Source organism: Centroberyx affinis, unplaced genomic scaffold, assembly GCF_046629955.1.
Source record: "Centroberyx affinis isolate AG114_WGS23_722 - 3 ecotype Tasmania unplaced genomic scaffold, CSIRO-AGI_Caff_v1 ptg002475l_1, whole genome shotgun sequence".
In the NCBI taxonomy this organism is placed as follows: Eukaryota; Metazoa; Chordata; class Actinopteri; order Beryciformes; family Berycidae; genus Centroberyx; species Centroberyx affinis.
In genome coordinates this window covers 33,399-277,500 of record NW_027280707.1, presented here as the reverse complement: position 1 = coordinate 277,500, position 244,102 = coordinate 33,399, and the positions used below count along the sequence as shown (strand labels likewise).

Below are 244,102 nucleotides of genomic sequence, written 5' to 3'. Positions count from 1 at the left end.
GTCTTCTGAGGACTGCCTGTCTCGTCTCTGATAGTCACTTGGAGAGTGATAAAAAGTCAAGGGATGATCAGCACCGTGAAGTGGAGGAGAAGCACAGGAGAGATTGTTTTGCTCGCTGACAGGATGGATCTCAGAAGTGAGAGAAACAACACCAACTGGGCACTGTTTTTCATTTTTTGGATGAACAGTTCTCCATTTGTGGGCACGGTGCAGAATGGCAAGTTGTAGATATATTTTCTTTTGTGTGTGTGTGTGTGTGTGTGTGTGTGTGTGAGTGTGAGAGAGAGAGAGAGAGAGAGAGAGAGAGAGAGAGAGAGAGAGCGAGAGACAGACAGACAGACAGACTGTATTTCCCATGTTGAATAGAAACATCAGTTACATCTGATTATTATTGTGTTGTACTATGTAGAGTCATACTGCCCTCTGTCTGTAAAATTCCAAAATAGTTTTTTTTATTCTTCCCTAAAAAATGGAAGCAAAACTGAACCAGAGAAAATTCACTAACCAATGGTACATTTTCAGTTTGCTTCCATTTTTTAGTTGTATGGATTAAAGCAGATGGATATATATATATATATATATATATATATACAGTGGGGGAAATAAGTATTTGGCAGCTTAAAAATTTGCAAGTTCACCCATTTAAAAAAATGAGAGAGGTTTGTAATTTTCATCATAGGTACACATCAAGTGTGAGAGACAGAATGTGAAAAAAAATACCAGGAAATCACATTGTATGATTTTTAAACAATTTATTTGTGAAAATGGGGGGGAAAGAAGTATTTGGCAGCCAGCAAAAGTTAATTTTAATACTTTGTAATGTAGCCTTTGCTTGCAATGACAGAGGTCAAACGGTTCCTGTAGCTCTTGACGAGGTCTACACACAGTTTAGTTGGTATTTTGGCCCACTCCTCTACACAGATCTTCTCTAGAGCTCTAATGTTTGAGGCCTGTCGCTTGGCAACACAGAGTTTCAACTCTCTCCATAGGTTTTCTATTGGGTTGAGGATTTCACCTGATGACGACGTAGTGTGTTAGTTATTGTCCTCTTTGTGACGGTGGTCCCAGCTGTCTTCAAATCATTTACCAGTTCCTGCCGTGTAGTTCTGGGCTGATTACTCACTGTTCTCAGGATCATTTGAACCCCACGAGGTGAGATATTGGATGGAGCTCCACTCCGAGGGAGATTTTCAGTGATGTTATACCTCTTCCATTTTCGAATAATGCATCCAACTGTTGATCTTTTTTCACAAAGTTGTTTACTAATGTCAGTTTGACTCATCCCAGCTTTGTGAAGTTGTACAATTTTGTCCCTGGTGTCTTTGGGAAGCTCTCTGGTCTTGGTCATGGTGAAGACTGGAGCCTGGCTGTTTAAAGGTGTGTCAGGTGTCTCTTATGCCTCTAATCAGTTCAGACAGGTGCCATTCATACTGTTAACGAGCAGAGGCCAGAATAACTTCTTAAAGAGCAAGTGACTGGTCTGTGAAGGACAAAAGAGTTGTTTGTTTTCTAGCTGCCAAATACTTCTTTCCCCCCCATTTTCACAAATAAATTGTTTAAAAATCATACAATGTGATTTCCTGGTATTTTTTTTCACATTCTGTCTCTCACACTTGATGTGTACCTATGATGAAAATTACAAACCTCTCTCATTTTTTTAAATGGGTGAACTTGCAAATTTTTAAGCTGCCAAATACTTATTTCCCCCACTGTATATATATATATATATATATATATATACACACATATATACACATATATACATATATATGTATATGTATATGTATATATATATATATATATATACACACATATATATAAGACAAGTTCTATGTAAAGGATGACTCTCTCAATCTACAGTATCAGTAAATACAAAAACAAAGGACTTTTTGTAACATGAAACAAAAAGCATTTACCTATTTCAGGACACAGTCATTTAAAGATACAATCAGATTTTTTTTAACATCAAAATTGTGGCTACACTAACATGTTCTTGAAGAGACTGACTGACAAGATGGAAAATAAGCTTTTTGTAACTTTCAGGACTCATAACAGAGAAACCATGTCTGTTTTACTCCAGTGCATGCAAAACATTACACATGTTAACAATGTTACACATGTAAACAAAAAAAAAAGTCTTAAATCCAATAAATCACAATGTTAAAAAGCCAATGGTGGCAAAAGTGTTTCAACAATGGGTTTCCTACTGGAGCTTCAGGAGACATTTGGCTCACAAGAATATCCCTGATACACAACTTAACAGTAGCATCACATGTTTCAAGGTAATTAGGGCAATGGTGCTTGGTGGTGTAACTGTACACCAGTTCAAAGGTCATAATTTAGAAAGTGACACCTGGACGCCTGGTGTCTCACACTTCAATGTCATGCAACACTGCTAACCAAGAAACTGGACTTTCGACAAGAGGAATCATTCAACACACAGTCAGGATTTGGGAGTAACAGATTACACAAAACGAGACTACAATGATCTGGTAACACAAAAAGGCATCTGCAACTGATTATCTTACCAAAAAAGACACAGTAATGAGATTAAACACACTATATGGATTTTGAGGAAATAAGTGATTTAGCATTTGTGGGATTACTCAGATACATATTTGAAGAAGTGAAAATGAAGAACATATTTGAAGAAGTGAAGAAATTAAATAAACAGTAACTGTAGACACCAACATATTTTTTTACACAACATTAAATAATGGCTAATGGTTACTGTAGGTGATGATAACACCGCCTGGCATATCAGTCAAGAGATGGAAAAATGAATGTTTGTCGTTGTTTGTCGTAGGCGTACTAGCAGGCTGAGTTGGCCAACTAACTGCAACCATTGCTAACCTGTTTGCTATCTGAACCAGTTTCAAAGTTGCCTTGCTGGCTAATGTGGCTCAAAGCCGAAACTAATCTACTTTTGCAAGTTAGCAAAAGAGATCGAGAAATATCATCTTTTTGCATCTTATGCCACGTTCAGCCTATCTCACTGATACTCTCGACTCTGATTGTTGAGGAAAGACGACATGAGTTCTACACAACAGGCTAGCTATCGTTAGCTGCTCGTAGAGCATGCAATTGCTTTGTGCTCCAGCTTGAGTAACAAAAGCTAACGTTAGCATCTATCCAATTGTACCCTTGACTGTTAGACTGTCCAAGAGTTTCCAAATCGTAACGTTAGACGTGTAGCATAACCTTAAATGCCAAAACGAGTGCCCTTGTCGGTTTCATTTGAGGTTTATCTGATTATTAGGTTGTCTAAACACAGCTCATTTTTGTTACCCCACCACTACCAGAGCTTTGAGGACCAACATTAGCTCCTGTTTCTTACTTGATGATATTTATGTCCAAGGAACACATTGTTGTCTGAATCAAAAATTGCTCTACTGAATCATTTCAAATGAATTGTACTACTAATCTAACCATTTTGATAACTTTTCATAAGTTACACTGTTGCCTTTCCTGTTATACATATTTCCTGTGGAATAATCTGCTCTCACTGGATCTCCACCTGTCTGACTAAAAGCCAAGCTGGAAGAGGCTAATGTAGATGAGGGAGAGAGAGGGAGTAGAATCCCACAAATCAGCAAAAAAAAAACATGGTGTCTGTCCAGCACCATCTGATGACAGTACAGAGTGAGACACCTCCAAGAGCACTGATGCAGAATGCGTGATTAATTCATTGTTTTATTGTTGGATCAAAATAGGCCACAGCTACCTCTGCCTCTTACAAGCCACAGCACATAATTGGCTCACAATAGCATTGATGTCACGTAACCAGTTAGCACAACTAAAAGCAATTGTAGTTGAATAACATATAGAGCATTTATACAGTCCATGTGCTACAAGTAAATGCGGTGCCTAATCAACTTATAGTGCAAGTGTTGTGTATTCTCATTATATAAATTGAAAATTGCAATGGCTTCTTGTGGTCCACTTGCAATAACCACATTGTACTACAAAAACTAGCCAATGTGGAAGGCAATTGGTAAACTTTGAATGTGAATATAAGGGGCAAGTACAATATTATTAAGCGAGTACGATAGTTACTTTAAATACCTGTGGCAAAATGGACTATTCCTGGTGGCTAAGCAAATTAAGGTGCATACCATGTACATGAGTCTTCGTGCGTCAGCCTACATTCTGCCGAACAACCTCAGTTGCTTGTCATTCCCTCTCTTTTTATGTTTGATGTCTTACAATCACAAACTATTCTAACATGTTACATTCCCTCTCTTTTTATGTTTGATGATGTCTTACAATCACAAACTATTCTAACATGTTACAGTCTCATTAACTGTTCAGACCTACTATGCACAATCAGTTATTAAAATACTATTATAACGAAGATTGACCCACGCAACTACTCAAGCACACGTTATCAACCATCCACATTTTTTATCAAGCTTATTTGCAGTAATCATTTCAATGGCATGACATTAGATGAGAATATCAAGCACTAAGCTAGTTTTCACTTGTTCTCGCCAATCTTTCCCATCACTTATTTGTAAATTACAATAAAGATATGTAGAACCACATATCTTTGGCCCTTTTTGTTGTTTGGTGGTGTATTGTTCTTATTCCTATTGATAACTGGCCAAACATAGACAATGTGACATCATATTGATATTTCCAGCACAGCTACAATGGAGATTGATAGCAGAAAAAACTTCAGCTATCTAGAACATCAACGGTCAATGTCAGGTTTACCTCAGAATCAAAGAGCAAGAGGTTTTTGTAGACTCACCATTTTGCACCTAAATTCAACAATCATACACAGAAGTCTATTGTAGAAGAGGAAAATCCCAAACTAAATTGCAATAAGCCATTTAAGTGCATATTCTAAGGATTTTTGAGGCAAAGTAACTAGAGAGAATAAATTTAGTTTAATCAGGTGTTCAGTTCACTTTGAAGGTAACTTCCCCAACTCTGCATTTAATATAGACCTATAGCAATGCTTGATTACAAAACACTCAGTTAACCCAACAATAAGGGATTAGTCTTAGTGCCACTTGATGACATCAAAAATCTGAAATCTTGGTTAAAGCTGTTCATGTTAGTGTCCCAAGGCAGAAAATTGATTTTTCCCAAGGCAGAAAATTGGATTTTTAACCAGTAAATTTCGCTGACTGTTGTTCCTATTAAAATGGAGAACTATTTCACAAAGCAGGATTAGAAAGTTAGTCAGGCAACTGTGAAAAAAAGACTGTGCTATTTCCTGGTGATACTGATTTGGATCTGTAACACAAAACCTGAATATTAGGTTTAGGAATATGATTAATGCATGTTGATGGGAGCCATCAACATGCATGGCTGCCAATAATAAACATAATTGCAGAAGATGTTTCGTAACACTCTAACCCTTTTAAAGTTATCTGGCTAACTTGCTAACCCTGCTTTGTAAAATACCCTGGGGAGAAGAACAGTTTTTTTTTTTTTATGGTTTAGAAAGAAAAAAAAAACCTTTGTGTGTCATGGCTCGTATGGGCCAGCAGAGGGTGCTCATAGTCTGGGAAAGAGCTGTCCTGGTTTACCATTTACAGGAATAGGGCTGCGTTTGTTTTCACAGAATTTTCTGGCTGCTATGCTCATAGAAACCCAGTGAGTTGGGACCAGGGAGCCCAACGTATAATTAAAAAGAGATGCACATAGATGTGTAGCACCCACTGGCTCTTGGACCTAATGCATAGCAGCTAGAATGAGACCCCTAGGGGCTCTCCCAAATTTAACCCCTGCTAGTACAGTATGTCCGCCACTTTGTTGCCTACGTAACACCCAACCGATGCAATGACGCCTGCATCAGTGTATGTGTGCGTGTGTGTGTGTGTGTGTGTGTGTGTGTGTGTGTAAGAGGGAGAGAGAGTGAGAGAGAGAGAGAGAGAGAGAGAGAGAGAGAGAGAGAGAGAGAGAGAGAGAGAGAGAGAGAGAGAGAGAGAGAGAGAGAGAGAGAGAGAGAGAGAGACGTTGCCCTGGGGTAACCAGTGGAAATCCATTCGGTCGTGGTCTGTTTGGATGCCATGGTTAGTTGGACGAAAATAAAAGCACCACAGCGGATATTCAAGTTAATTAATCTTTGTGTTTTCCCCTGCACTAGAGCAGGCTGATGTCTGGTGATGACTGGTGGAGCCACTGCTGCTGCTGCTGGCGAGGATTTGCATGAGCTTGAGCACAAACGAGTGGCAGTCCGCTCCAGTCCAGTGGCACTCCAGGCGCCACAGTTTTGAGCCTTCCCAAGCCATTATTTTATTTACTAAATGCCCATATCCCTCCGCAGGGTCAGAGAGTATTTTGAAGAAATTGCCAAAGGGGTTGTATATTATTTCTGTCGTTATTTTTCTCCGACGTTATTAAACATTTGTGCCACATTCGAATCATCTACAGCTCGATGAGCCATACCAATTCCCAGAGATTTGTGTGCGGCACTTTTGGTAGGGGAGGTGGGTCTATGTTTTTTGAGGAGCCTAGAGGGTTGTGCGTCGGTGCCACTTAACATTAGATATGGCCACCGTTATAGAGTACACCGAAGCGTTATCTTCAACTTAATTTTTTAATATTTCACAGCCGTTTCGTCGCTCGGCCATTGTGCGCGGACGGAACGTTATTTTTGGCATGCTCCTGTATGTTTTTACAAGTCTTGGGTGGCGATTGTTGCTGCGTGGCAGGCTGGCTGCGAGAGTCTCGTAACTGGCCGCTTGGTCCCGCAGCTTGTCGCAGCTGAAGAAAATAGAACCAGTTGGCAACCGAGCGATCGAGACCTAACGTTTGCTTGAGCATCTCTACTTTTGCTGAAGATAAAATATTACATTACATTTTAAGAGAGTGTTGAGTTTGCATCCGCTTGGATTTGGCATTCAAACAATTGGCTACCCGTTAATGGTAAATTTGTTGACCGCAGACTTGGGTGGCTAACGCCAACTAGCTAGATAACCTGAACTGGTTGAAACTAACATTCGTGCGACGACAGCTGTCATTGGAGAAAGGAAAGTGATCCATCAAATGCGTGTCCCAATGAAGCTGTTTTCTGCTGGATTTACATCATCTGTCTTTCCATCAAATGGGCGAAGTTAGGAATAACCTTACAACATTGGATTACTATGTTATGCGTTATGCATTTTTGAGAACTGCGGTGTTCCTTCATTGGAGAGAGGCTAGCTAGCTCAATTAGCTTGCTAGCTAGCTAAGTGATAAAAGTGCGACGTTTCACCCCCCAGTATTTTGGACATGAAGAGAATAATTCGCTATTCATAGGGTTGGAAGGTAAGATATATTGGGAAGTTAACAGAATTTTATTGTAAGCTAGATTTGTTTGCTTTGCAGCTTTTTAGTGAAGCTGAGCCAACATTATCCAGCTCTAGTCTAATGTTGGGGTTTTGTCGCCGCCTTGGTTTTCAGGACTCCGACTATTCAACGGAACGGAACATTCAATAGAATGGTTCATGGGCACAATATAATCAGCATTATGTGGGTGTTTGGACACTACTTATGATACTATATCCAGTTTAATGTCACAATTAAACCACAATCGTGGAACCAAAAAGCAGAAATCGAAACTGGCCTTAATGAGGAACGTATTATTTTTTACTTTGTGTGTAACGTTATATTTCCACAGAACAGTTCCGTTTCAGTAAATAGGCTGAGCCTTCCTGTGTGTTTGGCCCAAATGATTTTCATTGCCTTGTACCCAGTTGTGAGTTGGCTAACAGATAGCGCAGTTTCCATTGACATTAGTCAATGAGTTTGCCATTATGATTAGGTTATTCTGTTTAACGTTAGCCGCCTGGCATATCAGTCAAGAGATGGAAAAATGAATGTTTGTCGTTGTTTGTCGTAGGCGTACTAGCAGGCTGAGTTGGCCAACTAACTGCAACCATTGCTAACCTGTTTGCTATCTGAACCAGTTTCAAAGTTGCCTTGCTGGCTAATGTGGCTCAAAGCCGAAACTAATCTACTTTTGCAAGTTAGCAAAAGAGATCGAGAAATATCATCTTTTTGCATCTTATGCCACGTTCAGCCTATCTCACTGATACTCTCGACTCTGATTGTTGAGGAAAGACGACATGAGTTCTACACAACAGGCTAGCTATCGTTAGCTGCTCGTAGAGCATGCAATTGCTTTGTGCTCCAGCTTGAGTAACAAAAGCTAACGTTAGCATCTATCCAATTGTACCCTTGACTGTTAGACTGTCCAAGAGTTTCCAAATCGTAACGTTAGACGTGTAGCATAACCTTAAATGCCAAAACGAGTGCCCTTGTCGGTTTCATTTGAGGTTTATCTGATTATTAGGTTGTCTAAACACAGCTCATTTTTGTTACCCCACCACTACCAGAGCTTTGAGGACCAACATTAGCTCCTGTTTCTTACTTGATGATATTTATGTCCAAGGAACACATTGTTGTCTGAATCAAAAATTGCTCTACTGAATCATTTCAAATGAATTGTACTACTAATCTAACCATTTTGATAACTTTTCATAAGTTACACTGTTGCCTTTCCTGTTATACATATTTCCTGTGGAATAATCTGCTCTCACTGGATCTCCACCTGTCTGACTAAAAGCCAAGCTGGAAGAGGCTAATGTAGATGAGGGAGAGAGAGGGAGTAGAATCCCACAAATCAGCAAAAAAAAAACATGGTGTCTGTCCAGCACCATCTGATGACAGTACAGAGTGAGACACCTCCAAGAGCACTGATGCAGAATGCGTGATTAATTCATTGTTTTATTGTTGGATCAAAATAGGCCACAGCTACCTCTGCCTCTTACAAGCCACAGCACATAATTGGCTCACAATAGCATTGATGTCACGTAACCAGTTAGCACAACTAAAAGCAATTGTAGTTGAATAACATATAGAGCATTTATACAGTCCATGTGCTACAAGTAAATGCGGTGCCTAATCAACTTATAGTGCAAGTGTTGTGTATTCTCATTATATAAATTGAAAATTGCAATGGCTTCTTGTGGTCCACTTGCAATAACCACATTGTACTACAAAAACTAGCCAATGTGGAAGGCAATTGGTAAACTTTGAATGTGAATATAAGGGGCAAGTACAATATTATTAAGCGAGTACGATAGTTACTTTAAATACCTGTGGCAAAATGGACTATTCCTGGTGGCTAAGCAAATTAAGGTGCATACCATGTACATGAGTCTTCGTGCGTCAGCCTACATTCTGCCGAACAACCTCAGTTGCTTGTCATTCCCTCTCTTTTTATGTTTGATGTCTTACAATCACAAACTATTCTAACATGTTACATTCCCTCTCTTTTTATGTTTGATGATGTCTTACAATCACAAACTATTCTAACATGTTACAGTCTCATTAACTGTTCAGACCTACTATGCACAATCAGTTATTAAAATACTATTATAACGAAGATTGACCCACGCAACTACTCAAGCACACGTTATCAACCATCCACATTTTTTATCAAGCTTATTTGCAGTAATCATTTCAATGGCATGACATTAGATGAGAATATCAAGCACTAAGCTAGTTTTCACTTGTTCTCGCCAATCTTTCCCATCACTTATTTGTAAATTACAATAAAGATATGTAGAACCACATATCTTTGGCCCTTTTTGTTGTTTGGTGGTGTATTGTTCTTATTCCTATTGATAACTGGCCAAACATAGACAATGTGACATCATATTGATATTTCCAGCACAGCTACAATGGAGATTGATAGCAGAAAAAACTTCAGCTATCTAGAACATCAACGGTCAATGTCAGGTTTACCTCAGAATCAAAGAGCAAGAGGTTTTTGTAGACTCACCATTTTGCACCTAAATTCAACAATCATACACAGAAGTCTATTGTAGAAGAGGAAGAGATACCAATGTATATGTTGCGTTTTGAGTAAGTGTTTTGACTCTTTTCTCAACCCTAAAAACATGTTTTCTTGGTCTTACTATCGCTATTGCTCTTTCCACCTGTACGTAAAACCCATATCTGGATGTAACAAGTTCACGCATGTTCTCTGGGGTTTCTCCAAAGGCATTTTGGGAAATGTAGGAAATCACTAACTGAAATTGACGAGGCAGGCTGAGGGAAAGTGGGTACACCAAAAAAAAGTAAATTACAACACTTAATCACAAAATGTTTCCTGGAATGCATTGAACATCGCAAATTGATGATATATAACCATGTAAGAGTATCAGAGGGTGGAATTTTCCTTGTAAACACCTTTTGTTGCAATAGCTTTTGATATTGATTTGGGAGCACCCAATGAACATGAACATCAGGAAAAACTATGAGCAGGGTGCAGATTTGTGAACAGTTCAGTCTCATTCAGATAGACCTCATTACAAACAATAAGCCATTGAATAAGCTGTGTTCCTGAAATGTAATAGCATGCATGGATGTGTTATGGGAAAACCTGACAACTCATTTCATGTAAAAACTGAAATTTGTATCACAAGTCTGTCAGAATGCTTAAAAAATAAATGGGCATCAGGATGGCCTGGTGTCTGTGAGCCAAGGTGCACAGTCACGCCATGTTCTGGCGACGTGGGCTTGAATTTGGCTCATGGGATATATCATCCCCTCCCTCCCATCTTGCCTGTGAAAGCCTATTAATAATCTAAAATTAGATGAGGTGAAAATGAGCACCTCTATGGAAAAGAATCAGATTTTCCCCTATAGTTTCCTAAATGTTGACTCAATTAGACACAATTAGACACATTTTTCAGAGGCTAGGTTACCTGCCATTTAACACCTCATGATTGTCTGTACCTTCCTCTCTCCACTTGTTCAGAATGTCATCAGAGGATAAGACTGTGGAACCCTCTGAACAGGGACCCTCGCCGCCCTCCAGCAGCGTAGGGGCCACGTCCACAGGAAGCCCAGCCCACGCAGACAAGCGCCCCCGTGGCAGGCCGCGCAAGGATGCTGCTACCATCCCACCCCAGGCGCCACCCTCATCCACATCCAAGACCAGGAAGAAGTACGTTTAATCATTCATGCTATATGGCCTAAATAATCATGGTGTCAGTTTGACATGCGATCATGCTTTAGTTTTAAGACAGAGGAAAATTCATTCCTTCATTCTCATACTAAAAAATGATGGAGCAATTCACTCATATCTTGAATACCTAGGCTTATTTCGGTTAGATATAACCTGGTGGTGCTACTAAAGAAAGTCGGGATTAAACCAAGTTTGTTATGAAGACTAATTTTACAATGATTGCTGGTGCCAGTTCCATTGTACTTCCTTCCCTTAATTAGCCTAGGGTCTACATTTGATGTAAGAATAGCCAGCAAGATGGAAAAATGCAGCTGACCAGTGGAGATGGCACATTCATGTAGGGGGTCCTTTGAATGATCCCCTGGGAAAGAGATTTGTTTTTAAAAATCTGCATGTATTTTTAAGGGCCTATATCATAGGAATTGAAAATTTCCTGTATTTATGAACATATGCTTAAATACTGTATGTGTAATGAAGACATTGTTAAAATTTACATTTTGTTTGAGCAGTGAAATTTAAATTTTGTTGCAGGGAAAGCTAGTCCAGGTAACCTTGATAAGAAGTCCCTTTCATACGGGGTTTTGTAATAGTCATACTCAACAGCAGCATGAATTCAGGTAAAGCCAGCACAAAATATTTCAATCTCTTTCTGTACAAAGTGCCTGGCTTCTTTGTGACTTCCATAGCAACACATAATGCAGCTTAGAGCTGCTGTGTAATATAATGCCCGCAAGGTTCTTAACTCTCTCCTTAGTCTGTCCTCTCAATCAATCTTAATACCCTGCTCCCAATGGATCATTTAATCTGCAAGCATCCAGGCAATGTGTTAATGCCACGGCCTTTGGATGACCTGGGACAGTCTTGGATTACTTCATGTTGATGTACTGGTGAAGAAGAATCAGCAATACATTTACCAGAAATATACCCTTCTGTGTTATCTGTGCTGTAATCGGTTAATGGCCAGTGTTGTCATGGTCAGAATCAGAAACAGTTGCTTGTATTACAAATCAGTTTGTGATACCAAATGTTGGCTGTAGCAAAAGATTGATAATTTTTTTTTATCACATTTACTGTTATTAAGAGAATCTTCAGTTTTTATTTACTTAAACTGGAGTTGTTGTATTATTATGTTGTTGTTTTTTTACATTGCTAGGGCATTTAAAAATTCACAGGATCTGATGTAATTATCTTGTGCTATTTGGGTGAGCACCCATGTGGAAACCTAGCTTGGTGTTAAGAGGAAAGAGAGGTTGGGTGAGCGAGGGTATGTCATTGGAGTTATCAAGTTGGCACCTCCCTTGACAGAGGTTTCATTGAATTAAGGCCAGGGCGCCTCCAGAAGGCCCAGCAGTAAGTTCTCGTGTCCCAGAACCACCCCCCCTCCACCCAACTCTCACTCTACCTGTTTCTACACTTATCTTACAGCTAGTTCACAACATTACGCCCATTAGTTTCTGGTCTCTACTCCACTGACGCTTTCTGGCTTGAAACGACCCGCTCAGCAGTTCAGAAACCGAGTTGTATAGGCTCATAAATGTTTGGCATCCTCAATCCCTTACCCATTATTGTGCAACAAGTTCACCAAGCTCTGAATCAATCTAGGATCCCAAATTAATCCTGTGTTTAGATTGACTGCATTTCTCTTCTAATGGATATCAACAGTGATAGTGTAAATGATAAAATTGCCGTTTTTAGATGTTAAAAAGCCTATTTGTTTGTGACAAAGGCGGACATATCTGCAATTGCTCGTTCTTGTAGACCTGGTTATTGGAATTTACTAGATTTGCCCACGCTCCATCTGCTATCCAGTCCATTCCCAAACGGCATAATCCTTGACAGGTTTTCCAGTCTGCTCCCTCAGAGCTGGGACTACTTACCACAGCATTATTTTCACCTTTTCTGTTTTTTTCTCTCTCTCCCTGTGGTGGGACTGTGGGGGGGGGGGATAAGTTGTGCAGGGTATGAGGGTTGGATGTTAGTCTTGAGTGTTTGTCAGTGAAATAAATGGCTGTCTCAACGCTGAAATTCGATACCTTTCGGTGTAGTTATATATAATTACAGTACATGTTCTGCGTAGCAACCTATGTAAATAAGTCACCAACAGCTACTTTGTGTGTGCACATAGGATTGTGCTAGTAGATGAAAATGTCACACACGGCTGATTTCTGCATTTGTGTTTGCCTCAGAGAACTAAGAACCAGTTGAATGACATTGGCTATAGAGCGAAAAAAGTTATGCATTGAGCCTGTAAAGTGAAGACTAGTGAGGCAGCTGGTGTGGTCATCTGCAGGGGTCTTACGGCATTTTCTAGTATCAGGTCATCCCTGATACTAGAAAATGTCCTTTCTTTCTCTCAGACAGCTGGAGAGGTCTGAGGATGAACATTTTTTTTTAATTCAGATGTCTGTCTGCACTCCCCTTTGTTAACACAGCTTATTACAATGGTGGGAGGAGGGTTTGCCCATTTTCTAAGTACAAGCTAGAGCCTCTTGGCTATACAGTCCATCCCTTTTACTAAGATGAAATGGTTTATTATTCTGCTATCATTGTAAACATTTTTAGTTAGCTCCTGGAGTTTAGATATTTGTAGTTTTAGCATGCCACTGATTACCTCCTTATGCCCAATGCCGATGAAGGGAACAACTAACTCAAACATCCTCTTGTCCAGCTGCAGACTGACAGGGTCCTTCCTGATCATTTCAGTCATGTTTGATGTTAAGGATTGGAATCTGTACAAGCTCCTTGTCTGAAATGATCAGCAGCACATTGAACAAAGACCTTCAATAGTCAATGAGAGTTTTTTATTAGAAGATTTAGGCCTACGTTCAGTAAATTGATGAATTGGGATAATACCAAATTTGCAAGCTACCGTGGCATTAAAACTTTATTATACTGTAACTGTATATTGAATAGTGGCCCTCTGATTCTTTGGTTTGTCAGTATAGGTGCTGAGCATAAGCAAGTTGTTACTGTTGGTCTAACTGATCCTAGATTTCCTAGGTTTTAATTCTGTGCTCTCACATTCTATCACCAATTATTGTGAAAGAAGTATTTTGCCTGGTGATAACAGAATTGTATAATTTCAGGCTGTCGTAGATCCCAATGTGTCCGTGTGATCCAATGACAGTGAGATGCCCTATGTTTGCCTCAGCGGTTACTTTGCACACCATTACAACTGCATAAAAAATGTGCGAAATGACCTTTGTTGTTGCAGTCTGTTGAGACTCCAAAAGTCTGGTGGTTTGTTTCCAGCTGAACGTATTCACGTTTGATTCAAGCCTGCAGTTAATTGTCTCTGTAACGGAGGTTTACTAGTGCAGAGGTCTTCACTTTTTTGTCATTCTTAGGTTTTTAGGCTTGTTCCTTATCTTGACATGGAAGTCATTTGGAGGGAGGGGTTGATTTGGCATCCAGCCGATTGTGATTTTTCTCTCCAGTGGCACCGAAAATTACCCCCACCCCCACTCCCCATCTCCTCCCCCACTTCCCACCCCCTGCATCCTCCCGAGTACCCCTGAGACATGCTGCTCTCATTTGGGCTGTGTTTGCTCTCCCCACTTAGCATGCTCACAATGGATGTTGCTGTTTAATTTGTATCCATGACAATTATCCCCTCCACATGGCACTCCCAGGATTGGGTTAACAGAGCTCCCATTGGAGGAAGCTGACACTGACAGATCTTTCCATACATGAAGGAGGGGTGCGTGCTTGTGTGTATGCATGTGTAGGAGTTGGCACACTGCCGTATGGTTGCGTACATAGATGTGCTCGTTTGATCTGCTGACAGAGCAGATTCAGTAAGATATGCAAAGGGTTACACTGCCTTGGTAATGGCTAGAAGTTTTTTCTTTTTTGCTTTGGTGCCAGCTAGGGATGCCATCTTCAAAGAGATGGGGAGAGGGGGAGGTGAAGAAAAGGCCAAGATGGCGTGTAAGATGGCACTACAGGGAGAAAATGTTGAGGTAGAGCAGAGGTGAGGTGGTTTTGGATAGCTCAACAGGAGGGTCATTGCTTAGTCTTACTGAAGCTCAGAACAATTAGGAGTAGATGAGGCAAGAGCCCCTTGTTGACGGTCAAAATGCTCCAGTTGGTTGTGATGATTTTTACCCCTAGACTCTTTGTATTAAATAAAGGGACACTTGGGGTGTGTTTTAATAATGATGATCAACTGTTTAGTTAGGCAAAAGAAACATTCAAAACAAACAACAGACTCCCTTTCCTGTACATAACGGTAGGGTAGGTGGGATATAAGGCAGAGTAATCAATGCTAATTTGTAGTTGTAGTTAGTAGTTGTATAAGTTGATAGTGGATACTAGGGATGGAACGGTACATGTAGGGCTGCAACTAATGATTATTTTCGTTGTCGATTAATCTGACAATTATTTTCTTGATTAATCGATTAGTTGTTTGGTCAATAAAATGTCAGAAAATGGTGAAAAATGTTGATCAGTGTTTCCCAAAGCCCAAGATGACATCCTCAAATGTCTTGTTTTGTCCACAACCCAAAGATATTCAGTTTACTGTCATAGAGGAGTAAAGAAACCAGAACATATTCACATTTAAGAAGCTGGAATCAGAGAATTTTGACTTATTTTTCTGAAAAAATTACTCAAACCGATTAATCGATTATCAAAATTGTTGGCGATTAATTTAATAGTTGACAACTAATCGATTCATCAATTAATCGTTGCAGCTCTAGGTATATGTCCAAAAAAATAAAATATCCCAGTCGGCCCAGTCAGAATAATGAATCAATAATATTTACTCTGCAAGCTGTATGCTACATAGCCATCATAAATTGATAGGTTGCAGCCAGCTTGGTGGTAGCTAAACTAACAACCAATGCTAGCCCTCTTTGCAAGAATTCAAGAAATTGCAAGAATAGTGGTGTAAAGAGGAAGTAGGCGCCTCTGGTACATTACTGTCTGCATGAAGTCCTTGTATTATCCTCCTCTGGTGGTTGCATTCAAAACTCGGGAGAGAAAAACCTTGATGACCAGGGAATATTATATTATATTGTTTTTCTATGGAGATAGTCTTACCTTATTGACTGTAATTCATTGTGAGCTGCTACAGACAAAATTAAGTTTTCATTATGTTGTAAGGCAATAAGCTAGTTGGGGTTACAACCCAAGTTAGCGATTTTTAAAATGATGGTTAAGGTCATACAGTTAATTTTTCTGGAGGAATTATTTTGTATTTGTCAATGGGGAAAATGAAAAGGGATTTTTTTTTCCAGGAATGAACACAACCAGGTGCTCATTTTCCCCTACTGTTCTGAAAACATACCGAACTGTGATCTCAGTACTAATGTAGGCTACATATCCAACTTTATGAATTATTCCGCTAGAGAAGACAAAACAAGGCTTTTGTTAGAGGCTCAAAGTGCTTTTTCTAAGCACAACTTTGCTGCAGTAGCCTTGCTGCCAACAGGTGGCTATTGGCTGCATATGGTAAGAAGAGGTTATAGCCTAGCTGTAGGTAGGCTGACGTGTCCAAATGTGTTGAGAAATTTGTCTAAAAGTATGGTTGAACCTTGCTAATCCTATTCCCTTGAGAACAAAGGTTGTTTTTAATATAGTAGAACCTTATTTGTCCCACACTTGGATTTCCTTTAAATGTATGTATTTATCAACTATATAATGTATGTATAAATATCAAAGTAGAAATCTACAGATTAATTAGTGAATTCTATTGATTAAATTAGTTGATGTGCATAGCTGTGGGAACTTACTTATTGTTACATTAATAATTTTCTAACGTGGTCAAAAGGTTGGGTGACTGGAAAGTAAGGAAATGCTGGGCTAAAACGTATTCATAGTTTGACACATGCGTGTACACAATAGAAGCTCATTTGCAGTTGCAATGCTTTACATTAGATATACCAGGAAATTTCATGGAAAGGAAATTTCAACAATTGCGTGAAATGTTTTGAATCTTGGTTGTATTGTGCATTCTCTGCGTCATTTTAACTGATGGGTTTGGGCCAAAGCTTCATCGAATAAGGCCCTTTTTATTGGGATGTCATGTAGATCACAGATCATAATTAATGATCTGTGATGTGACCGTAAGGTTATGTCAGTTCAAGATTCCAGATGTGACTCATTCATATTCATGATTAGATGTTTGTTTGTGGTGTTTAAATTACCAAGTTGTTCTCGCTTAATAAGCTAGACCTGTATTCTGGTTTGAAATTCGGCTAGCGCATGTTCAGCGCTTGCACCTCAATTAGGTTGTAATGAGTCGTCATCCCACTGGGGACTGTAAATGATGAGGCATTGGTTTCCATGTTGTACTGAAGATAAACATGCATCTCAATTTTGATATACGGTAAATTTTGATCTGAGACATCCCAACAAAGGCATACAGTAGATTGGTTATAGCCACGTAGTTGTAGATATGGTTACTTGAGTGCCACAATGCCCAGGCTTTGTCTCTGTATTTAAATTCTCAGTCTTCATATCTGACTTATCAAAGCAGATAGATTCGTCTGGCTCCATCCCTGGACTCCAACACAAGCCCACCGCTACTGCCACGGCTGTATTGTACACCCCCCCACTACCAGCCCTTCCACCCTGCCGCCCTTCCGCCTTGCCCAGCGGCCTGAGTGCCTCCATTAAAATCAGTGACAGCTGTGACTATATTTAACTAATTCATGACCCCCACCCCCCTCTTGAGGCAAAGCCAGGCACTTTGTTTTTTTGTCTAGTTCTCTTTCACTGTCTCTCCTTTATTTGTTTCTGTCACTTCCTCCCCCTAGGGGTCGCACCAGAGGGAGGGTTGTTGTGGATGAGGAGGACAGCATGGATGGGAGCGAGATAACAGAGTCCATAGGCCCTCAGGACACAGGTGAGTCTGCGATTCCCTTTTTGATCCATTATGTACCTGGTGGTGCTGTTGAGGGAGTGATATAAAACTTGAACTTGCACATCCAGGCAGCCTCATGCAGAGAGTGCTTCAGAGGATATTTCAGTAGAGGTAGAGGAGACTCCCCTCTCCTGGAGAGGGATGGATGAGAGCTTTTTCTTGGCACCCCATGCTTCTACTTCAGGGCTATAATTGAAAGGGTTTAGCTTGAGCTGTGAAGCTGCAGTGGGGTGTATATTTTTTTTTCTCCCTTCTCGCTGCTTCCATCTCTCCTCTTCTCCTGCGCCGAGATTGGCATTGAGGTGCAGTGGGAAAGAGCCCAAGGCTAATGCCCTCTAAAAGCTTTTTAAAATCCCATCAGTCTCTCCAGACCCATTTATGTGCTTTTTTATGTGTGTACATCACGTCACGTGACACGCCTCCCATTCCCATAGATCTCAGTGCTGTCCTGTTGCTGTGGTGGGGATATTGGGGAATGGTATTCTGCCAAGTTTACCTTGTAGCAACACTGGGCAATTTTTAGGCATGTAAAAAAAATCTAACAATAGATATTTGTTGTTTCTATTTCCAAAGAACAGGTCACACAGTCGGCTTTTTCTTTCAGTCTACTCCCTTGTCCACCAAAGCCCCAATGGTTCCAGCTCTCTCTGTCTCCAGGCTTTTGGCAAAATGGAATTCTCAAACATTCTATACAGTCTTGCTCCTAAAGTGCTGTGTGTGCAGCTGAGGTCGAGCACAGTGGATCTGTGCTTTAGAAAGGTCAACACACGGGTTTCAACATGCCCTGTGCTAATCTTGTGTTTAACCCTTGTGCCCTGACAATTGTCTGCCTTGACATGACTGACTTTTTTCATGCACACCACTATAAAAACTTCTTTAATATATTTGAGAACATCAAAGGTGATTTGCAGTTTCCCACATCTCACTGATATGTCTACACTGTAAATAGTTGTGCACATATGTATTTGGTTTGAGAATTAATAGGAGGTAATGAGCTTGGATTTGTCCTTGTGTAATTCCATTGGATGACACTGAATCATTGCGGTATTAGCCTAATTACAGCTCAATGAAATGTTAATAAAAATTTGCATGGCCCAAAGTCTCAGTGAGGAGTACTGTTGGGAGTTGTTTTATACAATATGCTTAGCATAGTGAATTGAGCTTTTTTTAGTAATTCAAATCAAAAAGCTTTCATGGAAATGACAAAATGGAATTCCATTGTATTTCAGGTATAATGCCCCATTTATATTATACCCCCTTCTTTAGAAGTTATTTTGGTCTGTGATGGCTTCTATGTGATGTGAGATGTTATGTTTTTTTTCCCCTGCCTCCATTGTTATTACTGTTGTGTACGAGGGCCTCTGTGTTCCCTGTGGGTTTACTATAATCAGTGCTTGAGCATATGGTCCCCATATTTTACCATCTATCTCGCTAACAAAGGCTGTGTTTTTGACCTGAAGCAAACTGCCTGGAACACAATCAACCTGCCCTATGACAGCTTGTATCTGTCAGAAGCTTCATGCTGCTTTTCCCATCGCAACTGACGCTGAGTTGAAGAGCTCCTAAGGGCGTATAGGCTGTTGTTCAAAGGGCTACGATGCTCACAAATGCACTGGTGGGATTTTATGCTTAGTCATTTCTTACTAACTGATGAACTGATACATTTATTTTTTGTTACCAGCAGAAACGCAAACCCAGCCGGTGGAGACCGTGGAAGTGGTGACCACTGAGGGGCCAGAGGAGGACAAGCCTTCTTCCCCTCTGGCCCAGAGCCCTCCACCCGAGGAATCAGCAGGACCATCTGTCCCAGCGAGTAGAGAAGTCAAAAGCAGGTTAGAGATGCTCTGAACTTCTCCTGAACCAGAGCTGTTGGAGAAATGAAGATCCTTATGTTGTAGAAACTGTTTGTGTACATGTACATGCGTTGGTATGTATTTGTGCATCTTTAAGAGACTGTCTGTCGTGCCTTGTGCAAATGCATGGTGCAGCCTGTTTGTGTCAACAAAATGGAGCTATCAGCTGGTAGCGGCAGCACTCCCTTCCCAGGTGCCACTCTGTTAAAGGTTGTAATCAATCTTCCGGCCTGACTGTGCTATCGATGGTGGTGATGGAGGGCAGGCCAGCAGCATCTCCAGGGATCTTATTAACAGGGCCATCTCCTCCCTTAGAAACCTGATAAATATTTACTGCCTGCTTTATTTCTCTCAACTTTCCAGCTTCTCGGCTTCTCTCTCTCTCTCATTCACTGGCCTGCTCCACAGCAAGCCCTATTGGGTTGGTTGGAATGGGTGCAAATTGATTGACGTATGTGCTGAGGCCGCTACCTTGTTTACTGTTATGGATTCCACAAGTGATTGTTGCACAACAGCGCAAACAGTTTTGTGTGCCTGCCTCACAAATGCAGGCATTATGTATATATGTATGGCTGCGCAGACAATCCCGATGCAATGAGGAGGCGGCCTTAATTCACGGTGACATGCGTGGCACTGTAACAAGTCACAGTAGGTATGTATAATTAAACACCCCCCTCTCTCTTTGTTTCAGTGAGCGTCTCTGTGCCTTCTGTTACTGCGGTGGCCGTAGCCTGCTGGGTCAGGGGGATCTGCAAGTGTTCAGCACCACGCCTGAGCTTGACACACTCCATAGCCAGAAGGGCAGAGGAGGTTCGATGAGCGACAGCAATGACGGTGACAAAACCACTCAGCCAAATGCGGCCGGAGAGACCACCTCAGGACAGAGGGGCAAGATGAAGTAAGTGGGCCTGGCTGACATCGCTGTCACAAAGGGTTTGGTCGTCAGTGTTGGTCAGGACAGTGAAATCATCTGTGATGGGCCCCTGTAGTCGGTTAATGAGCTGCATGAAATCAAACTCATTGGCTTGCTTTGATGTCACTACCCTCTGTTGGCCTGTTTCCCTGTACAGGCTGGATACTGGTTGGGGAAATAACCAATGTGATGCTGAAATCTATATGACACAGGAAGTATTACCCTGGTCTAAGTTGGAAACTCCCAAAAGCTAAATTTATAACCCTTTTAGAAACTTACGTACGATGAATTAATGCCCCACACACTCCCATGCACCTGCGCGTTCACACACCTGCATTTTCACTACTCACAAGCTAAATGGCTTCCCTCAGTTGGCAGGTTGCGGTTGTGTTCTACGCTTGAAGGCTAAATTATCACTTTGCCTTAGCAGCATTTATGTCTGTGTTGGTCCCCAGGCCCAGGGATGCCACATTGGGCAGAGGGTACACGTGAGCCTCTCCTGTGTGTGTGTGTGTGTGCGTAGGTGTTCATGTGTGCACATGTTTGTGCGTGTGTGCGTGCACACTGTGCCAACAAAGGACCCTCCCTGGACTCCTTTGGACAGCTGCCTAATTTGTTTCGGTTCTTTGGAACCAATAGAGCGTCTCTCTGGGGTCCCAGTGACGTAATGTGCAGTGAGAGCAGTACAGGTCTGGCAGCATGCCAAGCCAACCAATCGTTGTTGTGTTGGAGCTGTGTGATTGGTCATTGGGACCAGCCCTCGTTTGTGCCACACAGAGACAGAGGAAGGACCACAGGGTGTAGGGGGGGAAGGAGTGGAAGAGATTATATTGATTTGTGAGAGAAGCAGAGACGATGGACGAAGGAGAAAAAAATGGAAATGTAAGGTGGGAGAAGATGATTACATAATATTGCTAGTGAAACCTAGGCTCTAAACGGTAACCATGTCAAGGCTGTATGTCATGAGTGTGCCATCATGCTCCCAGAAACCAGTTTCTTGGTTTTGGCCGTTGGTTTGTTTACTGGAACTGGGGTCCTTTTTAAATGCTAATTCTCCCTCTCCACATTTTCCGCATGCTCTGCAGCTCAGTAGTTCAAGCCAGGGACTCAGAGAAACACTTCCTTTTCAGCAGATTTTATGAGACAGAACAGCCAGCCTCTTGTGCACATGCCAAATAAGATGGCCCTCTTCCTCCTCCTCCTCCTCCTCTCCCTCCTCCCCCGCAGCTTTTTCTTTGCTCTCTAACATTTTTCCCCCTGCTCATTCCTTCTGTCTTCATCTCTCTGCCTTTGTAAAAATTGCACACCGTCCTCTACCTTAACGTCTCTACTCTTGATTCACTCCCAATTTGCTCCAGACTTTCTTCCCATCTCATGTTTTCTAACTCTTCCTTGATATATCTTTTAGTCCTCCTCTTTTTTTTCAAACCTACGTTAACCTCTTGCTTTCTCTCCATTCCTCTTCCTTTGTTCAAGTAGGTCTGAGAGCCACGGGGAAGAACCAGACCCAGCCAGTCGATTTTGGGATGAGCTTTCTCATGTCGGCCTCCCTCAAGATCTTGACGTCCAGTCTCTCTTTGAGTCAGGTAAGAGCAGTGGATATTCAAACCTTTTTCCCCCTTTTTACTAAGCATGGACCTTGTCACAGAGAGTTCAGATTTAGCAGTGAATGCACCATCTGTAAATGCAGCATATGCTGATGCATGTATCTAATACATAATGCAGAATCTGCTTTTGATATTTAATTCCTTCGCTATCATAACCTATTTTTGTCTTGAAATTACAGGGCAATGCTGGGCGCATCAGAGTTGTGTCTTGTGGTCCGAGGGTGTTTGCAGGGGCGAGGGACAATCTCTGCTTAATGTGGACAGAGCCATTGACTCAGGGAGCACAAAGGTGAGTCAGGGGAGGACATCCATGGACTAATAGGTGTTAACACTGTCTTAATGTGTTGGGGCAGCAGGGAGGGTCTGCTTCAGTGAGGCACAGCAAAGCTGATGGATCAGGCTGGCTGGTAAAGGTCGGCCTGGCAGCGTGGATCTCTCAGCTGTGAAATGGAAAAGGTCACGCCACTCAACAGGGCTGAGCTCTCATGGCAGCTTAGCTCCTAGCGTTAGCAGTGGCACAGCTCACAGCTCCCTGATTGCGTTTGCACCCCCCCTGGTCCAGTAAACCATCAGCAAGTCTTCCACTTAATCTCCAGAGTGGCTATTAGCTTGCGCTTGTAGAACTGAGAGAGAAAGTGCCTGAACGAGGTGCTAGGAGGAGTGTTATCGTCAGGGGGCTAAAACATGTCGTAATAAAGGGAGCTGAATTTAAACAGGGGTTTTGATCCTGCACTGAGAACTAAGATGAATCTTCTCCAAAGCGACATTAAAGGATACAGGCAATCACTGACTTTGCATAAGCAGCATTTGCTATGGTCATGTTTTAGAGTTTGTCCTTGCTTTGGCTTTTGAACTAAAGTTATTCATTTTAGCTGTGGACAAAGACTCAATAGAAGCCATATTTCATTTTTAATCTCTCCCTCTCTTTCTGTAGGACTGTGCATACTGTAAGCGCCTTGGAGCATCCATTAAGTGCTGTGCTGAAGGATGTGCTCAACTCTACCATTACCCTTGTGCGGGGGCAGCTGGGACTTTTCAGGAGATCAGGAGTCTCTCCCTCCTTTGTCCAGAACACGTTGAATCGGCCATCCACAGATGTAAGTCTAATTGGATACAATTCATTATATTTGAAGGCTACAGTAAAAAAAATGATGATAACTTCAGCGGAAAGCAAAAAATCTGAGTTAATGTCATTGTATTGGCTAAACTGTCTCATTGAAGTCTGTCTCTTTAATTTTCCTTTCCATAGTTGTAGATGATGTGAACTGTGCGCTGTGCGATAGCCCAGGGGACCTGCTGGACCAGCTCTTCTGCACCAGTTGTGGTCAGCACTACCATGGGATGTGCCTGGATATGGCTGTGACCCCTCTAAGGAGGGCAGGTTGGCAGTGCCCTGAGTGCAAAATCTGCCAGACGTGCAAGTGAGTCACCTTGCCGCCCACCTACGCAAGCTACCCCCATACTGAAAGTTTTTGTCCTTTCTTACCTTTTCTTTCACTTTTCTTCTTGCTAATTTTCTCCATGGCTACCAGGCATGGTGCAGACTTGCTGGTTTGTTTACCCCTGTGGTTTGTGAGGAGCTAACTGGATGTTGTACCCTGAAGCTCGGTCTTCTAACCCCTGACCTTATTTAAGCAGCACATGGGTACTGTTAGCAACCTGGCCTATCTTTGCCTGAAAGCACACATTAGCCGTGTTGAAACTACAAGGCCAAATAGGACGAGCAAAGCCTTACTCATTGTTCACATTGCACATTTTCCCTAGAATAACATCTGTATTTTTTAATTGCATCTTGTTACCAAAAGTGAACATTATCCACTGAGCTTTTCATTTCATATTTACTTTGAAAACCCAATAACATACCATTACAGCAATATAACGCAATGCAACTAAGTTAGACCAACAGCACCACTAACTGCTAACAGCTATTGTTTTGTTGATCTCAACAAGGAGCAGACTCAAGTATGCACTACTGTGCCTCTGAAAATATCTGGATTAGTAACAGCTAATAGCTGCAATGATTTTACAGTTTTCATACATTTTCAAACATAGGTGTGTAAAAATACACGTTTGAAACAATAAATGGCACAGTTCATGATATATTATCACAATATATGTTCTATAATTGTGTGTCAGTAGGTGTCAGTCTGACTATTTCCCAAAACTGTTACTGTAGCAGTCACCTTTGGGTTTACGTGGACCTTGGCCCTGCCCAGAGAACCTGAGCAACCCCACAGTGCTATGAAGGCACAACAACTAAGTGACAAGTGTGAGGCTAACCAGGCAATGTGTTGTAGGTGATCAGAAGAACTATAAAATCAATTCTATACTTGACTGATAGCTAAAGAAGGGAGGATGGTATATGCCCATGTGGGATCATCCATCATAAGGAGTGGGATCTTATGTGGGATCTAAATCATTAAAAGACAAAATGGACGTGGAAGAAGCCAGACTAATTAGAAGTTAACTTGTTGCTGGAAATGCATATATGGGTCAAAAATGATCCCTAGATTTTCAGAGGAGGGCTTGATAGTGGATGTACTGGACCAATACTCTACCGATTCTTGGTTGTGGTCTGGGCCAGTGACAATAATTTCTTTTTTATTAGAGTTAATTTGGAGGAAATTTTTGTGACATTAGGCACAAATGGCTTGCTGAGATCATTTGGCGTCAGTTGACAGATAAAGCTGTGCATCATCTGCATAGCAACAGTTAAAAAAACTTGTTGCAAAAAGCTTGCACAATGAAAATAGAATAGCTTAGAATGATCAAATGTCTGGAATTGAGTCACTTAAAATAATTCAACAGCATATTTGGTATACAGTTTAGCACAGATTAGTCAGTCAGGTCAAATCATTAATAAATGGTGACAGTGAGACTGAGGTGGCCCTGTGTGTTTAAGTGTGCTGAGCATTGCACAGACACTGTCAGGGTTAGTGTTTCAGAGCTACTTGTAATAAAAATAAATGCGGCCATGGTATTATAAATTGTTTTGGATTAAAGTGTCCCAGAAGTGGCTATTTCCTATCACTCACGTGGGTATTTCTTAGTCATGATAATCTCAAAAAGAGTCAATCACACACAAACAACTAGATTAAAAATAAAAGATAAAGGAGAAAATTTGCCTTAACAGCTATAACTGATAATTAACTTGAAGACCCTTGTCTACCAACTAATATTAACCTGATTTTCAGTCTTGCCTGGATGAACAAATGTCTCTTATAAATTATGACCATCGTAATCATAGTTGCACCTGAGCAGCTGTTTCTATTATTTAGTGCCCAGTCTTATATTGTACGTTAATGCACAATGCTTGTGATGCTATGACGCCCTGTTAATGCACAGCAGGCCAGCCAGGGATTGGATCCAATAGGCAGAACATTAGTTATGTCCTCATTTTGTAGTGTGGGCATTTTGGAGATAATACAGATTACACAGTAGTATTTAAATTATAGGGCTGGGTCAAAAAAACCAACAACACATTCTCCAATGCATCCCGATTTTATTTTGTCATATTCAGAATCAGTTTTTCAAATCCTTGCATCAATACTTTTATTGCTGTATAATAATTTTATCAATAAAACAAAAGCACATTCAATTAATTTTTTTGCTTTGATCTTCGATTCCAGTCCTTTGGTGGCACTATATCTAAGCTTTGATTAGTACTGTAGCTGTGCAGAAGATGCCTGGGTGCATTTCAGATTTCATAACAAAATGGAGAGAATTGAACTTGATTAAAGCCACATTGTCAGATTTTGAAGTACTCCCGTGACGCCACAAACTTGCGCGCTCACCTGACCAGACGCTACTCAGATGTTGCTGAATATGTGAAGCAGTCACAACTGGATAAGGCACCTGTAAGCTGCCATCTACTTCAGTCCATGCACAGAAAATGTAGCGACTTGGTGGCAATGTTTATCTTACTACATGCCCTCATGCAGTAAGAGAAGTATGATATCAAAATCCTTGACTCTTCCATGCACTCATGTCTTCTCTCTCTATGTGCAGAAACCCAGGAGAGGACACTAAGATGTTGGTGTGTGACATGTGTGACAAAGGCTACCACACCTTCTGCCTACAACCTGCCATGGAATCTATTCCCACCAACGGATGGAGATGTAAGGTAGGAAAGGCGTCACATGCTGCTGGTTGGCTCATACAATGCAAGATCAAATCAAGTGTTTACTCGGAGGTCAGAACATAAATTTGGGGCATTCTGGCTGGTTTGCAAACATATATAATATAATATTGGGTTGCGACTTCATGGTTGAGGTACCAGCCTATTGTATGTATTACCCATGTTATATTTTGTCACCAGCCTTAAGTATGGTTTGAAAAGAAAACGTAAAAAGATTCTGGCTGAGTTTTTCCTACTTGTACTGCTAAATTTTCCCATAGACTCTATTGTCTTTCTTTCTTTTTGCACAACAGATTCTTCAGCGTTTGTCAAGACATTCATCTTAGCTGTAGCACAGAGCAAAATGTCTACCACCCATGAGAATATGACCTTTTTTGGTGGTTTGCGTCTGCGCTTCCTGTGGTTAAGAAATGACTCACACTGGCTGATCTGTCATAGGCTGCAGTTCAACCTCGGTGCTATAAGATAAGACTGTGTCCCCCGAGTTTGTGCGCGGGTATGTGTGTGCTCGTATGTTAATCACATGCGTCGCTCCACTGCTGCCCCGCCCCTCTTCCCCCAGCTGCGCAAGTGGTATGCTTGTCACCCAGGCGGCTGGTTAACCCAACACCCAATCAGCTGCAGCGGTCAGAGGAGACCGCAGCAGCAGAGGCACCAGGTGGTGGAAGGTCTTAACACATAGCTTCTCTATCTGACTCAGCACAGCAGGAACGCAGCCTACACACGTCCCTGGTGCTCGCTTTCGATTCACCCCCCCAGCCCCTGTCCCCACTCGCACGGCGGTTTTGTTGCAGCCATCTTGATGACTTGGAAATGAATGAAAAATGAGTCATTGCTCCAGTTTCAGTGCTCTATCATGTGCCCCTAGCCAGCTGGATTGTCGGATCCTCTTTCTTGCAGACATTTCAGTGTTTGTTTACAATGTCTGTGGGTGGAGTCAGAGGGACTGCACTTCATCAGCACAGTATTTTTAAGAGATTGTAGCCTTAGCGAAGGGAAAGTGTACATGGTGTTTGACACTGATATCCTCTACCACACATGAGCATCAGGAAATGGCAGTGTGTGCTTGAGGAAAACCAGCCAAGCTAACGTGAGGTGACTGGCTAGCTATTCTGCTAATCTTTTACGTCACTATATTGCTGTGAGAAAGGCAGTGTTGGGTATAATTTTCAGGAACAAAATTTAGGACCATGACCTGTGGAAAATAATTGAAATTGTCCATCACTACACTGAATCTCAAGTCATCGATCCTCATATGTGTTCCTTTTACAGTTTTCTAGGCAGCATAAATTTATTTTCATCACACTCCAAAAACGGTCGCACTGGAACCCTGATGTGTTTTTTATTACTTTCTGTGTTGTTGAGCTGCTCTGTCTCTTTGTCTCGTCGGCTAACTGCTAGGCAGCTATGTAGCAGTGGTTTATTTATTTATGGCTGTACTGCTAAATCTGTATAGCAGAATCACTGTATCCATACTGCATTGGTGGTGAAATACTGTGTGGATCTCAGTCACTTTGAATTTCATGGCACTAACAAGGCCTCCCTTCCTCCGCAGAACTGCAGAGTATGCCTCCAGTGTGGAACGCGAACCGGTGGGCAGTGGCACCACACCAGCCTGCTGTGTGAGAACTGTGTCCAAAATCAGGACCCTACTCTGTGCTGTCCTCTGTGTGCCTGCATCCTGGACCCTGAGCACCACAAAGACTTGCTCTCCTGCCACAGCTGCAAGAGGTAATGAACATCTGTTTATCAGGGTGGCAAGAATCAGCACGTGGATTTATTTATTTAGTTATGTATTTATTTATTGCTTTCTTTTATGTGGAACCCTAGCAACTAACCACTGTTATTACAAGCCTACCTAAAAAGGCAACTCCCCATTTTTTTCCTTTGGGGGAAGTCTCGTTTTTCCTTGCCACTGTATTGAATTCCTGTGGCAAATTGATGTTCTCTGTTAACACTGGGGAAACACTAGGGAAACCATTGTAATAAATAAGTCACATTTTGGGATTGCATTAAAATCCCTTGAATCCTTTTTTGCCTCCTTTCAGATGGCTACACCTGGAGTGCGAGCGTCAGAACTCAGGCCAAGCAGACATCCACCCCAGGGAGGACTATGTTTGTTCCAACTGCAGGTCTCCTGCTGCAGAGCAGGCCTTGCAGGCAGAGGATATGGACACCGGCCCAGACCTCAGCCCGCAGCCAGCCTCAATGCACACGGACTCTGAGACTGGCCTACAGCTGGCTCAAAAGCACACGGACCTAGAACCTGGCACTCAGCTGCCTCCTGAAATGCACAATGACCCCGAACCGGAATTACTCGCTGTTCCATTGCACTCAGATCCAGAGCCTGTCCAGGCCGCCGTCCAGGAGGAGAGACTGGCCACGTCAGCCCAGAAGCCTGGTGAGTCTTTGTTCCAAGAGGGTTAGATTGTACACAGGAAGATAACTGCTAGCTGTGATAGCTGTTTTTTTTTTCCTGAAGTCTTTATTTCCCTGCATGCCCAAGTGTCCTGTTGAGTATTGACAAGTGGATTCGTTGGAACATGAGCAATTTGTTTTTCAACTGGCTTATTACCTCTAATTATTACAACATCATAGACAAGTCAAGGGGCGTCACCTTTTTCCATCATCCAAAATCACACACACACCAGGCCTTGTGATTGACATTGGAAGAGAAACTCTGTAGCTGAGGATTCTCTCTCTGTCACTCATACCTGCATCTGCATGGCTGCTGCACAACCTGAGGTTGAGCAGTAGTGACAGCGGTGATGAAGTTTTGAAAGTCCCTGTTGTGGCAGATGAAGGGATTGGGGAGAGGGTTGTTTGGACTAAGACCAGAGAGAAGCGCTCTCTCTCATTCTTTGGTAGGACTTTGAGGTCTCACCAATAAGCAGATGGTGTCCTACTAGCAGCAGATTAAAGCAATTCCATTGTCTTTGTAATTCTGTGCTTTGAAAATTAAAAGCACTTTGTTTCTCCCTCCTGTCTCCTGGGGAGATAGTGTTTGCTGCCAGTCTGTGTGAAGAGGATCGATCCTCTGTTTAACCTGAGAGAACATCTTTTAGATTTTTCTGTAGAGCATACCAAAGTTAAACTATACAGCGCAGCTCTGGGCTATTTGGGAGCAGCACGATCCCCCCTAGTGTACCCCATCCTTCACAATACCTATTTGTTGTTTCACATTGGTGACAAAGCTTCCTTGCCTCATTGCCATGCATGCTTTGTCAACAGTGTGAATTACATGACCCTGCTCTCGGCTTGTATGAAGCTCAGGCCTGCATCTCCACTCTGCTCTATGGAAGTCTGCCAGCAGTGGAGCGCAGGATCAGGGAAACGAACGGTGGGCTCGGGACGCTGAGGCTAGCTACCCTGCCCACTCTCTGTCTAGACAGCAGACTCCACAGGCAGGAGAGAATGGATTGGAGTAGCATGATGGTGATGATAACAGATCCCCTGTCTGTGACCTGCCTCGGAGCTACGCTGGCTCATTCATCACTGCTCACAGCAGCTTGCTTGCGCACACATGCTCACATTTGCTCTCACTTTGCTAGCTTAGGTGTGAGGCCTATAATGATAAGTGGATGTGTTGGGACTCATTTTTGTTTTTTAGGTAGTGTTTTGTTTTTTCTGTGGTCATGAGCTGCTCTATCATGGATTTGCCCAACCTCCTCCGCTGTGGTTGTAAAGAACTGTTGAGTTTTGGTCTACCACCCGTGATCTGTGTGTTGATTTAAGGGGGGCTTTAAGAGGTTTATGTCAAGCACCTCAGAATACAATTGGGCTGAGCTTACCCATATTGCCAATACATGAATCATGATGCTCTCTGCCCCACTTAAGTATTGATTGGGATTTTGAGTTGAAGCTTCTTGAATCAGACAGACAGGTGCTATTTTTCGCTGTGTGTTTGGTATTCCTGTCCAAACTAAGAAGAGGGAATTCATATTCATTATGTGCTGACATTTATTTAGATATTAGTCCATATTTTTCTGCTACCTTTCTCATCATGGATATAATATTTTGGCTTGGCTATGTGAGATCATGACACTGCTACCGACCGCCTGCTCGTGTAATGTAATTATAGTCATTAACCAGAGCTGTTGTCACCTGCCAGGATCCTCCTCCGGTCAGGGTTTAACAGCAGGCTTATCATGACTCAACTGACAGACGCTGTTAGCTCCATTCTGGGAGCGCAAATTGGACCTGACATTAGGCCTTAGCTGCATTAATCAAAGCCCTGTGTTTATCTTTACCATCACTGTATTCACTGTGGAATATATAGGAAGTAGGATGTTGATGTGAATGAGAATGTGTGTTCAGCTTGGTCAATAGTTGAAGGCTGGAGATGGTTTGAGACCCATCTCCTAATTGACTTTCTGGCATCAGCACCGGATGTGCACCTGCAAGCTGCACAGTCATGAGCCCAGAGCTCACAGACCCTGGGATGTTGGTTGTCATGGTTACTCCCTTCCCTGGCAGAGATGCTTAGCAGGTGCATGTGTGTGTCAGGACCAGGGTGACATGGGAACTTGTGGATTGAAATGGTGGGTGCCTCGTTAAGACTAGGCTATCTGTACTGTCAGAGGCTGTCTGGCAGAATATTGGCTCGATGTGAGGATGCCTGATAGCCAGGAATGACTAGTGCTATTCATACCAGACCAGTTAAATGCATGGATGGCTTTGATACAGCACCAAATGGAGAGAGAAGGTAGAAAAAATGGTAGTAGATTAACACCAAAATGTAGCCTATGATTATAGGCTTGGCTCATCTACTTGTTATACATTGTGACTTCTTTCGTTGCTCAAATGCCGCCCGTTTCCAGGAACAGCTCTCAATCATTTGGTTTTCTTGGCTTATGTAACAACTCATCAAACTGGAACAGTAAAATTAATGTTACACCTAAATCTATTGAATAACTGCTGAGCAGGTTTTTCAACCTATGCTAATATTGAACCATATAACCTCCTTTTCCACTGTTGGGTTTAAGAAATGGTTGGAACTTAAGAGTTTATATGATAAATTAATGAGTTCATAATAGATTATTGACTATTTGCACCATTTGGCTAGAAAAATCCCATCAGTGGTTTTATAAAAGTGAAAAGGCAATCACAAATTTGCCAAATCATGACATAACCATGTTTCTTTTGCCATTAGATTTGAGCTATCTGGTGGTTTGGAATTAGCCTAATGCAAGCAGAAAAGTCCCTTTTCTCTCAGCCAGTTTGACTGCAGGGCATCCAGGCCTAAATAGGCCTAATTTCCCCACAGTCTTCTTCCTTTATTACCTTACCACATTCTCTCATAGTGTTCACAGTTTCCCCAGACTTACAGTCTCTTTATATTAATGTACAAATATCTATATGTATATAGATGATCAAGTGTTTCTTTTTTTCCCCCCAGAAGTCTCAGTGGGAGCTGACATTGTCGAGAGGCAGGTTATTGAACCGTCTGTCAACAAAAACCTGACAGAATTCAAACCAGGTTTGTCCTCAGTTTATTAATTCAGTGCTTGATCAACATTGTGCTACCTCCTTTTGATTTGCATGAGCATAGCTGTTAGCAGAGCATGTAATGCTGCTCTTCCATGTCCAGTGATAAGGTTTTGCTATAGAACGCTTAGGGCATTTTCACACCTATAGTTTGTTTGCTCTGGTCCGAATCAGTTGATGAGTTTGTAAAGTAGGAGTGTTTTCCCCCTTGGATTTTTCTCCGTGTGAAAAGAAACCGAACCAAGGGAACCAAAATGCATCACTACAAACCACCAGAGAATGTTCCGCTTATTGGTCAGATGTGTCTGGGGCGGGAGCAAGAAAGTAAATACAGGAAGAAGGTCCTGTGTTCTGGACTAGTGCACATTGCTATGCAACATGGAGCAACGGCAGAGTTGGCATTTGCTCATAACTGTTGTAATTATCTGGGCAATATACCAGGCAAAACTGTACCAGCAGAATGCCGAATGCACTTCGAGGAAACGTCTTGAAAATGCTATACTGGCTATACCTGGCTATATCTGCTATACCTGGCTACAGGAGCCGTTTAGCTCAAACTTGCGGAGTAAATTGAGTACACCTGGTAGTTGGGTCGGATCGAGGTCGGATCACGTTGCCACCACAAACGAACCGCTCCAGAGTTCGTTTGGGACCGGACCTAGACCACCTCCTCTAAAGGGTCTCGGTGCAGTTGTTTTGGTCCGCATGCGAGTGCGATTACTGTGTTCACACCTGCCCAAACGAATCGCACCAAGGGGGAAAACGAACCAGAGTCCGATTTAACCGGACTAAAAGCGCAGGTGTGAAAACGCCCTTAGTGTCTTCACATTGTTTGAAAGTAGCGCATTGCTTTCAGTCATTATTACACAAGTTTGTTTGTTTGTTGTGTCATTGTGCTATTGTGGTTATTGTCATTTCCGTTTCCACTAAATTTTAAATTAAAGAAAATATATATATTACGCAAGCCCACTGACATGGAGTTTCCATACCGATATCATGTGAATTTTCACTATGTGATACTGGTAATGGACCAGGTGCATAAAAGAGGTCTGCTGTTCCCAGTTTGTTATACTACCACTACACAGTTAGCAGTGGTAGTATATCAGCAGTGGGCTAAGTAGCTGGCTGGGGAGTTTGCTATGTATATTACTAGTGTCAAAAGATGCTGAGGGGAAGAGCTAATGTGAAACCAGCTTTGAGATTCTTGACACCGACTAATCGCATCAGAACTAGATATTCATTTTGCCTAGCTCGCTATATAGCTTGTCATGTAATTCTTTGTGACACAGGTCTGGAGGACTGATGTCAAATCAGATGGTAGAGATCAAAATGCACATCTGTTTTATAAAGGACTACAGTTACCTAGGAACATATACATTTTTCTTTTTTAAAGCTGTTTACTGGTGCATATGATTAGAACTAGCAGCAATCAATCCTGAGGTAATGCCATTCAGAATATGCAGATCAAAGACACGATATCCATCTTCATCTTCATACAGAACTTGTTCTTTCACCCATTTCTGAACTCCTTGTCAATATCAGAGGCTACATCAATCTCCAGCATCCCACTTACTCAATAAGCTGATGATACAACGTTTTCATTCAAGTTAACTTAAGTTTCACGCAAAGAAGTGCAAACTTGGTCCTTTTTTAAACTCGCTCAAGGTCCTTTGTTCCCTCTGAACTTTCCATGAGCAGTGGATGTTATTGCTAGTTCTGTTTTGATTATAGGCAAAGCTACTGAGTTGCAAGTACTCTTTTATGTTTCATGCAGTATTTACAAGATCCATTTACATGTTAAAAAAGTTCCCCATTGGTATCATATTGTAGCGGTGCCCACCACTAGCTATTATCATCTGTTCATGATCATGAAGTAAAGAGATCCATATGTGTTATGATACACCTGTCTGTTTCCTCTTACAGAAATAAAACCAGCAGCGAGGACCCCTGTAACCCAGCTTACATCTACAGAGAGTCCTGCGTCTCCAGGGTTTACCAGCCAGGAGTCTGAGTCTTTCCCATCCCAAGTTTCTATGGAGGCACAACAGGCACAGGATACTACATTACCCACCAAGCCAGCAAAGGCAGAGGCCTGCTCTGAGAAGGGCATGGTCAAACCCAGCACAAAGGATTTTAAGGCCATCATCTCACCCACCAAAGAACCAAGTACTGCATCGAAAGCTGTCAAGGACGAACCAATGGAAGTCTCACCATCCCAGCCTTCGGGTAGGGATGAAGTTGGGGCTGTTACCCTGGAAACTGCTCCGAAAGAACTTAGCAAGGAGTGGAAGGAGGGGAATATTCACAGGCACCCGACAGAGGCTGTTGAGTCTTCAGCATCTGGCACATTGGAGGAGATGGACACTACCCCAGAGAGCAAGCCTAATCTCTCATTCCTCTGTCCATCCTCAGAAGAGAAGCCTCACAAGGCGTCCCTAGACAGACTGGCTGAGATAGTTGTCTCTCCTTCCCACTCCTCCCCTCTGGCACGAGGGACGTCTCCCAGAGAAGCTCCCCAGACCCACACCCTGCCTCCCCTGGGCGACCACAACAGCGTGGTGCCCACCACCACCCTTATACCACTCACCCCTAAGATCGGCATGGGAAAGCCAGCTATCTCCAAGAGGAAGTTCTCCCCTGGGAGGCCACGAGTGAAGCAGGTAGGGATCTGGGCATCACGTCACTGAAGACCGCTGATAGTTTTCAGGACAATATGGCTGGTTCTGCCTTATTCACTGTCTCAGTCTAAGTGATAAATCCCTGGAGTGCAGGCTAATATTTGGTGATCATATGTATTGTACTCTTATGTGAAATATGGATTAATGTCCTGTGGGCCCTGCTCATGGAAGGTGGATTAGGTTGTCTGGTGCTATTTGGTTGTTTGAAGCAGCTTGCAGGGTTTAGGATATGCTTCTTCCCTAATTCAGTCATGTTGTAGCTTGCAGTAGACTATACAAATATAGTGGGAAGACAGCATGGCGATTGAAGCTCACTCTCCCACTCCCCTCCCCCTCTGCACACGTTTGAGTTCCACATGACTAGTTAGTCGCAGTGTTCATGTAGAGCTCAGTCGAAGTATGAATTATTACCCCATAGGAATTGCATTTCTTTGGCGTAAATACCTTTTACAAAGAGTCCTCACCATACCCCATCTCAGTGGCATTCCCCATATCATCAATCACTCTGTTCATTTCACGTCCACATTGCAAACATACGATACCTTCTAGTCATGTAGAGGATGAACTTTCACTATACATAAATAACAGTGGCCATTATCAAGTCCTAGTTATCTCCATATTACTCCATGAACTGTAGTGGGTCACTTTGACCTCAAGGAAAAAAGGAAAGAACAAAAAAACCTTTTAATCTCCTCATTCCAGTGTCCCAGTCTCCTTAAAACACTCTTCATGAATTATAATAGAGACTATCATAGACACTGTATGTAGGCTATCTCAGACAAATAAGAAAGGGAATTGAATCACACCCATGGCTATAATATATTATGAATGATGCTGGTGAGGGTAGACTAATTTAGTTTGCAAAATGTTTTTTTTCTTCCCCAGATATATCCTATTGCTTAAATAAACATTACAAGGCTCAAACTAATTTGTTAGACTAGGCCTGGGGAAATGTATTCCAGAAATTTGAATGTGGCTCCCTTTTAGTCCAGCGCGCTTTTGTCTGATACAGTCATGTGCTGCCGTGCTGACGCAATTCCCCTTGTTTTGTCAACATGCCAGACAGACACACAGTTGCCATGGCGAGCGGTTGCAGGGCCTCTTTCCTGCTGCATGGTGCTGTGATGCCCTGGCAAATGCTGCTGTGTGAAGTGCAACTAACACAATTCTGCTCTCTATTCTTGCCTGTGCAAATAATCTGTAGTTATGAACATGCCTCTTCAACTCATATGCATGGAAAAGCCTAAGGATTGGCTTTAACATAATAAGAAACCTATCTTCATATTTTACTATATGAGAATTATACTCTCTCTCAGCTCCCCTTAGACGGCTGTGTTTTGAATCATTCGCAAATGGCTACATTAGAAACTCACTGCATCTCTCTAACATCTGTCTTTATATGTTTTGTTCCTTCGCTGGCTTTGTTTTTAAGTTGCTGCATTTTGTCGCCCTTCCTCCCTCCCTCTCTCTCACTCTCTCACTCGCCCCTCCTTACCTTAGGGTGCATGGAGCCCCCATAGCAGTGTGAGCTCCCCCTTGTCCTGGTCGCCAGACCAGCCAGAGGGGTGGGACGTCCCAAAGACCAGGCAGTCCTCTGGCAGCCCCGGCTGGAGCATCAGAGTGGTAAATACCGTGGCTCACCAGAGACGCCAGGGCAGCAGCTGCCCTCTGTCAGCCCTCTGTTTACTCTAGGCCTAGTGACGCGCACTGCCAGAGTGTTCCTGAATGTCACTGTGATATATAGTAGCCTACACTAACAATTACTACCACCTTACTACCAAAAGGGGAGATTCAGAGACCCATGGATAAACAGTAGTGACTTCACAGTAGGGGAACGATAAGGATGGCTAAATAGACAACGAATTTTGCTGACTTTGCTGTTGAATTATGAGAAAAAGGGTATGGTGTAATAATGCATCCCACAGAGTATACAAATAATTGGCTAATCATTAACACTAATGAATGAATGTGTCCTGTGTCTGTGTGCTCATTTGCAGCCAGGCGCTGTTGTGCCTTGTCCTCCGTCTTATTTAACTAAGTGTTTATCGGCTTGACTCGTGGTTTTTCTTTGTTTTTTGTTTTTTGTTTTTTGTTTGTCCTGAGTGGGTGGAGGGTTGGGATTTTGAGGGTAAAATACAGGCACTTAGTGAAATGTCTGTGGCAATCTGTTGCCATGGTGACATTTTCGTCACACTTGGCATAGCTGGGTGAGGGTTAATTGGTGCACTGTGGCAGGGGTCCAGCCCAGGTTAACCAGCATCATACTGTATGTCAATCAGGAGGAACACAGGATGGGAGGGGGGCAGGATTTTGGACTAGGGCCAAATGTGGGGTAAATGGGAAGGGATTTTGGGGCAGGTGCTTGGGGGGGGGGGGGGTTCTTGGAAGTGTAGACTTCAGTTAGACAGTCACGATTAGGCAGAGGCCTCTCACGGGAAATGTGCCGACTGCAAAGTGGAACTCAAATCGCAAGAACAACAGCTGAGAGGCCTTTTATCAGCAGAGAACCCTGTCACTTGCTTAATGTCAGAAGGACTGACTGACAGAATCGGTAGGGTACCTCTAAAATTACAGTCATTACCAAGATCTATCAAAATGTAAAGAAAGGGATGATGGGATCATTTTTGTTTTCTCCCTGTTGAGCATCTGCATACTCTTCAGATAACAGGGATTAGTTTAGCATGAAGTAAGAAATATTTTAAGCCCCTCTTGGAGTTGACCGTTTTCAGTTAGTTTGCTTTTGCCATAGCTGAAATGTTTGCCATAGCAATGGCAACATTTCAATGTTTTTTTGTTTTGTTTTGTTTTTTTGAAACACTTGAATGTGTTAAGTTAATCACTTACTTATCATGCAGGCTTTGCTTGCAGCGGCAGCTCACTTCCATACAAACACCGCCACAGGGAAGTGACATTACCTTTCTAGAACTAGATGAGCAGTTGTACAGCCTTATCTCACTCATGAGGAGATACCAGCCTAAAAGATCCACAGTGGGCATGTTGAAAGGTCCCCCATGGCAAACTTTTAAATGAAGCTGACTTCATCTGTCTGTTTAGCAAGCACCGACTTGAATGACTCAGCGTGTGCAAGTGCGTATTTGGGAGAGAGGGAGAGAATTGCAAAGAAAGGAGCTTATGTCTGGCCGTTTGCCTATTTAAGATGGGGATAGCATTTGTTGTCCGTGTGTGTGTGTGTCCCTACAATGTGTCCGTGGGTGCCGCTGAGGTGTGTGGGTCTGTAATCTTTTTTTTCTTTGTTGTGTCTTGCCTCGCCTCCACAGGGTCGAGGCTCAGGCTTCCCAGGCCGGAGGAGGCCCCGAGGTGCTGGGCTGTCAGGTAGAGGGGGGCGCGGCAGGGCCAGGGGCAAGAATGGAGCTAGTCCCAGCATCAACCCTGGGGTATGTGTCACTAACTAGATGACATCTTCACACATCTTCACCAAATACCATACTTACTGATATGCAAAGCAGTGTTTGTTTTTCCCTCCAGCTAAAGTCTTGGACGAATGTGTTGTAAGCAGTAATTATCTTAATGCTAGATTAAGCTGTTTGCTGGTTTTGTTGTATGATGCGCATTCCTGAGGGCTAGTTCCTAGATATTTCCTAAGGGTGACTCAGCAGTTATGAATGACAAATAGTGATAACTAATGATAGCTAATCCACTATAGTATGTGTAACATGCTAAAAGTCTTATCACTACAGGGTGGTTGTTTATAGTGAAAGACCCAAGGAGGTGTATTAAGTACAGTATTGTTTTGGAGGACAGATGTTTCTGTATATGGCATCACGTAACACTGTTTGTATTTTTCTTGTATTTTTTCCTAATATGTAGCTCACCACCATCGAAACACCATACCCAGTCAAGGAGGAGGAGGAGAATGCCATGCATAACACAGTGGTCATATTCTCCAGCAATGACAGTTTCACATTGAAACAGGTATGTGTTGTTTGTTTGTTTGTTTGTTTGTTTGATTGGTTGATTGTGTGTTTGTTTATTTTTTACAATATTTTCAGTATACAATATTTCTGTGGCATTTATTTCTAAACTTTCATACAGTAGGCTACTCTTCATTTAGATGCTGAAATTAAATCTCAGCTGAAAGACCAATCCCATTGGACATTATAGATTCCAATGGAAATAGTGCCAACTGCCAGCAGGAAACACAGTTCATTTTAGACAGGATCATATTGAAATTTTAAAATATCTGTTCTTACTTTCTGCCTGTTCGTCAACTGAATACATTTTTTTCTATGAACAATAAATGGTCAAATTGAAAGCTGTTGACAGCCTTTGTCAAACATTAATCAAGATTTTAGGGACAGTAATAACCTAGAGGTTAGCAGTACAGGTTTGAGATTGGAAGGTTACTGGATTGAATCCCGGACTGGCTGGGAATATCTGGGTATGGAAAATGAGTGAAAAATGTTCTCTGCTTTCTTAAACAATACATATGACGTGCTGCTGAGCAAGGCACCTAACCCTCAGTTGCTCCAGTGGAGCTGATCAGTGTCCAACAGTAGAAGACTGTTTGTGCTGGGCAGCTCTCAGTTGTGAGTGTGAAGCAGGGTGTTGCTGAAAAAGAGCTCATTCAACCATCCTAGGTAAATAAAGGTAAAAAAAAAAGAAGGCCAATCCTTGTTTGTATGGGTCCAGTATTGCTTTTACTTTGGGTTTCAAGATACTTATATGTACATCTGTATTTGAGTATAGAGGAGAAATGCACTAGTCTGTCTTATTTAGGCAGCAGGTTTGGGCTCAGGAAAGGATTTTGTTCCTTTCAGAGCTTCACATAGCAGGCAACCACATAGATAAATGATTGCTATTTACAGCGCCAATGACATTGAAGTAATATGCTGAACCTATGTGATTGGCTGCTGACAAGCAATGTTGGCCAAAAGTTCAGCAGTGGTCAACTTTTCCTTCCTGGCAAACTGGAACTGACATCAGCCAACTTGTTTTTTGGTTTCTCGACACAGAAAATCAATGGTCTTTCAGAATAAGTTGAACTAGGAAAATAAGAATAGTAGCAATAGGATTCCGTGGGCTTGGTGTTCCAGCTCCGGCTTTAGAATTTCAGAGCGTCTCAGGTGAACTGCCTCAATGAGATGGGGTATCTCATGATGTCCTACTTCCTTTCAGGACATGTGTGTGGTGTGTGGGAGTTTTGGTCTGGGTGCAGAGGGCCGTCTTCTGGCCTGTGCTCAGTGTGGCCAATGCTACCATCCCTTCTGTGTTGGCATAAAGGTAAGCTCATTCTTACGTTTCTTGCGTCTTGTGTTAACAGTACTAAATTACTCTTGTATGCTCACAATATTGGGGCACACAGACACTAGCTACATATAAACTTCTTGTTATTTTCCCCAGATCACCAAGGTGGTGCTGAGTAAAGGCTGGCGCTGTCTGGAGTGTACAGTGTGCGAGGCCTGTGGCCAGGCCACAGACCCTGGGCGCTTGCTGCTGTGTGACGACTGTGACATCAGCTATCACACCTACTGCCTGGACCCTCCACTGCAGAATGTACCCAAGGACAGCTGGAAGTGCAAATGGTGAGTAACTGCCTCTTATTGATTCTGACTTGAGTTCTTCTGTGCAAAACGTAAACTCACTCCTTGCAATCTCACTCTTTGTTGCTAACAGCCAATCATTCAAATGGGGCCAGCTGTCCTAACTGAGCTGTCCTATTGTCAAATTCAGAATTCTTGTGTTTATTTCACTCCAAGCACCTAATCATTACAAGTCATGTAACATTGTAACTGCTTTTTGTTGGGTATTTTTTAATGCATAATCAACAAGTTCAAGGCATTTTTAACACGTTACAAGTCTGCCAATTCAATAAGCATCGCACTAGGTGAATGCTTCTCCACCCACCTTGGTTTGAAAATCACTGCAGTAGTAGTAGGAGTAAATTGAACTTAACATACCTATAAAAATTACAGATGAACAGAAAGTAATTAATTTCTTATTTGCAATATAAGGGAACATGTTGACAACATTATGAGTAGGCTGGGTGTTGGCAACACAGTGAGTCTGTGTTACCCTCTAAAGTAACGAGGGAAGTGTGACCTCTGTCCTCTGTGCCTCCTGCAGGTGTGTGTCCTGTACCCAGTGTGGTGCCACCTCCCCTGGCCTGAGGTGTGAGTGGCAGAATAATTACACCCAGTGTGCCCCCTGTGCCAGTATGGCAACATGCCCCATCTGCCTGCTGGACTACAGTGAAGGCGCCATCATTGTGCAGTGCCGCCAATGCGACAGGTGTGCACTGTTTCTAATGAGACAAACATTTCTGCATATTCACAAAACCTGTCAGCCCAGGAGGACCAGTCTCTATTACTGTTTTTTTTACATAATTGTCTATTATCTAAATGTTCTTCTTTATCCACAGATGGCTTCATGCTTCCTGTCAGGGTCTCCATTCAGAGGAGGATGTAGAGAAAGCTGCAGACAGCAGCTTTGACTGCACAATGTGCCGAGCTTTCAAGACCACTAAGGGTGGGGAGCGAGCGTTGATTCCTCTATATCTGCTTTTTACGCAGTGGTTTTTTTTGTGTGCTGTGGAGTGAATAGACTTACTATGATATTTGTCCCTCCTGTTTTCTCCCTTCTGTGTTATTTAATGCCTGTTTTGTATCCTGTGCTGCTGCAGTGGCAGCCAAGGCCAGAGACTCCATTGAGCCTGCAGTTATGACGCAGATTGTTACAAAGGCTAAAGAAATGGGTAAGTCCACAATTTCAAGCCTGATAAGTAACCACAGATAGAGAAGATGTTTTTTTACATTAGGTGGTGATTAGTTCTTAGCTCATACATACTTCTGGCATTTTTGATAACCCATTACCAGTGCAGTTCATTTAGCTTGGTCTAGCCCTTACCATTTTTTTTATGTTTTTGGTTCTCAGACCTGGCAAGGACCTACACCCAGGACGGTGTGTGCCTGACAGAGTCAGGCCTGTGCCAGCTCCAGAGCCTGTCTGCTACTGCGTCACGGCGCAGGAAGCCCAAGCCCAAGCTGAAGCTGAAGATCATCAACCAGAACAGTGTGGCAGTGCTCCAGGCCCCGGTGGACCCCCTCTCAGAGCACTCTCGCGATGAAGACATGGAGGAAAACAGAGGTGCCTGCCTTCACACAGGCTTCTTAGAAACCACTTTAGGGCTCCTGCTTTCATCTCACACTGGTTAATATAGGCCTTCAGTGTAATGGTTGCTTAATGGGGGTTGGGGGGAAGTAAGGGGAGCATTGATATTGATGTCCCCCCCCCCCACCCCCCTCTCATTTTAAGCCAAGAGCACAGCTTGGTCAGCTTTTTGAAGAGCAACATCATTAGAAGGCTCTACTGGACACTCTTGTTTTGAACTCTTGGTTGAGGTTTTTATATTGATCTCTTAAGTCTTAAGTTAAGTCTTAAGTTATTAGTTCCTCCCAATCCAAAACTGTTTCGCTGAGTGGGAGAAGAGGAGAAATGAGGTAACTGGTATTTCAAAAATGAAATGAAGTAAATCTACAAAAAAAATGGGAAAGTCACACTGGAAATGAAGGTCCTTAATAATGGAACTCATGAACTTAATTTCAATCAGGCTAATGTCCTGCCGCTGAGTGGAGTTGAGATGGAATTGACCCTGGCGCTGTGTGGAGGGAGGGGGGCCGGGGCAGGGTGTTCTGTGCCGCAGGGCTGTCACTCATCATCAATGCTCTCTCCCTCTTGCAGAGGCGGAGCTCCTGGATTGTGAGGGGAAGTCTGACTCGAGCCTGGAGCGAGAGCCAGCAGAAGACGACTCTAAGGGGGCCGACGGCAGCAAGAAGAGGAAGAGGAAGCCGTACCGGCCGGGTAGGGCACCTGATTGAAGGAGACAGCTCCTCTGAAGCGTAAAATGGTGCAGTACGTGCCCGGCGCTGTAGCTGCAGCCAAGCACAGCCATCTCAGGGCCGCTGATGTACAGAGGGCTCTATCTAGTGTTTCCAAAGGGTGTTTTCTAAAAGATGCCTCCATGCTGAAAGGAATACTCCATTAATGCAACCATAAACTCATTACCCTGTCTCTCTTAAATCATATCACCACCGAAACGGTAATCAAAATAGTGTTGTTTAAAAGGTGTAGCCACAGTAGTCAGAATATTCAACCAAAAAAAAAAAGGTTTGAATTGAACCTTGAATACATTGATTGGTTGATAATTAAATAAATAACCTCTCCCTCCCAGGCATTGGAGGGTTCATGGTGCGCCAGAGGAGCCGTCCAGGACAAGGCCCAGGCAAGGCCAAACGATCCCTCTGCAGGAAGGATTCCTCCGGCTCAGTGTCAGAGAATCCCATTGGAAAAGAGGAAGGTCTGTACACACATCTACATTATAATAGCTTATATTTTCCTCTAATTTTCATGCTTTTCTTCTGTAATGTTTCCCAGAAAGTATCTTTTTTACTATTAAGCTGTTGGCTTAGGTTTTCATGTCAAATCACAGATAGCTTGAAGACACCGCACAACTAGAGGAGATGAATCTGATGTTATTTTCGAACCCTACAGCAGGATGGACGGAGGCACTGCCTGATACCCCTGTGGATGAGACACCCCCTGGACCAGAGGTCCCAGAAAAAATAAAGAAACGCTACCGGAAGAAGAAAACCAAATTAGAGGAGGCCTTTCCTACCTACCTGCAGGTGAGTCACCTTTAATACTATAACACCTGGTACCCCAAACCTCTAGTTTTTAACATGTCCAGTGAAATAATAAATGAAAAAAGAGAGAGGGGTACAGTATGACATTGTATATGAATGGCTTCATTTCAAAACTCTATATGCATTTTCTAAGGTGAAAAAAAAACCGTAATGTTGAAAAATGTAACTGACTTAAGCAGCAATACCGTCTCTATTTTGTATGCTAAGATCTAAAGATAAATAGTAACTTGAATAATAATCAATAGTGAATTCTCTTTTGTGTCAGCAATCATTTTGCCATTTTGGAATGAAACATAAGGTGATGGTGAGCAAGATTGAAATTATTGCATTAGTCAAAACAACTTCTTTTAGTTCTCTGCACACATGTCATCAGTAGTTAATTGGACAAGTCATTAGCCTAATTGTCTATTTTTGTTTTATTGTAAATGTGAGCCTCCCATTCCTATGCACTGATTGTCTGGTCATGTCATGCCATATCTTCATAAAAAGCGCTTTACCCTACCCATGGGAAGGTTGAGAATGCAGAGTACATTGCCTGGAAACCACTTACAGATAGACCTTCGGTGCATGGAGCCCCTTCTGTGAGCTGTTTTAAAAGAGGAATAGCCTTAAGGAACTCTCCGTAGAGGATACTCTGCTCTGATCATCCTCTCCAAATGGCTCCTGTCTGGGTTGTGAATTGACGTACGAAAGCTTAACTGGAGATGACTTCAAGGCTCCTATTCTCCAGCCTGTATCTCAGTGTCACCTTGTGTTGGCCAAAACATAGATATGTGATGTGCATTAAGCCACAGGCAGCTGTCAGTACTGCTCTTTATCCCACCACAGTAGGTGGAAGAGGGAGATGTTCAGTCGAACCTAACGGGTCCAACACAGAGAAGCACATTTGATTAATTATTGAAACAGCAATGCGTTGGGCTTTTAATGTCTTGGCGCAGCGGGGAGCTGCATTCACGTGTCTGGGTTGAGGATGGTAGATGACTTGTGGGTACATGTGGTTGGGGAGGGGGGAGGGTGCGGACACAAGTGTGGACAGCGGCAGCACCACTGTTAGTCTCAATGCTTCTCCCTGTCACTTCGGTCAATTCTCATGGGCCCTTGCTGTGCGTCTGAACAATTCTTATACCTGACAGGGTGGTGTGCTTCCCAAGAAAAGTCTCCTAGGGGTGATGTTGGGAAAGATGGGTTGACAGGTCCTGAAGAACGGTGTCAATACAGAGAAGTGACCTATGTTGTGCGTTGTCATGTTCAGGAGGCATTCTTTGGGAAGGACTTACTGGACAAAAGCAAGCAGAGCAGGCAGCAGGGGGTGGAATCAGGCTTACTGGAGGAGGGGCAAGGCCAGGCGGAGAGGAAGCACCCCACCACCAGCTTCCTGGACCCGTCGTCAGACCCTCTGCTCAGCGCATCAGCCTCTTCCCTCCCGACCAGACCAGCAGGCGCACGTACGTACACACACATCACTGCATTACTGGGGTAAAATGGACATACCACCAAGTCAGACACGGTCTTATTTATTTTTTTAATGTATGTGGAGTGTTTCTTGAGTGGTACTTAACAGTGATTGACAGGACAGAAATTTCTTAAGTACAGATCTCTGATTCTACTCCAAGCAGAATGCTTGACTTTGGCAGATACAAAAGGGAAATTAAAACTTAACCAAACATTTTCTGATTACTTAAAGGATAAGGCTGGTGTTTTTTAATGCATTGCTTACCCTCAACAAATCCTATGAAAATAACAAAATCAACAATGCGTTTGCTCTACTTCCGTTAGTTTCTGACTTCCCACGTACCGTTTTTAGCCGTCAACCCGGAAGTCATTGGCTCCAATTGTAAGCTAAAAACCTTGAAATACAGCTCACAAAGACATAGTTTCAATTTTAAAAATCGCTAACTGTTACCACGAAAAGTCAGACTGTTGTAGTTATTACCAAATCAAATTCAAATGGGAACAAATTCTTCATTACGCCGGGGACTATTTTTGGTACTATGGAACTACTTTCCTGAGATCGCAAAGTGTTTACAGCCGGCTTATTAAGTTGTTTGAGGAAAAAGTCGGCTGGCCCGGTGCATCACGATGATGAAATATGCTGCCCAGAGCAACGGCATGGCTCTTTGACGTGTTTTTAATCGTTTTTTTTAATACAATGGAGTTCTATGGCCGCTGGGACATGGCGTCATTGGGCACCGGCTACATGGACGAGACTTGTTGGCAAAACAAAATCATTGCTGATTTTTTTTTATTTTCATAGGATTTGTTGACAGTAAGCAATGCAACCTTATCCTTTAAGGCAGCAATTTCAGGTCAGACCATTAGAAACGCTTGATTTTACACATCAGAAAGCGCTGCCTTTTGAATGATGCAGAGACAGCAAATGAAACCTCAGCATAATGATATTTTAACATGGAACCTGTGACCTAAACAAATGTGACCTATAGACAGTAATGTAATTTTCAACCAAATAAAGTCCTATTCGAACTGCATTCGTTTTACTGGAGGAGGTCCTGTGATTGTAATTATTGCCAACGGCATCTATATAAAAATAATAAAAAAATTACCAACCTACTATGTCTGTAATTTTTATAAGTCGGGGAAAGTAAATTTGGAGCATTTTGCATACTATTTTTCAGGGTCACCTGATAATAGCAATCCAATTGGAATTGGCATCTCCATAATGTAATATTGTGTGATATTTTTGGACACTGGCATATTGTCATAATTAGGGTTGGGCGATGTCTACCAAATTGGCATATGACGATGTCCACAGTGAAACATCGCGATGGACGATGACATCGTTGTAGGGGGGGGGTTATAGATGAACAAGAAAAGATCTTCCATATGTCCGTAATGAAACGGATATATACTTTCCTTTATACTTTTTGCATGTATGTAGCCTATGTTGGATATTAATTACTATTTCCTCCCTATAGCCTATGCTTAAGCAACCTCATTAAGCAGATCATCCGATTATAAAAAAATATTTTAAATACTAGTGTTGTAACTGCATAACTGCAGCACTTCGCTTCATGTTTGGTAGGCGTAGTAGTCCAACTCCTACCTTTTTGAAATTTCGGTTCCTAGGAGAGAACGGGAGAGTAGTCCGTTGTGTCTGTCCGTCTCTGTTCATTTCAATTCATTTTCAATGAGAGCTGTCCGTTGTCCGGGCAACGCCGGGCAGCACAACCCAGTTGAACTTTTCCTTGACGGATTCATCACCGCAAATCAGAGGCATTTTTAAAAAAATAGTGTTTACGTTCCAAAACAACCCAACGGTAGAGATCTATCCGTTAGTATTTCTGTCCGTTTTTTGACGGATCAGTGTGGCCGGAGTTCGCTCTGTAGGTAAGTTTGAATCCTCAGTTTTGAGATACAAATAAAGACTCACCCCCTGATTTACTAAGGCAGGCGCAAACCAGGTAAATTTAAAAATAAATTTTATGTCTGGCCTGAATTAAAACATGCTTTCACTGGGCGGCAAATAGTGTGATTAAATAAGCTGTTTTTCCTTTAGTAAATCAGGTGCAAGGAGCTATTATAATAATTAGAATAAGCCCATCCTTCATTTTTGCGCTTTCTGTCTGGGGGCTTTAAATCACGATGTTGCGATGTAGAGGGCTCAGTGGTCGATGACTGTCGTCCATCCCTAGTCATAATACATGTAGACTACTAGCACAAACAGACTGATGGAGTCTGTAACGCAGGAGATTTTTTACCTCTGTGCGAATGTATGAGTTACTAACACCACATTGAGTGCGTTTACATACACACCGATACCCTGATTACTGGGAGTAATCAGCTTAAGCCAATATTTCAGTTACAACATTTATATGGTTCAAAGTAACACGATTTCTCTAATAACCTGGTTTAAATGGATTCATTTAAAAATTGTTCATTGCTTGTCACTGCACTACGGAAGCTGAGAGTGGCCAAGGTTGCTCATATATTTTTTTTAATCCTGTTATCTCCAGAACACAACTTATCTTGAGATATCATACTTTATGTGATTACAATTTAATTATGTCAAGGTTTACTGCATATCACTGACAAACTCTTTATACAGAGACAAAGAAGCACCTCACACCTCTACTGGATGAACCACGGCCCAAAGGCATCATGGGTACTGGCTGGCGCGTGTGTGTTTCAAAGCACTTAACAGAGATCCCTTTATCGTATTCAAATGGTCCTGTGGAATTACACACCTAGATATTACAGAACCTCCGCTAATAGAACTATTCCAGTTTGAATAGTGCTTAAGTTAAGCTAAAAAACAACATTAAAAAAATAAGATATTTGTAATTCCCTAAGCTGTATGGAATATGGATGTCATATGAAAGTTGCATATGTGTATAATTACTCCTGATTGAAGATTTATGGTCTTTCCACCAAGGGCAGTCTCCTCTTTACATTGCTCAAGACCAAGTCCTACATACACATGCGGACATTTGTGTGGCGACCAAAGGAGTGGCACCAAATCCTAGCCTCATGTCCATTTACCATCACCATCTATTATGATTTGTGACGATTTCATTTTCTTTTTTTTTCCCATCTACAGAGACCTCTGAGGAACCATTAGTTGATCTATCTGATGTTCTGAACACTGATGCAGACATCTTGGGAATGCTCGGGAAGCCAAGCAGTGACTCTGGTGCGTCATATATCTCACAGGCAGTCACAGCGGCAAGAATTTATAGTCTCGACACCTTTAGCTCTGCGTTTTTAAAATCTTTTTTCCCGGGTTGGGAATTTCCTCAGACAGCACATTTCTTTTACTTTCACCACATTGGTAATTTGTTAATGTCACATTCTTTCCACAATGATTTTTTTTTTTTTGGTTCATCTTTGGTGTTTTCTTTATTTTATTTTATTTATTTGTTTTTGCATTGTCTGAAGCGTGTTGTGCTTGTTCTGTCTTCACTATTTTTTCACTCATTTTTATCTGGTTTTGGGTTCTTGTAGGTCTTGATTTTTGCCCCTTCCAGGTTGACAGCTCACCTCCTCCTTTTGGTAAGGGTGCCATGGCCTACTAATCCCTTGCTTTAGTGCATTCTTCCTCTCTTATGGTGTGTGTGCAGTTGAGTGTGCATGTATATGAGCTGCTTCCTACTAATCTTTGCACACATTCACCTTCCTAAACCATTTCAGATTGTTTTTAACAGTCATTTAAAACTGCGTAGTTCTTACCTAACCCACTGCACAGTATGTACTCAAATGGGTATAGTGTGTCAATCTTTTCTTGTTGGGGTTTTCTTGGTGACATTTTCAAATAGACTTTGGGCACATATTCAGAGCTAACCAACCAGATACGTCTTCAAGATGCCACAGAAAAAGACTGGCAAGGACATTCTCCTATTCAAACTCCAAAGAAATTAGCAATTTATTAATTTATTTTAGACGCAAGCAATTTAGAGAACCGGAGGCCTTGGTGAATGGCCTTCCAGTTTCTGATACGGTGAAGGTCTTTCGTTTCTCAGCCCGGTAGTTGGATGAAGAAAAGCTCTGCAATTCTACTGAGCTCTGTAATACATGTCCTTCGTTCTTTGTAACTACTACTTTGTTCAACTTAAATGTACTTTGGGCTGATGTGTTTTTGTCCTAATACAGGTCTTGCCAACTCACGGTTGCAGCCATCCTCATGTTGGTAGAGAAGTGTTTTGTTTAAGCATGGAAGTAATGGAAAGCAGATTAGAGTGGGAAGAGAATTGTTTCGGATGATAGCCATCTTGTTGCATTTTCCTAAGCTTGCTTCATTTCTCATCATCTTCATTTAATCTGCTGGCAGTGCAGTTACCCAGGTTATTCAAATGGGTTTTGTTTCTTATTAGCTGAATAAATTATTCTAAAAGGTGCTGAAGGTTGCACATTTTAGTCTTCCTTATAAGGAGAGTAATGGATGTTTAGTAAGGAAGACCAATTTAATTGAGGGGTCAGAACAATATTTTCCTGTACAAACATGCAAGTGTTTATGTATCTTTGCTGAGAATCGGTATGGCCTGTCTGCCTCTTCATTGTTCCCAAAGCACTTGTATTACACAACACAGGAACCCCAAAGGAGCTGTGATTTTAGACTGTGCTGTTATGATTGCATTCCACAGGCTGTTTAGACAATAAACATGTTCTCACTTTAAGTCTATTTTTATGCTCATATTCTTGGTTCAGTATTTTGTTGATGTTGCCTTACGTGTTCGTGTGTGTGTGTGTGTGTGTGTATGTGTGTTGTGATTTGTTTTTGTACGTCTGTGTGTGTTTCTACAGCTGGTCTGGACATCGGGCCCCTGACAGACAGCTCCCCAGTGGTACCTCAGTCCCAGTCTGGCCGGCGGACACCTCGTGCCCTCCCAGAGGAACCTCTGGACGGCATCCTCAGCCCGGAGCTTGACAAGATGGTCACTGATGGTCAGTGTGAAAGACCAGACATGCAGATCTACCTTGAAGCCCCTTTCATTTTTTATTTAACACTTGTCCTCTGGCAACTGAATACAAGTTGGATAATGATCTGTTCTCTCCCACTCTTCCCTTGTTTCAGAATCAATTCTTAGCAAACTCTACAAAATTCCAGGTTTGTAATTTAATCCTTTCTCTCAAAATTGTGAGCTTTGATCCAGTGTATTTCTATGTGTACTCTCACTACAACATTGTTACAGCATTTGGGCCATGGTTCAATATTATTTCACTAAAGAATGTTTGGCAATTCAGTGAGATAAATTATTAGGCTATATGATCTACATTTAACGACAGTAAAAAGTTCAAGTTCCTTAAGCAGTAAAATGTCAAAATTATACATACAATTAAAAAGCCATTAATCAATTGCCATATGAAATTCCAGACCATTCATACTTTAAAGAACTCTTTAATGAATTGTGCTCATTCACTAATAGACTTGAAATGCTATTTATACAAAAATCAATAGTTGGCATCAGCATGTCAATAGCCTACAGGGGGAATGAATTCTGATTATTCACTGTGTTAATTTTTCCCACCTTCTGCCCTATCATAAAAGGTATTATCCCACATGTTACTGACTAGTGTCACACTGTCTTACAGAGCTGGAGGGTAAGGATGTAGAGGATCTCTTCACAGCAGTCCTCAGCCCCAGCACCAGCCAACCACCACCACAGGTGCCTCACCCCCAGGGCCCAGGGCCCCTCCCTGCCACACCAGGCACCAGTATGCCTCACCCCAACGCAGGTACATCATCAATCAGTATGTCACTGTCACGTATAGCATTTGATTCTAATGTTTTTGATGATCCAAGCACCACATTCAGCCCTAAAATCTTGTTTTATGCCCTGTAGGGAATCCCATGTTTCCAAGGATGCCGATGATGAATGGCATGATGGGACCAAACCAACGCTTCCCTACAAATCCAGGAGCAGGGCCCTGCATCCCAGAAAATTTCTCCCCCCTCCACCGTATGCCTTTCACTGACAATCCAAGGTAATGTACTGCTACCTTCTTGTAAGATATGAAATATGTTACGTTTTCATTGTTTCTCAACACAGTGACATGGTCGTCGTGATTTCAGCGTAACTAAAGAATTGCTTTTCTATGTTGCTGCAGGGATAGGAAGTTCAATCAGATCCCTAGAGAGGCGGTAGGCCCATGGCCCTCTCCTGCCCATGGCCCGGGCCCTACCCCTCCTGGATCTCTGCCTGAGGGGGAGACTGAAGCCATGTCCAACGCTCAAAGGAGTACACTCAAATGGGAGAAGGAGGAGACTCTTGGAGAGCTAGCCACTGTAGCGCCCGTCCTCTACACTAATGTCAACTTCCCCAACCTCAAAGAAGAATTCCCAGGTTAGTTTATGTGTCTAAAACTAGAGTACACAAAAAATGTATATATATATGTGTATGTATATATAAATATATACATATATACATATATATACACACAGTACTGTACAAAAGTCTTAGGCACCCTACACGTTGTATATAACATTTGTCTTAGATGTTTATTTGTTTTCTGCATTATTGTGTCAGCAGACTGCTCTTTATAGTTAATGTTGATATTTAGAAACATTTCATTTCATTATTTTTGAAAGCATCTTTGCCTTATGGATGTTTTTTTTTTTACATGTGCCTAAGACTTTTGCACAGTACTGTGTGTGTGTGTGTGTATATATATACTGTATATATATATATATATATATATATAATTTTATTTATTTTATTTTATTTTTTTATTCTACGTGTTTTTTCCTTTACCCAGATCTGATTTGTTTTTTTCATTCATTGTTTTGCCACTGGTTTTTGTGTGTGCCTATTTGTTTTGTTTTGCTGTTATTTTGTTCGTGCTTTGTAATTCTTGGCTTTTGTCAGATTATTATTTTGAGCATACCCTCTGCACTGCTTCTGTACAGCACAGTATAAATACATATTTTTGAATGTCCTTCAAGAAGACTGTTGGCATGACAACTCCCCTTATTCTTTCAACAGACTGGTCTACAAGAGTCAAGCAAATTGCAAAACTATGGAGGAAAGCTAGTTCACAAGACAGGGCCCCATATGTGGTAAGATCACTAATATTTCTGAATTTGCCATCATTTCTCCAACTATCTCAAAGCCTGAAACACTTTGAAACATGGCAGACATCAAACTGTGACTATTATTCGCACTGACGTTGTATTAGTATGCAGAAGGCAGACTCCTGTATCGCATCTGGCCCCCTGCCTCTTGCCAATGCAATTTGAAATCCGGCCATTCACAGATGAACTAATTAACAGAGGAAGCACTGCTCAGTGTTAGAACTCACTATGGTCTCTGTAATTAAGTTCACAAGAAGTAATTTTATCTGGCAGAGGCCAGTTTTAAAGACCTGGTCTTGATTAAAACTAGTCAAATTCACCCTACATTAGTAGTTCCTACGGTTACTTTGGCACTGGTTACAGGTATTTGTTTGCCTTCTCTTGTGTTTATGAGGTGTGTATGTGTGATATGTTTTTGTCTTTGTGTGCGTTTGTGATCGATTCGATCTTCAGCAAAAGGCAAGGGATAACCGAGCTGCCCTGCGCATCAACAAAGTCCAGATGTCCAACGAGACAGTCAAGAGGCACCAACCACAGCAGCAGCCCCCTGAGGTGTTTGATCCCAACATACCACTAGACACAGAACTGCTCTTTAAAGACCCTTTGAAACCCAAAGAGTCAGAGCATGAACAAGAATGGAAGTTTAGACAGGTAAGAGTGTATATACTGAAGTCAGGGAATGCAGCGGCAGGTCCACTTATGTTAAGACAACTGAGAGGTGGTTTAGAAAGGCTCCCTAAACAACTGCGCTATCCTCCACATAGAGTCTGTCCGGTTCATCTGATTGTGATATAAGACTGACAATATTTGATTTGTCTCCTTTGAAGTCTAATCTCTCTTTTCATCTGCTCCTACAACAGCAAATGAGGCAGAAAAGCAAACAGCAAGCCAAGATTGAAGCCACTCAGAAACTGGAGCAAGTTAAGAATGAGCAACTCCAGCAGCAGCAACAGCAGCAGCAGACTAACAGCCAGTCTGAGGGAGACGGCAACAACAGTGGAAACCAGAGCCCTGCCTCCCAGCCCAGCAATGGCAGCATGTCCCCAATGCAGCAGCTCAACCCTAAAGAGGGCTTTGCCAGGCCACAGCTGCCAGGGACACCCACCTCGGGGCCACCTGAGGATGTGTTCCTGCGACCCCCTCCTCCCCCTCCATCAGGCCCTTCTTCCCAGCCTCAGTCCCCTCAGGTCTTTTCACCTGGCTCTTCTGGTTCCAGACCTTCTTCTCCATGGGACCCATATGCCAAGATGGTGGGGACCCCAAGACCACCGACTCTAGGACCAAATGCATGTCGCAGAATGTCTATGGAGTCTGGTAAATCCCCCACCTCCTTGATGGAGCAGCAGGACCGAGGGAGGCCCTCTCCTGCTCATGAGTCTTTTGGCTCTCCTACATCCATGAGCAATGACCCTTATGCCAAGCCTCCTGACACCCCAAGGCCAGCTGGGGAAATGGACCCTTTCCTGAAGCCCATGGGTCCCCCCAGGACCAGCCAGGCTGCCCAAGGGAGGCCCCCAATGGGTTCTCCAGGCAGAGACCCATATTCAAGACCTATGATCAGAAATGAGGCCTATCAGCGCATGGCCCAGAACAGGATGATCCTGTCTGACCCTTACTCACGACCTTTACTAGCTCCCATCCCTGGAAGTAATGAGTCTGGTTCAGTCTCTCTGTTCAAAACGCCTATGCCCCCTCCCCAGGCTCAGGACCCATTCAACCGACCAGGGCCACATCCTAATGACAGGTTCTCCCAGAATGACCCCTATGCTCAGCCCCCCCACACTCCAAGACCCTCTGGGAATGACAACTTCACTAGTCCTCCTAGAATGAGCCAGCATCACCCTCAGGTCCACTCGTTTGCTCAGCCAGGACCAATGGCACAAATGTCCAGAAATCCTTATGCTCATGCACCCTCCACTCCAAGGCCTGACCACTTTACGTATGACCCCTTTGCCCAACCCTCTGGTCCCACCAAGCCAGCCACTGACCCTTATGCTCAGTCCCCAGGCACTCCTCGACCCATCAATGAACCCACCGCCCAACCTCGCCCATTCTTCGAGCCCTATGCTCGACCTCCTGGCACCCCACGCCCACATGACAACTACGGCCAGCCATCAAACACCCCTAGCCCATCCTCAGACCCTTACGCCCAGGCTCCTGCTACTCCTCGCCCCAGTGGGATGAACCAGTTCGTTCACCAGTCGCACCCTGCACAGAGGATGTCCCCTTCCCACTCAGTGGATCCCTATGCCCAGCCGCCTAATACTCCACGGCCCTCTATGGCAGAGAGGTTTTCCAAGTCACCAGGTAGCCAGAGGGTACCTATGGATCCATACGCTAATGCCCCTGGGACACCGAGGCCAGTGAGTGGTGATATGTTTTCTCAGCCAGGAGCCAGACCAATGCTTAATGACCCCTACGCCCAGCCTCCAGGGACCCCACGGCCTGGTCCTGATGTGCTCAGCAGACAGGTGCCAAGGCCAGGACCAATGGGGAACCAGGACCCCTTCTCCCCACCTCAAGGCAGGCTGCAGGAACCCTTCCCTCATCCGGGCTCACAAACACCAAAACACCCGAGTATGCCCGACGATGGATTCACTCAGTCACCCTCCAGAAGACCCAATCAGACGCCTATCCATGACCCTTTTGAGCAGGCCCCCATAACCCCTCGTCCACAGCCAACAGAGAAAATAGAAATGAAGGATCAGTCAAGCATGGGTAACGGTGGAACTGCCCCCCAAGACCCTGGCCAACTGTCTAACAACCCACAGATGCCTGGTGCTTCCTCTGAGGCTCAGAGTGTTCCTCTCGCTGACAGCGAGGAAAGACTCAGACAGGTACATGTACATTGATGTTTCTGTTCTATTCTAGATCTCACTTAAACATCGCCATTGAGTCTAATTTTTGCTCTTGTCACAACATTTATTGTCATTTCTTACCATCTGGTATTCATTCCTAATATTCATTTGTATCACATCATCAGTAATTTAATAGATTCGAGGCCTGGCAAAGAAAATTGTTTTTCTATCTTAAATCTGTTTGGTGAAGCTCTATCAAAATGGGGACCACAATTAAGAACAATTAGGCTTACCCCATCCTCGCTAATCATCTAGTGTATGCATATTTATGACTGAAAGATGCAAAATCTGTGAAATACATTTTGTGTGTAATGAAATATGTACTCGAAAAATTTTAAAGGTCTTCTACTGTGGTCCCAGCCTAAGGTGATCCTGAGCCATAATAGGAGGTGCAAGAATTTTCACTTAAAATATCAAAAGAAAAACTTCACAGTGTTAAATTTACATAAGGTTTGAAACATTAGTAGAAAATCACCCATTGAATGTGCAGTAGTGCATTTTATTTCACTTGGCACTTTAAAATAAAATTGAGCACTAGGGATGCACAATTAAAAAGACAAATCTTGATCGATTTGCACTCAAGTTAATGATCAAGTATCAATGTTTGTTAGGCCCAAATATGTTACAACCCCCTACTGAAGGCAGAACAAAATAAGAGGCAGAACAAAATAAGATATTATTATAATATAATATTATTATGTTATGTTAAGAGTTATAGCTCGTAAAATCCTGCTGCATTCTCAACTTGCATTCTCATATTTCCATATTAGTCCGACTGAAAAAACGTTTCCAAACTCCAAAGGAAATTAAAAAGGCCTATTGTTGAACAAATCGGCTGGGGTTAACTGTTTTAGGCCTGTAGCCTAAACATTTTATTTATAAAGATCAGCATGTCCAAACGCTCCAGAGTAACGCACCACATACGCACCTGTTCACCGTCAGCCCAGTGGCAGAGAAGACACACTCTGACGGGTCAGAGGTCCCAGGATGCAGAGGCTCCGCTGTCGTCAGCCTCGGGAATCCTACTAGGTTGCCTTTCCACCAGTCCAGCGTAGCCCTCCACTTGGGTTTCATGGTCATTTGCGCGGTTGGACCAGCTGCAACAAGATTAATTGATGTGATACAAAACAAACAATAAATCTATCATCGAGAGCACAAATGTGACAGAGATGGGTCCATGCAGGGTCTTACATCGTTTGGTCCAGACTTTACAAACTTTTTTCCAAGTTCGGATCATTTTGACAGGTGTAAACAGGCCATGTGAACTGTATGTATATATGTGTATATATATATATATATATATATATATATATATATATATATATATATTGGGCTGTATTGGTTTGAAACAAACCAAACTAATACAATGTAACAATCTAGCAAACTCCTTAAAGACTTTAAAAGGACTATTATAATGTGAAAAAGCCCATAAAGCATCTCAAAATTGGGTCACTTGAAAGTGAAAGTTGTCCAAAATAAGGTACAGCTGTGGAATAAATACTAGTACCCCCTCCAATGGTCCATGAGTGGCTTATGAGTTGTTGTTTTATTTATATATATATATTTTTTTTACTACCAGTACAACACTATAGGTGAGACAAGGAGAGAGAAAGTGTTGTTTTGCAGAATTAGGAGTATGCACTGGCAAACAATGAAGGAGAGGAACCTTTGACTTGTCTTGTGGAGACTTAGTGGGCCAAAGTGAATTGACAACTAGAATCAGTTTGTGGTCCAGCTGAAAATATATGGCAGGCCATATGTGGCCCGTGGGCCTTGTGTTTAAAAAGTATGACTTAAATATTGATGGCTTGTTGTGTTTTGTAGCGGCAACGAATCAGAGAACTAATCCTCAAGCAGCAGCAACAGAGAAGTGCCATTCGACAGGAGAGGGGTCCCCAGGAGCCTGCTGGAAACATGACCCCAGGAACTCCACGACCCTGGCCCCAGGAGGGCCCTGGGCAGCAGGGCGAAATGTTCAGTAGGCCTCCTCCACCCTATCCTGGACAAGGACCCATGAGAGGCCCTATGAGGTTCCCTGGACCTTTCCCAGGGGATCAGCGTGGCCCTTTCCCTAACGAGGGGCAGATCCCTAGGGGTCAACATCCTGGAGATCATAATCTGAGACATCAGGGACCAAGGTATGTGTTGTCTTTATTATTGTGCTTTTCATTAGAACTTAGAACTATATAAGCTACCATTTTCAATATTAGGAAATTGATAAAAAAAAAAAAACATGCCGCTGTACTAAGAATATCCTTCATATCTGTTCATACGTATGCTCTTATCCAATTTCAGGTTTGCATTTCCGCCTGGTGGTCCGGGACCTCATGGAGGCCAAGAGTTCTTTCCCCGAGGTCCTCACCCAATGCAGGATGTCCCCCCTCAAATGAGACGGTCTGTATCTGCAGACATGGCAAAGTCTATGGGTAGCAACCCTATGGGGCTACCCCAGCACTTCCCTCCACGTGGCATGCCAGTGCAGCAGCACAACATAATGGGCCAGCCTTTCATTGAGCTGCGACACAGAGCAGCGGAGAACAGGCTCCGTTTGCCATTTCCCCCTGGTGCCATGCAAGGGAACAACATAGACCCCAACATGCAGGTTCAGAGGCCTCCAAGCTTTCTGGGAGCACCTGAGTTCAGGTTCCCTTCCAACCAGGGGCCCAGGATGGTGGACCCCATGGGCAACCAGACTGGCCAAGTCCAGCTATCTGCCAGCATGGACAATCTGAATCAGCAAACCCAGATGCCAGGGAACAACATGCCTAGACAATCTCCTTTGATGAGATCCATGAGCCAACCTGCTTCAAATGAGACCCAGAACATGGCAGCATCAATGATGCTGGCTGCGCCATCTGCTGGGCAGACTGAGACAGTCTCAGTGACCAGCAATGAAGCCGTGGAGGAGAAATTGGATGCAGAGGAGTCAGCTGTCAAAGATCTTGAAGATGTGGAGGTGAAAGACTTGGTGGATGCTGATTTGGAGAACCTGAATTTGGATCCAGAAGATGGCAAAGACCTAGACCTAGAGACAAATGACCTACACCTTGATGACTTCCTGAGATCTGGGAAATTTGACATCATTGCTTATACAGATCCTGACCTAGATGACATCAAGAAAGATATGTTCAATGAGGAATTGGACCTCAATGACCCTATGGATGATAATACTGACACCACAGACATCCAGAGGGTTCTGTCTGAGAAAAGAAATTCAAACGCTGGTGTAACTGAAGCCTCATCCAGTTCAACATCTGTACTGGCAAAGTCAGAGGCCTCAGGTAAGCAGTCTTCTGCTGAAGTCAAACAGGAAGGCACTGGGAGTCAGGGCTCTGCTTCTTTGGCACCTGGGCAGGAGATCAAAACAGAGGTCAAAGACTGTCAGAAGCCTGCTGAGGTGATAGACCAGCAAGCCAATGGAAACACCATAACCCCAAACCAGCAGGGTGTGCTCTCTGACTCCACCCCGGTCCTCTCTAGTTTACTCATTAAGCAGCAGCCTGAGGAGCAGCCATTAAACCCAATGGTTGAATCTGTCAATCAAGGCAGCAACCTCATGCCCCAGCCAAACCAAGTCACTGACACTCAGCATACCTCCGGACTTACAATGAGTCAAACAATACCCGACGCCACCGCCACAGGAGAAGCTTCCATGTCTGGTTTTGGGGCAGATCACCAGGTGGGGCTGACTCCTGGAGTAGACCAGAGCAGTCTGACCCAGGCCCAGCAGGCCATGCTGAACCAGGCAATGGGTCAGCAGGGCCAGCAGCACCGTCCTCTGCTGCTGGAGGAACAGCCACTCCTCCTGCAGGACCTCCTGGACCAGGAGAGGCAGGAGCAGCAGCAGCAGAGGCAGATGCAGGCCATGATACGACAGCGTTCCAGTGACTCCTTCTTCCCCAACATTGGTAAATAATTTAGGCTGTAGTTTGATGCCAGTTCAGAAGATTCATGTGATTATTTCAGAGAGGCTATAATAGGGTTATCTCAAACTTTCTTTTACAAAGAGATTATTTCTGACAGTACAATATTTGTCATTTGCAGATTTTGATGCCATCACTGATCCTATTATGAAGGCAAAGATGGTTGCCCTGAAAGGCATCAACAAAGTCATGGTTCAGAACAACATGGGAATGACTCCGATGGTCATGAACAGGTAAAAGGCCCACTTTGTCCCCCTCCTACCCCCAAAATACTCAAATACAGGTTTTCAGCTTAATTGAATAATTGTAAAACTACACAAAATGTTTTGTCTTAAAATTGGCCATGTTTATTTATTGGTATTTAAAATGTAATACTGATGTTATCAGTCACAAGCAGTACTTGTGGAGCTGTTTTGATGGGTTTGGGTTTGAAAGCAAAATGAATGTCAATTTCATAACCCAACCACTTGGCAGTTGTTTTATTAAACAGTAGGAGGAGCACTGTAATAAATAGATGTTGCATGGCATTGCTCTGTCACAGATTTCCTCCTGGTCCTGTTCCACCTTGTCCTGAAAGCACACCACTTCCTCCACAAGTTGTTGGACAGGTAATTGAACCATTAATCTGCCTAGATGTTTTTTGAAAATTCATTAATGTGTAAATTGCAAGGAAAATGTAAATATCTAACAATGACCTGTTTGTCAACTTTAAAATCAGGACGGCAAATTGACACAAGTAGCAAGGCCTAATCCTCCAAACTTTGGACCAGGTTTTGTCAGTAAGTTCTCAATTTATATGCATCTTCAACTTTTTAGCTTGAAGGTCTGTCAGGCCTGGGAATGTTAAGATGTTTGTTTTTTATGCTGTCAAGATTGATAACAAAGGAGCCTTTTTCTCCTTTTCAGACAACGCTAAGAGGGCTCAGTATGAGGAGTGGCTCCAGGAGACACAGCAACTACTTCAGATGCAGCAGAAGTTTCTGGAAGAGAAGATTGGAGCTCATAGGAAGTCTAAGAAAGCCCTGTCTGCCAAGCAGAGAACGGCTAAGAAGGCAGGGAGAGAGTTCCCTGAGGAGGACGCTGAGCAGCTCAAACATGTCACAGAGCAGCAGGGTGTAGTGCAGAAACAACTGGAGCAGGTAAATGCTCAGCCTGTCAAACTCCACCACAGATTTCTAAACCTGCCCTGCTCTGAACCATGGCCGCCCTAAGCTATTTCCTCTTCATTTGTCCTCTGAGCAAAGTTTCAACAGGACTGATTTTTCAAACTTCGGCTTTGAACTTTTAGTTAATACTTGAAAGAGAAATCATTCACTTCTTCCCTCTGATAAATGTGTTTTCATAACTTTGTCTTGTGAATTTGACAAAACAATTTGAAAATAAAGACAGTATGTCATATCCTTGTCAGTTTCTGCAACTAATGGAATCTCAATTACATTGTTTGTGTTTATGCCTCATGTCCTGTTTCAGATCCGAAAGCAGCAGAAGGAACATGCCGAACTGATAGAGGAGTATAGAGTGAAACAGCAACAAAACATGCCACCTATAATGCCAGGAATGCCACCAATGCCAGGTCCTGCTGGCATGGTACCCAGTGGACCACCAGTTGTCCAGCCTCCTATGAACCCCATGATGCAGATGCAGCTTCATCCAGGCCAGCCAAATGCACCTCCACGCATGCCCAACGCACCTCCTGGCTGGCATTCCGGTGCTCCCATGCCCATGGGTGGACCTGGCATGCCACCTATCATGCCCCCCCAGGTGCCTATGGGAAATCCAGGCCAGCCTCATCAGATGCCAATGGGTAACCTACCTCAGCACCCGCAGATGCCTGTGGAGCCCCAACCACCGCTGGCTCCACCGGGCGGGGTAAAGCCTGTGCAGAAGTTTGATGACAACAACCCATTCAGTGAGGGCTTCCAGGAGCGAGAGAGGAGGGAGAGGCTGAGGGAACAGCAGGAGAGGCAGCGGGTGCAGCTCATGCAGGAGGTGGAGCGACAGAGAGCCCTGAAACAACGTATGGAGATGGAGCAGCAAGGCATGATGGGGCCAGATGGGAACATGGCACCGCTTGCTCAGATGCCTTTTTTCAACGCCGAGCTGCCACAGGACTTCATGCAGCCTCAGAGGCCTCCACCACAACAACAGCAACAACTTGGACCAATGTTCCCCCAGCAGCAGGGCATGCAGCCTGGTATGGGCTCTCCGCCTGGGGTGTTCATGCAAGGTGACAGGAGGGCCATGATGGGCAATGGGATGATGCCCCAGGACATGGGGCCTGGTTTGGGGCCTGATAATCTTGCCCTACAAGCTGCTGGCTTTCCCCAAGGTCAGCCCAGACCCCGTCGGTTCAGTGGACCAGGAATGATGCCTCAGATGCCAGGTGAAGGTCCACCATTTGGTGCTGACTCGGCTACACCTCTTCCCTCCAACTTCCCAGGCTCAGGCCAATCTCTAATCCAACTCTACTCCAACATCATCCCAGATGAGAAAGGGAAAAAGAAGAGGAACCGCAAGAAGAAGAAAGATGACGACGCAGATTCAGTCAAGACGCCTTCAACTCCACACTCTGACCTCACAGCTCCTCTCACACCCTGTGTCTCAGACACCTCCTCCACTCCAACCAGGAACACACATCTCTTCGGAGACCAGGATCTGTCCAGGTCCCCCTTGCTGGGGTCTTCTACCCCTAGTCACTCTGAGCTGGAGAGGCAGCTGTCTGGAGGGCTAGCTGGACAACCCAGTCTCCCCTCAGACGCAGCAAGGGCCCAGGCTCAGGAGCAAGACAGGATCCTCAACAACATTAAGCTGGAGCAGACTGATGCCAGTGAGTGTCATGGGCCAAGGGAAGGGCCCATCGGCTCAGAAATGGGCTCTGTGAAGGAAGAGGGTAGTAAAGGGGGCATGTCCCCCTTTCCTGCAGGGCAGAGTCCGTCCAACAAGGGCGAGGCTGGCAATGAACTACTGAAACACCTCCTGAAGAACAAGAGTACGCCTCCACCAGGTCTGCCCCACCAGAGATCAGAGGAGAGCCTGCGCTCAGAGGAGGAGGAGCACACAGACTGCAAAGCCCTGCTCAGGCAAAGCTCCATGGACAGCAATGGGGTGAGTTTGTTGTTTGATGAATCACATGGCTATAGAGCACTGTGGGGGTGATCGACGTAGTGAGTCATAGATGCGCTAAGTGATTCAGATGGGAGGCGCGTCACAGAGTTAAATTGGTATGAGTCATAGCTGTCAGTTTTTGAATGAGTCACTGTTATGTCTTCGAAAATGCTTGTTTTCTCCTGAAAATGAAGCCATAATACTGCTCAAATTTGAGGTTTATTTTTTGAGATTACATTGTTTTACTTTTTATACAATAGCATCTTTCTCTCATCTCCAGGCATATTCAGATGGCATCCCTGACTTCCCTGGACCTCTGCTCCCTGAACAGGAGAAGAAAAAAGGGAGGAACAAGAGGGCTCCTAAAGGTGGGGAGAAACCTGCCTCTCGCTACAAGAAGAGGAAGAAGGAAGGGGACGAGAAGCAGCTGCTGCACTCTGGCCCTGACACTGTAATGACCCAAATTAAACAGGTAAAACATGGATCCTAGCACATTATCACCTGGTCTTCATAAAATAGGAAGAAGCTGCACCACTGAATTTCTTTGGAAACAACAGAAGAGGCTAATGAAATGCTTTAGATAGGAAAATGTAGCTTGAAATCAGAATGCTTTATTCAGAGTTTTACAGTACTAATTACAGCCAAAATAGAAAAGTGTTTCCACTGAGTGCACAGGCACCATTTCATGTATCATAAGCATATTACTGTAATTATGTACTTGCTGGATGACAGTTATACACCCAGGCATTAGTAGCTGTTATTATTCAGGAGAATGGAAGGGGAATTATGATTATGTTGTAACCCCCTCTGTGCTGCTTATTGATTTAAACTTTATGGAGCTGCCTCACTTCCTAGAGATGTACTGCAATATAATCCACATCACATTATACAAAAAATGCTTAATTCAAATACTGTAGTTTACTTGGTTCTCACAAGAATAGCATGGATATATCTAAATTACTGTTATAGATAATTGCTGAATTTTTTTTCTGAAAAAAATATGTTAAAGTTAATTTTTAACGAGTCCTGAAATGAGATTTACTTATGTGAGTCCAGTGATCTGAGATAGTCCAGTCAACATTTCTGAACCAAAGCTAGAAAAAACAAAGAACCAGTACATGTGGATTCATCAAGAGACATTTTCTGGAGCTGCTTCATTGACTAAAGCTTTTCAGATGGGATTGGTTTTCAGGACAATGTGCGTAAAGTAATAGTTAACAGAGGACATTTTAATGTTAATGGACAATTCGCAGAAGATTGCTGGTCTCCAAACTAACAGCCTATCTGATTTATACGTTGTCATCACACCAAAAATGTACCATGTGTCATACGTAACTTCCGCAATTGACATTGACGTGCTCATCTGTAGCGATACAGCATGGCTGCAAGAGCGAAGAAAAGTGAGGGTGTTGTCACTGCAGTCTGCGTAATGATGATGTATCAAATGTGGGTGGCGCCAAACGTTGACTCGGCAAGAGGCAAATGGTCAATTAATCAAGAACCTTCCCCTTGAGGGTACATCCAAATATTGTAATGGGTATAGGGTATTGTAGAGTAGAATAACTATTATCCCCAAAGGGGAATTTGTCTTCCAGTCAGTAGCCACAGGGTGAAAAACAGCACATACTTAAGTGCCATTATTTAAAGACTGATAATGTATTTTTACAGCAAAAGAGGAAATTTGAAGAAATTGACATAGTGAGAATCATGTATAGAAAACATATGCATAGTAATGTATGATTCCTCAGAACATAAGATATAACACCAGAGAAGAACCTTGTACTATACTATTCTAGTTTTACTTGAGCTTGTTTTTACTGGGTATTTTACAGGAGGTAAAAGGGCTGAGATTTTTTACTGCCGTGGGCGCACGCAGTCTGTAAAAATTACTGACATGGCAGATTCGGACAGGACTAAAATTAGACATGCTCCAGTAATGATAACATTACCCTACCTCCCCTTGTAAAACTAATCCCATCTGAGTGGAGCTTTAGACATTGACTTTTTGAACTGATAAATGTTTTGTTTGATCTTGTAAATCAAATTGAGTGTCACTGTAATTACTATACAGTTATTAAGAAAGAACATATGAGTAATCCCTCAAGTATGTTTTTTTTTTTAAGGTATTGTGAAATTTCCATCCACAGATTTAATGATGATTAACTTGCCAGGCAGTTTGTGCTGGAGCATTCATTACACTTGAGGGTACTCTTTCTTGTCATTCTAGCCTCATCCCTTCCTCTCGTTCTGTCTTTCTCTCCTGCCACAGCAGCTCTCCTTGTTGCCCCTGATGGAGCCACTGATTGGAGTCAACTTTGCCCATTTTGCTCCCTACGGCAGCGGCCAGATCAATGGGGAGAACCTCCTGTCTGGGACCTTCGGCAGCGCCTCGCTGGATGGAGTCTCTGACTATTATTCCCAACTGGCCTACAAGGTGAGGCCTGCTTACCTTGCTAAGTTACTGGCTCTCAAGGTAACAGATGAGCTGAACTTTATTGATCCCCACGGGGTGATTAACAGAGGGTGATGTGTATTAGAATGCCTGCAGTGTGGTGTGATGACATTGCATTGGTCTTGATTCCCAAAGCAGAGTAACCTGAGCAACCCACCAACACCGCCCGCGTCTCTTCCTCCCACCCCACCACCTGTGAACCGACAGAAAATGATCAACGGCTTTGCCACAACAGAGGAGCTGGCCAGCAAAGCTGCAGTCATGGGTAAGCATTCAGGGATGGAGCTTACACCTTGTTAACACACTTCAGAAGCCATATACTCTCGTGAATTTTGTTGCCCCATAAAATTTTAGAACATCCGGTTCACGGTGAAAACCCTGCATATCCACTCTCTCCCTCTATCCTGATCTTAAAAAAATAGTTCAGAAAATTGAATTCTAACAGTGTTTTTCCACCATTAGTGCCAAGTATAGTGTGCACTTCCATTATGAGACAAACATGTATTCTCATTTCAATGTGCCTATATTTCATACAGTGTCCAAAGGCCTGGTCCCAAAGCCGCTTCACGTCCCATTCAGGACCGAGGAGGATCTGCTGGCCCGGGCCATCGCTCAGGGACCCAAAACCGTGGATGTCCCAGCCTCCCTCCCCACCCCACCCCACAACAACCAGGAGGAGCTCAGGTAACAGACAGATGGTGCAAGAGAGTACTGCTTCCCAACTGTCTTTTAGAGTGGCTGTCACACCATGTATGGCTGTCAGCTCTTGTTGTTAGCATTGATGATTTTATTCATGCAGTGGTATACCAACTAGGGCTGCACAGTAATGACAGAAAGTGGGTCATGTTTAGTTTTTTTTTCTCCCCTGAAAATGGTGATTGTGAAATTGTAATGCTTGTGTGGTTTTTCTACATAATTTCATTTTCAGCACTTTAAAAGGTGCTCAAAGGATGAGATGTTTAAGATTTGAAACACCTTTCCCTCTTATAGAAAAATCAGTCTCTTATCTTGCTCTATCTAGTCGATATTGTGATATCCTTTTATTTGTTTTTTCTTCTTTCCCCTCAATTAATTATGAATCCCCGATGCCGACACTAACAGGTCTCTCTTCGCTTCTTCTCTTAAACAGTAACAGAGGACAGGAGCCTTGCAAGGACAGGGACACACCAGACAGTTTTGTTCCGTCCTCGTCTCCTGAGAGCGTGGTTGGCATGGAGATCAGTCGCTACCCAGACCTCTCCCTGGTGAAGGAAGAGCCCCCCTCCCCTTGTCTGTCTCCTGTCCTCCCGATGCTCCCTCCACCTGATGGGAAAGGTAAATGTACACAACTGCAATATAATCAGCCCACTTTTAATATTTATTCCTGTGATTACAATCAATAATAATTACATGTCGTTCTATACAATTCTATTTAAATACACAACTCCAGCAGACCTAACCCACTTGTAATTGTAACAACCACATGTTTACTTTGGGAAACAATGTGACTTTTTCTCACGACTGTCTTCCATTTGTCTTACTTTTTATCCTATAGGATCAGAGATCAAGCTGCAGGAGATCAAGACGGAGCCTTCAGGAATGTTCTTTGGCTCCCCCTTTGGCCCCATGGCTAACGATTCCAAACAAGGGCTGGTGTCTGTGGCTATCACACTGAGACCAGCCGCAGCAGAGGTGAGAGTACTTCTACTTTTTCAGTTTCTATTTTCATAATCTGTGGCAGTTTTTTTTTTTTTTTTTCATGGTGTCGTGGTCAACAAGGGGGAGGTCAGTCAGCAAGGGGTGAAATTTGTACTCCTTTAAACGTGTGCCGTCAAACTTAATCATAGTTTACAGCACAGAAAATCATTTTATACAAATCACATTTAGGGTTTTTTTTTTCAGTATCATGAAAAAAGTCGTAGTGTGAAAATGTAACTTCAGCTACCATAATCCTCTTGTCATATTCATGTCAGAAAGAACTGTTCATTATCGCCGCAAATGCATCGTGGGACTGCACAGATTATATTTATCTTTTCTTTCTCAGCAAAATAATGTGATCTCCCTACACCACTGCTGGTGAGGTTATTTTTTTAAATGAAACCTTGTTAACTAGACTGTTGATGTGTTTTTCGTCTCAGAACATCACGGGTGTAGTGGCAGCCATTTCAGACCTCCTGTGTGTGAAGATCCCTAGCAGCTATGAGGTCAGCAGCACACCAGAGAGGGCGCCCCTGTCTATGCTCAGTGGTCTGAGGGTGGGCCCCCATGGCCTAGAGCCTCGGCCTCCCATGCTCTTCCAGGGACGTGGAGACAGCGGAGGCCCTCAGGGGGTCCCGGGCCAGATGATGAGGCCCGGTGGAGCACAGGGGATGATGCAACAGACGCATCACCTCCGCTTCCCACCCGACAGCCCAGGTGAGGGAATAAAACCAAAATTAAACAAGAATATCGCTCACTCCCACAAGTGCTGTACTGCAGCTTTAATTGAAATGAGTCATGTCTGATTTCACTTAAACTTAATGACACCCTGTGAAAAAGCACAAAGCAGCAGAGCAATCTCAATATGTAATGGTTTCCCCTTTAATGTCCTCAGGTGCAATTAGTTCTCGCTTAACAGTGTTTACAAATGGCCATTTTGTCTTGCACATCATTATTCGTCTGGGGCTGAGGGCAGCGTCTGGCCCAGGTGCTGACGGGCATCCTTATTGATTTCAGACAGCGATTCTCTCAGCTAATGAAACAGAGTAATGATCTTTGGTGAGACCACAGTGGCACACAAAGTCCTGCTTATTGCTGTCAAACCATCAGGCACAAGCCTAATGAATGTTGTCAGTTGGCACAGAAACCTTTGGATAAGAAAGTGGACACTTCATCAAGAGTCCAAGGCTATGGGCATTTGCCTCAATTGTGTAGTGTAATTTCCGGTACTTCTGTAATTATGTGTCTATCTTCCAAACTAATGTTTATTTAATCATAAAATCGTGCATCATACCTCAGTAAGGTCATGGTCAGAGGACCTGCTCTGGAATGTATATCATTTTTTAAAAACATGCTTTGTGCTTCAGGCTCAGCTGTAGCTAGAGGACCTGACCAGAAGAATCCTGGGAGTCCTGGAGCCAAGCCTCAGTGGTGCTGCCACTGCAAGGTGGTGGTTCTGGGAAATGGAGTGCAGAAATCCATCAAAGACCTCCTTGCCCACAAACAGGTACCGAATCATTTAGGCCTATCCACGTTTCGGGGATGCAGGGTGGCGTAGTATGTTGGCAGACTGCCATTCAACTGGAGCACCTGGGTCCAAGCACCCCATGTCGGCAAGCATCCACCCTGCTGAAGTGTTGTTGAGCAAGACACTGAATCCCTCCTAGCTGTAGGGCGTGTTCTGTAGCTCATCCTGCGCTCTGACCTCACGGTAGAGGGGAGGAGGGGCTAAAAGATAATTCCTCTACAGTGATCAATATCACGTCACTTTTTTCATGAGGTTGAAATAATTAACTGTCCTTAGCTAAGCATTGACATTTTTGTCCACAGCCCCATATAACATAAATGTCCCCAGTTGGCTAGCTAATGGTCCATAGTCTATGTGCTTAAATATATATGACACAATCACGATGGGCCCATTAAAAGTCGTTTCTGTCAGACAACCATGAATCATTCTAGTGTTGATTTTCCCAGGAGGCACTGTATAGACGGGTCATGACCGAAGGCCCAGACCTCACTTCACAGAATATATTATTCCACATTCAGCCTGAAGCCCCACTCACTCACATATGCCCACACACACGCACTGCACCATGGTCATGCTACACATATACTCTGATTATTTAAATCCTGCCTGTTGGAGTGAAATCCATCTCGGAGCAATTAGTGGGTTAAGCAGTGTGCCCTATGACTTCAGTCTTTGGGGAGTTTTGGTTATTTAAATATTGTAGCTTTTTGATGTTTATTTCATAAATCCTGTTCATATCAATTAAGCTTGAGCAATTCACATTGGTGAGCCTTTGATTTATTACTTCATTTCTTATTCAGTCTATTAATACTTTGATTTCTCTCATTAGGAGTCTGAAGGGCAGTTGAAGTCTGAGAGAGACTTGGTCTTCTGCAGTCACAGCTGCTTTCTTCTCTATTCTTCCTCCTCATCCTCGCAATCCAGATCAGCCACAGAGACTAAGGTTTGTCCCACAACCCATGCATAAACACCATCATCAATCTGAAGGGTAGATCACTAAGAGCCAGAATAGGTGTGTGTGTACAGTGTAACACAACAAAAACACTGCGTTTCTGACTCTTAGTGATCTATTATATGACCTGGGTTACACAATTCACATGATATTTCTTGTTTTTGCTAGACATCATAATCTGGTCTGATTTCATCCTTTCAGGAATCAGTGGCCCTTCTCCCAGACTCTGAGCAAAAGGAGAGCCTTTCTAAAGCCCAGCACCAGTACAGCAACAACATGTCCTCACTGGATGTTCATTGCCTGGCCCAGCTCCAGCCCAAGCAGTCTCCCCCTTCCACCCCTCCCATCCCCTTCCCCTTCCCCATGGCAAACGAGACGCCCAAAACAGAGGCCAAGTCTGATACCATCAAAGTGACAGTGAAGCTGAAGGCCCGGCCAAGAGCCTACCACCATGACGGCTGGCACCAGGGAAAGAGACAGAAGGGCCTCCGCTGGAGGAAGTGGACAGTCCAGGTGGTGGTGCCCAGGGGGAACTCCCAGCTCCCAGATGAGGATAAGATCGATGACCTCCTGAGGAAGTTGGGCGCCTCCTTGCGCCCCCCTGTCTTGCTCCGGGACCAGAGGCGTTGCTGTTTTTGCCACCAGCTTGGAGACGGGATCACTGACGGCCCTGCCAGGCTGCTTAACCTAGATCTTGATGTATGGGTCCACCTCAACTGTGCCCTCTGGTCCACCGAGGTGTATGAGACTCAGGCCGGTGCCCTCATCAACGTGGAGCTGGCACTGCGTCGCGGCCAGTCGGTCCGCTGCGCCTACTGCCAGCAGACAGGTGCTACCAGCGGCTGCCACCGGCTACGCTGCACCAACGTCTACCACTTCACCTGTGCTCTGCAAGCTCACTGCACCTTCTTCAAAGACAAGACCATGCTCTGTCACGCCCACAGGCCCCGGGGCACGGCTGGACAGGCGCTGGAGCACGAGCTGCGCTGCTTCGCCGTCTTCCGGCGCGTCTATGTCCAGAGGGACGAAGTGCGGCAGATTGCCACTGCTGTGCGGCAGCCTGAGCTGGGCTACACCTTTCGCGTGGGCAGCCTGGTGTTACATGCCATGGGCCAACTAACCCCCCAGCAAATGGCAGCCTTCCATTCCCCTACGGCCATCTTCCCAGTTGGCTACGAGGCTTGCCGCATCTACTGGAGCATGCGCCATGGCAACCGGCGCTGCCGCTATGTCTGTTCTGTTGAGGAGAGAGAGGAGCAGCCGGAGTTTTCCATCCGAGTCATCGAACAGGGCTACCAGGACCTGGTCCTGACTGACAACACTGCTAAAGGTTTGCCCCGATGTCCTCGCTTGTTCCCAGCCCTGTCAGGAGTACAATATGGTTTGTAACCATCTTGAGTGCTTGTCTTGCTGTTTCTTTAGGAGTGTGGGACAAGGTTCTGGGTCCCGTTGCTGAGAGAAGAACTGAATCAGGCACTCTGAAACTCTTCCCTGTCTACCTGAAAGGAGAGGACCTGTTTGGGCTTACAGTTTCTGCAGTCACCAAAATCTCTGAATCGGTTTGTAGCTGCTTTCAGCGAATTCATTCAGTTAGAAATTTAAACAAATGAATGTAATGTTCCATACAGGCTGCAGAATATCAACCTGTTTTACTCTTTATTTCAGCTCCCAGGAGTGGAGGCTTGTGAGAGGTACTCGTTCCGTTACGGACGCAACCCTCTAGTGGAGTTGCCTCTCATCTTCAACCCTGCTGGCACCGCCCGCGCCCAGCCAAGAACCAACACGCCCTCCACTGCACTGGTGATAAGGTAACTTTGGGTGAAGTTGACACTGTTTGATATGGGTGGCAGGGTGGCTGAGGGGTTAGAGAGAGCGTCATTCAACCGGAGGCTCTACCAGCTACTGAGGTGTTATTCTGTCACCTGCTCTGCTCTGACTTCCCTGTACGGACGCAAGCGAAAAGAGAATTCCCCAACGGGCATTAGTAAAGTTTATTATTATTTTTGTTATGTCTGCCACCTCTCAACATACAGGCCACAGCCACAGACTGTATCCAGCAGCAGTGCCAGGTCCAACCAGAATGTGGCTCAAGGAGAGGGTGGCGCCCCCCATAGCAAGCCACCAGTAGTGCACCCCAGGTCCTCTCAGTACCGCTGGATGAAGAGTGAGTGGAGAGCCAATGTCTATCTGGCCCGCTCTCGCATCCAGGTGAGTCTTGAACTAGATATAAGACTTATTTCTCAGCTATGATGGGATAAAATTGATGCTCTTGCCTTCTGTTTCCTGTGGACAGAATGATTCCCTAATTGTTAAATGTATTTACAGGGCCTGGGGCTGTTTGCTGCCAGAGACGTTGAAAAACAAACTATGCTGATTGAGTACAACGGAACAATCCTCCGCAATGAGGTTGCCATCAGAAAAGAGAAGATCTACAGATCTCAGGTATACAGTCTCCTGTTTTTTTTAAACATTCAGTTGATGTTAAATAAAAAATTACATGGCTGCTTTTATGTATTTGACCTGAAAATTCCTTGTAGTCTAAAGTTGCTTTTATCAAAAGTTACAGCTGGTAATTTTTCTTCACTCCCTTACAGAACCGAGGAGTGTTCATGTTCCGCATTGACAGTGAACATGTTGTCGATGCCACTCGAACCGGAGGGCTAGCAAGGTAGTGTAGGATTGTATTAGTCATTTTTACATTTTTAGAGAATGTGAACTTGTTTATTGTAGCTGTGATGTTGTACCTTATAAATGTCATATCTAGAATGTCATGTGATTTGTAATAATGCCTTTCTCATTTTCTGTTTCGTTATAAAGATATATCAACCACTCTTGCGCCCCGAACTGTGTTGCTGAGGTGGTAACATTCGAAAGGGGTTACAAAATCATCATCAGCTGCAATCGCAGAATTGAGAAAGGAGAGGAGGTGAGTTTTTGTTTTTTGCTTTTTTCTAGACTATTTATGTATTCAGTTGTTTGGATGTTTGTGTGCAACCTTCATCCTCACACGTGTTTATTGCCCTGTTTTGCAGCTGTGCTTTGACTACCAGTTTGACACTGCGGACGGTCAGCACAAGATCACTTGCCACTGTGGAGCTCCTGAATGCAGGAAGTGGATTAACTGAGCAAAATGAAAACGACAAACACAAATGCATTCCTTGCTATCGAGTGTGGATGCCCTGATCTCTGTACAGAGAAGACTGATTCACACTAAAGTCATTTTATGAATGAGCAGAAGGCCTGAACCCTTAGAGAGGTGTATGAAGTTCCGTTTTTGGCGAGTCGAGCGCGAGAAAGAATGGGTGGAGGAAGGGAAATGCAAGGCAGTAGCAGGATGTGACTTGTGCCATATGTGAGAGGCTCTGTTTTACTAGATGTCCTCTGTCTGTCTGTGTGTATCTGTGTGTTTGGTGTACATGGGGCGCAAAATCCACCAGCGAATGAGAGAGCACTGTGCGGGGTGCGGCCTTATTGCTTACTAAGGGCAGGCCCTTTTGTTTCATACTGTTAATGTATACCGTATGACTAAATGTAGACATCACTGAATGAGGAATGTACAGCAATGAATACCGCGAAGGGAATATTAACTTGCACTAAAAAAAAAGAAAAAAAAAACACACACACAAAAACTTTTAAGATACTTGATTCCATGAGTCAGTTTTATCATAGGTTTCTGTCATGTGATTTGTGTGGAATTCGAGAGGTTTTGTATTTATTACTGAGTGAATGAATTTTATTCTCAAAATGATGAGATTGATGAGTTAAAGAAGGCTAGACTGCTATTGTTTTTGAAGATTGAAGAAGACATGCTGTTACTTTTGTATAAATGTACATAAAGAAAACTATAGGAATAACCGACCAAATACTACCTTAACCTTCTTGATGTTTGGGTGTTTTTAAATTGTTTTTTGTTCTGTTTGTCGTTGAAATTTATTTAAGATGGACGTTATGATTTCAGTTTGAGAGTATATATTATGATTATTCTGTACAGAATTTGTAATATAACCACAATAATTCACAAAGTATTTTTGTTGTATTAAAAGTAAGGTATTGTAGCGTAGTGTTTTGTGACTTACACGTACTTTGACCACTCGAAAAGAAATATTTTTGTTGACTAACGTGGTAACGAGTTATCAGTTACAGAATCAAAAGAACTCTTCAAATCGTAAGAGATCGTTCTGATCTGTTTGCTGTTAATCAGGTTTGATTTTAAAGAACTGTGAATTAGGTTTTAAACTACCCAAAAACAACTTTTAACTTTTTAACACAAATAGGCATAGGAACACCACCATGTTTTCACCTGTTTTTATTTGTTTGTTTTTACATTTGCATTTACAAAAAAAATAGGTGCAAACGTCTAATGATACTGCAAGTTAGACGAAACTAGTCTGTAACAGAAAGAATCATGTGGGGAAACCTTGTTTGGAAAACAGAGATGGCATTCTCCTTAATCAGAAATGTTTCTTATACTGACACTTCACATGTCACATGCTTAGAAATGGAAGAGTTTTGCGTGCACAATTTCAAGTTGACTGTAAAATTTTGGAGACAGTCTTAGAACTTGTAATGTATATGGCATGTATTTTTTTAACTTTCCGAAGACTCAATTGTATATATTTTCTCAATGAATGGTTGTAACAAAATTGTTTCTTGGATATTTTTCTTCTCTTGTATGATATTACATCATCCTGCCAGTGTGTTTGTGCTACATTTTTCTTGGTCCTGTAAAGTAGTCTGAAATGTTTTTTTGAAAAATGCCTTTTGAAGTGTACAGAGTAATATGAGGTTTGGAGTTTGTGGAATTGAATTTAGAAACATTTACAAAAATAAACTATTTTACATCTTAATATCTTGTGTGTATGTGTCATCAATAATTTACAGGCCTAATGGTTTAAAGAGACTATCTTTAAAGTCACTGAAATTAAAAAAAAAATGACATTTTTGCTTTTTAGCTCATTCTATCATACCAAGAATCATCATACCAGAATTTATGTCAAAAGAAGATGTAAAATTTATTTGATCGTGTTTTTATATCAAAATCTCATTGCTTTTGCTTCCTGGAAAACATAATCTTTAGTGGTGACTTCATTGCCTACTAGGAGGCGTACATAAAAATTCCAACCAATAAAACATCAGATTTTTTTAACAATCCCACCCCTCTATCCCTCTCATCAAATAAAACTGCCTTTCTCTCCCTAACTGATATCCCATTGGTTTACACTTTTGAACGATCCCTCCCTGCAGTATGTCCCGCCCTAACATCCTGTTTCAACAGGAAAATACATCACATTAAGGAAGCAAGATGCTCTCAAAATGCAGTTTCATTGTGACTTTAAATGACCCAGGTTCAAGTCCCATATTAGCAAAGATCTGCCCAGCTCAGTGACTTTAAAGAAAATCATTGAATCCCTCCCAGCTGTAGGGGCGCTGCTCTGTAGCTGAGCCTGCACTCTGACCTCCATGGAGGGGACAGGCGACAACAGAATTTCCCCAATTAAGAGTAACATTTATTATCAACAGGAAAATGGTAGATAAACTGACTAGAGTGGCCTGATACAATTTTTAGGGGTGGAGTTTTATTGAGAATGATTGTAATGGACACTTACTAGTACATGGATAATTCAGAGTTATTTCCTAAACTGAATTGAATGTCAAGAAACGGTCCTTGGTGGGAACTGGCACCTTACTCTGTCCTGCACCGGACTGTGAGCATCAGAGGGCAGGGCAGGGTGTGAGCTGGCTGACAGGCATGGGGCATCCTGCTGGAGCAAGCCTCTCTTTCACTGGAGACACCTACAGACCAAACATTAGTACTACAGTTTATTGTGATGAATAGGAGTGGGGTCGCCAATGTCTTTCTTTGACATCAGGGGTAATTCTGTCTTGTAAAATGAATTACACCCAAAAAAAAAAGATGATGCTGCTAAGCCTGACTTTATAAAACCAATGTCCAGTATGCAGGCTATTACTGGTCCCATGTCATATGCAAGAAGTGAAGATTTCCCCCAGCAGCCTGATGCTAGATAAAGCCACAAGGGAGAATAAAGCCACTGTTAATGGATGGAGGAGAGACCGAAGTGAGGCAGGGAAGGATGACTCATAAAAAACCAGCATCATCTGCCTGTAGGCCTACATGATATAAATAAGGCAATGAAGCGAAAAGAAATGCCTTGGTGCCTCAATGAAGGCATTTTGCAATTACACAGAAAAAGAGAGAACCCTCTCCTCTCTACTGAAAGATATATTCCTGTCTTCTACTCACTGTAATGCTCTATAAATCCCCTCTATTCCTCTCCTTCCCCCTGACTCTTATTTCCCTGCTTCCTTTGCACTCATTATTGGTTGCTTGCAGTTTTGGGTGATCTAGGAATTTAAGCTTATTCTACTGTTTCACTCATTTAAAGTCCTTCTGGACAACTATATAACTTAAAGAAAAACAACATAAACACATATTTTACATAATTTACTATAGCATACGTTCAAATAGCCCAAATAATTAATTATGTGGGAAAAGTAATTGATTTGGTTAAAAGGAAAATAAAAAAGAAATAGTTAAAACTCAAGTCAAACGTGTTTGCAGTAAGCATATTGCATTAAAATACTACTTACCATCCAAACCAGACTTCCTTACCAAGACACAATAGTCCAGTCGTATTTCTCCTCATCTCCTTCACTGATGCCCAGCCAACCTTTCCAGTGGGCTGGATAGCTAAAAAGCTTGTTTACACTGAGCAGGGGTTACAAACGTCACACTTCATTCATAGTCTCACCCAGTTCATTTCGTAGGAAAATAAAAGGGAGTAGTACTGACATCTGTTGGTGAAGCTGTGCGCATTACGCGTGCTGCAGGTGTTGTGTAAAAATATGTATCCCCTATCAAATGTGTTTCCCTGTCGTGTGTGTCGTCGTTTTTTCCTCGGTGTGTCTTGTTTTGCCAGTATACAAGGACATTATCATGGGATAAATGTGCTTAATAAATGACAAGTAAAGTAATTCATAGCCCGAGTTCCTTGTAGAATCAGTGTGGTTTGAAATAATACGATCATTGTTCATTATATGGCAACTATAGGCAGCTTACCACTTTAATTTTGTGTGTGAAATGTTTTTAAAACGTTGTTTTTACCGTAAAACCCCATCTAAAACATATCTATAGAATACTAGCATACTGCAGTATTTTTTCATACGGTATAATCCACACAAAAAAAATGAAATGATTTTGTTGTTTTCCTTCTTGACGTGAAATCGCGGCGACTACACGCGAGGGGAAACACATTTTTCAGGGTGTACCAACTGCGGCACAACACCTGTCCATACTATCAGTGTTGTTGAAATTAATTTGAAGATGCGTGTCCCGTCCTGGCTCTGTCGGAGCCAAGCCTACTTCCTGGTGGATGGGGCAGCGCCTCAGTTGTCGTAGAGCCGAAGTGGAGGTGGGTGTCGCTGGTGTGGATTTAACGCCCCTGGGACAGCAGTTGCACGTTTTCGCTGTTTTGAAGACTAAAGGAAGAAAATGGGAAGTACGGTGATGGAGTCTAGCAAGGACGGCTCAAAGAAAATGCCGAAGAAAAGGAGAAGTCTGCGGATAAACATGCCCGTGAGTCGGTGAAGTAACGCTGCTTGGCTTGTTACCGTGATTGTTATAAAAGACCAACTCGGCGTGCGCCTTGTTATGGCCCACACGTGTTGTAGTTTTCGTGTAAACAGGCTTGTTGCAAGAGACGGGACAACTTTCAGGCATTAGCCATTTTTGTTACATCTTCTTCCCTAGTAGCAAAAAGCGACGTAGAGGAGCGTACGCGTGCGTGATTGACAGCTGTCACTGGATCAGGGTGATGTTTCAGTTCATCAGTCTATCATGTATAATCAATTACTGCAACCACGAGTCTAACTGCAAAAAAATACATTTCATATGTAGGTAAGGGCATGTTTACATATATGTTTCATTTTATACGAAGATTTGCCAAAAAACGTAGCTATTTGTACATGTAAATTACATTCCAAATATACTTTGGACACTGGAAATACATGATCTTCCTATGCTGTTGACAATAAGCAAGCATATCCAACATAAGTATTTCAAATTAGTGTCTCAAATACATACATACCGTAACACAAACACATTTTCAACCAATTTCTGTCTTGATTTGTATGGGATATGTGAGATAAAGCTCTTTCCATCTTTTGGATGTGAAAAGTGCTCAGTGAAAAGGAGCTTGTCTTTACTTCCTCACTGACAGATCGACTGTTACAGTCAACTACCCTGCTTTAACAACAGATTTGTTCATCTGAATGTCTGAAGAAAAGAAAAGTCAAAGAAACATTTGGGAGGAACCGACCAGCTCCAAACCACTGAGTCATGACTCATTATGGTCACTTTACTGGAGGCCTTAATTTGCTTAATTTAATTTCACTAGTCGGGCCTCCTTCACAATTCCCTCCATTCACTAATCTTGATGATCTGTGTCTGGAATAGGGTTTTTCTTTCCTTTTAAAGGCCAAAAATAGACTGGTGAACTGAACAATATTTGTCTAGGCTCTCATGCTTTATTCAAGCCTTTGGCTTTCAAGGCCAGAAGCATCCCTTGAACAGCGGTGAGCGCAGTTCAGTGACAATGGATTTATTTTGTCTTCTTAGCATAGATAACAACCATGCTACTAGAGCTCAGAGGCATGTTTTTTTTGGACAAACTCCATCAGATCCAGCTACAGCATGCTTTTCCAGTTTGGAGTAGTGCATGGACTGTTGTATCCATACAGCCATGCAAGAGATGTTAGTACAGGTCTGCATGGTCAACCAGTTTTGTCTGCGTAGTTGTACTGCCTTTACTCCAGGCTGCTAAGTTTTACTTTGTCTCATCATCCATCTACTTGAGTGGAATGTAAAACCCAATCCTTGGTATGAGGAAGGAGCATGTCAAGTGTTGCGTCTCTCTGCACAGGCTTCAGTGGTGGTCAAACATGTTTCTCCTCTTTTGGAGGTTACAAACTTTCACTTTTGCTCAAAGGAGTGAATTGTCCGTTTTGTTTGAACACTGGCTGAAGCACTTGGCTGGTGATTCAACATGCGATTGGCCAAGAACACGGCGTTCATCACATCCCCCTGTTACCTGTCATAACATGCCACTTTGTTTTTCTGCAGTATTTCCTGGAAGTTGAGCCATTATCTTTAGCAGTAGTGCATCCTTGACGCCAAGATCTCTTGTTATGTGCAGGACTTCAGTGCATTTACTTCCCCACAAGTGGATTCTGGGACCAGCAGCTCAACCAAAGATGCCACTCAGAAGGTATTTGAATGATGTCATGTATTTTTATCTTTTGTTTTTCCTGAGCTTGCCAATTGTTTGCTTTTTCAAGTTTGCTTTCACCAGCACATGATTTCTGATGTTGTCTATTTTTAGTTTTGAACACATTTTAACGTCGATTTGGGTGAGCAAAATATTACAATATTATTATTCTGCCTACCCTCACCGGCTTACAGTAACACTCCGCCCACCGTGTCCAGGCATCATGTACAGGAAATTGATCCGTCTAAAAGAGAGCGTCCCCTTCCTACTGTCTCCTCTAATTGAGTTCAATAGGAATAATCCTAGACTATAAATCAGCTGCTCATGTTGGCCAGAAAACATAAAAAGCTTTCAATTTGTCAGGTTTTTGGCTTAATAATGTAGGTGCGCTGTTTATAAGACACTTGCATTGTCATGTGTTTTTTAAAGAGCTGATTGATATCCGGACAGAACTCTCTTAGCTGGTTCACTTGCCTTGACATGCTCTTGCACAATGAGAGAGCGAGAGAGAGAGAGAGAGAGAGAGAGAGAGAGACAGAGTTGTTGGCAAACAGAGGAGATGGGTGTGTGCTCTCGCTCCCCCAGATTTGTCACAGGATTGGCTCAAAAGAAATGTGCGTATGGAGTATGGCCAGCCTTAAGCAAATACTGTCCTGAACCATTTGCTGAGGAGACTAGACAAAAACATCTTTCCCCTTTTGACTTGTTACACATTTAGAGATAAAGACTCTGCTGTCCTTTTTCGTAGCTCTTTTTCTTATAGAGCAGTTCTCTTTGCACTCCATATCATCATGCATCATTGCTCAGACTGGTTACTATACAGGCTTATATCCCCAAATGTTATCAAAACTTTTCCGCTGCATTTTACTGTTTTCTGTAAATACAACTTCTGTAGACTAGAGGTCCCTGTATATTATAATCCTTCAACTCTCCCAGAACTTTCACATGATTAAAGGATTTGGTGTTGGCACATCCAGGCAGGCACCAGGCAGTGGTGGGAGGAGGCTCACTCAGTCTCCACTTAGATTGGCTGGGAAAGAGGGGGGTTTCTCAGTATGTTTACATGATATTGACTCCGTGAAGGCAGCCTGGTAAACACAGTTCTAGTCATAACGAAAAATATTGTGTCACTGTTCTTTAACTAAGAGAAGTGCTGATTGTGTAATGGTGAGCTCGATGGTGCTGTTATTTACTTCTGTCCAGGGTGAGACCATTGAACATGCTAACATACTGTACAGCATGACATGATGCATAAGTCCATTGAACTCTTGGTTATAGAGAAATGGAGAAAGAGTAGACAAATAGTTGTGATAGAGCTGTACAATATTGACAAAAACAAAAAAATGCAGCATGAATTGGACAGAGTTTGTCCACACGTTTCCTTCTCAGCTCTTATCCAGTGTTAAAAAGTGTGTGGGGAGAGAAAATTAGATGCTCATGCTTAGGATTTAAGATTTTCTCCAAAATGGAACTTGACCAGAATACCTAGTTAAGAAAGTTGTCTCCAAGAATCTTACAGTTTACAAATTGTAGTAGTCAGTATTGTAGTTTTGATATTTTTCAGTTGATTGTGCAGCTCTACTTCATCTAGTCCCATTAACCACTAGGTCCTGAACGTCATTGCTTTGCCTCATTGGACTGTGCACTTGATACTCAGTACTTGGAGTGCGGCTGTTGTTTGCATGAAGTAAGTAATATGATGAGGCTGACTAAACATGGTTTCATATCTGAGAAAAGGAGAAGTGACTAAAATAGTAAGGTCCCAGAGAAAGTGCAATCAGTGGCTGTCTGTTTCACAATAAATCTCTTCTCCTCTTTCAGTATGGCCATTTGTTTTGGATCTTCTTATGTACAGTTTATTTCACAGCTTATCTCTTCAACCTCTCACAATCTCATATGACACAATGGGGTAATTCCGTGTCAAATCAACCAAATTTCAGAAACTTCGCCAGCTCGAACTTTTGATTTTGATATTTTTTCTCCTGGTGGAAGATATACATAAATGATGAAGAAAACTCAAATATTAAAGCTCACTGATCATTATTTACTGGGTTTTCCCCCAATTTTGTAGAGTGAGGGTCAAAACAATAATTTTCACCTATGATTTGGAGCAAGTTTAGGGGTCTAAAAGCGACACTGAGAAATGTAGCAGCTCCACTATTTTTATTTTACAGAGAGACTTGGAGGTAGACTACACGATTCTTGCAGTTTCAGTACTTGATTTTGTGATGTGTGCCTATGGCAGCAGCCGAATAATGAAAAAAAAAAAAACATCACAAGTGTTTTTTTAAGAGTTTAGATGTTATTCACTACAAATCTATCAAAGATACCACAATATCCTTTTACTTCCTGGTTTAAAATAAAATATCTTGGTGTCTATGCATTTGCAAGGACCTGGGTGGTTTATTCTCTTCTCTTAATTTTATTCTCTCTTACCTGTGAATATAGTTCCAGAATTAAGTAGTCAAATTTGACTGGTCAAAAACCAACTGTGTGACACATGGTAGGAAGCTAGTCTTTTGTGTCCATAAAGAAGAGGTTCTGAAGTAAAAATAATATAAAATTTGGAAATGTATATTTTTCCTTCATTAAAACAAAATTAGGGCAAATGTGACAAAAAACAAGCACAGATCCTGCGCAGACCCCATGGTGCGCCCTCTGGAGGCCATCTGACGAAACGCAGGATCCTGCAAACCGTCCATGAGTGAGTGACCTGACTTTGCCACTTTCTGCCCCCAGCCGTGAATGTCATGAGAGGAACAGTTCTTAATTCAATTTACTCTGTACAACAATGAATGTATTGGTTTGTCACACGTTGCAATGTAGTGTATTTCTGACCCTCAAAAACATATACTTTTTTGTCATATTTGCCCTATTTTTTTAATGAAGGAAAAAGATACATTTCCAATTTTTATATTATTTTTTACTTCAGAACCTCTTCTTTATGGACACAAAAGACTAGCTTCCTACCATGTGTCACACAGTTGGTTTTTGACATTTGAAAACATGTCAAATTTGACTACTTAATTCTGGAGCTATATTTACAGGTCATTATCTAAGAGAATAAACCACCCAGGGCCTTGCAAATGCATAGACACTGAGATATTTCTATTTTAAACCAGGAAGGAAAAGGATATTGAGGTATCTTTGATACTTTTGGAGTGATTGATATTTAAACTTTAAAAAAAATCACCCACTCATGTGTTTTTTCTGTTTTTCGGCTGCTGCCATAGGCACACATCACAAAATCAAGTGCTGAAACTGCAAGAATCGTGTAGTCTACCTCCAAGTCTCTCTGTAAAAGAAAAATAGTGGAGCTGCTACCTTTCTCAGTGTCGCTTTTAGACCCCTAAACTTGCTCCAAATCATAGGTGAAAATTATCGTTTTGACCCTCACTCTACAAAATTGGGGGAAACTCAGTAAATAATGGTCAGTGAGCTTTAATATTTGGGCTTTCTTCATCATTTATGTATATCTTCCACCAGGAGAAAAAATATCAAAATCAAAATTTCGAGCCGGCAGAGTTTCTGAAATTTGGTTGATTTGACACGGAATGACCCCATAGTGTCATATGAGATTGTGAGAGGTTGAAGAGATAAGCTGTGAAATAAACTGTACATAAGAAGATCCAAAACAAATGGCCATACTGAAAGAGGAGAAGAGATTTATTGTGAAATGACAGACAGCCACTGATTGCACTTTCTCTGGGACCTTACTATTTTAGTCACTTCTCCTTTTTTCCCTTATCAAAACCAAAAGTTTGAGCAGCTGAGCTCTTGACACGGAATCACCCTATGGCAAAACACTGTACATAAACCAGGGCAGGAAAATAAAACTGCCTGTTTCTTCTCTCTCAGGGAGAACGCCGCGTCCGTTCAGCCAGCCCAACCAAAGGAGTGTTTGTGAGGGGCTCTGCCAGTGCCAACCTACCCCCTTGTCCCATGTCTGCCCCAGCGCAAACTAAGACCAGCTCAGGTTCACCCAAAACCATCTTCCCCTACCCCTCCCACCAGAACTCCCCACCCAAGTCCCCCCGCCGCCTGAGCTTCAGTGGTATCTTCCGCTCCTCGTCCAACTCGGCACCTGCGAGCATCAAGCTCTTCTCCAGAACCAGGAAAGGTAAGTCCTGACTCTGCCGGCTAAACGCTAACATGACACTTAGTGCCAACTCATAGATTCAATAGATTGAATGTAGCTCTCAGAATATGAACACTCAACATGTTGATGATGGAAATTAGAAAGGTGGCTGATGTAAAGTCAAGGAGTGGAAGGATCACAACTGTATTTTAATAGTTTTACCAAAGAAAAGGAAGAAAATTGTAGAAAAGAAAGAAAACACAATGCATTGTGGAGAGAATGTGTAGAGAGTCGTGAATGTTTTTCTGTTTTGCCAAGGTTAGTCTATCTTGTCCTTCCGTTCTCTTTTGTTTGATGCTAAAACAAAAATCTTTAGGATGCATGTCTGCCTTAAGAAGTTGTCTGGCGATCAGAAGGACCAGAGATATGCTTACTTGCTTACTTACTTCCAATCCTACTAGATTAGTGTGACCTGACATCATAACCCAGATCGATATCAAAGTGTTTCCTTTTAGTATTGCTCCTGCAGAAAGTAACAAGTCTAAAGGAAGTAAGACACAATAGATGAGGCCGTGATATAAAGACAACTATCTCAAAGGTTTTTTTGGGTTTCCTGCTCTATGTATGAGCTGAAGCCACATACAGGAACCCGTGTTTGTCTGATTGAGTCCAGATTCTTGGCAGCTTGTGATAGAACTGATATGAAAACAAGCCATGCAGCATTTTCTCAGTAATGTTTTACTTGGGCATTATTGTGTTGATAGGGAAGTAAAATCCTGGCTTTGCTAATGCAAAAAAAAAAAAATCCACTGCTTTATTGTGTGATGCCCTACTAACATAGGTGTGAGCCTTGTCGTGTGTGGACAGATGTTCCTTCGTAATTACTGACCCTCTTATTAATGTCAGCAACTTCCTCTAGGAAAATAAAAAAGTGGCAAAGAAAAGTTTCTGTAGCTTACAATTTCTGGCTTTGAGTATTGCACTGCAAAGCCAGTTTGTCAGATTGAGTTACTTAGTTGGCATCTCAGAGGCAGGGAGTCCAGCCATAGCACGTTCTCCATAACACCATAAAAATCTCATTATCTCTCAGAAATTACGATAATAATGATAATACTGCTATGCACAACGGTGAGAAGAAATTAGATAGACTACGCACATCTAATGAAAAAAACAAGGTTTTAAAAACAAGGCTTTACGTTATGAAGAACAGAACAAACAGGCAGAATCTCAGCTCTCATGTCTGCGTGTGTTTGGGTGGCTGCTGATTATTATGTAACAAAAAAACAGGCTGTTTTTACATGGAAACAGTCTTGCTGGAAGCAGGATGAAACGGCAAAAAGATGAGTCATATTTCTTGGCTCACACATGCCCATTCTTCTCTGTTTCCTCGCAGAGGGTCAGTTTGGCAGCTGCTGGTGGAATAGCCCGGCTTGGGCCAGACCTCAAGAGTCGGCATGCTCGGTTTCCTCAGGAGATTGTTATTGATGGTAACCAAGCTAAAACACACCAAAACACATCGACTGCTGTGGCCGCCTCTTGCCAGCTGCTCAAGATTCCTAGCGTTTGACGTGTTTTGAGACCTAACTGGCGTCCTCTCTATCGGTTTACAGACTAATGGTGTGGTATTAAATGATCGTCGGCCAGTATAATAATAGGACTGAAGTATTCCTCAAAAAAATGTATCACAGTGTGACAGAGTAGGTACACCAGCTTTTCTTTTTCAGTATGAGTCAGTTGTTTTTGTAGACACCCTAGTTTCGCCACAAGGGGGTGCTGAAGGCCTGATGTTCTCCTGCTCTAGCTGTTCTGCCTCTGACACCAGTGTTGATTTATAGTACAGGTGTCATATGGCAAATACAGTGTAACAGGAACTTATTTTTCATATTACAAGCTGTCATTGTTTACAACCTCTACATTATTATTTTATAGTATTGACAGTAGAGGTATTGGATAATCGGCTGATATTTTCTGTATGTCATGTCATTCGTATGTCCTTCATTTGGTAACAGAGTTTGCTCTGATGCATTTATATCCATATTTGCTGTAAGTATGATCAGAATGTCTTCTCATTCTCAGCTATTCTAAATATGTGTGTTCCCATTGCCTGGACACTGTCAGTCTCTCACTGCTGGAGACAACTGTAGTGCTTTCATAGCCTTATCTGGAAGTGACCAGAGGGGCTCCTCATACTACCAGGCAGTCTCTCTTTTTCCTCTCTCTCTCTTTCTCCCTCCCTCCCTCTCCCTTTTCTCTGTTGCTACTGTAAGCTGTATGTTGCCAGTAAATAAAGGGACTGGGCAGTTTTGATTTACCAAATTCACAGAGAGCAAATCCTTACAAGGGAAAGATGTTTTTTTGAGTGGGGGCTGAGGGTGAGCTGCACAAAATACACCTAAATGTAAGTGTGTCACCAAATGATACTAGATTAGCAGTTTTATAATGTTTGAGAGCCCCACTGGTTAGTAAGTTAGCTTAAATGGAAACCTCATTGCGCCTTGAACAATACAAATTCCTGTAAATTAATTTTACTGGGATTTAATGAAGGAGCGAAAAGGTATCACAGTTAGTTTTACAGGGTGTTTGAGGTGACTGATCTAATAACAGATACCTCACCCCTAACTTTCATATTGGCCATTTGCCCTTTTGGCTGGAGTGGAGCAGTTGCATAACATGCTAATTGAGATCTGCAGTGGAGAGAGGCAGCAGATAGTGTGAACTGCAAACACTGAGTGGGCCATCTGTTAAGGAAAGGGTAGTGGTATTGAATGGAAGCTTTCTGATCAGCTGACAGAACATGGGATGTCCCCCTGCTGTCAGCTGATGGGGTCTGGCATCAGCAGTCTTAAAAGGTCAGACCCCCAAAGTTACAGACTACCGACTGTACACACACAGCAATGCTAGAGGCTCGCAGCTGAAAGCCACCACCTTTATGTCTATATTTGTAGTCAGAGTGTAACTACCAGTTCAGAGGGATTTATGGTCAAGGTTTGATTGTGTGACCCTGAATATACAGTATATTATACGGTGTGAAGACAGATGTGCCTGTGCTGATTTTACTCTGTGGGAAGGGGGAGGGCCGTGAAAGGGGGCGGGGAGATGCAGAGGCTGAGCCAATCGCTGGTGCATCCCTCACAGCCTGGCCTCCTTTTACAGGCTGCTGACACGCGTGCTATATTAAAGAGACACCACCCACAGCTGCACCTGACAATTTACAGCACTGACGCCACTGCTTCGAGAGCGACACTCTGAGAGGCGGGGAAGAGGCGCTCCGGTCCCGGTTGCTATTTGCATCACTTGTGAGAGGGACCTTTCTCAGAGGCTGTGTGGAATTTCATGCTCCTCTTGTCTGGATAAGAAAAGTTAGCCTGTATCTGTGATGTGCTGTCGTTATCATTTTCTGTTCCTTACTAGGATTTCTGGCTTCAAGAAGGACAGCATCTGAATGAACAGGAATGCACAACTTCATGGAATAGACAAAATTTATTCTTTTTCTCTTGAAGATTTACATGAAGTCAGAAGAAAGCCATTGACTACCTTCTTTGTCCATTGACTAAAGGGGACCAGTCTCCTCATCTATGGAATAGAGGACCATCTCTCTGCAAAAATACAAACCAGAAACCAAAGACTAATCACCGTCTAAATCTGTGGACTCACGTTGGCTAGGATATACCTTTCAACTTAGTTGCCGCACAGCTCGGGTTTCTTTACTTGCCTTGTTATTTAACCGTCTAACAAATGGAGTAACTCTCACTTGGGACTGTTTCGGGCCATTGCTGTGCCCCTGTTGTGACCCGGATGGTCATGGTCAAATTTGGTTTTGAACCCACAACCCACTGCGTTCTATGAAGAGGTTTGGCAGCCTGAGGAGGAGCAAGAAGCGCAAGGAGCAAGATGGGATAGGAGGGAGACATCAGTCCGAGTCTGGTAATGTCCTGCGCTCTTCACCTGAAGCATTACTATCTGTAAATTGTCCTGTAGCTCCTGCACAAAGTCCATGATCCAACCCCCAGTAACCCAGTGTCCTTTGATACAGATGTATTATGTTTCCAGTCATACGGCAGCTATAATATCTATTATGTACATCCAGTGAAGGCAGTTACATGCTACTACACTTTCTAATAATATCCCTGGTTGATAAAATGCATAGTAATTACATGGAGGGATTAGGCTGACTGACAGATAATCAGTAGATTCAGAATAATTGATTCTAGCCTTTGTGAATGCTGAACAAATATTTTTAAAATTGAGGTTTGTGTTGTAGAAACTGCATACACATCGATCAGCGACAGAAAGATCTCGTGAAAACGGAGCATCTATTTTTTAATTGGTATAATCTGTTGTCTGTATATTTATAGGTGCTGAGTGTTGTTGCTTATGGCCTCAGATGCCACTTGCTTGGTCTCTAGTTTCACAAATGCACGCAATGCATCCACATACAGGACTCGAGCCAAAGTGGAAAAGCTATGCGTGAGGAGCTGACGTGTGGCCAGAGGTAGAAAATTCATACAAGCAGATGCATCATAATCACTGCACATACAGAGTGCTGCTATAGGCTTTTTACTTGATTAAAATGACTCCACCAATTTAAAGTGATTACTAAAACGTCTACTACTTGAAGTATGAGAAATACTACAGAGGCTATTTGAAATGATTGATCGGAGTCTTGTTACATACTGCAGTGTTAGAATGAAATAGAGCAGCGAAAATGTTTTTACTCTAATTTTATTTGATTTTGGAGTACTGCTGTCATTATGATAAAGTAATTTATAGCCACGCTGCCTCATATAGTGTTAATCCAATGGCTTTATTTCCGTCCCACTTCACTGAGTCCCTTTGGAATAGCTGCTCTATTTTGAAAACGTCAAACTTTATTAAAGTTGACAGAAAGTATTTGAGCTTAACCAAGGATGGTCAGAACAGGGCTAATGGCAAATTTTTTGGGGCTTGTTCTTATGTGTCGGGGTCAGTCGTTCCTCGTTCAGTATTCCATCAGTTTTTCATGACAGGAGCTGATGAAGAGTGACAGAAAAGAGAGAGGTGGATGCAAAAGAAGAACGTGGGCCACCCTACAAACATACTGTATGTAGTTCCTGTACAGTGTTACGCCAGCTCAGAACGATAGATGATGAACCACTGCGGCACATTCTGCGTGGCCTTCAAGTGGCACTTTATCATGAACTTCACAGCTCCTGATTTAGACCCAGTCTGACCTCAGTGGAGATGGGAGGACAAAGGTCCTGTCATGATGATGTATATCCTGTCATATCCATATGTGGTTGCAGTGGCTCTGTTCATCTGCTCATCGTACATAAATACATGGTACGGTATATGATGTAGTGACACCTCAGCCTAACCATAAGTCCTGTGATCCTGAGCCCCTCCTCCGTGCCAGTTACAATAAAGTTTTCACAGTGCGTCACTTTTGACTCACAGCAGCACATAAATCCTTCTGTATTCTTTGGTAAACTGACGTCCACATGAGAAATCACAGCGGCGGTCAATTAGAGGAAGCTTGTGTGCCTCTCAGAAACACTTTGTATGTCGGTTTAAATTGCCACTTCTCATTTACATTTTTTTGTCATGGTGCAGTTTTCACACTGATGTGAGGTAGTGAACTTTCTATTAATGGAGCTGCTGGGAAGTCGCTTCCTTTTTACGGGAAGTCAGTATTATAATCTACCTAGAAAATTGGTTTGAAGCTCTGGTTGCTAATTGGGGTCACTGTATGTCATATTGCTCAGTGCTTCATAGCGACAAAACACAGCCAGACCAGTACACTACATATGCAAACATAGCTATTCACACACAGTGTCCCTTGGGGCCTGTGGTGGCCCCACTATTGCTCTGACGTCAACCAGCGGGGATCACGTTGCTGCCGGAGTCGTCTCAGCCCCACGTGGCTGACGACGGCATCGCCCCCGAGACTCTTCATCAGACTCCTCCTTGAGATGAACACTGCATTGTGTTACATTGCAATAGAGCGGTGGTTCTCAACCTGGGGGTCGGGACCCGCCCAGGAGGTCGCAAGATAATTTTGGAGGGTCGCAAGATGATTTATGGGATAGAAAAATAGTATATTTCTACTATACGAATGTATTATCATGTGTATTTTTTTCAGATTTTTCTCTAATTTCTACTTTTTGTTCTTGTGAAATACTAAATAGTTTTCAGCCTCTCAGCCTCCTCTGATAATTAATCAAATGAAACAACCTGAAAAGGGAAAATCATTCTTTGGTTGAACTTGTGACAGGGGTTGCAAGTAGACATTGCTTTGTCTTAAGGGGTCATGAGGAAAAAAGGTCGAGAACCACTGCAATAGAGCAACAGAGAGAGTCGCAGCACGTAATTCAATGCTGCTTTTTTACCGCTGGACCTCCATAGACAGAGAAGCATTCATTGCATCACTGCACCTTCTCTATTTACATCGGTATGATCAGATATCTTCACTTAATATTATATAGGGTACTGGGTGAGGACTTTTTATACACAAATAGTAACGGTCATTAATAAATCAAGCTAATACGACTCGGCATCCATTTCCTGTTTCCCCGGTGGTGTCCACTGTCCAGCCTGCCCCTGTTAACCAGCAGAGGAGGGGGCTCCCAGCCCCTCTGTTATCTGCTCCTGTGGAATGTGCCACAACAGCGGGGCTAAAATAAGAAGGCAAAGCGGCGGAAGCGGGGCAGGCCAAAGAGGGCTGGTACAAGCCAGCTAAATGTCAGGAGATAGTGGAGAGTGCACTTGTACGGGTTTGCTTCGCAGACAGGGCCTCGTTTATGAAAAATGCTCCTTTGACTTAATCCAAGATTTCATTTTAACTCTTATTTCAAAGAATATACGTGAATAACAGAGAAGAGGCAATGAAGATGATAGTGTCAAGAAGATATCTGTAGTTTTTCATATCACAGGAAATTAGGTAAAATCACTGTAACCTGCAGTTTTTACAACAAGATTAGTTAGGCCCAGTAGACTAGTCCACCTTGTAGAAGGGCAAATTGAGTCTCACTTGCAGCACAGCCAGTGAATTGTGTCCCAGTTGGCATATTTTGATCTAACCACAGTAAGGACAATTCTATAAATCCTGAGTCACTGAGGAGTTGAACTCTGCAACCTCTGAATGATGATCGTAAAAAGGCTTTATTTCACAGACTCCCTGAGAGAGTCATTATGTGTTCCTATATAAATGCTTAAAAATGATCAGTGTGTTCAAGTTTGTTTCATCACAGTATACAAGGGACCAATCTAAACAAGCGTGATAATTTACAGAAAACAATTCATGTACTTTTGCATGTCTCTGAATGAATGTGCGACATTTGCATGCTGTTGGCATTGCTTGGCGAGCTCACTCCTCCTGAAAAGACAGTCACACTGTAGTCACCAGTGTTGGATGTGTCAACAAGATAAAAGTGAAATGGAAGTCTCATGGTAGAGGCCATGAAATGCAAACCGTTTTGTCCGCATCACCCGTGCCACTCATAGCCTGGACTTAGAAATATAGTGGGGGGCGGAGCCGGGGCAGCGTGAGTGTCGCATGTCACCCTGCGCAAGACTGAGACGGCTGATGCTTGAGAGCATGTGAGGGCTGTCATGTGACTGACGCCCTCAACCTGACACTGCCAGAAGAGGAGCCTGCTTCACAGACAGCTGACCGCTAAACCGCAGCTCGCTGGTTTTTATGACGTTAATGTTGCCATTCATGTTCTTAGTTGTAATAGAATGGGCCTAGTTATCATGGAGGCATGGAACAGACAACAAACAACCAGCGTGATTCACTGTACTGCCCTCTCCAATAAATCATTGTTGGTCACTTTTCAGCCTGCTCATTTAGTTTAGTTGAGTTCTGGAGTGGGATCAAGGGATTTAAAACTAGTGAGGTGAACACAGTCAGCAAAACAGTAATGTATGAGTCAGTTCACCACAATGTGTTCACCAAGTAATGACAAAAGGCAGGTTATAATGGAGGGTTTTTAGCTCTTTTAGCTGAGTCACTCTGTCGGTCGCTCTGTCCCGAAACCTTTATTGCACATGTGCCATTGCAAGACTCCAGAGCCTGATAGCTGCATTACTTTGAGTTTAGCTCAGTCAGTAAAGCATAGGTTTGCCATACCAGCAATCTCTGGTTCTATGCCTGAGTGAGTCAATTTAGTTACCATCTTTTCATGCATGCTGGCCTCCTCCAAAACACATAGGCCTACACTCTTTTAAACAGTTGCAGCCTAATTCTCTAATGTGCGTGCCGGGGGTGGTGCTGTACAGAGAAGGCATGCCAATTTATAAAATGACCGCCCATTGTTGGGCATTCATCATCATGAAAATGAATACTTGTCAAAACAGAACTGAATAAACTGAATTGTCTTTCTTCTCTTCTCTCTCTGTTCTCTCTGCCCCCCCCCCCCCCCCCCCCCCTCTCTCTCTCTCTCTCTCTCTCTCTCTCTCACTGTCTCTCTCTCTCACTGTCTCTCTCACTCGCTAAAACTGAATAGGAGTTCCTTTCATAAGCACCCCGTCCCCCACCTGATCTGGATTTCCCCTCCAAACGTCCTGGCTGGCCTGGTCCTTCTCAAAGAGCCAAGCCAGTTGCAGCTTATCGCAAATTAACGTGCTTGTTTTCCATTCCGCTTACCTTGTGAGAAGTTTAAAAGTTTCTCGTTCCTCTGCACCATCCCCTTCTGTCAGCGACCTGACTGTGGCCGTATCTCTGGTATCTGTGTTTCTCAGTACCCGGGACTCGCTCAGGCCCCGCTGGATCAGATATGCATTCCTTCTCTGTTTCAGTAGCATGCGAAAGCCACGATAGCATCTACAGCAGTAGTCATGACTGCAGCGCCCGAGTCTAGCCAACCCAGCCTATCAAACGATGTCAGTCCATTCTGCATTTCAGTGTCACATTTAGAAACGAGAGATAACTTTTGCTATCTATTCACCTTCATCTGTCCACAGTCTCCGGACTGTCGTCTCCACCCACCACCCCAACCCAGGCGCCCAGCCAGCCTCTGTTCCCCCAAGAGGCCCAGCAGAGCGCCGCCGGCCCCGAGCGCCTGGACTCCTGCTCCCGCTCCCGCTCCCGCTCCTCACCTCCGGACACAGGACAGCGCCTCAGCCTCCCGTCTGCTAAACCCCCCATCCCTTCCTCGAGCCCTGTGCCATCCAACACTACCTCACAACAAGTGAGTCACACTGCAACAAAAAATAAGTTATCCAGCTTAAGAAGTCGCTTAAAGTTACAAGGAAATTGCATTTCAATGGTGTCTTGCTTCTGTAATTTGCCGTGTTTCCAGCTGAGGCAGCCGTTTTCCAAAAAGTAAAAGTAATGACATTTGATTTGCATTTATTGTTAAATATTTGTACATTATGATATGGAAAAGTAGCCAACAAGGTGAAAGTCATTTTTCATTTTGTTGTGACTTTAATCTGATATTGAGTCTTAAAAAAACTGAAAGTGTAAGATAATTTCCCTTGTTATCTAATGCAAAACAACTTAGTTAAAGGATTTTTTATCCAGGTGTCATTTTCATGATGCTAGTGGAGTGACCTGCCTTATTCTGCATTGTTTCAAAATAGTGACACCTGCTTTCAGCAAATTCCTGAAACAAGTGAAACTACATTGCAAACAAATGTATTTATCGGTGGAATGTTCCACTCGTTTAAAGAAAAACAAGACTGCATAGAGACTAAATGCCTTGTTAAGATTTTGCAGCGTAGATGCTGTATCTTCTAACCTACTAATGCATATTTCTTGAAAATACAGATAATATGGATCATGGGACCCTGAAATTGCTAATTATATTTCCTTTGTGGCTATATATTAGTGGCCTGACGCAGCTTCTGTCCATGTGTAAGTCATGCGCTACCTTCCTCAAAGTCATAAGGGTTTTCCATGAAAATTACCGACCAAATACGCTCTTGGGCAATAGCGAACAGAAGCTCAGATGATGGTAATCCATTCGATTCAAGCTCTGATGCTTTCACATGGTGTGTGTCAACAAGACTGTGTTTACACTATCTGCTCTGAGCATCAGTGTCAGAACAAAAGGTGTAAATATTGTTTCTGGAGTGAAGCAATATCTCAAACAGCATTAGGCGTCGGAATAGAGGGGGCTGCCCAATTGACTGATGCAGCGATAACAGCCGAGAACTGGTTTAGGTTTTTGAAGCGAGGCTTTTCATTAGGGATTTTGTTCAGAATTCACCATAATTCACTTACATTCTCGGGTCAGGATGTGATACCAGTATGTCTGATGCTCGGTGAGGAATTGCTTCATGATGCGCTGTACCATTATGATGAATGATTGTCTCAAGATCTGTCTCAGCCTGTCTGCTCTGAGCGATTGTGGATTCTAGCCAGTGAGGGTAAATCAATATTTCATCACCAGCCTTGTATATCGTTGATGCTAACACCCAAGGCCTCATGATTGTGGTTGGGTAAGAATCCTGAGTCAATGCCTCACTTTTTCTCTCTCTCTTCCTCTCTCTCTCTCTCTCTCTCTCTGTGTTCGTTTGTTGTGTCCCACTCCACACAAAATAATCTTCTGAGGTAGTCGTTTTTGTTTTTGCCAAGTCCAATTTAAAAAAAAAAAAAACGATTAATTTAATGGCCCTCCTCTCTGGGGTTTATGTGTGTCTGCTTCGTTGGTGTTGCGCTGCGATACCAGCAGCAGGATGCATTCCCACTGTGATGCAGCAGGGCTAGATTTATGAAAGTGCAGAAGTAGTTTTGGCTAGAGAAGCGCTGTGTCACCGTTATAGGGCGAGTCGGGGGACTGTTTGGCATCCCGGAGGAGACGTACCAGAGCTTTTTCATACTGCTGCAGTGGGTTGCTATGCATACTTGCAAATTAGAGACCAGGAAAAAATCATTCATCAACAAAAAGGCTTTGAGTATGCATACTACCTCAGTATGACACAGCATATCTCATATTGGAAGCTTTGTCTATGCCATGAGGCAGATGTAAATAACATCATTTGCATGCCATTTTCTGGTGAGGTCTAAAGAGTTGTTTTTGTATAACTTGTGCATTAGTTTATCACAAATTGGCATATTGCGTGTTGTTTTCCATTTTGTAAGGTTGAATTAGCATTGAGGATGTGACTAGGCATCCTTAGCTTGATGCTGCTAGGCAACATGAGGGATTTCCTAATATGGTGAAACACCGTGGTTGCTCTGCATGGAGGGGTGTGTCCACAGAGCGTGATCGTGCCTGCATTCTCTCCCCCCTCCAAATAATGTGAATGACTTCCCCCGTGGTGAGCAGCACACGGAATTGTTTGGGAGATGCATGTAACAATGAATTTAGCTGTCTCGTGTTGTTTTTAAAGCGGGTGTAATGTGCTATACGGAGTCGCGCGCGCCCGTGTAGTAGTGGTTACTTTGACCAGTCTGTAGGCATTGGTTCCCCCTTACTGCAGCAAATGGATTAGGACTGTTCCACTTTGAGTTTTAAGGGGTGTGCTTAGTCTAATAATAATGTACCAATAAAGTTACAGCGCGAGGCGCAATGCTTTTGCCATGTATTTGTGTTGCATACAGCGGACCGAGGAGAAGACAGTTTAATTAATCAGCTAATGCCGGTGGCACACGACGTTGTTTCATTCCTCGGGGGTTCCGCGCACTACACGCAGTCTGAATATAGATTATTGGGGCCGGTGGGGAAAGTCGCTTCACCCTGCCTCACTTTAAATTTACAGCAAAGTTTGTCGTGCGCGCCCGTGTCGCGAGGATTTGCTGCCCTCTTCACCACAAACTTCTGCCTTTTTTTTCTTCCTCCTAGGTCTACGGTTTATTCGAAGGCATGCTGGAGAAACTTGAACTAGATGATGATGGTAAGTGTCCCACTGCTGTGTTTCTCGACCCGGTGTTGTGTTTTCACTCCCCTCCACGCATACAGTCCACGCTGTGTAATGTAAAGATGACTCCATCATACCAGGATAGCATGTGGCAGTTGTCTTGCGGCATTGCCAACTTAAAATACATATTTAGACGAGGCTAAAAGTATCCGGCTCATTAGATCTATTTTAAAGAACCCAATCACAATGCGCCGTATGCAGCGCACGTCTGCACAATCCTATGGATGGATCGGGCGATCCATCCGCTCTGCAAGCCTTGGGTCAGAAATTGAGGGATTCCCTCTACAGGGTGGTGACTTCATCGCTTCATTATCATAACATAGTTTTTTCAAATGTCTCAGCCCTCAGTATTTTTTTTAAATTTCTCATGAGCGAATTAATCTTCATGGATGATGATAGCTGTCAAGTCTGTGCAATGCTGCAGAAGCTACTTTGCATTTAATTGAGACATTCAACAGGCAATCCACTTAAATTGCATCACTGTGATTAAAGCTTTTGAACATTTTGTTTTAGCAACATGTTGGATGAAATGACAGTCTTCTTCACATGGGATGATTTGTGTTTTTGCTGGATCTGATAGGCATTGCTACATTTCCCCACTTCTGTAGATTGTGATTTAATGATGAAACGTGACATTTTTCAGCTCTTGGATTTGTTGATGTCAGTTCTAATTCAAGCTGCTACGCTGCCTTGGTGTCCATATGTGTTGTTTTCTGTGCTTCTTCTCCATCCTGGTGCTCTGTGGACCAGCCCAGAGCTTTAATTGTCAGTCAGATTGAGCGGAGCAGTAAGTGGTCCTAAGTGGTCCAGACCTGTAATGGTTATTTAGGCTGAGTATCCGCTGTTTCTGAGCTCTCAGTGTTAGTTGCCTGTGAGATCTCTCCTTCCTCTAAATGTATTTTTCCTGCTGTTCCTTATAGCTGCTGAACCAGAGAGTGATATTTACATGCGCTTTATGAAATCCCACAAGTGCTACGACATTGTCCCCACCAGCTCCAAGCTGGTTGTGTTCGACACGGCACTCCAAGTAAGCACTGATCCTCTCCACACCACACACACTGATAACACACACACATGCACACAGTGTAGTGTGAGTTCACCAAGTCAGAGACACAACAATTAGCCACAGAGGCAAGCTGCTGAAGAATTTGTATTAAGAACAAACAGTTTTGCCTGCAGCACACTCCTACGATGCTGAAGCGTCCACTTAGCCTGGAGAGCCGAAAGAGAAATGCAAGCTGAGTTAATGTTCCATAAGGGGAAGCAGAAGCATTTTTGCCTGGGGCAGTTTCTATGAGAGGGTTGTGAAATTGTCATAAAGCTGTTAAACAATAATCCTGGGGAAGTCGAAGCTCTTTGATGTGTAGAATTTCAACCACTGAATCCACTGAAGCCAAGGTTTAAACACCCTTATCTGAACGAAATGGGAATGTTCAAACCAGAGCAAATCCATTAGGAGTTTAGATTTTTACTTTTTAACACGTCACACAATTTTACTTCATGTCTTTGCCAGCTTATGAGAATGTGGTGGAAAATTCAACAAATGATTAGTGGATTTCTCACTTTTTCTTGTTTGATGAAAAAAATGTTACATAGTATTGTAAAGAGAATAGTAAGAGGTGTTTTGCTTTTTAATTTCCAACTGTTCTTTCTCAGGTTAAGAAAGCATTCTTTGCCTTGGTGGCCAACGGCGTGCGTGCAGCTCCACTATGGGACACGGAGAAGCAGAGCTTTGTGGGTAAGCATCATGACACCCAGGAAAATTAAATAAATGCCTGCATGCCTTAATGAATGACTGAAATCATCATCATGCCTATGGTATGTAGAATCAGGAATGATAATTGTCAGTGGTTTCCTTCTCTGAAAGAAGCTTGGACGTGTTGAGAAACAGCCAGGTGTAAGAATAGGTGTATTAATGCCCCTGGTCATGGCTAGTGGAGCATGATGCTATATCGAGCAGAAGTCGTTTAGAGCTGTCAGAGACCATTAAGCACAGCAATGACTCTTCTGTATTGACCACTGTTTAGATAGCTTAAAGATAATATTGCAAAGCAGGAAAAAAAAATCAATCAGACGCAGCGTCCAATTATGTAACCTCTGGGTTTGCAAAGTATAAAAGTGTCTATAACCCCAACCACCAGTGAATTGGCTGAGTCATGATGCTTTATACTGCATAGAGTTTATTGCAAGTCAGCCTTTGATGAATAATGAATGCCCAGGCGGCATTAGGATGAAGCTGTACTTAGACATGAGCGCATCCAGTAATGTGTTGTATTGAACCACACCCTTGTTAATGTGTAAGCTCTGTCTCATCTACCCAATGCACAATACCTGCAGGTACAGGGTTGTGTGTTGTTTATGGACTTCAAGAACTGGACATAGGGCAAAAGCAATATGCTGTTCTCAGATCAATGCGTTTACTTTGTGTTTCGATGCTTGTTTGCATTCCAGGAATGCTGACAATCACAGATTTCATCATCATACTACACAGATACTACAAGTCACCAATGGTAGGTCTGCCTGGGTGATGATGTTTGCATGATATTTGCTTGTCCCATGGAAGATTTCTCTGTTTTCTTTACACCGATACTGTATCTCTTATTGTGTTTCAGGTGCAAATATATGAATTAGAGGAACATAAGCTTGAGACGTGGAGAGGTTAGCATCATGTTTATAATGTTATGTTCTTATAGCATGCATTAAGTATTTATTTGATGAACAGAATATAATCCATTATAATCACCCTTTATTCTTTGCTACACAGAGGTTTACCTGCAAGCGACATTTAAGCCTCTAGTGAACATATCGCCTGATGCAAGGTACATTGTTTGACCATAAATAATTAATGAGCCTTTCTGTTTTGATAGTTACAATACAGTTGTGTGTGTGTGTGTGTGTGTGTGCGTGTGAGCAGATTTCGTTGTGCTTCCTGTAGCTTGTTGTCATTTTAACCACATTGTTGTGTTTGCAGCCTATTCGATGCAGTGTACACCCTCATCAAAAACAAAATTCACCGGCTGCCTGTCATCGACCCTGTAACGGGGAATGCACTTTACATTCTGACACACAAGAGGATCCTCAAGTTCCTCCAGCTCTTTGTGAGTCCAAGACAATCACTGTCGGTTTGTTGGTGAATGACTGTTTCAGTTGCATATCCTTTGATGCTGTGATAGATGACTAATGCAATACCTTCTGCTCTGAAACTTCAAAGTCCTTGTCATCTCCTGCCCCACTTTCACTTGTCTGCTGCCCCCTAGTGATCAGCCGTAAAATGAATCTTTCACTCTCTATTAATTCATTAACTGGGTTGAAAGTGATTGCACTGAACATGTGCCTCCCACCTTCTGTGTGTGTGTGTGTGTGTGTGTGTTTCCCAGGTGTGTGAAATGCCAAAGCCAGCTTTCATGAAGCAGACCCTTGGGGAGCTGGGCATTGGTACGTACCATGACATTGCTTTCATCCACCCCGACACGCCCATCATTAAAGCCCTCAACATCTTCGTGGAGAGAAGGGTGTCTGCCTTGCCTGTGGTGGATGAGTCAGGTACGATCACAAACTCCTCATCACAGACTGTTGAAGATGCATGTGTGGTACAGTAATACTGAATGCACTTATTTCCTGGTGTCCTCTGTATTCTCTTCTTGCAGGCAAAGTTGTGGATATTTACTCCAAGTTTGACGTCATAGTAAGTTGGAATTATCTACATTATCTTTTTGTTTATAAACAGACAAAAGACCTAATTTCGGGCTAAACTGTTCTGTGATATATATTTTTTTGACTTGCATTAGACAACAGCAATGCCGTGTGTGTGTGTGTGTGTGTGTAGAACTTGGCTGCTGAGAAGACATACAACAACCTGGACATCACCGTGACTCAGGCTCTGAAGCATCGCTCCCAGTACTTTGAAGGCGTCATGAAGTGCCATAAGCTGGAAACACTGGAGACCATAGTGGACCGGATCGTTAAAGCTGAAGTGAGAATTTAAATGCATCAAGACCCAGACACACACACACACACACACACACACACACACACATATATATATACTCACTCCGCACATAAAAATAGCCACTCGACTGATGTAAATGTGTGTGTTGGGGTATTTGCTTGTGTGTCAATCAGGTCCATCGGTTGGTAGTGGTGGACGAGCGCTCCAGCATTGAGGGCATCATCTCCCTGTCAGACATCCTCCAGGCCCTGGTGCTCAGCCCAGCAGGTATAGATGCTCAGCATCGTTAGCCCCAACTCCCCTTCTCTCCTGGACCCCGAGCTCCCTCCCCACCCTGTAACTCTGTCCCAGGTAGGAAGCACACTCACTGTGCCCCCTGGCTGGCTGTCACCCATAGGAGGCATGGTGCCAGACTGCCTGTTTGCCCTGCTGGATGCCAGTGTTGCGGCAGTGTGGTGTGTGTCAGGATGAAGAAGCTATCATCCTCTGTCAGGATAAAGGCTTCATTAACATAAACCAACACTATGTCTGCTCTATCGCCATCACTCTGATAAAGTACATGTCTGGTAGTTATTTTACATCATCGTGTTAATAGAGATTAGCAAATTGGTATACTGTGTTCCTATTTGATTAGGTCAAAGATGGATACAATGAGGGAAATTCAATTCCGCAGCAGCAACATGCACTTGAGAAACAATAACAACATAACAAAAGACTATAATGAATCAAAATAAAAATACAGTATTTTTAGATTGAATTGCCAATCTGTGTCTTCTCCCCATTACATCAGTCAAGAAAGGTATTCCACAAATCTGTATCCACATATTGACATACTGTATACTGCAAGTCAACATCTTGATTTCCCTTATCCAGTTAATATGTTGACACACTGCGCATACTGACATGTTACACATGACACACTGATATAGTATTATACATGAACATGATTTATCAGCCACCACCTTAAGTGTATTGACAGTTGCCTTCACATGTAGGCCAAAGAGTTAAGGGAAGCATTTTTAAACATCCTTCTAGTTGGTTAAGAGCGCTTTCACACCAAGCATGTTTGGAGCGTTTTATTGAAACTCTGATGCATTTATTCCTTTTAGTTCGGTTTGTTTGAACATGTGAGAACAATGATGTTCGGACTTGGGTGCACGCCAAATAACTGCACAGAGACGCATGAAGACGCAGATCTCTGTCCTCTCCCTGTGAGCTGCGGTGCAGTGTGTTAGGAGTGAGAATGTGATCTGAACCAAAGGGTTTGTGGCTATAAGGAGCCGGATGTTGTCATCTGATTGCCAGCAGATACTAGTGCTTAGGAAGCCTCACATAACAAAATGAACCGAGGGCAAACTTGCAGTCAAGATCAGGAGGAATTCTTTGGTTCCTTTTGAATGAAGCAACAGCTATTTCTTCATCAGTTCTTAACTGGTATGAACACCAGAGAAGGTAAATTATAGCAGAGTGCAGACAATTCCATCATGCTCAGCCAAAGTTACAGTGACTGGAGTTGGATTTGTTTTGACTCCTCCCCACCACAAAATCTGTCAACCTTGTGGGATTTATGACTTAATTTAACTTTTGTTTGTTTGCTTAACGAACCAACTGCAACAAAGTAAACTTTTTCCATTATGGTTCGGGCCAAAGAAAACCAAATGTAGGTGTGATTGAACCATAAGCCTTATATATTCTGATGGCAGTGGGGACAGAGGAACGCCTGGAACGCTCCTTGGCATGCCGTGCTGCTACGAGCCGGTTAGGATTAGTTATGACTGGCTTGTAAAAATTGCAATTACATTTTGCCAGTAGCAACCTGTATTATGTTTGCAGCGATGTGAAGGTGTTGAAAAGGTGATTGTGTTGTTGTGCTTGTTAAGCGAATGACAGACGCCTGCTCAGTTTCACTGTCAGAAATTGCTGTGTGCAGTGCTTAATTTGTAAATGATGAGGTCCCAGGTATTCAGCCTAAAAATACAGATCGCCCAGCCCTACCTAACAGCCTAAACATTACTAAATGACCGACTATATGACCTTAGAGCCACGACTACTGGGGACCTATAACAATATTTGATTATTGCATAGGCTACATAATGCTCATTTTTACAAACCTGCCCTTCAAGTAGTGGACTAAAGATATAATTGTACTGTGCACAACAAAAAAATGCCCACATAGGCTGCTATGAGACATCCTAATCATAGACATAAAGGAAACTGCAATGGCTTCAACCATTTACCAGAGAAATTCTGGTTAGAGTAGTTACGCATCAATATTCAATACAAATACTTTCATAGGATAGCGATTTTGAATGTAGGAAACAATGTCAGCGAATAATGCAATAAAACGTGTCGTGGTGCAGCTAGAAGGCGGCCTAAATGCGACACTCAGCTGGGCCGCGCTGGTTTTGAAATGCCCACAGTGATGTGGCTTACTGCCCTTCACGTCAACCAATTCTCATGTTATTACCAATTATCTCTGGACACTCAACATAACATGCGCAATTGCCCGCATATTTAACTGTGGGACTTACAGGTCCGCACTCCAAAAAAATTCTGTTTCGCAGTCATCTATGAATTTCGATTGTCCCAGCAGAGACCTATAATAGATTACAGAATATACTAACACGTTTACAAACAAAAAAAAATCATGCTTACCTTGTCTTATTTTCCAAAATAGTCCACACAGCGGACATATGGACAGCAAATTCAACTTTTAGCTGACGCTGTCTGAAGTTTACCATAACACACTCTGCAGAGCAGCTCACTCATGTGTGAAGTGATTACTATGCGCTTGTTGTTACTTTCTAATAGGGTAATCACCTGTCTTCATATGGAAATGAGACAGTTAGGTTTTTGGAAGGGAGGGGAAAGGAAAGGAGAGTCAACTATTATGAGTATTACATGGCAGACAAAAAAAAACAAAACTTTCATGCCACCAGGTGCTGGGTCCACGCAAATAGGTACTGGAATGCAGGTAGTCCAAAACCGCGAGGTGCCGGATCCAAATTAAGCACTGGCTGTGTGCCTGGGCCATAACTCCTTCAGATGAGCAAAGTGATGTGAAAGAAACATGACACACACGCATACCTCTCCATCTTAACAAGTCCTTTAGTCTATTATTGAGTCTTAAAATCATAATTTTCATTAAAAATGTGAAAAAATCTGCCAGTGGGTTGAGATGATTTCACTTGTTTCAAGAATTTTGTAGAATCAAGTTCCACTTTCTTGATAGTAGTGCAGTGATTTTGAGTTATCTCACCTCACTGGCGGAATTGTTCTCTTGGTTTACGAAAAATACGATTTGAAGGCTCCATATGAGACTCGAAATGGACGTTTTGTCCTCGTTGTTTCCTAATTTGCTCTCGTTCCCCCCCCCCCCCCCCCCCAGATGCCTGTAGAGAGGAGAACCTGGCAGAGTGAGAGGATGGAGCGCCACCTGAAGCGGAGACGTGGTGGGAGTAACTGAGGTTGAAGGCTGAGGTAGGGAGCGCGAGGCTGAGCAGAGCCGGTCTGAGGGTCCCGGAGTCGCCTGCAACTCATGCACTATAGAGGCTTGGAAACCAAAGAGCTAGACTGCTTAGTGGAAGTGGAGCTCCTGCACTAGAGGATCAGCTGTCTGAATAGAACTGTTTTTCGTTTGAACACTGATCAGATGCGCACACATGTATACACACACACACACACACACACACACACACACACACACACACACACACACACACACACACACACAGATGCATTGGGGTCCTCTGCCCCGGAGAGATGGGAATGTTGAGACGGGTTCTAATGAATTAGGGCTTCAGTGTTTTGGGTTGTGTAGTTTTTATCATGCTGCTCTGTTGTTTAGCAGTTGTTTTAGCCAAGTCACATTTTGTAGTGTGACACCTACCAAGGCGAACATTCTACGCAGAATGGCCACCTATCATCACCTCAAGGAAAACAGACTCTTTCTTAATATTTGGTGTAGAAAGGTGAACATTCACAGATGCAAACTTTTTGTTTTTTTTGGTAGCAAAACTACACATCACACGCAATGTCGCCATTTTATGACTGTTGCTGTTAAAAATGCCAATATGGAGGATTTGATTCCCAATCTTTTTTTGTGCCTTTTGCTTGCCCTGGCCACACCACTGAACAAGGTACAGTATTTGCCTCCTTTGACTTTTTGTTGTGCGACAAAAATGAGTGCATTTATTTAGAATTTTTCAAATTGCAGAAATGTGAATGTATAAAATTTAAATGGTTGACAAAGTTCACCTTCTACTTTGAGTTAGTTTTAAATTGCCCTTTCTTCAGTTGTATTTTCTGTCATAAAAATTTTGACCTCTCAGAAGTTTCAATAATTTTTGTTCCATTTTTAATACATTTAATTCTGACAAAGAAATCCCAAATAAATGCATCTTGAAATCATTTTTGGTACAATAACATGCAAATGTCAAGGCGAATACTTACTAAACAGCTGTACAGTACAGTAATAAGGTCTCTATCAGCCAAGAACTACGAGGAGTGAGTTACTTTTCACTCGTTTTACATTGTTAGTGATTCAGAGTCACACGCAGGGGATGCAATTTTTGTAATGGTATGACAAGACCGAAAAGAAAAATGTCATTTTTAGATGTGTAAAAGCGTTTTCCATTTATTTTCAGTGGTGTCCTATTTGGTTTTTTTCCCCTGCGTTTATGTATGTGAGCAACACACGTCAGATATCTGATACTCCGTTCACAAACATGCAAAACAACATGGCATCTCAGCCGGAGTCGTATGCTGTAGCTTGACAGGACTCATCTCCATCTTTCACTGTAAATAGGATCGTTTTTGGGAAACGTGCCAGAGAAAGCTTTATTTTTATGAATGTTTCAGAAGATCATGTTTAAAGAGACTGCAGTTTTAATATTATTTTTGTAAATATATTGTGGCAATATGTTCAATTCAAAGAAACTTTGTATCTGATCAACATGTACTGTAAATGTGCAAGCATGAGAAATTACACTTCAGCAGTTATGAATGTTCTTTGTTTAACTTTTTTCTATTTTTCTGGCTGCAGAAAAATAAATGGACACTGAATGTACTTTAAAGATGTGTTCTAGCTCATTTTTTACTCCATAACCTGGAATAATGCAACGTTTCATTATTATTTTTCATTATGTATAATTAAGTGGGTTCACTTGGAGTCGTTTGGTGTTAGGGCTCGCACAAATTCACCAAACTAGCCTCCTCTGGCTCACCCTGCACTCTGACTCCTCTTAAGAAACATATACATTTACATGTCAAGGAAAAAAATACTATAATTACACAGTGTGTAATGGGGCAAATCCGTGCTCTACATTACTAAATTCCGAACATTTGGTGAACCAGATTTAGACATCAATTTTTGGCAGGCACCCTATTGGCTAATGAAGTCTTTTACCTTGCTTTTTATAGCTTTGAACCTTTTTTATGTTTCTCTATGGTTTTAATACTTGATCACTGACACCATTTGTAGCTGGCGGTTATTTGCCATGTCTGCTCTCCAGCTGATAACCGCATTATGTGGGGTTGAGATGTTTATGTCTTATGCATTGCTTTTTCGACTTCTTCAAAATTCACTTCCATAGCAAATTGGAGTTGATTTCATAGCAGAGAAATTGATTGGGTTTTTTTTTTACATTTCTGAGAGAACTAATGCTTCTCCGGGCCGCAGACAGCCGAGCAACCATCATCAAAGCTCTGAGCTGCTGAACTCTCAGCCCTCCAGCGCTGTTTCTCCATGGCACGCTGCCCTGAGGATATTTTAGACCAGGAATGGGCAACCATGTGCCACAGAGTATCAAGAGTCTGCAGGTTTTCAGCTCAACCACAGACTACAGCAGCTGATTTCACTGAATACTTCCTCCTCTCTGGTTGAAAGTGGGCTGTTCAGTGAAATCAGCTGCTGCAGTCTTTGGTTGAAATGAAAACCGGCACACGGTCTCTCCCCTCCACATGGTTTCCTATTCCTGCTTATTGCTGAAACATTGTGCAGCAGCCACAAGGTGACACTATAGTACACAGTTCAGGCAGCACTAACCAAAATGAGTTTCTACAGCAGACAGACATCTCATCATAGTCTAATAAATCAGGGGCTGTTTCTCATTGAATATTTAGGTTGCAGTAAGAAATGAATGATTTTTCTTCCAGTGCTTTTTTTTTTCTTTCTTAAATCTCTTTTGAGGAAATAGCTAGAGTGCAGTAGGAAGTTTTTGATGCACTTAAGGTTGCCTTTAAATGAGGCAAAGGTACCATCACTGGATCTGATGGACTTCCAAATGAGGGGTAAAGCCGGACCAGACTGACTCCAGACAATCTGCTTTGATCTCCCAATCTCCCCTGTGATATTCAGCACTGGGAAAGCCTCCTCTACACCTTGTAGCCCTACAGCAGGAGAAGCAGGAGGGCTCGGCTGCCCATCTCTCCCTCTCTCTCATTTTTTTTTTACACACATACACATTCACCATCCACACCCACACTGGACTTTCTTTTGAAAGTCTAGGGGCTGATTTAAAATTCTCCTTCTTCAGAGCGTGTCATGCATTTTATATGCATGGTGAGTGAGAGAGAAGGGATTGCGAGGAGCTCCAGCCCAAATGAACTTCCCTCCTCTGTTGCTCTCCTCAGGGACACATCCTCATACACACTACCACTTTCTTTCGCTCTCTTCCCTCATTTTCTTGCACCCACTCACTCTTTCAACATTAGTTTTACTGCATCATGCTTTTCACAAATTCTACGGAGCAGCGGAGGACCGTTGCCTTTGAAGACAAGTGTGATCAGAACAGAGGCAGGGGGTGTAAAAACCTGGCCTCGGGGCATTTGGGTTTTTTACACTCGTGTTTAGCAGCGCACGGAGCAGAAGAGGGAGGCTGACAAGCGCTGTGTTTGGGGACAGCTTTGATGTCTGATGGGGTGCGGCTGCTCTGTTTCTGCACAGGCCTTCAGAACTAGCTCCTTCGTCTCGCAGGCTGTGTCATGTTGACACAGCCAGCTTTACATACATAGCACTGGATAGATGACACCAAATGGAAAGGAGAGCGTTGTTGTAGGTATATTTTTTTCTGCCTAAAAGTCTCTCTCTCTCTCTCTCTCTCTCTCTCTTTTTCTCTCCCTCTCTCTCTCTCTCTCTCTCTCTCTCTCTCTCTCTCTCTCTCTCTCTCTCTCTCTCTCTCTCTCTCTCATGCTCAAGAGATCAGGCTGAGAGTGAATTTAAAGCTGATTGACACATTGTTCTCTGTCTTGAGGCTTACCCACAGCAAGGACCTGGACTCAGATTGCTGGAGAAATCTGGTTTATTAGGAACAATATGATCCCGCTAGCTTATTGTGGATATAGCAGTAAACAACAGAAACACAATTCACTTTTTAAGTGCTACAGGTTTGAGATTATAGACATAAAACAGTACAGCAACCATAGTGCCTACATTCATATATGCACAGGGAATATGAAAATTACAGTATATTGCTGTTACACTGTTATTCCTGTTGACAAATTAACCTCTGTATCTCTCTTGCATACACATCATTGGGAATATCACACACCATGTGCCATTTTAATGGGACTTGTGTGGTTTGTAATGATAATTGACAGACAAGGCTAAAGTCTGGCAGGTCTATATTTTACAGATAAGCACTGTGTATCATTGGAGCACAAGGTTGACAAAACTTAAGTTGATATAGTACAGTAACACCAGACAAACCCTTCACAGAGAGGTCGCAAAATCGCACTGAATAGACTTTCACTGAAGTCAAAATGAAGCGACATGTATTCTCTTTAAGCTACTTTTTTAATTAAAAAGATTAATACAAGTTAACTTTGGTTTCCAGCTCTCTAGGACTATACTGTAACTTTGTGGCAGTTTAAGCTGTAAGTGAAAGTTAAATCAGGACTTGACAGTATAGCAGCCTTAAGCCAATATTAATACAACACAGAGATTCACTTTTAAACATTTTTCTTGATACAATAGCAGCCAGAAAATAATGTAGTTACAGTGTGATTCCATAGAATAGAAAAAAGTGAAACACAATTGATTTTCCATCAAAGTATTGTTAAAAATGTGTGATCTGGTACCTCTCAATAAATAGAAAATGCAACTCCTTTGTTGTTATTTGTAACATCTTCTACCCTATTCTATTATAAATATGGTTATACATAGTGAGTATTCATTGTGTGAAGACAATAGTTTTCATCCATGCAACAAAGAAGTTGAAGATTTTCAATGAGAGAAAACAAAAAATCACTTTTCCATGACCAACTTGCTAAGTGTACAACAAAATCTGTTTTGTAGCCGAAGCTTTTCCAAATTTCCTATCAGACTGTAACACAAGACAAACATCAATAAAACAGCCTGAAAATAACAAATCAATGTTGCATTTGCAGACTGGATGCATTGCAGCGAGGGAGAAGGGACATCTCAGGTTCCAGCACACAGGACACAGTGTCTCGGCTGCGAGGTCCAGACAGCTGAAATCCTTGTGCCTTGGTTTTCCACTTACAGTAATCTGTGGCCAGAGAACCAAACTAGGTTTCCGCGGCCCGTGTCAACAACGGTCTTTGTCAGTACGGATTCTAGCATTACCAAGAGACTGTGGGGCCTCTTTGTCCCCTCGGCAGCTGGAGGACACATGTTGACAGGGTTTGGCAGGTCGGCTCTGAAACCTGGGTGAGGCAAAAAACACTCTGACCAGAAACGGAGTGAAGGAAGAGTGTGCAGCGGAGGTAGAGAATAGAAAAGAAGTGATGCCGTTAAGAATCGGTGGAAAATGCTGTCCCTGGGTGCTGTAGTGAGCCGGTACCGGAGTATTTCTGTCTCCAGATGAAGAATTTTAGCTGTGGAGAGGCCTTGTTCACTTCACTTCACTTCGCCTGAGGAATGCGCACTTAAAGCTCGTCCATTTATGTTGCATGGGCCCACTCCCTTCTTTCCTCACTCTGCTAAATGCAACGCTTTCTTTATTCTACTTCCACCTTACTCTTACCTTATGCTTCCAGGATATTCAGCAAGATGGGACATTTTCCTCACGTCTCTGTCAGTAACAACAGGTTTCTCGGTCTACCCTGCATGCTTATCACTCCTTAAAAAAATCCATTCTCCTTCTCTCTGGCTATGGTAAAACCACAGGTTCCATGGTTTGGTGTGTCGCAAAAATAAACCAACTTAACATGACAATCAAGGAGCTTTGAAAACTCTGCAAAAGCAAGCTCAGTCAAGCTCAGTCTTCCACTGGCCCTCCCTCTATTGAAGGCCACTGAGAGTATAATGGTGCTGTGTGTTCCAGCTTCATTGGAGCTCTTGGTATTTGAGGAGTGAAAGCAGTCGACACACATCGTGCTGGTTGTAGCGAGCTGTTTCCATTATACATTCTGAGCAGCTGTTATGCGGAGGAAGTTCTTTGAAGGACGGCTGCAGGGGGGTAACCAGAGTCCACAGTTCAAACGGGGTTCTTCACCCTAACAAGCAGGGGCGGGGCTGTGGCTGCTTCCTCTCCGGCGCGGGCGTAGTGATCATCATCGTCCTTGCACCCCCCCCCCCGCTATCAAGTCCTCCAGGGAGGTCCAGTCCCGGATGAGCTTTCTGTAGCCACACCGACACATGCAACGTCTACACTAACACTCAAGGTTCATGCTATAACTAGTACAGGAGCAGGCAGAACAAAAACAAGACGCATGCCATCGAACCCTCCTTTTTTTTTTCCTCAAAGTCCCCAGCTGCCCTCAACTTTGTGTGATTACGCTGAAGCTGCCTCTTTTCAAGACATCCTCTGCTCGGTGCGGGCAGCGCCTCTGCTTCCCTGTGTGATTTCGACTTGTGTCTTTGTTTTTTCACATGGAGGGGTGAGGAAGAGGGAGAAGGCTTTGAAGAGAGCCAGGCTTGGGAGAGTGTGAAGGGCGTCTCTGAGGGGTCAGGGGCGTCTTGTAAAGGAAACGAAAAAAAAAGGGGGAGAGTAACAAGAGGGAGAGCAGGAGGAGGAGGGAGAAATACAGTCAAGGAGATAAGAAAAAGAGGACTCATTCACTTCTGTGTAAGGTACGCTCCGATGGTGAGGCTGGCCGCCCCGAGCGCAGCCAGGCCGAAGACCGTCTTAATGGAGGGCCAGGAGCAGCTGAACACGGATTCCCTCTGTCTGTCGTACAGCTCCACAAAGGCATCCTGAGAGAGACGGAGGGAGAGACAGACGACAGACAGAGTTAATAGCATGAATAATTGTGCTTGAAAGAATGTGTGTGTGTGTGTGGTGAGTGAAGGAGGGAGAGGGGGGGGGTCTCCTAGAAAACGCCCGGAGATGTAAATCCCTTCGGCCGCCACCAAATATGAGTGTTATTACACCCCTGCAGCAAGCAGATCCATTACAATTGGCACTCACACCCTCCCACACACAACCTCTGACGCCCCTCATAAGCATACAGAGACACATCAATAACACACACAGAAACACCATGGGAGCTAAAACCATGGGATTCACTGAAACATCTGATCCCCAAGCGCTTGTCAGCAGATTCAGGGTGGGTTTTTTTTTTGGCATACTGACAGGCGCTGGCTGCAGCACATATTAAGCACAAACATATTAATGTCGCATACAAAGTCAGCAGGTGTTCTTCTGTTAGGATTTTTTAAGTGAGGTTTGTTACAAATTGAGTGCATATGTCTGTATGTATGCTTTGTAGAGCAAATACCAAGGCTGTGTCTCACACGAGGAAATACAGACATCCGCTTATAAGCCTTGACAGCAGGAACAGCTGGACAGGAAGTCATGGCGCTAAGACCCCCCCCTCCCACACACACACAGACGCACACACACACACACATACACACACACACACAAGTAGATTATCTTGAATCAAACGGTTCAAATTAGAATGGAACGTATGGTTGTATTTTGGAGAGGTTCAGGACGGTTCAGCCTCAGCTCCTTTGCCACGAAGCTAATCACATTAGCAGTAGTGTAAAGCTATAGATTTGAGCTCCTTTGATGCCAATGCTTAAACTGTAACCTGACCTATCTGTGAACAATAGTGAATTGTTAAGTTTAATTCACTCCGATATTATTGTGTCAGTTCCCATGGGAATATGTCTATTTTAATCTGTCTTGATTTAACTCAATTTACCTACAGTAATTATGTTTTGTATAATTCTAACAGGAATACTGCGTGCGTTTATTCGACCTTGATCTAGTAGAAGCAAAACTGGGTCATTATCCTCTATTTAACAAGTGTCACATTTTAATGTAATATTTCCGTCTGCCAAACCAAAACCCATATGAGACAAAAAAAAAAAAAAAAAAAAACCCGTTCCAAAGTGCTATGGAGAGACAAAAGTATTTCCTGTCTGCCTCTCCTCCCTTCCTTCCTTGTGGCATTCCTGAGGCTGGGGGCCAGTGACACAGAGGAAGGATCAGCGCTTTCTTCCCAGTTTAGGCCCTCTGGTATCAAAACACACTGTGCTCTAAAATCAGCCAGCAACATCTTTAACCACCTGGCATTTCCTTTGTTACAGTTAAGCTTTTTAATTATCCAGGGTTGAAAAGTGTTGAATGGAAAAATGGAGAGCAACATGTCAGATAGCTTATTTTGGAGGCCTGTAGCACCCTGAATAGGCCCTTCTTTCAGTGATGATACCCCCCCCTCCTTTTCCAGTAAAGCAGTATTCAGGTATTAATTAGGGAACAAGCACTTCAGTCAGACCTCCAGCTGAGAGGAATGTGTTCGCAGTAGGGCTCCGCTGGCAAAAACACAGCCTCCCTCCTTTTTTTTTTCCGCCTACTGCAGGAAAAAAAAAAACTGTTTGCTGAGGCAACAACAGAAACCAGCAAGTGGGTCCCACAGCAAGTGACTGTGACTGACCACTGCCACGGCACGACAAAATGGCAAACTCATGATGCGTGTCCTCAATATGTCCCAGACAGTAGGCATAAGATTATCATCTATTTGAGTCTCACGTAAACGCGGCTCAATTACGGTAAGAGGTTCGCTAGAGCCGTGATGGATGTTTTAAAAGAATCCCACAAGGGCACGGACAGTAATAACTCCAGATGGACAGTGAGCAGCAGCGGCCTCGCTAACAGGGGAGTGCTGAGGAACATGGGGGGAAGGGGGGGGGGGGGGGGGGGTGTCAGGTGGATATCATGAGACTGAGGCATGCTGCTATCACGCTCCAGCCTCAGCTCCCAGGACTGTTTCACCCACATGTTAGTAAGCAGCACTGCCACAGCCATGTGAGCGCTGTGGAAAAACAAACCTCTGGCACTCATTTTTTCCTCTCTCTTTCCTCCACTTCTCCTCTCTGCGTGTCTTTTGTCCCTTCTATACCTCCAAAATTGATTCTGATTCTGAAAACTACTGTATGCCATCGAGCCATTGAGGAAAATAAGCAGCTGGCGAGGAAGGACGCGGAGAGCTGACCCGAGCAGAAAAGGACAAAACACCTGCATTCATCACATCAACAAAAGACTTCATAATCGTCGAGAACTCTCATCTTCGCCTTTCGGCAAACCATCTGCTATCGGCAGCAGGTGGGGGACTGGGGAGTGAAGTCAAGGTTACAGTCCTGTGCCGTATTCAATCTGCTATTCAACAGTGCTTTTTGGATCAATGCCTTTTAAAAGGTCACAGCAGACCAATAGAAGCCAAGACTCCAATGGGAAAATCCCAGCTACCGCTCTAGTTTACAAAATCTCTTTCCTTCATTTTTACAGCGGCACACAATGAATCCCTTGGAGATGCACACACAGAGGAGACGGTCTGTAAAGGAGAAAGGAGACGGGGAGTGGAGAGGATCCCACACTCGGCCGTGGGGTGGCAACTCGCCGCCCGAGTGTCATGGTTACCCAGTATGGGAGCTTCACACACGATTTGCTTTTCCCACCAGCGGGAGAGAGTCTTACCTTGACCTCTGATTTGTTTTTCACATGATCTGGACCTCTGGGCTGTGCTCAGTGTCTTTCTGATAGACACATTGATGTTTTACACTATCCTCTTCTCTGGACAGGCCCACACTCTCTTAGGGCAACAGGAAATTCCAAACATTTGCTAATTCCTCTGGGTATCCCCAATTATTGGGAATGATCCCTAGCCTTGTGTGGAAGATAATGAGTCATCTTGTGCGCTTGGCTGGCTCCTTTAAAAGCCAAGTAGCGCTTTGCCAAAACAGAAAAATGATTAGGCAGTCATCTCTGTTTCGGGACATTTCTGTGGGTAATTATGGGCAGCCTGAGAGTTCTTCTCATTCAGGGAGAGAGAAAGGGATGTGGGTTAAAGTTCAACCTATAATTAAAGTCCCTGTTGTGGCTTCACTGCTATATTCACCACTGAACCAAGCTTGTCCCCACGCTCTGTTTATTTCCTAAGCGTTCACATACAGTACTTATGCTATATTGCGTACACCGCTTCACCTCTCAGCTCTTTGATTTTCTAATGAGGTTCTTGCAGACTTCCCCCAAAGCTAATTAAACTCAAACAAAACTCCCAGCATGCGGCGGAGCGAAGGGGGAAGTAATGCGAGATCAAAAAACAAAAAAGCATGCGGGAAGGGCATTAATGTCCATTGTAATTCATTTGTTTTGATCCAAATATACATTTGTATCTTTCCCTTTCAACTATGTATGTGTGTATATTATAAATGTATATATAAACAGATGCAACAAGCCTCTCCAGACACAGCAGGTGACAGGGCGGCGACCTCACGTCTGGCAGTAAGGTCGTGTTCGATCGAGTCTCTGGAGAGTCATCCATCGACCGGCCCGGTGAAAAAGAGATGACGGAGGAGTTTGTCACAATACTCATTACCCAGTGAATCCCCCAGAGTCAGCACAGCCAAACAGCTTGCAGCTAAGGAGCCTGAGCCCCTGGACTTATACTGTGTCAATAATGTAATGCTTGGAAACAACAACACCCCTAGCCAAGCAAGGACAAGGGGATGGAAAGCTGTACACAAACTGCCTTACACTCAAACTTTTAGTGAGGTATATATGTATGTCAAGGTCTTAAAGGATGTGAGCAGACAAACAAAAAAAACATTTATTATAGACACAAATAAGGAAAAATCATAATACACACTACTGTATGTATATTATTTGTTAAAATATCTAAAGTGAGCGTAATAACGTTTTTTTCTCAGTAATGAAAATTATGGGCACTAATTATTATCCTTGGCCTGAAAAAGAGCTACAGTTTGATAACTGATTTCATGGTGAATGTTTGAAACAGCATCACCCAGACTTATAAAAATGTTTTGAGTGATATAAAAACACCACTCACAATCACACTCACCAATCACATGAATGAATGCCACCTTTACACGTAACACCAAGTCGCCCTGTTTCCTATGGAAAAACAGTTTTGGTGGTTACAATAGCATCAGCTAAAACAGAATCTTATTTTGAATCAAAATGGTCAGCAAGTGGCACAAATAACATTTGGTTTGTGGTTTCAGAGTTTGCTTTAGAAAAATTCCAGGTTGTGGTGTTGTGTTGACATTCAACATCGTTCCAGACCAACAGGCTTTGTAAATACTCCCAATTCCACCCAGGGAACGAACAGCCCTTTAAATGGTTGGACAAAGTGGTAACTATGGAGCAACATCATTGGTATTGAAAGTAATATTACAGATGACGCAGACAGTCAGATAAAAGAGCAGAAAGGAAGTCCTGGCTTGAAACAAAGGAAATGGGGAAACCTTCAATTTGCTACCACTTGACTGTCACTGACTGCTTGTGTTTCATACTTGGCAGACTACTTTCAACAGACAGTCATCACCTTGGACTCAGTGATATAGAAAGAAACAATTTTGCTGTTGGATGCTACCTTTAAGGCTCATAAATATTCAAATGTGTCAGCAGCAGCAGCACTGGTGTGTTTACAAAACAGAGCACGGTCCCACGGGACTGTGCCTACTCCACTGGAACATGCAACGTGATAGCCAGTAAATCACCCACACTCCTCATGACGCTCCGCGTTTTTATTGTCTCCATTATTCATTGTCTTTTGTCTAAACCGCCAGATTAATGAGAACTGTAACTTTACACATGAGACTTTGGTTTCTTTGGAGATGAAAAGCACTTCAGTCAATTTGGTTTTATCCGACTAAAAGGAGAGAGTAGGGGAGAACCAATGGAGTTAAGATTTTGAATTGGAAAACGTTTTCTACCTATTCAACTGACCTTGACTGAACGGTTATACGATCCTTGCAGGCCCTTTATTCTCACTGAGCCCATTGATTATATTAAACAGCTTTGATCCGAGATGAAACAAAGGCCTGGGTGACCTTGCTGGCCCAGGGGAGTCAGGGAGAGGGGATGGATGCAGTGTTTCCCCCTCCTGTTGCTTTTACCTTCCCACCTCCTCTCCTCCTGCACTCTGGGTTTTTATAGGTACCTCTGCACACCTTACTGAAGCCCAGAGTGTATAATTTACAGGCAGTCACTGTGGGACAAACTGCATGCAGAGCCAAGAGACATCAAAGGTAAAGCCGCAGACATGCATGGCGACTCAGACAATTCATTTCTCTTACATTAACTCAGACAATGCCTTTCTTTCACTCTTCTAAATGGGCTGGTCCTGTGATTTTGATCTTGAAACCTATTTCAGGACAGCCTTAATAATCGATCCAGAAACCTACCCAATACAACAATCGCCAACCCCGCAAACTGGCACAATGGCCACTTCAAATAGATACAATGCAACAAAAAGGGGATGTCGGTACTAAGCCCATCCGGTCCTCAGTGGAGGGGGAAGTGATAGAATAGAGTCAAACAGAAGAGTGCGACTGCTGTGCTGCTATAAATATCAAGAGGCTTCGTCCCAGATCCTGGTTCAGGGCCTGCCCAATCTAATAAAACTACTCTCATCTCCGCCGCTCAGCCCATTTAAAGGCCGCTGATGACGTGCAAGAGGAGCGGAGAGAATGGAAAAGTGCCGCTGAGTCATCATCCACACTTGGGGGGGGGGGGGGCGGGGGTTGGTGTGTGTGTATGTGTCAGGAGTGCATTAAAACTAGCTTGAGTGGCTTTCCAGTAAAGACAGGATGTCTGCCACTTTGGTGTCTAATAGCTCTGTGTTCTCTCCAAGGAAGGCCATGCATAGAACATCGACTGCTGCCGTGACGTCTTTGTGGCTTCGAAAAATTCACACACCGCGATTCCATGTGAACCATGTGACAGCCAGTAAACTACGCTGTTTTGGCAGAGAAGACCCTGGGAAAATCTCCATTCTGGGGTTTGTTTTGTATAATTATTCGCTCAGAAATGCAAGGGTGCTCGTGTACAGAGCCACTTAGTGAATGAAAGTGGTATCTGTGGCATTTAAAGCACACATTGGGTTGACAATCATCGTGTGGTTTGGGGTTAATGATTAGACACCAAGGTAAAACTTTTACCTTTCAAGTTCCATATTCCCTAAAGGTGCTCTATCAGGGACTACTGCATGCGGGAGCCAATGTCCAATGAGGAAGGCAGGAACAGTTACTGACATAACCCCCATACCCGAGCCCCTGCATGCCGTTCAGATGGAGTCTTCTGATAGAGGCTTGCGGAGCGTGGGAACCAGCAGATTCCCAGGTGGCCTGTAGCTTCTCTTGTGACAAACACCACCCATGGGAGAGGTTCATTTCCTGTGACAGGGGCAGCACACTACTCCAAGCCTTAAAAGTCACATCCACTGACCCCCTTAAGACCTTGAGACCACACAGCCACCGTCTCAGCAGGCAGCTCCCGCAGAGCCCAAAATAGCCCGACTGATCCGAGCCCAGACCCACTGACTGACTACTGTATATGGAGTAATAAACGAGTTGAATGGGAATACCATCTGCAGGCAGGCAGGCATCCGCACTTAATGTCAGTCGCACATGGTGGCCGATTGTTCTGCAGCTGCAATCTGAAGCTGTCATGAAGTCATTGAGACTAATGGAGACATTTGGGTCAGAGTTTCTTGAATTTATGAAATTATTGCATTCAGCTTTTCTGTAAGTATGGTTTTGTATACTTGTGAGAGAGTCTTTTTGTTTTGAGTTCCTGGTAGACGTACACAATCCTGGAAAAAAAAAAACAGTGCAGCTTTTCAGAAGGCTCCCTCTGAGTAAAAGCCCTCAATGGTTGAGTTGCTGTTAAGTCACTTCCTGTGCCAGACACTGTGGGGATGACATCATCGTCTGGTTTTGAGACTATGGCTTCTCTGTGGCCGAGCCAACTATGGTTAAATCACAGAGTCTGTGCCGGTAACTAGGGAAGGACCAGAGGCAAGCCAAACATGTAGTCATACTAATACCATGGAGAAAGGGTGGAGGAGCAGCTGGGGAGCGCTACAGTTGGTTAGACACTGTAGCTAAGAGATTTGTATTTGTTTTGAACCATTAACAGACTACTAAATCTCAGCCCCAAGTTTAAAGAAAAAAAAGTTTAAAACAAAAAAGCCAACTTTTCATGCTCACCAGAAGGAGAATGTTGTGATTTCTTTTGATGAAACCCCGACTTAACCCTTTAATTTATGAAGTGATGCAAAACAAGTAGACTGCGTCATGCCATCTAATGGAGAATCAAACATGCCAGCGGAGGAGAAAGTATTAGAACATCAAAGCAGACCCTGCATCACACAGTCTCCCCTTTCATACAGGAGACGTCTTGTAAAGCAGGCCTCTAAATGAAAGCTCGTCAGTTTTGGCAACAAGATAGTGGAGTAGTTTACGTGACGGGCGTACGTGAGGCCTGGTTTCAGGTTCTGCGGCGCTCTCTGTGTACCCATGTAAATGAGAGAGGCCACAGTCTGGAACAGGGTGCTGTGAGCAGAGGAGGCAGAGGATCTCAGATGTCCATTAATGTCAGGGAAAACAATAATCTGTTTGAGGGACAGCTCCCTCAGGAACCTCTTTGAAGTGGGGAGAAGAGGAGCTAATGCTCGCTGAAATATTTCCACCAAGTCACCGTCAAGACAGTTCCCATCGACTGTTCTCATATTTACATTGGGGAATAAAAATAGTGTCGCCGTTGAAAACAAAGCACAAAAAACTCAGACATGGTGAGGGAAGCAGACTTCCTACAGGCTGGAGACGGAAAATGTGGAATGCGTGACAAAACCTCCCTGTCCTACATGAAGCATGAGGTCATTTTGAAACAGGGGGAAGGGGAAGGAATAATCAATCTTACACAACTCAACTTCAGACTAGAACTAGAACTAGAATGTCACAGCCGTCCTCTACACAGAAATATAGGCGTATATATACGTATACACGGCCAATATATTGTTTAATCGTCAAAGCCGGCTTTATGAAAAGCAATCAACGAACTCTTATGTTCTCGACCGGGAAAAGTTCTCCTCCCCCCCTTTCTCTTTTCTGGCTGGGAGACTGGGGAAAAGTTCAGTGACCTCTCTCAGGCAACCAGCTGATTTTCATCCAGGCTGGGGGAGAGGAATGAGAGGAATGCATTGATGTGTGGAAACAAACAACGGCCCTGTGCGTCTGAGAGGCCTGATATGAGAAGCATCCAGCCTCAGATAACCAGAGTCCACTGCCGAAGACGAGCCACACACAAGGAGCAGAGCTTGTACACCTCACACTTGCATTATGTAATAAAAAATAACAAGCTACTACACCCTTCTTAGAGATGGGCCGATATTCCTAATTTATTAGGCAGTCCTATGCGTTGGCCTAATCAGGCAGCTAAGAGTTGGGATGGATTTTGTTTCTTTTCCTAGACTTTGTTCCGTTCTTTCGGTCAGCCATACAGACTCATACAGACCTTGGAAAGAGCTACAATATGTCAGGGCAGCTAGTTTAAAAGCGCTGATTGTATGAACTATGTGGAACAGGTTGGCTCAATCCGAGCTGTGTGACCTTCCCCCGTCCGCATGCAGAGACAAAACGGAAGCGAGCACAGTCTGCCTGATGAATGATAATAAGTTGACTATTGTGACATCGAAGGTCTGGTGTGAGAATGTGTTGAAAGCTAATAGGGTAGGTGTCAGTTTCTGAATTGAGAGGATTTTTTTTTTTCAACATCTCCCTGGAATAATCCATGGAAAATGTCATTAGTGGTATTCAGTAACTGCCTATTGTGTGCTACAGCGACCATATTAACAAGAAGCCTTGATGCTGGTGCACGCTGGAGATTAGAATAGAGCTTCAGACTGAGACTTTAATTCATTTTGGGAGACGTATATACGTATATTTAGCCGAGACTGCTCAAAATGTTATTTTTATATCATGCTATGTAATGCCCATGCGGAATGCTCGGCGGCTCCATGAGAACGTTCCTCTACTTTCTAGTCTCCTGATCTGGTCTCCTGGTCTTCGCCTACGCCTAAGGAGACAGCAGCATTGGTATATTTTTATTTACAAAGACATACTGGGTAAACTCCCTTCATATCTGTATAATCTCCTATCACTCACCAACAGCTATTATGATTCCTGCTCCACTAGATGGCTGCTCTACCAGGTACCCAGGATTTGCTCAGAACTTGGTAGAGCAGCTTTCTCCTATTTTGCGCCCTGGTCATGGAATAAACTTCAGAACACACTACAGCTTAATGATTTTGTCTCCCTGGGAGAGTTCAAAGCTCTGATAAAAAACTGTGTAACTGAAGAGTGCAATTGCTATTCCTAAAATGGATTTTGTATTATGTATCTGTTGTCCCTTGTCTGTTTTTAACGTGCTCCATTTTTTTTAAATTTTTGTAACCTTGTAATGGTGTGCTATCTTGGCCAGGTCTCCCTCGAAAAAGAGAGTTTAATCTCAAGGGACTTCCTGGTTAAATAAAGGTTAAATAGATAAATAAATAAAAAGTACTTTCTAGTCAGCAGATGCATCAGCTGAGAATCAGATGATTGTTGAGTCAGATGACTTTTGACATTTCACAGATAAGTTGAACACTACTTTATTCAAGTTTGCTCTCTAAGTTTCTATCTGATGAGCTCATCTGTGTCTACTTCTCTCTAACCTCCCCGGCTCCCCAGCCCATGTGGCAGGCGGAGGGCTGCTCTCCGCGGGCCGCGCTGTGATGTGGCGGGGCTCCTGTTTAGGCTGTGGTCCAAAGGTCTAATTACCCAGTCTGCCCTGCGAAGGTAAACAACAGTAACTATTTTTGTGTTTTTCAAAGGTCAAATGTCATGAGTTTAGATTTCATTTTAACAAAAATTAGACCCATGGGAAACAATATTATCCACCTCTGTACCAAGAATAGTTTTATCTGGACAGGAGATAATGAAGATAAAGAAGTCATTTTTCTCAGTTTCACTCTGTCTTGGTCTTATGCAGTTGCTTCAGCTTCAGCCCTGTAGCTTTGCAGGGCAGCAGTGACTATCTGTGTATATACTTATAAGCGCTCCCCTCCCTGCCCTTCATCTCTCCTCCATCCTCCTCCTCCTCAGCCCGGTTCGCCTCACCTCCTGATCAAAGACACCTAATCAGTTTTGCTGCAGTCCGTCCATTTCATCCAATGACGATTTTTAACCCCATGCCCTCTTTGTAATGGAGGGGTGTAAGCTCGGTTTCCCCCCCACCGCTAATTTGAATAGAGATGAAGGGAGAAGCAGCGAAGGTGTCAGCGGTAGATTGGGTGGTATTGGAAAGTCATGACTGTGCAAAGCCAACTGATATTTTTCACTTAGCACAGTGAGAGTCAAAGTTCTTTTCCAGTGTTTTTGGCAGATTGAAATTCTGTTAATTCACAAGAGAACAAATACACACTGGAGATATTGGGCTCTTTCTTCACAAATCTGTTTGATATTTTCTTCTTTAGGGCATTGTTCACCACCAAGCGCCATGAAATTTCCAAGAAGATGAATGAAGCACTTTATAGGTCTAATTACTGAGTTGATTAAGTTCTGGCGGTTAGATTTGTGGATGTAAACCACAAATCTGTCTAGACATGTCACAGAGCTCGCATTTCTCTACAAAGCAAAACGGAGCCTTGCGTAACTGAATCCAGGCATCATAAAATTTTTCTCTTTGACACAAGTCACAAGTTGACTACACATTTACAACACACAGGCCTCCATCATTACTGTATTGTCAAAAAATACCCCAAATACTTAAAAAAAAAAAAATACCCAAGAAGAAAGGGATCCACTGTCAGTTGTGCTTATTTTCAATTCTCCCTATTTTCTTTGAAGTATCTGTCATTATTTGAAGTTATAATGACAGCCCAACAACCAATTAAAGGTAGCGCTTTCACAGTAGAGCCAGTGAAATTGAAAAATAACACTGTTCCAATAGTGGGTATGCCCCTGCCGGCATGATATCCCTGTCAGTAGTAGTAGGCAGTAGTAGTCCTCTGAAGGCGGCAGGGGTTATCTGTGATAGCGACAAAATGTCTGTTCGCTTTGGCAAGTTGACAGAATTTGCTTGTAGGTATGGGAGGACACGAGCGGTTGAGAATGGCAAGGAGCTTTGTGTAAGCAGAGTGTAGTTGATGGCTGCTCCGAAAGCGTGTGCAGCAGCGCTCCCTTGGCAAGCTTTTATCTTCCCAGCATCGGGGGCGCATCATTTTCTCCACACTTCAAATCTAATCAGTCGCCATCAAAGGTGACTGCCAATGGGGCGGTGGTGTGCGAGCTCGCCAGGAGTCAAGAGCTGCCTGCTGCAGACACACCAGCTGAAAGCAGTCAGCATAAAAGTGCTAAAACGCCCCGGTCTCACCAAGGTCTTTTCATGGAGACAGATTTTCCTCAGCTGCAATAGCATTGCTCTAAAGGAATAAAATAACACTACCAGCAGCATCTATTTTGGTGTCTCACCTGCATATACAATTTGACATGTGAATGTCACTGTTTTACTAGGTTAAGTGAATGTTCCTCAAAGATACCAACACAAAGCATCGGAAATGCTCAATCAATAGAACATAGTCAAAGTGATATCTGAGCAACGGCTGACCTCACCCAGCATCCACTGAGGTTGGAACAGATCAGATTTCCTGAGGGCTATTTGGCTCTGCTGCCAAAAAACACATGAGGGGAGAGGGGAGAGGGGGTTAGAGAATTATTTACCCCAGACCTCCATGGGCCTCCATGAACAACATAGAGAAATCTATTTACCATTATCTGGCTATCATCATTTTTGGGAGGGCATGTACTCAGCATTTCAGGGAAGAGACAATAATGGCATGTTGTTTGTTAATGGCCAGTGCTGTGGCTAGTTGCACTGGGAAATCCCAGAGGAGGTGGTGTGTGTGTGTGTGTGTGTGTGTGTGTGTGTGTGTGTGTGTGTGTGTGTGTATGTGTGTGTGTGTGTGCTGACGCTGTATGGCATGGCTAACAGGAAGCAAGGCACCCTGGGGCCATCTGCTCCCTGCCATGGCTCACATGTCACCCTGTGACAACACAGCATTATTGATTCACACCACCACATCCGCTTCTGTGTGTATGTGTCTCTGTGTGTATATATATGTGTGTGTGCGTATATATGTGGGTGTGTCTGTGTGTGTACAGAGCCATTCTTAGGACAGCAGATAATTGATTCACACAACTACATCCGCTCCTGCATCCTCTGTCTGTGTGCATATTAAGTGAATGTGAACTCAATATATCTTAACAACTGTTTAGGTTATGCTATCCATGCGACTGGCTCTCTTTCTGTGAACAGGGAAGTAATTTAAGAAACGCTGCCAGTTGCATCTCGAACAGCAGTGGCCATCGTTCCAGTAAAAATGAATTGAAAATATGGAATCTCCTTTAAAGCCCCTTATGAGGGCTTATCCCAAAATATCTACAGTAGCTAGACAATGGGTGGAACCATTTAACCTTGCCCTATATTGATATGCTGCACAGTTTGCAAGGGTGTGCCCAGTGGCAAAGTCAACTAGTGTCTCAGTAGGCTCCTCATTATCCACTTCCCACCATGACAGGAAAGGTGGAAAACTCTTTTATCTCCCATCTCAAATGGTTCATTAGAACCTTTTTTTTTTCATACAGATTGGCAGCGGTTTGTGATGAGAATGTGATGATAGTTCAGAGTCAAACAGTGCAGGGATTTATGTGTAGCATGACAATTAAAGACCACATGGGAGCAGTGATGGTAACACTTCTATATTTAGAGGCCTCTCACATGTCCCTGCATTTTTCAAGGATCTACGCTGTTACCTGACACTGAAAGCCAGGTCTCGGGGTAATAGTGTGCGTTTGCGTGTGTCACTTGCGTGGAGTGAGCGTCTGTGCATGTGTGTTTGTGTGAATGAGTGTGTCTGTGTGGTAGTGGAGGGCAGACAGAGGGAGAAAGAGAAGAAAAAGAGAGAGGAGGAAAAGAGAGGTAATCTGTCAATCGGTGCATGGAGGAGCACCGGAGGCCCTTGGGGTTCTACTTGAGGGACATCCATTTAGTGTCCGAGTTTATCTGGCCCATATATTATTCAACAGCATGTGTTCTGACTGGGATACTAGTGCTTTAAAACAGCACAGGCACATGTCCCCCATGATGCCCGGACAGGTCGAGCCGACTACTGATTTAAACAACATAATAATAGCGCACAGTCATATAGATGAATTCACCGACCCGAACCTATACACAGAGGCACACAGGCATTCCCCCCAGAGACTCACATGAAGAGAAGCTCACATATATAGATTTGGGAGGGACAAACACACACGTCAACAGACACACAGTCTGGTGCAGCGGTTCCTGAATGAAGCAAGAGACGAATGAGACGATTGTCCGCAAAAGAACAAAAACGCCCACACCCTTCACTGGCCACTCAGGAAAGCAACACCCAGGTCGTCTCCATTATTTATTTACAGTCACTGTTCCCCTGCAGACATTCCTCCGGCTCTCCTGAGGAGACCCAGAAATAAGCAGACAGGACGGGGCGGAGGGCCTATGGGGAGAAGGGAGGCGAGTGCGGCATAGATCATATCCGAAACGTTCGACACAGGGGGGCAGGCACTCACAAAGCAACAGAATTATGTGTATGGAGTAATGTGACTGTATTTATATGCTAATCATGGGTTCAGTTCTTAAAATAACAGGCTTGCTGAACACGACAATGGTGCGTGTTTTTGGTGTGTTTCAGTTTCATGAAATGTTTGGCATGTTTAAGATGGCGCAAACATGACATAAAAGCAAGGTGTGGCGTGTCAAACTGAAATGAAACGAGATCAAACAGAATGTCTGATCTTACGTTGCTGTCTTCAACGTCTTTTTCTTCAGCGTGCTAAAAAATCATTAATGTGATAAATTTGGTTTTGGAGAGACAACACTGTCACTGTGATCCTGTTCTTGTTGATAAAACTCTGTCTTTGTGATATGGGCAACTTTTTCTGTAACTATAACTGTTAGCCAGTTTAGAGGTTAAGGATCAACCTCATTTTTGGGTCTTCTAAACATCAATTACAATAAAGTGCAGTACAGTGCTTCAGACGCAATTGAGCCGAGCATCAAAACTGTCTGAGGTATTAACATTTTCTTGCCGCTCAAACTGCACTGAAAAAAATCTAAAAGGGGTTACTGTAGCTTTCCAAAGTATTCCACAAGAAAAGATGAACGTTTGGAACAAAGGGCTTTGTGCTGTGAGCGTTTCAGAGACACAGATAGCAGAGAGACTAGAAGTCTCTCCAGGCCTGATCCTGAAAGAAAGTATTCATGTCAGAGTGATTCAGAGAGCCGGAGCCCAGAGCAGGCCGGGTCTATAGGAAATGTTTCTGAGATTACAGTCGCTGGGCTGATGGGTGTAAACACAGTGGCAGATGGTGAGCGACCGAGGCCTACGCAGCAAAAGGGGTACAGTACAGGGGGAAATCTTGGCTGCTTTTAGCCGCACTAAGCTCTTCTGTGTTTTACAGTCTCCAGTATTGAGCTAGTAGTCCACATCCAGAGATAACATTGTTGCTGAAATGATATAGAAATTAGGCTGGATCACAGAGGGGAATTAAATGAGACATATTTCAGACCATGTTCAGATCCTTTTCGCTTTTGAAATGATGAGACTGTGTTGTTACTTCTGTGTTGTTATGATTGGTTGGAGGAAATAGCTTAAATTGTATTTGCATGAGTAACCATTTATTACTGTCTGATTGCAGGAAACAAGAAAGCAGAGTTCATCCCACATGCTAATTTGTAACGGCAGACTGATAAACAGCTAGGAATTAACAGATGAAAAAAAAGGAAAAACTGATTGCGACACTGTACTCAGAGTAGAAGGAGGATGTTTTTGCTTCAGAATGGATGGCACTATCATGACATACAGCTCACTTCACCGTCCTCAAAGTTAGTTTTCCATTCATTATCAATGGAGACTTCTTTTTGTTCAGAAATTTTGATTGAACTGTTCAAAGCTTTGGGAAGCACAGCCTTGAAGAGTTCTTCAATGATGCCTCGGTAAGTATTGTCCCATGTTAAACAGATTTCATTTGCGTCTGGAAGACACAAATAGGATATAAGTGAGATCTCATCTTGAATCTTGCCTCCCTGCGAGTGGCTGCGCCTCCTTTGTCAGGCAGTTGTTCAGGTTTTCCCTTTTTCTTCTCTGCCGACATGTCATCCATATGGAGATTAATGACTTCCCCACTGTCCCAGATCCACTCAGCCTCAGCGAGGGAGGAGAGAGGCGCAGGCAGATGCCCACAATACCATAGTAACATGCAGGTCCCACCCCTCCACTACCAGGTTGTGCTTAGGGAATCCCCCACAGGACGGACCCAACCCAAGCTGTATCCATTGTCTCCTCTTCACACACACCTGTCCTCTGACACACAGAGAAATAGGCCACCTGGCTAGCAGCATTCCTCAGACAACCTGATCCATGGTGTTTGCACTGGGCTAAGGGAAGTCTCCTATCTTCCACTCAACTTCAAAATAGCTTTCCAGGTGCACTAACTCTTCCCTCTCCTCCACTTTTATACAGACTCTGACTAAGAAAAATAACACTGAAGATGAGAACTAATTTCTCAACATCATCTTTGAGTCTGTCTTGAGTTAGCCTTCATAAGTTGTGAAATCACTGTTGTTTTATGAAACACATTTTGGCAAGACACTCAGTGCCGCCCCCTCAGCCAGTCAAATGTCTGAGGTCAAGCATGTAATTTCAGAAGTCAGACACCGCCTGCCACTTTGTCCAATCACTTGATATTTACTGAAAGAGCCCACAAATAAACACAGGTGTGCCACGCGTGGGTGAGGGTGCAGCCAAATTGCACTTGTCTGGGGACAAGTGCAATTGCTCTCACCACAAAGGACAGGAAAGGATGGATTTATACAGGTGGAGAAAGCTGAGTGTTAGGGACAATGAAAGGACACTGATTCAGAGCCTGCAGTGTGGGAAGTAATCACTGCAGAACAGGAGCTATTTCAACGAGGGCTGGGTTTTTACAAATAACTGCCGCTTTGTTATTTCTGAGTGGGCAGATAGTTTTGTTTAACTAAAAGTATATTTGTCTCACCGGTGATGCCTAGACTCAACAACAGCAAGTGGGCACTCCTATTTTGAGCTCAAATTGTCTCAAAAACAACAGGAAACAGAGGGTGGCTGATAGAGAGCCGTTTCCACACCACTCAGGTCAACATGTCACTATCAGGTTGATTAGCCTCCACTTTTGTTTTAAGAATGGAGAAAAACAGATAGACTTACCTCTTACACACAGTACACAATGGTCCCTGCAAGTGACCACATACAACCTGTGTTAGCGCACAAATAGCCATGTGTAGTCAGTCTCTTCATTGATACACGAAATCTATGTAAAGCAGATTAGGAAAAATAGTGTTTCTTGTTCTGGCCTGTGCCTTTGCAAAGCAAAAAGCCTGTCAGAGAGATGCTCAGTGATTGGATGCATTCAAGCTGTCGATCAAATCACATGCTGGAAGGATTTGATACATGTACGTTTGAAAGATATTTTGTCCTGATTCAGTTCCTAATAACCAGCCTGCAAATGAGTGTAGGATAAAATGAGAGAAATATCTATGACCATATAATCTGAATGGACGTCAAAAATGATGGGCCCCAAAGTGGATATGCAAAGCCCTCGCTGAGCAAATTAGATATTGGAGTCTAGCACATTTGCCCTATCTCAAATCTGCTCAAAGCTTTAGCATTATGACAAATTAGTTGGCAAGTAATTTCCAAACAGTGGCAGTCGGTGTCCAGTCAACTCAGGGGGAATGTCAGCCGAACAATATCAGCAGCATGAGCTGTAATTGCATGACTCAAAACAGGGTCAGAGCAAAACCAACCAGCTCAGTACAGAGTCATGAGCTACACCAAAGAATCTTCCATGACTCTTTGATAAAAGAGTTAGGACCAGAGCAGCTGGGACCAATGTGGGAAAACAGCCTTTTTGGCACATGTTGAATGATTCATTCTATAAAATAGGATACAGTAACTATTTCAAAGATTGGCCAGTAAATCAATAATAAACAGAAAAACTGGAGTCCAAAAACCCAAACTAGAATCCAGACAAGCCTCTATGCCTGCAGTGTAGGAGAACATCAGTTGATAGTTGTCAGGTAATAACTGAAATACACACATCAGGGAATTTCCCCACCTGACATGCATTCAAATCAACATCAGTGTCTGTTAGACTTTTCCACCTGTCAACTGAAGCTCAAAAATATCCTAGATACAAGTGTGCATGAACCTGTGCTTGTGTTTTCTATCTCTTGATGGAATGGAAATTGTTTCAGAGCCTGGTTTGAGCCAAAATAATTTGGGTGAATCTTCCTCAGTATTTAATGCAGAGAAATGTTGAAATGACCCAAATTGGATACATATGCTTTCAAATAATCCAGAATAATCCTGTGGATTAAAAAACTGTGCTCTCTCCAGTGGATGCGGAGCAGCAAAGATACAGTCATCTCCACCCAGCTGGAAAACACAGACTATGATGACCTACATTGTACAGTGGGCACAGGCTCCAGAGACCTCTCGCAGGCAGCACAGCAGCCCAGCCAGCGCCAGCTCCAAGGCACAGGTTTCAACAGCAGACAAAAGAGTTAGATGCACAGAGGATTGCATGTTAAACACAGCGGCTGCAGATTAGCGCTCTGTTTTCCTGGAGGGCCCTCCCTCTGTTGCCTGCCTTTGATATGTGGCACAACCTGCCACCTTCAGGGGCAAGGCAGACTCAAGGGGAATGTTAAACGGTCCTTCCTTTTGAGATGAAATGCTCGATATGAATCATTGATGAACCCCCAATCCTGCCACCTTCCGGCAAGATAACCGAGCAGCACAAATGTTATGTTCTCATTAAGGGCATTTCTGCCAATTAGAGGCTAATTTGTGGCAGTATGGTTGTAATGGCTGGTGGAGGTGTGCAGGGGCGGCTGCTGTGCTCCTCATCGGAAGCAGCGATCGCAGGAAAGGAGAATGGTTACAAAAATGTATATGGCATTGCATGCTGCTTTCAGATGCATGCATCTGTGTTTTCATTTCTCTCTGGGTGTGTGTATGTGTGCTTGTGTGTATATATGTGTGTGCAGGTAGGTAAAGGCAGTGTGTCCTCATTAACACCTGAAGTTTCTATCTGTCATTCAGATCTGTTGACATCGGCCCTGATAGTTGAGCCCTGTCCAGCCATGCCTTGGGGCCTAAACACATTAACTCAATAGTTTTCTGCCCCCTGACATGTGTCTGGCCTACTCCCTCCTGCTGGAATAATGACCAAGATGGGGCATCACAGCAGCTCTATAGCTTCCTGTATAAAACATTAGAGACAGGTAAAATATTGGATCACTGAAATAACAATTCTACGCTTTCCCGTGGGATAGATCAAAAAGTGTTTTCATTATTTTCCGCTTGGATAATGGAGTTCCCTTGACTAAAGGACAGCTGCTCGGCTGCAGCGGCACTACAGTTGAAGGGGCGGGCTTTATGTTAGAGCGTCGGGAGGTGTGACAGAGTAGGCGGTATCTCATTGGCCCGATATGCTTGACAGACAACCTGAACACCAAATCAGGGCAGTTCAAAAGTGACGCCGTCGGTCTCGGACGTTCGCTCTATCTCGTGCGTAATGTGCGCATCTAGGGCAATGGGGATTTAATGGTGAACTACAAGCAGTGGTTTTCAATCATGTGCCACCGAGGCCCGACAGAATGCAGGTTTCCACCCCAAACAAACACTTCACCAGCTGATTCCACTGATTAACACACCTTCAACCAGAGCGAGGGGGGTAATGCTCTTGCGCCCCCATGGCAGACGATTGAAAACCGCTGAACTACGGAATCACACCTACCCATCCCCCGTTGTCTTGTATCCAGCTGTTAAGAGGTCCATTTAAATACTCCGTCATCCAGTCAGCGATGTGGTCCACTTGCGAAGTCATCTCCTCCTTGCCCGCGCACTCCACGCACACCGTGCCCCCGAACTCGAAGAAAGCGATAATCCGGCCCCAGTTCACCCCGTCCCGGAACAGTTCATCTATCACCTCGGTGAACCTCCCCTGTGCCGTGGTGGACGTGAGATACAGTTGATGCGACATCTCCGTGAAGTCGGGCTGGTATAGTCTTTCAAGTTCATCTCCAGCCTCGCGCAATACTCTGTGGATAGCGGCGTGCGCGTCAGACGGGGAGACCCGTTTGGAGAGGTGGGGATCGATGCTCTCGGTCTCGGTCTCGGGCCCGTCGCTGGCTTCACGGCATCGCCGGACCAAAGTCGGTGGAGGGGCAACTATTGACCCATTATTAGCAGCATCCTCCTCACTGACATCATCAAATTCCCACACGTATCCCCGTTTCGAGAGTTTATGAGAAATGTACTTTTCCACAATATTGCGATTACACTCGTTCGCCATAACGGCTTAATTTGGCACTTTGTATAGACAGAGAGCAGTATCCTAAATAAAATGCATCATGACCAAATTCGTGCACTGTACAATGCGATGCATACTCAAAAACTGGGCTGTGTTAAAAATGAGCGATGCAGTGCGAAACTCCAGATCGGGAGCAAAATATTTCGTGAATTTTAAACAAGATCCCTTGACCAACTGGACAGAAAACCCCGTTCAAAAGTCCAAAAATACTGAGTCCGCGTTAGAACTGCTCCATGTAGTCTTCATTTCCCGAAGCCTTGGAGGAAAAGTGGCGACCTTCTCTTTGCATAGAAATCCAAGATGCGGAAGAGGCTTTAGAATAATGTTTATCTCTCCCTGTGCACATAACCTAGACATAGACAGCTTACAAAAAACATCAAACAAAGCCAAAGTTGTACGTGCCCTAAATAGGCAATAACGCCGCCAACTATTTTAGCAGCGTTTACGCACAACCAGGCGCGGAACTGTGAGCCAGACAAGGTCGGACTGATTCCTCTCCCACAATTGCTCTTCATATCCTCCTCAGCTCCCTGCCCACCGCCAGTGGGCTGCACTCTGTGGTGGTGAGGTATTCCTTACGTCATCTACGCAAAGTAATTCCTTTGGCGTGCGCTTGGAGAGTCCAAGTGCACATTAAGAATTACAACAAAAACACTGTAATATCCATGTTCACGGGGTTGCTTGCTTGCATAAACCATAATTTTTATGACTGAAAGCGAAATAAATTCTTACAGATATATATATGAAAAGATACCTTCAGCTGCTCACCTCGATGTGGACAAAAAGCTTCTGATGCTGCCTGCCTAGTAATTCATGAGCAGCACAGGACCTCCCATTCTGCTGAGGGGCTGCTTTGATGTTGGCCAGCCACCCCCTTGTGGATGGACATCCATCCATGCAGCACAGCACTGATGTACCTGCATTTCATTTCCCTGTGTTCTTTGATTCTCTCTCTAGTCTCTCCTCCAGCTTCTTATAGCCTGCATGTCTCCATCTTGATCTGGATTCTTACACACGCTCTGATGGGACAAACAAAGCTTCTAAAATCCCAGTATTCTGCAAATCTGAGCGAGCTGCTGCCCTGGCCGATCCCCTCATGGAAGATTAAAGTCGTCTCCTCAAACAGAATACTTAAGACCCCACAGCTCTCCCAAGCCAACAGAAAACCCAAGCCTGTAAATCAAACTTCAGACAGACGATATATTCACTCATACTGCATGAACACTGCTTTCTCAAAGGGGTTGCATGGTTCCCTCAACTGAAATTCAGCCAAAAAGGCCTAAAGCTACAACAGATAAAACCTACATACAGTCGAGAGGTGCAGACTGCCATTGACCCGGCAGTGTTTTCAATATGAAACTAAGGGGAACTTGAAGAAGAGATAATGGGGGTCATTTTTAGGTCATAAACATCCATCCAGACCCAAGACTGAAGGCAAAATCAAATCAAGACCAGAGAACATTGATTTTTTTCCCCACAGGTATTTATTTTGTTTATCATGTAAGAAAATAAGACAAAGAAACGTTCCACTTCTCACATTTTCTTTCAATGGCACGCAAGGTGAAGTTCTAACAAGTTTGGCAAAAAAGAAAAGAAAAATAAACCAAAGAAGATGGAAACAGAAGCAGAGTGCATTATGACTTTCATATTCAATACTTATAAACTCTATTATAATCATTTAAATATCTGTTGATGACACCATTAAATGGGGGGAAACTAGCGTGAGCATTATAAAAATCATACATCTTGACTGTATGTTTAAACATATTGTGAGCATAGGCTTGATTTGCATAGCTTAAAAGTGTTAAAACAAAACTGCTTTTACATGGGCTACATGTTCTATCAACTACGTGTTGCTACCTCAAGATCAAAGAGTGATTCAGAAAGCAATAAATGTACATTTATGAAAAGCTATTGAGTGCAGGACAGTATGCCTTGAACCAATATCAAATGAGAACATCATCAAAGATGAGTCATCCATTCTCACTTTCATATCTTGGATTTGAGTAAGGCTTGTCATACAAAAACTAGAACTGACAAAATACACAAAACAGTCGGCATTTTACACTGAAAATTCAGATTAAATGAACTGGTAAACCACACGTGGGTTAAGCCACATTAATCTGTGGACAGGTCCATTCTTTTAGCATTAGCTTCATCAGTAGTCTCTTCTTAAGGCTTAGAATGGGTCCCCACAACGGTAGTGCTCAACGGCATTAACAAACTAGTTCTACGATAAACAGAGCAGCAACATCAAAATAAATCTCAAATAGTTGCATTGCGTCTACAGAAATTGTCTTAATACATTTTGGCATTCAAATATTGGTGTATTTTAAAAATATTCCTACGTTCTGATTTGTATGCTTTGTATTAAAGTACATTCTCCCCACATGTGATGGACAAAAGGAAGACTTGCATGAGTTCACATTGTTATTTTTTTCTCTCCCTCTAAAAGCAAAACATCAAGAAGGTCATATGGTAAATATGAGATTTTCCAAGGCTTGAAAGATATCAGGAGGGAGTTGACATTGTCATTCAGGAAGGTATAAACTCCCAGCTGTGCATGACAGGGTCACACCGGGTCAAAACCAGAGGGACAAGGACAAACTCTTCCCCTGCACACAAAGATGCTAGTCCCTCTACTATTTTGGCCTTCATGTAAAACAAATCTCTAGCGCCCTCATTAGGCCTACAGGGACATTGCTCGAACCAGCAAGAAACGCCCCTCGCCCTGACCTGACTGACACCACCCCATCAAAACATGGATCCCACTTGGATCTTGACTGGGGCGGCGGAATATGTGCACCGACACATAAAAACACATGTACAGTTGATACGCTTCCATATACACATCTAACATAAACAGAGAGACGAAAAGTGTAGCGAACCAAGTCAAATTCACAGGTGAAAGGTGACATCACCTGTACTGGTGTTTTTGTCCCCCCCCCCCCATCCTTTTGGCTTCATGGCTTTAACCCATACAAGCTTCCCTCAAATACAAAGAAATGAGTTGGGATAATGAGAAAATAATTTGGTCTGTTTTATTCTCGAGACATTAAAGTCCAATGTCCAATGGCTTTTCTCTCCCCAGGGGTTGGCTCAGTCACAGCACACATGTACACCCACATACATGCATACGCACGCACGCACACACACACACACAAATTTTCTAATTTGCCCAAACACAGCCTCTACCTACAAATGCTGAAGACTATAATTTCCTGGAAGCAAATTATGTTTTTGCATTAGTAAAATAAAATAATAAAAAAAAAATTACACACGCTCTCTCATATCACTGAGGGTACTGTTATATCACATCTCGGCTTAGCGAAAGCACAGAGCACAAGCAAAACATCCCTCAACAAAGACACAACGCTGAGGGTCACAACTGGTTTCGAACACAGAGGTTAGTGAGTCAATAAGGAAGGTGCTTTGCCTGCAAAGACTTGTGACAAAAAGGTAGAGAAGAGGGGACTTATTTGGTGAAAAAGGTAAACGTTTCATAAGGTGAACCTAGCTGTGTGATGCATGCAACAATATGACAAAATGTTAGAGTTACCATTCTGGTTTTCAGTAGCCCCTGGTGGGAAAGAATTTCAGGCCATATTTGGCACAACCAGTCGGACAGGCTATCCATTACTTTTCCTCTCTGCAAGGAAAAAAAAACACAACAACATTGGGCGAGTGGAGGCAGGGAGGCCCAATATCTAAAGTGTCAGTTGTTTACAAGGCCTACTTTTATAACAGGCTGTGGGATGTTTAGTCTGCCTTCATCCCCCCTTTAGTAAGGCTGCTCCAACATAAGAAGCAGGTGCACACATTAAACCAAAAAGTCACTGGAATGCTCTGAGAGGATAGAAAACTCTAAATGGCTGTGAAGTCTATGGAGGAGTTACATCACTTGACAAGCGAATAGGAAATATCTGCCATTTTCTTTCACCCCATTTTGTTGATATCACACGTGCACACATGGCCTGGCCTTTTTTTCCCCACCCAGGGTTGTGCACTTTGTAGGGAAGGAGGGAGGAAAGGGAGTTGGGAGGGGAGGGGGGGGTGTCTGGGTCCTCCAGTGGCTGTGAAGGAGGGAGGGCAGGAAGTGAGAAGGAGTCAGGTGAGGGTGTTTCCATGTCGGCGTGTTGCTACTCCCTCTTGTCGGCTGCTTTCGACTGCTCTCTCTGGATCATGCAGCGACGCACAATGCTGTCAAAGCTCCCCAGGTAGAACAGGGCGATGGTCCGAAACAGTCCCATGGTCACGATCTGTACAGGGGTTAAATCAGGGTGAGATGCATCACCTACATTATCAGACATACATTAGCTTTTCAATGACTTTCAAGGTCTTGTTTGGTAAAATTTAAGCACTCAGAATTGGCATGTTTTGGGTTTAAAAAAGAGTTACTAGAGGTGTGCACATCCAACCTATATTTAGGCCAGGTGCTAGATACAAGAGTCATGAAAATTGGTTCAAAAAGGATTACCCGCACACTGGATTAGAGCTCCTTTCTTAATACTTTATTTAATGCAGTGCAACGTTTGGTCTTCGTTTTGTCTGACAAAGACCTTAAGATGGAAACATTGCATTGCATTGCATTAAATAAAGTATTAAGAAAGGAGCTCTAATCGAATGTGCGGATAATCCTTTTGGAACCATTGTCTTGGGGTAAGACATGACATTGGTCAAAATGAGACATAATGGAGGCCTCATTTTTTTTTACTTTACTCATTTTAAAACTGCTGCTGTATCAACATAAATCTCCATCACAGGGTTTTCCTCAGGATGGGAACTGTTGATGCTAAGACAGAGAGAGATCCAGAGAGTTGAGGCACACTGATGAATCTGGGTGCTATATTTTAATTTAAAACCAAAATCAAGAGCTTTGAGGCCATCCATTAATTTTCAGAAACTTTCAAGGCCTTATTTTACTTTTTTCTCAAATCCACAAACTTTCAAGGGTTTTCAAGGCCCATGGGAACCCTGATAGGGAGAACAGTGTGTGGAATAATAATGATTGAGATGGGGAGGAGGCTGTACCTGCTGGAGGCCTTCTGTGATGGAGGTGACAGGTGACATGCCACAGGTGAGTGCTGACAGCATGTAGCCGTCGGGGCCCACAGAGCTGTTAAAGTTCCCCTGCTGTGGGAGAGAAGAGAAAAAAAAACGGCAAAGCAATTACCCATCTTCCTCAGTGGGAAAAGAATGGATTCACTAATTAAATCTTTAGAATTGAACAGGAAAGCTGGCGGGTCAGTGGCAGATGGATTGAGTTTCTTACCACCGCATCCCGAACAACGATTTTGGCCACTTGCTCTGGTTGACAAACCCCAGAGGTCTCAGAGATTAACTTGGTCTCCAGAGGCTAGGACAAAGAAGAAGAAATGGCTTCAAATAGGAAGAAAAAAGGGGAAAGAAATTCTGTTGCTCCTTTGTTTTATAGTGAGGTTTACCTTTGTCTTATTCTCCTCAGCTAGTCCTGGAGTGTCGGTATCAGGGGGGTAGGCCACCGTCACATAGATATTGTATGGCTTCATCTGGAGGAGAACAGCAACAAGAATCAACGTCTTATACAGAAAAAGAATAATTTTGTCTTTAAGATGAGAAAAAAATGAAATGCTAATGCTCCCCATGGGGAAAATAGGAATACACAAAATCCACAATATGAGTAGCTGTGATTAGCATTTTAAGTATCACAATAATTTAGATGCTTTAGCAGTAGAAAAAAATGTTTTAATACCTCTTAGTGATAATAATATTCACACCAGTGACATGCACCTCCTTATCATCACTTGCCAGCAAAGTTTTATGGAACAGATAGGTGCGAAAATATTTTAACTAGATGCATTGTGAAGCTGATTCACGCTGGAGTCTGTTTGGAAACTGTGTGAGGCATGACTGGCCAAAATCTCACCTCCATCTGCAGTGACTCTGCTAAGCCGCGAAGGGCAAACTTGGATGGAGAGTAGGCAGTGTAGCCAAACAGGCCAATCTGGCCCGCTTGGGAGGACACAAACATGATACGCCCCATTCTTCGCTCCTTCATGGTAGTTATGACAGCCCGCGTTGGGTAAACACTGCCCAGGTAGTTCACTTCCATCAGCCTCTGTTAAACAAGTCCATGCACACACACACACGCACACATTATAATGGGCTAGTCCACATTGTGAGGCTGCAAAAGAGTGGCTACAATATTGCACAAGCTGAATACCGATACAAAATCTCTACAATATTCTATCAGCTATGAAAGCCAATCTATAAAATGGTATTGGATGGGAATTTAACCTCTTCCTAATCTCCTTTGACTGCAACACAATCTTCTACAGAGCCAGACAGCAATCTATCTTCCTGTCTTGGTGCATATTTAATACTTAAAAACACATAAATTTTGAAAGAGCAACATCTTGGTGCATATTTACAATGTTAGGCTTGCAGGGGACGGGTTCTTATCAAGCAGGTCAGAGTATTAAATTGGTCTAACTGAAAAAAAACATTTGCCTGGAAATCCTTCACACAGAAGAATAAAATAAAAGTATCAACGTTGTCTTGATTCTCATATCGCTGCTTGATAGGTATCCTACCCATTAGAAGCTAGAAACATATGGCACTTGCAGATGAATTAGCAATAAGAAAGGCATGATCAACTCATAAAATTAACTCCTATTAAGACACTTGATAGTTACCACACTGGTGTAATCTTAGCTGTGAATATGTTTGCTTCAACTTTTTGGGGGATTGTTGAGAGCAACTTTTGATAACCCAGGGTCTTGGTTACGTTCTCATTTATCAATACACAGGATATGATGTTACCAGCTCTTGTGCCATAATCCAAGGTGAGCATTCATATAGAGGCCAAATTCAGAGATTAACAGAATTATATTCTACCATTCAAATGAGTACCATAGAAAACATCAGGCTGTACAGTCATAAATCTACAGCACCATAAAACAGGCAGCTACCTGATCTATCTTTCAGGGTGAATGAGAGTAGGCAAGTTACTTACTCTAAAGCGATCCACCTCCACTTCCTCAAACTTTGCAGAAATGGACATTCCAGCACAGTTGACCAGCATATCAACAGGCCCCAGCTTCTCTTGAGCCTGCATGACAGGAAAAAAAACGCATGGCAATTACCTTAATTCAGTGCTGAATAATTAAAAGAAAGGGAGATGGTCCACTGTTGCCAAGTGGGTAAGATTACCTGTTTTATCACACTCTCCACCTGACCATAATCCCGGGAAACGTCCACTGATATGCAGAGCACCACCTGAGTGCAGAAGATTGTACAAAGTCTTATGCAATTTTATTCAAAATGGCATCAGCTGTTGCGCCCTATATGAACAGCAACACAGTCATATTAGATGCTTCAAAACAATGTCTGAAAGTACGGCCTTTTACTGAAATACACACAGAGGCCCCTTACCTGCTTGTCATTTATGGCACATTTCTCCACCTCTTTCTTTGCTTGAAGCAATTTAGCCTGAGGGAAAACCATCATGCATGTTACATCTCCTACACAAAGCTGTGCATACAGTAATAAACATTATTACCTCCCACAAAAAAAACCCCGAAATAAATAAAATCTAGTACAATTGTTTGACCAAAAACCTTAGGGAATTGATGTTGCTTGGTAGAAAAAAATGTTTGGAACTCTTAAATAAACTGAAAATGTGAACCATTTTTTTCTAAATATGCTCACTTACACACAGTAAATGTTTTGAAAATCCTAACTTTAAGTTTAAATTCTTAACATACAGCAAAATGGAGACTCCAACAATTACAGACAAGCATTAGATTATTTGTTCCACTATAACCATTCAATGAGCTTGTCAGTGAAGAAGCCTAACATTCAGATAAATGAAGCTCTACTGTATAAATAGATATTAGGTAAACGCAAAGTAAACTAAATTTTGCACCACAGTGGAGCACCTCTTTCATCTGACATGGAGTAAATGAAGTTTTAGATTTGCTTGACCATGTTTGGCAACAGACAGGTTAGGACTAGGCTAGACACAAAGGAACTGAATGGTTGAAAGTCATTGTGGGGTTTCTGCTGACCTCATCCCGTGCCACCAATGTGATGAAAGCTCCTTGCTTGTAGCACTCCATTGCAATGCACTTCCCAATCCCACTTGATCCTCCTGTCACCTGAAGATTGAGAGGGTGAGCCGATCAATAATCAGAGGTCAAATACAATGTTCTGGTGAGGCATATCTGAACTAAAACACACAGTTTAGGACGACAGCCAAGCTACATTAGTCGTGTTAACACTTTCATAAAAAGAAAATTGTGTTTTGAATTGTACGCAATTAAATAAATGTGCAGTTGTGCAACAAAGTTGTCTCTCTCCGTTATGACATGGCGATAACCTGTCTGCAAAGTGAAATAACCACAACTTTGTTTTGGAATTAAAGGTAACGGTAATTAATTCATTATGTGGGCGTGTCAGAAGGTTGACATGACTATCTTGCGTGAATTCACTCGGCGCACAGAAAAACATTGCTAATTAAATATAATTAAAAAAACTACTGATTTTTAAGTGCTCATACACAGAAACAACGGTATTTTAAAAACGTGGACTAAAGTAGCTAACGCTAGCTATCGCGCTATATGTTAGCTAGCGACCTACCTAGCTAAGTTACACAATTCTTTGGTTTTTCTGGTGCACTTACCACGACGTGGGCCCCGTTCAGTTTCAGAGGTTTGGGACTAATAAGAGGCGATATCATGTATAACAGCAACACGAAGGCAACAATGAATGCAGCAACTACAAGTAGCATAATGAATGGCAAGAGAAGCCACCAGGAATTGATAAAAAGCCAATCCGTGATCGCTGAACTCAACCCTTCTTCAGAGGACATGGGTGAATCTGGCAGTCGTTAGCTTGTTCGCTAACTAGCAGGTTAGCTTCTGGGGGCGAATAACGGAGGCAAGAGGCAGACGGCCGTGAAAGGGGTGGCGAAATAGAAATGTCGGAGGAGGAGTTTTACCAGTATTTGGCAGTGAGTCAAAGAGGTCTAACACCCAAGATAAATTACCGTGGTGGACCTTGGCTCTCTACGACAAAGCGCACTCTGCATAAACCAAAACAAATCGAACTGTGCACTTTGAACGAATGCTACGCTGCCGCAGTAGGTACTTGTAGTTTTGTAGCCTACAAATTATCTGGGATCCTACGGGGACATGAGCTTACATGGACATCAATTCCCACAATGCAACGCTTCACTTCCTCATTCGTAGTGTACCCGTTTTGTTTTGCACACCCAACCAGCAGCAGGTTTGTGACAGGTTGGAAACCGTGACACTATGAAGTAATATTTTAGACTGTGAAACCCTTATTTAAATTACAATCCTTCTCACATCTTAAATTTCTGATGCAGTTAGTTTCCAGTGATAAATCGATTTTCTTAAAACCAAAAATAAGTTAACAGCTTCTCGTGACGTATAACTTTTATTTACATTTTATGGAAACGAAAACAGAAAATCTGATGCACGGGTGACCTCTTCACGAAGAAAAGGCTCAACAGTTGGCTATATCTAAAGACATTTACAGTAAAATGAGAGATGTTCCCTACCAAAACTTGAAAGACTTGTTTCTTGAACACCTTAAGAGCAAAAGAGTATACAATCTCTAAAGGAGTTTACATGAAATGTGCAAGTATTATAGATTTCTTAGTAATGGTGGCAAAGCACCCAATATATATAGCAATATGACCAATTTAGAAATAACCCAAAGAAAAATAATCTTGCAACTTTTCTAGAAGGCACATGGTGCACATTGCCACTTATGGCTACATATGGTTAATGCTTGGAGCTGCATTCCAATAAAGTGTACACGATAATGATCTCTCCACCTGAGCCATCAGTGTCCAACTTCAACACCTCAGCCTTGTTTCTTCAAAACCCACACTGTGGCTTTATCTTAATAAGGCTTAGTTTTTTTTTTGTTTTTTTTTCAGTTTGCATTAGGAGAATGAGCAATACCTTACACAGGCACGTGATAATGGAAAGATATAGGTTTGTGGAAAGTCTGAATGAGCTGATGAACAAAGCAATTTCAAAACTATTTTGAGTCCTTGACAATGATAAAATAATGCTGGTCCGGCACCTTTGGTGATCCATCCTAATAGCCTTATGGAATCCAAATGACAGTAAACAAATATGATTGCCATTTGTTAGGAAACTGGATGAAAAACAATTCAAAATTGTCCCAATGCAGCTCTCATCCTGAGTATGTTTGCGTCTCAAGCCCCCATCATGTCCACCACCCTGTGACTACAAAGGCTTATATTTCACCACTAAAAATCATAAGAACTCATGAAAGAGCAATGTCATGCACTGTTAGTTTCACTCTCCCCACCCCAAGAGTTATACAATTCCACAAAGTATTTACTATAAAATGCTTTTTATCTTATGGATACAAAATAGAGGAGCAATATAGGCATTTCTTACAGTCTAGTGAGATGTACTTTGACTGATGGAAGTTGGCCAGACAGGAAATCCAAATTATAGTTCAGATAATAGGTGAGTTAGGGATATGTGAGTTGGGGATATAACTTGAAATAAATTAATCCAAATTTTCATATATCTCTTGATTTCAAGACTCATTAGCAGTAATGTTGTGTATGTAGTCAGATTTTCCCTAAGTTGCTGAGGCATTCTGCTCAACAATACCTTTAAGTTTTAGTGCATACCCTTAAGTAACCAAAAGAACACTCTTTAATTTACAAGTAGTTATCAATCGATTCTGTATCATGTCAGCTGCAGAAATGCTGCAGATCAAACGTCTTGAATCCTCTTTGGATAACGGAGGACATCAAACAACACAATGTCTTCCATTCCATGTGTGGCCTTCAGATTGGCATAAGAGAGCAATCATGTGGACCAATTACGATACACCACTAGGACTGGTGAAAGGTTAGGGTGAGGGAGGGAGAGAGAGAGAGGAAGAAAGACAGAGAGAGAACACTTCACAATCACAATTCCTTTGCTTTGGTTTGGCTTGGCTCAAACATCCCACTTAGCCTTCCTGTCCAAAGTCCTCTGTGAATTTTTTCAGTTTGTCCAGATCTTGTTCATTGACTGTAGGCTTTGTGTTGGACTGAGACCTCATCATGTCAGACTGAAAAAAAACAAATGGAAAAACTGATATTACAAGAAGTTCAACAGTGTTTTTTGATATATTTAGATATATTACCAGTGGAGTGAGGGAATAGTATTTTGTACCCTTACCATGCAAACAACAGGTTCCAATAGCTTTTCCCCAGGAACTTCCATCCATGTCATTTCAACAGCATTGGGATCCCCAGGTGAGCAAGGGGTCAAGAGGTCATCTACAAGAACGTTGGGGTCGTTTCTCGATGGTCCTCGTACCTTACACACCGCAGTTAAATTAAACATAAGAAGGGAAACAGAAAACACAAGTGACGTAACTGAGTCAGCTACTCTACATTGCACTGAAGCATGAGATAGTGACATACTGATGTTTTTGGAGACATACCCGTTTGAAGTGGGTAGCTGACTGGACCTTTCTGACAGGCTGCATGAGTGCGTCTCTGACAATGATACTGATATCTGCCCCGGAGTATCCGTCTGTCTTCTTGCCCAGAGTGACAAAGTCAGACTCGGTGAGACTGTTGGGGGTGGAGCCCAGGTGGAGCTTGAACATGAAGGAGCGGGCATGCTCTTCGGGCAGCGGGATGTAGATCCTCTTCTCAAATCTGATGTGGTATTATGGGTGTACAGTGAGCACAGAAGAATCATGGCATGGTTACTAACAATTTTGCCAAATAATGACAATTACCTTCTTCTGATGGCAGAGTCAAGAGTCCAAGGGATGTTTGTTGCCCCCAGTACCAGCACTCCCTCATTGTCATTCCCCACTCCTGCAAAACAACACAGTCAGAGAAAGAGAAACTCATTTAAATTTACTACTCAGGCATGATAATGTCTTAACATGTGCAGTACTCTGACATGTTAAAACAAATATGACCAAGTGGTCCCTCCAGCTTTCCGTAACTCTGTGATTGCAGAAGTTTTTGGGAACCAGCTGTGAAATGTACAGAGTCCTCAATAGAAACATCTAGCTCACACAGACACACACAGGTCATCCAGGTGCTAGCAAGGTACAGCTAGCCATGCTACCAGCTTGTCATTGTGTTACAATTTATTAATTTGTACAGTTACTGTGTACTGCTTGTTACTGTTACTGTGTGTTGACAGCAGCAGTATCTCTCAAAATGTTACAAACAGATTTGGCCGAGATTTGGTGGACAGATACCCCTTGGCCCAAGGATCAGTGATTAGATTTTGGTGGTGATCCATACCTGAGATTTCCGCCATTTTTTAGCCATAACTATTAGACTGCATTCATGTGCTGGTGGGAAAGTCTGACATCCAGGACTTCCAAGTCTGCTGCTAAACAGCATTGCATGCATATGCTATTTTGCCAGAAAATCAATCCCGGAAGACAAAGGATAAACTAGAAGGGCACTTGGAGAGCGCAGACCTCCGCCAAGGTTCGTGCTATTATTGCTTGTTCGTGAGTCGGATCCAGATACGCTCATTTAATGGGTTATTCCTTGGCCCATGCTACACCCTTCCACGAAGTTTCATGAAAATCGGGCCAGTAGTTTTTCCGTAATCCTGCTAACAGACAAACAAACGGACAAACAAACTAAAAAACGGACCGAAAACATAACCTCCTTGGCGGAGGTAACAAACGGCTGCAGCGTTGCAAGATGGAGAAATGTTCAGTGTTGGCAGATGTTGGCACTCTACTCAGTGCTTTCTAGTTTGTCAAGTGTACTTTGTTGGCTAGTATATAATGAAGAGTGATGGGGAAAATAGGAGAAAGACATAGGGAAAGACATACAATATAGGTTAGCTGAACTAAAACTGAACTGCAGCGGGTTCTGTAGCCTATATGGTGTCCGTCCAGGTTTGAATACTTGCACAATATGAATCCCATTACACAAGGATAAAGCATACAGTGTTCCTTTAGTATGCACAGGACATTATTCCTTTGAAGAGGGATTCATTTGCATTGTTTCCTCTATAATAATTTGCTTTCTCTTGGTGCCAACACTTTGAATGTTAGGTAAGACAACAGCATTACTAAAGTGAAATTTATTTTTAACTGAAGAATTATGCTAGACTTACTAACCAGTGTGATATGATTAACTGTTAAATTGCAGACACTGATGTTAGCACTATGAGAGTGCCTCGAGAAAGCTGAGAGCGAAGGGGCGGGGTTATTGTGCGTGTGTCTCCATCTGCTGCCCTACTCTGAAAAGGAGACACTCATCTCAATGTTTTGCCAACCCTTGGGCTTACATAAAGAGTGACCTGACAAACAATACTCAGACCAACACCAATTGTTTATTCCGAGCCACAAACCCGAACCCAGATGTGAGAGCCATAGGCTAAATATTTTAAGGTTGCCCACCGGTACCCAACCCACTGCAGCACTAACTCACAGCCATACAAAACTCAGCTCTGACTCTGTGCAGCTCCTGCGCCTCTTGTGTTTCTATGGCAATACATTTCTCTATCCCACGCAGTGTAACCAAAACAATTCCAGAGAAAATTTAGGCTACAGAAACAGCTGAAACTAATTGGGTTGCTTGACATAATGCATGAACACCCATTTTCACCTTAAATTGCCATTTTAGATCACACAGGCTGCTCTCTCATTCCCACATAATGCTACAGAATGCTGGCTTTTCCAATAAGTGATGAATACACAGACCTTGAGTTATGTTTTAACACTGAAAGCTGCAGAAACTGTAAAGCAGACAATAATACTGAGACAATCATTTTTATTTTATCCCTCTCTGATCAGGTATGTGATATTAGTTCTGGGTTATCAACCTCCAGTAATTACAAACATTGTTGTGTAGCTTATCAGACTCACCCTGCATCTGAACCAGGAACTCGGTCTTGATACGACGAGCAGCCTCACTCTCATTCTCACTTCTTGAGCCACACAGGGAGTCAATCTCATCAATGAAGATGATAGAAGGCTTGTGCTCCCTTGCAAGGCTAAAAAGATTCTTCACCAACCTGGGAAGGAGAAAGGAAGCATTCAATAAATTCAGTAGCAGCGTGCTGCCGGCTAGAACCACATTTATATACACAGCTCATGCTTCTGCAGATTGCTAATAACATGACTCACTTTTCACTCTCTCCCAGCCATTTGGAGACAAGGTCGGAGGAGGAGATGGAGAAGAAGGTTGAGTTGTTGGCCTCCGTGGCAACAGCTTTTGCCAGATAGGACTTTCCTGTACCTGGTGGTCCAAAGAGCAGGATCCCTCTCCATGGTGTTCTCTTTCCTATCAGACGAGCACAAGAGACAATTTGTCTGCAATCCCGGTAACGGAATGTACCCAAAATAGCATCAATTCCTCAGTGATGTATTGTTAATGCCACAGCCGGACACGCCCCTTGCACACAACAGATGTTCAGTTTAATTACTTCACAGTTAACTCTTGAGTTGAACTTCCTAGTCTGTGATGTGATTTAAGTACCTGTGAAGAGGTGGGGGAATTTGATTGGAAGAATAACAGCTTCTTTCAGAGCTTCCTTGGCTCCCTCCAAACCAGCAACATCATTCCATTTGATGTTTGGTTTTTCCATAACAATTGCACCTGGGGAAAGCATATCACATTACCTAGATACCTAAATGATGCTTAAATCATGACATGAATAAATCAAATACTGCATCAACTTAGGTCATATCAAAACAGTAAAATGGCCACAGCAGGCCTAATTCCACAGAAAGTATAATATTACTAACCTGAGAGCTGATTCTGGAACTTCTTTTTCTCCGGATCATCACCTTCATCACTTTCATTCCTGAATGCACAAACATATGAAATCATACAGGAAAAACATGATTTGTCTCTGCTTCAAGGGAGATGTTGTTTAAGTTAATGCCAAGTTAAACAAAAATGTAACTCTTCACATTCCAGTAGGCTCTGAATGGCAAAACGTGAACCCATAGCCCCACCCATAAACACACCCTTTGTCGTCAGACTGTGACTCTTTGACAGGCTTGGCAGGAGGAGCTTTCTCTTTCTTCTTCAGATACTCTTTCAGCTTCTCTGCTCTGTCGAGGTATTCAGCACACTTTGCCCGGATGCTCTGCTTAGCTTTGTCACCCTGGGCTTCATCTGTCAGGAATGAGAGAAAAGAAATGGTACACTCATCTTGTTAAAAGGGAAGAGTCAGGGTTTTTAGAAGCCCATTGTGTTGTACACCTGTTAAGACCTCTCTTAGGAAATTCATAAAATTGATTGAGATGATTTTTTGCTCCTGAGAAATAGATGTGTGCACAACAGTAGGCATATGAAATATTTGTTCTTAAGATTGCATACATGCATTTTCATAAAAATTGTTTATTTATTTTTTATATCACTACTGCTATGACAGTGTATGGAATGGCCTGTATGCTATTTAGAGAGAGACGTGAAGCCACTTTTAATTATAACACATGATCTATAAGAACACCTTCCATTAGACCCACAATAGGCTACCATCATGCCAAGGAAGGATGACATGACAGATTATCAGATTGATCAGATTATGACAAACAATTTACCAAGGAGCAAAAGGGGAGACAAAACCCTAAAATCCTATGTAGGTATGCCTTACATTTCACCACGTGTAAGAAGTACTGAACAGCATGCTGGTACAGTCGTAGAGCCTCTTCATAGTTCTGAGCTTTATCCTCCTGGGCTGCCTTGCCGGCAAGATCAATGGCTTTCTAAAAAAAACAAAGGGGGGAACAATGTTAGAGCTACAATGGCAACTGTAGGTAACAACTTCCAGAGAGGCAATGGCCAGCTATGAGAGAAGCTTAATCACTGGCTCTGAATTGTGGAAATGGCACAGCAGACATCAGCCAATCAGAATGACACAGGCACAAAATAACAAACCTTTTAGCATAGGAGCAAGAGGGCACCGATAAACACAACAAAGTGTGTAACATTGGCCATTAGGCAACAGTAGGAAACATTCTTATAGGCTGATGCTTATCAGATTTCAGTAAAGATCAGATTTACACCTGTGTGATATTACACACTGAAGTCGCCTGCTTGTGATTATCTGACTTTGAATGCAAAGGACTGTTTCGCTTCCGTATAGCTAGCTATGAAGTGCAAATTGTAACGTTTGGCTAAGTAGCTATGTCACGTTTAAGTGACACAATCTGTACAGAATATAACGTTAGTCCTTTGGAGTGAATGCCTTGGAGGCTAAATAAAACCAGTAATCTTATTAGCTAGCTTGTTGGGTAGCTGGATGACTTTTAGTCATGACAGCTCACGCTATCTGGCAACTGTGATTACCGTCTAGCCATAAGGAATCAAACACACCTTTTTATCACATCAGGAAACACCCTATATATTTGTAGCTTGCTTTGATCCAATGAAACCTCACATTGGACGGGGCCATATTTGGGTTGGTCCTTTAACGTTGCCGTTTGTTAAATTAACTGCTGAACTAACCTTAGCTTAGCTAGCGAAGCTAAATTAGCTGCGAACGGAACATACTACATGAAAAACATGAGCAAAATAGCTAACGCCAACCAACAACACTTGACCAGACATTTCAGTCGTAAACAACCTGGACGTGTTTTCAGTTTAGCCCTTCGTAGATCTAACTTTGTTAGCTGATTAGCTAATTTAGCTAACGTTAGCGCTGGGTTAGCTCCCCAACTTACCTGTAAATTGTTGTTGGCAGCCATAAGGGCTGGTCACTTGTCCAGTAATCGAAACGAATATAACACCGCGGTAACTAACGTTAAACAACTTCTAGACTCTATGTTTTGGATTTTAGCCCTAAACGTCGATGGTTCACTTGATAATCGAGCTTAGGTGGCTTGTTTTCTTTCTTGAGCTCGTTGTTGAATAAGACCGAGGAGGAAACTTCCGCATTGAAAAGTCGACACTCGCGTGCACGGACTGTCATTACGTCAAGACGCACCCTCTGTCTGTACGGTCCATTACAAGGTGAGGGCTTTTGAGGATTTTAGGAAATTCTTAAGTAATTTAAGATTAAAAGCTGTTTATGAATCGTTCTAAACTGAAGCTATCAATCTGGCTGGCATATGGGGATGAGGTCCAAACCTTTTATCAAGTAGTAGTGGGTCTAATCCACTGATGCTGCAGCACATCAGCTGTGGAAAGGCTGTGTGTTATAGGCCAGTGGATTGGATTGTTAAAACACAACTCGGATTTTATCGTCATGGGAAATTAGGTCGACGTTTGTACAAAAAAAATGTGTGTTTCGAGAAATATTATGTATTTAATTTCTGTAGCAACCTCTTTATTCACTAGGTACTCCTGTAGTTCTTCCACTCTGTCCAGGTACTGTTTACATTTATCCTTGATCTTCTGGTTGCCATCTTTACCCTGGGGTTCACCTGATGGGAGGGATAGAATTTCTGTAATAGTATTCTGTAATGTTATTGTTGTTTGTAACAGACATTTTGCAGACTATAAATTAAAAGAAAGGGTTATAAAGATGCAATTTAAACTTGGCACACAGAGACACACAGAAGCATTGCTATTTACAGATTCATGAGTAAATTCCCTTGTGGATGCTAAATTATCTACCAATCAGTGACAAACACAGTCGTATTTGTATTAAGTCTGTTGAGGAGATGGACACACGTGTACAGACTGCATGGTTGACCTGACATATGTCAATTTATAGGTGTGTTCTTGTAGTATGACAGTAGATCCAGTTCCTCTCCAGGCATGGTAACGTACGTTTCATAATGTGCAGAAAGTACTTGACAGCATGTTGGTAGGAGCGGATAGCCTCCTCGTAGTTCCCAGCCTGGTCCTCTTGTGAGGCCTTCTGTGCTACGGCTATAGCTTTCTGAAAGAGCAGGAAGTGAATTAATATTTCAGTCATGTAGTCATAAAATTCATCTGGTAAGGGGTCACCTCACAGAGTCTAACCTCAACTGAATATTTAAAGGTTCACACAACACCTCAGTATCCCATAAATTTCAATAGTGTTCCCCCTGTTGTCATTCTGCAGTGGTGTTGTCATTCTACACCACAGAAGAAGAAAAAAAATCCACTTCTGCTAAAACAAATGAAAAACTATGAAGCCATTATCATTTAGTTCAGTTTTATTGTTTAGAATAATGCTTTATAATTGGTAGGCTATTATAACCAAAACTCTGACTCTTTAACCAAAATATTCCCAATTTACTAACCATAAAAAGAGGGAAAGCACTGTTTAATAGCTAAATCCAAAATCATTAATAAGGACTTTGTTGGCTTGAACTCTATAATTAATCAGTGAGCTACTTTCCCTGCAGTCGATCATGGAATTAATTGTGAATTAATCATATTCACAGACCGCAACTGAATCTGTGGACTTGATGTGAAGCACTATTTTTGGAGAGATGCAACAATGGAGTAAGAGTAGAAATATAGACACACGAGAAGAGAGAATAGGAGACAAGTTGCATTAAGCACTCAACCTTGAGACGTTTATCTAAGAATATTACTGTACCCAAACAAAAATGAAACCTGTCTTAACACTCGGCGGATTTGTTGTCTGAGCTCTCACAGTTATTACACTCCATGGTCTATGTTGAAACACAATAAACAATCTTCCAAAGAAAACACGGGATCGTCAACCCTTGAGGGAGTTCAGCTGGACAGTGGAAGTTTTAGTCGTCGTACCTGTAGATTTGTGGGCTCCATGTGAAGTCCTGAGAGACGCTCACAGCCAGTTCAGCCCAGATCAGATCGTCGCTAGTCCTGTTTTCGTTTACCGACACAGTCAGTTCCTGGTTGCTTATCGCTCCCTCAGTGACACATGCGTCCCAGAGACCAGCCCGCTCGGAGGAATGGTAACAATGCTGGTACACAGTGACAGCCCTCCTGCCTATGAGTCACTATGCCCAATTGTTGTTATGCAAGTAACAAAGAGAAGAAACACAAGTTACTAAGATAAAGAACTATGCGCTAATCTCTTAATTATTGTGTTTTTAAAATTATTCAAGTAAGTTAGGACGGAATTGTTTCAGAATACGTTTACTTTGCTTTCATTGTGAATCTTTTGGGACAGCAGAAATCAACAACAGGACACAAAAAACCCTCGCTCTAGTTGCAACTCAATATGGGAGCTCCTGTTACATCAAGCCAAGAGACACCGAGGACTGACACTTCACAGTGTGTGTGTGTGTGTATGTGTGTCTACTAAAACCCACTTCACTAATGACGCCCTTGTGATGCCTGTCTGAGCCACTAGATGTCCCTCCAGGATCGCTGTAAAATGATTCGTGGTGTTTAGACCCTCATAACTTTCAGGTGGGTTCCTCCTTTCACTGGCCCTTCCTCTGACCCTGCCATAAGAGGCAATACTATAATATAGACTGTAATGGAGGTTAATGTCCCAACCAATTTTCTCAGATCAGGGATGCTGCAAGAAAGACAGCTGTGGATTTTCATAACGATTTACTAAATGTGTGTATTGTGTAAAATCTTGTATTGTGCATAAACCTTCAGATGTGCTTGTTCAGAGATATTGCCATGTTCAGACACTGCCAGTATCTGCTGTGGCTTTCTTAGCCAACCTGTATACCTGCAGTAGGGTAGTTTTGACATTTCCATTTCATTTCATTATCAAAATCTGTAATATTTGTATTTCTAATCATGACTGCACAGAGGACAATATGCTGTTTTTTCCATTTGTTGCACTGTAGTGAGAGCCAGCTCACACTAGTTTATGAACCATGCTTCAGAAATAGGTTTTCTCTCACTGACCAGATTGCAATTAACCTGTGGATAATATAATTAATCAGTTTGTTTACATATCAATTTTAAGTGACACACACACCAACAATATCTATGCAATTCATCTGAAGGATGCTAAAATTATGAAATACTATTTAAAAACAGATTTCAGAGGTTTTAAGTCCCAGCATCTTCCATAAAAGACATATAACAAAAGACGCTATTGGCCAGTTTTGAGCAATATTTAGTGAGTCGTTTTGATAGATTTTAGAAGTTGATACTTTTTGTAAACTGCTCCTGCTGCTGTAAAACGCTGTGTAAACTCCGAGAGGAGACCTTTGGCCCCAGTCAGTGGATTACTCCTTAGTGCTGAGCTCTGACCATTGACAGCCTGACACCTGATCCCCCTGTGTGGCACAGTTTGGTTAAGGAGAACCGGCAGCTGACTTTATTCATTTGGAAACATGCTTTCGAAACAGCGCACACCGTCAGCTGTAGAAAATCAACTTAAAACTTAGTTTCACATCGGCGGACGCGTCGTCCTACTGAAAGAGTTTCATGCGTAACGCGCGCAGCCTATTAGGCGCATTTCATGGAGACCTATAGATGACATGATCTGCGGGCGGCGGGTTGGTCTCAGCATCTACAGGGATCTCTAACGCGGAACATGGCGAGAGGGATGAGGGGAGCTCATCTCCTCGCTTTATTTTTTACCTTTTCGATGTCACTTTTCAGGGACGTGGATGGACAAGAAGCTAATAACGAAATAACCGGGTTTAATTTGAGTCCCCCGTATTTCAACCTCGCGGAAGGGTCACGGATCTCCGCCACCGCAACTTGCGGTCAGGATGAGGCTGGGAGACCGAGATCTGATTTATACTGTAAGCTTGTCGGAGGACCAACCAATGGACCTCCTACTCAAAACATACAGGTAAGAAAGTGAAGTGGGAGCTTGATGCAGTTTCACTAAAACTTTCAGGCGAATACGATGCATGCGCTCTAATGAGTAATTACATGGTTATAAACTCGGGCACACGTAATAAACATTGAGTCCAATTTAACATATATGTTTAAGTGTTTTTATTGCTTCGATTAAGATCTTCCCTTGTGAATGTTCTTTTCTGCGTCTTTTGCCCAAGCTACAAAATGAGTCAGTAGAGGCAGAGCCCCCCGGGAAACATTGACAATTCTGCCCGCCCTGACCAAGTTGTACATCTGCCAGAAATAGTTATACACCATTGTAGTTGAGTCCCGAGTTTTCTAAAGGAAAGGCCCTTTCAACAGTGGGCTTGTCCCCTCAGGGCTTATTCTGAAGGGTCCTTATTCCCACAACAGGCTTTTCTACAGTGCTGTTTGAATAGCAGTTTACTGTAAGCTTTTTTTCTTTTAAGTTTAAGATGTGGTATGGGCTTGCATTGGCTGCCGTATTTTTTTAATGTTCTGTACTTGTGATAGGTTAATTATTTGCCATTATGGCTTCCATGTGATATGTCTTATTTATTTGGGTCTGTGTTTCTGACACTGTACAAATACCAACCATTTGACCCCCTTTAGGGTCAGTTCTGTGACCACTGCAGCTCCAGTGACCCAAACAAAGCCCACCCAGTGACCAACGCCATCGACGGAACAGAGCGCTGGTGGCAGAGCCCTCCTCTTTCCAGGGGATTGGGCTACAACGAGGTGAACGTCACCCTGGACCTTGGGCAGGTGAGATTACCATACCTAACTCAGCCATTTACCTGCTGCTGCCTGCAGTGCAAATGATGATTGCTCTGTGGTGACAGTAAAATATAACACCTGGATGCTACAGAGGGAATAGAAGGAAACTGTTTGCTGCCTCAGCCCTTGCTCTGCTGCTGTGAGATGCATTATGTCATCTGTGTGAGGTGGCAGAGCGCCTGCACTGGTGTGGAATCCTAAATCGCTGTTTTTGTGCAATTGTTTTTCTCCTTCGATGCTGTGTTTTGGTATTGACTCCTGACCTGCTTATTGATTTTGAATATGCTGGGAAGGTGTTTGTTTGGCTTGAAATGTTCATAAAATGTATGAGTAATGGTGTTTCATTGACAAATATTTTAAAGGCGTTAGAGGATTATGTTTCAGGTTTGAGCTTCCTCATCTGAGACAGCGGTGGTCATGTGAGTGATGTCCTGCAGTTGGCTGCTTGCCAGGAATCAGATTCACGCCCCTTTGGTTGGTGAATATGCGTCCATCATGACCCGTGTCTGTGGCAGGAGTTTGGCTCATTGCCCATGAAATTGCACCTCACGCTCAATTATCCTCTGTGAGGAAAGAGAGGAATTCTGTCTCGGGATTAGGGATCAGAGGGATGTTAAGTCTGATTGGAGGAGTGCAGGTGGAGGCCCGGACCTCTCGGCTGAGGAGGGTTTGGACTTGTTGTGGGGCAGACTTCAAATGGAGAACAACAGAAAAACAAACCTCTCCACACGTGTTACATCTTTGGCTCCCAGTGGGCACTGTGTCAAGAGCATGGGTGTTGGCTTTTCTATCTCTGTTTTTAGACAGGCTGAACTGAGCAAAGAGCCTCGCAAGGCTAAATATAGGCTACACTTACAAGAGGATGGATGCAGGGCCTTTAGGGATGTCTGACTTTAATACGTGGTAATGCTCCGTTTATTTGGGAGCGGGGAAAGTGGCATTATTGCATTATTGCGCGCTATAAAGGGCATGGTTAGATCACTGACTGAGACTACCGACCACACGACAGACACCCCCCTCCCCCCACCGCAACACCACCACCACAACCACACACACACCTGTCAAATGGCATCTGATGCAACCAGTAAGACTGTAGACACCGCTCACCTGCCAGCCCTGCACTTTAGGTCATATAGTTGTTTTTAGCACGCTATTCTTTTTGCAATAACAACAAAAAATGCTTGGGAATCTGTGTTCGCAGCAATACAATCAAGTCTCTGAGAAAAGGCCTGCTGTGGGTGTGATTTCAGTGGAAAATGCTTTCAGATATTTTTGATTTGCTAATTAAAACTTTATGAGTCGGCAGCATCCCAATCTGTTGCTTATGAATTCAGCATTGTCAGTCATTGCCAAAAGACAATTGCAAGAACTAAGAAAAACAAAACCTTACATGGAGAGAAAAGGCCCACACAAAGTGTCCAAAATATCACTTAATGATAAAGGCTACATATGTCAAGAGCATTTCATGGGTTTAAGATTTAGGCTTTGATATGAGTTTTTGTTTAGGTTGGTGACTAAGTTTAAGTTTAAGTTTGTGTTTGTGTCTGTTGGTTAGGCCTACCACAGTGCTTTATTTAGTGCTTTAATGCAAGCTCATGCATCTTCAAGGCATGGACAGAATTGCCAAGTTGTTTGAGAGAGACTGTTCCATGTGAAGCTGTGATAGCTTTGTAGATTTCTTTAATCCCCAGGATAGATGATGCGGTCACTGAAATGTGTGGGCTGGATCCAGTTGAATGGGTTCTGTGGTTTCTTTCAAGACCAGCGCAGGTGCCTCTGCCGGCGTTATCTCCATCGCTCTCAGCGGATATATTAGATAATGGCACAGTCGATGTTTATGTTTAAATGGCTAGGTTCAAAGAGAGAGGCTCTTTTTGACAGAGCGGTTTCCGTCGGTTCAGTACAGCAGCTTGTTTGAAGCAAGGTCTGCCTCTGTCAAGCTTTAGTGCAATGCTAGACTAATCTGTCTAAAAGTAAAATAGATTCTCAGAGGGATTAATCTGAAACTGTGAGAAAATATTTTGGAAAGAACACTTTTATTCCAAGTTTTTGCTCAAGGCTTGTCTATCTTACCATAAATCTTGCAGTCACTGTAAAATTAACTAGACTGAGGCTTTGTTTTTCTTGTGACAAGATCACTCTCAAAATAGCCTCCAACTCAAAAATCACTTCTGGATTAGTCCTGTCTCAGAAAGGCACATGCAAGTAGGCTAGCTGCTGCCTGTCTTTGTGACTTCTTGGCTTTTGACCTGTGACCCATGACAAATCCCATTTTGAATCAGGAAATGACCTTGATGGTCTTCAGTTGGGTCCTTTATAACAGATTGAGCCAATGGATTCAGTTTTTGTATATATAGCAATGGCTTGTTTATTTCCAGATTAATCAAGTTTCTCAGTTGACTCTAAGTTGATATTTACTGGAACCCAGGCATTATTTTAACTAATTCTACCTACTCCCACCCACTCTATCACATATAGTTTAAACCCCTTCCTTTTTTGTTTTGCTATATAGATTCACATGTCAAGGACCACTCGAGCATTCCTTTCCCATCCCAATACAAATTTATGTATTCCCCACTCCCAAAAACACCAGACTACCTTTCCAGGAACATTTGCTCTTGTTAAACTATTTACAGGACACAGGAGGGAATCCATTGTTCTAGTAAATATTTACACCACATATCAGCCTGCCAGTCACTCCTTTTTTCTGGGGAATGTATTTTAGGAGCCCTGACCGCATGTGCTTATCTGCCTGAGTGAGCCCAGAGTGGACCATGTGAGGCAAACATGCCAGGGCTTTACTGCTGTCTGTGTCCCATCTGATGAGACTGAGAGGCTTCTGATTGGTGGGTGGCGGGCGCCGAATGGACATGGGAGGTTATTGTTTTAAATGAGGTTCTGATTAGTTCCTGGATTGACCGGATGTGCAAGGGATTGTTTGGGATTTTTTGGTGAGAGTTGCCATATTGTTGTAAGGGTTAAACTGTGGATTATTCCTATGGTTGAGGTGTTTTTATTTGGTTGATGTTTAGAGTTCAGTGTGGTGGCTTTTGGGCTGTGACTGGAACATGTCATGTTGTGTTTATCTATGATAGAGGTGGTTATTTGCTCAACGGGCTAGGATTCTGGGTGTGAGGTACAGTACTTGCTCTCCACTCTAAGGGGGTTGATAACAAGCGCAAGGTCCTTAGCTGTGAAAGCCTCAGTGTGCTTTGTGGTAAGGTGGAAAGGTTTCAGACGATTCTGGGTCAGGTTGGCATGATGACTCTGGTTCTGCTTGCGAGTTAAGCAATCTTCAACTCATTATTATTTTATTGTGTCAGACAGGGGGACAAAGCTTCCAAGAACTCCATTTTGTCTGTAGAAAAATTCCCCTGGAACTTAATCCACTCTCTCTCTGGGGTCCACCTCCCACTGAAGTTGGTTTGAATGTTTTATGTGCACCCGTCGCCCCCTTTTGTGTCAGAATTCTTCCAGGCTGTATTGTGTGACATCCTTTCTGCGCTCTCAGATGCTCACAAAGGTTTGATTCTTTTCAAACCTTGCTGAAAGTGACCTGGCCTTCTCTTTTCACAGGATAAATGGACAGAAATGGAGAGGTGGGGTAATTTGGTGGTGAGAAAGCGCTTAACTAGCACACATACACACACACATACAATGTCTAAGACTGAAAACATTCCCCTTGCCCCCGACACCAGCCCACCTGCTGAACAGACATTCAGCTACAACCAAGCATGATGCTGTTAAATATGACTGCCAACTTTGCTCCTGTAGCGGGTTTGTGTTTATCTACTGAGAGAGGGAAGTCTTCACAAATGCACTTGTCTGGGCCACGGTCCAAATTGGCAATAAATGTGTTATTGGACCAACTATGGCGCCCATTTGTTAAAATATCCACATGATATTGTAGATTTTATTTATAGACTGCGGTTTATAGACTTACAATATTTGTGTTGTTGTAAGATGAATCAGGCCTCACTGATTTCTCTGACCTTGCTGGTACAGATTCATTGTATGGTTGCACTCAATAATGTCCAAATCACACACCAGGTGATAATGACATCACAAAGTACCAAAATCAGTATGGACAGACTTAAATCAAGTGTTTTGAATATGTATTTCACAAATTTGGAGTGACACAAATTGAGGCCAATGACTGAAGAAATCGTTGAGGAAAAACTGGCCTAGCCTATACCCTATGCTGGGTAATAAACATTTCTTCATATAGCCTAGTGCAGCTGGCATGGTCCGACTGCAACCCCTAGAGACATGATTGGCTATTAGATGTGTCCCTGGCTATTGCTGTGGTGACGATAGAGGTGATGTAAGTGCCTGTGTTTAGCTGGGCTGCCTGAGGCGCCAGGCCAACCCAGCAGATATTTACAACCCTGCTAGCAGCCTGCCTCGTGCTAGTTAGCAGTAGCAGTCTGGCTTGGAGGCTGGATCACGGGTCGCTGTTGGACTGCAGAGCTTCCTAAATCTGGAGCTCCGCTGTGGAAAAGATTGCGGGGGTTAACTCGGGATCTGTTCACCTTTTCAAGGCCTTTGCCATCAATTCATACATAGAAATGCTAATCAGTGGTCACAGGCCTACTGACGCAGGCGCTGACGCACTCAGGTGCAGAGTTTTCCTATGTGCATTTTGAAAGGGCTGCTTCACAAACAGTATTAAACCCATCTGCCTGCTTTCATCTGAGGTTGTAGATAGAGGTGGGGAAAATTATTGCTTCAGTCTAATATTGCAATAATTTCCCTCACATATTGTATTGATATGTTAATGTACAACTGTTTTTTTACTGACATCAAATGAAAAAAGATTGATAAATTGATTGAGAAAGAGTGATATATCACTGTATATCACATTATTAATTCAGAATAAGGTGCAGCCTAATTTTAAGAATAGGGTTATTGACAATTTGTGGCTCAAATATCAACCTAATATTGAGAGCTCTCCGGTGATTCCAACATCTAATTGTAAGTAATGCAAATCCTAAATACAATGGTTATGAGAAAAAAAATGGAATGCATTTTATTCTCCAATTTGAACTCTGCAACTTGCCATACACTGTAATAGTATTTCATAAATAAGGCAAACATGTAGTAGCCTACACAAAAAAGTGTTCATGGAGTGGCAGCTGTACCTCAGGCTTTTACAATAAGAAGATTGGTGACAAGTAGAAACTTGCATTTATGTTTTCTATTATACCTAGAGGTCCCTAGAGGCTTTTAACCAACTCCACTTACTGCTTTTTCTGTCAGGGTATCACTAATTCTGTTGTCAGGGGCTTATTTTCCCATGGAGACAGAGAAAAATACACCCCTCCGCCCCGCTCTCCTTCCACCGCCACCTGTTGCACATGGACAAACAGTTGTACATTGCATTGTTTCAAACTGGACTACAACTGCTCCACCCCATTGTGCTGCAATGCGCTCTGTCTGGCAGGGCTGATCCACTCCAACAGAAGGTGATGCCTCCTCTCCTCTGCATTGCATTCCTCCGCTCTAACATCAGACACTCAGGAGCTCACTCAGATGGCTTCTATCTGTCAGGCCTCAGATCTCACAGCAGATTTAGTCCTCTTGGCTCTGTAATGCCCTCTACTTGGAATTTGGGATTAGGACATATCTGCTTCTCAACTGCACTTGTTGAATATCTACTGATGTGTGTTGGTTTGCTAACTCACAAAATGTTCTGCCTATTTAATCAAGATATTAGATCCATCATCTATTTATACCTACGCCTATTCTAGCATATATACATACATACAGTAGGCTACTTGCATTTATGCTTACACCTAGCCTAGCATGTACACATACTGTACATCCAGTACTTGCTATTAGGGAAATACAATATCCTTAGTACAATGAATAAATGTCAAACCAAATACATGGCTGGGAAACAAATGAATAGTACTGGTTGCAGATACCAGAGTTTCTAATAGAAAAGGCTGTGAGAAATACTTAATCAGTCCATTTTACAGTACACTCCATTTGATCAACACAAAGAGATTATGATTGAACAGATCCACGTGGCAGGGGCAGTGGCGAGAACAACTGGTAAAGCGCGTCACGCAATCAGGCCTATTTTCCCCCCCCCAAAGATCTGAGAGTGTGATTTTTCTGCGAGAATGAAACACCGCCTGGCTCCTTTACCTGAAGCGCAGGCATGTGTGAACTTAGGGCAGGAATTCTGTGTGGAGGCAGCGGTACTGTAGTTCACGCTTAAGGGCATAAATAGATCACGCTCGAGCTGTCACACACACACACACACACACACACACTAGGCATGAACCGTCAGAGGTCAGTAGTCTAGGAGTGATGATATGTGTGTGGGCGTGTGTGTGTGTGTGTGTGTGTGTGTGTGCATGCATGTGGTGGGTGCTTGGGTGTGTCTGTGTGGGCACCTGAAAGAGAGAGAGCGGGTTACATTTGGTCAAAATGCAGTTAGCTGGTAAACATGTATTGAAGGGAGAAATGTTACGATTTGTGTGGTGAAAATGGTGTTGGGTCATCGGGGGCTTGGATGGTTCTGCTGCCCTGTTGTGATAATTGGAGGTTTACAGGGGAGATTTGGATACTTTATACTTTGTATATGTGACACTTTTATTGGGGTCACGGTCAAGAATTTGAGACAGGGGCAGAAGGCAGAGAGAGGGTAGGTGTCAAACAGTCCATACCTGGGATGGCTCAACCCCTGACCTTTTTGACACCCACCCACAGCCCCCTGCACAAATCTTTTGGCACGTCACTCTTTTCTAAAGCCTGAGGCTGCAGATACAGGGACGGGCGGAGGATGGCTCTGCTCAAGTGCTTTCCAAGTGGTTCTTGCCTCAAGCTTGTCAATCTGCTTCATGTCTGTGTACGCCATTGGAATCCTGCGCCGGTACGCCTAGCATGCCATCACGATATTTCAGGCCCCCTCCAAACAATAGGCGCTGGACATAATTCAAGAGTGTGTGTGTTTAGACTGGCAGGGCAGAGATGGAAAGACAGGCCTGAAATGCAGCAGAGCCGTGCCAGGACAGGCCCTGTCTTCCAGTTCCCGTCGTGTCTCTCTCTGACAGGCTCTGTCTCCGGAGGATTCTTCGCACCGTCACTCAGTTACTGGCATCAAGTCAGTATGAGATACCACAGTAAATGGCACTACCGCAGTCAGGCTAGATGGGTTTTGACTGAGGTTAGATGCATAAGTTTGATGCCAGTCTCTGAGTAACTGAATCTCCAGAGTTTCCATAGGAATGAGGCTAAAGCAGAAGAAATGGTTGCATTGTCTGATTCAGTCTTTTCTGATGAGATCATTTGGAATTTGAAATGTTATTTTTATGATACCGGGCATGGCCCCACCTGGGAAACTGGAGACTCACTTGCGGTGGAAGGTTTACCATCTTTATCTGTTCTGTATCTACGTTATTAACAGGCGGGGGATTCTCTGGCTGAGACGATTTTCACTGTTGTGTGTTGCTTGTCAGTGACAGGTTCCTGAAGGCAGTGGCGTGCCCTGCTATGGGGGCATTAGGGGGGAAGCGGAATGTGACGCTATGTTTGGAATCTGAGACGGGTCCACATGCCAGTCGGCACGTCTCTGGCCGCCCCTAGCCTCTTTACCCCTCCCCCGTCTCTCCCTCCTGCCTCCCTTAACGTCACCGCAGCTCGTGTGAACCAAACTTCCTCCCACTCCTCAGCAGAGCCACTATATTGATAGTAGGCAGCTCAGCTATCTGAAAAAGCCCTGCTTCTGTTTTTAGCAGGACGGCGGCCCACATCTTGTTTGTGTGCTCGCATTTACCTTTTTTTTTTTTTCTTTGTGCATCCTGTTGCATGTGGGTGGAAGTGTTCTCTGATTAGTTTTAGGACACACCCCATGCAAAATTGAGGTCAGAAAGAGGTGTCTTAAGCTATCTGACATTTCACTTATCTTATTTATTTAAAGATTAACTTTGTTGCCCAATGATGAAACTGATTAAAGGATAGTCAAGCTTCCCCTGATCTGCAGGCTAATGATTTTGTTGTTTGTTAACAATTATGTTGACAGCTTTGAGAGGACGAGGCCAGACAGTTCCCCAGCTGCCCCTTGAACTGTCTCACAATCCATCAACCAGAGAGCTACTTGAACTTGTGGCCATTACTTCTCAGTGTTGGGGGGGTTGCAATCCTTCAAGAAAATTGCGGAGCCTTGTTGACAAGTCCATGACTCCACAGCAGAGGATTTGCTTTGCTTTACTTTGCTTTGATATCTGTGTTAGCACAGCACCCTGCCTCTTGCAAGGAGAGACAGAAACCTGAATGCTCCAAATGCCTGCTGGGGTTTTCAACAAGGCGCTCAGATGCTCGACTAGTGTGGGCCTGCCCCCATCTCTTTCAAACGCTGCATAAGACAGATAGTCTGTAGAAGGGTGTTTTATTTAAATAGCACACAATATTTTAGGTACAGTATTCATTCAGCACTTAAATCCTGGAGGGTGGTACCTTGTGTTTTGCAAATATGCCTGCTGTATCCCGTCTCTCAAAATGTTGCTTCAGGATCGGTGCCAGCATAATATTGCTTGGAGATAAAATGTGTTGTAGTTCCTCGCAAAAACAAGACGGTTGTGGTGGTCAGGTGTAGGTGAGGTTTTCTGTTGACACTGCAGGTGTCATGTGCAGGTTGGTGTCACAGGGTGTAAATTCTAAGCCATGCCAACTCCTTGCCAGACCATAACAAAGGGAGCTTTGACTATCGTGAAGTAGCTTTCAGTTGTATTCAGTCAAGCTGAAGTCACCCGCTTTTAGGGCTTGATGATGATGATGAATTGAGTTGGAAACATGCTGCAGTGAGCTTCATGAGCCTGACAGAATGCTCAGTGTTGGCAGGGACAATCATTGGCGTAATTTTCTGCCCTTGTATGGCCTGTGTTTTCTGATGGAAGATGGAGATAGAGGGCTCAACAGACTTGGTTCATATGGGCTTAGATGATGTCTTTTCACTAAGGCACCTGCACCATTTTTATTGACTCAATGCGGACAAATGTAATTTTGGTGTGTTGTTTGTACTTTGCTGTGCAATATGGCCACATGGTAACCCACTGAAGCTAAGCTGCAAGAATGGGATAAAATAGGCAGCGCTGACCTTCACTAAACCCGCATTTAGTTCATTATTTCTATGGCGATCCTTTGCAACGTAGCAGAGATAGATCAACCATGTTGACGTTGTTGTGCCCCGGCTTTCACAAGAGAGGAAATGGAGTATTGTCAGAGCTGCCGGCCAAGACTTGGGCCCTTCTTGATGGTGCAAGTAGAGAACAGGAAACTACAACTTTTTGCCAAAAATCCATTCAGATCAGTTACTGCCCTTTGTTTACCCTGCTCATTGTGCTCTTTGTGCTCTGGTTTTCAGCTCTTCCATGTGGCGTATGTCCTCATCAAGTTTGCTAACTCCCCTCGCCCTGACCTGTGGGTGCTAGAGCGCTCTGTGGACCATGGGAGAACCTACAGCCCCTGGCAGTATTTTGCACGTAAGTTTTGATGTCACATTTTTCATGTCCAACACTTTTGTTTGCCTTGGCCCTGTATCCCCCATTCAATTAGTTGTAAGCTAAACCGAAGTTGTAGCTAAACCGTTGTGACTGCAAACTTGCTAACACAACTTCCCTGTTGCCCATTTATCAATGCAGGAGTGGTAACTCCTAAATCTGGAATAGGTTTTCTTTTTTAAGTAATAATCTGCAACATTTTCATATAAATAAATGTCTGTTTTGCTACTCTCTATTGCTAATTGATACAACACAATAGTGATTCAACCTCCACCCAATTCATAAAAACACTACATTTGCTGTTCTATACACCTGGTAGTGCGTTTTTCCCAGGAAAAATCTTGCGCCGCATAGGAAGTGATGGATTGTACATTTCCTGCAACAGCAAGACGTTTGATTGCTAAGTGAGATCTGGGAAGTGCAGTGCAGAAACACCACAGCAATTACTGCTTAATCAAGGTTTTTGAGGATTACGACTTTAATGCAATATAACTGGTTGTTATACTGGTACTTAGCACACCTATCAGTCTGCGCAAGACTGTTCAAGATGGGAAGTCAGTCTGATTTGGGAAAGAGAGTGGGAGTCACGTCAAGGCCATCATGTCATATACAAGACTTGCTCTGAATCATGCAAAAAAAATGTACAGTAAAACAAGCTGTGAATCTTGCTAGCCTCTTCTGTACAGATAGCAACACTGAAACAAACAATGCAAATCAAATTTAATTTATCAGACATAGGTGCTTCTGTCTCAAATAAAGTAAAAGGGAAATTAAAACTAACTTACAGGACATATAGGGAAGATAACAACTCTTAAATGAATGAATTTCAGGGGAAATATTAGGACTTTTGTTCTGCAGTTCTTTCTCTGAGTTGTTTCTCCAGGTATTTTTACAACTTATTTTTGGCTTAGAATTTTCATAGAAGCTGGTAAGTGGAAACACACAATCAATCAGTCTAAAATTATACTAGTAGGCCCCTAATGTCACACCATTTCTAAATTGCCTAAAGTAACGGAAAAGCTTACACAAAGCTTTTACCCTCTACATTTTTCATTCAAACATATTCTCGTTCCTACTCTCATACGCTCCAAACATGCTCAGTTGGCAGATCTCAGAGTTATGATTTATCGGCTCTGGGAGGCACCTGTGCATGCTCCCTGCCAGGAGACACAGCTGTGACTCATCTTCTTTACAATCTCAGGGCGTCTCTTTGCCTTGCTTTCCTCTTGATCTAAGTTAATATTCACCCAGAATAATTTACGGCTTAAGTACACACACTCGTCTCTCTTTATTAAATGATGCTCTTGAGTCATTTAGTTTTGAGTCTTTCTCTTTAAGTCTTTTTTTTCTTCTTTCACAAATATGCTAATTGCATATTACTGTTCCAAGAATTTCTGCCACCTTTCTTACTGACAAAACACATTCTCTCTCTCTTGAAAAGTGTCTTATTGTATGGAGGGCTGCTTATGTTCTTTGTTTTTTTTTTACATCCTGGACAGTGGTTGTCAACCTTTTTGGTGCTGACGCACACTTCTCTACAACACAAAAAAGTTCCAAAGCATAACAAATTGTTGATTGCTTAAAAACTCAAAACTGTGTATGATCATACAAGAAGGCAAGCAGACAGACTGAGATTCTGGACGGAGGCAAAAGGGAGTTTGATTTGATTTGATTTTTATTTATTTAAGTGTCATGCACATCAATACAGCCAACATGGCAACCCATACAACCAACAAATCAAGTTTTGTATCCATATAATTACAATATTTACACATACTGAAGGGTACACAATACTTTGTCCTCTTTTCCATGCTCTCTCCAGAAATTTAGCCAAAATAAAGAATTCTTTGAAAAGCTTTGAACTTTTGAAAAGCTTTTGGAAAAGTTTAAATACAAATTCAGTGTGAGCTCATTATATTGAAATGTAGATACAAAAATGTAATAATTTTGTGTGATTTTCTTAACATGGGAGCAAAATCTTGAGGCATGCCTTATTGCACACTACAGCACACCAGTGTGTCTTGCTACATCAACTGAGAAACACTGACCTATGTGCTAAAACGCCTTTATAGCCTCAGGCATTGATAGAGCAAAAGTCAAACACTTGATTTATATTGATATTATGAGGATAACTTTGATAGTCTTATTGTTTTGGCTCAGTATGAACCTTAACCAAAATACAGGTAATAACCAAGGTCCACGATGTCTTTGCCCTATTTAAAAGATCCATTTGTTTAAGGGAACATTCACTGTAAAACATAATCCAGGTGTTATTCCTTGGACAATTGAGCTTGGGTAGTTCAAATGTTGCTTGGTGACATCAGAGACATGTCTTATCCCTTTTGTTCCTATTTTTTTGAGAGACCAGTCCAAGTTGTTTTTTGCTTTAAAGTGGTAATGTTTTTTGGTGACATCTTTGGTGCTAAGCACTCATTGGTGTGGTGTTTCTACACTGCACCTGCAGATCACCTGTTAATCAAACAGTATCACCAGTACTGTGACGTCTTTTTCCTTGGATTCTATGTTGACGCAGTTTGAGTTTCTGTAGGTGGCGCTCTTTTCTTTATCTGTTCAGTCATGGTGGCTATCACTGCTCATGCTAACTACCCAGTTCTTCTGTTTATTTCAAACAAACCGCTGTTGCTGCTTCTGGTAACATTTGCTCTTCTAAACACCCGGTGTGTGTAAAAGCTTTCATGAACTGGCTCTAGGTTGCATTACTATTGTGTTTTATCAATGCAGTGATAGAGAGTAGCAAAACAGAAAGTTATCCATATGAAAATGTCATGGGTTATTGCCATAAATTGCATGATGAACAGAATAAGGATGAGAGTTTGTAAAATCTTGTTGTTTTCCTGTCAGATTCTAAGCGTGAGTGCATCGAAAGGTTTGGAAAGCAGCCCAATGTTCGGAAAATCCTAGATGACGACCAGATTTGCACCACAGAATACTCACGGATTGTCCCTTTGGAGAACGGAGAGGTGAAATGTCTTACTCCTTGATTTTGAATTAACAAGTAGTGGGAAAAGCAACCCAAAATTGCTATTCTATGTGGTATCACAGAAAGAATATCTGTGTAAAATGAATTCTGTGTCATCCAGATTGTGGTGTCTCTGGTCAACGGTCGACCGGGGTCCAAAAACTTCACCTACTCCCCGGTGCTGCGGGACTTCACCAAGGCCACCAACATCCGCCTGCACTTCCTCCGCACCAGCACCCTGCTGGGACACCTCATCTCCAAGGCCCAGAGAGACCCCACCGTCACACGCAGGGTGAGGCACATACTGTACTGCCTCGCACCCAGGTGCCATACTTGCAGTCTCTCGTTTCCCATTTGGGCAAGTCAGATTTACAGCTCTGCTCCAGCTTGTGTCAGCTTTTTCACTGACCTGCGTTCTCCTGCTCACACACTCATCCTTGCCGAGGCTTTATGCCAGGTCTATCTGTCCAGTCATCATGGTAATTCCCTTTGTACAGACAGCCAGCACTGGTTGAGACAGCTCCTGCAGGCTGCAGGCACAGGATATGACTTTCCTGAGTATGGGAGAATACATACCAATAAAAATCTGTTGGTCCCCACACTTTATGAGTGAGTGATGAGACTAAAAGTTGTATACTGTAGTTGTAGTCTGAGCGTAGGGGCACAGGATATTTAGTTACATAGCTGTGGTGCAAGTTATGTTAAAATTTTACTACTTTACTAAAATGTATATGTACTGTAGAATTAATGCTGGAAATGTATCCTCAGGATTTATGTCTGAGACAGTGGATTTTAGGGTGCTTCTTTTGGATTTGGTTTGACAGACAGAGGCTGAACAGCTGATGTCAGCTATCAATTCTTATCTGATCCCTTTTTATAATATGCACCGATTCACTTCAGGAACTTAGAATCTGGGTCATGGTTAAGGCTTGTACTTATTAAACCCGAGTGACTCACTTCTGCAGTCAAGCCAGGCCGGACTCAGTTTGCTCTGGTGTGGCTGATTCGCTGATAACACAGCAATTACTTAGAAACAGTGCTTGTGATAAAAAAAAAAGTTCCCTCTTTGTTGACAGTATTACTACAGTATCAAAGACATCAGTATTGGGGGACGCTGCGTTTGTCACGGCCATGCACAGGTGTGTGGTGGGCGTAACCATGGCAACCCAAATAGGTGAGTAATGCTCTTCATTTTTTTACCACTCTGATCCAGTCACTGTAGGCTGTATTCTTTTTATCTGACTTTGTGTGAGCTATAAAGTCTCAAAAGTTCAACTTGGGAAATCAATTTTTTTACATGGAAAGCTCTAGTAGAAGTATTGTTTTAAAACTCTCATTTATTCATACAGGCTCTGTGTCAGGCTGAACTGGTTTCTTATGAGCATTTCCAAACTAAACTTTAAAGTGTATCTTCAACCAGTGAAGCCGTTTCTCTCGTTTATTCATTAACAGAGCTGAATAGTCTTTTTATACAGTGGGCTGTACAGTGCATAGGCAGTGCAGTGAGATGACATAATGCTGAAAAAGAGGAGGTGAAGACGGCAGTGATTCCGTCAAATCTTGAGATCCCAGTGATAGTGTGGGGTTTCTGAGGAAGGGAAATGACTTCATATGTTTGTTTCCTGACATCACCATTGTGAAAGGCAGCAGATTATTATAGTTACACTGATTACTGGCTGTGATGATGTCAATGGTTGGTAAAAGGGCGAGATGTGTGATAACATGCTGCTTTGAACCACAGTGGCATTCTGCATTAAGAACAACAAAAAATGGTATACTGGTATAATGGTAACAGTATACTGATACATGGATGTTTCTTTCTCTTGGATAGTGTTTTTTTAAATGGATGTTCCCATAGCAATATTGCAGCTTAAGGAACTGTGAACTGTGTAAGGTTCTGTGATTTATTGAGTGAGCTGATGCTTTCTAATGACTATGTACCTGATTTCTCATCTTCAATGAAACGCATATGAGGATCTGAACATCTCTAAATCCCGGTGTCTCATCTCCTGTCTCCTTTAGACTCCAGTGTGAGTGCAAACACAACACGTGTGGCGAGTCGTGTGACCGCTGCTGCCCAGGCTTCAACCAGAAGCCGTGGCGCGCCGCTACCACCGACAGCCCCAACGAGTGTCAGCGTAAGTGAACATCTACCGTGACTCCTTCTGATGTGTAAATACACCACGCTCTGCTTACTGCCCATGCTGCTGGCTTCTTCAGTCGAGACCCCCGGACAGGACTGAAAAGTGTCCTGTTGCCTGTAATGTTGTAGCCCAGTAGCAGATGCCCTGATATGGTATTGCAGAGAGCCTCGGTGAAGAGTTAAGAGGGCATTACTCATATGGTATGTCTGATGAGCAGCGGACTTAGCCCCAGGATCGCTGCTTTTTGTCTGTCCGGCCGGCTAGTCAGCCAGCTAGCCCAATGTCGGCCTACCAGATAGTCAGCCATGCCAACTTGTCAGCCAGCCATCCAGTCAGCCAGCAGAGGCTCGTGTCAGCTGGATTCTAATTGCCTTGGACTGTTGACAAGATTCTCCCTTCATAGCTGGAGATGCTGAAATCCGACCTTGTAGCAGCCACAAAAGCACAGAGAGGGGGATGGAGGAGATGTGTAATCCAATCGGTGCACTCATGTAGTGGAAATGCACCCTAACCATTCATGAACATTAACAAGGCGCAGGGGTGGTTTACAGGAAGAGGATGCGCCGTCCTGTTTGGTTTAGATTTTATAGTTTCTCTTAATACTTAACAACCAGACTAATTACCCATTTTTGAGAAGTAGCAGCTTAAGTTGGCTAAATACAGAGGGGAAGTCCTGGATAATTATGCTGAAGCATATAGACAAGGAATAAAAATCTATTGGTGTGTGTGTGTGTGTGTGTGTGTGTGTGTGTGTGTGTGTGTGTGTGTGTGTGTGTGTGCGTGTGTGTCTCGGGGGTTTCCTCCTCAGCCTGCCAGTGTTTCTCCCATGCCTTTGACTGTTATTACGACCCAGAGGTGGAGCGGAGGGGAGCAAGTTTAGACACCTTCGGCAGGTACAACGGAGGAGGAGTGTGCATCAACTGCCAGGTATGAAGCACATATCAAGTCTAAACTGATTCCTCTGTGTGTGTGTATGTGTGTGTGCGTGTGTTTGCAGGGGGAGGAGGAGGGGGTTATAAAAGATGCCCAAAAATTTCATGTCATGGGTGTTTTACTTTGTATGGACTTTCTCTCACACAGGACCATTTACTTTGCAAAGCACCCAAAGCCCTGTGCACAAATGGATGTTTTCATTGAATTCTTCCCCATGTTTAGACATAGAAAATGTTCCAAGCCAAACAAAAAACCCACTAGTTCATTTTTACAGAAGCTCATTCTTTTTCTCTTCTTTATCTCGCTCCAAGAATGAAATTCATTTTATGTCAGATCAATTTGCAACAAGAAACTTTGGGGATGTACAGACTACTGTACAGAGCAAAGAGCACTATTCTTCTACTGGACGCCCATGTTCATCTAGTTCAGTTTTGTGTGAATTAAATATTTTTGTGTGCTTCTTTAGCACAACACTGCTGGAGTGAACTGTGAGCAATGCATTGAAGGCTTCTACAGACCTTATGGAGCACCGCCTGAGTCTCCCTCTGGATGCATACGTGAGTCACTTTTCCTTTGTTTGTCTCCTTGAATTACTATAACTCAAATGCCTCCATTGCTTAAAGGTTAATTCCAGTAAATATATGAGAACTTAATGTGTGTGCAGTGTGACATGCCAGAAAACATTTTGACGTTGAATAAATGTTGATACAACAGTCTGTACCAGCGTTGAAAACCTGTGTAAATATATTGCCAAAATGAAAGTTGAGGCAGCGTTTTTTTGTAGCTGCTACCTCCATCGTTGTGAAATCCTGACCAAAATATCTTCCTGATATCGGTTCAAAACAGTTTCCACTGTTGTTTTAATATGAATATTTACCATGCTATGATAGCACATTGTGTAAATGATGTGCTTGTTTGGGTTGATGTTGAACTTGGCCACTGTCGCCATCTGTTAAATGCTTGCCAGGGTACAGTAGAGTGACACCACTGATAGTTGGGGAACTGAGTGATGTCTCACCATGTAGGTATTTGACCTATGTAAGACTAACATGTGAAGCCAAAACAGTACCGTGTTCAAAGCATCCCTATCCCCAGGAGACATCAGTGTCTTGTTTGAGACAGAGACAAATGGCACCATGGCACGAGCGCCACCGGCACCACCGGCACCACCGCTCGTATTGTTGCTAAACTGGGCTCCACTCTTGTTTACATTGCTTGAATGGTCCGTGACTGTTCCTCACCATATAAATAGCTGCCAGTTGTGTTTGGACATTAGAAAGCGATGGAATTAAACTGGTTGCCCTAAGCGCTTTGAAAAGTGAACCATAGAAGCCACGAACTCAATTAAGTGAGCTTAGCAGCGGAAGGTGTTCACTTGGCAAACATAGTCAGTAAAGGCTCAGTAATCATTATTTACTTTCGAGATCTGTTATTTGTGAAATGTAGGAAGGTAGGAAACGCTTTATACTATTTCTCTATCTGTTACTTGTCTTCTGTATGAGTTGGGTGTAAATGTTTTTTGCCTTACAACAAATCATTTTTTGTTCTGTGGATGTACATGCATGTCCATGTAGGCCTAAATGGATGCATGTGTTTGCATGTGTGCATGTTTGTGTGTCTAAATATATATTCATTTATATTACATGTGACCCCACCAGCCTGCAGGTGTGATGGCAGGACAACAGCCGGCTGTGAGATGGGGTCTGGACGCTGTATCTGCAAGCCAGAGTTCACTGGAGACAACTGCGATCGCTGTGTGGACGGTTACTATGGTTACCCTCAGTGCATTCGTAAGTTTAGTTTCACTTTAACCTGTCACATTACAGAAATCAAGTTTTGCCCGATGGGTCAATGGATGGGTGAATAGACGGTTGGGAAAAGATATGGGTGAATGGATGTGTTACAGGTATCATTCAGGCGGGCAAAGTCTCACCCAAGTCCTGTGCTTACCAGTGAACAATTGATCGAAAAAAAAATTAAATTGCAAAATGAACTTCTGAACAAGGTGTTTTAGTGCTGCAGGTAATCTTTGGTCCATGAATCAAGTACAATATCGGTGAAAGCCTTTCATCATACTCAAACTCAATAAATCCTGCACACTGACATCTTTTTTTTTGTAACAAAATCTTCTTCTTCAAACAATTTAAAAAAAATTTAAAATTATGACAAGAAAAATTTGTAATGATATGAATCGCAGTTTAAATCGCAATTGCAATATTCTGTCAAATAATCACAATTGTATGTGACGTGAATGACACCTGTAATCAGTGGAAATGGGGGTAGAAGTGCCAAAAATAAGGAGTAGTTGAGCGTGTGTTGGTGGCCTTGCCGTTGTCCGTTTGAATCATGGGTGAGGGAGGAAACTTCATCAAGCATCTTAATTGAGGAAGTCCTGTTTTGGACCTCAAAATAGTGCGTCTGTATTTGGGAGCCGTGTGTATTCAGGGTCTGACGGTGGCTAACTGAACCCAGTCCTTCTGATGGCTGTCTTTGGTTTCATGTTCACTGTTTTTTCAGCCATTTGTGTTTCACTCTCAGAGGCCTGATGGTCTGTTTACTCTGTATGGACAGAAGTCAGAATTTGACTTTTTTTGGAGAAAGCTTATTTGACAGAAGTGTGTAATTGATGCTGCAGGGCCACACGCAGAAGGAGGAATGTTAGTACATGCTACAGTATAGGCTTCCTTTATTGCACATTCCACATGTCATACCTCCGTCTAAGCAAACGGTCGCAGGTACTACACACCCAAAGCCCCATCTCGTCTCACTCTGATCCAGCTATAGACCCAAGACTCTGCCAGAGCAAAACGATGAACCACCTCATCTTTTGTCTTTCATCTATTCAAATCATTCTTGGTTATGCTCTCCTTCTAATGTCTGTTTGCAATCCTCCTAATAGCAGTCTGCAGTCTCTCTGCCTTTCACTGACACAAGCCTCTTTTGGCTTTCCCCATGAACTTGCCGCAGCAATTAACTTCTCTCACACAATGCGAGAGAGCGTGCATGTAATTCACTTCTCATGAGTCCTCTTTTGAAAGACACTGATTCAGATTCACCTCCCCCCGAGCTTTGATGTTATAATTTGGGCCATTTATGTTTTAATTTTCCTATAGACACTTTGGAATATGGAGGAATCAAGAGAATGCACTGTATCTAAGTCTGGGATTAGTTTTTCTACTGTTCATGAAGAGTCACATAGAAAAGCGAGACATGCTGTCCCTGCAACCATTCACATCTGTTTTCCTTCAGCTTCATCATCTAATCATGCCCTGCACTGTAAAACACTTTGATTGGCTTGTGGTACACACAAATCATTGACTAAAACTTTCATGTTACTTTTATATAGTCATTATACACAGAAAACAGTAACAAATCTGTAGTCTTCCCCAGGTGGTTTGTATCTCATGTCATATAAACTTGAAATTAAATGTGGACTGATAGAATGGGGCCTGAGATTTTATTACCAGAATAGACAGATTTATCACTAGATGTAATTATGAAAACTGGGTCTCTCATATCTGGGCTGTTAGCACTGACGGACTAGTCTAAACACGTAGACAGAATCATTAGGAGGCTGTTTGGGTTTCAGAAGATGTTCCTCCGTTATTTTGTGTCTTTGTATCAAATTTCTATAACTTGTCCTGTAGGTTAGCATTCATTTAAGCTAATTCATGACACAGTAGTCGGTTGACACTTTAGTTTATTGCACACACCCTTAGGCTTCTTAAATGTTGTTAGAGGGAGGATGATTGTTTAGCGATAATGATGCCGATGACAACGATGTTTGCTTGAAACTGCATCGACATCTCACATTGGCGACTGACTGTCTGTTGTTTGTTGTTTCAGTCTTATGCTTTTATGTAATGTTTCTTTTAATACTTCCTGCAAAAAACAATTCCTTATTGGGACAAATTATGTTGAAACTTGAACAGCTTGTGGTAGCTGGTGGTCTTGATTTAATGTGTGTTTCCTTTTGTATTCAGGATATCCCATATACCAGACGACCACCAAATTCCCTGCAGGCCATATTGTGGGTGAGTTCAGTAAACAAGGTGTTGCAATGTCACGTACCGCAATGTAATCAGTCATTTAAAAGGCTGTTTAACTCTTGATCCTCTCATCTTGTCCTCTCTTTTCTTCTCCATCCTTCTCTCTCTCTCTCTCTATAGAGACCACCGCCTGCCCTCCAGGTTATTTCGGATCACCCAGCTGTCAGCGTGAGTGTGACTAGACCTGCTACATTATGCTACTCTAGGGGTGATTACATGGCGATGCTATGCTAACAGCTTTCATTGTTTATTATCCATTTGCATCTCCTGTATCCTAGACACACTTTGGCAATATATCCTTTTAAAGAACCTTTTAAAAGGCCAGCGCTTGTCTTTTTGAGTCACTTTGAGTCACATTCACTCACAAACAGCCCAAGTAGTTAAAGAGAGCACTGGAAGACCATGTAAGGCATCGCTGAGTCAAACTAGGCTTGCTGTGAGGTCAAAGGTTAAGAACATGTGGCCAGGCTCAGTCAAGGAAGGGATTATTAAGGCCTGCTAAAGGTCAGATCATGTTTGTACAGCGTATGAAAACAAAACCGCCAGAATATTATGTTTGGGTTTAATGGGTATAGGTTAAAATACTGCTTAAAATAGGTTAAAATACTGTATAATTCACTGTCGAAATGAGTAAATAATGTACTGCTCAATCTTTGACAGCTGCTTGTCTTAAATTATCATGTCTCTCAGTGGGGATTCAAGTTCAAGTGGTCTCTGTCCTCTCATGATAGCAATATTCAGTTGGGATTGTTCAGGGAGAAACAACCAGCCTATTAATAGCTATGCCCCCCCCCCCTCCCAAATTCCCTTTTCTGTATTCCTTCAAGCTGGGATCAGTTTGGGAAAACTCTGATTAGTAAGATGGCATTTCAGCTGAAAGGAAGACAATCTTGTAGACATTCAGGCCTTGTCTGTTTGTCGGAGAATGTAGGCAAACAATAACTTTTCTGTAGCTCTGGCTCTGACTGAGAAGGAATTTAATCAATAGCCTTTGGAAAGCTGTTTTTAATGTTTGGGAGCTGCTTCGAGGCAAAGTAAACTATAGCAGTATTCTCTGGTGCCTGTCTCAGCGCCAAGTCTATTCACATATCAATGCCAGGCCGTGCTTGGCAAGACACGGGCACCGCTGCACCAGTAAAGCGCCACAATATGAGTATAGTTTAACTGACGGAAGTTTGTCATTTGCTCTTGTTCAGCTGGACCAAAGACCGGGCTCAGAATCATTTGTCCTTGGGAATGACCACGGGGTTCCTCATTTGAATTTCTATGAGTTAGAATTAAATCGGGATTACTTTTGTCATCTAAATGAGCATTTCTTATGTATTTGTGTACAGAGTGTGTGTGCGACTACAGAGGGTCAGTGTACGAGGTGTGTGATGCCTGGGGGCGCTGCCTGTGCCGCCAGGGGGTGGAGGGGCAGCGTTGTGACCGCTGTCGGCCGGGATACCACTCCTTCCCAAACTGCCAGGGTGAGAGAGAGTCGCCGTACCTCTGAATCAGACCCCTCTAACATCTGCCACCCATTAAACACGACCTCAACACTGTAACATGTCAGCATGATTATTAACATGATCTTCGTTTTGAGTTGACCGAGATGTTAGCACAGAGATGTAAACAAAGGCAATGAAACTAAAAAGGAAATTGAGACGCTTTCTCACAAGGCAACACAACCAATTACATGATATTGTAGACCAATTGCAGACGGTCACACAGTCGGTGTTGGTGTCCAAGCAATTTGACTAGTTTGGCCAGCAAACTTGTGCACATTGTGGAAACTGTGCTTTGTTTTTTTTCCACAAACGTGTCCTTTTGTCTGTATGAACTTGGCCTGAACCAGGGGCCTTACTTGCCTTTTAAAAGTCTAGGTGTAAGATTTTTTCCATTGGGACCCTTAGAGTCTAGAGCGACCTGCCTGAGGCTAACAACATCAATATCATCTTTCAAGCCACTTCTTAAAATTATTTTTATAGACTTGCTTTTATGTGATGTCTTTTATCCTATTATTTTTTACTTTTATATTGTTTTTAACCTCTTTAACCTTTTTATCTCGTGGTGCCTTCTTTTCATTTATTTCATGAATATGATGTTTGCTTTTGCTTGATTGTTGATTGAAAAGTTCTATACAGATAAAGAGTAATATGATTATTATTAGAACTGTCCAAAAAGGCAAAAGCAGCTCCTCGCTACCCTCTGTCTCTCCCTCCAGTGTGTGTCTGTGATGGGGCCGGTGTGGCTGCCAGTGTCTGCAGTCCAACTGGCCAGTGTAGCTGCCTCACCAACTATGAGGGACAGCAGTGTGACCAATGTGCGCCAGGCTACTATGGATACCCAGACTGCGCTGGTGAGTGGGTTTGCCCCCTCTATTTTCACTGTGGCCACACCCATGTCACGACAATAGAGACACCACTTGGGTCTATGTGACCTTTGCTTATCCTGTTACTGGTGGAAAAAATGATGCTGCTGGTTTCATTAGGCTTAAAGTGGCCTCTTCTCATGACTCTCTGGAGCAGAGCATCCTGATTCTCACACGCTATCCCATAAAACCCTGGGCTGTCATCCACATTGATTTATTTTAATGTATTCCGCATAACATAGCATTTCACAGAGAGCTAGGCTACAGAAATAAATATAGGCTTGCTCTTCCTCTTTATAAGGAGTCACATTTCCAAGATTAGGCCACTGGGAATCTGTTCTGGAAATCCAATTCTGGGAAACAGCAGGATTTAGTAGGAATTATTTCAAACCCATTTGATATCAGAAGCATACTGGCCATGACACCATAGGCTTACGCCGCATTCCCATCTAGAACAATAACTATAAAGATAACCGTAACTATATAAAGATTTGAATCGTTCTAAGTAAATAGAATGACTGTGTTCCCTCTTCAACGATAAATATAAAAGCATCCAAAACTAGAATTATATTTTTGGTTTGATATCGGAAGCAGAGACGACGATAAAATATTTTCAACCAATCAAATTTAAGTTGTAAGATAGAAAGGGGCAGGAGAATCCACTGGAATTGGTATTTGAAAAAACAGAATTGGAATTGAATTGGAATTTCAGGAAATTTAATTTAATTCAAAGAAATTCTGTGAAATTACATGTTTGTTTGTTTGTTTTCTTACCACATATCTGAGATTACACATACTGTTACAGTTACATACGTATACATATACATTTACATATACTGTTACATTATATATGTATAGTCAAAACTGAATGTCATAAAATGTTAAAGGTACCTTTCAGGTGGTATTTTATACATAACACATAATCGTAAGACAACCTCTGGTGGAATTTTGTGGAATTTAATGGAATTCAGTTCTATTTCCGGTCATTCCAATTCAATTCCAATTCTGTTTCCTTAGAATTGGGTGAAATTCCAATTCCAATTCCAACTCCAGGAACTTAATTGGAATTCACCATGCATTCTCAATTCAATTCATAAAACTTGTGCCCTGAAAAATTAAATGATATCACTGTAATGTGAATCCTTCACCACTACATGTATTGTTACAGTTTATAGTTATTTTTGTAGTAGTTATGGTTCTAGATGTGAATGGACTTTTTGCTTCTTCTGTCTCCAGCCTGCCGCTGTTCACGGGAGGGCTCCTATGGCACTACATGCAACCCACTGTCAGGCCAGTGCCTGTGTCTCCCAGGAGTGGTGGGCCAGCAGTGTGACCGCTGTGCCAGCTCAGGACTCAGGTTCCCCCAGTGCTCAGGTAACTGCGCTGGACACACTGATATCCATACTGAGACTGAGTCAACAAGCACCAGGGGTTAACACTTAAATCAGTGAGATTTGATGTTTGAATGTAGGTATTTTGTTCGATGTAAGGTAATATCCTCTCATTGGGGGATTCAAAGCCGTTTAATGTGTTGATTCTTCTTATATCCGTAAATGACACTTCAGGTCAGTCACCCTTATTATTATCCTTTACAACAGGTATAGTGCCCTTGGGCCACAGTTGACAGCCCACTGCATAAACCAACCATAAAACTTAATGAGTTACTGATGTGTTTTAATTACTACAATACAGTATAATGTGATCATGTCAATTCATTGTGTCTTCATTGCGTGCTTCCAGCCGGCATCAGTCAGTGTAACCCAGCAGGGTCAGAGGTCACGGATCCTCGAACGGTATGCCGCTCTCAGTCTGTAATTTTCTATCTGTCATAGCCCAGCCCTGATCATGCTTTTTATTAGCCCTGGTAATAGGAGTTGTTACAGTCTAAACCCAGTGCCGCCCCTTTGGGTGTGGATTCACGTGTATTCACATTCCTGTATCTGATAACACTGCTGTGCTGCCAAACCTTCATCTGGCATAGTTTACAAGGAAGGAAGGAAGGTTTTTTTTTTCTCCTTGCTCGAAGTGAAACTTAACTGTATTCAAAAAAGGAAAAGAGACTTCCTTCCATTTTGAAGAACAAAAACAGCAACATACAGTAACACAATGTAATTCAGGGTTTCTGGAAGCTGTTTTTTTTTTTTTTTATTTTGGAACATATTCTATGTTTGAAAGAAAGCACTATTATTGTAAATATCTTAATATCTTACACTAATATTGTATAATCATTCAGAAAGCTGGCACTATATGCAAACCCAGGCAACAGATTTGAATCTATTTGATAGTGAACAATCAGGGCAAATGAAACCAGACTTTCGACACTAGTTACCAATTTCAGCAGGCCCAAAGTAGAAGATATCTCGCTGATTCCTCATCTGTTTTCTCAGGGTTTCTGCCGCTGCCTGACAAACGTAGAGGGAACCCTGTGTGACAGCTGCAAACCGCTCTACTGGAACCTGGCTACAGACAACCCTAGTGGCTGTATTGGTAAGTGAGGTGTCACCAAGTCAACTTTGCTCGAGTCAAGTATCAATTTAATATCTTAAAGAAAACAAGATATCTCTGACTTTTCAATTCAATATGTATTTACTAGGATAAAAACTCAATAAGAGAATCATGAGTTTGGTTTCTATAATCAGTTTCAATAAATTCAATCATTCCATACAAATTCAGAAAACATAATTTAAATTCAGTCATCTGGTGGAACAAATCTCATCACTTTTCGTCTAAGTCATTTACACAAACATAAGATCTTTTGTCAAGACTTTAGAAACCTTTTCAAGTCATCAGAGTACAAGTCAAAGTCAAGTCCCAAGTCACCAGAACCCAAGTCAAGTCAAGTCTGAAGTCTTCTCTTCATGCATCAAGTCAAGTCTCAAGCAGTTAAAACTGTGACTCGAGTCTGACCCGAGCCCTAGTCATGTGACTTGAGTCCCCGCCTCTGGTAATATGGAGTACATGATAACTTGGATCCATTTACCATTTTCCTGGAGTTGGTGCACCTTACGTAGCACGGCTCTCCAAATGAAAATTATAGCCGCACACCTGTGAGCCGAAAATGTTTTCTCCCAGCAGTATTAGTCCTGATCAGTAGTCCTCCGTTTTTTTTTGTCAGCACTATTAAATCACCAGTAGCAACCTGAAGAGGCGCTGATATGGGTCTTGGCCTCTCTTACCCAGGGGATATGTCAACATACCCCTGTCAACAAGGCTGGATCTGCCTTCCTGTCCCTCAGAGGGAAGTTGGGGGGAAAAACACGTTAATACATGCAAATTCCTGTTGGCTGCGTTCCATGTGGAACCGCCATTGAACTTGTGGGATTTCAGACCGTGACAGTACAGAAATAAGTAGAAAGTGGCACATCAGAAACATGCAATACCTCTGGACCGCCACTCCCCCCTTCTTCCCAAAAACCCCTAAATATATACTAATTTGCAAAAAAAATACTTAATATAGGAATAATAAAGTGAGGGGTTTTTGGCTCCTATTTTACAGCCAGTGAAGGAACAGCTTGGGGCTTTGTCCAGATACCTGTCTAATGTTACGGGTCTGCTCTCCAGCAAGAATGTTATCACTGCCAGGCTGCCAGGAGATACAAGAAGGGGAAAAAAAGAGCTTTTAATATCCTAAGAATGCCTCTGGTTGACTGTGGCCGGACATTAAGGAGAGTCTTTTTTCAGTGGGTTGAAAGCAAGCCGTGGCAGTAAAGCTCCTGTGGGTCTTTGATGTGCAGTCCTCTGAAGATCGGGGGGTTTTGTGTTGTTGTGTTTCACCCATGAAAGTGAGAGAATCCTGTAATCAGAGTCTATTCAGTGTACATCCCCCTCTTCATATCTCATAATGTTTCCTCTCTCTCTCTCTCTCTCTCTCTCTCTCTCTCTCTCTCTCTCTCTCTCTCTCTCTCTCTCTCTCTCTCTCTGTCTCCCTCTCTCTCTCTCTTCCCAGAGTGTCAGTGTGATGTAAAAGGGACCCTGAGTGGTGTTGGGGAGTGCCAGCAGGTGAGTCTTTCTTTTCCTGAATTTTCCCTAGAGGATCAATAAAGTGCATCTTATCTTATCTTATCTTATCTTATCTTATCTTACCACCTGTGACTGATACTTGTCTATTAATCAAATACTGTTAATCTAAGTGTGGGCAATTATCTCACAGTTTCTCAGAGTTCCTCAGAGTTTTTGACAGCATTGCTTAGTTAGCTCAGCCACAATTTTGCTACATTTGCATGGACAATACGTTTTGTCTTATATTCTCACTCTTATCCCGTTCTCCAGAAAAGTGGACAGTGTCACTGTAAGCCTAACGCATGTGGACACGCGTGTGACACCTGTAAGGACGGATACTTCCTGCTGCAGAAACGGAACTATTTTGGTTGTCAAGGTAAGTTATCGATACCGACCAAACCTACACCACACCGATCTCTCATCTCACTTAAATGTACTGCATACTGTGTTATCTCAGCATATTCTGAGGTGAGACACTGCAGGTTAACTCGCTGTCTAAAAAGGGGCCTGTGCTGCTCCACTTAACTAACCAAACATAACATGAGCAGTCTTTCCTTAACGTGCAAGTTGACCTCTCCAAGACCTTAGGTTAAAAATCAATCGAGGTTAATCTTTAATCCCAAATAATGACTTCTTCTCCTCTCTCCTGATAGGCTGTCAGTGTGATGTAGGCGGTGCCACTGGCAGGGCCTGCGATGAGGTTTCGGGACAATGTCAGTGCCGGAAGAATGTAGTGGGCCGTACATGCACTGAGTAAGATAATACATAAACACACAGCCAGGTTTTTTCTTTTTTTTTTTTTAGATAAAATGTACTATTTTCTACATCCCCATGCAAATCAAGACCTTTGTGATTACTTGATAACTTACTTTTCAATCTATTCCCCATTAGACCAGCACCGAGCTACTACTTTCCCACACTCCACCAGCTGAAGTTTGAGGTGGAGGATGGCACCACTCCCAACGCCAGGCCAGTGCGCTTTGGTTATAACCCCCAAGAGTTCCCACAATTCAGCTGGAGAGGCTACGCTATAATGTCCCCTGCACAGGTTGGTCCATATTCACCACCTCTATGCATCAGCACCTTAAGATACATTGCACATGTTGTTGATGCAATAATCGCAAAAACGTTATGGCTGGGGTACTATTGGGGTCTATTTTCTAGTACAGTGATTTTCTATATGCCTTTTTCAATCTATTCTAATACCACCACAGTTTCCTTCCCTTGTACCTCTGCGCTGGTACTCCTACCTGAAGCTAATACCTATTTTGTACATTAGGGGCTTATGGAGGGAATGTGGGCACTAGCTCTCCTAGCACTAACCCTATCTCTCCTCAGCCAGAGGTGATCCTAATGCTTGCCCTTGGCTTTCCTGGCCCTTTCCATATTGTAATGCGCTACGCCACCCCCCACCAAAGGGGGACAGCGCGAGTGAGAGCAAGGATCTTGGTGGTGGATGAAGCTGCCTTTCACTCTTGCTGTGACTGTAAGTGAAGGGCCTTTCCTTCCCTCTTTTAGCTTTCTTGTCCTCTCTTGACCTCTTGGCTCTCTGTTGATTAACCTGCTGCATTTGTGTATCCGCTTGGCCTTCTACACACTACCTGCCTCTTAACCGTAGCTCCCCCTCCGCCTACTCAAACTTGTGCCATTCCAGTCAGCTGTGTCCCCCCCCCTCCCTGTCTCTGCAGAGTGAAGTCAGAGTAACAGTGCATGTTGATGTGAAAGATGCAAGTCAACTCTTCCGTGTGGTTCTGCGGTTCACTAACCCCAGCGGTACCAGTGTGACTGGTAGCATCAAGGCTACCAATAACAGGGGCTCCCCAGGTAAGGCTGCCTCTGATGCTGAATCAGCTTTTACATGTCACCATCTTGACGGTTTTAAAGGTATCCATATCCTCAAAATCAAGTCAGTAGCTATGGTCGCTATGGTCTGTCACATATTTACATCCTCTTTACTAAAAACACATAGGACTAAACCATTTACTGTGTTTTACAACACACTCTACAGTAGCTCTCCGTGTTCACTCACATTCTGATATCAGTAAAGTTTTACCCATGATGACAAAATGACAAAAATTCATAAACCCTTTATTTGTAAACTAGTGCATGACGTGTCTAAGCTCTTACCCAGCTGGTGATACCCCATCCTTCACGTATTACCTGCGCTCTCAACTGTGAACGTGTGACATTACAGCCTGTGTTGCTTGGTGTCCTGCAGGGTCAGATCAGAGTAAGGAGGTAGTTTTCCCTGCCAGTCCCTCCCCCACCTTCCTCACTGTCCCAGGAGAGGGCTTCGCTGAGCCCTTTGCTCTGACTCCTGGGAAATGGATCATCCACATAAGGGCACAGGGGGTTCTGCTGGTGAGTTGAAGGAAGATAATGGTGTAGAAATTATCATCATGTAAAAAGGTAAAAGAACAAGACAAGCTAAAGGAATAATGGTGGTTATGTTTCTTTTTTCTTCCTGATAAATATTGTACCTACATCATGCAACATGTGACATCATTCCTCCATTTGAAGGAAAATAGTAAATGTACATTAGACTATAGATTGAATACTGAGTCCATCACTCTTACTCTCACTCCCCAGGATTATTTAGTACTGCTGCCCCAGGATTACTATGAGGCACCTCTGCTGCAGGAGAAGATCACCCAGCCTTGCACATATATACCCACCGGAAACAGGGACACAAAGTAATTCTTGAATTTTTAAATTAAATTATCCACTAAATAATCCTTTATGAATATGCTAGACCTTAACCTGGTGTTATGCCCAGATTGAGCAAAACAATCATGATAATGTTTATCTCTGTGACCGTTCTTGTTGTACCGCTCTTGTTAGTGCTGGATTCTGACCGCTGTTTCTCCCTGTGCCTTACTGTGTGTCTCTCTCAGCTGTCTGTTGTATAAGCATGTGGCGATGGATGGCTTTAGCTCCACACTGGGCTCGCAGGGTAAGCTCTCCGCCCGCAGCGGGCGCAGGAGGAGGCAGGCTCGTGTGCGGCGGCCCACCCCGGATCACCCTGACATGGCCTCTCTCAATGGGAGACAGGTGGGAAGGCTTGGCTCGCATGCCGACGTACAATATAGAGATTTACAGATGCACATGTAAACACGCACACATGCTCACGTTGGTTACCTACCAGATTCAGAAGTGGTTTTAAGATTGTACAGGTCACTTTTAAGGAAGGGATGGGTCGAGCATCTACCTATTTCACAGACCTTTGAAGCTGATATGGGACAGGCTGAGGTCCTTGGGCAGGTTCCTATCTATTTAATCTGTTCCAAAATCCAAATTAAAAACAGAAGCATTTGGGCTTTTGCCATCAGGGCTCCTTGACTTTGGAACTACCTGCCCAAGGAGCTCAGGCTGGCTAAATCGGTGTCATCTGTTAAATCACTTCTTAAACCCCATTTTTATAAACTTACTTTGATGCAATCATCTTTTATAAATTGCTTTTCCCTCCCTTTATTCTTTTTCTTCATATTATTATTACATGTTACACATAATATACTGTAGTTTCTATTATGCTCATTGGAGTTAATTTTCATTCTCCTGAAATCCCTGTATGTTCCAGGTCGGTTGAAGCTGTATGAGGATGTCAGGCGGTGATGTACAGTATGTTTTTGTCATTTGTGTCCTACAGTCTCAGCTCCAGCTCAGTCTGCGTGTGGCTCGCCCTGGTCTGTATGCTCTTGTCCTGGAGTATGCCAGCGAGGTGGACACTGTCCAGAACGTCAACCTGCTCATCAGTGGCCAGTCAGATGGAGAGATCCCAGCCAGGGCCAACATTTACAGTTGTGCCTACAGGTGTGCACTGTATTTCTTGCACCGGCTTTTAAACCAGTGCTTGCATTTTATTGATTTCTATTCTTACATTGTGAAAATATAAATGACGTCCCAGCCACTGAAAGTCCCAGTATATTTCTGTTTTTCAGCTGTTGTGTGTTGTGATCCCTGCAGCTTTTTGTGTCGGAGTGTGGCGGTGGACAGCAGTAATCGGGTGGCGGTGCTGCAGCTTACCCACAAGGCCGAGCTTCTCCTGCAGACCTCCACAGCCTCATTCCTGCTGGTGAGGCAAAAGCTTCCAGCCAGAGAAATGAGAAATTATATTGTGGACAGCAGCATGTATTTTTACATAAACTTGTTTTTCTCTGTAGTATAAAGTGTATGCGGTGCCTGCAGAGGAGTTCTCCATGGAGCATGTACACCCCAAGGTGCTCTGTGTCTCCACCCACGGCCGTTTCACTGAAGACAGGTGAGTCCACATGGTTTTAATAACAAGGACCGACAGAGACTCCTTCAACACACATTACAGCAGCTATTATTATAGAGATAATACTACTAGACTAGACCTTGGCCTTGTGCTCTTGTTGTGGAGTGTGGAGACACACATCTGTTTTCCAGGTGTGACTGCATGCATTCCTCTGGCTGGGCAGGGTCACTTACCTGAGGCTGTTAGGTATTAGGGTCAAACTCTCTCTCTCTCTCTCTCTCTCTCTCTCTCTCTCACTCTCTCCATACACAGCCATACATGTACTTTTAGCTGTCAGCATTCAGTCCTGTTATTTACAGGGGCATTCAAATACTTCTGGGCACTTTCCCTCATTTTACGAAATGAGCGCTTCCAATCGTATAGCAAACAGGCTATTAGTGAGCTTGTAACTCTTAGAAAGTAAAGAGAAAAACGTCTCAGTCTCAGTCTCAGTCTCTTGAAATAATTTGACATGGTTCATTATCATTTACTCAAGATGTTAGAGCTTCTTTGCTTCATGCCATTATGCTTTTTGAACCATAAATAGATACATGAGAAAGCATGAGTCCTGAAAAAATATTACTAATAAAAAAACGGAACATTTGAACAATATGAAGTTCAGGGATATTTTGAAATAAGTTTTGATCCAATATTGGAGTGAAATGGGAAGAAAGCAAGAGGTAGAATTAGACAGCGAGAAGGAGGGGGTCCAGATTAAGCCTGAAGGCAGAGGGAATTGCCAAAGGATCAGAGCATTAGCCTGTAAAACTGGAGATTTCACAAGAAGTGTGTGTATATGTAAGTGTGTGATGTGGAGATTTCTGTACATTGATGAGAGAAAATGTGATAGCCAGAGGATGTCAAGATTCAAAAGAGGATTACTGAAGATTAATGTTTCATAGGTCACAACCTCTGGCTGGCCACTGACCCCACTACTAACAAGTCACATTGTTCCGCTGTATTAGGGCTTGGCAAACACTTCAAACGCCATCAACAGGCTTTAAGCAAAACATCTTGTTGCCCTTTTATGTTTCCAGTCAGTACTGTGTTGCGAGCCAGTTCGGCAGGCCTACCACAGCCTGGGTTTTGGACGCGGCCCGTGACGGACACCCATCCTCCAGACCAGCCGTCGTCCTCCAGCGGAGGGAGAGCGAGGAGTGGAGGCGGAGGCGACAGTCCGGGACGCTCCCTCTCAGTGAGCCCCAGAGTGAAGGGCTACTGCTTAAATTCCCCCAGGTATTAGTGTTAAACTGTGTCCATCCTAACCTTGTTGAATTATTTGAGCCGTTCCTGACTTGACCCTGCTGTCTCAACACATTCAATAAGCAGCTTCTGCCCTTGTCTGCCCTAACATTCATTTTCAGTTTTTACCATATCCACTTGACACTGCAGCCTCAAGTGATGTTGAACTTTGATAGTACCTTGGGTTGTGTAGCTTCCTGGACATGATATAACCCCAAAATCGGCAATTCTCTGTTATCCGCTGCTTGACGATTGGAGAATTGTGTTTTTTGTTCTCTCTCCATTCACTGCTATTGTATGGGGAATAGGTCTGAAAATCACACTTCTAGCACATAAATGAACTTGAATAAAGCAGATTCTGACAATATATAAAAAAAAACTAGTCTGCTGATTTTTCTGCTGATTTTTTTTAAGTGAATCGCTTTCTTTATGTTATTAAACCAACAAGTGTAACACCGACATCCGGTGAAATCTGGTTGGAAAAATATTGGTGTTACACTTGTTCAACGTGAAAGGTTTAATAACATAAAGAAAGTGATTCACTTAAAAAAAATCTACAGAATGCGTTCCTTTATGTGCTAGAAGTGTGATTTTCAGAGCTGTTTCATCATAAAATGGCAGTGAATGGAGAGAGAAAAAAAAGCAATTCTCCAGTCTCTACCGGCACAATAGATAACAGAGAATCTCTGATTTTGGGGTTATATCATGTCCAGGAAGCTTCACAACCCATGGTACTACCGAAGTTCAACAGCACTTTAAGCTTCCTCCCCACTTCTTTCCAGACGGAGATCAGCTTCAATCCCAAGGTGCCCCTCCCAGGCAGGTACGTGGTTGTGGTCCATTATCGGCAGCCCGAACATATCTCCTTCCCCGTGGAGGTCCGAGTGGACGCAGGCCGCTCCTGGACTGGTGAGTTTGCTGGAGGAAGAAGAAAGGAGCCCGTCTGATCAAACAGAATAAAAGAGTTTATCGGCTCCCGTTGGATATGAGGGTGTTTATTCTGGCAGTGTCTAGAAAAGCCTGTTGCAAGTGTGTGATGTGGGGATAATTGTTCCTTCTCAGCGAGGGGGCGATTCCCTCTTAAGAGCAGATTAAGTCCCTGGGCTCATGACAAGATGATCAAAGGCCTCGGACACACTTCCCTTTATGGCTTTAATGGAGGGAAGGATTATTGTGCGGCATGCTGACGTCTCCTCCCCTTTCTCTACACGTCTTTAACTCCTTTTCCATCGCTCCATCTCTTCCTTCACAGGTGTGATAAATGCGTCCTTCTGCCCTGCTGTCTCCGGCTGCAGGGAGGTACTCATCGCTGACGGCCGCATTGCCCTCGACTTTGACCAGCATTCCTGGCGACAGCCCACCATCTCTGTGACCGTCCCGCCCAGGAAGACCCTCATCCTGGTCAGTGGTTTACGTGATAAGTCAATCACTATCCCAGTTATGTTTACAGACCACCAGTTGTCTACTTATCCACTGAAATTGAATTAGTGCCAAGACATCATGACATCAAAGGCGCCCCAAAAAGTAGACAAAAAGTAAACATTTCTTTTTGCTGCTGTTTTTTTGTCTTTTGACTTAACACACTAATGTTGTTTTTTTTTAGAGCAAATGTCTGCTGCTGTTTTACCTGAATTTATATGCACTTTAAATTGTCTATGTCCTCTGCTTGTGTGCGTGTGTATGTATGTATGTTTTTATATATGATGACGTGTATGTTCTTATTTAATTTTATTATACATGTATTGCTCTTGGCTTTGTGAAGCACATTGTGTTGCTTTTCATATGAAATGTGCTATACAAAAAAATTGACTTGACTTGACTTGAGAAATATGGAAAGAATCAAATCAATAATGAAACATACTCTTACTCGTATTACACTTTTGCGTAAAGCCTGCAGGTTTAGCAGCTGGATTGAGGAGCCTGTGTTTTCTATGCATTATTAAAGTTGTTCAGGTTGAGTACTTGGCATACTGAGGTCCTCTCTCCTCAGTGTTATGCCATATCCCAAACAACAACAATGAAGGGCCTGTATTCTACCTGGCAGCCCCACATAGCTTTATAAGAGCTAAGCTCTCATCCGCTCTAATGCTGGGGCAGGTTGGGCTTTGCTTGCCTTTAGTCTGCCTGCTTCACTTTTCACTCTCCAGATAAGACCAAACAGAAAAATGCCATTGAAACACTTAAAATCCTCAGTTTGTGTTTTTATCTGTTTTATCATTGTCTGCATCTCACTGATAAATATGTTTTAAATCATAATAAGAAACAAAGTGGAGGTTTTTAGTGAGATTGAGCATTGTTTGCTTTTTATCATTTGTTATGATTTGTGTCTTTTGTATAGGATTATATCTTGGTGGTTCCTGATAGCAGTTACACCCCAGATCTCCTGAAAGCGAAACCACGGGATAAGTCGGCAGACTTTATACAGCATTGCAGAGGAGAAGGGTTCTATATTGAGTAGGTATTCACTGTGTTGGAGGAGAGAAACGGCTCCAGCAAAACAAGCTCTACTGAAAAATGAAATCCAGATCTTTGGTAGTTTTAAGATTAGATCAGTTGTGTTTTTTTTATTTTGTTTGATAATCTGATACCTGCTTATATTCTGTGATATGTTATTTATTAGTCTGATTGTTTTCTGGGTGATAATCTAACTTCTCAGCAGTAGCAGTACAGTAGTTTTACAACACTAAACTCTGTCCTCAGTGAATGTTAATGTAAATGGTGCCCTCTAGCTGTTAAGATCAAGTAAAAGACCATGGCTGTATTTGGATGAACCGCTCTATTTTTTGTCTTTTCAGCCCCAGAAGCTCTTCCCAGTTCTGCAGAGACTCTGCCCGCTCTCTTGTAGCAGCCTATAATGACGGCGCTCTGCCTTGCAACTGCGACAAGTCTGGCTCTACGGGAACCACCTGCAATCCCGTCGGAGGACAGTGTCCCTGCAGGCAGCACGTCATCGGTCGACAGTGCACAAAGTGTGCCACGGGATACTACGGCTTCCCCTACTGCAGACGTGAGTGAACACTGATTGTCAACTTGTGATTTTCACTTGTGTGAATATGCATGTATATGCTTCATGCACACATATACACAGCAGACTTGTATATCTTTACCCAATCTCACACCCACTCTTTAATCCCATTCAGTGTGATGGTTTAGTATTTTTTTCACCTAAATAAAATCTCTTCTCCCTCCCGCAGCGTGTGAGTGTGGCCGCCGGCTGTGTGATGAGGTGACAGGACGGTGTATCTGCCCTCCTCAGACAATCAAACCTGCCTGTGATGTGTGTGAGAGTCAGACTTTCAGCTACCACCCTTTGCTGGGCTGCGAGGGCTGTGACTGCTCTCCCAACGGCATCAAGGCCAATGCAGGGCCTGACTGTGACCGTGAAACTGGACAATGCACGTGAGTGGAACCCTATAGGGGACAGAAAACACAGTGCATGCATAAGGATTTGAGTTAAGCATTTATCAATGAGATTAATGAATTAATCATTTTACAGTATATTGTTTTTCTGTGTATTATACCAGTAATGAATGGTGTGAAGAGAGCTAAAATATCATAGTCAAGGTGAATTATTGTTACTTTGCAGAAATTTTTATTGAGTAAAAGTGTAAAATTGTAATTAAGTAAAAGTAAAGTAGATCAATTAAAATGTATCAGTTACTGAGTTACTGTTTTGATGAGAGCACGTTTTTCCAAAAACTTTTCCCTTGCAATAGTAAAAGGACAAGAAGACAGAGTTCATTCTTTCAAATAAAAGACTTGATAAAGAAGCAAAATAAAGTGCATAAACAAAGTGAAGCATGAATTAACATGATATATGCACCACAGTTGTGTTTGCCTAGCTTCTGTTGCAATGTAATGTTACTTTGTAATGGATATGATTTAAAAGGTACCAAAGAACAATATTTCAATCAAGGCATACTTACGTAGAAGTACTAACTTCACAAACATACTCAAAAGTACAAGTACACAAAAAGGCTACTCAGTAAATTACATTTACTCTCATAAATGTGAGATCTAATAAAGTCTCTTTATAAACTGTAAATCTCATCTAGATTTTCATCAGAGATAACATGTCATGTGCATTTTTGTGCAGCTGCAAGCCTCGGATCGGGGGGCGGCAGTGCGACCGCTGTGCTGCAGGTTATTATCGCTTCCCCGACTGTGTGCCTTGTGACTGTAACCAAGGTGGGGTCACACCTGACGTGTGTCACCCAGACTCAGGGAAGTGTCTCTGCAAGGTGGGCTGATTTGATTAAAAAAATGTCCTGCTTTCAAAACCTGCAGTCTTGTTTGTTTTTGTCTTGTTCTTCTGGCCTCCTCCTCTGACCTTCTCTCTGTTGCTGCCGCGTTTGCAGAGAAATGTGGCGGGCGTGAGGTGTGATAGCTGTCGGGAGGGCTCCTTCTATTTTGACCCCTCCAACCCTAACGGCTGCACTGGCTGCTTCTGCTTCGGAGCCACTGACCAGTGTCAGAGCTCTAGCAAACGCAGGGGGAAGGTGTGTTTGCTTTCATGCCCCTGCATGTCCACGGATGCCTTTGGAAATTGTATGCCTGTAAAGCTTACTGGGTGATCGCAGTTGTGTGGCGCACAAAGTATTCGTCAATTCAAAGCTGTTCGTACAGTTCATACTGGACAAGTTTAGTAGTTGTTAAGGAAAAATGCATGGCATAGCATACTATACCCTACCATACCATGCCATACCTTACCTTGCCTTACCTTACCTTACACTGTTAAACAGTCAGTTTTGAGGTTAACCAAATTCTGTGGAGCGTAGGCCCAGAACCTTGTCACATGTGTGGGACATAAACGTTTATCAGGCTTTGCAGTGCATTACATTTTACCGGTGTGTGTGATAAGTAAATAGTTCCATACAGGTCTTAATTCCCATCTATTCCCTGTTGTTAGTTTGTGGAAATGCGTGGCTGGCGTTTGGAGAGGCTTGACCAGGAGGAGGTTCCCACTGTGCTGAACACAGCCAGTAACACAGTGGTGGCAGATATCCAAGAGCTTCCTCCTGCAGTTCAAGTTCTCCACTGGGTGGCACCACCTTCCTACCTGGGAGACAGGGTGAGTAGGTGGAGGGGGAGAACGCCAAGGCCATGAGAACACTATTTTTTGCTCTACTCTAGAATAAATCTTCAGTATATTTTTTTAGTAATAAATAAGGCAGGTAAAACATAAGGCATTTTAGGCTATACTGTATCCTACTTTCCAATAGTTTTTACTGTCCCTTATTTGGATATACTGACAGATGTTGGGACTTTCTCCCTTTTCCCAGGTCTCATCCTATGGTGGCTTCCTTACCTACCAGTCCAAATCCTTTGGTATTCCCAGTGAGGGGATGACTCTGATGGACAGACGACCTGATGTCCTGCTTAGTGTGCGTATAGATTCACGGTGCTACCAGTGATCGCTCTCTCAGACCAAAATGTCTCTCAGTAATCTTGTTTTTTCTGTTTGAATAACACTTATTTCTTCATCTTGATCTCCCTCCAGGGTCGGGACATGACCCTGATCCACCTGGCTCCACAGCTGCCCTCTCCAGACAGGCTGTATCAGGGCAGAGTCCACCTTGTGGAGGTAAAGCACACGATAGCCTTTATTCAACATCAGTATGAAGCTCCATAGATTATAACTAGGGATGGGACAATCTGCTTATCTCATGATACGATTCAATATGCAATATGGGGTTCACGATTCCATACAACCGCAATACGATGTAATAAATAAAAGTTCAATGACAACAAAGTATGACTGAGCAGAATTATGTTTATTTCTGAGCCACAAATTGCTAGAACAATTCTCATAAATCTCATCTGATTTATGATCTAATCTCCATATGATATGATCCACCTCTCAATTTTAGTATCATATTTTGAAGCCAATGAAATGTTCATTTGATTTGAGTCTCCCTTAAAGTTTTTTCAACATTAGTCCCCTAATATTGACCCACCTCTATCTGTTTTCTTTTACATTATATTCTATTTTTTCTTTTCTTTTCTTTTTTATTCCTCTTCTGTTGTACAGCACCTTGTAACATTGGTTCTGGCGGGCACTATATAAATAAAGTTTACTTAGTACAGTACTACTTAGTCACTAATAACTCCTCTTTTGTCTTACTGTAGGACCTTTCTGGTTTGGTATATGTATTTTAGTTCCTTCCTTTGATTAGACTTGTACTGCTTGCTCTTATCTTTGTTTTATTCCTTTATCTATTATCTGTATTCAGTGTTTCACTGTTTTTATTTTAATTTTTTCTTCTCATTTTCATTGTAAAGCACCTTGTAACCTTGTTCAGAAAGGTGCTATATAAATAAAGTTCATTGTTATTATTATTATTGTCTCTGCAGGGAAACTGGCGCCACGCTGGGACCAACAGGCCCGTGTCCAGAGAGGAGCTGATGATGGTTCTGGCCGGTCTGGAGGGCCTGAGGATCCGAGCCTTATACTTCACTCAGAGCCAACGCCTCAGTCTGGGGGAGGTGGGCCTGGAGGAGGCCACTAACACAGGAGCCGGAGGTCCTGGCAACACTGTGGAGGACTGTTCCTGCCCCCCAGAGTACTCTGGAGACTCCTGTGAGGTGAGGAAATGCCCCCCTAACCATTCATACTGCCTGGGCTTTAATTCCCCTGAATAAAATGAACAGGTATAAAGATGTGTAGATAAATCCTAGAGGATCAGGTGATTATTTTTTAACAATCTGTATCCGCCTATCCTACTCATATAGGTGTGAAGGTGAGTCAGGCGGGTAGACGAGGGATAGGGAAAAGAACTAGGGAAAGAGAGAGGAGGGAGGTGCTAAAATTGCATCTTGTCATCTTGGAGGAGCCAGACCTCTTCATATTTTTGGGTGTCCTGACACGCCTGAACAAAGAGCCACACCCTTTTCCAAGAGGAAAAATTCATCAGCTGAGGAGCCGTGGGTGGAATGTACTGGAAAATACCGGCCTGTGAGCTGCGCAGCCAAATAGCGTAGCCCCGGGGTGGGATATGATGCACAATCACGCAGACATAATATTAGTGATTATACAGCTACAATCACTGGCATGGTTACAGCCCATACAAATGTAATGTAATGCAAACATTCATGATGTTCTTGCTGAGCAAAGGCTTTAGCCAAAATCTTTTTTCCTGGGAAAGGTGTGCATGGGTGGGTCCTCATATCCAATTAGAATAGATGTGGTTCCAGCAATTTTGCCCACAGAACCCAATTAAAATGAGCATTTTGTCAGTTTGTCAGTTAATGTCAACATTTTTGGGGTCACCCTCAGGGTTTGGTGTCTCATGTTGAAGACGCTTGATGGATTTCTTCGTAGAACAGAGACAGGCATTAATTAGTGGAGAAAAACACTAACGTCTGGAAAACTTTATTGAGGGTTTTTTTTTCCCATTTTGTGGGAGTGCTGTTGCCATAGCGGAGTGGTCATCTACCTGCGTGTACATGAACCAGCTTCTACTTGGGTGTGTTCAGAGGAAATTGATAATATGTAGCCAGAGGCGTTATGACAAGAAGCCTCCCCTTGACACATAGCAGGGTGTGGCAACTGGCAACTCAGTGTTACTCAACAGCCTAAATGTGATTGTGTGAGTGTGAGTGTGAGTGTGCCTACATGCGCGTGTCTGTGGGCATGGTCGACACACCTAGTTGTGTCTGTTGTGTGTTTGAATAGCGTGATTCAGGTGTGAGTTCTCTGTCTGTGTTGCCTGAAGATGTCTGACTTACCTCTCAGTCACACAAACACACATGGTCACACTGTAAACCACACACCTGTACACACAGATAGATACAATGAGGGAATATTTCATTTTCTCTTCCAAGTAGAAGCTTTATCACAGCCACACCCTGGCAACCTTAAGCACATAAATACTGTATACAGCATTGTAACAATCTTTATTACAAATATATTATGATTTTGTGCACTCAGTTGACTTAATATCTCAGAATGTGTCCCAAGTGTGCGTGTGTGTGTGTGTGTGTGTGTGTGTGTGTGTGCGTGAGCGAGAGAGAGAGAAAGACAGAGAGAGAGAACATGTGAACACATGCATGTGTGTGCTTGTGTGCCTGCATACCCCCCCGCAGCAGAACTGCCTCAGGTAGGTGAGTGGCGATGGGGCGTGTCCTCTGCGTGTGTGTGTAAGCGTGTGTGTTTAAGAGGCTGAGGCAGGGGAGAGCGAGGCATTATTTCATCCAGACTAAACGTAAGGAATGTCAGATACGTGTATGGATAGACGGCGACGGAGAGGGGTGCTGCTGCAGACCCTGCTCTGCTGGACTTTGCTGGAACTGTGCTCTGCTGGCCATAGGCCCTATGAGAGAGGGGAGAGACCCCGCTACCCCAGGCAGCATGACAGATGGGCTCAGAGGATACAATACCCTTCACTTCACGACCAGGGAGCTCAGCATGTACAGTACCCATCAGTAAATGACCCAGGTACCCAGAGGGTACGCTACCCCTCGGTACATGACAGAGGACAGACTGTTCAGTATCCCTCTTTTGACGACAGTGATGCCAGCTCTCAGATTCAGGTAAACCCAGGAATGTCAGATGTGGTGTATCTTGTTGGTTTAAAGATTAATCATTATATTGTTGTACCTTAGTTCCATGTTTTACTGCTCAAACTGTGAGGTGAATCCTGTGGATTATAGGTGACTAAAAGACTGTTATCTCTGAAAGCAAAGGACATGTTTAGGCTCCTCAGTGTTAATGATACTCAATTCAGGCCAAGTTCATTGCCAGAATTGCAAACTTGATGACACACCTTAAGTGCTGTTTGGGACACTAGGTTTTAATCTCCTTGTGTGAATAGCTGTCTAAATCTTTGGAAACATTGCTGTGTTTGGGCAAAATAAAACGTATGTTGTCTGTAAGGTTTATTTAGTCTGCTAATCACTAGTGTGCAGTAATAATTAGTATTTTGTGTTATACATTAGCACATGTTATCATTATTGTGATATGACCTAATGCTGCTCTTCTCGTTTATCCGTCAGATATACTCCATCTCCCACACTTTTAGTTATTTTCTATATCCTAAGGGATATGCTTGTAAACAGTGATTAGGATGTGGGTAATAGTATCCCTGTGTTTTTCTGTTTCTTTTTCAGCATACGAGTAGAATAGTCTGCACACCAAGAGAAAAAAAGGCAGAAAAACTAAAAGACTTTTTCAAAAATGCTCTTTTTTATTTTGAACAGCACAGAGGAGGAAAAAAGATAGCCTAAGCCTGTCCTGTTGTTGCACACTGATAAAGGCCTCAGCCAAAACGTTTGTGCCATCTTTTTTCCGCTCCTGTGCTGCACACAATAAAAAGAACATTTTTGAAGAATTCTTTTAGTTTTTCTTGTAGCCTTTCTTTATCTTGGTGTGCACACTACTTTACTTGTATTTTGTAAGTCACTATTGGTCACATGCACCCTACTAAGTCGGAGAAGAGGAGCCTGGTGGAGCGCAACGTTTATTTTTGCCTGTGTTTCTGTTTTTCAGAAATGTGCTCCCGGTTTCTACAGAGATGGCAGTCACCTTGGGCGCTGTGTCCCATGTGACTGCAATGGTCTGTCTAATGAGTGTGACGAGAGGACAGGGAGGTGCCTGGTAAGAAAAACACTTCCAAACACTTTTTTCACTCACTCACTGACCTCATGACCACAGGTATACACACACCTATAACCAACAGCGATTACTTCAGCCCATCTGACTCCAGCGTGAGCCACAGCTTAGTCAGAGTCTAGACCTCCCACCTCCAGGGCACCTCTGTGGGCACCCGGGTGGCACCCAACCCTGCCTGTTTGCCCACAGTGTTGTGTTATGCAACCACATTAGAAGTATTATGATATAGTTCCCCTTTATGAGGCCCCTCTCTCTTATTATCCTCCCGGTTCTCCCCCTCTGTCATGGATGGGAGGATGAAACCCTAGGCATCTAAAAGCTCAGCATTCTCTATTGTGTTATGCAAGACACTCAAGACCAGGCCTGTGTGTGTGTCTCATGTGTGGATCCAAGGACCTGGGAGCCCAGAGCCAAATGGACACACACTGCTGAACACACCCCTCTCTGCTGTGTGCATCAAAAGCACTCTTTGTGATGGATTGGCAGAGAGAAATGTTTGGCATTTTCTCTTTGCCCCCAGACTTTTGCATTCTTCTTTGTACAGTGAAAGCATCGATGTCTGGTTGTGTTGGTACAGCTTGTCCATAAAAGGCTAACTGCAGTGCAGACACAGTACTTGTGTTTTATTTTTACAAACACTGCATCCTGTACTTGTCTTCTCCCCTTCTTCTCTCCTTCACTATTCTGCACAGATACTGTACATACAGGGTGCAAGTATAGTAAAGTGGTTTAATGCAGTGATTCTCAAGCTTTTTCATATTTTCATATAAGGATCCTAGTTTAGTACAAATTAAGGCCACGGACTCTCATTTGATGACATTTTGTCTCGGACCCAAACCTGAGAATATCTTTATTGTTAGATATGATTTTATCCACAATTCAGTGGCTATCTGTATTGTAGGTAGAGAGATAACAGTTCAACTATAATCAAAATATTCAATAGTTAACATTTTGTAAATGAAATGAAATGGTGATGTTTAATTATTCATCAATTTGCTGGGGGACCCTCTGGAATCCCCTCAAGGACCCCCGGTGGTCCCCGGAACCCATGTTGAGAACCACTGGTTTAATGAATAGATTGTGTCATTTTCAGAAATGTCAGTATAACACAGCTGGGGACCGGTGTGAGCGCTGCAAGGAAGGTTACTATGGAAACCCGGCTCTGAGGACCTGCAGTGTGTGCCCATGCCCATTCAGCACGCCGGCAAACAGGTGGGTGTAAAAGACAGAACGCAACACCTCTAAACAGATGTAATTAAATGAGATGTTCTATTCCATGAGTTAAATCATTATCTCTCTATCCCTCTCCAGTTTTGCGGTAGGTTGCAGAGAAGTCTCCGGGGGATTCCAGTGTATCTGCAGAACAGGCTACAGTGGAGAGAGGTGTGAGAGGTGAGTGTCTGTATGGACAGATTGTTTCAACAGGCTAGGACATGATGGTCATGCAGATGGAGTGGAATATGGAGTAACTCACTGTAGGATTCAAGAGCCCCTTAGGCTTATTATTATTTCCCCTCTTATTCCATGTTACCCACTCATTTCTGTTTTCCATAGGTGTGCTCCTGGTTTCTATGGTGATCCACTGACAGCAGGAGGAAGTTGTCAGCCCTGTGATTGCAATGGCAATGGTAACAACTGCGACTCCATGACTGGAGGTGAGTTTGTGCAATCACACTTTGAAACAATACATTAATGCACCATTTAATTTTTTTTAGTTCGATTCAGCCATATTTAAAATTATATATCTTTCATAAATTACATTTAAATCATGTGTCCTTTACTCTTTTTCTAGTGTGCAAGAACACATTGGAGCCCAAAGACACAAACACAGATGAGCAATGCCAAGGTGAGATAATCTCTGACACTGTAACATGCAGTTTACAATAGATGGGGTATGATCATGTGTCAATCGAATCCTCTTTGTATTCCAGAGTGTGATAATTGTGCCCAGACTTTACTAAATGACCTGGAGAAGCTGGATGATGAGCTGGGAAGGATCAAGACTCAGCTGGACAATGCCTCTGTCAGCGCCTCTTCCCAAGAAAGACTACAGAAGCTGGAGAAGGCCATCTCAGACACCAAGGTAGCATGGCAGTCTGCTCTGAAGAGCGCTGAGATGGACAGATTTTTACATAGAGTCACATATTAAGTGTAGACATGAGTGTCAGTGCACACTTCAAAGACGTGCGATTATGACAAATGCATGGCCACATACGCACAACAGTGATATCCATTGTTTTGTGTTATTTATCCGTTTCAGACACAGACACAGACACACACACGCACAGTTTGGCACAGGAAGGGTGTGCTTACGCAAACATTCCAGATTCCTACTGATAAGCGATCTCAGTGCATTTTATCCCAGAGCCTGTGTGTCAACATGTGTTAGAGACTACACCATTGGGCGCCAGTGGTCACGGTTGTGACTTGTCGTTTCTCATTCTCTCATGATCTCAACAATACTGCCACTTCATTTGAGTGTGCGTTAACGTGCATTTATGAGACACAAGTAAACAATTTGCACAGCACTGACTGAAAACAGCCCCCAACAGCCTCAAGCCTCAGTGTGCCTACAGCATCTGAATTTGACATTATGCAGCTTACTTTACATTGCTGTTATTGTTCTTTCTGCAGATTCTGGTCAACAAATTCAGCTCCACCATCAACAACCAGAAGCCCAAAGTCGACCAGCTGGGGCAGGACATGCGCACACTCAATGAGGACATCAGCTCTCTCAAAGACAAGGTAGGGTGCTGCAGATATTCCCATGATATTTTTTTACACTAATATTTTTCAGTGTGAGAAGGTATGTGAAATGTAAATGTATACTTTCCATTCAGGCAGATAAAAAGGCTGCTGACGCTGACAAGGCGGTGGCAGATGTGGAAAAAACCCACAAGAGAGCGAAGGATTTGGACTCAGAGGTTCGGAACATGCTCAAGAAAATCCAAGGTAAGGTGATTCAGTAATAAACAGTTCAGTAACAATTCAGTAACAGTACAACTGACTTTCTATTGCAGTTTCAATCTCTCTTGTTTTCAACTCCTTTTTGACCTCCCTATCTAATATTTTATTATTGGTATGTGTGGTTTTGCAGTAAAGACTAGTCTGATAGTCACCACACTCTGTTGATTTAATTTAAATTATCTTATTGATTATCAGAAGTATTTGTCTGTGTGTGTTTGTAGCTCTGTTGGACCAGTTGGGGGAGGCAGGCTCCAGTGCCAGTGGTGACATGCTGCCTAATGAAGACCTGGATATGATGCTGGATGAAGCTCAGCGCATGGTGAAGGAGATGGAGAAAAGGAACTTCACCCCCCAGAAGACTGCTGCCGAGAAGGAAAGAGACGAGGCCAAGAAACGTAAGATCCTTCGTCATTCAGCAGAACCTTCAATAAATACCTCCAAAACCTTTTCCCCTCTGGAAAGCAAATTGCAAATCTATTCTCTTCCTCTTTCCCCAGTGCTAGAGCACATCAAGGCTAATGTAACTAAGCAGTGTGACCAGAACGAGGCAGCAGCAGAGAAGATTCGGGGTCTGCTGAAGGGCTACGAAGCCAAGCTGAAGGACCTGGACGAGGCTCTGAAGGAGGCTGTCGACATGGTGAAAAAAGCCAACAACCAGAACGGACTCAACGCACAGGCGGTGAAGGATATGCTGGTAATGACACACAAGTCAAGCAGTTTATCACATGGGCTTATCAGTTAATGGTTGGCTACTTTGTATAGACATAACATCATATAAATAATTTTGTGATTCTGTGTTGTTTCTTTACAAAAGATAGTATAGTGGTTTATAAAATTGCATTTCATAGCTGTGCCCTAACAGCAATGATTCATGTGATTCCTACAGAACCGTATTGACGGATTAAAAAAGGAGCGCAAGACAGTCCAGGGCCAAATGGATATGGCAAAGGGCGAGCTGAAGAAAACGGAGGATCTGCTGAAAATGCTAACCGACAGTAAAACGGTATACTCAACATACTGTAACCTGCACATTCTTTTCCTCAACCAATGTTAGACCAGGGCTATCAAAAATAAACAGTTTAACATCTTATATTTCATTATTTCTTAGAATAAGCCAAAACATTTTTAAGTACCTATGCTATAATGAAAAACAGCTTCAGCTCTTCTCCCACACCAGTGAGCCGTCAGGTCCTAGCATGCCGTCCACTCAGATAATGATCAATGTTTGCGCTCCTTATGCTATGAGGTGAGGTGGATGGCATTTCCTGAGTGTGGTATAACTTGCAGCCATTCACTTGCTGCCCTTATGCTCTGTAGGAGTACGAACAGCTGGCAGCACAGCTGGATGGTGCCAAGACTGACTTGACCAAGAAGGTTAATGAGATCTCCCAGGCGGCAGCTAAGGAGGACATCGTGGAGAGAGCAGAGGAACATGCTGACAACCTCAGCAAGCTGGCTATGGACCTCCAGGAGTAGGTCTACTGCATATATAAGACTTATCATCTCATTGTAGCTTAAGGTTGGATGGGTGGATTGAGGAAATTTCAAGGAAATACAGTCTCTTGTTTATGCTATTTGTGATTTGCTTGCTGGTTCCTTAACACCTACATTGCTTCATTGGTGATACTGATAACCAGGATTTAGCTCTATTCAAGCATAGACTGCTTAGTTTGCACGTGCTCATTTGAGACTATTTGAGATGTTTATGTTGGGTGCATCCATCCTCCATGTGCCATGGCAGATGGTAGATTGGAACTGATAGGTTTGCCTTGGCTCTCATGTTTGTTTTCCACTGTTTAGTGACATGTCTGAGAGTCTAGATGCACGTGTTTACTTGTGTTCCCTCTCTGTCTGGTGTTTGTTTTCCTCCCTCGTCCTGCATGACAGCGCTGTGAGGGACTCCAGTGGACGTTCTGATGTGCGTGACGCCAAGAATGCTATTGAGGCCTACAGGAACATTACAGATGCAATCAATGCTGCTGAGGCAGCAGCTAATGAGGCAAAAGATGCAGCAGACAACGCCTTGAATGTAAGCCTCACTCCACAGACTAGATACTTCATAAATGTGCACATTTATTGTATTGGATACAATACTTAACCCTTTTCACTTTCCAAGTCCACTGTAAGAACAATATTTTTTTTCTTCTTTTAGAATGTAAAAAAGGGGGACCTAACAAAAAGAGCAAAAAACCTGAAAGAGAGTGGGAACAACCTGTTGAAGGATGCAAGGGAAGCAGAGAAAGAGCTTCAGGGTATTCAGCTCTATTCTTAAATTCTTCTTCTAAAAAACAACCCAAATGCTCAATTACTAATTCCTGTTTTTTCCTTTACAGATGCTGTTGATGACCTCACTGCCCAGAAGAAGCGTCTGAAGAATGCTGACAAGAAGAAGACAGCTTTGGAGAAGGATCTACTTGAAGCTCAGAACAAATTAAATAATATAAAGAGAGGTAGGGCAAGTCAAAGCCATTACAGGATTAGTATGATTAGTATGATCAACTGATTGCTGTGTCTGGAAGAGACATTGATGCTCATTACCATAGCTCATATTTCCTTATTTTTATATTTTCTCCTTCCCCATCTCTACCAATCAGATGACATAGGTGGTATGATCGATGAGGCCAAGAGGAAGGCGTCCTCAGCCAATGACTCAGCCAGCAGCACCATGGAAAAACTGAATGCCATCAAAGAGGAAATTGACAAAATCAATGTCACTCCCCTGGACTCCAACCTCAGCAGTGTTATGGACGATGTGGACAAGTCAGGTGAGGGTTGTGGAGCGATGTCCTCAGTCACATTAGGCAATCCTTTTCTTTTTTGTATGGTACAGGATAACCATTCTTCATGTTATATGTCATGTCATTTCTGATTTCTGTCTCTCTTGTTCTGTTTGCAGTGAAGAACCTGTTGAAAACCATCCCATCTCTGCATGATAAGATCTCGGAGGTGGAGAACCTCACCTCTCAGCTCTCCCCTGTCAGCAACATAACTGAGAACATCAAGAAGATCAAAGAGCTCATCGAACAAGCCCGGGATGCAGCTAACAGGGTAGGTTCCCTCTATTTATAGTATGTTTATCCATTTACTCTCCATACTGTATACCTTGAACCGAAAATCGTACAGACTTGTCCACTGTATAACATCTCATCTCGCTGGGTTTAATGGCTTCCTTTATCCATTTCTTCTCTCCAGATTGTGGTCCCTATGAAGTTCACAGGTGATGGCCATGTGGAGCTGCGTCCCCCGACGAATATGGAGGATCTGAAGGCCTACACAGCCATGTCTCTGATGCTGCAGACCCCTAAGGCTCCTACTGATCCTAACAGAGGAGATGGAGGCCGCAGACGCAGACAGAGCGCAGACCAGGGAGACATGTTTGTGCTCTACCTTGGCAATGAAGATGTGAGTGAATGCAAACGCAGCGTTCAGAATTGACGGTTACAAGACTATTTTGGTTGAAAATGTACACAAGTTTGTGTTGGTGATAACAAAATCTCTCTCTTACAGTCCTCTAAAGACTTCATAGGTATGGCTCTCAGGAAGAATGTGCTGTACTGTGTGTACAAGCTCAATGGAGCTGAGTATGAGATCAAAACAGACTATATCACCGCATCTGCGTCTGAGCCAGCCTTCTTTGACAAAGTGGACCTATACAGGTAACCATTTCATCTTCAGTTTACAATTGTTGTATCTTTGAACTGGCACCATAATTCTATTGAAATGTTTCAAAAATGTCTTAGTAACATTAATATTCAAGGTGAAAACAACTGAGGCCATTTGTAAGAAATTTGAAGGTTCCAAATTTGATGAAAGCTTGGGTATTTTATAACATACAGTGTATGTCATTATTTAGAATTTACCAAGACGCAGAGGTGGTCCTCACCAAACTCTTCACAACCAACAAACCTGACGCTCCAAAGGCGAGCACCAAGCAAGGAGAGGAGACCAAGAACCTTCTGAACCTCAGCCCCAGTGATGTGGTCTTCTACGTTGGAGGCTATCCCACCAACTTCACTGTAAGCTCTCAAAGACGTCATCAGCCAGCTTGTTATTCTGAGTACAGGAAACAGGCACTGCAGTTCTGAGATGTTTGTAACTAGTATGCATTTTGATTAATATAAAATACCATACTTTTCTCTATTTTGTTTCTCCTCAGCCACCAGCATCTCTCAACTACCCCATGTACAAGGGCTGCATCGAGTTCTCCTCCTTCAACGACAGATTCATCAGTCTCTATAATTTCCAAAAGGCTGTGAAGATCAATTTGGAGACTCCGTGCAAGAGGTAGGCCCTGAGCATGATTAGTGTTAAAGCCACTCTGGTAGCATTTTTGAAGTTGTAAAATGCTTTGCAATTTCAAGAGAACAAACACAGACCTGTATCAGTAGTAGAGTCTTTAAAACGCACACATGCAGTTAGTTGTTTTGCCAAGGCACAAGTAAATGTACTAAGGTGGAGACTTGATGGGAAGGCATTCCATGGAGCAAGCAAATCCTAAGAATTGCTTGCTCCATGGAATTAATGCCATCATTAATCATTAATGCCTGAATTTTCTGACTGAATCCATCTTCTACGCAGGTATGTACCTCCAATAGATTTTGACTTCTTTGAAGGCACTGGATATGCCAAGCTGGCTATAGATAAACCAATGACCAACTTAATCAGGATTCAGTACACAGCCAACACTCGTGCTGAGAATGGACTGCTCTTCTACATAGGAAATGAGGTAAATCATTGTTTATAAATTTGCAGTTATTTTATTAATTTTGATGTCTTTGATGTATTTTTCAATAGAACTAAAAGTGTTGTTGGCATGAATTTCATCATTATTCTATTTCCTCTACTACATAGGAGAAATACTACAGTGTGACGACTGAGAGGGGCTATGTTGTTGTACATAGTAACTTGCTCCCATCACCAGTTCGAAGTAACACCAAAGTGTTCCCAGTGGTAAGGAGCTCTAATTTTATTCTTTGCAATCAATCAAGCTCCTTCTTGACAGTCACCTTTACTCAACCAGATGACATCTCACATGGGTAACCTGCGATGAAATTAGAATTATTAATTCAACGACATCTTGCTCCTCTTTCCTCTCTTCAGATGGCTGATTTTGCAGAAATCTACATTATTATAGAGGGATTTGGAAAAAGGGAGATCAAAGTCCGCGTGGCAAATCAAGAGGTGGTCAAAGCCAGTGTTCAGTATAACAAAGGAGATTTTACAGAATGCTACATTGGTGGTGTACCACAAGACTTGAGGGAAAAGTATGTGATTATCGACTTTCATCAAAATCAAATCATTATATTGATTGTGCTACTGCATGTGCATGTGCTTAGGCAGTGAACTGCTTCCCACTTAAGAGAGAATAACTTGATTTCCTGTTCATTTTCACAGAAATAGCATCACTGCACAACCCCTCAAAGGATGCTTGAGGAATGTGAAGCTGAATAACGAGTTCAAAACCTTTGCAGAGAAAGTAGGCATCAGCCGTGGTTGTCCCAGAGATGTCTTGGTAAGACGTTAACCACCGTGCCAAAACTGTTCCTAATTTGTCCTGTCCTATCATATAACTGCCCAAAACACAGTTTAGTTTATGTGCTAACCCAGTCATGTCCTTGTTCTTGTCCAGGCTCCTCGTAAAGCAGAGTTCAGCTTGGGGAGCTCCCTGTCAACTGACCTTGTCGGCTTTAGCCTGGCTGATGATGTTACTGTCTCACTCGGCTTCAAGAGCACAGAGAACCAGGGTCTCCTTCTGCAGAACAAAGAGTCGGTCAGTCCTTCACTTACTCTGTCTTTCTGTCTCTTTATTCCTTGTATTGCACGGTAATGTTTGAAATGTGATTTTGTGATTTGCCTGAGACAACAGGCAGAACCAACCAGGTCAGACTTTTCTCTCACAATTAAACTTTATTTTATTTTTCTGTTTTCTCTATTTTCCAGGCCACTGGGATTGAACTGGCTTTGGTAAATGGCTATGTGGTTCTCAAGTTCAAAGACAAGGCCTGGAAATCTAACAAAAAATACCAGGATGGCCAGTGGCATTATTTGACTGTAGCCAAAAGAGCTGACAGGTATAGTGTCCCTTATTTTGTGCAAATATCCATAATAGATATAAAGAAGTAATGATTTTACATTCAAATCTCTAATAAATTAATGTGACTATCCATAGATATTTGACATTGTTTTGACAACCTTCTGGTCTGATTATACCAATTAATGATCGGTGCTACAGCTAATATACAATAAATGCTACGATCGTGTTTCCAAACAGGATTGAGTTCCTTATCGATGATGAGGATGTTGGCCAGCTGCAGGCTTCCAGCACTGCCATAGCTGACACAGGCACCACTGTGTTCCTCGGAAAAGACACTTTCAAAGGCTGCCTTTCCAACCTCTACACCAGACGGTAATCTTTCTTCACTGCTTATTATAAAGAGATTTGTTATCGTTGTAGTCACACTAGCCGCTGCAGTGATAGTTTGCATAGTGTATAAGGTTTAACTTCATTTGGTGTTTGTCGTCTGAGCCATGCGGTGTGCTTGTTCTTCTTGCAGGCCACAAAATCTGTACAGAGCTGAGGACTTGAGCCAGTTCGCCTCCTCTGGAAACGTGCTACTGGATGTGTGTACCACTGACAGACCTCCCCAACTGATGCTGGACCGCAACACTAACAAGGTAAGGATTTGTCTCACATGCACACACACACACTGCAAAAATAACCATCTTAATAAGTCATTTATTCTAGCTTTATAGTTTTCTAACTTTGTTTTTCTTAAAACAAGTGAAGAATCTGCCATTTGGGTGAAATACTTTTACTTTTTTCCAAGCAAATCAACTAGATTAAAACATTTTCTTGAAGCAAATTACATTATTGTGATACTAGTGGAACAATCCACCTTATTTCAAGATATAGAAAAATATTGTGATGATTGTCAGAACTAGCCAGTGTACCGTATAAACATGATAACTTAATTGATTCCACTCACTAGCAGGAAGACATAAACAGCTTTATTTTCCCCTTTGTAACTTTCATAAATTAGCACTGTGAAAGAATCTTTTACCATTGCTGAATGTGAATGAATGGTTAGTCCCATATCGCATCCACAGTGTCTCTGTGTTTTGTTGACATTGTTTACATTGTGTTTTGCTGCCTCATTTCCAGAGATGAAGAAGGAGAAGGATGCCCTAAGACCTGCTGATATTGACAAGAATCTGATATTGACATGAAATAATTGGAAGCTTGCACTTTTCAATGTTCTGTTGTTTTTTCTCATTCATTTCCAATGTACTTCATTGACAAAAAAAGACTGTTGCATGAACATTCCAATTATCATAACTATTATTAAATGTATTCTATTTCACCATAATTGTCTATTCTATTGAAAAATTCCAATTCTCACAAACAAAAACAGTGTTATGTGAATAACAATCCTAAAATCATCTCATGTCTGTTCTCTTTTTTTCATGTAAATCAGTAATAAGCCATCTTTCTAACCGGTCATTCACAAGCATGGTCCCTCTAATTCAGTATTATCACACCTAAGGGCCACACTCAAACACAAACATTCCTGATTATGAGCACAAATGGTAATTTCACTGCCTGATAAAATTACTAATCATCCTGACTGAGCACAGTAGCTTTCACTATTAAAACTGTTACCATTCAATGCACACAAGGACCCACATTATGATGTGTAATGAATTACGAGCCTGGATTGAAATAGTAAATAGTAAATAAATAGTACTGGTATTTCATGAGATATGTGACTAGAAACAGTGCAATATTTCAGGCCCAGCTGCATTGTCATTCAGTTATCATTCTTATCCCATGTTCTCATAAGCATGACCACACCACCTTCAAATCACTGTCACCCCTTCATACCCAGATTCATTTGCCAGGCTCAGTAAATGTGTCAGTTGGAATTAATGCCACTGAATGAGGGGGGCATATCATGACCACAATCATCTATCCTCATAGTACCCCCACCCACAACAGTTCGCCTGAATAATACATTAATTCATGAATAATACATGAATTCAAAAAGGTGAATTGCAATAATCAGTTGACACTAAAGGCCAAACCTCAATGCAAATGCAACCAAAGGGGTAGACATAACACAGAAAGTCAAAATATAGGAATTGAGGTAATTATGCTCTGAAATTAATTAATGATTGATGGGTTTATCATATATTAGGGAGATGTACTAAGAAACAAATCTCTAATCACCCTGTGTATAATATGGTGATTTTTTTGGTGTAACCCTACCCTCATCCAGAAATGGTATTTTCTATAATATTAAGATTACAAGATCCATTTCAGAAAAGTCCTCATGTCTATCTGTTTACAATCTTACAATCTATTGCAACCCATAGACAATCTCAGGTGCATCTGTTATCTGCAGCTGTATGCCAAAACTCAAATCACTTATATTTTTTAATATTATCAAGATTACTACACTCATTCTCCTCCTCATATCAAACACCTACCAAACACACCTAGTAAGGATGAGGGTTGTGCTATGATTTCATAAGAAGCATAATCTAAACTAGTAGAAAACTTTCTGAAATCAAAAAGAAGCATTTAGGATTTTATTGTAGCAATTTGTAGCTGTAATTACCGTGTCCCCATCAAACAGAAAACTCATGATTGATGTTTCCTGGCCTTTGACCCATATTGACCACCACAATAATAGCTATAAGTGACACCATCTAGATCATCAGGCTATGATTTGCTATCATCATATTGATAGTCATTTTTCAATTTCAATATCTTCAATATCTTTCATTTTTCAATATCAATTTTCTCAAAACTACCACATTCAGTCTGTTGACCCTAAGTGAGGGACATCTAATTGTGTACGGCATCATAGAAGATGCCACAAAGACTAAGATGAGAACAGGCACATACATTTTCTCAGTGTCGAACATGTTCTCAATGTTCTCATGATATGATGATACGGCTGAGCGTAGGAAGCCTGGCAACTGATTTCTTTTCACTTTCATGTCTGTGGAGCATCAATCCATTTTTTTCTATGTCTATTAAATAAGTTTGTCATTATTGTACGCCTTCCCATCCTCATTCACTGACAGAGTGGAACCCAGCTGGAGACAGAGAGGTGTGAGCTAGCAACGACGTAGAATCAAGTTTGTACCTTTTACTGAGTATCTCTCTGCTGTTTATATTTGTCTGTGCTGTGGTAGGATGGTGTTATGGAGGCAGTAAATGACAGTCTATCTGCGTGTTCGCTGCCAGCCCTGGTCCAACATGCCTATCACATGGGGGGTCCTGTCAGCAGCCTGAGCTACAGCCTTCCACCACAGGCCCTGCAGCCAAAGTGAGTAGACCATCTCACTGCTGCTCCACCATTTCATAGCACAAACACACACATACATACACACACACACACACACTCTCCTTTCAGTGGAAGATCCTTCCAAAGCAAAGTGTGCTTGGCTGTATCCACAATTTCAAGATGAATGCCACACGTGAATGCCACAGTACCTTTCTTTATCCTCCCAAGGCCCCACTTCTCCCTAGATGTCAGGACCCGGTCTGCTGAGGGCCTGCTGTTCTTTGCTGCCACCAGAGGAGGGCGCTCTCACCTGGCTCTATACATGTCCAAGGGCAGGATCAGACTGTCTGTAGGCAAACACAAGGAGATCTTCAACCGGGAGAAGTACAACGATGGGAAGTGGCACTCGGTCAGTGGTCTGCTTCATATAATAATAATGTATTGTGTTTTGAGACAAAACCAAAGCACCATTTTACACTGTTGCCACAAAACCAATGAAGCCACATTGCAGTATTTCATGAAACGCTTTATCATTAGTTTTTTTGTATGGTGACTCTACTGCCTGCAGGTCATATTCAGCTTGGAGAGGAAGAGGTTCCGGCTGGTTGTAGATGGAATCAGGGCCCAGGACGGTCAGCTGACAAATGATGAGGTGGCGTCCATGGAGTTCATGTCACCTCTGTACCTTGGCAGCGCCCCTGACTCCCTTCACAAAGAATTAAAGGTGAACAATCCACAGTGGCCAGTGCACACAAGCAGCCTCAGTCACAAATTACAGTTTCTAGTATTTTTAATTATTATTATTTGTTTTTACTTTCAGTGGAAGAACCTTCCAAAACAAAGTGTGTTGGGCTGTGTCCGCAGTTTCAAGATGAATGGCACACCACTGCCAGAGCCAACCGCCAATCGTGGCGCTGGCCCGTGCTTTGAGGGGCAGACACAGAGCGGGGCTTATTTCTCAGGGAAAGGAGCACATGTCATTATCAGTGAGTACACTACTCTGATAATACTGGCAGAGAATATTATTGATTTGAGAACTTAAAGGGACATCAAGAAATGTCTTCAATTAAAATGGGTGGGACTAATCGTTGAGTATTTTTTTTATTTTAGTATTTATTAACAACCCTATCGAATCCCCACAGACATATGATTATAATGTGCAATGGGGCAGAAAAATCGTACTTATTTCCCCTTCAACGTTATGCCTTCTACCGATGGTGTTGATAGTTATAGTCATGGATTATAATGTTGACAACGATTACAATGATGACAACGTTGATGATGACATCACTTTCCCGTATTTCAGATGACTCCTATGTTGTGGGCTCTAGCTTTGAGCTGCTGTTTGACATCCGCCCAAGGAGTCTGACTGGAATCCTGCTTCATGTTGACTCCAGCAGGACCCGGCATGGACCCACTATGGGCCACTATCTCAGCATCTACATGCTCAGAGGAGAGGTGAGGCCTCATAAGGCTGGGACATCATGTGCTTTTTCTTGCCAGCTACTAATTTAAAGCCCCAAACACAATCAGTTTTTGGAAAACACTGGCTCTTGGACTTCAGTAGGACTTGCTGAAAAACATCTCTAAATGTCTGTGCTTGCATCAAGAGCTCATTCAGTCAATTTGAGAATGAAATAAATGTCTACATTCCTATGTAATAAACATAGTCAGTAGTTGTGCAATTGTGACTTATGTGCTTGTTGGGCCTTTATGATAACACATACAAATATGTTGTAAATTCATACTTGACTTAAATGAACAGGTGATTTTACTTACTATTGCAAACCCTACACATCTGATTAGATCCACTGTGTTTGGACAAACTCTTATAATCTGCAGGTAGTGGCACAGGTGAACAATGGAGAAGGGGAATTCAGGGTGTCAGTCCTGCCCAAGACTACCTTGTGTGACGGAACGTTCCATAAAATTTCAGGTAAAACGCATGCAGTCACTTTTAACAGGATCATCATTCAGCACAAACTGAGATTGTTGCCTAAGCACCAAAGACACTGATTTATCTTACTTTGTAATAAGTGACTGTCTGTGTCTCTTCTAGTGATCAAGAGGAAAAATGTTGTGCAACTGCATGTGGACACATTGGGCAATTACAAGATCGGGCCACCATCTTCCCCCACCACTTTGACCAAAGACCCCCTGTATGTGGGTGGCATTCCTGGTGAGTGCTAAGGGGAAATTGGCAGATGCTGAACTGACCTATCATTTAGTTGGTTAGTTGGCCCATTATGTATCTATCTAGTTCCAGATTAAAGGCACTCAGGCAACTGCACAAGAATAAAATACATTTGTAAAAAAGATAGATAGATAGATAGATAGATAGATAGATAGATAGATAGATGGATGGATGTCTGTTTTGTGAGCAAACATTAACATGGAAATTAATAAAATCAGTGAATTTGACATGAGTCCTAGAAAAGTGATGAATCAGCAAAATATGGCTACCAAATATCTCAATAAAGATCGATAGACAGACAGGCAGACAGACAGACAGAATAATAAAATGCAGTCAAATGAGCCGGAACGATGATATCACTCACAAGTTCACCACATAACTAACCTAACTTTCTGCTGCAGAGACGTCCATGCACCACACCCTCCCTGTCACATCATCCTTTGTGGGATGCATCCAGGACATGAGGATCAACGGCGACCCGGTCTCCTTCGACAGGCTGCCGGGGGTGTTTGGTCCTGTCAACCTCAGAGAGTGTCCAGCAGGCTGACCCAAAACATCTCACTGCATCCTCACCAAACCTTGGGACCATGTCCACTGGCAACCATGTGCAATCTGTTACCAAGACAGAGAATGTGTATATGTGTAAGAATGTATATATTATGAGTGTGTTTGAATGTGAGTATGTACAGTAAGAGTGAGTGTATGTGTGTGTGTGTGTGTGTGTGTGTGTGTGTGTGTGTGTATGTATACAATGGAGATATGAGCAGCGGCTTACAGAATCATAATATTTGTTGCTCTGTTAAACATTTCTATATTTATTTTGTGATAAAAAATCATGTATTGTGTCACCATTTTATTCTAATAGATGTTTTACAATCTGGTTTGTAGATGTGTCGGTGCATTTATTCTCTATCTACAATCAAATGCTACTGAATATGGTTGTGATAGATCAGGGCTGCATTATCACCACCTTGCAGTATGAGCAGTACCCCGCACTTTAAGAAAACCGATTATATGCCATTTGTGATGGTGCTTTAATGGTGATCGGCATTATTAGTTGACGTCTTTCTTCAACTCATTCTTTGGACTCAAAAGTTTGTGTTAGAATAATTTGCAGTTTAAATCCATGGTGCTCAAGTCAGAGTCTTTATGTGAGCATGTATACTTCTGCATGTTAACTAGTTTGAGTAGACATGGACTCTTCACACAGGCTTTGAAATCACATGGTTTTACACGTGTTGTATTGCCATTGTCATGAACTCATATTCCATTTTGCATTCCTATGCATGCATAGAGATGTTGTGTGTGGTTGTGAATGTTGGTTACAACAGAGAAAAGTATGTATTTAATTTTCTGGAGCATTGTCTGCCAAATTTTATTTATAGTTAGCATTAGTCTCAAAGTTCTGACCGGTCATGTTTGGGACCATTTAGTCCATATTACTAGAATATGTTTTTTAGTAAAATAAGAAAAACAAAATGCTTTTATTTTGATTCCCCAGCAAGTGTATACCTCAGTGCTTTGTACATTTGTGCTAAAATTTGTGAAAGAAAAAAAAAACATGCATGATTATTGGACATATTCTTTACATGCATTCCTGTATAGTGACCACTGATATTATTCATTTGTGAACCCTTTTATAACCTGTGCTTTATAAATATTGTATGCCATGAGTAGATCTTGAGAAAGGTCTTTATAAAACACAGCAGACATACTGAATCTGATTTATTTTGCTGTTGCATCCCTCTGTTCTTACATTAAAAATAATGTTCATTGTTGCCTTGTGATCATGGTGACAAGTAACAGATTTCATGCAATGGGACATTTAGAGTATTTTAGAGAAGTCCGTGAATAATTCTTGAATAACTTTTGAGATTTCATATAGACGAATATAATTTGCAATTCTTTGAGTAGGTCTCATATTTAATGCTATGCTGATTCAAATCCCCGGGTGTAAATTTAAATAGTGTCGATTTATCTTCATATTTTATAGGCCTACATTTCGGAGACAGAGTAGCCTAATCAAAAAGTAATTAATCAAAAGTTTAAATTAGAGTAGGTTGAGGTAAAAGTGGTTCACTGGTTGAGGCTGTCAGCAGGTGTAACTTTCTCAACGCTGCTTAAACCCTCGTTAGCTCAAATACACTGGCCGTGCCTAATAACATCGCTATAATTTGACAAGGTGGAACATGATTGTAAACTTGGATCCTCGTCAGGTTTCGATGACAGGCATTTCTCAAACCTGCTCAACACCATCACGCCCGCGCTATTGCTGCCTTCAAGGGCTCTTCGTAAGTTCCTACTTCCTAGATGGAAAGTGTCATTCAAGTACTTTTGGTTGGAAATAATAATTAATGCACCCTGTAACTACCCGATCTGAGTCACTACCCGATCTGAGTCGCGCATGCGCCGGTTGGGTTTAGGCAAGGAGCCCGTATGGCTGAGGTTAGGGTAAGATGATGGCCAAGGCTGTCGTTTTAAAGTGGCATGAGAGATGAGTCGCGCATCGGGTAGCGACAGATCGGGTAGTGACACACCCTGTGGCCTGTGGTGTACTATTTTTTTGGTGGTGGTTTTGTTTTAGAAATCAAGCGGCGTGTAGATGTAGCCTACTTTGTGCTGCAGCTGCAGAAGGAAGAGGAGAGAATCAGGCTGTAGCCTAATTACTGATTTAAATTAATTAATAAAAAAAAAAAACAATAAGCATGACAACTAAAAGTTAAAGAAAAAGTGAAAATGGACACAACAACAACTAACTACTTACACGGAATTACAAACAACAATAGATTCTAATAATATATATACACAAAACATTTACCATGAGTTGGTGACATGGCTTCAATGCCCTCTGTCCCCTAAATGTCACATCTCGGCAACCCGGGTTTTTTTTTTTTAATTCCTACCTTCCCAGTCATCAGTGTTGTTAGGTCGTTCGTTCATGTCCAAACAAATCTGAATAATGATAATTCCGAGAGCACTTGAAGGCATCGTATTTCCCTTCAGAACGCCCCACCGGCCACCACAGCGCGCGCGCCCTCTCTCTGCGCACGAACCAACGCTCCGGCGGCAGAATACGGAACATCGATCAGCTGTGGGGGAAAAAGGCAAACGGAAACACATTGACATTAGTGTTATTGTGTGGACCAGGTCGCTTATTCTGGCCATGTGAGGCTATGGATGTAATACCACTTTGTGTATGCTCAAAACTGCGCCACTGGCTGAGACTATTCTGTCTGCAAGTCAACTAACCAAACGTCCCCTCCCTCCCCGGCCGCGTTCAGTTCCTCGCCTTCGGTATCGGACATCTCAATGGCGGACACAACAGAACCAACCCGGCGAAGTGTTGAGGGGGAGAAGACGGACTGTATCGACGACGCAGAATTGGCACTGAAGGGAATCAATATGCTTCTCAACAATGGATTCAAGGAGAGCGACGAGCTCTTCAGAGCGTACAGGTCTGTGTGGCTTTTCCAGAGACAATAACAACATCCTGATCCTGAATTTTATTTTTCTTCTGTTGTCTGGGAAACCCACGTGTAACATTTATATGACAGAAGGCTGCAGTGTTTATCGTCGCTGTTTCTAGCCCTGTATTGTAGCAGCGGATTTTGAAATATTATGACAATTTTAAGATTTGATGTAATGTTTCAGAACAGCATATGGTCTCAGACAGACAAGTAAAATGCAAAAAGACATTCCAGTATCCTCACTGTCTGTGCTTTGCATAAACAGACAAAACCCCAACATCATTGTTATGCTTATCTGGTAGCACCATATGAAAAGGTGACAATGAGTAGGCAAGTTAATCTTGTTCAACACCCTTAACAAATATTCACACTCGACCACTCACCCTCAGACATCATCTCTGCCTTGAGGCTCTCATGATACTGTAACATACCTGTCAGCCAGCTGACTCTATTGTTTATAATAATTCTCTCACCAGAGTGCTTTATGGATGATGACACACAAGCTACAACACATTGTAACCATGAATCTGAATGAACAAAATTGTCAGAGCTGTGGAAGAGGCAGTAGTTCAATGTGCTTAACAGCATTCCTGCCATGCCACAGAAATTGGCTTTCAGCTACTTTAAACCAGCTTGTGTTGCTAAAAGCTGTTCATCTTGGCCCCTTTACATTCCTCATGTCTTCTGCAACCACATGTGAATGGTTGGATCTCTGTACCTGTCAAAGCTTGTTGCATGAAACTAAGATATATTTATTGGATTTTCAGTGTTAAGAGATCAAGGTTCAACCTCAAAAATACCTTCTAATCCACACTCTTTACAGTCCTACCAGGAAAGTAATAGAGTCCAATTTCTGGTTGCAGGATTGAGCATTTTCAGAGGAGATAGGGCAATTTATCAATCACAACATGTTACTTTAAGGTTATCTATTGGGGTTAGCTTTCAAGTTTAATAATTGGTTTGATTTAATGACACAGAAGGGCAGCCTGTGTGTGTCCTGACTCCTGGTGAAGCCTAAATGTCACCTCTCCCACTAATTACATGTAGCACTGGGTGTCATACTGTGGTTGTTGCATCATCAAGGAAGACGGAGGGAACTCGGTGACACATGACAGCAACTGAGAGTGAACTTGTGACTAGCTGTATTAACTTGGCTTACTGCTAAATTTCCCTGGTCCTGTTGTACTTGTAGTGTGTGCTGCGTTATAAGCCTGGAGATTAGGTAAGCAGTTCAGTGTTATGTTAAGTCAAGACCAACACTATGAAGGGATATTTGTCCCCTCAGAAATCACATTGCCTTTGAACCAAATTGCTTTTCTCTAACTGTGGCACTTTTGACCTCAACCTATTCATGTTTTCACAGTGAACCAATTCAGAGGAAATTGCTAGAGGATAGATTATTGCTTGATATGCGAAACAGGCTTAACACATTTTTTTTTTCTCCTTCTTCTTCTTTTTTTTTTTTTTTTTTTTTTTTTAGCTCTGTTGGTTAACTGTTTATATGGCATGTCTCTGTTGTCATGCCACTTAACCATTTCTCTGTATGTCCCTCTCTTTCAGAAACCACAGTCCTTTAATGAGTTTTGGGGCCAGTTTTGTTAGTTTTCTGGTGAGTAGAGATGCAACATCCTGTAGCAGCACACTGCTATTTTAGTTAGATAATGGCACTTAGGAATTTCCCTTGTGTTCCTGCCAGGCACAAAGCCAGGATATTAATGTTGGCTGGCACAAAAACAAACATGTGGCTGACTAATTTGGATTACCTGTTTTGTTTTTTGTTTTGCATAAATCTTAACAACCTCAAAACCTAAATATGAATCAAATCACATTACAACACGGTATCAGTGTTCCCAAGAGTGTCTGTCTCTGTCCGACACCAGCCTTATTGTGTGCATAAGTCTGCATTAAGGAGAGCCACCTGTTCAAAGTGCTGAGAAAAATAAAAGTGACAAAGCATAATATGACAAAGCTGGTAGGACAAGAGGAGGGTCACCTCTATGCTACTGGAATCAATACAACTAACAGTTGCAAATGATACTGCAAAAATCAGTCATCATGAGGTGAGAGATGATTTTAAAATTTAGATCTGTATTTTCATCTTCAACTTTATCCAGAAGATGGCCCAATGTGACACTTTAATATTTCGGCCATCTTAAAATCACCTTCCAAAATTAACCCCTCTTACTTGTTGAAGTGGCAGTGAGACTTTCAATAGGTAATTTAACAGGTTGGCATAGCGTAGTCTGGAGAACTTGGGCTTGGTGTGTAATAAGTTACACTGATTCATTAAACTGCTTGTGCCACAAAGGAGATAGTAGAGAAGGACTAGCAATAGCAATAGCAATAACAGACTTGAATTGAATGATGAATTTGTGAATTCAATGAGTCCTACAGTGCTAAAAAATAGATGGAGAGTTTCCTATTTTCAGAATATATGGATGTGTACTGAATTTGATAATTTATTGCTTGATGATGGATTACATTTTTAGTGACCGAACTTTATATTAAATTGGCAATTGTCATTGGCCTCCTTGGTCAAATTGTGCCCATGCACCTGGTTCCTGCTGTATGTTGTCTTCATCTGTTCCACAAGTTTATCATCAATCCTTCACAATCTGAAGCATTGATTCTATGAAATCTGAACCAGTATTAGAGTGACTTGTCCAATTTGGTTTTGTTTTCCTGCTTTGGTGACTTTTGTCAGTCATGGATTGGGATTTTTCTTCTAAATCTAAGATGTGTGACTTGCTAGCGGTCGTTTTGCTACACTTGTTGAACAGGTTTGTTTATCTGGCTACCTTTTGTAGAATGCCATGATGACGTTTGAAGAGGAGAAAATGCAGATGGCCTTTGAGGACCTCAAGGCCACAGAGAGACTGTGTGAGAGTGAGAACACTGGAGTCATTGAAACAATCAAAAACAAGATCAAGAGGAGTGTGAGTAACATTAACCACTTCAAAACACACTGCAAATATACTGGCATTATGTGTAGGCAAACATGCCTGTTGACTTTACCCTTCTCCTCCCTCTGTCACACAACACAAATGTATGCTAGTTAAGGGATGAACAGAAATTGACACACTTGACAGTCTGCATGAAATGTAGCAGTTTATACTGTACAGAAATTCCCAGGTCTGCCATTTGTCTGCCTGTCATACCAATCTGTGTGGCCTTTGTGTGGGCAGATGGACTCCCAGAGGTCAGGGGTGGCTGCAGTGGATCGCCTACAGAGGCAGATCATCATTGCAGACTGCCAGGTTTACCTTGCAGTGCTGTCTTTCATCAAACAAGAGCTGTCAGGTAAGACTCTGCAGTCTTTGTGAACCATTGAAGTCTTTTAACTTGATGTGGAGTGAAATGAATGAGTTGTGCAGTACGCTAATTTGAGTTATAATATTAATAGATGTGTTTTTGTTCTTTGTTTTATCTGAATACCAGCATGCCATTGCAAAAGATAATACCATTTAGTGACTTAATCTCTAATCCGATCCCCTAACAGCATACATCAAAGGAGGCTGGATCCTCCGTAAAGCCTGGAAGATGTACAACAAGTGCTACAGTGATATTACTCAGCTGCAGGAGGGCAGCAAACGGAGAGCCTCTGAACAACAAGGTTTGCCATCTCCATCTCTGTTGTCCTCCTCTGACCAGTCCGACCACAACCACGCTGCTCCACCTGGGCCAAGCCCCTCCCAGCGCCTGGACGGGATCAGCCCTGAAGCTCTGGATAGGCTGAAGGGTTCGGTCAGCTTTGGTTATGGCCTCTTCCATCTCTGTATCTCCATGGTGCCGCCACACTTGTTGAAGATCGTCAACCTGCTGGGCTTCCCCGGCGACCGTCTCCAAGGCCTGTCAGCCCTCACGTATGCCAGTGAAAGTAAGGACATGAAGGCCCCCTTAGCTACGTGAGTAGGTGTGCCACATGTCCCTGCAGAGAGCAGTAGGGTGTCATAACTTGCTTTCATCTTGTTTGTTCATCTCGTTACTATTTGGCAACATAAATGCTACAGGGTTTCCACAGGCCTTGGAAATCTTTGAAGATTTGTGGATTTGAGAAAAATAAAATAAATTAGAAAGTACTTGATTTTTAAAAATTTAAATATAGCACCTAAATTCATCAATATGCCTCAGCTCTCTGGATCTCTACTTCCTACGGTCAACACTTCACATCCCAAGGAAAACCCTATACTCAGAAAAAGGTACAGAGTTGTATCTTTTGGTGGAAGAGGTGCAAGGTGCAAAGGTACAGAGTTGTACCTTTTTTTCTGACAATGTATCATGAGTATTTTTGTTGATGTAGCAGATTAAAAAAAACGAGGCCTCTAAAATTTCTAATTCTGACCAATGCCGTGTCTTACTCCAAAACAAGACAATGTCAAGTCCTTGAATTTCACCAAACGATACCTTGAAAGTAATAGGCCCTTTTCACATTCTGTTTCTCAATGCTTCTGCATTGAGAAAACGGTGCATTACAACTTCCTGTTGCCAGCTCTGCCCTTCACTAAATCGCTCCACAACCTGTCCCAAATTTTAATTTCTTACATTATGTATCTAGTGCTAGTAGCCATTACAATTTTTTATTTTTTATTTTTTTGGATTGGTTTGTCAGTAAGCCATGACGATATGAAAAGGGCCTATTGGAAAGTCCTTGAATTTGATGCCCAAGTGAATGTGGGAACCCTGTTACAAGAGTGAAGGAAGGTACGTCTTCCTTGTGAGATGATATGCTAGCTTGTGTTGTTGGTTTGTGTGTGATTGGAAATGGAAATCAGTGATCCTAAATTACCAGGATATTACACTATGAGTAAACATTTTTTCAGCCATATGGAATTGGGTGAATATTAATGCCACCCACACATCCACAGCAGAATCCAAAAGCAATGAAATGCATTAAAGTAAAGCCCTGTCAGGTCTAAAAGTGAACAACTTTAATAGTAGAGAGATGCTGGCTCCTGGCTAAATAAATTCCCCAACCATTGCCATGGCAATGAATAAGTCTTAATTCCTAAATACACATGTGTTGGCTCCTTGGCTCCTATCTTTAAAGTCAGCAGAAGAAACTTGGTCATATCAACTAAGTTTAGGGTTTGTCAGTTCAATAATGATAACGCTATATATACTGAACAAAAATATAAATGCAACACTTTTGTTTTTGCTCCCATTTTTCATGAGTTGAAATAAAAGATCAAAGACTTTTTCTATGCACACAAAAGGCTTATTTCTCTCAAATTTTGTTCACATATTTGTTTAAATCCGTGTTAGTGAGCACTTCTCCTTTGCCAAGATAATCCATCCACCTGACAGGTGTGGCATATCAAGATGCTGATTGAACAGCATGATTATTGCACAGGTGTGCCTTGGGCTGGTCACAATAAAAGGCCACTCTAAAATGTGCAGTTTTATCACACAACACAATGCCACAGATGTCGCAAGTTTTGAAGGAGCGTGCAATTGGCATGCTGACTGCAGGAATGTCCACCAGAGCTGTTGCCCGTGAATTGAATGTTCATTTCACTACCATAAGCCGTCTCCAATGCTGTTTACGAGAATTTGGCAGTACATCCAACCGGCCTCACAACCGCAGACCACATGTAACCACGCCAGCCCAGGACCTCCACATCCGGCTTCTTCACCTGCGAGATCGTCTGAGACTGCACATTTTAGAGTGGCCTTTTATTGTGACCAGCCCAAGGCACACCTGTGCAATAATCATGCTGTTCAATCAGCATCCTGATATGCCACACCTGTCAGGTGGATGGATTATCTTGGCAAAGGAGAAGTGCTCACTGGACACGGATTTAAACAAATATGTGAACAAAATTTGAGAGAAATAAGCCTTTTGTGTGCATAGAAAAAGTCTTCGATCTTTTATTTCAACTCATGAAAAATGGGAGCAAAAACAAGTGTTGAATTTTTGTTATATACATTTTGAAAAAAAATAAAAAACTGAAACATCTCAACTATAGTACTATATTTTAAATATAGTGAAAATATGGTGGGTAAAAGTGTTATCATTTGTCAGCCAAAGACTTAAAAAGCACCATAAATTGTTGTGATTTTGTAAGAGCTGCTGTCACCTTTTTAAATGGTGGATATCTCATTTTGTACATTCCCACTAATTCCAGTGTCTGTGCTTCCTATGCAGGCTGGCCCTCCTGTGGTACCACACAGTAGTGCAGCCCTTCTTTGCTCTGGATGGCACAGACACACAGGCAGGGCTGATGGAGGCCAAATCCATTCTTCAACAGAGGGAGGCTGTCTATCCCAACTCCTCCCTCTTCATGTTTTTTAAAGGCAGAGTACAGCGCCTAGAGGTATGTACATGTTAAGAATATATCTTAGTATCTGCTGCTGTGTGGCCTATTGTCCAGACTTGGGGAAAGTACAATATTGTGTCAGTCTGTAATTCACACCACAGAGTTCCCTTTTCTAGTGCCAGATCAACAGTGCCTTGACGTCCTTCAATGATGCCTTAGACCTGGCCACAGACCAGAGGGAGATTCAGCACGTGTGTTTATATGAAATAGGTACTGTTTCCTCTCAGATTCCAAACCACCTGACTTGCACTTGTCTGCACCATAATAATGTCTGATGGCTGATCTTTTAGGTTGGTGCAGCATGATTGAGCTGAGCTTCAGAGATGCCTACAGGGCTTTTGAGCGACTGAAGACTGAGTCTCGCTGGTCCCAGTGCTACTACGCCTATTTAACTGGAGGTAGTAACAGTACATATGAATTAGGCTTTAAGCGTAGCTCTTGTGAGTCTGTATTGGCTCTAAAGCCTTATTATATTTTGTGGTGCTGTGCAGTGTGCCAAGGAGCCACAGGTGATCTGGAGGGAGCTGCAGCTGTCTTCAAGGACGTCCAGAGACTTTTCAAACGCAAGAATAATCAGATAGAGCTGTTCTCTATGAAGAGGGTGAGTATGTCCCCAGTTGATTCTCTACTGCAAATTGGGAAATTTGGGTTGCAATGTGACACATTTGAGTTGTTCACAGTAAGTATAAAATGACAAAATGACAATGACAATGGACATTGTCAGCATACAATACACTGCATAATATGCAAGTATTATATTGTGTGTGTATACACATTTTGACAGGCTGAGAAGCTAAGGAATCCCAGTCCATCCAAGGAACTGTGTATCCTGGCTGTGATTGAGATTCTTTACCTGTGGAAAGCTCTGCCCAACTGCTCCACCTCCAAGCTGCAGACCATGACACAAGGTACTGCCCTGTCAGATGTTACAAACACACAGATGAAGGGTTATCGTGTAACACTCAAATCACTGTTTCAGAGTTTTTGTTTATCTTGTTGCCTTGTTTGGTCTTGTGTCATTGGATGCAGCCACACTGTTATTATCTTGTTTCAGTTCTGCAGGGAATTGATGACGCCTCATGTGCCGGCCTGAAAAACCTGCTTCTTGGTGCCATAAACAAATGTCTTCATAACATCAAAGATGCCATTCAGGTGCACTCACGCCTCAGAACAATATACTAATGTAACACTGAGAGCATCACAAAGTAGTCAATACTGTGGCGATTACGGTTGTTACTCGTTTTATCTAGTGTCTTATGATTGATTCTTACAGCATTTCCATCTGGCTGCAAGAGATGAGGTGGGCCGTCTGAGCAACTCCTATGTGCAGCCCTACTCCTGCTATGAACTGGGCTGTGTGTTACTGGACATCCCAGAGGTAAGTCATCTGTGTGAAAAACTGTCTTATCTGAGATTTTGGGGTCATGTAGTCTAAATGTTTCATTCCGTTTGTCTCAGTCTGCAGGGAAGGGTCAAATGCTAATGCTTCAGGCCAAGGTACAGTAGGTCTCTTCATTGGATTGCCTTTTGCATGCAGATTTCTGAACATTTACACTTTGCAATTGCTAAAATTATCACAAAGATTTGATTGATAATTTGCATTATGTTTTTCTTTTTATGGATTATGCAGGAGGACTATGCTGGCTATGACTTTGAGAACAGGCTCCATGTTCGTATTCATTCTGCTCTTGCCTCTGTGAGGGCCGCAGCCCAACCTTGACCAAGCTTTACATAAACCTCGGAAAAAACAAGAGAATCTCTTTGAAAAAGCCACAACAACATCCCGGACATCCCGATGTATCACTGATGTTTTGTTTCAGTTGATTAATTTTTATTTTTCACATACCAAGCCAATGCATCATTTTAAAATGTGCACAGTATATAGGCGTTTTATGGAAGAACAGTTACAATGTGTGTTTTACAGTTGTCAGTTATGACACCCATGGTCTGGCTTGGTCAGGTTGCCTATCAGGCTGACAAAGCAATTAAAATGAGTGACTCACAGCCTATGACTTTGAGAGCCTGACAATCTATCTATCTCAGTGTTGATCAATGACTTTGAGATTTGTGACTTCGGCTTGGGCTTGTGACTTAGGCTTCGCGAGTCTATATGGGCAAGAGTAGTCTACCAACCACTGTAATAGTTTTTTAACATGTTGAAGCCCTTGGTTTTCAAGCAGATATGTATTTATATAAGTGTAAATACGCCTTTCCACAGGGGATTTTAATAGGTGTGGGAACATATTGTCCTGTCACTTTTGAGTAGCCTAGTTGCACAGTGCTACTTTGCTGTAAACTGGTTCTCCTTTTTTGGTGATTCCGTTTTAAGATAATAAATATCTTTAAACTGTGGAGCATTGTATTTTATCAGACATGTTTGATTATGCATCATAATGTACAGAGGCACGATTTTGCATGATGATGCCCCACCAGAGTGGTTCTCTCTCCTGGGTTCAGGGATTTACTAAAGCGATTAAAATGGGCTGTGAGGAAGCAGCGTTGCCAGATGGGAAATGTTAAAGTATCGTACCAGAGGTTTAAAATTATCGTATTTTAATTTGAGGGGAAATTATCGTACGTGAGTCATAACCAAGAGAACAAGAGCCTACCGTTGTGCAATCTTCAAATAGGCTACTCTATGTGTCTGTAACCCTGATTTCTTGGTGGTAGCGTTGATGCTGTGGCATCAGTACGGATTCACAGCGGACCTCTACTCATCGGCACATCACATGTTACTCTGTTACCATTACACAAATGTGTCCCCCCGAGTCTCGTGCAAACTCTCTTCAAATGAGCGAGCCAGCCAGCCAATCATGCTTGTTGTGATGATGAACGTGACTCACGTTCACATCACGGGACTCACGTTCATCATCACAACAAGCATGATTGGCTGGAAAGACGTCACGAGAGAAGAGATGTGTGAACACAGACGTAGGATCCATATTTTACTATCCGATAGCATAGACATAGACGACTACTTATACTAAGTGTCACAAAATGATCAAATTATCGTACATTATGGGACTTTTGGAATTATTGATCATACATTGTACAGAAGGCAAAATTATCGTACAAATACGATAATTATCGTACATCTGGCAACACTAGGGAAGTAACCACAGGTTGTGCTATTTCAATGTGCTTGCCAGGTCCAGAGCAGATGGCTATGGTGGGGATTTTGTTCAGATAACACAAAGACATTTGGGGTCACAAACCAAGAAAACAATTATTGCAACCCAAAACTATGCACATTGCAAAATGAGCTAAAACGTGCAAAGCAAAGAAATCAGATTTATATCCAAAATCATAATCGTTGCAAACTAAATTGAATTTTTTTTTTTTATTTGAAAGTTGATCACCGAAAACGGTATGATGTATGATGACATCTTGTCAAACTACCATGGCAAAGGGCTGTAAATGCTTGAACAAGGATACAGGGCCAACTCATGCTTGTCTGGCACTTTTTCGCATGGGGACGATGTTGAAGTTCAGAATGTGTCTCAGGCTGCTGGGGCTGATGGCTTCGGCACTGGTAGTCATTCCACTTGGTCGCCTATACATGAGGCCGGTTCAGCGGTGGGTTGCGTCGCTCAAACTGAACCCGCCACACCACGGCCACCGCCAGATTTTGGTTTCCATGGCGTGCATCCTCGCTCTGCACCCTTGGAGCCGTTGCCATGGGAATGATCCTGGCAAGGAAAGTTATTACAACAGATGCCTCTCTAGCGGGCTTTGGAGCCACGCACAAAGGCAGGACAGTAAATGGCACATGGAGTTCGCAGATGCGGTTAGTTCACATAAACTGCCTAGAACTCCAGGCTGTCTTACAGGCACTGAAACATTTTCTGCCCTTTCTGAGAGGGCAGCATGTTCTGGTCAGAACGAACAATACCACAGTAGTGGCATATATCAACAGACGGGGGGGCTGCATTCACGTCATCTGCACACATTGGCACACAGACTGACTATGTGGAGCAGCTCTCACCTATTATCGCTGAGAGCCATGCACGTGCCGGGCATATTGAACTGGGGGGCAGATTTACTGTCCAGAGGCAACCCTCGCTACAAGGATTGGAAACTCCACAGCGAGGTGGTGGCTCAAATATGGAAGGAGTACGGTCGGGTGGAGATAGACCTCTTTGCTTCAGAGGAGAATGCTCAGTGTCCTCTGTTTTATTCCCTGACTGCTCAGAGCGCTCCGATGGGATTGGATGCCTTGGCGCACGAGTGGCCGCGTGTCTTTCTCCCATTAAAGCTGATCACTCCTACTCTCGCCAGGGTGCGGGAGAGGGGCCTTACTCTGATTCTAATAGCTCCCCGCTGGCCGGGAAAACACTGGCTAGCGGAGATATTTCAGCTGCTGCGCGGCCAGCCGTGGCCTCTGCCCCTCCGCAGGGATCTCCTGTCGCAGGTGCGCGGGAAGATCTTCCATCCTCATCCAGAGCACATGGCTCTGTGGGCCTGGCCCGTGAAAGGTTAAACTTGACTACCGCCGGGCTTCCACGAAGTGTCATTGCGACTATTCAGAGCGCCAGGGCCTCCTCTACACGTGCATATGATGGCAAATGGCGTGCGTTTGAGGATTGGTGCGTAAAGGCTGGGGCAGTGGCTTTCCAGAGCCCTATACCTGTCATCCTGACATTTCTACAGGAGTTACTGGATAAAGGCTTGGCATTCTCCACTGTCAAAGTGTACTTAGCCGCTATAACGGCGTGTCACATAGGCTTTGGGGACAAAACGGCAGGCCAGCATCCTCTCGTTTGCCAGTTTATGAAAGGCGCGCGCCGCCTTCAGCCAGTATCAAGAGACTTAACTGCCCCGTGGGATTTGTCAATGGTGCTTGATGCGCTGTCACGCCCACCTTTCGCGCCATTGCAACAGATAGAGCTTAAGACGCTCTCCTTTAAAACGGCTTTATTACTCGCGCTAGCCTCTGCTAAACGCGTGAGTGACATCCATGCATTGTCAGAGAACCCGTCATGTATGCACTTTTTAATGGGGGATTTACTAAAACCTAATCCCACGTTTGTGCCCAAGGTTTTTAACCCGGCGTTATCATGCCACCCTATTGAGCTGTCGGCCTTCTATCCTCCTCCTTTCTCCACGCAGGAGCAGGAACGGATAATGCGCTCTGTCCGGTGCGAGCATTGCACCTATGTGGATAAGACAGCTGGATTCAGGAAATCAGAGCAGCTGTTTGTGTCATGGGCTACACCACATTTGGGAAAGCCTCTTACAAAGCAGCGTTTGTCACACTAGATCGTGGGGACTATTGCCATGGCCTATAATAGCAAGGGGTTTCGACCCCCCGTAGGTCTACGTGCCCATTCCACCCGCAGTATGGCTGCGTCCTGGGCACTGTTTCAGGGTGATTCTGTTGAAGAGATATGTGCGGCTGCCAGCTGGGCAACGCCTCACACTTTCACCAGATTCTACAAATTGGATGTTACTGCGCCTACACTGTCTCATACAGTCTTGAGCGGGTTCAGTGCCAAATATGCCTGTTTAACTGGCTATGTGTTTATGACCAGTCTTCAAGGTAAGCTTGTCTGGCAATACAGGAGTCACTATATCCCATAGTGAGATACCGAAACGAATGTTGAAAGAGAACTTTAGGTTAAGAAATTAACCCCGGTTCTCTGAAACATGAGTGAGGTATCTCACCAGACCACCCTCCTTGCCTGGAGCGAGGAAGAGGTGTGCTTGCTTAGACTGAAGGGAGTACATTACGTCAGGCTTTTATAGCAGGAGGAAGTCCCTCCTCTGGGAAGCAGACGTCACGTCTGTCTGCCAGTCAAGACTGGCGTAGTGTAAAATAGCTTCTGGGGGACAGCGCGGGGGGCGTGTCCCATAGTGAGATACCTCACTCATGTTTCAGAGAACCGGGGTTAATTTCTTAACCTAAAGTTCCCTCTCTTGGCTGCCGCAGCCCCACCTCACGTGGTTAGCGACTTGAATGGCGATGCACCATCCCAGCTAATATTAGCTAGCTACCCAAAGCGTACATTCGGTGCTATATTACGATCATTCAATCCTGCCTGGTACTGCACACGACCATGGCTGGAGTACTCTGTTCTGCGGGATGCATGCCTCTGTTTTCGCTGTCGGAAATATGTCCCTGCCAATTAGAGGGATGTTGTCTTTACCTCACGTGGTTTTGACAACTGGAAAGCAGCACTTGAGCGTGACAGGGGGTTACAGAAGCATGCATCCAGCCACATACAGCCATGTACAGGCTGCAGCCACCTGGTCTGAGCACAAATGCAGCAACAGGGGAAACCATCAACTGTATGCTGATAGGTAAAACACAGCTTGAAAAGAACCAATATTATTTCAAGAGCATTGGTGGTGTAGTTAAGTTTCTGTGTGTGAACGAGTTAGGGATCCGTGGAACAACAGAAACCTTAAAGCGTGACCACTGGGACACCAATGCTGATGACATTGCTGCGGGTCATTTTTTGAAATTGTTTGAATATACCTTAGAGAAGGACGACAAGCTAGCTGATATTGCTAAGGGTATACCTAAAAATGCCAAGTACACCTCTAAGGATATTCAAAACAAGATAATTGAAACACTGGAAAAACATGGTTCTTGGAGAGGTCAGGAAAAGGTATGCAAACGCTGACTCTGCAGGGTTTTGCATGAGAAGTGATGGGACTAGGGACAGGTGTAATGTTGAGAATTTGTCCATAATGATTCAGTTTGTATGTAATTCCATGCCAGAGGAGCATCTGATTGGGTTGCTTGACTTGCATCAACTTGATGCTGAGTACATATCCACTGAAATATTGAGACATCTTTCTGATGCTGGCTACAGTGCTGACAACAGTTAGCCAGTGTTATGATGGTGCATCGGTGATGAGTGGAGTACGAGGTGGTGTGTAAGCATTGCTTCAAAAGAAGCTTGCTAGATATATTCCTTATATTCATTGTTATAACCACCAGTTACACTTAGTGGCTGTGCATGCCATGCAGGGTGAGCCTTGTAAAGCCTCAAAAGACTGCTTGAAATTCACTGGACAAGCCATTATGATGTGACAAGGTGCATTGTTGAGAATGAAGACCGTCTTCTCACTATCCTGTCAGAGATCTCAGAGGATGATGATGCCACAGTTGATTTGTGCACTGAGGCATCAGGCCTGTTAATTCAAATTAAGAGGCATCTTAATTTGAGATTGGCAAATTTCTAGTGTGGATGCTTGGTGTCTTGAAACCAGTGCATGCAATTCTACAGTCTGAGTCTGTGGATATGTGCACTGCTTGTGAGGTTGTTGGTGCATCACTGGAGTCCTTAAAAGACATACGTAAAGATGATTGCTGGACGGAGCTTTCTCAGGCACCTGCTGGGGATGATTCACATCCTCCAAAGAGAAGGAGAACATTGAGTAAACACCTTGGTCAAAGTGTTCTCAACTATGGTCGTACAGATTCTGATGATCCCACCATCACCCCCTGTCAGTCTCTGAAAAGATCCCTGCTCAACATCCTTGACAGGGCCATTTCAGAAATGGAAAACAGATTAATGAAAGCCATATCCAGTCTTGTACCCAAATCTAGTGCATTTCTAGATTCCACCTTGTTGCACCCTCTGCATGTGCTTGCTGTCACTGCGGCAGACGATGTGAGTCTGACTCTGAAAAATGAAATTCTTGTTGCAAAACCAATGTTGGTCAAGAAATGTCCAAATGAAACAGACCTGTCCACTGTGTGTAAACACCTGCAGTATAAGGAAGCTTTTCCTGAGTTGCATAAATTGTATGTAACAGCCCTGGTAATTGGTTTGTCTTCAGCATCATGTGAGAGTTCCTTCTCGACACTGTCACGAGTTCTAGCCCCCTATCGTCGCACCATGTTACATGAAAGAAAGAGGAATTTGGTGATCTTGGCCCATGAGAAATCAATAACAAATATCTTAGACATGGATGAATTTGTTAGAATTTTTGCCAAGGGAAACGGGAGACTGATGTTGTAGATAGATAGATAGATAGATAGATTAGTTACATTGAAGTTTGAGTATAGGCTTGATTTAGTTGATTTAGTTGTTTTCTTTGTCACTTTTCAGTTTGAGTTTGAATAAGACTACCTTCTAGTTTTGTAAATATTGGCTATGGTGAGAAGTCTTACTTGACTAGGTTTTAATTTTATTTGAGAACTAAGCTCATCCAATGAAAAGAAATGTTATGGAGTTGATTATGTTAAAATCTGGATGAAGGATTTTTTTTTATTTTAGGGTAAATCAATCTGCCCTCCACTGACTCAAATCATAGGATAGCAGCAAACTAAGAAATGCTGCTTCACTACCTTCCCTGCTTCAAATAGTTCTTTATAAATTAGAATAGAATAAAATAGAATACTACTTTATTAATCCCCATGGGGAAATTAATCTTCTGCATTTAATTCATCCAAACACCCCATACCCAACACACAGCCATAAGCTGAGGGCCATAAACTGCCATTGTGTCTGAGGGCACAATGGCAGGAGCTTGCATCTGATTGACTCTGACAACCCTCCAGTTGCCAGCTGTCATTTTGCCAGATTTTTGTGCCATTTGGCCAGGGATTCGAACCGGCAACCTTCGGACTACTAGCAAGGCACGATGCATTCACAACAGGTGTGATCAGCAAAGGGCCTCCACCTCTGATTTATCCACCCGTCTTATAGCCAAGAAGTAGAAATATCCCAGTCATGAGAAGTCTGACACATTCTTATACTTGAAACATTATGCGATCAGGGTGCATCTGTGCATAACAAAATCCAGTTCCAACCGGACACTCAAGGCCATCTCTGGTCAGAACCTTTGTTTATCTCAAACTGGTGGAGAATGGAAAATTACTGAAGACAAAGACAGCATTCAACTGAGAAATGTATCATGCTTGATACATGATGAACAGAATGGCCAGGTTCCGGAGATAAAGGATTTAACAGCAGTTTGTAAATTTTCACACAGATGAGTTCTCATAATAACACAAAGAGAGTACAGTACAGATATTAAAGAAATAAAAGACATAGAATAGTATAACAGTGTAATTTCCTCCACATAGAACTTAGCTTTATGGCACTTACGGCCGAAATACATGGGACACGGACACGACACGTCACGTAGGCGGGGCGGAGCGGGGTTTTTTCTGCTATACAGACTCCGTCTTTGTAGCGTGTGGTTGCGTGCCACATAGATGATCGGCTTCACTGTGTGCATATTGAGTTTTGCCAAGTGATAATGCAGTTGGTTATGCAGGGTTTGGAAGTTTAGGCTATATTAACTGGTACTGAATTAATTAACTAGATCGTTTTAACTACAGGATCATGGATACACTTTGATTTTATTTATTTATTTTAATGTGCAATGTAAAAACATCCACAAGGTTGCTCTGCTGCATCACATTGCCTCTGGTACAATGAGGTATTTATTTTAATCATTTTTAAACAGATTGTACTCGTTTTTTACACAGTTCTATGGAGTTTTTACCTGTTTGAGGGCCGCGTAGCCGCGCGTAGAGGGGAAAAAATAGACCAGACGCGCAAAAATAGAGATGAGCCGCGCGATGCCCGCGCGGGTGCGCGCGGCTTCCGTGGTCCGTGTAGCAGCTTCAGTTGATTATTATGGACGCGCTCTGTTGCGGGCATTCCGCGGCAGACGTGTCGCGCCGCGTCCGTGTCCCATGTATTTCGGCCGTTACTCTGTCGAATAAAGCATAAAAATGTCAACAACAAAAAAAATCTTAAGAAAAACTTAGCAAATAAAACTGTTGAACCAATTAAATAAAGTAAAGTATAAACACAACATATGCTGTAGCGTATGCATTCATAAAATACAAAATAGGCTATTTAATTAATAAAAATATATGCTGTCAGTAAATTGCACATACTAATTGAAGTGTGCATATGCAGTGTTAGGCGTATACTGAAGCAATATCACACGAGAGGGAATGCTGTTATACTGTACGGCATCTTCGGCATCGGAACGACCTTTCAGCCTTGTGTAGGCTGAAGACCTGGCTGCGCAACACCATGACGCAAGAGAGACTCGCTCACCTTGCCATAATGAATGCTCAGTGACATTGTGGATGTCAGCAATGTTCGTACACTGATGAAAGCCAATTTTGGCAATGTATAAGCCTAGAATACCAGTAAAGATGTGCTGTGAAAACAGTTGTATAAATCTCACATTTTAAAAGGCAGTCCAGTGCATTCAGCACCGCTGTCTTAGACAGCACCGTCGAAAGTAGTATATTCTGGGGAGTGTTTATATAGCTGTAATTGAAATCTAGCTGTCACACTACATGCATGTGCATCGTTTTATGCAAGCATTATCTGTAGTACAGTCAAGCACCGAAAACATTCTTTTTGCATGCTATGAGTGACTGCTATAGATTGTTGTTTTTTTAATTACTGGAATGATTATGTAAAATACAGTACACTGGACAAGGCCTGCAGTAGGGCCTGCTCTAAATCCACAGTTTTATCAGTTTTTATTTGCGTATATTTCAGAATAAAAATATTTTTTTAATAGAATATAATAATATAATATTAATTCAACATGTTTTGTCTTGATCTTGTTAGAGGCTTAAATTTTAAGATATAGTTACACTGCATTAGTTGAGATTCCAAAATGGGTCACGTTTTACTGCAGAATGAATGAAACATCAAAACACCTCATTAATTTTATTATATATTTTTATTGAATTTAATTGAATTGAATTGAAGTGAATTTATGGAAAACCACGGCGATCTCATCAGTGGTTTCCTGGTTAATTAGTTATTGCAGGGAGGAAATATAGGTGGAAGGACCAGCTTCTCCATTCTACGAGGGGTGGTTCTCACTGGTGTTGGAGATGCTCTCTGCACTAGGGGTGGGAGCCGCAGTCTTGCAGGGGTACTTGCTGAGGACCTCTCTCCTGGAGACATCAAGGCTGAATGCAGTATGTGCACAGCTTCTTCAGTCTCTGCCTCACATGGAGCTCTAACTGTAATGTTAACTCCTGATGATTTAGCTGAGACAGCTTGTGAGGCATTAGCATTAGTCTGTACAGAGACACTGTGAGTTTGTTGTCTCTCTGGTGTCAAAGATGTCTGCCCATTTTCTTCCTTAATACCACAGAAGACTAAACGAAATACCTCCATTGTTTCTGTCTCTGTTGTAGACAGAGCTTCTTTTTTCATTATTATCCTTCTACAGGGCGTCCTGGACAGACTGGATGGTGAAGAACTGTCAAATGGAGATGGTCTTGGAGGTGCGTGTCTATCTGTTCTTCTACTCACAGTCTCCTCTCGACTGGGGATCCTTAAAGAAGACACTCTGTGTGTATTTACAATCCTTTGAATCACTATCCCAGATGGAGCTCCTCCTGTAATATCAACTCCTGATGATGTAGCTGAGACAGCTTGTGAAGCAGTAGGAGAGACCACATCAGAAGCATTACTGCTCAGGCTGGACTCACCTAAAAATGCTGGTGGAGATGGGCTTGGAGATATGTGTCTATCTGGTGTATCGGCCACAATCTCCTGCCTACTAGGGATCCTTACAGAAGACACACAGGGAGGTGACATCAATTTTGTGTCACTGTCCTCAGTGGAAACCCCGGTTAGGCTGGGTTTCCTTACAAATGCTGGTGGAGTTGGTGTTTGACATAATACCAGCTTTGTTTCGCTGGGAGATCCACAAGGTGTGCTGGACAGACTGGATGGTGATGAACACTCAGGTGGAGATGGTCTTGGAGTTGCGCGTCTAACTGTTCTTCTAGCCACAATCTCCTCTCTACTGGGGATCCTTACAAAAGACACTCTACGTGTCTTTAACACCCTTTCACCAGTAGGTGATACCACTTTTGTGTCACTTACAACTGCTGGTGGAGATGGTCTGAGAGATAATACCATCTTTGCTTCACTGGGAGATGCAGAGAGGGTGCTGCACAGACTGGATGGTGAACTCTCATTGGTTGATTCAGGAGGTGTCTGTGCCGAGACCGTGGGAGATGGTTGTCTTTCGGGTGCGTCTTTTGGCAGCCCGACATTTTCCTGAGCATGAGACATCATGTCTGAAAACAGCGCAAGGATGGCTTCTTCAATCTCTGCCTCAGATGGAGCTCCTCCTGTAATATCAAATCCTGATGATGTAGCTGAGACAGCTTGTGAAGCAGTAGGAGAGACAGCATCAGAAGCATTACTGCTCAGGCTGGACTCACCTAAAAATGCTGGTGGAGATGGGCTTGGAGATATGTGTCGATCTGGTGTATCGGTCACAATCTCCTGCCTACTAGGGATCCTTACAGAAGACACACAGGGAGGTGACATCAATTTTGTGTCACTGTCCTCAGTGGAAACCCCGGTTAGGCTGGGTTCCCTTACAAATGCTGGTGGAGTTGGAGTTTGACATAATACCAGCTTTGTTTCACTGGGAGATCCACAAGGTGTGCTGGACAGACTGGATGGTGATGAACACTCAGGTGGAGATGGTCTTGGAGTTGCGCGTCTAACTGTTCTTCTAGCCACAATCTCCTCTCTACTGGGGATCCTTACAAAAGACACTCTACGTGTCTCTAACACCCTTTCACCAGTAGGTGATACCACTTTTGTGTCACTTACAACTGCTGGTGGAGATGGTCTGAGAGATAATACCATCTTTGCTTCACTGGGAGATGCAGAGAGAGTGCTGCACAGACTGGATGGTGAACTCTCATTGGTTGATTCAGGAGGTGTCTGTGCCGAGACCGTGGGAGATGGTTGTCTTTCCGGTGTGTCTTTTGGCAGCCCGACATTTTCCTGAGCATGAGACATCATGTCTGAAAACAGCGCAAGGATGGCTTCTTCAATCTCTGTCTCAGATGGAGCTCCTCCTGTAATATCAAATCCTGATGATGTAGCTGAGACAGCTTGTGAAGCAGTATCAGAGACAGCATCAGAAGCATTACTGCTCAGGCTGGACTCACCTAAAAATTCTTGTTGAGATGGGCTTGGAGATATGTGTCGATCTGGTGTATCGGTCACAATCTCCTGCCTACTAGGGATCCTTACAGAAGACACACAGGGAGGTGACATCAATTTTGTGTCACTGTCCTCAGTGGAAACCCCGGTTAGGCTGGGTTCCCTTACAAATGCTGGTGGAGTTGGAGTTTGACATAATACCAGCTTTGTTTCACTGGGAGATCCACAAGGTGTGCTGGACAGACTGGATGGTGATGAACACTCAGGTGGAGATGGTCTTGGAGTTGCGCGTCTAACTGTTCTTCTAGCCACAATCTCCTCTCTACTGGGGATCCTTACAAAAGACACTCTTCGTGTCTTTAACACCCTTTCACCAGTAGGTGATACCACTTTTGTGTCACTTACAACTGCTGGTGGAGATGGTCTGAGAGATAACACCAGCTTTGCTTCACTGGGAGATGCAGAGGGGGTGCTGCACAGACTGGATGGTGAACTCTCGTTGGTTGATTCAGGAGATGTCTGTGCCGACACCGTGGGAGATGGTTGTCTTTCCGGTGTCTCTTCTGGCAGCCTGACATTTTCCTCAACATGAGACATCATGTCTGAAAACAGCGCAAGGATGGCTTCTTCAGTCTCTGCCTCAGATGGAGATCCTCCTGTAATATCAACTCCTGATGATTTAGCTGAGACAGCTTGTGAAGCAGTAGGAGAGACAGCATCAGAAGCATTACTGCTCAGGCTGGACTCACCTAAAAATGCTGGTGGAGATGGGCTTGGAGATATGTGTCGATCTGGTGTATCGGTCACAATCTCCTGCCTACTAGGGATCCTTACAGAAGACACACAGGGAGGTGACATCAATTTTGTGTCACTGTCCTCAGTGGAAACCCCGGTTAGGCTGGGTTCCCTTACAAATGCTGGTGGAGTTGGAGTTTGACATAATACCAGCTTTGTTTCACTGGGAGATCCACAAGGTGTGCTTGACAGACTGGATGGTGATGAACACTCAGGTGGAGATGGTCTTGGAGTTGCGCGTCTAACTGTTCTTCTAGCCACAATCTCCTCTCTACTGGGGATCCTTACAAAAGACACTCTACGTGTCTTTAACACCCTTTCACCAGTAGGTGATACCACTTTTGTGTCACTTACAACTGCTGGTGGAGATGGTCTGAGAGATAACACCAGCTTTGCTTCACTGGGAGATGCAGAGGGGGTGCTGCACAGACTGGATGGTGAACTCTCGTTGGTTGATTCAGGAGATGTCTGTGCCGACACCGTGGGAGATGGTTGTCTTTCCGGTGTCTCTTCTGGCAGCCTGACATTTTCCTCAACATGAGACATCATGTCTGAAAACAGCGCAAGGATGGCTTCTTCAGTCTCTGCCTCAGATGGAGATCCTCCTGTAATATCAACTCCTGATGATTTAGCTGAGACAGCTTGTGAAGCAGTAGGAGAGACAGCATCAGAAGCATTACTGCTCAGGCTGGACTCACCTAAAAATGCTGGTGGAGATGGGCTTGGAGATATGTGTCGATCTGGTGTATCGGTCACAATCTCCTGCCTACTAGGGATCCTTACAGAAGACACACAGGGAGGTGACATCAATTTTGTGTCACTGTCCTCAGTGGAAACCCCGGTTAGGCTGGGTTCCCTTACAAATGCTGGTGGAGTTGGAGTTTGACATAATACCAGCTTTGTTTCACTGGGAGATCCACAAGGTGTGCTGGACAGACTGGATGGTGATGAACACTCAGGTGGAGATGGTCTTGGAGTTGCGCGTCTAACTGTTCTTCTAGCCACAATCTCCTCTCTACTGGGGATCCTTACAAAAGACACTCTACGTGTCTTTAACACCCTTTCACCAGTAGGTGATACCACTTTTGTGTCACTTACAACTGCTGGTGGAGATGGTCTGAGAGATAACACCAGCTTTGCTTCACTGGGAGATGCAGAGGGGGTGCTGCACAGACTGGATGGTGAACTCTCGTTGGTTGATTCAGGAGATGTCTGTGCCGACACCGTGGGAGATGGTTGTCTTTCCAGTGTCTCTTCTGGCAGCCTGACATTTTCCTCAACATGAGACATCATGTCTGAAAACAGCGCAAGGATGGCTTCTTCAATCTCTGCCTCAGATGGAGATCCTCCTGTAATATCAACTCCTGATGATTTAGCTGAGACAGCTTGTGAAGCAGTAGGAGAGACAGCATCAGAAGCATTACTGCTCAGGCTGGACTCACCTAAAAATGCTGGTGGAGATGGGCTTGGAGATATGTGTCGATCTGGTGTATCGGTCACAATCTCCTGCCTACTAGGGATCCTTACAGAAGACACACAGGGAGGTGACATCAATTTTGTGTCACTGTCCTCAGTGGAAACCCCGGTTAGGCTGGGTTCCCTTACAAATGCTGGTGGAGTTGGAGTTTGACATAATACCAGCTTTGTTTCACTGGGAGATCCACAAGGTGTGCTGGACAGACTGGATGGTGATGAACACTCAGGTGGAGATGGTCTTGGAGTTGCGCGTCTAACTGTTCTTCTAGCCACAATCTCCTCTCTACTGGGGATCCTTACAAAAGACACTCTTCGTGTCTTTAACACCCTTTCACCAGTAGGTGATACCACTTTTGTGTCACTTACAACTGCTGGTGGAGATGGTCTGAGAGATAACACCAGCTTTGCTTCACTGGGAGATGCAGAGGGGGTGCTGCACAGACTGGATGGTGAACTCTCGTTGGTTGATTCAGGAGATGTCTGTGCCGACACCGTGGGAGATGGTTGTCTTTCCGGTGTCTCCTCTGGCAGCCTGACATTTTCCTCAACATGAGACATCATGTCTGAAAACAGCGCAAGGATGGCTTCTTCAATCTCTGCCTCAGATGGAGATCCTCCTGTAATATCAACTCCTGATGATTTAGCTGAGACAGCTTGTGAAGCAGTAGGAGAGACAGCATCAGAAGCATTACTGCTCAGGCTGGACTCACCTAAAAATGCTGGTGGAGATGGGCTTGGAGATATGTGTCGATCTGGTGTATCGGTCACAATCTCCTGCCTACTAGGGATCCTTACAGAAGACACACAGGGAGGTGACATCAATTTTGTGTCACTGTCCTCAGTGGAAACCCCGGTTAGGCTGGGTTCCCTTACAAATGCTGGTGGAGTTGGAGTTTGACATAATACCAGCTTTGTTTCACTGGGAGATCCACAAGGTGTGCTGGACAGACTGGATGGTGATGAACACTCAGGTGGAGATGGTCTTGGAGTTGCGCGTCTAACTGTTCTTCTAGCCACAATCTCCTCTCTACTGGGGATCCTTACAAAAGACACTCTTCGTGTCTTTAACACCCTTTCACCAGTAGGTGATACCACTTTTGTGTCACTTACAACTGCTGGTGGAGATGGTCTGAGAGATAACACCAGCTTTGCTTCACTGGGAGATGCAGAGGACGTGCTGCACAGACTGGATGGTGAACTCTCGTTGGTTGATTCAGGAGGTGTCTGTGCCGACACCGTGGGAGATGGTTGTCTTTCCGGTGTCTCTTCTGGCAGCCCGACATTTTCCTCAACATGAGAGATCATGTCTGAAAACAGCGCAAGGATGGTTTCGTCAATCTCTGCCCCAGATGGAGTTCCTCCTGTAATGTGAACTGCTGATGATTTAGCTGAGACAGCTTGTGAAGCAGTAGGAGAGACAGCATCAGAAGCATTACTGCTCAGGCTGGACTCACCTAAAAATGCTGGTGGAGATGGACTTGGAGATATGTGTCTATCTGGTGTATCGGCCACAATCTCCTGCCTACTAGGGATCCTTACAGAGGACTCACAGGGAGGTGACATCAATTTGGTGTCACTGTCCTCAGTGGAAACCCCGGTTAGGCTGGGTTCCCGTACAAATGTTGGTGGAGTTGGTGTTTGAGATAACAACAGCTTTGCTTCACTGAGAGATGCAGAGGACGTGCTGGACAGACTGGATGGTGAACTCTCATTGGTTGATTCAGGAGGTGTCTGTGCCGAGACCGTGGGAGATGGTTGTCTTTCCGGTGTCTCTTCTGGCAGCCCGACATTTTCCTCAACATGAGACATCATGTCTGAAAACAGCGCAAGGATGGTTTCGTCAATCTCTGCCCCAGATGGAGTTCCTCCTGTAATGTGAACTGCTGATGATTTAGCTGAGACAGCTTGTGAAGCAGTAGGAGAGACAGCATCAGAAGCATTACTGCTCAGGCTGGACTCACCTAAAAATGCTGGTGGAGATGGACTTGGAGATATGTGTCTATCTGGTGTATCGGCCACAATCTCCTGCCTACTAGGGATCCTTACAGAGGACTCACAGGGAGGTGACATCAATTTGGTGTCACTGTCCTCAGTGGAAACCCCGGTTAGGCTGGGTTCCCGTACAAATGCTGGTGGAGTTGGTGTTTGAGATAACAACAGCTTTGCTTCACTGAGAGATGCAGAGGACGTGCTGGACAGACTGGATGGTGAACTCTCATTGGTTGATTCAGGAGGTGTCTGTGCCGAGACCGTGGGAGATGGTTGTCTTTCCGGTGTCTCTTCTGGCAGCCCGACATTTTCCTCAACATGAGACATCACGTCTGAAAACAGCGTAAGGATGGCTTCTTCAATCTCTGCCTCAGATGGAGCTCCTCCTGTAATGTGAACTGCTGATGATTTAGCTGAGACAGCTTGTGAAGCAGTAGGAGAGACAGCATATGAAGCATTACTGCTCAGGCTGGACTCACCTAAAAATGCTGGTGGAGATGGACTTGGAGATATGTGTCTATCTGGTGTATCGGCCACAATCTCCTGCCTACTAGGGATCCTTACAGAGGACTCACAGGGAGGTGACATCAATTTGGTGTCACTGTCCTCAGTGGAAACCCCGGTTAGGCTGGGTTCCCGTACAAATGTTGGTGGAGTTGGTGTTTGAGATAACAACAGCTTTGCTTCACTGAGAGATGCAGAGGACGTGCTGGACAGACTGGATGGTGAACTCTCATTGGTTGATTCAGGAGGTGTCTGTGCCGAGACCGTGGGAGATGGTTGTCTTTCCGGTGTCTCTTCTGGCAGCCCGACATTTTCCTCAACATGAGACATCATGTCTGAAAACAGCGCAAGGATGGTTTCGTCAATCTCTGCCCCAGATGGAGTTCCTCCTGTAATGTGAACTGCTGATGATTTAGCTGAGACAGCTTGTGAAGCAGTAGGAGAGACAGCATCAGAAGCATTACTGCTCAGGCTGGACTCACCTAAAAATGCTGGTGGAGATGGACTTGGAGATATGTGTCTATCTGGTGTATCGGCCACAATCTCCTGCCTACTAGGGATCCTTACAGAGGACTCACAGGGAGGTGACATCAATTTGGTGTCACTGTCCTCAGTGGAAACCCCGGTTAGGCTGGGTTCCCGTACAAATGTTGGTGGAGTTGGTGTTTGAGATAACAACAGCTTTGCTTCACTGAGAGATGCAGAGGACGTGCTGGACAGACTGGATGGTGAACTCTCATTGGTTGATTCAGGAGGTGTCTGTGCCGAGACCGTGGGAGATGGTTGTCTTTCCGGTGTCTCTTCTGGCAGCCCGACATTTTCCTCAACATGAGACATCATGTCTGAAAACAGCGCAAGGATGGTTTCGTCAATCTCTGCCCCAGATGGAGTTCCTCCTGTAATGTGAACTGCTGATGATTTAGCTGAGACAGCTTGTGAAGCAGTAGGAGAGACAGCATCAGAAGCATTACTGCTCAGGCTGGACTCACCTAAAAATGCTGGTGGAGATGGACTTGGAGATATGTGTCTATCTGGTGTATCGGCCACAATCTCCTGCCTACTAGGGATCCTTACAGAGGACTCACAGGGAGGTGACATCAATTTGGTGTCACTGTCCTCAGTGGAAACCCCGGTTAGGCTGGGTTCCCGTACAAATGCTGGTGGAGTTGGTGTTTGAGATAACAACAGCTTTGCTTCACTGAGAGATGCAGAGGACGTGCTGGACAGACTGGATGGTGAACTCTCATTGGTTGATTCAGGAGGTGTCTGTGCCGAGACCGTGGGAGATGGTTGTCTTTCCGGTGTCTCTTCTGGCAGCCCGACATTTTCCTCAACATGAGACATCACGTCTGAAAACAGTGCAAGGATGGCTTCTTCAATCTCTGCCTCAGATGGAGCTCCTCCTGTAATGTGAACTGCTGATGATTTAGCTGAGACAGCTTGTGAAGCAGTAGGAGAGACAGCATATGAAGCATTACTGCTCAGGCTGGACTCACCTAAAAATGCTGGTGGAGATGGACTTGGAGATATGTGTCTATCTGGTGTATCAGCCACAATCTCCTCTCCACTGTGGATCCTCACAGAAGACACTCTACGTGTCTTTACCACCCTTTCACCGGGACGTGATACCAGTCTTGTGTCACTTACAACTGCTGGTGGAGATGGTCTGAGAGATAACACCAGCTTTGCTTCACTGGGGGATGCAGAGGGGGTGCTGCACAGACTGGATGGTGAACTCTCGTTGGTTGACTCAGGAGGTGTCTGTGCCGACACCGTGGGAGATGGTTGTCTTTCCGGTGTCTCTTCTGGCAGCCCGACATTTTCCTCAACATGGGAGATCATGTCTGAAAACAGCGCAAGGATGATTTCTTCAATCTCTGCCCCAGATGGAGTTCCTCCTGTAATGTGAACTGCTGATGATTTAGCTGAGACAGCTTGTGAAGCAGTAGGAGAGACAGCATCAGAAGCATTACTGCTCAGGCTGGACTCACCTAAAAATGCTGGTGGAGATGGACTTGGAGATATGTGTCTATCTGGTGTATCGGCCACAATCTCCTGCCTACTAGGGATCCTTACAGAGGACACACAGGGAGGTGACATCAATTTGGTGTCACTGTCCTCAGTGGAAACCCCGGTTAGGCTGGGTTCCCGTACAAATGCTGGTGGAGTTGGTGTTTGAGATAACACCAGCTTTGCTTCACTGAGAGATGCAGAGGACGTGCTGGACAGACTGGATGGTGAACTCTCGTTGGTTGATTCAGGAGGTGTCTGTGCCGAGACCGTGGGAGATGGTTGTCTTTCCGGTGTCTCTTCTGGCAGCCCGACATTTTCCTCAACATGAGACATCATGTCTGAAAACAGCGCAAGGATGGCTTCTTCAATCTCTGCCTCAGATGGAGCTCCTCCTGTAATGTGAACCGCTGATGATTTAGCTGAGACAGCTTGTGAAGCAGTAGGAGAGACAGCATCAGAAGCACTCCTGCTCAGGCTGGACTCACCTAAAAATGCTGGTGGAGATGGGCTTGGAGATATGTGTCTATCTGGTGTATCAGCCACAATCTCCTCCCCACTGTGGATCCTCACAGAAGACACTCTACGTGTCTTTACCACCCTTTCACCGGGACGTGATACCAGTCTTGTGTCACTTACAACTGCTGGTGGAGATGGTCTGGGAGATAACACCAGCTTTGCTTCACTGGGGGATGCAGAGGGGGTGCTGCACAGACTGGATGGTGAACTCTCGTTGGTTGACTCAGGAGGTGTCTGTGCCGAGACCGTGGTAGATGGTTGTCTTTCCGGTGTCTCTTCTGGCAGCCCGACATTTTCCTCAACATGAGACATCATGTCTGAAAACAGCGCAAGGATGGTTTCTTCAATCTCTGCCTCAGATGGAGTTCCTCCTGTAATGTGAACTGCTGATGATTTAGCTGAGACAGCTTGTGAAGCAGTAGGAGAGACAGCATCAGAAGCACTACTGCTCAGGCTGGACTCACCTAAAAATGCTGGTGGAGATGGGCTTGGAGATATGTGTCTATGTGGTGTATCGGCCACAATCTCCTGCCTACTAGGGATCCTTACAGAGGACACACAGGGAGGTGACATCAATTTGGTGTCACTGTCCTCAGTGGAAACCCCGGTTAGGCTGGGTTCCCGTACAAATGCTGGTGGAGTTGGTGTTTGAGATAACACCAGCTTTGCTTCACTGAGAGATGCAGAGGACGTGCTGGACAGACTGGATGGTGAACTCTCATTAGTTGATTCAGGAGGTGTCTGTGCCGAGACCGTGGGAGATGGTTGTCTTTCCGGTGTCTCTTCTGGCAGCCCGACATTTTCCTCAACATGAGACATCATGTCTGAAAACAGCGCACGGATGGTTTCTTCAATCTCTGTCTCAGATGGAGCTCCTCCTGTAATGTGAACTCCTGATGATTTAGCTGAGACAGCTTGTGAAGCAGTAGGAGAGACAGCATCAGAAGCATTACTGCTCAGGCTGGACTCACCTAAAAATGCTGGTGGAGATGGGCTTGGAGATATGTGTCTATCTGGTGTATCAGCTACAATCTCCTCTCCACTGTGGATCCTCACAGAAGACACTCTACGTGTCTTTACCACCCTTTCACCGGGACGTGATACCAGTCTTGTGTCACTTACAAGTGCTGGTGGAGATGGTGTTGGAGATAACACCACCTTCGTTTCACTGCCACATCCAGAGGGCGTGCTAGACAGACTGGATGGTGAACTGTCATTGTTTGATTCAGGAGATGTCTGCGCCGAGACTGTGGGAGATAGTTGTCTCTCCGGTGTCTCTTTTGGCAGCCCAAAATTTTCCTCAACATGAGCTTGGGGGCTTGGAGATATGTGTCTATCTGGTGTATCAGTCACAATCTCCTCTTGACTGGGGTTCCTCAGAGAAGTATATGTCTCAACCATGCTTTCACAAGGAGGTGATTCCAATGTTTTGTCACTGGCCTCAGATGAAAACCTGGCTAGTTCTCTTTGCTCTTGGAACAGAAAAGTCACATGTTTTGGATCTGTTTCATTCTGACTATCTCTAAACTTCAGCAACTCATTGCAGTATGAGGCTAAGAAGTTAGATATGTCACTTGGCTGATCTAGGACTGTGGCTCTGGTGAGACACTCCAGTAAACTTGTCAGTCCGTATGGCATCTGCCCTGTTTGGCTCCTGTCAGCCATATTGATGAGATTGACCAGCTATGACCAGTCTGAGGTCTGGTCTAAACTGCTCTAGCTGGTAAGCTGTTCTTTACAGCAGGGGTCTGAAAACCAAGCTAGTATTTGGATGCTGGCAATCACAAGGATATTTGAGTCACTATTCTCTCTATCACATTCTATTTATCACTTAGCTACTATTCATTTCACAGCTCAATCTAAACGGCGTCTACACAGAGACACCCTTAGAGATAAAAAGGCTTAAAGCACTTAATGTGCTTTCATAGGCCTCTGTATAGCCGAAAACGCGTCATGATTCTTGTATGACGTCACAATGGTTCACAAACGTTCCAGCTGAAGCGCGCGCGCGCGCACCTGCCGCGCAGCCCAGATAGCAGTTTTGCACGGCAGGCTCAGGCTGCTGTCGGACATTCGGCGGGGAGTCGTCTGCAAGCCCGCACACGCATCAAGTTTTAAATCCAACAGCATATTAAACAACCGTTAAAAATGTTGCAGCAGGATCACAGTTGGTAAGAGTTTTCTACCAAAAGGCAAGTCATGCAAATTCATACATATTTGAAGAGCTAAATATCAAATTTCATGTGGATATTATACATACAAAGTTACCGTTAGTTATGAATTTACACCTTGGGTTACATCTTCATGTGAGCTAGTTGGGGATTAGTTGACAGTAGACTAATGAATATCTAGTACATTGTGAAGAGTGTTACAAAAACGATCAAGTGCGTGGCGATATTCAACCCGTCTCGAATATGTTAACCCAGTCCACAAGTGAAGGTACAGGTACGGAAAGGGTTAACTAAGATCTAAGCCTACATCGGTTGAATTAAGATAGCGCTAACTAGACGGTGCCATGCCATTGTTACGACGGCCCATTATTCCGAAACCCCAGTAGTCCGAAAACTCATTGCCTGGCTCCATCCACAACCGTGGCTTCTGACAGCCTTGACTGTTAGGTTGCTCTAACTCCAACCTCAGTGACCCCATGCCTCAACCCAACCACCTCCGGGTTAACGGGCTGTCGGACAAATGGGCTTTCGGTCCAATGGGTGGACATTTTTCGGACTATTGGGGTTTCGGAATAATGGGCCGTCGGAACAATAACGGGCAGTCCCCAACTTTAAACTACGTGCACTGGCATCTATTTACAGGGAGCGACCGTTAAGAAAAACGGATTACAATATAAGGTAAAAGTGACATTCACCTTGACATTGAATGGCACATTTGACATTCAAAAAGGACAAACGGAGCATGATAAATTTAAATGGAAACAGTACAGGGCTGATTTTATTTGTCAGCTGTGAATTTTTGGTCATGCGTTCAAAGGCATAGTTATGGTAGCAGCTAATACGGACGTTAGTTAACATTTGAACCTTGGTTAATTAGCGTTAGCTAGCTGGGCCGACGTAACATCCACACCGCATAAGAAATTATTGGGTTCTCAGTCCGTTTTCCTAGAAGATGCGCAACACCTCGATTTAGCAAACACGACTGCTAGACAGTTAACGTTAGTTGTCTGGAGAATTTTGTAGCTCAGCCTGTCGCCTAAGAAACATCCATCGGTTTGTGCTTCTACCTGTATAAATGTGGTTAGGACTAGGGTAACCCATTCTCTGTTGGAGAAAATGTATCAGAATAGGCTGCTACCTGTATAAATAAAGAGAAGTGAATGCATTGCAAACTTTTGGCTGACAAACTCTAATGACAAGTTCAATATTGATTTAGGTAGTCTACACAAGTCTACTAGCTACCTTCATTAATAGCAGTTTCAGAAGCTGTAGAGCTATTTGATAGTTTTGGTCATTAACTGAACAGCTGGTTGAAATAAATTACAATGTAAGTGCAGATGCACTCCTCTACCCACCTATTATACCCACCTGAGAGAGGGATGTACATAAGCAAATGTCAAATATCTATGCTGGATGTCAAGTGTGTTATTTTTCTGCACTTGTTCTCTCAAACTACTGGAGAATTCAGTGAGGTAGGTGACAATTATGATATGTAAACAGTCTAAGTTGCTCAGATTTTTACTTAATTGAGCAGTGAATTGATCTGTGCTTCTGTTTTTGTGTTTTCAGGTTAACTTTTAGTTGTGCGACAACTTTTTAGCTGTCGTTCCTCAGACGTGGTGCACCAGTAAGACCTGTTATTGGTCACCATATAGAACCACTGAAAGGGTGAAGAAAGCTGCCATAAACTGTCAGACTCCGGACATCTATTCATAAACTACTCACTCCATCCAGATTTCAAAAAGGTGTCAAAAGGTGAGTATATTTATTTGAATCAGAATTAATTTTATATATTCAATATAAAAATGAAAGGTGCCAGACATTTTTATACGCTTGTATCCACTGTGGAACCAGCTGCCCTGTCTTCCAGTTATTTTGCCCTGCCGTACTTAACATACTTATTCAACTCATCATTTGCCATCATGTCATTAATGGAGTGTACACCAAGTGAGGCTACATGCATAAGCCTCCTATACTGCGTCTGAGTCTGAGTCTTCAATTCATCTGACCACCGTGCCATTGATCATCATGGCTGTGATGCCATTGACCACAACATTATTGCATCTATACAACATCTTATAGTTGAGTTTGACAGGCGCATCAGAGAGGGCTGCATGACTTGTGAGGATATCCATCTCTCAAGTTAAGGTCTCCAGTAAAACTTCAGTGAACTCTCAGACCTGCAAGTCATATAAGCATGGCCTTAGCAGACTACAAAAAGAAGCCACTGCAAACCTGGTACATTAGCCATTCATTAGAATAGGGTGGTTGAATTATGGATTTGAATATTTTCAGCCAGTTACAAATTGGGATGTCAGTTTGTATAGATTTTTTTCACTTGCATAGAGAGCCCTTCTTGCCTATTCCCTCTGTTTGTTCACAGCCTTTTTGCAATTCCCTGTAGAGCTGATTTTTTATCCCTATTATGTATATGGATGTACATATTTTTATTGGAGATTAATGTAAATCTAAATTGATTTCCCTAACATCTGGAGCTTTTCTGGACTGTTGTGGTTTTTGTCTTCTTCATTTTCACTGTCAGGGTCTGACAGACCTGTTGCAGATGACCTAGTTGCTGCTGCAGGCATTCTGCAGAGTCCGACAGCACCACCAGGTCATCTGCAAACAGGAAGCACTTAAGCATTTACTTGTCTGTATTTTGTAGGGTGAGGCCAGGGCCTTATTCTTGGGTGGGTATCAGGGCAGGATACTGCAAAAGAGAGTTTTAATCTCAATGAGACTTATAAGGTTAAATGATGCTTTAATAAAATACATAACATTTCTTGTTGTAGAATCTCTTCTCTTCAGATTTAACTGATCTTTAACTTTTTGAATTACTACATTTATATGTTGCCGTTGTGAAGTTATTCTCTCTGTCTCTCTCTCTCTGGTATGGAATTTGTATTCAGGTGAAGTTTGTTTATTGTGATTTCAGGAGCTGTGAGGAAGAATCTTGCTACCAGGGACACGGCTGAAGAAGGCCTTCAGAAAGAAGTCACAAGATTCCTGAAGGGGGCCTCTGACAGAGGGGGGAGAAGACAGCAACTAAATCGAGCAGAGAGAAGAATTGAAGAATAGACTGTACAGGTAGCTGATAAAATGGGGCGGCTGTGGTGTGAAACATGGCCTACAATGTTGCACCTCTAAAAATTTGTTCAACATTTCATATGATGTTTGTAAGACATCAACTTTAGGGTTCTTTATTTAAGGGTATTGATCAATATGTTGCATTTTAATTAGTTTTGATTCTGTCTTTCTTGCTAAAGCTGCCAAGACTAGGTCTGTACACAACATCTTAATGGGTCTTAATTAGGGCTGGGCGATATGGACAAAATCAAATATCACCCCCGATATCGATATTGCGCCAGTATTGTACTGATGACTACTGGTGCTTTCACAAAATATTTACACAATGAGATTTTTGATAAATAATCATCAGTAATGTGGATATAATGTCTAAGTGGATAAAGGCAAATAATAGAACAGCTAGAACAGTCTGGTAAGTTCAGAAAATTACATAATTTTACTGTAATGCAGCCTTTAAAACCAGGAAAAGACAATACTTCTGCCATATCATGATATTATGATATCCAAAATCTAAGACGATATCTAGTCTCATATCACGATATCGATATAATATCGATATATTGCCCAGCCCTAGTCTTAATGCGATTTTAGAGTGTAGGGCAGACACAATATCACAATATTCAAGCACATGGGTGCTTCACTTATGGATGGCATTCAAGTCCAGTCCTTGATGTTTCAAAGAAAATATAAATCCTCCCCTTCTGTTACTATTTGTGACAATACAGAAATTGGACATGAAACATTTACTGAAATTGGATCTTTCATGCATATAATTCTAGGAGGATTTATACTTTCTGTGACACCTCAAGGTTCAGATCCACATGCAATCTACAAGTAATTCACATATTCCATATTCTTGATGGAAACTCTACCCTACACCCTAAATCCAATTTCCTAAAAACATTTACAGAAAGGATGTCATCATTATCAGTAAAGACAATCAAAACATATCTGAAAGGACCATATTGTACAGTATCTCTAAATTGAGTCAACATCTGTATTTGAAATAAGGTGTATTTTTGCAGATGTGGCAATTTAATATATCAAGCAAAGGGGGCAACTATTGCAAACTAGATTTCTGTTATTTGAATTTTATATTTTCACATACATCTTTTTTTATATATCTTTCACATTGTTAATGTAGAATACTTTGCATAGAGCTAAAATCAAATAAATGCGTGTACCTTCGTATCAATCGTTTTACTCATTTAAGTGCAATAAATAAAAAAGCCATTTTACAGATTTTTCCTTTTTGCTTTTAGTTTGTCAATGCAGGAAAGGAGTTAAGTGTTGCGGAGGAGTGAACAGGACAGCTGTGACTTCCGGACAGGACAGAGCTCCATTTCAGAGTAAAAGTGTTTGTCAGCTACTCAACTACTAGTGTTAATATGAGTGTTCTTCATGACTGTAAGCTATAATATGCACTGTTTGTTTTAATCTAAGGCCATAGTAGGCTAATTAATACATCATTTCTTTAATTGTAAACATACACACACTCACACACACAAACACGCGCGCACACAGATCAAGCGATTTTCTTATGGTAATTCAGCCAATTGGTCCACATTACATTAAAATAGACAGAAAAATAGCATAGGGATGTTTAGGACTGCTCATCAGTCCATGATGCATATTCATAATTGAAACAAAAGGAATATAGAAAAGACACCATTTTTCAGAAGGTGACCATGGAGAGATGAGATCACTCACAGCTATTGTCTGGGCTATAGCTGTGAGTCCAGACGCCAACAGACCATCAGCATTACAGCTGAAGCCTGCATCCACAACAAATCTAATAACTAATGTAGCCTAAAAACGGCATACTTCAAAACCTCATCTTTGGAATAAAACAACACAATAAAAAACAATATATACAGAGGAAACGAAGGTGTAGTCATTACACTATTAGCTATATTAAATACTACAGGCACATCGCCCAAAGTGCTTGAGTAGCAAAACGGCAAAAAGAACTGCAATTAAATGATTAACAGTAACAAACTATAAGGTATGTCGTAAACATGGCAGGATTGTTCAGTCATCGTGAAATATACTGCATGGAATTCCTGGAATGCGCCTTTGCGCTCACACTCATCTCATATTTCCTATAGCCTCTCGTTATGCTGTTATGCTGATTGGTGTTTATGTCCATGTTTATTGCATGCACACCCGCACGCATCATCATCGGCCAGAAAAATCAGCCTTGTTCTCTGCTTACTAACAGCGCCACAGCAGCCACTGTATCATTATGCACAGCCATTATGCACCACTATACTGTATATTGTGAGCCATAATAGCTTACTGATTGATAGGTCTAATTTGTGATCCGATATGCGTTATTCTTATTTCCACATTACTGTACAATTTGGTGACATTATGTAAACCTGTTTACTTTCGATTACTAAAATGGTCTTTGCACATATTTTCTATCAGAAATACAGTTTACTAGTATTATTATTGGATTACACGGTGCCCCGCTCTTGCCCCCAGTTTCTGTGTCTCGCTCTCCAGGCCTCCATGGTGCTGAACGGGCGTACAGCACTGTATGCGGACTTGTAGCGTAGCGGCTACTTCTCAGTACCAAACATAAGGATCTCGTTCCCACGCCTTAATAAGTCGTGGCCACGCATTATTTTATTAACATGAGATGTCACCAGAGGGGCTCCGTAGAAATCTTTACTTGAATTTTTATTTATTTATTTATTCCTGTTTCCAGTAGACTGGATTGTTGCTGTGCCCTAGTGGCCATACAGCACCCAGTATACAGGCAAAGCAATGTAAGCAAATCTTTCTATAAAGTTGTGGAATTATTAAATAGGGCCATATTATTTATGCTAATTAAAGTGAACAGTAGAGCCATGTGGGCCTAAATAAAAGAAATGTGTAGTCACGAGTCAAGGTCAGCTTGTGTGCTAATAAACTGTAAATTGTTTCAAGAATATAATCAAGTTTAAAAAATAACTCTCACAGTACCATGGACACAGTCTTCAGTAAATGTACCCTATTAATTTGTATAATTTAGGACTATGAACATTTTAGCTATATATTTGGATGTCAGGGATCAGATTTCTTATAAGTAACAAAGATTTCTTACAAATAACAAATGACAGTCCAACCACACAAAGCCAAGTCACTGGCTCAGTGTTTTAACTGGCAGATCTCTGCAAATAAAGATTATAACATTCTGTAACAGATAAATAAGAGTAAAACAAAATCTACCTAGTCCTATACATTACTGTTTAAACAGCTTGGTGTTCTGGTTTCTCCTGTTGACCTTGACTTGCTGGGTTCTGGTTTCCACTCAGTTAATGTCATCCTCCAGAAAAGTGAAAATAAGATAAAATAATATTTTTTACAGACTTTGCCACCAATACAATGGAATTAATCTTCAGTGTCCTACAAATGAAGACATCACTGATCATGTAGCTTCAATGTAATTTATTCAGCGTTGGTTCATCCATCGTTGTCTTCATCCTAACTGATGTCTGGGCGTAACGACCACTAGCTTGTTACCTGTCTAGGCTAACATTAGCTACGGCTACTCACGATAGAAATCAAGCTGTGAAGCTTAAAAAACATTATAACATAGCTTATTCAAACCTATGGTCAGACAAGTTAGAAAGTTAAGACCAGTAAAAGTAAGGTTTTTACTCTGAAATGGAGGTCCGTCCTGCCTGGAAGTCAGATTGGTCCTGTCCACGCCTCCGCAACACTTAACTCCTTTTCTGCATTGACAAACTAAAAGCAAAAAGGAAAAATGCACATCGCTCTTTCCTTTTCTGTGGTGTCAACTCAAATGCAAAAGCAAAACGGCAGTAAAATCGCCTTTTTATTTATTGCATTTAAATGAGTAAAACGATTGATATGAAGGTACACTCATTCAAATAAAATAAAGAAGAAAGAAAGAAATGTTTTTTGAAATACGTACTATGTAGTACAGTAAGGTCAGGCAGTGAGGAGGTCATCAGAGAAATGAATCCCCTCAACACACACACATATCACACACACTCATTTGTTTTGTTCCCATTTCTTGCAGTCTGACATACATTTTCTACTTTCTGTGTCCTTTTCTCTTAAGCACTTGACAATCCTTTTTTAGATTTATTTGATTTCACTGGACTTGACTGGCTGTTGTATATGCACACACATACAGCAGGTATGTACACACATGCACACACACAGTTACCCTGCTTATCCATGCATTGTTTACATAGGCCCTCTGATGTAAAGACTGCATAAGCAGCACAGAACCTCACCCGCTTTGTAAGATTGATAAATTGTGCCATTGATAAAGCCACTGTCTGTCACTCTGTGTATATTGTAATCAATCTGTTATCTTTATAATTTTAATATATATATACTATATAATGTATGTTATAATGTATACTACGATTGATAGTATTTGTTATTAGTATGAGTGTAGTAGTACTTATATTACTGTAATAGTAATTTATAATTTATACTATTTCTTGTATTTATATTTAAGTTGTATACATTTTAAATGTCATACTTGCATTGTAATGATTTTGTGAAAATTAATAAACAAATCATTCCGTACGAAAATTTGCTTTGTGCTATATTTAAATAATGACAACATATATGCAGTAAGAGTTGAAAAATGTTGAAAAAAATTAACTGCTAATATTTTTGAGTAATTGTGTAGAAATCCTAAATATATTATAATGTAGGATAGCATTAATAGGATAACTATGGGTAGTGGATCAGTTGGGCCACCAGCGGATGCCTGTCGGCGTATCAGAGGGCATCTGTCTAAA

General features: G+C 42.9%; 8 protein-coding genes across 9 annotated transcripts in view; 5 read left to right on the top strand and 3 right to left on the bottom strand.

Moving 5' to 3' along the window:
- The first annotated feature begins 6,865 nt into the window (after nucleotides 1-6,865).
- kmt2cb (lysine (K)-specific methyltransferase 2Cb) lies at nucleotides 6,866-73,008 on the top strand. Its single transcript, XM_071534018.1, has 60 exons — nucleotides 6,866-7,263; nucleotides 10,766-10,954; nucleotides 17,737-17,825; nucleotides 19,525-19,675; nucleotides 20,388-20,594; nucleotides 22,089-22,195; nucleotides 22,396-22,505; nucleotides 23,151-23,313; nucleotides 23,466-23,637; nucleotides 26,225-26,339; nucleotides 27,910-28,085; nucleotides 28,403-28,755; nucleotides 31,753-31,833; nucleotides 33,765-34,501; nucleotides 36,020-36,142; nucleotides 37,798-37,914; nucleotides 38,348-38,452; nucleotides 39,656-39,760; nucleotides 39,881-40,062; nucleotides 40,604-40,768; nucleotides 40,899-41,005; nucleotides 41,160-41,231; nucleotides 41,411-41,623; nucleotides 42,218-42,337; nucleotides 42,708-42,833; nucleotides 43,028-43,161; nucleotides 44,432-44,624; nucleotides 47,735-47,827; nucleotides 49,435-49,575; nucleotides 49,706-49,738; nucleotides 50,224-50,367; nucleotides 50,475-50,616; nucleotides 50,740-50,975; nucleotides 51,615-51,688; nucleotides 52,157-52,354; nucleotides 52,564-54,540; nucleotides 56,386-56,699; nucleotides 56,857-58,469; nucleotides 58,606-58,717; nucleotides 59,026-59,092; nucleotides 59,203-59,263; nucleotides 59,391-59,623; nucleotides 59,955-61,589; nucleotides 61,870-62,061; nucleotides 63,859-64,023; nucleotides 64,177-64,306; nucleotides 64,578-64,725; nucleotides 65,171-65,355; nucleotides 65,576-65,712; nucleotides 66,159-66,435; nucleotides 67,086-67,225; nucleotides 68,076-68,189; nucleotides 68,400-69,528; nucleotides 69,621-69,757; nucleotides 69,864-70,006; nucleotides 70,232-70,406; nucleotides 70,524-70,640; nucleotides 70,793-70,866; nucleotides 71,016-71,124; nucleotides 71,231-73,008. The coding sequence occupies exons 2-60, from the start codon at nucleotides 10,767-10,769 to the stop codon at nucleotides 71,321-71,323; spliced, it is 14,949 nt and encodes a 4,982-aa protein (XP_071390119.1). The 5' UTR covers nucleotides 6,866-7,263; nucleotide 10,766; the 3' UTR covers nucleotides 71,324-73,008.
- Nucleotides 73,009-75,628: 2,620 nt separating this feature from the next.
- Nucleotides 75,629-102,406, top strand: LOC139656413 (5'-AMP-activated protein kinase subunit gamma-1-like). The gene is made up of 16 exons (XM_071533976.1): nucleotides 75,629-75,792; nucleotides 77,411-77,482; nucleotides 81,341-81,602; nucleotides 90,501-90,727; nucleotides 93,329-93,380; nucleotides 94,325-94,431; nucleotides 95,061-95,142; nucleotides 95,856-95,914; nucleotides 96,017-96,062; nucleotides 96,169-96,223; nucleotides 96,376-96,502; nucleotides 96,782-96,947; nucleotides 97,052-97,089; nucleotides 97,231-97,377; nucleotides 97,527-97,620; nucleotides 100,742-102,406. Exons 1-16 carry the CDS (start codon nucleotides 75,709-75,711, stop codon nucleotides 100,771-100,773), a joined length of 1,650 nt encoding a protein of 549 aa, XP_071390077.1. The 5' UTR covers nucleotides 75,629-75,708; the 3' UTR covers nucleotides 100,774-102,406.
- Nucleotides 102,407-104,645: 2,239 nt separating this feature from the next.
- bcl2b (BCL2 apoptosis regulator b) lies at nucleotides 104,646-127,546 on the bottom strand. The gene is made up of 2 exons (XM_071534005.1): nucleotides 126,497-127,546; nucleotides 104,646-107,512 (listed from the first exon to the last, which is right to left on the bottom strand). Exons 1-2 carry the CDS (start codon nucleotides 127,052-127,054, stop codon nucleotides 107,375-107,377), a joined length of 696 nt encoding a protein of 231 aa, XP_071390106.1. The 5' UTR covers nucleotides 127,055-127,546; the 3' UTR covers nucleotides 104,646-107,374.
- Nucleotides 127,547-128,550: 1,004 nt separating this feature from the next.
- On the bottom strand, nucleotides 128,551-136,111 carry kdsr (3-ketodihydrosphingosine reductase). The gene is made up of 10 exons (XM_071534008.1): nucleotides 135,735-136,111; nucleotides 135,121-135,210; nucleotides 134,486-134,542; nucleotides 134,264-134,329; nucleotides 134,067-134,162; nucleotides 132,978-133,169; nucleotides 132,517-132,600; nucleotides 132,345-132,428; nucleotides 132,104-132,205; nucleotides 128,551-131,331 (listed from the first exon to the last, which is right to left on the bottom strand). The coding sequence occupies exons 1-10, from the start codon at nucleotides 135,921-135,923 to the stop codon at nucleotides 131,212-131,214; spliced, it is 1,080 nt and encodes a 359-aa protein (XP_071390109.1). The 5' UTR covers nucleotides 135,924-136,111; the 3' UTR covers nucleotides 128,551-131,211.
- Nucleotides 136,112-137,450: 1,339 nt separating this feature from the next.
- Nucleotides 137,451-145,914, bottom strand: vps4b (vacuolar protein sorting 4 homolog B). 2 transcript variants are annotated; one of them, XM_071533985.1, is made up of 13 exons: nucleotides 145,770-145,914; nucleotides 144,837-144,948; nucleotides 144,387-144,487; nucleotides 142,717-142,828; nucleotides 142,085-142,235; nucleotides 141,860-141,918; nucleotides 141,591-141,710; nucleotides 141,239-141,395; nucleotides 140,978-141,126; nucleotides 138,866-138,947; nucleotides 138,563-138,782; nucleotides 138,295-138,435; nucleotides 137,451-138,184 (listed from the first exon to the last, which is right to left on the bottom strand). In XM_071533985.1, exons 1-13 carry the CDS (start codon nucleotides 145,788-145,790, stop codon nucleotides 138,083-138,085), a joined length of 1,527 nt encoding a protein of 508 aa, XP_071390086.1. In that variant the 5' UTR covers nucleotides 145,791-145,914; the 3' UTR covers nucleotides 137,451-138,082. The 2 variants fall into 2 exon arrangements, with proteins under 2 accessions (XP_071390086.1, XP_071390087.1); XM_071533986.1 differs by lacking the exons at nucleotides 144,387-144,487; nucleotides 144,837-144,948; nucleotides 145,770-145,914 and adding an exon at nucleotides 143,786-143,988.
- A 1,542-nt stretch (nucleotides 145,915-147,456) lies between these two features.
- Nucleotides 147,457-205,757, top strand: LOC139656412 (laminin subunit alpha-3-like). The gene is made up of 77 exons (XM_071533975.1): nucleotides 147,457-147,756; nucleotides 148,380-148,532; nucleotides 157,918-158,035; nucleotides 160,916-161,034; nucleotides 161,155-161,325; nucleotides 162,110-162,207; nucleotides 163,056-163,171; nucleotides 163,986-164,104; nucleotides 164,577-164,667; nucleotides 165,769-165,900; nucleotides 168,094-168,144; nucleotides 168,280-168,327; nucleotides 169,494-169,628; nucleotides 170,366-170,500; nucleotides 171,749-171,886; nucleotides 172,253-172,305; nucleotides 172,900-172,999; nucleotides 174,459-174,511; nucleotides 174,782-174,887; nucleotides 175,165-175,264; nucleotides 175,403-175,559; nucleotides 176,200-176,335; nucleotides 176,730-176,872; nucleotides 177,101-177,204; nucleotides 177,406-177,562; nucleotides 178,158-178,321; nucleotides 178,475-178,583; nucleotides 178,672-178,769; nucleotides 179,804-180,002; nucleotides 180,791-180,917; nucleotides 181,261-181,409; nucleotides 182,347-182,462; nucleotides 182,804-183,015; nucleotides 183,203-183,407; nucleotides 184,105-184,249; nucleotides 184,367-184,507; nucleotides 184,918-185,079; nucleotides 185,291-185,392; nucleotides 185,509-185,592; nucleotides 186,363-186,593; nucleotides 189,496-189,603; nucleotides 190,712-190,830; nucleotides 190,930-191,010; nucleotides 191,173-191,273; nucleotides 191,411-191,464; nucleotides 191,550-191,701; nucleotides 192,253-192,363; nucleotides 192,459-192,570; nucleotides 192,807-192,980; nucleotides 193,083-193,279; nucleotides 193,472-193,588; nucleotides 193,903-194,057; nucleotides 194,473-194,614; nucleotides 194,738-194,837; nucleotides 194,919-195,035; nucleotides 195,180-195,350; nucleotides 195,482-195,633; nucleotides 195,778-195,987; nucleotides 196,093-196,241; nucleotides 196,439-196,601; nucleotides 196,742-196,869; nucleotides 197,164-197,311; nucleotides 197,437-197,535; nucleotides 197,686-197,849; nucleotides 197,980-198,097; nucleotides 198,215-198,355; nucleotides 198,526-198,656; nucleotides 198,857-198,991; nucleotides 199,140-199,260; nucleotides 201,787-201,920; nucleotides 202,107-202,287; nucleotides 202,447-202,602; nucleotides 202,699-202,864; nucleotides 203,185-203,336; nucleotides 203,721-203,814; nucleotides 203,938-204,057; nucleotides 204,474-205,757. The coding sequence occupies exons 1-77, from the start codon at nucleotides 147,493-147,495 to the stop codon at nucleotides 204,617-204,619; spliced, it is 10,260 nt and encodes a 3,419-aa protein (XP_071390076.1). The 5' UTR covers nucleotides 147,457-147,492; the 3' UTR covers nucleotides 204,620-205,757.
- A 1,371-nt stretch (nucleotides 205,758-207,128) lies between these two features.
- LOC139656422 (tetratricopeptide repeat protein 39C-like) lies at nucleotides 207,129-216,200 on the top strand. Its single transcript, XM_071533997.1, has 14 exons — nucleotides 207,129-207,527; nucleotides 209,100-209,148; nucleotides 210,347-210,475; nucleotides 210,725-210,839; nucleotides 211,039-211,444; nucleotides 213,685-213,853; nucleotides 213,973-214,066; nucleotides 214,147-214,254; nucleotides 214,348-214,457; nucleotides 214,641-214,764; nucleotides 214,911-215,008; nucleotides 215,130-215,234; nucleotides 215,315-215,353; nucleotides 215,487-216,200. The coding sequence occupies exons 1-14, from the start codon at nucleotides 207,382-207,384 to the stop codon at nucleotides 215,574-215,576; spliced, it is 1,782 nt and encodes a 593-aa protein (XP_071390098.1). The 5' UTR covers nucleotides 207,129-207,381; the 3' UTR covers nucleotides 215,577-216,200.
- A 20,286-nt stretch (nucleotides 216,201-236,486) lies between these two features.
- Nucleotides 236,487-244,102, top strand: part of LOC139656411 (tetratricopeptide repeat protein 39C-like) — a 14,149-nt gene continuing 6,533 nt past the window's right edge. The window contains exon 1 of the mRNA XM_071533974.1: nucleotides 236,487-236,517. Within this exon, the coding sequence (XP_071390075.1) occupies nucleotides 236,487-236,517 (31 nt within the window). The remainder of the gene's footprint in view (nucleotides 236,518-244,102) is intronic.

What these genes read in the sequence shown, in the direction of transcription:
- kmt2cb (XM_071534018.1), top strand. Translation starts at nt 10,767, where the DNA reads ATGTCATCAGAGGATAAGACTGTGGAACCCTCTGAACAGGGACCCTCG. An exon ending in CCTCAAAGAAGAATTCCCAG is followed by an intron (nt 50,976 to 51,614) that starts GTTAGTTTATGT and finishes TTCTTTCAACAG; the next exon opens with ACTGGTCTACAAGAGTCAAG. An exon ending in TGCAGAAACAACTGGAGCAG is followed by an intron (nt 59,624 to 59,954) that starts GTAAATGCTCAG and finishes GTCCTGTTTCAG; the next exon opens with ATCCGAAAGCAGCAGAAGGA.
- LOC139656413 (XM_071533976.1), top strand. Translation starts at nt 75,709, where the DNA reads ATGGGAAGTACGGTGATGGAGTCTAGCAAGGACGGCTCAAAGAAAATG. An exon ending in GTCTGCGGATAAACATGCCC is followed by an intron (nt 75,793 to 77,410) that starts GTGAGTCGGTGA and finishes TGTTATGTGCAG; the next exon opens with GACTTCAGTGCATTTACTTC. An exon ending in GATACTACAAGTCACCAATG is followed by an intron (nt 95,915 to 96,016) that starts GTAGGTCTGCCT and finishes ATTGTGTTTCAG; the next exon opens with GTGCAAATATATGAATTAGA.
- bcl2b (XM_071534005.1), bottom strand. Translation starts at nt 127,054, where the DNA reads ATGGCGAACGAGTGTAATCGCAATATTGTGGAAAAGTACATTTCTCAT. An exon ending in TACAAGACAACGGGGGATGG is followed by an intron (nt 107,513 to 126,496) that starts GTAGGTGTGATT and finishes CGTCTCTCTCAG; the next exon opens with GATGCCTTTGTGGAGCTGTA.
- kdsr (XM_071534008.1), bottom strand. Translation starts at nt 135,923, where the DNA reads ATGTCCTCTGAAGAAGGGTTGAGTTCAGCGATCACGGATTGGCTTTTT. An exon ending in GTGCCATAAATGACAAGCAG is followed by an intron (nt 134,330 to 134,485) that starts GTAAGGGGCCTC and finishes TTCTGCACTCAG; the next exon opens with GTGGTGCTCTGCATATCAGT. An exon ending in TCGTTGTTCGGGATGCGGTG is followed by an intron (nt 132,206 to 132,344) that starts GTAAGAAACTCA and finishes TCTCTCCCACAG; the next exon opens with CAGGGGAACTTTAACAGCTC.
- vps4b (XM_071533985.1), bottom strand. Translation starts at nt 145,790, where the DNA reads ATGGAGCCCACAAATCTACAG. An exon ending in CTTCTTACACGTGGTGAAAT is followed by an intron (nt 142,236 to 142,716) that starts GTAAGGCATACC and finishes CATTCCTGACAG; the next exon opens with ATGAAGCCCAGGGTGACAAA. An exon ending in GACTCTGCCATCAGAAGAAG is followed by an intron (nt 138,783 to 138,865) that starts GTAATTGTCATT and finishes ATACCACATCAG; the next exon opens with ATTTGAGAAGAGGATCTACA.
- LOC139656412 (XM_071533975.1), top strand. Translation starts at nt 147,493, where the DNA reads ATGGCGAGAGGGATGAGGGGAGCTCATCTCCTCGCTTTATTTTTTACC. An exon ending in TACTGCTTAAATTCCCCCAG is followed by an intron (nt 180,003 to 180,790) that starts GTATTAGTGTTA and finishes ACTTCTTTCCAG; the next exon opens with ACGGAGATCAGCTTCAATCC. An exon ending in GTTGTCCCAGAGATGTCTTG is followed by an intron (nt 198,098 to 198,214) that starts GTAAGACGTTAA and finishes GTTCTTGTCCAG; the next exon opens with GCTCCTCGTAAAGCAGAGTT.
- LOC139656422 (XM_071533997.1), top strand. Translation starts at nt 207,382, where the DNA reads ATGGCGGACACAACAGAACCAACCCGGCGAAGTGTTGAGGGGGAGAAG. An exon ending in ATGAAGGCCCCCTTAGCTAC is followed by an intron (nt 211,445 to 213,684) that starts GTGAGTAGGTGT and finishes CTTCCTATGCAG; the next exon opens with GCTGGCCCTCCTGTGGTACC. An exon ending in GCTGCAGACCATGACACAAG is followed by an intron (nt 214,765 to 214,910) that starts GTACTGCCCTGT and finishes ATCTTGTTTCAG; the next exon opens with TTCTGCAGGGAATTGATGAC.